General features: G+C 38.4%; 3 protein-coding genes across 3 annotated transcripts; 2 read left to right on the plus strand and 1 right to left on the minus strand.

Moving 5' to 3' along the window:
* The first annotated feature begins 18831 nt into the window (after positions 1 to 18831).
* Positions 18832 to 124736, plus strand: chrm3b (cholinergic receptor, muscarinic 3b). Its single transcript, XM_053511734.1, has 3 exons — positions 18832 to 18917; positions 52628 to 52740; positions 122963 to 124736. The coding sequence occupies exon 3, from the start codon at positions 122994 to 122996 to the stop codon at positions 124734 to 124736; it is 1743 nt and encodes a 580-aa protein (XP_053367709.1). The 5' UTR covers positions 18832 to 18917; positions 52628 to 52740; positions 122963 to 122993.
* A 10233-nt stretch (positions 124737 to 134969) lies between these two features.
* On the plus strand, positions 134970 to 219018 carry fmn2b (formin 2b). The gene is made up of 18 exons (XM_053510838.1): positions 134970 to 136995; positions 148162 to 148331; positions 153441 to 153591; positions 154979 to 155040; positions 158210 to 159399; positions 160136 to 160277; positions 167467 to 167554; positions 179699 to 179760; positions 185298 to 185389; positions 186468 to 186597; positions 187583 to 187729; positions 187881 to 187940; positions 189273 to 189393; positions 196081 to 196173; positions 202643 to 202694; positions 206340 to 206489; positions 216483 to 216564; positions 217779 to 219018. Exons 1-18 carry the CDS (start codon positions 134970 to 134972, stop codon positions 217803 to 217805), a joined length of 4845 nt encoding a protein of 1614 aa, XP_053366813.1. The 3' UTR covers positions 217806 to 219018.
* A 149-nt stretch (positions 219019 to 219167) lies between these two features.
* On the minus strand, positions 219168 to 230370 carry grem2b (gremlin 2, DAN family BMP antagonist b). Its single transcript, XM_053510824.1, has 2 exons — positions 229980 to 230370; positions 219168 to 220661 (listed from the first exon to the last, which is right to left on the minus strand). The coding sequence occupies exon 2, from the start codon at positions 220658 to 220660 to the stop codon at positions 220160 to 220162; it is 501 nt and encodes a 166-aa protein (XP_053366799.1). The 5' UTR covers position 220661; positions 229980 to 230370; the 3' UTR covers positions 219168 to 220159.
* Positions 230371 to 239150: the final 8780 nt, after the last annotated feature.

Here is a 239150-nt window from a genome sequence, read left to right on the forward strand (position 1 = left end):
TCGCTGTGGTGTGGGAAGGAAAAAAAAAACAAATCTGGTTATTTGACATCGCAAACAGTAGCCACTCCAGCTAGCTCAATCAGGATAATAGTGTTGTTAGCACAGCTGAGACGCACTAAAGGAAATGGCTTCTTGATAATGGTTTATAAAAACTCAATGATTAATATAGAGAAGTCGGCTGATGCTGTGGCTGAATTCTGGGAAAAGAAATTACAGACTGGTAAAAACAAGGGATATAAAAATGTGTTTTTCTCAACAAGCTGTTGCATAGGTATGTGCTGACGTGAAACTAATATAATTCAGTTTTGGCCAAAACACAGTATTGATTTGATATTTTTTTCATATAATACAGAAATGTGTGTGCCAAAGAAGCTACAGTACTTCTGAAGTTTATGCAATATGAGAGTGACCGATCTTGCTTTAATAAAAAAATTCAAGTTGCTAACTTCAGCCGTTTTGGAGAGATGATTTTATATGTGTGTCCCCAAAAATAGCCATTTTTCAGCATTATACTGTCTCGCTTCAAACATTCATAATATAAAATGCATATTATTCTCATTTTTGATACCAAACATGGTTTTAAAGCTTCTAGAAGTGTATGACTTGTAAAGATTTTTGCTTAAATTGAAACATTTGGTGCAAAATGAAAGACTTTCACCCCTGTAGTGTCCGTAACCATGTCAATTTGTGTTTTTAGCACCAATCCCATGTTTTAGCCGTTTGTAATCTGATATCTGCTTTCAAAATGCCTGTAATGCTCTTGCTATTTTCAATTAGTAACAATTACATGATGAAAGACCATAATTAATAACAAAAAACCTAGTGATTGAGACTAAGATCAGCTGTGTAAAGAGACAGTGATGAGGCCTTGGGTGAAAACACCATGTGTGACTTTTGCCTAAGGTCATGATGCTGAGTGATTTTTGGCAATTGGAAGTGCAAATTTCTTTAATCTATTTACTAAAATATCTATAAGGTCTGGGTTCGATTCCTAGCCAGTGCCCAAACCCCAGCCATTGGATGCAGTGCCGGTCCCAAAACCACAAAAAGTAGGGGGACTGTGTCAGGAAGGGCATCCAGTGTAAAATCCATGCCAAATTGTTGTGCGGATCAGATGGTTCGCTGTGGCGACTTCTTTGAGGGGAACAGCCGGAAGACAAATAACAACAACAGGCTAAAATAATCTCATATTTGGTTTGCTATTATCCAGGACAGTTTAGCACCTCTAGTGGCAATCATGCTGAACTACATCAGACATGGCTGTTAATAGGGTTATATATTAGACAGTTAGCAGATCAGTGAGGAAAGAGATACAGTTTGGAGGGTATATTTGCATTTTGGGCAAAAAAGCTGGTATTACTTATTTGTAGAGAAAACCCAGAGTTCATTACAGCAAGTCTGTTGCAAAAGGATTTTATGTCCAAGAGTTCACTTACTCACTTATCGACTGAACCACTTTATCCTGTACACAGGGTTGCGGGGGTCCTGGACTCTATTCCAGGAGACTTACTGTAGGACACAAGGTGGGGTGCACCCTAGATAAGCACACACATACTGTACACACACTCACATGCTCATTCACACACTATGTGAAATTTGAAAACACCATAAGGCATAATCTGCATGTATTTGTACTATGAGAGGAACCCGGAGTACTTGGAGGAAAACCACTAAGCATGGGGAGAAGATGCAAACTATATGCACACAGACCGAAGGCAGAAATCAAACGCGGACCATGAAGGTGCAAGGCGACAGTGCTAACCACTAAGCCACCCAAATATATCTCACATATAAGGTCTGTGATGGATTAGCACCCAGTCCAGGGTGTACAGGATAAAGCAGTATAGACGATGTGTGAGTGAGTAAAATATAAGATACTGCCATCTCCAATGGCTAATATTGCTTGCTAGGACTCCTGGCCACAGAAGTGTTGGCGTAGTGGGGAATCGAATCAGCGAACGTTGCTTTCTATTGAACCATACAGACATTTTTTACTTTGACTTTCTCTCTTTTCACTTTTGGGGAAATTTAACCTACTACAGTATATTTTTACTTTCAGGTTAATGGGAACCTGATATTGTTTGTATAACTATATGTAAACTATATATAGCCATATGAAGGGTTGTCCCAGGGCATCACACATTTACAGTGCACTAAAAAGATTGGCTTCTCCCCTGTGAACCCAGGATTGATGAACAGCCTGCACATACTGTCGCTTCAAAGTTTTTCAGTACTTTTGGGATTCATGATAAGACAACCTGAATGAGTCATCTCTGTATGGAAGATGATCTTCTGACACAACCATCTGCTTTGTCCTGCTGTGTGTATGTTTCACACCAATTTACATCGGCAGACCTTAATGTCGTGCCAGGCTCATGATGTCTCCGGTGTGAATCACACAGGGCTTTGATGGCAAGAAATTTCCCACTATTCAGTAGAAACTGTCAAATCCTCTCCAAAAAAAAGCACCATTGATTACTCTTATGAAACAGGTACACTATAGCAACTTTTCATGAGCTTTTGATTAGTAATGCTAATGAGTGAGTAGGAATCAGCTTGCTTGAATTCAGCAGGAATCCCATGTGGAGACAATGTGAGATTAAAAATGCCAAAAAAAAATAAATCAATGTTTACCTTTTTTTTCCAAATGCAGTTAATCAAATAAGACATGTTTGTCTTATTTTGCCTGATCACACTGATAGTGATGACCCTCAGCTGCCTGACTGTCACTTTTTTCATAGTTAGAAATTGTAAAAGTGATCATTAGATGCACCGATTAGATCAGCAGTCGATGATGAATAATCCTGTGCACTACTGCCACAGCTTTCTGACTTTCATGCAGTTTTTCTGTCTCTGTCCTGGTTGAAGCATGTGGAATATTTATGATGTCTTCAGATATTTGGTTTCCCAGACATTTGTGTTTTCCAGAACAACTGCAATGGTCAGAAGATCAAAAATCTCCCAGATCAAAATCCCTTAAATGTTTAGAAATAATAATTGCTTGTGGGATTTGAAGAAGGTCCCAGCTGAACCCAGAGCAATATAATGACTTCCAAAGGTCTCGTTCTGCAACAGAATGTATTCAGATGTTGTATTTAAATTCATACTGTACATTCTGTCTTGTTAACTATATGACCGGTTTGACGGCAAAATCCTGCATGTTTGGTTTTTTTAAGCAGAGTACATTACGCAATGTTTATGTCCTACAGTATTTTACTTAATAACCATATAATGAACAAAGCTATGTGGAATAGTTTAGTGTAAGAACTGTAGTTAAGTTAGTTTGTATGTTATCCTCCAAAAGCAAATTCTCTTTTTTCTCACTTCTGCTTCTGTTGTACAAAAACTCTGTTATAATTTTTTGGGACCATAGTCAGATGATGCACAGATAGACATTATATGGGATATCCATCCATAGGAACCTCTGTAGTCTAACTAGGGACCGCAGAGGCCAACGGTAACCAATGTATTTATCAACATTTGTACAACCATGGTAGGGTCTCAGGTCAACACTCACACACAAAAAAACCCTAACAAAGCATGAATATACATTTATGAGATTTTAAACAACTTAGTAGTGATGCTACATTGCACAGTTAAATAGTCACAAATACAAGTGGAGCCTGATTTATCCATTGTGACAAAAATGTAGTAGGTGGACTTATAGCATTTTGAAAAAAAAAAATCACACACACTGATATAACCCATACAATTTGACATATTCGATCATGTGTGCTTTCTATCATCATTCTTTGAGTTAAAAAAACATGCACAAAATATTTTCATATATATAATATCAGTTCGGAATACTTCTTGCTTTAAAGACCATTCATCATTTCTTTAGCAAACCTTAATCTATAAATAAGCTAAAATGACAAATTTTATACAAACAAAAACAAATAAATGATTACATGTAATGAAGCTGTAATATTGTTGGTGCTGACTGTATTTTAATTCGAAGTTAAAATTACTTTATTGATCCATGTTACACCAAATGTTGAATAGCTGAGCGGCAGCTGCCTAGCTTACTTACTTAGCACAGCTGTATCGGCTCATGCTACAGTATGAACAATTCCACAAGAGTTAGCCATAACATGCTAACACACTCTTCTAATAAGCTATAACTTACTTGGCTCGGGATGTTCTTGTCATTTTATTAAGATAAAATATAATGATATAAGTTATGTTGTTGAACTTGGCTCATTTACACTACAGCTAATACAGTATTAATTGCTTATTAATTAATACTATACAAGATGCATTGTAGCATTGCCTGTTCTCCAGCTCGTGCTAGCGGTGCTGGCACCTGAACATCTGGTATAAACAGCAAAGCTTGTGCTAGATGATTTCTCATGTGCTCATGCTGTACCCTACTTAAAAGAAAAAAAAATTATTAAAAAGTTTCATTAGGATCTTAGTGCTATGGTCTTATTAATGTAGTGTAACAGTTCTTAGCATTGGCATCCTGGTGAGAAACTGACATTAAAAGTTAATTGCTTTATCATTTTATGTTTAGTTTAGAGATCCGTTTTCATTTCAGTTTAGTGTTTTCTAGTCATTGGTCTGTACTTGGTCTATGAGGTTCATTTATATAATCACTTTTTATTATGGATATTTTTGATTACTATGCGAATCAAAGCTGTTAGCTTCTCTAATATTGTTCCCTTTGGCTTTGTGTGTATGGTAATTATTGCAGCAAAATCGTCCATAGGGAACAATGTTTTGGCTCTAACTGTAATGTTGGGCGAAATTAGATTTTAAACACTTTTAAAACACATACAGCAATTGCATGTTGATTAGAACGTTTGTTGCATGTTGCATGTTACAATTGCATGTTGATTAGAAGTTTAATCTATCATAATCATGTACTACGCGTATAAAAATGAGAGCACTCAATGCAAAAAACATATCTTATAGTAATACACTAAAAATACTCTTCAAATCGAGCCTTGTGTCTGTTGTGAAAAGCGCCGGTCTAATTGCTTTCTCATTATAAAATGATGATGGTTAAATTTGCCATGTCTTGTGTGACAACTCAGCTGAAGGTCACGCTCAGCCAGGCTGTCAAAAAAAAAAAAGATAACAATAATAAAACATTATGCATTTTGCACTGATTAGCATTCCACAGACATACTGTGATGAACAAAAATACACACCACACACCTCTATTAATTTGTGGTTGTGACCCCCTGGGCAGTTTGTGAAGTTAATTACGCAAACAAGGATGATTAAGATTCACAACATTATTCACCTGAGAGAAAGTAGAGGTGAAGCTCTTTCCATTTCTGCATCGCTTGAACTACATCACTCTTAAACACTACAGTACATACGCTATACGTGTTACAATCTCATTGGTTTTGTGTATATTAACGTGTCCTATGTCTAACACAACAAAACAGAATCTTGTTCTGTTACCTTGGGGGGAACCTCTTCAATACTGTACGACCATGCTTACTGTGATTTAAAGGAATATGCGATCAGTATTTGTAAATAGGACTCTTTAGTGTGTATCATGACTGGAGAAATTTAGCACATTCTTTCAACATAAAAAAGTGAACTTATAATGGAAAAGGTCAAAAATGATGCAAAATGGAAGTTAACTGGGGAAGGTTAACAAAACAAATGAAAATCGTCATGTGCGGGATGGTGGCGTAGTGGTTAGCACTGTTGCCTTGCACTGGGTTTGATTCCCGCCTTCAGGTCTGTGTGCATGGGTTTTGGCAGGTTTTCTCAGGGTTCTCCGGTTTTCTCCCACAGACCAATGATATGCAGATTAAGCTAATTGGCCTTTCCAAATTGCCCACGTTGTGTGTGTGTGTGCCCTGCAATGGATTGGCACACTGTCAGAGGTGTACCCTGCATGTGCCCCACACAACCATTAATACAGAATAAAGCGACATAGACGATAGGTGACTAAGTGAGAAAATCTTAATTCAGATACAGTATGTTTGTAAATTATATAATCATTTTGTAAAAATAATAATGCTGTGCAAAAAACAAACAAACAAAAAAACATGCGTAGATGATGACAGATGATCAGGCCGGTGATTAGTGCACTGGTGATGCTGAATGCTGCGTGGCTGAAACAGACGAGAGGGGAAATGAGGTCGCTGCTGAGGTTGTAACATAAACAAGATATTTTTAAATTGTATCTTTAGGCACTTTGCAGCTCAGTAAAATATTTAAGCTACATAATCTCATTAAATTTAATCTAATGACACATAGAAACCAGGAAACATCAACCTTGTGAAAAATGTAAGTAAAGGCAGGCAGACAATGTAGAGCTTCTCCCCAGCTAATTGTATAATCTGCCTGATTTTCAGCTTGATCAGTTGTCCTTTGACGAGCAGTGTGAGTGTGTCCTGGCGCCTGATTTATCACACAAACGACCATGATCTGGCTCCCAGGTGATCTGATGTGTTTCTGGGGTATCAGATATTTGGGTTGGCTTGTCTATTGTGTCAGTCCAAGGTCAGAGTTTCCACAATTCCACATGAAGTCACTTTAACCTGATTGCATACATGTCTTAAATTCTTTATTTCTCCATTTTTTTTTTACACAAATAATTGCTTTTGAGGCATTAGTTATCTCGTTTTATAAGGACTTTTTTGGAACGGTTAATACAGAAAAAAAAGTTTAGCGTTTCTGATTAAACATATATTGTGTAAGCACAGTAAGAGCAGTATGAGTTTAGTTATATTAGTATATCTAAACTCAACTCAAGAATGATTTTTGGATATAGATTTTGTGTAGATGTTAAATCATTTTCCCAACAGTGCTCCATTTCTTTATACTTGTTAGTATTTATATTTCTTTACTAAAACAGAGCAAACATGATTACATAAACCCTAGCAAAGTTTAATGGATATAAATTTCCCATATGTCTGCAGTCACAATGTGTGTGTATTTATATTATTTTATAAAACAGGCTACAATATGCTATATGTATATATTTTTATATATAATGTTTTTTTGCAGAATCACTTATAGACAGTGTGTTGAGCATAAATCACTTATGAAGTTAATATTATCATTTGTTATAAAACTCATACTGTACCAATGCTTTTTATAATAATCCTTGACCAAACACCTACCAGTGCATCCATATAATTTTGAGCAGAGACGTGTCCCTTCTTTCACACACCAAGTACTGCCCTTGATCAAGGGTTAGAGGGATTTGGGAACCAGCCTTCTGTGACTGGTTTTGACTGGTTTTGGCAGCCAGTTGCTCTCTCCTCAGTACTGCAAACAGTTTCACCCATGCTGCAACCAACAGTTAGTGTAATTAACAGTTGTTAAAACACCTGTGATGCAGAATAATACATACTGTATAGTTAAACATCCCAGTGCTGCTGCGATCTATATCATGGAATCAGATGACTCAGTCAAAACTAACTTTTGTATAATCAGCGTTATATTAATTATTACAAAATTAGGCAAAAATAAAACTGAAGCATACATTCATATACAGTAATTATTTGTCTTGACAGAGAAGTAGTGTAATAAAACAAGATGTTTAATATTTCTACTTATACGTAATTGACAGCTTCATATTCTACACACACAACTAAATATTATATAGGATAATATATATGTGTATGGTTTGGGTTTGGTGTAGGTGGAATAGAATTATATCAACATGTGGAGCACTTTGCTTATAAGTAGTGGGAAATTATACCTCAGCATCATCACAATGCTTTTAAGTATTATGTTTGATCAACTTTATTAACATTACTCTTTACATAAAATGAGTCACCAAGCCCGGCAGTAAAAATCTGAATTTTCAGTGTAAATTACATTGTATTATTCCATACTGTACGTATTCACATAAGACGTTAATGATGTGGGATTAAGAAAACCCAAAGCACATAACGACTAGTGGGCACTTGAACTGCCTCTATATATATATATATATATATATATATATATATAGGTACTGTAGTTGAGACGAAGCACCCACTGTTTTTATTTTTACTAATCTACTGTACAGTAGTTGGTTATGACAGATATAGCTAACAAAGTACTATGTTTCAGCATTTTTTAACCAAGTTATTTTTGCGATTTTTATGACAGTAGCTCCTGGCTGCCAGTGTCTTACACTCTTGCATATACAGTTAACCTTAGTTATCTAACTTTATCAGTCACAAACACCCACGAGGAAAAGGAAGCTGCCGTCTATGAATTAATGTCATGATAGCTGCAAAATAATATCAGTTATACAAGATGAAATTCTGACTGAGTAAACTGATTGGGCGAGAGATATTCCATGAGTGATGTTAATAATAGAGCACAACAGCACTGGGAGGTTTAACTATACAGTATGTATCGCTCATCACAGAACATCACAGGTGTTCTAACAATTGTTAACTACACTAACTGTCAGTTGCCAACTTCTGGTCACCAGCTCTCCCAGTCGTGGTTAGTTAGTCCAGACAGGAGTGGAAGGAAATGTGTTGGCCGAGCAAAATAGCTGGTTAAATGAACAAACAAATCATAATCTGTTCGTATGAATAGTTTTTGCTGCATAAAATCAACATCATAGTCAAGGTTGTTTTGTTGTACTGAATATCAGCACTCTTCTCATGTGCTGTTTGTACATCGAAATAAAATAACTTGGAATGGTAATATGAAGGTTGTACGTTCATGCAGAGACATTCGTGTCAAGTGAGTACAATTGATCAAGTGCCCACTAGGCGTTGTGTGCTTTGGAGTGCATTTCCTTAATCCCACATCACTAATGTCTTACGTGAATACGTCACCAGCAGTGATTAAGAAGGTGCATGTGAACTAAGTCTGAATGAGCTGGATTAGTTCATCAAACATTTATAATTCCAAATGTCTTTGGAGAATCTAGGAGTAAATAGACTAAGCAAACATTGCACCATCAAAGTACAAATTAGAGAAAGACATATAATATCTGAACTGTACATTTTGTGTGGTTTGAGGTGAAGAGCCGTGTAATGAAAAAAAATCACATTTTAATTATGTATTAATTCTGATCAAGTAGATAGTAGAAGCTTTAAAACTTCCCTTTTTTTGGTCTGTAAAAAGACAAGGCAGAGAATAGAATAGAGACAATACCAATTGTATTTGCTACTGGATGATAAGGTGAAGACATCTGGTCTGGGTCAGATAAGAAAGTCAGCTCCCTGAATGTAGGAACATCATGTATAGGGCGTAGATTATATTTAGCAGAAATGTCTGTGTATAAAATGGAACGGCTGAGAGAAAGAAATCACCTTTCTCCAAACTGCAGCTGTTTGCCGTATGCAGCTGTTTTCCCGGTCATTCTAAACCCCTTTGATGTTTTGCTTTTAGTGTATAAATTACTCGTCTTTATAGTTTTCAAGATCACCACACTGGCTAATAGCAAGTGCAGCATTTTTATGCCTATGATAAGACCCTTTATGACTCAACTATAATGGTTTCATAATAGTAACCAGATTTTTCAATCCCTTCCACCCAATAGAAGTATTTTATTCAATTGCATTATCATTGCAATGACGATGTTAACAACGTCCACGCACGAGTATGCTTTAGCCTTTAAACGAAGTTACATTTACAATTATCTCTTCTATAAATAGCCAGTAACAGTCTTGAAGACGAGCACCGGCATTAAACACACACACACACACACACATGCACACACACACACACACACAACAGACTGCTCAGTAAGGGTGCTGCTTCACATTAATCATGCTGTGTGACCTTGTTAATGCAACAGACAGACAATGAAAAAGGAAAAAAACTTTTGTTTTTACCAGAAAGTGTAAAAAAAATAAATAAAATCTGGCAGAAACTTATGTGTCTGTGTATGTGTGTAAAAATCAAGTCTGTGTATTGTCTTGTCCGTTTCCTCCAGACACGCTTGGTCCCATTCTTCTTTTCTTAAGAAGCCATAATTTATTATTATTATTTTTTTTTTAGGATCTATACAAGAAGTAATAAATATAACCCTTGTCATAAAGCCTTAAGCAGAAGCTTTTTTAATTATTAAATAAATATTGTCTAAATATAATATGAGTACGAGATGGTAACTAAAGATTTTGAAACTAGTTTTGTAACACCCCAACAAATGGGATGAGCTCTGAACTTCATAAGTCAGTGTGCCAAAAGACATTGTGCTGTGTACTGTACACTGGGACCTGTGCAACTGGTACTATTCTGACCAGGTGTTACCACGCCTGCAATTTCATCATACCCAGTAAGTTAAACCAAAGAGGGTTTCTGCGTGAAATCTGCCATAGAGACGCTTGAAGTGAATTGGCAAGTTTACGTCGATGCTGCAATGAGTCGTATAAGGTGTTTTCGTTGTTCACACGCGCTTCAAGAGCATAAGAACATCACTGGAAGATGACGAGAGATCTGGAAGACCTTCAACTACAGTAGCTCAACCCGGTGCATGTGATTTGAACATGCTGCGTGTTGCTGGCAAGTTTGTCCCCAGGCTGCTGACCCAGGAGCAAGGAAACATCGCGTCGAAGTCTGCCAAGAACTCCATCAGCGTGCCATGGATGACCTGTCCTTCATGTCGAGGATCATGGATTACCAGTTATGAAACTTGGGTGTATGGGTACGGCCCTGAGACGAAGCAACAGTTTTCACAGTGGAAGAGCCCGTCGTCTCCACAACCAAAAAAGGCAAGGCAGGTCTGCAGCTCGACCAAGTGCATGCTTATCGTCTTTTTTGACATTTGCGGCATTGTGCATTGTAAATTCGATGTACCCAGGGGCTGAACGCCAACAGCGAATTCTACCGCTAGGTTTTAGGCGTTTGAGCGTGCTACAGATCTGTACAGCAAAAGCAACCGCATCCGTAGCACGGAAATCATGAAAGTGTTTGATTCGCCCTCGTATTGTAACAAAACAGGGTTTTTTCAGTGATAATAAATGGAATGCTAAAATCAATATATCAGGTATGTGATAATGAAACAGTTAAGATAAAATCACATTTAAATAAAGTTTCTTCTTAAAATGAATGATGTAAGAGAAAAATAATTAACATGCTCACGTAAAAGTCTCTTTACCGAGCTCTGATAATTACGGAGGCCCGATGTGGTCACATCATATATACATTTATTTGCTACTCATTTATTGCTTCAGTTGTTAATGAATTAATTAGAAAACATAAAACGATATGACCACTCTCGAGCTCAAATAAGACAGACTAATCACACATTGTCAAAAGTGCAAATTGCACAAGAGGACGGATGACATAACCATAGCTTTATTTATTTATTTTTTCCTATACGAGCTGCAGCTTTTTTGTTTATTCGAAAGAAACAAACTAGAAATGGGCAAACAAACTATATAAAAAAAATCTATGATCAGAAGTTTGACAAAAAATGTGGGATTAACCATTTAGGAATTAGAGCCATTTTCATACACACACCCCATTGAGGGGGGAACAAGATCAAATGCTGGAACAAGATCAAATGCGGTGTTTCCTCTTCTGAGATGCTTTTCCAGGCCTTTACAGCAGCTGCCTTCAGCTGCGTCTTGTTTGTTGAACTTGCTCTGTTGGCATTGTGGTTAGCACCATGGGCTTCACGCCTCCAGGGTTAAGGGAGCCGTTCCTGTCTCAGCTGTGCATGGAGTTTGCATGCTCTTCCCGTGCTTGGTGGGTTTTCTTCGGGTACTCCGTTTTCCTCCCACAGTCCAAAGATATGTAGATTAATTGGTATTTTCAAATTGCCCATAAGGCGGCCTAGTGACTTAGTGGTTAGCCTCGATGCCTTGTACCCTCCAGGGTCTGGGTTTAATTCCCAGCCAGGTTTGATTGTGTGCATGGAGTTTGCATGTTCTCCCCGTGAGTGGTGAGTATTCTTAGGGTACTTTGGTTTCCTCCCACATTCCAAAACCATGCAGATTAGCCTAGGTGCCAAGGTGTGCCCTCCAGGCCTCTCTTAATCCTGTTCAGGATAAGTGGTATAAGTTTGTAAAATGTGAATGAGTAAATAAGGAAAAGATCAGATTCGTAACCAGTTGCACCCTAGCTACAGTATAAGGTCATTATACATGCTATTTGATATACACATATGGAGTTTGGGACATTCCTTCAAGGATCCAGCAGGTAACATTCAGCCAACTTTCTCTGCTGCAAATAACAGTCTTTATCTTTTATAACTGGCAGGTGAAATTTGCTTTTGTTGTTTTGTTGAATTCTTTCTAAAAATAAGTCCAACCATTCATTCACTATCTACACTACCTATCCCACTTGTCCTGTGTCGGGTCCTGCTGCCTATCCCAGGTGCCAGCTCATTGCAGGATACAAGCACACACATATCTATTGGATTGGAGGAGGAAACTGGAGTCCCTGGAGGAAGCTCATCATGCACAGGGAGACCATGCAAACTCCAGGAAAACAGACCAGAGAGATGTGGGACGGTGGGGCTAACCATGAAACCACTGCGCCGCTGAGCTTTTCTGAAATCCTTATACGTAAACAAGAGCAGTTCATTTCTCTCATGACAGCACTGGGAACGCAACTAATTTCAACTGCTACTTTAGCAAGTAATTTAGCTCCTTTTTTATTGTATTTGATAGTTAATGAGCATTCTCCTGATAATGTCCAGAACAGCATCAGGTTACAAAACACTCGTTACATAAAAGACAAGCAAAATGCTGCTTCTTTATCTTCCGTCATTCAGACCAGCTGTATTTTGTTATGCAAGTTGATTATTGAATATCAGTGAACATTGGGGATCTGTTCCATGAATATTAATGACCGGTGGGCGATCTCAGGGAAAATTATCTGTATATAAAAAAAAAAAAAATGCATTATTTTCTGAAATGTGTCCCACATTCCACTAAAGGAATAAAAATGACGAATTTGATTTCAATCCACACAACATTCAATAATGTATCCTAAACCACTTACGTGCATGGGAGGGGAATAGGGTGTGTGTTCTTCATTTATTAGTGCTGTTTAGAAAAGGTGGCTTTTTGTTGAAACAGGAATGTGTCTGGTGGGAGTGAGAGCCAAGATCACATGTGTACACGCTCAATTATCACCGAATGAACCCTGGGACTGCAAAACTAACAGTCACATAAGAAAAAGCACAGTGGGACCAGATGTTTACTCTCTAACACACAAGCACACACACACATACAACCCTCTTAACAGCTGTCATTCTTCTCAGTTAGTGGTTAGCAGTTACACCCATACAAACAGTAATGTAGGATTATTTGTGTATACAGACAGAGGGAGCGGGTGATACATAGGACACTGTATAATATATATATATACAGTATGGTAGTGTATATATATATATATACACTACCATTCAAAAGTTTGGGGTCACTTTCTAACTCCATGATGGTCCCTGATTTTTAGGAAATCTGAAGGTGTCCAAAACTTGCATTAATCTCCTTTGAGCAGTTAATGGTGAGATGTTTCTGCCACTTCTGCTCTGTAAAGACTTCATAACGCCTCTAATCTGAGGTGCTGTAAATTGGTCATTTTTCAGGCTGATAACTCTAAATGAACTTCTCGTCTGCGGCAGAGGTAGGTTTTGGTCTCGCCCTCCTGGGACGGCCTTCATGAGAGCCAGTTTCATTATGGTGCTTGATGGATTTTGCAAATGCACTCGACAATACTGTTCTTGCAAGAACTATTACAGAAAGGCCGACCTCTGTGTCTTAAAATAACAACTAACTGTTGTTTTTCTTGTTGTTACGTAATTACCTAATTCCATATGTGTTATAATAATAATAATAATAATAATAATAATATAAATAATAATTATTATTATTATAAAAAGTAGAAGAAAAAGCTACAGCGATAATTTATTTATATAAAAAGAACATTTAAAATCATCTTTATGCTCATTTAACATTTTTTTACAGACTGTGTGTGTGTGTGTATTCACTGCAGACTGGCTGGTGTTCCTAAAATGCCTGTTCTGTATGATTAAGTGTGTGTGTGTGTGTGTGTGTGTGTGTGCTTGTGCCCTGTGATGCATTGACACCCCACCCAGGAGAAACCCCGCCTTTTGCCCTAAGTTCCCTATAAATAAGTTCCAGGCCCCCATCAACTCTACACAGGGTCATTGGTAATTATCATAATGCAGATATTTATTCACGTACTATATGATGGATGTTACTGATCGGTGTCATGGCAGCTGCGCCCTCATGTTTGAGTCGCGTGTTGTTTGATGTTAGTTTAACTTGACTTATGAGTGTCTCATGATTGGCTTCTTACTGTTTGCTAGCTGTAACCATGGTATAGTGAGAAAGCTAAATATACACTATGTAGTGGAAACAACCTGCAGATTTTCACCCACTTAACTGGCAAGGCTGCTGTAATCAAGCAGTATTTTAAAATGAACATAATGATTGTATAGGATGCTGTTACTATCAGTTGTTACTATAAAATGTCATTTCCATTGCAGGTTCCTATTTAGGAATTTAATTGAACAGTTTAGTTACCAATTAACTGAGTGTTTACTAATAATCATGTTGTTGCACATCGGTTTAATAACATTGAAGTCTGATGTGAGTTGCCTTTACATTTTTTATTTCAACTTATTGCAGAATTCTCAGATTTAAAAAAATAGACTAGACTGTACAATATTATGTGAACGACTGCAGTTGTATTGATGAATTCTTGACAATTTTTTGTCATTATTATTCTTTTTTTCATACGAATGTAAAGTTAATGGTTCAGCCTCACTACTTCTTTCCTAATATATAATATTTATTGGTACAGTATTTGACACTGTGGCTTTGCATCTCCCGGTCAAGAGTTCACTTCCTGGAGTTTGCTAGGTGGGTTTCCTCGGGGTGCTCTGGTTTCCTCCTGCAGACACATTAGGCTAACTCGAGTTTCCAAATTCTCTGGAATTGTGAATATGTGGTTGCCAGCCCCCTTATGGTGTACCCTGCCTCGTGCCCGAGTCCCCTGGGATAGACTCCAGGCTCCCTATGACTCTTTACAAAATAAGCACTATGGAGAAAGAGTGAGAAAATGCTTATTGTAAGTATATTGCTTCATCTGTTATGCTGATGACAGACTTTTGAGCAAAACATGCTGACAGATATGATGTTAAAGAATGAAAAGCATTCCACACTGGATCCCAAGCAACTTCTACTGAGTTAAATCCTTAAAAAAGCAAACTATCAGACCAATAGTACAGTATAAGTGTTATAATAGCATAAGAGCCAACATAGACACCTAATTCTCACACCCATATGGGGTCTCTCATTCAACTAAGAGTCCTCAACCTGTTCCTGCATGACAATTCCACTGTAGACAACTAGAGGGTCATGAAGACATGATGTGCTAAGGTTGGTGGTGAAAAACTTAAATGATCGTCACAGAGCTTTGACCTCAACCCCACTCATCACCTTAAGGATGAGCCGAAACTCTGAGTACATGCCAGTTTATTTTTATCTTTTTTTTTTCTTACATCATACACCATTTCTTCAGTGCTCTTTAGATTAAAAGCACTAATCCCCACAATATGTAATTTCCAAAATCTAGTGGGATCTTATAGAGGGTTTATTTCCATATAGAGTTATGATAAACCCATATGCTGGGATGGTTTTAATATGGAATTATTATAATTCTTGATGAATGTACAGTACATGGCAAACTGGAAGGTGGCAATAATTCATTATCTGATCATTCTGACATCGTCATTAATTCACTCCTGCTACTGTAGCAGACGACCATGAACTCGTGAGACATTTTCGCTACGGTGTTACTCAAAACCTGATTCTTACTCGGTAATTGAGGGCAAATTTATTTTCAGTTTATCTCCCAAGCACGGGCATGAACCAAGACATTAAGTAAGGGGTTTTTGCAATTTTATGAAAACTTTAATTAGATTGCATTGCAAGGTCATGCTTCAGCATCAGGAGATGGCATTACATAATATGCAGCATGGCATGGAATGCATGTGCATCCTTCCTGTTTAAGGTAACGTCAGAAATACAGGAGGGATAGCATGATGAAGAGGCATGCTCATACTCATTTAAAAAAGAGGTGTAGGACTGTAATGTCCAAAGGAAGGCTGAATATTGTGGATCAATGTACCTATTTAATCTCACAGGCTTTCCTAAAGTTCTTTCTTTTTGCCACAAATGTTTAATTTGGTGCCCTTAGATAAGCAGCTGAGTGATGGTTCAGTATCAGCCTATGTTAAAGACCTACATCTGGCCCAAAAACTGCTGTGGACTGATACTGAGCAATCCTCTGCTCTCATCTGCATAAGCCAGATCTTATTTAGCTTTGATGAGACCCAATCATATCACAGGCCAGACCTTAAAGTGGGCCACTTTTAGACTAAAACTGAAACACTGCATATGATTTAAATATTTTGGTTAAATTTAAGCCACTTTTGTCCCAGATTCCCAAATTCAGTTAAAGGCAAACCTTAACTTTGGCTGCTTAAAGGTGAGCCACTTCTGGTTCAAAACAGAATTATCTGTAATATAGCAATAATTGTAATTTGTCTGCTTAAACGCAGCCATATTAGGACAGGGAGCTAATAAATTAATTACACAATTGCTAGCATTATAGCAAATTAAGTGAACAACTGCACAGTGTTCTTAAATACATTATGAATTGTAATAGGTACTGTGAATTTGTTTAAAGGTAGAAATAAAATATTTAAAATTGTTTATTATTGTTCAGAACCAATGCAGTCTCAATGCAGTAATACTCTACATAAGCTATTATAGACTAATCTGAAAATAAGTTTGTTAAATTGTATACACCACCATTTCAAGCATAAGTTTAATATCATGACTTATCTGTGATTTATGCATCATTGCCAAAATGAATCACATTCGCTGCTGTAAAGAATATATACATAATATAATATATGAAATTTATATATAAACATAAATAAAACAGTGTCTATACATTTCTTTATCCATTATACCAGGATTACATGGAGTAGCTACAGAAACTAGTCATGCACTGATGAACCAGACCGGTCCAGTGCATATTGAATCACACAATAGCCTCCAGCTATAAACATGAACATTCATCCGAGTGCTTGATGGAAGAACCTTATATTATTTAACAAGCTACATGGGCTTATTAGATGCACATGCAGTGTAGGTCCTTTTGGTGCACTGTTACTGACTTTAACTAAGTCTGTTAAGGTCTCTTCCCATTATTTGTACCTCGAGCTCTAAAGTTGTGCACCTTGTAAGTTTTTCTCAGTGTTTCAGTTTACAAGAACCTGATGAGTATTAAACTTGCTCAATTAGGGGTCTTCAAGCAGAAAGGAGTAATACCTTATTGGATTCATGCAAGAAGATGCACAAGGGAGAAGAGGAAAAAATGCATAGTACTGTACTTATGTACAATTATGAGGACAATGGAGTCTCATGAGGTTAAGTGCCAGGGACCAGCAAAGGAGCACCAATGTATAGATTATAATTGGCTAGCGATTTTGTTTTGGGGATTTCAGGGCTAATAAGTCAGGGGTAGATAGGTGGTTAAGGCATTGGGCTATGGTTCGGAAAGTCTCAGGTTCGAACCCCACCATCCCCAAGTAGCCCCTAAACCCACATCTGTTCAGATGTGAAAAGAGATAAAAGTGTAAGGCCCTCTGAATAAGAGTGTCTGCCAAGGGTTGTAATGTAAATGCAATGTGATACATATAATACGGACTTTATTCATTTCAGAATTACATTCACGCAGGGTGTAGTTTATCTGGATGGTGACTTTAAAAATGATTAGTGGTGCTAGCCAAGCCAAGCGTCACTTGTATTATCTTGAAGACTTATTTTACTTCCGTACAAACTATGGCATGTAACTACTGTAGTCCTGCACCTACAGGTTTGTCGTAGACCCATGAAAGAGGTGTCAAATTGTGAGGCTTATTCATAAATGGGGTGCTATAACTTTTTGGGAAAAAAAGCGTAGTCTTTACATTGAGACTAACTTTGACGGACTCTAGTGCTGAGCAAGAATTTTGTAGAAAATTGAAATTTACCACATGCAAGCTGTATCAGAACATACCACCTAAGAGGGTACAAGTTGGTGCCTAAATATGCCCCATTGCCAGTGGAGGTAATAGTGAAGGTTCTCCCCATTAAAACAGGAAGTGCTCACAGTTGCATTGTGGTAACTTCCATAGGAACTTTGAAACTGAGCCTAATTGTGGATCCCATCGTCATAGAGACATGGGGGTGGGCTCGTTTTACTCAGGCAACCAACCAGTCTCTCAGGACTTATTGTGAAGCTGTCAAGCCACGCCCTAGCAACCACCTTAGCAACTGGTTCTGCAGACTGTCATTATAAAAGGCCCAGAGGCCCGAGTTTTGCCACGGATCACATATTCTTCAGATGACAAACTTGTCTAGTTATTATTATCATTATTATTATTATTATTATTATTTAGTCTTTCATCAGAGGCAATCATCATGGACTAACAACAGGTGCAGAGAGTATATATATATATATATATAGTAATTTCCATTTAAATACCTCCAAAGGTCAAAGTTGAAGGCTGTGTTCCAAACCATACAGTTATATACAGTTGCCACAAGTGGAAGGAGCTGCTGCGTGTAATCGGAAGTCACCGAATCACCATAGTAACTCCTTCTTCTTCTTCTTTTTTTCTTTTGGAATTGCTGCGTCTCTCCACAAGCGCGCGCGTCCAGCCCTTCAAAGCGCGCGGCTCGACTGTGCCCGGCGCGCCCCCTGGCGACGCGCTTCTTCTGCGCGCGCTCTATAGCGCAGTGCCGGTGGAGCGCGCGGTCAGATTCCAGCGTTAGTTTCACGTGGAGGACGAGAGAGAGAGAGAGAGAGAGAGACACACACACACACACACACACGACTTTCCTCCTCCTTGTTGCTTCCGTTTATCCGCGTTGCTGTTCACGGCACCGGATTAGGACGATGTGAACCGACAGCACTGCGTACGGAAGTTGTTCCGCGTGGACACAGTGCAGGTATGAGCTTTGTTCTTTTAAATATCTCATCATTTATAATTATTTTTTGAATCACACTTCATGTGTTGCTCGTGCACAGACTTCTGCTTCTTACTGCATGTAAGATTTGGACAGACAAAAGTACTGGATACACTTTATGATTATTTAAAAAATTATATTTAGGAGGTTTGACTTTAATTGCATGCAGTGTTTTTTGTTTGGTAGTTATTTTAAACACACACACACACACACACACACACACACACACGACTCTTTAAACGTCTTTCTAAACTGTCATATTTCTGAGTAAATACAGGGGTTAGGTGTGTATGTGTACTTTACATAATAAAAAACAATTACATAACTGGGTTTTTATTTCCTTTAAATATGCATGATTTATATTTATTCCTCATTGATTATAATAATAATAATAATAATAATTATTATTATTATTGTACCTATCTACAGCACTCTTGACTGTGATCATTATTGTACAGTGTGTAAGGGAGGACTGCTCATGAGTGCAGAAGTTAAAAAGTACCAATGAGACAAGACACATACAGTATGTGACAGTGTTGTATCCTAACAATTACAAATCCAATGGTAGGTCAGACTGGGTAACGTAAAGGTTGTGAGAAAGGTAAAGGTTTAACCTTTAATCAGTCCCTGGTTTTCAAACCTGCTCTCTCTCTCTCTCTCTCTCTCTGTCTGTCTCTCTCTCTCTCTCTCGCTGTCTCTCTCTCTCTGTCTAAATGATTTCTCCGTAAGAGGTACTCTTAAAAACATCTAGCCTTAAAAATGTCACATTTAACCATTTTAAGGTTCTAATAGCCCTTAAAACATCTTAATTCATGTGCATTAACAGTGCAATATTCATGGGTTAACTAAACAGTGGGTATAAAATCTACAGTGTTTGTTTTGTATGAGTATGTTTATTCTGTTTCATTGTACAAATCCAGAGCCGTGCATGTTAACCATATTGGTAGGAATGTGAAATTATTAGAAATTTTTGTAATCTGATTTATTTATTTATTCTGAAGATAGGTGATTAGCTTGATCAGAAAGCTTGGTTGAAGGAATATATATATATATATATATATATATATATATATATATATATATATATATATATATGGATTGAGTAGTAAGACTTTAGGTTTAATTTGTGACACTCTTGAAAATGACAATTGCTCCAGACAGAATATACTCCATAGCTGCTAAATACTGTCGATGCTTTTACAACATAAACCATGCATTTGGTGTACCTAATACTATGGTCCCTGCCTCTTGATAAGCTGCAGTGTGGCTCTTTTCCTGTTTGTGCAAAACATTGACCATCTTGTGTAGCTGTGTTAGAAAAAAAGCCAACTAGTCATTTCCCATTCAATCTGCTATCAAAGAGTCTGGAAACTACTTTCCAGCGATACCAAGATCACCTTGGGGATCCTACCAGCCGAGATAGGTCGAATGCCTGCTATATCGAAAACAAGGCTGCGCACCATTATCGATCGAGCAGTATTTAGGGCTTCTGGCATAGCCAGCGTGCAGATCAGCATGGATTCATATGCTGAAGATGATATATTGATACTAGTCTGTTACTCAGGTGCTAAAGGGATCTATAAGGTAATAAAATTGGTAATATAAATAAGTGAAAAAATCTATAAGTAATACAAAGGCAATCAATGTAAAGTAAATACAACAGAAAATAAAGGCGTTATCTCATTGATCACACGAGCACAAGATCTACTGAAATTATTATATGTTCTTAGATATTCCCATACACTTGCTTGTATTTTCTGCAAAGGATCCTGTCTTTACTCCGGTTTCCTCCCAAAGACATGCATATTGGGTTAATTGGTGTTCCCAAATTGTCTGTAGTGTGCGTTAAGTCTCCTGGGATAGGCTCCAGGCTCCCGCAACCCTGTATTGCATGGTTCATAAGTCCATGAAGTTCTCTAAAAGAAACCCTGACACTGAGCTTACTTGAGTGGCTCTCATTTTCAGCAAGAATCTCAAAGCTCTTTTTCTCTCATTTCCAACATTAAATGGTTCTGCAGCTTTGTATAGGACAGGGTTTCCTATATCCGTTCACATTTTTTGGAGGAGGGTGCTTCTTTTCCTAATCCATGATGCGATGTTGGGAGCAAGGAATAAAAATGTGCAATGCACTGAAGCTTCACAACCAAGGTTGAGTAGCAGGAATGTGCAAAACTATGTATGTAATGAATTGGAATGCCTTTAGAGAACTTTGTAGGAAGGACAAACTGCTTTGTAGACGAACAAGTGTCAAGTCTAAAACCAAAAGAAAACCCCTAGGGATGTATAAATATTTGAGAGGATCTAGTTGATGTGATGTGATGTGATCGGAAAGTGACAGAAGCCTGTCGTCTAAAATCACAGCAAGATTCTCAACTGTGTCTGACAGATGTGCTGAGTGATGGATGATTTCACATGTTTATGGGTCGGTGGTGGCTCAGTGTGTTAAGGCTCTGATTTACTGTTATGAAGGTCGACGGTTCGAGCCCCTGTTCCACCAGGTTGCTGCTGTTTGGCCCTAAATGCAGTGAAACCCCAGGGCCATATCATTAATGTTGGTATTGCTGGTTAACTGCTGCTATTACCAGACGTTTCCAGTGGATAGTCAAGTCAAGTGGATTTCTGTTGCTGTGATTTCACTGGAGCTATGAGTCGTAATCTCAGGACGTAATCTCAGGACAGCTTGCAGGACGTAATCTCAGGACAGCTTGCAGGATTTGTCTCCAGAGTCAGTGAGCTATTGGAGCCCAGTGGCGTTGTGTTATTGGGCTGCAACTCATCTAGTATATTTATTTGGCAGCTCTCCAAGTGCTCGTGCCTTGTAAGCTCGCATGACTGCAGATGTACTGTCTGTTCCATTCTGCTGTCTCCTGCTTTCTCCTGCTCATTCTATTTGCCTCATGGTGACTTTGAGTGAGTGTCATTTCTATGGTGCTTGCTCAGCTGAATGCTTGCTGATCTGAGAGGCTTCACTTCTAATGTGATGCCGGTGGGGTGATTGATGCTTTTTTTCTATGATGCTGGGTTGTAACACACACACACTCGCACACAGAATCTGATGTTCTTTGTTGTGAACTATTACTATATATAAAGTGTTGTATTATTTAAACCATGCAATTACAATGCACGGCGGTATGCCTTAGGATTCCCTTGTGGCACCAGGGCAGCTCATCATAAGACCTCTGTGGGCGTGTGGTGGTGTCTGGCACCAGGGTGTAAGCAGTAGATTCTTTGGGTGAAGTCGGTTATAGTGGATATAGACTTTTATTTCGGAATTGTGCTGCATTAACGTTTAAGTGGAATTGGACCGGACAGGCAGGCTTTTGGTCCCTGCAGGCATGGGTGAGCCTCGGGTGCCCATGATCCTGTCACCAGACTGGTATATAATTGATAAATCATATAAATGTACATAATTTTATTGCTGATCAGTGTATCGTAGTATTGTGATTCCTGCATCAAATTCAATTTAATTGAGTACACACCTAAATCTAACACCAACTTTCATCTCAGAAACATAAAGAAAATCTCTTTTTCCTGGTTCACCATTTTTGTGAGGACCGGGTCAATGTGGGGACATTTTTGTAAGGAGACACACACACACACATGCACACGCACACGCATACACCTTACTTTTGATTCATTGCTTTATAGGACTTGAAGACATGGACTGGCTCTCATTCCTCTATTATTGCACTGGGAGCTGGTATTAAGCTCCCATTTATCACCCTTAAGCTAATGTTTGTTGTATGATTTGTTTGGGGTATGATTTTTTTTTCTTTTTAGCTCTGAGAAAATGATCTTTTTGCAAGAAAAGAAAATAGTAACAACTTTTTTTTTGCAGTCCGAGCAATTAATGTGTATTTTATTTATTATTATTTTATTTGCATTATGATTGTACCCTTAAAGTGTACACTTTACACTGACTATAGATTTTCTTGTTAGTGTAGTTAGGCCTTTAAGGCATCATTAAGGCTAGCCTTCAGTCTGTCAGTCACATCTCAGTGAAACAGACTGCTGTGACAGTGGTGTACATTCACTAATGCTCAAAGCCACGCCGAGCTGTCAGAGCTGTTGTGTTTCCTAAGTTGTAAGAAGGTAACATAAATGTGTTTTGATACCTGTTTTAATGAACGTTCGTTGTAGTGTAATAATGTAATAATGAAAAGCTGCTGTCATGGCAGGCTTTGTGTGATTAATGTGTTCTAGCTGTGGACAGAGTTTTACACACACAGATGTACCGTGTGCTTCTGCACATTATTAAATATATATATAATCAATTAAATATGTTAGTGTGTTGTTTTTTGCACAGGTGTAAAAAAATATTTCGTTTATGTTTGGATTCTGTATGCTTTGCTAAATCCTTTTTGTATTAATCAGTTTTATAAGAAATGGATGGATCATTAATTGAACACACACACGCTCATTTACACACTATGGGCAATTTGGGAATGCCAATTAGTCTAATCTGCATGTATTCAGACTGTGGGTGGAAACTGGAACATCTAGAGGAAACCCACTAAGCATAGGGAGAATTGATAATTGATTATTCAGCATAAACAGCACAAATTGTTGTTAATGTGCAAACTTCACATATCATTAGCATTCTTTTGGTATTCATTAGGAGTCTAACTGAGTAGGATGTAGAAATGTGCACTGCCTGGCAAAAAAAAAAAAAAAGTTGTAATTTGGTTTTAAATAAGCAAATACTTAAGCGCCTTTGAGTGAGTAAGTACTGCAGTGATTTATACGCTTAATAATTCTTTTAATCCTAAATGTAAGTGCAGTGAGTAGCTTCTAATTTCTTCAAACAATGATGTCAGAAGACGTATCCTGTGGTTGTGGAAAGGATTTTACCGCGATTGAGAAGATTTCTGAAATGGATAAAAATTGTGTTAAGACCGACACTGTCCAAGACATTATTATATAGTGAAAAACCATCAACTTTCACTTTGTGAAGTGAAATATTGACAGTAAAAAACACAGCTGTGTTCAATAGTCGTGGCCTTGCATAAGCATGAAACAGTGCCTTGGAGAATGCACTATATATATCTCGAAGCTAATGGTGATCCAATGAAATACAACAAAAAAGCATATGATTAAATAGTGACCAAAATCATATACTGATCATATTGTCTAATTGTATAATCTGTATTGAAGCCCTGTCCTGAAACACAGTGCTTAGGCGCTGTTAGAGTACGATTATTATAATAGGCTTTGTTTTTTTAGAATCAGGTGCAATAAATATAATCAGTTCTATGAAAATGCAGACGTTTGAAGCTCCTGTCTCCATATTTATGAGCTTATGAGCATTTAGTCAGCCACATGTGATTATGGTTCAGCACATCTTTCTCTCCGTCATATCTTTATGTTGAAATCTTTGGACTGCGACATTAACATATTACACAGCAGTAACATCTGCAAAGGCACATGTGTGCATGAAAAACATCGCATGTTCACATCTGTGCATAATTCACACATTGGTACTGTATACTCCTTATAGAAGGCAGCATTATTATCGTTATACTGTAGATAAACTCCCTTATTTTAGACATGAATGCTGCAGTTCCTGATAAACACCGTGAATTACAAACACTTAAAGAAAACATTACATCGGTTCAGCACTGCACCTCGCTGCTCGTCCGACGCACTCGAGCTCTGAGAGGCATTATCCGCTTTTGTTTTCACCTCACCTCGGTTCGTTATTATGTGTGAAGCAGCTGAGTGTTGAATCTGAGACGGCTTACTCCTAATGGGGTCACCAGAGGCAGCGTAAACACTGGCCCTTCGTTACTTCTCCTTATAACCGATGCTACATGTAGGAAGTGTTCCAGATGTTCTTGTAGCTCGGGTGGCCCTTTTTTTTTATGCCTGTGGTGTGTTTGGAGAGCTTGGCATACAAGTGCGATTGGCATAAAGCCTTTGTGCGATTGGTATTTTAACACATCGGGTCGTTATATAGTTATAGTTAATTTTTTTGGGGTTGTTTTCGGCATGAGCGCATTAAGACTGCTGGTCATCTCACCTTTTTACAACTGTTGTACAACACACGAAAGACAAAACTGAATACCCTTCGTGTTATTCTTAGTGTGTCCTACCTTACATAACATACCTTATGTAAGTGAACTCAGTTCAAGTTCAAGCATGTGCACTTTAACTAAAAATATCAAAGTTTCAGGTATATACTCCAGTTAAAATTGCATTACTGCATTAGCTGGGTCGGAAGTGCAGAACATCTCAGCAGGAACACTCAGCTGTTTAAATTCTCATTGACTCCAAGTTAAATAATGTATTTATGTTGCACGAGCATCAGGGGAGTTCTATGCTGTTTTTTTTATTTATTTAATTTTAAATTTTTATATACCTTATGATATGTTTGCCTGTACTGCATTGTACGTAAGAAGAAAAAGTATAGCCCATGCCTAAAGAGTGACATGCACTATTACAATACATATCATAATATTTAGTTATAGTGATGTCTGCAAAATAACAGATTCAATGCATCATAATTTGTAGGCACAAGTGTTGCATTAAGAATTGTTTGGCAGAACGAATACATCAGTTTAGTGTCTCTTTCGTTTTTTTATACAGAAGCGCCAAGGTTAATTTTATTTAAGTATATGAAAGTAGTGCCGGATTTTTTTTATGATAATTCAAACATTTTCATTTTATGTAATTTATTTTTTCCCTTTCTCTGGGCTGCCACTTCAAATCATTCCACAAGTTGTTGTTATAGTTTTTTTTTACTACAGTAGATGCCCTTAGTGCTGCAGGTACGGTTTCCTTTGCAGCTGTTACATTCGCTCTTGATGTCTAAGAGAGATAGAAAGCTGACATAAGAGAAAAAAAAAGGAGGTTAATATATTAAAGACCGTCACTGATTACTACTAGAAGAGTCTTCGGCAAACTTTAGTAATTAAAGCACCAAAAAAACACACACCCAATTGTTCTATGGTATAGTTTTTAATGTGATTAATGACTGAGGATTCAGTCGAAGCCCATGATAAGCACTATTTGTAGTAAGTTTAGATATTTAGGTTTGATAAATAGTTTTCTGCCCCTCCTGTCTAAAGGCTGCCACACGCAATTAGATCAAGGAGCACATCGGCATTTTAAGAACGAAATGATCATGCGCATAATTGCCTGAGGCATGGTGAATGAAGTGATGGGAATGCAGCTGAAAAAAGGATTGAGTTGAAACTCTCACTCACCGATGAAGTTCATTAGTGGGACTTCTGGTCACTGGCAGCTCTGCTGAGCTCTAAATACTAAAATTAAAGTTTTATCCTTGGAATACTTTTTAGGATGAGAAACACTGGCTGGTATTATTAAGCCACAAGCAAGGAAAGCGAAATAATCACATAAATAGTAATTAAAGTTAGTACCTGTTTTACAACTGGAATTATAATATATACTATACTATATTGCCAAAAGTATTCGCTTGCCTGCCTTCACATGCATATGTACTTGAGAAATATCGTATTCTTCATCCATAGGGTTTAATGTGATGTTGGCCCACCCTGTGCAGCTATAACAGCTTCAACTCTTCTAAGAACACTTTACTTAACATTTTTGGAGAATTTTTTTTTTTTTACCATTTTTTCAGGTCAGACAATGATGTTGGACGAGAAGGCCTGGCTCGCACAAATGCGCTTTGGAAAGAATGATCAACAATTTCTATAAATTGGTCAACAATTTCTATCTTAATAGCGGCAACTAAATTGTCTTAAATTGAAATAATAGTTCTTGGTCGCTCCATTCTGTGAGATCACACACCTTAAATAACATGAATTGGTTACACATTACCTCTTAATGGGCTGATATACTTTCAGCTATAATGTACTTATCTCGGACTACGAACCGTGCCAAACTTATGCCCAACCAAAACAAACCAGCTGTGAAATTACAGTGTATTTATGAAGTACTCACACTGGCTTATGTTTTGCTGTGAATTGTCAAGACCTGTCAGGAGCTACTATGATCTTTCCCCTGTTAAGAGCACCCGTGGTACCAGTGCTTTAGTGGTTGACCCAAAAATCACATAATGCAATTATTTTGATACATATTGTGATTTAAACTGCGATATATAAATATTAAATGTAACATTTTGTATTTAAATTTATTCATCAAGGTTAGCAACAGATAATTGGAATGTTTTTCAAATACTTTATTATCAACTCTAAATTATTTTAAAAAATGGACGAATAAAAGCTAAAACATAAACTTATTGACAATCTCTACATACATTTTTGACTGTATATTATACAATCTATTATGGCTGTAATGAATCGCAGCCTTTTGCAATTAAAGAATTGCAAGTTGTTTGCACTAAATGTACATACACAGTGTAGTATTTAGTAATGCATACAAAAAATAGACAAATAAAATGCGTACTATTTAGTAGTATAATAAACAAGTAATGCATACTATTTAGTAATATACTCAGCAAAAAAAGAAACGTCCCTTTTTCAGGACTGTGTATTTCAACAATAATGTTGTAAAAATCCAAATAACTCTACAGATCTTCATTGTAAAGGGTTTAAACAATGTTTTCCATGCATGTCCAATTAACCATAATCAATTAATTAACATGCACCTGTGGAATGGTCGTTAAGACCTTAACAGCTTACAGAAAGTAGGCATTTAAGGTCACAGTTCTAAAAACGCAGGACACTAAAGAGACTTGTCTACCGACTGTGAAAAACACCCAAAGAAAGATGCCCAGGGTCCCTGCTCATCTGCGTGAACGTGCATTGGGCATGCTGCAGGGAGGCATGAGGACTGCTGATGTGGCTAGGGCAATAAAAACTCAGCTCAAAACTGTCCATATCAACATTTAATAAAGAATTTGTCATGGTTTTAGACTCTACAATCCATCATAAAGAGGCCTGAACCACCTATAAAGTCTACAATGAACTTGAATAAATGGTGACGACTTTTTAAATTTTAAACCTAAAGTTGCAGCATGTTTGTTATTCACAATGTCTTGTAAGAAGAGCAGGATAGCTACAGCATCCATGCATTTTAATACACAAGTAATTTCTGGCAAATTCTCTACACAACCTGAGAAACTCACCTGACTCTACTGATAATGACATTTTAGCGTTTAGCTTATATTTACCTTAAATGTACAGGCGTTTAAAATCGTCGGCTTTTATTATAACATTAATGCATGGATGATTTTTGATTGCTGTCTTAGATTTTTTTTTTCTGAACCCCAAATTCTTCCATCTATCCAGGAACAGTTTCTGACTATGAATGAACTCTTTTTAAAGGGCCAGACCTTTCCCACAATTCTCTCCACATGTTGGGCATCTGGGTATACACATCCATCATGAACAATAATGGTGCTGGAGTTATAGGATTTATGAGGTGTGTGTGTGACGGTGAGAAAGAGACAGGAAATGAATTCGCTTGTCAAGGTGTGAATAACATTCTCAGCTGTGTGACTGACTGATTCCAGGGCAAAACGCTGGAGTAAATCTCACCGATGTACGTCATTATTATCTGCTCAGCCCTGAACGCCATTCCCCAAAATAGACTTACCCTTTGAGCGAAAAATGCAAGATTGATAGCATTATTCAGCAAGGCTGTACGCGATGTGGGGGGAGAAACCTAAGGCTCTGAAGGTATTCATTTCAGTAAATAATTTTTTTCTTTCTTAGCGACATAAAAACAAAGAACGGAAAAAAGGACAACCTCTAAGGCGAATCCAGTCTGCAGAAGTGACACCACCCGGATGGATGATGCATAATTTAAAACAAAAGTCAGAGCGTAATTTAAACAAGTCTCTTAGAAACATAACACTGAATGGAATTTAATATGGAAGAAAAATAGTGAACTTTTACAGAATGCTATGTGCGACACAAAAAGGCTAGATTCAGCATAATACTTCATTCATCCAGACATGAGCTGTTTGCATTAGCTGCTGTCTATTGCGCCTGAGTGCCTGCAACGCTTTATTGGGGTTAAACGGGTCTTTGCTGGTCATTTATTGTCGCTGGCAGCTTTGACAGGTCGTTAGTGTGACTCTGGCCTGATGTCACAAGGCTTTTTCGTAGCCAGAGCTCTGCTACGCGAAACACAAACACAGTATCCGCGGCCTTGGAGCTAGTACGTATCAAACATAAACTTCAGGTACTTAGGGCTCATGTAGTGACACCGGGCACTGAGCTCAGTGTGGATCTTAAAAGTGACATTTTAAAACCTTTAAATAAACAGCGTAGACATGATACCCTGGGTGATTCACAGGTCATGTACTGCTAGTAGTTTTTTTTACACTTACACGTTGCAAGTTTTAAATCCATTGTAATTTGTTTAACTAAACAAATTAATAATAATAAATTAAACCAATCAAGGCATCAATATTTGCCCCTTAGGAAACAAAATCCTTTAACAAGGATAGGATGAGGAACGAATAGTATTTTTTGTTCTCTCTGTACCAGATATCTGGACATTACCCTGGTATTGGACTGTGTCATGTTGTTTGTTGTCCGCTAGGGTCTCGTAGTTAGGTAGTTAGCTTTTGTTTATTTATATTGTAAATTTAAGTTAACTTTATGTTGTCTTTTTGTAAGGTACTTAGTTTTTTGTAAATGTATAGTATAATGTTAATCTGTTTTGTCTCAGCTAGTCCGCTAATTAGGTATCTTAGTTAGCCAGTAAGTTTTTGTTCATTTATGTTGTACATTTATATTGTTTGTATGTATGTAGCACCTTGGTCCTGAAGAAATGGTGTTTCGTTTCACCGTGTACTGACCTGTATATAGTTAAAATGACAATAAAAGCCTACTTGACTTGATTCTAGCTAACTTATGCTAATTACGGTTGATATGCTAACATTCATGCTAACTATTATGAATAAAAATCTGACCTGTGACATCGAATCAGGGATCAAGTCATATTTTGGTTGAGTTGATTTATGCTGATTTTTTAGATTGCTGGTTCAATAATCTTCATTCTGATATCCAGTTTATTATTGTATCATATCCAGTTCCTGAGATAGGGCCTTTATAAGGAAGACCTAGAAAAAATCCTCCAAAACTCTATTTTTAGAAGATCTAAATCTCGGGCAGCACACAATCGTAAGTTCTTAGTAAGAAAGGAACTTTCAACTTAATTTCCCGGCTACTCTTAAAAATTACTTTGTGATCATAACCGGACTAACCAGCTGGGATAGTGTACATTAAAGTGCTTCAAGATAAGATAAGATTTAAATATTTGTCACATGTACCTTACGGCAAAGTAAGTAAATTTTTTTTTATATATTCCAGTTAACAAGCTGGGGTCAGAGTGCAAGGTCATCTAGGATACGGCACCCCGTAGCAGATAGGGTTCAGAGCCTTTCTCAAAGACTCAACAGCATCAACTTGGCAGAACTAGGGGTTGAACCCCCAACCTTCTGATGAGTAGCCCAGGAATCTACAGCCTTAAATGTTTAATCCACCACTGCACTGAACGATTGTGTGCATCCCGAGAATCGAACCTGGGTCGCAAGAGTGGGAATCTTGCATGATACCACTATACACTATACCAGTAAAGGCTCGAGATTTTTCAGTTTACTTAAAGGATCAGAAAGATCATGTATGTTTCAACTGATTTTTGCTGAAATTTAAAATATTATATATTTCACCTAACCCGTACGACTTAATACCTGACCTGTTATTATGGGCCACAAATATTTTGATTATAATACTGTATGTTGCAATATGCATGTTCAACCATAAGTACACATACAGAATAAGAATATTATTGGGTAAATTTAAATTTAAACGCATATTTCTGAGAACCCACTCATCTTTAATTTTGAAAATTCAACTAATCACTAGCTGTTATTTGGTAGCATATAATAAAAGTTTCCATAACAGGCTAATATGTGATGGAGCATAATTGGGAAGATTAGACAAAATATTATGATACATACTCTAGATTTAAAATTAGATTCCAAGTGGTACTGTACTTTAAACTTTATTTAACAAGGCTTTAGTTGCATTTATCAACTAAGGAGTCCTCCGTTGGGTTTTAATTTAGACTTTGTTGACAGCTTTTTTTTTTCTGATCAAGTGTTAATAGATTGTGTGCTCTAAAAGTCTAAGTCTTTTTTAACAGTAATTAGTGCAAGTTGGAGTTCAGTGCAACATTACACCGGTCTATCAACATGCCACCACTTGGACAGGAAAATCGATACATGCATACTTATTCGTTGCCATAAGGGAAATTACTTTGTTAAAGCAGTGACACAAAGCGCACCATCTGCTTCTGCAACATAAAAAAAAAAAAATCAACAACAGGTCTACATGGAAATAACCAGCATCAACTGATCTCCTCACTTCATTTGGCTCCAGTACACTTGTGTGCAATTCTGCTAGAGCTGAACAGATCACACCGCTAATTACGGCATTGATTGCTAAAGAAATCAGAGCCGTCAGTTTTATGGATGAAATTAGTTTTTTGGTTTAATGCCTTTCATGAACATGACATGCTCCTACTGAAAAGACAGACGTATTACAGTATAATGCAAATTAATTCACAAAATTTTATCTGCATGCAAAAATACGTGGAAATTATACAGTATATGCTAACATTTATGCTGTAATGTTGGTTAAAAAATTTATTTGAATTTATTGTTTGTTATTACTTTATTTTAGTAGTTTTCAGTAATATATTAGTTAGTGCTTCCTTTTCTTGCGAAAAAAAAGAAATTGAGATAAATCACCGCACAAGGCGATACAGTTAGTTTAAGTGATCATATGCAAGTAATTCAATGCTTCATTAAACCTTAATAGTGACAATTCCTAAGGCTTACTGTATATCTCTCGCAAGAAAATGCTTTGCTATACTTTTAATATTTCATAATAAATTCTAAAATAACTTAAAGCTAAATTATTTAGATTTGTTCCTCTTACTTACCTTTTTGCCACCCCTCATTTAATCACATTTTGCTTCCAATGAGCCAGAACTTCTTGTATTTTTAATGCAGTCTTAATGAATAGTTCTGCAGACTTTCTGAAAGACTTGTCCAGGTTTGGCCCCTAATTTCAGTCCAGTTCCTGAGCACTTTCAGTGTTGTTTGTTAAGCCACTCAGTAATCAATGAATCAATCAATCAAGCATAAAACACTAAACACATCTAACTTACAGTATGGCATGAACCAGTGAGAAACATATAATAAAAGTGTAAAGATACTGTATTTGTGAGTATGAATGTGAACGCTTATGAATATGCACAGGAAATCTACTAAATATTCGTGATCTTGCACCTTCATTACGCCCACTTTGCGGCAACATGTAAAAAGTTTAGTCCATTACAAAATTCAACAAACAGCGTTGTACATTTTTTAAAACATGCTTATGAGTGTGCAATTAGATTTCATACGAACAAAGTCGCGGGCACAACTAGTATGATATGATAAGACATGATAAAGTAGTATACTTTTAATACTAAATGCTGAGTGTTTGGAGCAGACGTGAGGGGAAATGTGGTTACTGCTAAGGCTGGTACATTTCTAAATTGTATCTTTAGGCGCTTTGCATTCTGACTCAGTAAAACATTTGTTCCGTTTTTTTATTTATTTATTTAATCTACATCATTTAATTAAATTTAAAATAAGAAAATTGCTTCATTTCTGCTGTAAAGGACATGTACTGGGAGAAACTATTCCTTAATCCTTATCTTAACCTTTTCAATTTCAACTTCTTATGAATTTGCAAAGAAGATTTTGGTCTCCGTCCTGATTAGGACACTGTTGATTATGTTGATTATACCATGTTTTGGCCTGTTTGCGTTACAGCTTTGATTAAATTAAACTAAAAATGAATTGGTCAATTCAATGCACTCTGCCTGACCAATAAAAAATTGTTACCTTTTGGATTTAAATAAGCCTTTGATTGGATAAATACTGCAGTGATTAATATGGTTCATCTGGCAACTGTTCTTTTAACCATAACTGATGCAGTGAGACGCTTCTCATTTCTTATTCAGCCGCGTTGGAAGATGTATTCCGTGGTCAGGGAAAATACTATGTATGTTATTGTCTTAAAGAAATCAGTCTATTGGCCTGCATCAAGCAAGCAAAGGAAACAACTGAGGAGATTGCAGAAATGACTGGAATTGTGTTCGTACCTGCCCAGTGCATTAGTTAAATGTGGAAGGATGGTGCTAAAGAAATAGGTTGGGAAAACATCATGAAAGACTGTAATCAGAGACCACTTAAACGAAGTCGAAGTCGCATCATTGAAAACTTACAGTAGAAATTCCAACTATGTTCTAAAAAGTCTTTGTTTTAAAGTGTTCATCCTTTAACTAAGAAGATCTTCCGGGTGGTTAGAAAATAACTTCAGTTGGCTTCATGGCCTCAATGCAGTGTCTGTTTGTCGTTGTGATTGCACTGACCCTGGTTTGGCTGGTAAATTGGTCATTTAGACTTTGGGCATTATTAAAAAAAAACAAGAAAAAAGAAAACAGTTGAATCTTTTTGTAATACAGTTAATGCCTGCAAAAATACTGATCGGCTGTGATTATGTTAGATAGCTACTGTACCATCCATTCTAAAGTCAATTAAAATTTGACTTAATTTTTATATAGTAAATGGTTAATTATAATTAAAAGCCCTGTTAATAATAAAATAAAAGGCAAAATAAAAGCCATGGATGATTCTGACCTGAAACTCTTTTACTGGAAAACATGCAGTAAGCCATGTACAGTAGACGTGATCTGGATCATGAAAAATGTGATCTCTGATACTTAAATAAACCAGACTTATACAGCAGCTGTATGTTCACTGATAAGTGTGAGTCTGGTTTAGGTAAAAATGCTATAATTCAGCTTGACACTGATTCAAGAGTATTTGAAACATTTTATAAAGTGCACAATTGTTGATATTTTTAGAAACTGGAAACCTGTAGTCTGGTCTTACAAGGTCACCTCACCAGTGAGAGGACTGGAGTTCGATTAAGCTTCATTAAACGAGGCCATTGTACAGTTTGTCATTTTTGCCCTTGTTCTGATCTGAACTGATTTTCGGCGAGCCTGGGGGTGCTTTTGTGTTGGTAATTTAATGTGCTTGTGAGACCCATCCACAACACTTTTTTTCTTTTTATCTTGGAAATATAGTGTGATATATATACACACTATGGAACTATAACATTTTACCTTCTTTCTATTTATATACAGTTAGGCTCAAAAATATTTGTACAGTGACACAATCGTCATGATTTGGGCTCTGCATGCCACCACATTGGATTTGAAATGAAACAACAGAATAACAGAATTGGTTTAATTAAGGTTTAATTCAAGGGTTAAACAAAAATATACAATTAAACATGTAGGAATTGTAGCTATTTTTATACAAACACTCCTCATTTCAGGGGCTCAAAAGTAATTGGACAAATAAACATACCCCTAAGTAAAATGTTACTTTTCAATATTTGGTTGAGAATCCTTTGCAGGCAATGACTGTCTGAAGTCTGGAACCCATGGACATCACCAAACGCTGGGTTTCCTCCTTTGTGATGCTTTGCCAGGCCTTTACTGCAGCTGTCTTCAGTTGTTGCTTGTTTGTGGGTCTTTCTGCCTTAAGTCTTGTCTTGAGCAAGTGAAATGCATGCTCGATTGGATCGGGATCTGGTGATTGACTTGGCCATTGCAGATTATTCTACTTCTTTGCTTTTAAAAAACGTCTGGGTTGCTTTTGCAGCATGTTTTGGATCATTGTCCATCTGTACTGTGAAACGCCGTCCAATCAACTTTGCTGCATTTGGATGAATCTGAGCAGAAAGTATATCCCTATACACTTCATAATTCATCCGGCTGCTTCTGTCTTTTGTCACATCATCAATAAACACAAGTGACCCAGTGCCATTGGAAGCCATGCATGCCCATGCCATCACTCCACGCCTCCACCATGTTTTACAGAAGATGGTGCTTTGGATCATGAGCTGTTCCAAGTCTTCTCCAAACTTTCTTTTTTCCCATCATTCTGGTACAGGTTGATCTTAGTCTAATCTGTCCAAAGAATGCTGTTCCAGAACTGGGCTGGCTTCTTTAGGTGTTTCTTGGCAAAGTCAATTCTGGCTTTTCTATTTTTGAGGCTGATTAATGGTTTGCACCTTGTGGTGAATCCTTTGTATTTCCTCTTATGAAGTCTTCTCTTTATAGTGGACTTAGATACTGATGCACCTACTTCCTGAAGAGTGTTCTTCCCTTGAGTGGATGTTATGAAGGGGTCTTTCTTTACCATGGAAAGGATTCTGCGATCATCCACCACCACTGTTGTCTTCCGTGGACATCCAGGCCTTTTTGAGTTTCCAAGCTCACCTTGATTTGGCCACTCCTAACATTTCTGCTATCTCTCTGATGGATTTTTTTTCTTCTTTTTTTTCAGCCTTAGGATAGTCTGTTTCACCTCCTTTGAGAGCTCCTTTGACCGCATGTTGTGTGTTCACAGCAACAGATCCTAAATGCAACTGCTACACCTGGAATCAACTCCAGACCTTTTAACTGTTTAATTGATGACAGGATAACGAGGGAAGAGCCCATGCAGCCTTGTTTTTTTTTCAGCCTTCTGAGTCAATTGTCCAATTACTTTTGGTCCCTTAAAAAAGAGCCGGCTACGTCTTAAAGAGCTGTAATTCCTACACGCTTTGATTAAACCTCATTTTCTTAATTAATGTCCACTTCCTGATGTCAGTGCCTTTTTCAAATACATTTCTTTCCAGCTATCATGAGCACCTTTAACGGAAGACCGGACTTTTCCGTTAATAAATGCCAAAGAGAATTTGGCAATATAAAGTTCAACAAATCCACTTAAAACATTTATCTGCTTCGGAATAGTGCACTTTCAAAAGATCCCTGCATGAAAAGTGACTGTTAAACAGGTGATTCTGTAACTAGCACGATTTTATAAATATTGCAATTTTTATATTTATCTAAATTTATTCCAAAATAAATCTATTGAATCGTATTTTTTTTGTATTCTAATAAATAGCATTGACATAATGTAATGTAAATATAATGGGACATCGTTTCTGCCGGCCTGACTGCTCGCCTGTCTGTTCATTCTTCTGTCCACTTGTCCATTCATTCATCTATTGATTTGTATATTTTTTTGTTTGTTTGTTTGTTAATGGGTATGTAATTCACCTCTTTTATTATTGTGATAATTTTTAAGCTATTTGGAAATTCTTTAACTGTAAGTGTATGTGCATTACGGTCTACAGTTATAAGTAACGCAACCAAATCAACAAACAGGTCAACATAATAATTTGGTTCATAATAATGCATAAAGTGTCTATATGTAGCTTGAAAGGTATATTATGCAAATCGTTATAGACAGCAACAGAAGTCAGTGCTAAGTAAACAGAATTGTCTTTGATAAATGTTATATGATGCTATTACAGCCAAGATGGGTTTTTTGGTGCTTGTGTGCATTAGCCTTTTAACTCGAATCATTTTGCTTTTCCTATTTTCAACAGGTAGTATATAATAAAAGTCATTTTTATAACGTCCTTCTCATAATGACATAAACGCAGGAATATTATACTATAATTGTGCTATAATTCCAGTGTGGTGCCGGTATCGCTGGAGAACCCGTAATCATATTGCTTATCCATGCAGGTTTCTCAGAGGCTTCCTACTAGTCTGAGTATAATCCACAGCAAGCAGCATGATAATCTGCACAAAAAAAAACATGCACTCTTAAATTGTAGGTGATGCACGTCATCCAGCCCTGTGTTAAGTTATTGGTGCAAAATATTAATGTAAATTGTTTTTAAATTGCCTCCAGCAAGAAATTGATTTTCCTTCTTAGTAGTAAGTGTTGCTCTTATTCTTCTCAGCGATGGAACAGTCTGCGCTTGCAGTAATGCGTCTCTGTGTGCTATTTTGTAGACTTTGTTATAATAATAATAATAATAATTTTCTTTAGTGCCTTACATAAAGACACTTTAAGAAGATTTCCCACGGATGTAATAGTGGTAGTGCGAAACGCTTGTATCCCAGTAACGCTGCAGTGACAAGATGTAGGAGATGCTGATAAGGGAGGAGCCGAGACAGTCTCGTGTGTTGACAGGGATTGGATTATATTTATCAGTTTTTCTATTTTTTATCACCTTTTTTCATGCAGTTAGCTTTGTAAGATTTTGTATTTGTAGAATCTACTCTGACGACTAAAGAAATATGGTGTATTTATGTCAAATGACCTGCCACGCAGCACCACATTTCCATGTATTGTATAGGGTTGAAGAATTTTTTCAATTACTGTACAGAAATATATGATGTTTTATAATTTGATGTTTTATAAAAAAAAAAAAATTCCTGTTCTTAAATGGCATCCTTTTGTGAACCAGCCCTGTGACACATTTATAGATTTTCTTTTACGCTGTGTTTTTATCACTTCTAAAAGGTTTCTTTGACTTTTACACCACAAGGACACCGTCAGTCTGTCAGAACGAGTCTGGATGTTTTGATTTCTGTAATGAAGCGCAGTTTTACTGTGAAATTGAGCGCAAAGAGTCAAATTGCTGTCGTACTCGAGGAACGAAAGGCAAAATCCTTCTCTTCTTCCGTTCCGACACTGTAATTATTTTGTATTATTCTGCTTTTTTTAAAACTTAAAAAAAAAAACTTTTTTTTTATGGAATAAGGACGAAAGCACAGTTTGATAATGTGATGTGACCCAGAACATGTCATGGAGTCAATCTAACCACTTGTGACTTGATTATTATTCACTAAGATCTCTCAGTCAGTATCATTTTTTTTTTGCTTACTAAAATGGATGTAAATTTATATCCAAAAAAATATCCGAGCAACAAGTACTTCCTGTTGTCACTTATGTTATAATAGGAATAAACAGCTGTTCTTTACCATCATCTCTATTTATTTTTAGCTGTTAATAGCTGATATAATTAAAAATAATAGTATGTCATGATACAGAGAAAAACAGACATTCTCCATATAGCTACAGCTTTCCCTACATGCACCACAGTAGTGTGGCACTGTGGCCCCGCACCTCCATGGTTGAGGGTTCGATTTCCATTTTGTGGGAGTTTGCATGTTCTCCCACAGTCCAAAGTCATGCAAATCAGGCTAACTGCTGTTTCCAAATTGCCTGTAGAAAGTCTCCTGTGATAGACCCAAGGATAAGCGGGACCTCTTCTGTAAATGTTAAATAAATATTAAATAAGCATCTTTTTACAGAAAGCTCACCTTTTAAAATCTGTGTATGTGAAGTGTCTAGAATAAATTGCCCAGCCAAAAAAACAAACAAAAAACAAACAAAAAAAAAACATTTATAATATTTTATACGGTGACTTTTAGCTTTGATTAAAAAGGCATGCATTCAGCATTGTATTGTTTTAACAACCTTATGCAACCTCAAAACTTACTCACTCACTCACTCATCGTCTATACCACTTTATCCTGTATTCAGGGTATTTTATTTTTTATTTTAAATATATATAACATGAACGTTGAATATCAGATTGTAAATCAAGGTGTGGCCTCCGTTACTTTTTTTTAGTTTAGTGATTTTTGAATTTTTTGTTGATATTCCATAGGTAGGGACTGGATAAGGTTAGACTCAATTTGTCCAGGTTTTGATTTGAAGCTTGAAGGAGTCAGACATGCCTGCGTTCCTTTGGCCTGGCACAGATTACTCTCCTTCCTGTGTTCCCTAAATCACCTGCTCCAGAGCGAGTGAGACATTAGTGAAGACTGGATGGATAAGAACAATCGTGATTACAGAAAATCAGAAAAAAGCCCAGGACAATCTTGAAAGAGGATCTGTCTGAGCACTTTGCTCACGTCTGGTGGTGGTCTGGGTTATTTTCACTGTCAGCAATAGGACTGTACTGTACTCTCAGACCTGAGGGGAGATTTATGGAGCTGATAACCGACCTCGTTTTCCTCGAGGATGTCTGGTTTGCATGTAAAAGATTAAAATATATCCTTAATGCGAGATTTGATAGTAGTTAACAATGCTATGGGGAGTTGACTGTAATTGTTTCATTACTTAATTACTTCCAGATTTACTGTTATTTGAGCACATCAGGGAGGCTTAAATATCCTTGTAGTGTTTTTGCTTAAGTTCTAAAGAGGCTAGTGGAATAAATCACCCATGCACATCAAATAGTTTCTCTGCTCTATTATGTCGAGTATTGAATTACATTACTAATGTCAAATGATACGTCTCGAATTCATTGTTAGGTAAAATAAAAGCTATAACAAGCTCAGAACACATATTATCGTGGGTTTTCGTACTACATTAAATTAAATCATATAAATGAAACTTAAAGTAATGGTAATGGTCATGTTTTACTGTGACAGGCTGCAAAGTGCTTAAATATACAATTTAAATTTTGCTTGTTTTTAACCTCATTTCCCCTCTCGTCCGTTCCAACCACTCAGCATTCAGCATCATGACTTTACTAATCATCTGTCATCATCTGCACCTGTTTCTCACTGGTTCATGCCTTACATTAAATGCTTTTTACACTTAAACGATTTAGAGGTCACTGTGTGGCTTACCAAGAAAAAAACATTCCCCTGAAACTGCTCAGGTAAAGGGACAGGACTAAAACCGAGAGACAAAAACTTGTCCTGAAGGAAGCCTGGAGAGCAATTACTTACTGTAAGACTGCATTTAAAATACAAGACAATGTGGTATAATGGAAGCAAAATATAAAAATATGAAATCGATATTGATATGGGGGGGTCAGGGTTGTTGCACAGTACTGTAAACCCTATTGGAGAAGGAATTCAATGAGAACCATTGAGAGTTCCTGTTATGAATCCCATCAGAGCATGGTGAACAGGCCGTGTTCTCATTTTGTGTTTCTTGGTTCTGGTGCATTTTTTTTTTTGCCATCGGTTTTTACCATTTTGTTAATTTATTTTCGGTTCAGCTTTTGTCAGTTTAAATTCTCTTCTGTGATTATTTCAGTGTGAAGCCGCAGTGAATGTTTATTTCTGATTAAGTATTAAAATTTTTCTGAGCTCTTTTTGCGATATTTGCTCTTCTCTTTAATGTTGGATTGAACATCTTGGATGTTTAACATCTTATGCTATGATTTGTAATGATTATACAGGGGCGTTCAAGTGAAACCTGGACTTTCGGTTGCGCAGAATGACAGAACACACTTGTGAGAGTTAAAAACTCCCTTTATTTCTCTTTATAATCCCTACACTACACTAATGCACTTATCCCAGTGTTTCACTAGTGCTTGGGTACCATTAAGGTAGAATTTTTTCTCAGTAAGTCATGATTACACCACCTACTTTTACTTTCACGTTTAAAGCGCTGGCCTCCCAGGAACTCCTAAAGTACCAAACATGTGTAAATGTTTTAAAACGAGATCAGGACTGTACGGGGAATGTGGCAATAACTCACAGCCAGGTTCCTGTAATGATCTGTCAGTACTGAAATAGTGTATGGATTGCATGCTATCTGAGATGCGGTTTGTATGCTCGAAGGGTAGATTCTAACATGTGGCTGACATTAATGATGATGTGGTATGTGTTAAATGTAAAACCTGACTTTCTTTTTAGGATCAATAAAAAATATATAATTTTATGGTTATCTTTCTCATCTTTCCTTAACACGTGGTGCATTTCTGTGTTCTGCGCCCAGACAGGCCATCACAAGTGGAGGTCATTACAGTGCTATATTTATTCCTCCTCCTTTGTTTTAAAAGATACTTAGCTACCTGATTTAGATGAAGCTTGGTGGTTTGATAAGCAGATGTGCTGTTGGCAGATGACATCTGACTTTTTATTCTTGCAAGTCTGAGAAGAGACAGAACATATAATAAAATAAAATAAAATATAATAGAGATAAATATTGCGATTCTTTCCCCAGCCCCTCTAGTACTCATTCCCCTCTCAGAGCTAGAATATCTCCTCTTTTCATTATAAACATCAAAAAAAAAATTTACATTACCTTTCAAACATTAATTCACTAAACTCCCATTCATTTTCAGCACTCGCTTTATTCTGTTCAGGTTTGAGACAAATATAGCGCTTATCAAGGTAACACTACTGTAGGTAGGTACTGTAGTAATACACTCCAAATGGTATATAAACACGCATTTACACGCTTATTTGCACCTCTGAATGTTCAGAGTATTCTGCACTTCTTGGAGGAAGGTGCTACTTGTCACAGAAGAGAGCCATTAAACGAACAGGCATGGTTTTAAGATGTACGAGGAACCAGCGAACATGGAAAAGACTTACATGGACACTCCAGACTGACAGTAACCCAGGTTTAAGGACTGATTTAGGGACCCTAGAGGTGTGAGGCAGCAAAGCGTATACTGTATGTGCGAGCCACCTCACCACTAGAAGCGAACATGAACGAAAAGCATTTTAATGTCATGTAATTAATATTAAAGTATCAAAAAACAAACACCAACTAAGTGAATGGGGCGAGTGAGTCATGGGTGTACTTGCCGTCTCGGCACCGACGCATTACATACAGAGAACGTTTGTCAGGAAGTGACTTCCGGACAAAATGATTGCCATGACTAAATTTAACCACGCTTTAAAAGGGGAGCCATTATGCATAATGTTCTTTTTAGTCATGTTTAGACATTCTAATTGGTCCCTAGTGTGTATGTGTGTGTGTATGTTTGTGTGTGTGTGTGTGTGTGCAAACAAATCCTAAGGGAAAATCCTACGTTTTATCCTTTTTATTTTATTTTTTTGCCCATTTTTGTATTGGCAGAGGGTTTTAAACAAGCCGATTAAATTTCCCCCTAATGTGACCTCATATAAGAAGAGCCCCTCCCCCAGCTTGTTGCTCACGTTTGCTGTTCTGTAGTGGCAGTAGCTCATGTACAGTACATAGAAGATGCATTTAAAGTCAGCATTAACTAAGGTTTTTGGGTGTAAAAATGCATTATTTGAGGTCTATATGAGCTGAAAGCATTAACAGACACACCTGGAGCTTGGTGAAGCTCTGAGACCTGCGTTAACTTGTACCGGCTTCCTTTCATCTCTGTGAGGATAGACTGCATTCTTGGCACGTTAATATTACATACCCAATAATAAATAGTGTAACAGGTTTGACAAGCGGAGAGAAAAGGCGGGAATCAGATTCCACGATCACGAACTGTCTTTATAAACAAAATGGTCAGGAAGCTGTTTTAAACGTATGCATATGCACATTTAAACGTATAAAGTTGTATAGTGGTTTTGGTGGCGTCTAGGGGAGTGGCGTGGGTCCATGGCGCCAACGTGAGGATGGCAGCTTCCTTGTTGGCGTAGATGGATCAGAGTTCACGGTGTCTATGGGCACGGAAATTTGACACACTGTTGACTTTAACAAAACGTTTAATTTAAAACCTGCCACGTCGTGACGAGGTAATCGCATCGCCTTTTTTCTGTCGCAGGATCCGTGAAGTGAAGACACTTGAATATACTTTTTGTGCAACACAAATGCTGCTGTGTGTGGTTCTAATGTGTTTAAAGGTTTTTTGGAGAATGTTGAAGTCTAGAGAAGGAAGTTTACCCCCTGGTACTGCTGTTTGCGTCACTCCTGCAATAAATGACAGGTGTGTGACTCCTAATATCATGCAGGACGTTTATTATGTGATTTGGAAGTTGTTTGAACTCCTTGTTGTATACTTAACAGGCCATATGTGGGTTAAACAGGTCATATTGTTTATCCTCAATAAGGCTTTACATCTGTCGGCTCTGGTTCTCATAAGCTCCTGTTAGGCAGTAAAATTCTACAAAGAAACTCTGCATGACGAATCAAATGAATTATAGGTCATTAATTATAATTAATGGTTTTTGACAAATTTATGTTCACATGAACTTTTTTATGTAGTTATATTGGAAATTATATTGGCTCCCCGTGTGGTGCACTACCCAGGGCACGAGCTAAAAACTTGTTGAGTCTCGTCAAATCCACCCGTGTAATTGAACAGAACTGAAACATGTGCTGCGTTGCTGCAGGTCATTTTCTCCATCTGGTTTTGTTTTGTAAAATCAGCAAGGGTAACGTTGTGCCATCACATTTGGCAGAAAATTAAAAAGGAAAAAAAAATCTTTTGTCATTAACGCCCAAGGTGTTGTAGCAGGAATGTTAATTAGTCAGAAATGCATTGTGTGTTTTGCAAAATCGCGTGTACTTTGCCGGTCGCTCTGCTTAAACATTCCCCTGCCTGCCCGGACACTTTAAATGCACACGTGTGCTCAAAAATGCCACCTTTTTTTGTAAGTTCAAATCCCAGCACAGCCAGGAATCCACTCTGCTCTGTGTGAAGGAATGTACAGCCTTTGTCCATTCCAGAGACATGTCCTAAATGCAATGCACTCTTAATAAATGATATCCTGCTCTGTAGATAATCCTGTTAAGTGCTTTGGCTGAACAGCGAAAGTAGACACACAACGTCCAGTCCAGACTTTTCATTAAAGAGCCTCAAATAGACACGGTCTATGTGTCCAAAAGTAGTCCAAAAGTACTGAGACAAAAGAGAAATTCAATGTCCTGATGACCTTCTCAATTGAAAAAAATAATGACAACCAATAAACGAGTCATTTGTTATTTTATGCATAGATTGCCTGCCATACATCCATTTAGGAACCCCTAAAGTCCAACTAGGGACGATTTGGAGAAGGCCAAAGTGACCATTTTATTTATTCCCATTTTGTACGACAGTGGTAGGACATTAACACACGACGGGCAATTTGTGCATGTCCTTGGACTGTGGAAGGAAACTGGAGAACCCGGAGGAAACCCACCAAGCGTGGGAAGAACATGCAAACTCCATGCACACAGACTCAATGCAGGAATCGAACCCAGGACCTGGAGGTACTGTACAAGGCGACAGGACTAACCACTAAGCCAACATACCACTGAAATTGGTATACAGCAGTCAGTTAGTATGAAGTCCTTTATTCTTGATAAGTTCCTGAAAATCATGTACAGAAGACAGTTTCTTGACTACTACTGCTGTATTCAACAGTTTTGAACAGTTTCGATTAGGTTTACATGGCATATACTGTCTTAATATTTTTGGCGACCACTGTATGTGGTGTACTGTATGTCAAATTGAAACACAATAATTGGAGCCACTGAGAGACTTGGATAAGACCATTTGAGAAATAAATCATATACTCATATAGCAACAGGGAACCCATCCTCATTTGGGTGATAACAGATAACAGAAATTATATACTGACATCATGTGTGTTAGGCTGCTGGAAGTTCAATATAACAGAAGTTGTCAAAGTTATAATGAAGTCCGGTTCAGCACGGGGATGAGTTACCAGGTGCAGATGGGGTCTGGATCACTGGGAGCTCAGGAGCAGCATGTGTAAATCCAAACCATCATGAAGCAGAATCCAGCTGGAGCTGGTCCTTCTCTGGATGCCTCAGGATCCTCGCAGGGTCGGCCTTTGTCTACTGGAGCTGGCACAATCTCCAGATGCCTCGGGATGGGTAGAGAAAGGAAGAACAGGTGGAAAAGAATTAGCCTAGTTGCTAGTTTGTAATTAATTCTAAACTGAACAGGTAGCCAATGCAGGGATGATAGAATTAGGGCTATAGGATCCATATCCATATTTTCTTGGCCTAGTGAGAACTCTGGCAGCTGCATTTTGGACGAACTAATTATCAACACCTGTGGAATGCCACTCATCCAATCAGATTACTCATTCAGGACAATATCTTACCAAGTATGGAATGTCACATAATTTAAAAGACTTGCTTGTTTTGTTCAAGGATGCAACCACAGCGGTTTTACAGTGCAGGGATTTGACCTAACGACCTTCTGTTCTCTATCTTAAAGCCTTAATCACTGAGTCACCATAACTAGCTCTTTAGGCTTAAATGAATAAATAGTATTCTGTCATAAATAAATAAGATGAATCATTGGCAAATTGCAGTAGTATAAGAATAAACAAACATTTTTATCCTTATAATCATTGGTACATGTCTACACTCAATGGTGTATGGCAGCAGTTCCTAACGCTGGTCCTGGAAAACCACAGGTGTATGGTGCGTGTAGGTGTGTGTATATCTAATAAATTTTCATTGCCTATAAAAAAAAGAACGATTTTCGAGGCTTTGATCTCAGTGACTAGGCTATGGTTATATAGCTGAGACCAGTGGGGGCCGGTTAATAAGGGGCTCAGGGGCGCCACCTCCTTAAAGTAAGGCAGAGAAGAATGCTACTTTAACATGTAATTATTCAACATAATAATTATTTATTTTGATAATGAAATAAAGTTACTTAGTCACAATATTCCACTGTATTTCTTAATATAATTTATTTACAAAAAAAAAAAAAAAGTATTACGTTCATTTGTGTTCATTTCATCCGCGGGGAGCCGGGCCAAAAAGTGTCTAATGTAGGCGCGTAAATTTTTGAAAAGCATGTGATTTGCAGCTGAGCTCTAATTGGATTTTTTCGAATCATCCTTGGGGCACAGCACTGTGCACCCCGAACCCTTCCACTTTTGTTCTTAACGAATCAATATTGTTTTTAAATATTTGGGCTCATGTGATTGGACCATTCTCAACGAGTCTTATTAACGGTCAGCAGATTCTTAGTTAATGTATTGAATAGTGATTAATGTGAAAGCTGTGAATATGGGAGAAAATTCTGTAATTTCTTATCTAAAAGGCAAAGAAAGAAAAAAGTCAAAGAGCTTGGTTGAGACACTTTTCCGTATGCTCTAAGATGAAAGGTTGTGTTTTGGTCAGAGGCATATTGATTCGATTTGCTCTTGCTGGGGGACAAGTACTCTTCTCTGGCTGAAACAGTTCATATGGTCAAGATGGCCTGTGACAATAGCAATTTCACTACATTTCACAGCAGTGTTTATGTCCAAAACATTCGATAACATTCTTGTAAGTAATCAGAAGGCTATCAGCTAATAGCAGGACGAAATTAAAACTAAAAGTTGCCTTGACAAGCTATTGACGTATTGATCTGGGGAGGTTCTTTGGTATAAAATACAATTAGCTGATTTTGTGCTGTATGTTCATGGATAAAAACCTATCAATTAAATGCTTTTTCATTGTATTTTTAATGCCATTATTCATGCTTTAGATAATGATATCCCAGTTTGAGGGCAATTTGGGTTTAGATAACAGAGTCGGCCATGATGCCTTGATACAGCACAGGGTTAAGGGCCTTGCTTAAGGCTCCAACAGTTGCTGCTTGGCAGTGCATAGGCTCAAACTCCTGACCTTCTGATCAGTAACACAGAGGCTTAACCACTGGGCCACCAACATAAAGTATATACTCTATATCAATATTTGGTCGCTCAATATTTCCAATCTGCCATCACCAAGCTGACAGATCAAACAGCTTTCTCTGACATGTTTAAAACTTAAAAACTTTATCACTTGACCATCACTTCGTTAAAAATAAATGCCATACCAGGGTTATGATATTTAACAAAGAGTATACAATTTAAGCAAAACCAGGCTAAAAATAACAGCACAGTATTTAACCCTAAGCTTAAATTAAACGTAAGCTGGAGGTGTCAGTATATCTGTCTGTGTGTGTGTGTGTGTGTGTGTACTTTGGTGTCGTTTCCATATAGAGTATCATTATTTGTCAGATGCTTATTACTTTTTTCATTGAAAGTGACTTATAATTGAGCTGAGCAGACGAAAGGGACGCGTCTTGCTCAGCGGCAGATTGGCAGCGCAGGGATTTGAACTGTACACCTAAGCTGCATTGTGGGAAATTTGATTTTAAGAATAATGCAGCTGTCACACCTAGAGCAAAGCTGTCTGGGTAAAACGAAGCAGTTTATTCTTGTTTCAGCAGTTAAATGAACATTACAGTACGATTACGCTAAATCCCTTTTCTCCTACAGTGTTCCTTGCGCTGGTTGTATTTGTTATCCGTGTTGTACCACACTTAATTTTTGGTAGCTGCGTACAATAATGAAAATAACGTATTTGTGCAGGTTTTTTTAATTTTAAGTATAAAATGTAATGACACCAGTTAACCTGATTCTAACATATCGGTATTATCATAATTTAGTGTAGGATTTTGACTAATAAATCTATAATCTTTTAATACATAAAATAATAATAATATGACTTTCTTTCTTTAGAGAGGAACAGCATGATAGCAAAGTAAAAAAAAACACATATTGCTTTAAAACAATTAAAATGAACTGTTAAAATTAAATAAACAAAAACGTACACCGAGCAGCCATCACTTACACAAAGAAAATCTATTTCTCCATATACAGTATTAACTGTCAATATATAAAATAATTTAGGGTTCTGATCTACTGAGAAATTGAAAAGATTTTATAATGTTAATATTCCTAGTTGCTAAACTAACTGATACTAATTAATAATTAACAGTAAAAAAGATATTCATATTCAAGACTATATTCACAATATGCAGAATAATATGTTGTATTAATATATTACAGTATATTAAAAATACATAAGGAATTGCGGCTTTTCATATATTGAGAAATATATTCAAATGTACAGTATATCTTAATGTATGTAATTTTGTATTCAGCAATATACTCCATAATATATTACATTTAAATAAATATATATTTTTCTTTATATTCTTTTTACAATATGATTATATGTTAATGTAGATCGAACAAAATGGACTTTATAGGCACTAATCAGAGCGCACTGTAAAAAAAAAGTGTGTGTATAATTTTTAAACATGGATAAAGTTTCAATAATGTTTTAATAAGAAATTAATATAAATATTTAATGAGTATAAATATGATGTTTTTGTCTTCATTGAAATATATATCCATACGTGGTCCATTCATATATTGCAAGATATTAATAATGGATTGATAAGGAAATGTGTTAATATGGAAATGAACTATTCAATATATTGCATCATATTTTACAATATATATCCATATTTTTTTCCATAAGGGATAACATCCTGACCACTTACAGGTGAAGCCAAAAACATTGATTATCTGGAAGAGGTGGGATATATAACGCATCAAGTAAACCTTTTGTCTGTAAAGTTGATGTTGCAAGCAGAAAAATGGGCAAGCATAAGGAATTGAGCAACTGACAAGGGTCAAATGGTGACGGCTGGTTGACTGGGTCATCTCCTGAACTGCAGCTCATGTTTGATGTTCCCGATTCACAGAGGTCAGGACATAGCAAAAGAAATCCAAGAAAGAAAAAAAATTCTTGGTGAACCAGCGACAGTGTTATGGGCAACCAAGGCTCATTGATGCACATGGGGAAACGAAAGCTGGTCCGTGTACGGTAGTCCGATCCAATAGAAAAGCTACTGTAGCTCAAATAGCTGAAATGTTAATGCTGGTTCAGGTAGAAAGGAGTCAGAACACACAGAGCATTAGCGTTTGTTGTGTTGCTGTGTTGCATTCACCCATGCTGACCCGTGTCCAAGAAGCAAAACCGCCTACAGTGGGCATGTGAGTACCAGAACTGGACAACAGCAACGGAAGTAGATGATGAATCACGTTTTCTTGTGTATGGCCAGGTGCGTGTGCAGTGCTTACCTGAGGAAGAGATGGGACCAGGATGCACTGTGGGAAGTGGGCCAGTGTGACACATACTGTACCACTTACCTAAACAGAATGTGTACCAAGTTGCTGATTACCGACTAAGTTAGTACCCTCGAGTTCTGTGGGATGTGCTGGAGGAGCAAGTTGGATCCATGGATCCAGCATGAGAGGCAGTTAGCCTTCACCCTCCCTGTCTGGTGTAGCTGTTGAATGACAGAGAAGAGAACACTCCAGCCTTGATAAATGCATTAAGAGTAATTTTACAACAACTAGTTATCAGACTGTGAAATTGCATTCGTGACGTGCCGGATCATGACGCATTCAAGCCGGTAACAGATTTGTTTTGTGCAGCTCCCTGTGAATAGACGCAGTGTACAGAACACGGCCAAGTTTCACTGACAGTTATGTTCAAGCTTTACCATGGATGTTAAGCTAAATTACCTCCAATCTTTTTTTTAATAAAACATCTGACACTGCGTTTATATCTTCATGCCGTGGAGGGAGTTGTGATTCAGGGCCCTTGTTCGCTGGCAGGCGTTTTTATGACCGAATCTGTTGCTGCGTTCGGGGAGTTTGGCAGCATCTGAGTTTGCATTAGGAGGGATGGCAAGCTTCAGGATGAGTGCACTTCAGAGGAGAGCGAACTAGAAGGACCATGCTGATCGAATTTAACTCAGTCTTTACCATCCTAGAAGTGTTGGCAGTCAGTGCAGAGCAATGCTTTAGCTAAGCAGCTTACTGAGACCGAGTGTGTGTTGTGTGTGCTGTATCAGAATCCAAGTTGGTTCAGATTTGCTCGCTGGCCAAGTATAAAGTAGCACTAGAGCCGGATATGACAAAACTCTACATATCCTGGATATGATCAAGACATCATTAATGAGTTAATTTGTATGATTGGCATAAATCATTGGCTTTTTGTACATTGTTATCCACAAGTAGACTGGACATAAGATGTGTATTTTGAAACCATTTCTATTATTATTTTATTTTTTAGCCTGTAATAAGGATATTGCAGTGATGTGTCAGTGCTGGTTTGCTTTTTATTAAAAACATAAACCACAACATGTTCTTTAGCTACTGTATGATATTTTAATGGTCACAGAGAGAGTGAAATATACACTAATATACACCAAGTGAAGTATAAGTACTACTAATGATAACGGCAATATAAAAAGAAGTATAGCAAAAAAGTGTAATATTTTGTAACGCTGTACCAATTCAGGCGAAGTAAATGTAAAAAAAAAAATAGAAAAAATTAATTATAGTAAGTATATAACTTCTTCCATCAGTTATATGGTCTTAGGTACAGTTCACATCCCTGGATGCTTTATGAAATTCAGTTCAATTCAGATTATTATATAGCGCTTTTAGCAATAACCATTGTCGCTAAGTAGCTTTTCAGAATAAAAAAGAGTGTGCGTATATTATAATTATAAGATTGTCCCTAGTGAGCAAGCCGAGGGCGACGGTGGCAAAGAAAAAACTCCCTGAGATAACAACAGGAAGAAACCGTCATATTGTGTGTTAGGAGACTGAAAGTTCAGTCTAACAGGAGAAGTGTTTAACCTAATAAGATGAAGTCCACTTTTATCACTTGAGGCTCAGGTACAAAACTTTAGGAAATTTCATATTGACTAAACTATACTGTAGATCGACTGCAGTCACAAGCCATCAGAGAACAGTTGACTCCATCAGCCCTGTCCAAGGCCATCTTCATGGTCAAGTGGAACCAGTTCCTAGTCACCACACACATCCCAAGCAGACCATACGGGGCCATTCTTAGCAGTGAGGCCACCATGCATCAGGATCTTCAACCAGAAGCAGGGCACCAGGATGAGTGCAAGCAAACTATACACTGATCAGCAATCATTTTAAAACCATTAAGGTGAAAACCACCTAGCTGTCAATGGGATGACTCCATGGGGCCTATGGGGGTATGATGTCTGGCACCAGAACGTTAGCAGCGGGTCCTTCAGGTGCTCTGGGTTGCGGGTTGGAGTCTCCATGGATCAGGCCTGAGCTTTGCTCCCCAAAGGCGTAAGCAAGTAAATTACACTTAATGATTTTTTGGGGGAGCGTATTAGGGTTTTTTTAAATACAATTTTTCTTTCTACACTCTCTTATCCTTTATAGATTTCATATTACATTATAATTGGATATTTTCCTTTTCTATTTTGGGATAACTGACACCACCAACCAGCTATTATCTACAGTATGGAATATAGAATATAGCAAGGTCTCCAGATTCTTACAGAATAAATGGAAACTCATTATACCTGTAGAGCATGTGATCAAGTTGTTAGGGTGACCTCATCCGTGACGTTCAGTCACTGAATGGCGCAGCTGCTTTGGCATGAAGTTTACAGATAATAAATGATTGATGAGCCCCATCTACGTATCACTTTTACCTAGATAGTGTGTTTATGGCAGGGTGCTACTGAGTACAATAAATCATGTGCACCCTGCCATAAATGCAGGGCATTTTATTTAACCTCCATCATTTATTTCTCTATTGGAATTTAGACATTTTATTTGACATATTTGATTAATTGATTGATTGATTGATTGATTGACTGATCTTGATTTTCTCCATATTCACCTCATTTTGGTGCCAATATCCACCCACTAGCCAGCTCTCCTTTATAATATGCCATGTACTAACCAGGCACACATGATGCCAACCAATTGATATCTTTTCAAACTGCTGCTTTTTCTGTGTAACACACGTGGAGCAAAGTTCCATTTGCCTTTTTCTGCATACATGAGTTCAGAGGTGTGCCCACAGGTGTCTAGAGTTGCTGTGGTAGACAGAGAAGAGTGTATGCTTTTTTTTCTCTTCCCCAAAGCATGGCCATATTTTCTCTCTCGCCTTTTTCTCGGTTGGCAGTGACATCATCAGGATTCACATTTTTTTTAGGATCCTCCGCCTGTAGGCTCAGAACAGCCTGGCATAAAAGTTTTTACAGTTCTCCGCAGCAGCACAGAAGGGATAATAACTGTCTGTTCAAAAAGATGTAGAAAATAAAGCTGCTGTCAATTATTGATTATAATATGTTGTAATTAGCAGATTAAAAATGCAGTTTGATCAATCAGAATGTCGTGAATGCCTGTGGAGAGACTGCGCGTTTAGTTATCGGATGTAGATTTAAGCATTCTTGCTCCGTCATTTTGCAAAATGAATTGAATGAAAGTAGTGCTGCTATGAAGGCAGACTTTTTTTTTGTAATTGAAGGTCAGCTTTGAACAAAGTTTGTAGTCAGTTTGTATTCAGTCTATGCTTTGAAAAAGTTAGAATTTTTGTGAGCTTTTGTTCACTTTGTTGATCATTTTTCTTGGAGCCATTGAAGGAGACCCTGAAGTTCCTACAAAAGCTTTAAACTATCGAAGAACGCAGCGGATCAAAATGGAAAAACATGCATTTATCAGGTTCTCACTCCTTCCAAGTCTGTTGCGGTTTCAACGCGTCCATGTTGTCACAAATGTCCTGTCGCGCACATGGTCATGCTCTCCCCATGACCAATAAGATCGAGCCGAGTTATTCCCGTACACGATCATATGGCACCATCATATGGTACCAGGAGCTTATGACTCGCTTACTATGTTGTCATGGCATCAGTTGGCTAATAATAACAACGTAAAATGAACTTGATGCGGGCCTCTACAATGTGGCATTAAACCTGTCATGGTCATAGCACAATGCCTTTTAAATAAAACAAAAACAATATTATCCTAACCTTTTTTAAATTTGTACTTTAGATGTTAGATTTTTAGATGTTAGAAATGGCGGACGGTGGCTTAGTGGTCGTCGCCTCGCACCTCCAGGGTCTGGGTTCGGTTCCAGCCTCAGGGTCGGTGTGTGGAGTTTGCATGTTCTCCCAGTGCTTGGTGGGTTTCTTCAGGGTGCTCAGGTTTCCTCTATCAGTCCAAAGACATGCAGATTAGGCTAATTGGCCTACGCAAATTGTCCGTAGTGTGTGAATGTTGATTGTACAGTATGTTGTACCGGGAATGGAGGTCCTACTACAGTTATAAAAATGGGAATAGCTACAATGGTCATCAGCCCCTAGTTGGACTACAGAGGATCCTTGATAGATGGATGGATGTTAGAAATACAGCAAAAGAATATTAATCCCAGGTTTAAATAACATTTTCCTCGAATATAAGCATAAACCGAGCACTTCCTGTGCTTTTGTGTTGTCCAGGTGGTGCGTGTCTTGTGTGTCAATAAGGACAATGTCTAAGAAGGGTGGAGTGGACATTGGCTGGAGTGGACACTGCTGAGGCGGAACTCTGTAGATGTCATCCTCTATTTCAGGTAGGTCCATCTCATCTCTCCTCACATCGCTTTACCTTACCTTCAAGCAGAAGACTTTTCAGCAGCGCTTTTTATCTCTATTGTATTCTCAACACACCATTTTCAGCTATTGAGTCATATACAGTACTGTACTGTAAGAAAATGATTGCAGCAAAGATTTTACATTTACATAACGCTCGTGTGATTAGCATGAATGAGACCCAAAGCTCAAACTGTGCTTAAGAAGGATGAGAAGAACAAGATTTTTTTTTTTTTTTTTTTTTTCATCTTGAGAGTCCCGCTGTCATAAGTAGAGCAGTGTTTCTCTCTGGGATGCAGGTGTGTGTATCTGTTGTCGGTTATCTGCAAGTTTTTATTGAAGATTATATTCACAGAAACATATGGAAATGCAAATTGGTAGCGCAACAGCGTCTTAAACTCCAGGTTGAGATTATGTACACAAACTCAAAATCAGAAACTCATTCCGTATGCAGGAACCATGCAGAAATGATAGGGGTTCATGAATTCCGAAGGGCAATTCTTCTGCGTGTGTATGATTTGTCTTTAATCTGTGACACTGTAGCGTTCAGTTGCTAACATTTGTACTGAATTTTATTTATTTATATATTTATTAAAAAAAAACACTATATACACCGCTCAAGAAAAAAAAACTGTATATACTGTGATATGTGCACAAGTTAGTGCCCCCTATATAATTTAAGTAAAAACATAGTAAAATTCATTATTAGGCAATTACAATGTATAACATCCACATCCACTGTGCCATTATTTTTTTTTAAAAATGAAGCCAAAGAGAAAACAATCATGTGGACAATACTAAGTACTGTACCACCATGATTCAGTAGCAAACCTGAAACAATGCCCTATTGTACAGATGAGAATAAAGTGCAGTTATTTGGTCTTTCTGCCCAGCACCGAGGTTGCCAAAAGCCAAACAGCATTTCAGCAAAAACAGCCACTTAAGTATGGTGTTGGAGGGAGGATGACTTGGGCATGGACCTGGGCAGCATGCAAGTCGACCATGAACTCCGCAGTATAATAGAAGATTCTAGAGGCAAATGTGAGGCCATCTGTCCGACAGCTAAAGCTTTGTTGAAATTCGGTCTTGCGACAGGGCAACGATCCAAAGCACACCAGTTAATCTACATCAGAATGACTAAAAGTGCAAAGGATCAAGGTTTTGGAATGACCTAGTCAAAGTCCAGACCTCAAACCCAACTGAAATGCTTAAATGAGCTGTGCATGATCGAATGCCCAACAACCTCAAAGAGGGTAAAGAAGGATAGACCAAAAGTTATGTGAAAGTCTGATAAAGTCATACAGGAAACGATTACTTTTAGTAAAAAACCCAAAAACATAGAATTAAAAAAGAGGGGGCACTAACTTTTACACACAATTATACTGTAAATGCACTGTAAATAAAGTGTGGTTTAATGACTCTATTAAAAAAAAAAAAACATGTATTTATTATTGTTGTATCTAATACAGACAAAATGTCAGCAAAATCCTTCTTCTTCTTCTTTTTTGGTATGAGGTTGCTAGGCAATTTGTAACATTCAGGTAGTTTATGTAACAGCGTGTCACGATGAATGCATTTCCAGAGCTCACACTGTGAGAATTCAGCGTGGTGTCTCATTTCCTGCTGCCCTATAGAAAGAACATTTTTATATTGTAAATAGTAAAGACATGAAGATGATTTCAGATACGGCAAAATTCTCAAATATACAGTACGCTGCAAAAGTCTTCATGGGGGGTGGTTCAAAACTTTTGAACAGTACTGGACACTGATAACACAAAAATGGGGAACGAACTACTGCGTTAAACACTTTATTTAAAGATATTTTATATAAATGATAAAATTTAATAATAAATGTAGTAATAAAATTTAATTTTGTATATTTCTACAGTTGTATGTATGTATCAGTGATTGTGTGCCTAAAGAATTTCCCTGCAAAATGAGATAAATCCATTCTGACAGTTTTGTAAGAGATATTACAGACAAACAAATAGACAAATAGACAATATTTTGTATATTTTTCTCTGAGTAATGCTTGCTGTAATGTCGACAATCTTTAATTATATAAGTGTGACTTTTTTTTGTTGTAGTACTAAAAAATGCTATAAATGCATCTCGCACAATTTTGTCACTACAGTATTTATGGTTTGCGTACTGTAGTAACGTTTGTGCCAGTGTAGCTGTGCAATGTAGTAACCATGTTGGTTTTAATAAAAAAAAAAAATGTGTTTTTGTAGTTTATACTAATAGCCAATAGAGACAAAGAACAAAGTGTAGAAACCTTTACAAAAGAAATATTAAAACACAAAAATATCAGTTTACAATGCATCAGCTTACTTATCAATGACTTTTTTGATCGCCTTTTCGTAGTAGTCCATAAATGGCCTGGGGTTCGAGAGTGGCAGTTGAGAGCCCCTTTGAAATTATATTTTGAATGCGTTACATGTTGCCATGTAAATGTAGTTGTTTATGTTGTACTTTATTAATCCCAAAGGGACATTGTATCGTTACAGTAAGCAGTTCACATATTATACAACAATTAAGCATCAAGCAAGAATTAGAGTGAGGAAAAAGTAAAAGTAAAAATAAAAACACTGTGTACAATTTAAGGTGCATTAATGAGGTAGAAATGCTGTCAAAAAATATAAATATGAAAATAATGCTTTTATATAAGCGTGAATGATGATTGTATGTACAGGTGGGAACGAAAGTGTACACAAGGTGCACCAGCGAGTAGTAATGGACAGAAAGAACCAGCGAGTATATAACCAGCATATATATATATAAAAAACCTGTTTGTGGCTATAATGTATGTTTATAGCTTCCACAATTCTAAAACATGCTTACTGTATCCTGCGATTCGCTAATAATACTTTGGCTATAGACAACACTGTTTGCCTGAAAAAAACAATTATCAAGTTTGTGTGGGGAAAAAAATTGATTTGTCATTTACAGTGTTTTGCAGTGAATCCCTTCAATTTGATTTTTATACTTTTGTCCTCTTTATTAAAACGATATACCAGGGATCTTCAAGTTCACTCCTGGAAGTGAGTATCCAACACAGTTGGTGATTCTTCTGCTCAAACACAGTTGATTCAACCAATCTGATAATTACAGGATCAGTTGGCATGTTTAGGTGTTGGTGATTGGAAGATCCTTGATTTGAAGATCCCTGCACCAGAATCACGGCTGTACAATACTGCATGTTGTAATATTAGTATTTAAGCATCTTATTTACTGTATGGCCACAAATGTCTGTAATAGTTTGTAAAAAGCAGGAACATGTTGACATGGCAAAAAGCAAAGGTCTGGTACCCTATTATTATTATTGTTATTATTATTATTATTATTATTATTATTGTTATTTTTCTCCAGTTCACACACAGACCAGGACATCACGAGACATCACACAGCAGGCATATCTGTAACTACTGTGCTTTAGGGAACATCAGAGGCTAAATATTTCGTCAGCGCGATGTTTTCTCTCCAAATTACAGCCAGTTGTAAGCCATTTCCACATCATTAATGAGTACTACAAGTTTAGGAGAGAGAGAGAGGATATAAGCATAGAGGAATTTAAATAAATTGCTTTGGAAATTTTATTTGGATTTTTTTTTCTAAATATTTTATAGGTTTTTTTTTTTTTTCTTAAGCTGTCAGAATTATCTGTGTTGACATATTCCAGCGTGCAGTATAAAAATCCCGTTAGTTATGAATGATCCTACAAGACAGTTTTTTCTTTTTTCTTTTTTCTCTTACCATTTAAAGACACATTCTTTATTGTTCACACAGCAGACGAGTGTGCATGTGCTCTTTATTCCAGACCACAGATATAATTATCAGGATTTTATTTTAAACGAGCAAATGCATAATACGATTGTTAATCTGCTCTTTATTACTGTATCTAATTTAGCTCTTTGTAATCTCGCAGATATAGTTTTGTAGGTATTAGCCATGCAGTATACTGTATCTCCCACTCGTGCTGCTGCTGCTGACCAGCGATTCATGATTGTGATATTACTTCTGTTTGTTTTTAAAGAACAATAATCTTCTAAACCCTCAGGAATGTGTTGTTGCCTTTTGTTAAATTCTGCTGTTGCCATGGCGACAAAATGACACTGGCTCTAAGCTCTCATATCATCGGTTCCCTGGCTTCAATCCAGCAGCATTTTAGCACTGGAACAGAACAGTTTTTAGTGGATAATAATCGTCTTTTTTTGTGATAGGAAAAAAAGGTGTGAAATTGTTAAGCGTAAGGGCTGTGTTTGTGGAAGAAGGTAAAAGGGTCAAAATCTACAGTAATCAGACGTAACGCTAAAACCACCCAACAAGTGAACTGAATAACAATGATTATCAGTTATACACCAGGAAACATGTGATTGGATCCTGGGCACCCAAGACTTATTTATGCCATAAAAACAACACAAACTGCAAAAAAAAGTAAATGCTGGCCATGACAGAAAGGCTCCTTTAATGCACTACAAGGTTCAAGGTTGTCGACCCATCCTCTGAATTCCCCAGCTGTCACTGGGATTGAGCATCCATGTGATGCGTCCTGGTGCCAGACACCACATCACACCGCCAGGAGTTTCATGAAGCCACGCCCTGAAGAGCCAAATCCACTCATGTGGCACAAGGGGAACCCAAACCCTGGTTGGTTTTAATATTGATGGTTTTTACAATATGGCTGGTGACAACCTCCAGCTGACTAACACACAGTATTCACATTCAAATTTTATTTGTCATACACTACGATATGCAGTGAAATGCTTATACGACCGTCCGTGACCTTAAAAAAATGTAAAAAACTATTAAGAAATAGATAGTGGAATAAAATAAAAAAAAAGATAAAATAGAAGTAGATTTAGCTAAAGAAACGTAAGAAAATAGAACATATAAAAATATTTTAAAAATAATACAAATATATAGGAAATGTAATAACTTATCTGTACAAATGTAGACAGAAATAGCAATAAATTTAAATGTAAATAAAAATGGAAATAAAAGGAATGTCCAGTTTGACTATAAAACAATCCATGCTATCTGTTTTCACCAAATGAGGATGGGTTCCCTGTTCAGTCTGGTTCCTCTCAAGGTTTTATCCTACTCAGAGAGTTTGTCCTTGCCACTGTCGCCTTCGGCATGATTTATATACATTTCCTTACATTTTATACACTTTCCATAATTTTCTTTTGATTTTCGTGAAGCTGTTTTGAGAAAATGACCATTGTTAAAAGCGCTATACAAATAAAATTGAATAGAATTGAATTATTCAGGAAAGCTGTCCTCATGTTCGGAAAGCTTGGTTGCGTTTGGATACGACTCTTTGACGCTCTGTGAGAACCTAGAGGAAATAATTTCATTGGAGATCTAACTATAATCTAAAAAAGACTATAATGACTATACAGTATAATGCAAAATCTGACCAAACTGAAACAATTTAAGGTCTAACACAGACACGAGGGCAGATCTGCAATTCAATTCAATACAATTTCAGTTCGTCTTGTTGTTATTATGGAAATGTACTTAATTTTCCAAAATTTGGAACAAAACACTTATTTGTTATCTTCAGTTAATTCTTGGTCCACTTGTGTTGAGGTTTATATTAGGATCACTGTATGCAAGGTGAGAATACACCCTGGGCACAGCACATACACATACACACACACACACACACACACACACACACACACACACATATTCCTGGGGTTATTTAGCGTAACCAAACCAAGAAGGAAATCTTTGAAGGGTGACTATGTGAAACTCATAAGAGATGATACAACTATCTGCATCACTGAGCAACAAATGTAATTCTGAATACCTAAAGGTCCATTATGTAAGATTAGCCATGTTGTTTAAGGGTGAGTGGGTGGGTTGGACATTTAAATGATTCTTTATGTGTCCCTTTTCCATTGCCGCCCATGTTAACGACAAATTCCACCCCTAGCATCTATGGTGGCCAGTAGAGAGAGAGAGAGTCCATACGAGGTCCATCCGAAACACAAACAAACACCCCGTACTGGAAGTCAAGTTTGACAAATCGGTTTCCCCCTTAAACATGGTATACTATGATCCTAGGGTCATGGAACAATTTTCTAATAATTATTTCCTGTTTTACTAAATTTGCTGGTTATTTGTACAGGCTAAAATATATATACTAATGCACTTTAAGCCTTTTCACTGGTTCTATGGCATTCATGTTCTTTAAAAAAAAACACATTACAACACGATGCTCAGCTACAAAGTCACTATAATAACAATAATAATAATAATAATAATAATAATAATTATCCTTTTAAAAAGTTTTTTTCTCCTGTTAAAGAGATTTGCAGCTTTCATGTTTTACCGTATGTACTTTTTTTGATGCACAAACAGTTTAATCATTTTTTCACTGAATTCTAATCCACAGTAATTATTCCATTTTTTAAATCATATTTCTCATTAATGTTAAAATGAATCAGGGGTTTTAAAACTATATATGCAGATCAGATCTTTGCTGCAGCGTCTATTGCTTTGTGATAATTAGAAATTCTGGGGGTCTGGGCTAGGTTTATTCTCCACCCTGAGGAGTGCTGAGAAGTACATTACACCTCTAATAAAAAGGTTTGCAAACCTCTTCCCCAAATGAAGCATTATACCATCATTCCACTCAAATTCGTTACGACCTCTGGATAACTGGAAAGAAGTCTCTAACAGCTACTCATTTGTTTACACCATTAATTCAGTTTAATTTTATTTTATTTGTATAGCGCGTTTAACAATTGTCAATGTAGCAAAGCAGCTTTACACGGTCAATAGAAAATTATGGAAATGTTCGCAAGACGAGCAAAGATTTTTAATAAATTTTGACTCACAAAACGAGCAAGTCTTGGTTTACGAGTACCGAGTATCATGTATCACCCATGTGCTTCTTGTTTTGACGCCGAACGTCACGTGATCACAACTGAGCCAATGTTTTTTCTCTCTCTTGCGCTGCGGAATTGTGGGTAATCGTCTCCCCTCCTGGGTCTTAGTGCGCGACTCTCACTGGTATAATCAACATCCGTGCATGCATTTTTTCCCTCACCCCTCTCTCTCTCTCTCTTTCTCTCACCTTTAGTGTGTGTGTGTTTGTGAACCCGCACGATGTCAAATTACGCATGTGCAAACACATAATGTCAGGTCCAAAGACACACACACACACACACACACACACACACACACACACACACACACACACAGCAGCTTCGCACATTAACGAAAACACTTATCTGTCTGGATTTATTTATTTATTTTTTTTAAAGGTAAAGTGCAGGTTAATTTTTTTTTTTTTGTACTTTATATGTTGTATTAATTATTTTTATGTATTTATGTGGAACAATTGGAACAAATAATTTAAGTTTCCATTATTTCTTATGGGACAATTAAATTTGGTTTACGAGTGTTTTGGAATACGAGCCAGCTTCCGGAACGAATTATGCTCAGAACCAAAGGTTCCACTGTATAGGTTTGGCCTGTGATATTGAGATAAGAAGTGTAACTTTAATATTATCAGCAAAGGGGATAGGATGCAGCTTGTATTGTCAGTTGATCAAGGTAAGATTTACTTTATTTCTATTACTCATCAAAAAGTGAACAATGAAACTTTCTACCATGCTCTCATCTCACTCTACATTATCCCTCTGTCTTTTCATATGATCAACCCTTGATAGAGATCCAAAAGACAGGCTATGATGATAGGGCTGACTGAACTACTATTAGGCACTTATTTTAGCCAAACTCTCAATTGCACAAATATATTCTTGCACTGTAGTATTATTTTATAAATAAATAAATAAAAAGAAATAAAAATCAGGGTATCTATCAGCAATATATTACCCATGAGGCAGAATTGCTATATAAAAATACACTCAGTTCTGTGCAGACAAACATGCAGACCTATATACACGGCTTAGCATAACAAAGCTAATTACAGGAAAGTACAGCAAAGAGGTGAAGCGGAAAATATGTAACCCGGAGGAAGAGCTCTTGACTTGATGTTAAGGGATACCAGCCTCATGAACCAAGACACAGACAAAGTTACACGGAGAAAGATGTTGCTGATTGAGAACCAGCAGTAAGTTGTTGATGTGCTTAAAATAAAAAGATGAATCACCATAGTTCACTTTTAATTTGGTCTCACTGGGAAAACCACCAGCCTCAGGGCATTATATTTTGATGTTTTCTTCTTTTCTTTTTCTTTTTTTTCCCCAGTTTGGTCTTAGCCAGTTTTCTCCCTCTAGTTGAATCACAACAGGTACCAATCCTGGAGGGTGAAACCCAGCAGCAGGAATGCCCAAAAGCTTGGATTTAGTGATAGTTGCAGTTTTTTTTTTCAGTCACTATTGACGCAATTAACATACGGCTGTTGAGCCAATTCGCTCTTCCCTCAGGCTGTTGTGAAGTATTTTTGGAGCTCGGACATTCATGCTCCATCTCTCCAGAGTACCACCGCTTGTGTCTTAGCTTTAGATTTCGCCTTAGGGAAAAGTCACTGTAGATAAAAGCACCAGCTCCCTTCACAAATGCACATATTTTTGAACACTTGCTTATTCTCTAATTGACCAGGAATAAGTAATGCCATGACAGCAGTGTATGTAAAAGTAATGACAGCAGAGTTAGTTAGGCCTGGTTTATACTTCCTGAATGTATGATCTCATAGGTGTCTGCAGTCATAACTACATGTTATGTGAATGGGTATATTTGAGTGAAGAAATGAACATGAAATGAAAGTCTTGTACAGTATTGCAAACAAACGTTAATGGAGAAGCGGAAAGGTAAATGGATTCTGGTTCATATTTACAGATTACTGTGCTGTTGGGTATTAAAATGGGTGCAGGTCTCAATTTTGCAAAATGTTCTCTAACAAAAAAATATTAAAGAAAGAAATATCAAAGATATGCACAGTTTTGCAATGTTCATACAAACTTTGTCAGCACTTTAGCTGGCTAACTAGCATTAATGCAAATCACTTTTTTTTTACTAGTGAAGGTTTAAACACAAAGCGTATGGCTGATTTTCTTGGCTTTGAATAAGTGCTTCTACTTGAGACTGTTTTTAATAGCAAACCAGTATTAAAGGGCACAGGGACATTGTGTATCCCATCAAGTGATAAGAACCAGTGTTGGTGGGTTTGTCAGTAAAACCTGTATGGGGTCTAAAGCCCTTGACAGAAGATGTGGAGAAGAAGTGTCTCAAGGTCTTGCCACCAGCCAGACAAAACTCATTATCTCATTGTACGCTGCTTTGTGAAAAACTAACATACGGACAAGTCTTAACACACAAGTGTAATCCAGCATTTACATTTTGGGACAACTCTGAAACCTATGGTACAGATTCACTTTTACATGACTAGCAGTATAGCTAGAATCCAGTCAAAGGCTTAAGAGTCCTGTTGTGTCTGTTAGGTTGTGAGTTTAAATCAGAAAACTGTTTTTTTTTTTTTTTTTTTTGTAAGGCTCCACTTCCTACTGTTACACTGAAGCCAGGGTACAGATGCTCAGCTTGCTGTCTAGAATAAAAAAAAAAAAAAAGTAAAAAAAAAAACATCTCGCTAATAAGAAACGAAGGTCGCGTTTTCAATTTAACCTCACAGTGCCGGGATGTGTCAGAAGCCTGTGTATGTGTAGGTGCTTGTGTGCTTTTCATGCTGTTTTTTTTTTCATCTGAGCCATGTGTGAAAAGCCATTTCTCTCTTCTCTGTCACCTCAATAGACCCGTGCCCTTCTGTCTTTGTCTCTCTGTAAAGCTCAATTTGAAAGAAGGACAGAAACGCGTGCCATGACATCCAGTGATTGGTAAAGCCTCATACACTTTCTTGTTTGCGAGCGAATTCACTGTCTTTGGGAGCAGTCCGAACTCTTACATCTCTCTCTGTCTCTCTCTCTCTCTCTCTCTTTCTTCCTCTTGGTTTTGTACCACTGGCTTAAAGTGGCTTTTATGAGATTTTGATAACTTTTGCTTGGTCTCAGGTCTTTGTGTGCTGACTTTTAGGTCTATGATGTATTTTAATTTCCTTCATCTTTTTACTGTAACATGTTACACCATGAATCAGTAGTGACCACCACTTCATGCCATTTCCCGTGAATCATATCATGGAGTTCTTAGGAAAGAGGATGCATTTGATTTTACAATAGATCTATATAAACAAATGTTTTGTCATTTTTGAAAAAAAAAAACGTTAGCAAATGTGCAACATTTTGACTGCTATCATTTAGCATTGGTGGACAAAACTGAAGTAAACATTATTTGTTAACTAAAATTTTCAGCGGCAGGCAAAAAATGTATTTGAAAATGAACCACTCTTTCTTTTTAATAGTCAAGATTTTTTCAGGTGCTCAACATTGTAGGTTGTTGCACTGATCTTGTAATACGAGAAGCGTTCAAGTCAAACCAGGACTTTTGATTAGAATAACAGAAGACAGTTATAAGAATAAAAACTAGCTGTGTTTCTCTATATAATTCCCTGCTACACTACTGCACTTATCCCAGTGTTTCACGAGTGCTTGGACACCATCAAGGTAGACAGTTTTCTCAGTACGACTGAGCCATGATCAGACTGACTGCTGCACGTCTGAAACGCTGGCCTCCCAGGAACCCGTTTAATCTTGCAGCCAAGTTCCTGTAATGTGCAAGTGGTGAACGGGTATGTGTACAGATCACACAGACAGATGCGTCTCTTCCGCGAATTGGCAGAAAGGTATCCCTCGATTTTCAGGCATCAGGGCGTCCACTTACTGAAATTTCATGGAAACAATTGCTGAACTTTGTTTTTTTTTTATTGTTAACGGCCTTATGAAACATTTTATATGTCTTTTGACACACTTTCTCTCGGTGTCTCTCTCTCGTACTTTTGTTATTTGCTCTATATATTTTTTTACTTTTGTTTCGTCTCATTCTTTTTCTCCCTCTTTTTCTTGCTTTCTCATTGTTTCTTTCTTGTTCTTTTCTTCCTCCAGATCACTTGGTCTTACATCCTTCTCCTTCTTTTATCTTCCCGTATTCCTGAATCTCAAGGTCAGAAATCTGTGTTTTGGCACAGTTTCTTTTGCCCCCCCCTTCATTCTTGCTGTGTAGACATCCAATTACTTTCTTAGAACTTTGGTGTTTGGCCAGAATTTAGATTTAATCCCCACTGCCCTGTGTGTGTGCGTGTGTATGTGTACGTGTGTGTGTGTGTGTGTGTGGAATAGCTGAATAACTGAGTAGTTGTGGTGTGCAGTATTGGAATTTCTGTAGAACTATAAGTACAGTACACTGCTCAGTGTGGTTCCGCGGTGATGTGAACACACTGCATGGTAATAAAGATTACAGACAGGGAAAGTCAAAAGGCTGCTTGGTTGCTTGCCAGAGTAAACTTAGGAACTTGTTAGACATCAACGTTTCCTGTTAGCAGAAAGCGTTAGGTCATTCCCGTCAATGCAGATAAGGTTGTTGCTGTACTGTACGTCTCAGAGTGTGTTCGTTATTTTTTTTTGTGTGTGATTTAAAACAAAGTCTGTAAAGAATTTCGTCTAAATTGTAACTTTGTAACACTTTTTACTCCTCTTAAAATATGTATTTTTGGGGATTTAATAGCTGACCAAAAATATCATTTCAGGTGACATGAAATTTGTCAAAAACTTATTTCCTTGTTTTCAAGAATGCTCTTATGGAGTCCTTAAAATGGAAAAAAGTGCAACATTTACAAATTGAGTAACGCTTATAGACTATAATTAAATTTATATGCAGATGCGAAAAGTCACAGTTTGTGCTTAAACTACGTTTCATTGACCCCAAAATTCGAATGTCCAAAAATCCAACAGAATTCAAGACATTGACAAAGTTAAGAGGATTAACAAAACAGCACTAATGAGTTTTTTCTCACTAATGGAATCATGGTACATCATCTGTAATGTAATGTTGAAAATGTTAAAGGTGTGGTCATGTTATGTTCCAAATTGCAGGGTCCTTTCATGTTGTCTTCATGTTTAAACTTTACCCTGATCCCCCTCACCCATCCTGTATATCAGCTTTATTTCGACCTATTCTTCTGTACATGTTTAAGTTATACACTATTTGCGTGCATCTACAAATTTAGCATATATTCCAGTTAAGTTACTTGAAAAGACTTTTCCTGGGTATTAAACAAAAGAAAATAAGCTGAAATATAACTGAAAGTAAAAGGAAGTTCTAAGTTGTTAAAATTCTCAGGAACGCGCTGCAGGGTTTGAAGCTTGCCGTTAGACTCGTCTCAGGCATGGATTTTGAAACAATCTTGTAGTACATCATATTCAGTCTTGTCTTTGAATTAGGTACAAGTTCATGGCTTTTTTGCCACGTTGTACTGTAGCTGTGCTGTGTGCTGTACCTACTTCGATTTTCCACGATCTGCGTGAATGAAGGAGACACTTTGCTCGCGTAGTGCAGGAATGGTTCTTGGCGGATCATCAGGTCGTGTAAGATCGGGGGAAAGGAACGAGTATGAGAAGGAATGTCTTCTGACACCTTTTTCACGACCACATCTGTAAGAGCGGAAATAATACTCAAATTTTTTCCTCTGTCGAGAGTCCCATTTTTAACAACAACTGTACAACACAACTTTCTTTTCACTACTGGGAACACGTACAGCTGGAGATACTGTATGCCCCGCCGACAAATGCATATGCACGTCCGGGATGTGCGAGTTTCAGTACTGTATATTTTGCCACATACCGTATTTTGTATGTCAACATCACCATATGTGGTCATTTTAGCGCAAACTCTGACTTTCAGTTGACAGGGCACTATGGTTTCCCTTCTTGCCACAAACATACAAATTTTTCGGGGATTAGGACTGGCACTGGGAGTGCACTAACTTTTGCACCTCGGTGTCTGGATCCTTCATGGGACAGATAGACACTCCTGCTGCACTAATGAAAAACAAACTGTGATTGTTAGCATCTGTGTTTCACAAACTGTACAAGTGTACAAGTCTTTAATATTGCTTAAATTTGAAAATGTTGTTTTTATTACTTCATAAGAGAAGAACGAGCCTTGTGTGGTGTGTTCTGAGCATTTATGTAAAATATCATATATATAAATTCCGTTAAATTAAATTTAGTCTAGAATAGAATAGCTTATCGTCTCTAATCTGTTCTTCTGCACAACACGAGCACAATGTTGTGCTTTTTTATTTAATTGAAAATAGATTATTTATATAAAGAAAACATAAATTATTAGTAGGAATATACATGTAGGATCTACTTTATCCTGGGATTCGCCTCATATGAATTAAATATAATATGTAGTTTTAAAAGCTTTATGCTGCAAAAAGTCCCATCCATACTGTAATACAGTACATCACGCACTCACTCATTCTATGATGCATCCCGTCCCTGGTGCCTGTTCATTTTGCCTGTTCACTCACTCACACACTATGGACAATTTAAAAACTTATCCTATGCTACATGTCTTTGGACTATGGGAGGAACCCAGAGTACCCGGAGGAATCAGTTAAACTGGGAACATGCAAAATCCACACATGTGGGACCCGAACTATCGACCCTGACCGTGTGAGGCCACGGTGCTAACCATTATACCGCCATGCCTCCTTCATAATATATCAAGTCCATTCAATGTGTCATTCAAAAGATCTAACAAAACTGTATGTTACTTGTACACGCTTAATCTGAATGTCTCAGAATGTCTCCCAGAATGTCTTTGGCCTCAGCAAAATGACTGTGTGTCTAGTCAGGAACATGAGCTTCAATGTGCAACTTTTCAGAACAGTCTGCATGTACTGATTCGTGCAGAAAGCACACAGACGTGTGAGAGTGTACTCAGTGCATTAGAGAGGACACAGGCAGAGAGAGACAGAGATAACAGGGAAACCCAGAAAGAACAGGACACACTGATCCTGACACTGCAGGGACGAGAACGAGCACAAGCTTGGAATATATTCCTGCTTCGGGAAAGAGCTGAATGGATGTACTCAGAAAGGAAGCCATTATTCGTTTAGTCTTCAAGTCTGCTCCTACAACCAATAGGGGTCACCCCTACAGTCTCGAATTCGATCACGAAATGATCCGAGCTTGTGGTCGTAGAAAATCGTAGGAAGATCATTAGAGAGTGTGTGAGAGTCCAATATGGCATGAGATGGTTCAGGGGAAGTCCTAATTTTCTTCTTTTTAATGCATAATAGAATCTAAAATAAGCACGACTTTGTGTTTAGTGTTGACATGGACAGCTTTGAACTGTCACTACTGGAACTGTAGTGTAAAAAAATCTATTGAATCTCGAATGAAAGGCAAGTCACGTAATTATGCAATACAGTCAGAAAGTGGCGAAATTCCTGATTGAAATATGACATACCATTGTTTAGTTAATGTGCTGCTAGGCAGAAATGCATGTTTGCTTCCAAAACACTCGTAAACCAAATTTAATTTTCCTGTTAGAAATAATGGAAACTCAAATTATTTGTTTTACAGCCCAAAAAATAAATATATATAAAAAAAAAACACAAAATATAAATTAAAAATAAAAAAATTAACCTGCACTTTACCTTTTAAAAAAAGAAATCCAGACAGATAAGTGTTTTTGTTTAAGTGTTTCACGGTGTGTGTGTGTGTGTGTGTGTGTAAAGCCCCTCCCATCCCGAGGGTGTGTGAACCGGCATGGTGTCAAATTACGCACGCGCACACACATAAGAAAGGCTGAGGAAGAAAATGGATTTTTAACCTTTTAATGAGACTTTATTACACAGTAAACCTTTCTTATTTGAATTTCACATAAACACACATTAACGGAAAGACTGTTTTGTCTAAAAAATTTGCAAGGAACATCACTAATGACACTCGACAGACCAGTGTTTCTGTGTAGGGCAGAGAGTGTGTGTGTGTGTGTAGCACCCCCTCTCTGCTTCACACACAAACACAAACACACAGACTCTAAATGCACGCGCGAGAGAGTATATATATATATATATATATATATATATATATAAATAAACAAAAAAATTTTTTAAATCAATTTTGGAGTCAGTTTGGCGATACATGAGAACCCCCCCCCCCATCTCTACACACCAGTAAATACAATAAATATCAAATGATCAATATGCAATATACAAAACCATTGAGCCTGCACAGATCCAAGCAGCAAGATCAAGGTTCATGTCCATTCCAGGAACCAAAGGAATCCTAGGCAGGCAGAGCTTACGAAAGGATAAATAATGAACCAGTCAAGGGTCTAAATTAGGAAAATACCTAGAAATATAGAAGGCGAGTTGTCAAGGTGAATTACGTCAAGGTGAGGACTTAATGAAACAAAAGCATGCTATGACTTCACGAGGAAAAATTGATACAACAGGGTTTAAGCAAATATACTAATCAGGACTAAACACAGAAAAGGTGAACACTATGAGGCAACAAGCCATGGAGAGGACCAGACCTAGAGTTAGGATTGTAACGGATCCCGACGCACAAGCACATGGTGTTTGTCTCCATGGCAACTGTGACACAAATATACCTGGTAATTCTGTAAAGAAGGAAATGGTCCGCTTTGACAAACTCTAAGGCTCATGGTTACGCCATTGTGCGTAGTTTTGCAGGGAAAAATGCCTCTTATTAATTCCAAGTACAGCAAACAAGGTCGTCTGAAGACAAGTGGGATTTTATCTCTCCAGGCTGAGGATCATCCAGGATTGAATTTCAAATAAACATCTTTATATCATTCAACTCTGCACTACGCCTTCAAACCAAACAAAAGCTTCGTTTCGAACATTTTGTTTATTTAAAAGGTTTTTAAAATATTTTGTTGGCTTTGAAATAATTACTGATATTCTGAAGGACGACTTGATGACTCTGGCTTTAATTAGTATAGCCTGTATTAGTGATGTGATCAGTTCTTTACAGGCTATGCTAATCTATGCCAGAATCAGCAAAGCACTGGAGCCAGAAATGTCCATGAATTTTCTTTTTTCCCTTTTTATTTCTTTTTTTTTTTTAATAATTTTAGTTCATCTTTGGTTTTATTTGTCAGTATTTTGGTATAATTGTTTGTAAGCGTGTTTGCAGGCCAAAACAATTGAAATAAACATCAATTTTCTTTTTACTCACCTGCACACGAGGGTCAGTAGTAATCACATGTGCGTACTGTAAATAGTTGTGACCAACTGTGTTTGTTTTAATGATGCTTTTAAAACTCTTTAAAAGCCAAAGATCAAAGAGATCTAACAAGACGAGCATGATTACTAGATAAAAAAAAACAATGCACCCTTTAAATGTTGAGTGCTAAATCTCAAATATTAATTTTCAAATTCAAATTTTATTTCACTTACACAGTCATACACAGTACGATATGCAGGGAAATGTTTAGAAGTCTTTTAGTAATGCAGCAATACAAAAGTATTGGAAGGGTGCCATTACTTTTGCTAGTTAGTTAAAAGGCTCATTTTATGTTCCCTAATTTATTTATGTGAAACGATTAAATATTAATTTTATTAAAATGTATGTTTGCAATTTAAATAAATAAGCATTATTTGTACATTTACAGTTAATCACTGACTCATACGATTTACAGTTTGTTGATTGACGTTCACGTTAATGTCTATCATCATACTGTATATATAAACGTACATATTTAGGAGTCCTTGTAGGATAGGAATGTTTTTGTTTTTTGTTTTTTTTAGGTAACACAATGTTCCTGACTACCGCGTTCCTTGTGTAAATGCTCCCGTAAACAGCCGATGAATAAATCTGTTCAGATCCAGCTGAGTAAATGAGATCCATTGTCTTTATTTCGTGCTTTGCTTGTCCAGGTTTATTAACAGCTTTACACTGTATGTTTACTGCAACCTGATGAGACATGAGACATTTGTATTAACTTAAACTAATGAGTGCGGTATCGCCTAATGGTTGGCTAATTTGTTTGCCTGAGTGATGTTTGTTTTTATACATACTGTACAGTATAGAATAGAATATGCATGGTGTTCAAGTCAAACCGGGACTTTTGATTGTGCAGAATAACAGAACACAGATATGAGAGTAAAAACTCCCTTTATTTCTCTATATAATCCCCTGCTACATGGATACACTTATCCCAGCGTTTCACTAGTGCTTGGATACCATCAAGGTAGGAAATGTTCTCAGTACACTGGAGCTACTGTACCGGCCTCCCAGGAACTCCTTTTATGACCCAAACATGTTGAAATGGCTTGGAGTGAGATCAGGACTGTACAAGGGGGTGTGGCAATAACTCACAGCTGAGGTCCTCTACTGTAAGTGGTGTTGGTGAATGAGTGTGTGTATCGTTCCCACCCACAAATGAGCCTCTTCCACAATTTGGTGCCAATTCAACAAATCCATAGATTTTCCAAGGATCAGTCATTCCACTCGCTGAACATTGATGGAAACAACCTTGGATTTCATGGATGTGTGGTCTTCTTTTTCTTAAAACTTTGCACCATTAAAATTGTTTTACTTGAGCTAAGAGTCTCATCTCTGTACCGTGGTATGAAGGTTTTATGCCTCCGTTCACAAGAAGTTTCATCACAAGTCCCAGTTCGACTTGAACACCCTTTGTCTTTTATTGAAACCTTGAGAATTTCTGTACGTCTCCTGCTCACTTTTTATTCTGTAAGTGCTAATTAAAATGATTATGACATCACATATGATTATTATGACATCACATATGATTATTATGACATCACATATGATGGCTGATGAAGAAGGCTACTACAATTCTATTGTAGTAGCCTTCTCCTTCAAGTATGACTCCGCCCCTGTACAGTACACACTACATACTGTAAATGCGCATCATTACAATAAACCCTAACCCTATTCTGGTGGGTTTTTTTATGGCCCAGAACTTCACTAAGATGCTTTGTAACTCATCAGTACCTTAAATAATACATAAATTATACCTCAATTATCCATAATGCATCTGTGTAATTATTGTTTAATGCAAGTTTTGTTTGGTGGAACAGTAACCGTCTGTGTTTGTGAATCAAATTATAGATTTCCAGACTAAGAGACATTTTTAATCTGTGTTTGTATTAGAGGCTTAAAGCTTAGACTGCATGATAAGTCACATTTGGAGTTAAGCATGTCATGTTGTTCATCTTGTTCGTGTAATCACTTAAGTGCTTTTAATGCATGACCTGGTGTGCATGCTAAAATTCCTGTGTTGTTTTTATCCTGTATGTTTGTGTCTGAGGGAGTAAACCAATGGCATGTAAATGATGAATTGGGTATTTATAGGTTAGAAGTACAAGGACATTAAAGTGTTAAAAGCTACTACAGTATTTGACACCGATTTTACACAACTAGAGCCGGTTAGGGTTCATAAATGTGACCTCATCAAAGATGGAAGATTGTTCTCGATATAAAATGATAGACTTAGAAGTTTAAGCACTGTGCAAAGAAAGTGAAAGAGCCACAAACGAAAGGCTTGTCCCGGATGATTTGGCTTCACAGGGAACAAAGCCAGCGAACAGTGGTGTTAGGAAGAATTTCTTAATTCTGGTATTTCAGTCTCAAAGGGATAAACTGTGTTCTGATCTTTCCCTGTCACGAAACGTTCACCACATTGCTGATGTTTAAGGACTTTTAAGGACAAATCATATCTCTGCTCGCTGGATTTCAGGAGCTTGTAATGGAATTACCAAAGAAGGTGCGATCCTCTAACCTTCCCTAGCTCTCTCATTTTTGTTGATTTGTGCCACAGCCAGTGGTTCAACGCAGTTCATTAACTCCGCACATAGGATTTCAAATTTAGAAAAGTGTGTGTGTGTGTGTAGTGGTCATACCTTAATAGCGCTGAAAGAGAAATAGCGATATGAACCCGTGCAATTGTAAAAAGATGCGATTTATTACAGGTAAAGTACTGTTCTGTATGTACTGTATAGTCAGTAACTCATGTAGGGTTTTTACTGAAGTATGCTGAACATGACCTTTGGACTTATGACAGGCTCATGCTAAATTTGTCCAATCAAAAGCCTCATTCATCAGGGCATTGCTTGTTATAACCTTGTGCCATGTAGAGATGGGAAAAATTGATCATCGATTGTGCAATATATCGCCACACTGACTCGGAAATCTTTTTTCAAATTTAATTCACTCACTTATCGTCTGTACCGCTTTGCCCTGGACACAGGGTCCTGGGGGCCTGGAGCCTATCCCAGGAGATTTCCCCCCAAAAAAATTCGGACAGGGTGCCAATCCCTCGCAGGGCACACACACATACATACACACACACACAGACTACGGGCAATTTGGGAACGGCAGTCCGCATGTCTTGTGGGACTGTGGGAGGAAACCGGAGTACGGGGAGAACATGCAAACTCCATGCACACAGACCCAAGTTGGGAATCGAACCCAGACCCTGGAGGTGATAACGCTAACCACTAAGCCACCGCACCAATTTGTTATATATATATTTGCATTTGAGGTGCAATTCATACAGTATGAAGCATCTGCAGGCATCATGCCAAATAAGAAAACATTGCCAAGGTAATTAAATCACATATTGCTTATTACCGAAGATCATGGTGGCCATGTTGTGAAAGACGGAAGTCAGAAACTAATATAAGACATATCACATATGAATTACTGTATAAGACCAGATATGATACGAGACCAGAAAAAACAACGCCTTTGTGCAGCTACTTCTACTCCCATTATTTGCTTTTAATCCTTATAAATAAGTCTGAATACTAATTGGTGCATTTGATAGTTAATTATTGTAGTTTAAATCACAATCACATTCCGTCAAAATAATTGCCGTGTAATTCCTTTATCAAATCATATAGCACTGTTTCGCACTCAGTTGTGCATATCTGTAAGTACATTAGCTGTCAACTACACTGTAGTTTTTTAGTTATAGCATCGTACCTTTTCTGATCTATAAAAACGAGGTATAGTTGCGAATTAAATGATGAAATTAAACCCAGCCGTGAAGGGCCACCCTAACTGAAAACATGTTAATAATTGATCACTGGCTGGAGTCTATTTATTAGTGCCTCAGGAAGTTGGCAGTGTATCATGGGCATACGTTTGATAGAGTTAATTTGTGATTTCCCCGCTCTAATGCATCAGATTCTCTCAAGTTTTATAATTAGGAGATGAATTAAATGAAGTGTGATAAAAATACAGGCTGGACAAAGACCCAGTGGGACGCGGGAAGAGTTAGATGGGCAATAAATAAATAAATAAATAAAGGGTCTGTGCACGAATCTATCGGAACACTCATTGCTCATCATCGAATGCTTCCTGCAAGACACACTGCATCACTTGTGTGTGTGTGTGTGTGCGTACTGAAGGTGTATTAATCCCGGCGTGTACAGTATTGTCCTTGTGCTGTGGAGCTCATTAAATTTGTGCAAACTACATTTGCTGAGTTGTAATAAAACCAGTGAAGTCGAACCACGTCTACAGTCAGCATAAATTCCTTTACACCGATCTTGGCAGGCAAAACAATATTCTAATTAAAAAACCAACACATCTAAATGCTTCAAGGGAAAAAAAAACTACGAAGCAACTTTGTTTGGCAAAGCATTGGGAACTTAAAAAAATAGTCAGTGCTTGTCCTACTTATTTATAACCCTTTACAGCACGGCGCTGTTGAATGCTTGATTTCGAGTGTCCAGAAGGTGTTTATTATTATTTTTTGCTTTTACAGCGCAGCTAAACGCTCGAATCTGATTACTCAGATCGAAAGTTGTGCATTAGGTATAGAGTACTGTGCAAAAATCATGAGCCACACTTATTTCTTCATATTTTGCTTCCGGAGAGACAGACTTTACTGTTGTTTTTTTTTGGTTTGTTTTTTTTATACAAAGTCTTGAAGAATAGTTCTCCGGGCTTCCTGATGGACCTTTTTGGCTCCCATTTTTGGCAAGGTTTTGGTTCTCTTATTTTCAGTCCTGTTCCCTTTTATATTTTTTATTTTCAATTTTTTCTCTCACTGGTTCATGCCTTAAGTTAGATACTTTTTTGTATGCTTGAATGATTCATAGATCACTGTGTGGCTTAACAAATATATAAATATGTATATATAAAGTAACTGCTCAGGTACAGGGACTGGACTGATAGTGAGTCTACATAAGGCCTGGAGAACTATTCCTGAAAACTACATTATGAATACAAGAAAGTCTGGCTCTTTGGAAGGAAAATATAAAGAAATGAAGGGGGGTCAAAACTTTTGCACAGTACTGTAGGGGTCAGGTACTTATTTACCTTGTTACTCTCTGTCTATATCACACACTCACTGAGCATTCTTTTGGTTTAGATCTTACACAGGAGCCAGACCGGAGCCAGAGGGTGTTTTTAAAACAACAGACATCAGACACGTGACGAATAATATTTAATCAAACAGAAACAAAAGAATGGTGTAGAGAACGGGAAAAGCTGAGCTTCTTTAGCCTGATTGATTTGTTTTTTTTCATTTACACCATGAAGCTTTTAAATCCTGTTTGTCACCGACTCAATCACAGTTTGTCTCTTCGTAGGGAGATTAAATGAAACACAGTTATGCTTGACACTTGATATGTAATGCTTATTTGTTTAATACTGTAGACTTGAATTGCTTAGGAATGTCAGGATACTAACTGGTGTTCTAGTACCGGAATGTTTGGAGAAAAAAATAAAATAAAATAAATAAATAAGGCAACAATAAATAATGATAAAATAAATGTAATGTAATTAAGCAGAGTGCAAAATACCTCCAGAGCCTTAACTGAGTTCAAAAGCTATTTGTTTGTTTGTTTGTTTGTTTGTTTGTTTGTTTGTTTACATGTCACCTAAACTGCAACTTTAAATTTTTCATCTGCCACCCTCATCGATTATGGCTTAAACAGTTGTGGCTCTGGGTTACTGACTGGAAGGTCAGAGGTTCAATTCCCAGTTCTGCCGAAAACTGCCACTGTTGCCACTGCTCCAGGCGTGCTGTGTGACCCTGCGCTCTAGTGGTCCGCGTAGTGGTTAACACTGTAGGTTCGAGTCCCAATCGGGTCTGTGTGTGTGTAGTTTACCTGTTCTCCCCTTGGAGCTTCATGGGTTTCCTCCAGGTAATCTACTTTCCTCTCACAGTTCAAAGACATGCAGTTTACTCGGGGTGTACCCCACCTTGTGCCCAAAGTCTTCTGGGATAGGCTCCAGGCCCCCTTGTGACCCTGTACAGGATAAGCAGTGTAGAAGATTAACGAATGAATAAATGAATGAAGTCTAAAATATTAATACATAATTAATCAAGAGACACAATTTAAGTCACATTATAAAACCCGGGTCTTCAGGAGCACTTCAGACATGACCTTGAGAATCAGACCTCATCTTTATTTCCCTCATATGGTTTCTCAATTTAAGGTTTGGACTTCTGTATAAGGAATGGATTGATAAGCTATAGCCTAAAAGTCTGTTTTGGACTATGACTATCAGTATTGAAAATTCCTCACCGTGATCACTCCGATAAATGTGTAACTTCACAAATAAATCTCAAAATATGTACGGGGGTTTAAACCATAAACCCTGCAGACTTTGCCAGTTTTGTACAGGTGGAATGAAACAAAATAATGCGTACATGTCAGGAAATAAGAGCCAGATCTTTAGTGAAGCTGGAATTCACGTGTGTGTGAGGCCGGTAACTGTATAAGGAGAGATTTCTCCGGATCAGAAACCCGGCTGTTTAAATTGGCACAAAATCCGTGTACCAAGCATGCAGGAAAGACAAACGACAGGGCAAATAGTTACAGGGGAGTCGTTTTAGTCCAATATTCTCAAATTAGATTTTAATTGCATATCTCTTTTCATCTCTTTGATTCGGTAATTTTCATCACGCTCAAATTTCCAACAGGAATGATGGAGTCATTAGCGGAGGGAAATCTGATAGTGCGGGTCTGATTGAGCGCGTGGCACTAAGTACAGCTGAGCCGCGTTGGGATTCCTGATGTTTTTTGTGCTTCACAGATTCAGTTTTAAACTACGAGCTGTAAAATTATGGGTCACCAGAGAGTTAACTTGTACAGAATGACATCATTCCTGGGTTAAGCTATTTTTCTTTTTTCTTTTTTCTAGTGAAGTTAGTATTATACAGTCTAGAAGAAAAAAACTCCAGTTCCCACGACCCCACCATCCTCCTCCCTAAAAAAATTCCAAGAATCTTAAAAATATAATGAATTTGTTTTAAAAAAAAAAGCCTTAAATAGGCATTTTTTTTAAACTACTATTTTAAACTTTATCCTTTGTAACATTTCAACTGTTTCATCTGCATCCATTCAGTCCATGTTTATTTCTAATATAGGTTTATAATAGTGCAATTCCACACGAATATATTTCTTACCATGAAGGACTAAGTGTGTATGCTTAGAAAAATGTGACATTTAAACTGCTCACTTCATTTTACAACTCTCAAGTTAAAATTATCTCTTTTTTTGGAAAAATTGAAAATTCTGACAATTGCTTTGTTTAAAATTTGCACCATCAGTATAATTAATATAGTTAATTAGCCTGTTTCGTGATTTCCAAGTTCACTTTAAATTGACTTTATTTAAGCAATTTCAGATGAGAGGGAGTGCAGTTGCGCCGAATATGATGCGGTCGTACTGTATGTACGAGGGTGCAGCCTAAAGACAGAAGATATTACAGCTGTGCTGATATTCTGCACAACAGCACACCCTCAAGTGTGATATTGCTTTTATACAACAGTGCCACAAACAACTCTTCGATAGTCAACAGATTATAATTTGTTTGTAGGGTAATATATTTTTGTATATTGTAATTTATACGGTAATTGATATGATTCTATATTTGAAAGTCTAGGTGGATTTAGATGAATTTACGACCAAAACCCGATTTTGTTCTTAAATAAAATTATATTTTTTGCACCTTTTACCTTTCCACCTTAAATTTAATTAACCTTAAAGTTTTTTGGCATTTGGATATCTTTTACAATCACTCTTTGGGATTAATAAAGTACGCTATCTATCTATCTAATTTCATCTCTGGTCTGTGTGCATGCTCTTCTCATGCTTGATGGAGATGTGTAGAAGGTTAATTGTTTTTTTTTTATTTTTATTTTTTTTTATTGCCAGCAGTGTGTGTGTCTAAGTGTATGTGCTTATCCTCGTTTAGGGTGTATTGTGGCTCGTGCACTGAGTTCCATAGGATAGGAAGGATGGAAGGATGGACTCAAAAACGTGATTGTACCAAAAGTTAACATTACACATTACAAAGTGTTTAAAGCTACTTGTGGTTTAGATGTAAGCAAAAGATATACAGTACACCTGTAACATGCCTTGCACATTCTTACAGATTAATATTAGTATTAATTAGGTATAATATTATAAAGACTGCAAGAATAATTTACTTTTTGTTTTGCATATAATTTAGGATTATATACCCATAATACTGATTTCAATGCACGATTTGGGGTTTAAAAACCAAGCCGAAAAAAAACAACAAGCCGGGATTTAACCACACGTCCACATGGTCACAAGAGCAGAAATGTATCTACTAATCTACCAGCATGGCATTATATAATTTAAAGCAGTCCACCCACGTAAGTGCAACGTGTTCAGAAGAAATATGATTTTTATTGGAGCATTTGGCCAGTTTCTGCCAGGCTTCTGCTCTTTTACTGAAGGAAAGATGTGTGGGGTAAAAAATGGCTGGCCTCTTGAGAACTGTAAAAACTGAAGTGTCTCTGGTGAGAGACTGAAGTGCTTTTTACAAAAAAAAAAAAAAAAAAAAAAACAGCAAATGTCTGCACACTCTCACCCTAAAAGTAGCGGTGTGGTGGTTTCTTTCCGTCTGACAGGGCTGATGAGGGAGCAGCTCCGATGCCGTACAGCCTCAGGGCTTTTTCTGCTGTCATTTATTTAAATCCCTGAGTGAGAAAAACTTCAAGTGCAAGGCCACATTGCAGCATGCTGCTACAAGGGATGATGGGAATTTTATCAAGGTGAGCAGTCAGGGATGTCTTCCGCCCCGAGAGCAGGGCTAAGTTTCATAGAACACTAAATGCCAAAAATGTCCCCCTGAATATCATTCGAAACCGGTTTAGAATTTTCAAAAAACTTCATACAGAGCTGTTTGTTTGTTTGTTTTTTCACAAATCCTGGCAGTGCATTCTTGTATCTTGGTGGGCAATTAAATATCAAAGAGTATGGCATCTGTTAAGTTTTAAATAAACTGTTAAACACATTTTTTTCCTTGCTCTCGGGTTATCTTTTATGTAACGCACCAAAGCCAGGAACCTTGAAATGTTCATAGCTACAGTACCACAGTTTTATCTGGCAGTTTTTTTTCACCTGTTTATCATGACTGCTTTAGAGTCTGTGGCCAAAAAAAAAAAAAAAAAAACTTTTAGCCACCGACTTGAGGTCGGCCTTGTGAGGTGGAAGATAAGTCAGCCAGGTGGAGTAAAGCTCTTCCTGCATCATGACCGGATGTCTGGGGAGCTTAAAGCAGGTCAGATGATAACAGGTACATGTTCAATCTCGAGGTGGACGGCCGCAGTGATGGGTTAGAAGGTGGGAAGGTGAGCAAGAGCGCCCACGGTGCTTGTTTTTGTTGTATTGGATTCAAGAAAGGAAGTTTTCTATTAGGCCCCCGTCACACTGCAATGAAGGCCATGGACTGTAACGGGTTTAATGCACGGGTCACACTAGACACAAGACAAGGTATAATTTTATTTAGGATAATTGGGAAAGGAAAGTGTTAAAGGAGTGAGAATGGATAAAAGCGGGAAGGGAAATGGTGAAGGTGTGCACGTGTGGGTCTGGACACGAGGATGGCGATCGATGGCGGCGGGCAAAATTGAGGTGCACGCCCATCAATGACACATGCCGTGACAACATTTCACTGCATCCCAAAGGTATTAAATGACAGGGTAGGAATGCGTCCCCGTCAGCAGGTGTGCGAAGGGGTGCGGCTGTTGGAGACGGTCACGGCTGGCTAATAATTACCTTTAATGGTTCTCGGCCATTAAAGGCATCGTTCCCACAGTGAAGCATGGTGGTGGGAGCATCATGTTAAGTATTGGCCTTGGTGTCTTGGTGGCTTCACTTTTCCTTTTTACCCTGTCACTGACTTTAGCTAGACAGCCTTTTCTTGTGTATACCTTTTGAGGGGATATAGGAGAAATAAGCGACAATCACAAATGATGATTTTTATTTGTAAAAGCTACTGTATAATGTTTTTGTGTCGCACACATATGACAGGCAGCACTAAATGGCGGACCACGGTCCAGACCAGTGCAACATGGAGAGAAAGGCTTGCTCGACAAAAAAAGGAAAGTACACTATGAAAGCCAAACATTTAGAGATGATGAACGGATCAATATATGTTTATTCTTCCTGCAGGGATTTTAAAACCAGTTGTTGTCTATGAAACTTAATAAAAAGCAGTCACATGAAGCACCACTTTAAGATAAAACACGGGTGGTTAGAGCAAACTTATCCGCAGCGATCCGGCGAACTGAGAGCCCGTATGACGGAGTAACCAGAGTTCTTTCACATTAATTTACAGCCCAGCAGCTGTCAATGAAGTTTCACTAAAGATCGATTAAAGATTGTTGTTTATATTACATACAAATACAAGGAAATATATAAGGTTCAAACTGTCCACAAATTGACAATAAATATTATTGAGATCTGAATCCGAAACACAAACATGAAATTTGGACCGCGACTCAAATAACATTTTATTTGAATAGACCTTATAAATATGCCTGTCATATACAGATCACTATTCTTCATCACACTCTAACCACAACTTCTCCTAAACCATTAATGGTAGTTTAAGTAAACATTCACAGAACCTTTATTAGCAGACGTGGACTCGCTATTCATTCTCTAATAACATCACTTCTTCCTTGTATAGCAATAAAAAAGTAGCATGTTTAGTGGGCGGGTGATATATTTTCTTTCTCGGAAGACTCATGCTTTCAGTATGATGAGCTATTTCGTGTGAATTCCCGTCATACAGTACAGACTCGATCTGTTTAATCTTCAGGTTGTACGTAGCATGGAAAAGTCTAACGCCAGGGTGTAGCTTTAAAAGCCAATGTATTAAAACATTACATGGCATGGATTACATCATAGTGACCTTTGCTTTTGTGTCTTGTTCTCCACTTCTGAATGAATACAGTGTAATGCTTAACGATGCAGTTGATTTCTAGAAATACACATTAGGTTCGGTTTAAGGGCTGTTAATTGAATTGTGCCTTATGTGAGTTTTGTTGCAGCAATCTGTGCAGGAATTTAGGTGTATCCGGGTCATTTTTGGACGGCAGAATCTCCATGTCTCTCATTCATACATTCTCGCACACACACACACACACACACACACACATATACATATATATATAGTGCTCGCTAACAGGCTGAGCATAGTGACAGGTCAGGTGACAGTGAAACAGCTCTGATGTGCCTGATGAGATGTGCTCGTAGGTCATTTGTCTCTGAGGTGCTTTTTCCATTCTCCTCTCTCTCCCATTGCCTGTGTGTGTGTGTGTGTGTGTGTGTGTGTGTGTCTGTCTGCCTTCCAGTCTTACTCTTCCATACTCTTTTTCTCTCTATGATAAGTACTGAATGCGTCTCTGTGGTGCAGTTGAGTGTGATGCCGTGACACATTGTAAAAAATAAATAGATAAATAAATAAATAAATAAATTTATTCGCCTCCACCAACAGGCATCTGCTCTTGGCATCCTGTGATTCACAGGCCATTCCAGAATTCGTGGTGCAGTCCACGCATCAGCCATGATCCTGTTTATTTTAAACGCTTCCTGAGCAAGTGGCCGATATGGTGATTGTTATAAATAAATCACTTAAATGATCACTGCAGGAAGTGAAGTATGAAGGTCAGGGATGTTTCTGGTCAGGCTGAGAGTGTGTGATTAGGTCTTTTATAGCAGTTTGTAGCTCAGCTCGAACGGTGATGCTGTTGGGACTCATTAATGCGCTTCGAATTGCACAATTTCCAGAGCGACAAATCACTCTCTTCATCCTCTGTCTTGCTGAGAAGAGAATAAAGCCTTCACTGACATACTGTATATATGTGTATAGTATAGTGAAGTGGGGTTTTTTTTGGGGGTCAGATGTTTTAACTGGAGCAGAAATGTTGCTCGAGGGCCTAGCAGCGGCGGCTTAATGGGACCTGACCTCATGACCTTCTGATCAGTAGAAGAGACCCTTTTCTATTAGATTTTGGTGTTTATCCAGCCACAAGAAGGAGGCCTGGGTGGACTTGGTGTTTCAGGTCATCTCGTAGGCCATGCAAGCTCTTCCAGTCCAACCTTGGAAACCGTGTCTTCATGGAGGTCGCATTGTGCCCAGGCGCATTTTTAGGCTGGAACAGCTTTGGGTCTCTTAGTTCCATGGAAGGCGAATTGAAATGTCACAGCATAGGTACGCAATGGTGCTTCCAACGTTGTGGCAACAGTTTTGGGGAAGAACCGCATATACAGTAGGTCTGATGCTCAGTTGTGTACAAACGTTTGCTTTCGTTCTGTACTACACTCTAATACCCCTATCTCACCTATTCAGTTTGACTCACGGTGAGAAGTGGTGTTAGGCACCTAAGCTGCCGCGATCGCCCGCCGATGTTCCGCTGACGTTCCGCGAAGTTCTGCAAGGTCTGCAAGCTTCCGCGAGGACCGGCAAAAAAATAAGCGTTTGATTTTTCCGTGCATAAAGATGGAAACGTACTCACAGCGCCAAAAACTCGCGCTGAATCATGATGAACCGTACTTACGGGCACTGCGCGAAACCGCGTAGGTGAGATAAGGGTGTATAAGGCCATGATTTTTGTCCAGCACTTTATGCTGATCTATACTGTATATATAATGTCTATTTTGATCTAACTACAAGTTCTCCTGAAGCCAATTCATCATTTATGCCCTTCACTGTATAAATAGCGTGTATGATACTGTATAATCTACAACTGTGAGTAATTTCCTAACCTGAATGTCAATATACAGTATAACACGCTGTAAGAGGCGTAAGTGAAACCGTCACATCTGCTTCAATGATATCTGGCATGGCTTTATTTTCATATACAGTATCATAGGATGCAAACATCGCTCAGAGTGGCAAGTCCAGGAGACACTACTATTTTTACTTTAGAGATGATGTAAAATCTAGACTGGCCTTTTTTCATTCATAGCTGTGTTATGTAATGGATAATAACCACCTGTGTCAATCTGAGAACATTACATTTTGGACGTTTTATTAAACGTTTCAACAATAAGCAAAGATCAGCAAAGTTTATTTTGCGGCTCGGTGGAGTGGTGTTTAGCGCTATCGCATTGCACCTCCAGGTCCTGGGTTCGATTTCCGCTGCCAGTCTGTGTGCATGGAGTTTGCATGTCTCCCACGTGCTTGGTGGGCTTCCTCCTGGTTCTCCGGTTTCCTCCCACAGTCCAAAGACATACAGATTAGGCTGCTTGGCGTTCCTAAATTGCCCATAGTGTGTGTGTGTGAATGTTGACTGGCGGTTCTACAACAGTTCCTGTTGAACTACAAAGGTTCCTACAGTAGATGGATGGATGGAAAGTGTATTTCAATTAATAACCGGCAAAAAATGCTTTCTGCTAATTGTTCTCGGAGTTCTTGCGTTTTAAGCCAAAATGTTGAGAATGTTTGTTTTCTCTCTGGCTGTCATCTGTCTGTCTGTTTGATAAAGAGCCTTTGTGCTGTCACTCATGCCCATAACTCGCATATCTCAGACCTGCCTCTACTCCGAGACTCCTTGCCATATTAGAGTCGCACAGGATATTCAGTAATTGCATATGTGCTGCAATGTGGAGCCTCAGTAGGAGTCCTGGTCATGTAGAGAAGATAATTCCTGTTCAGCATATGGAGCACTGAGTAGGAGGTTGCATGTACACAGTAGTCTTATAAGGAGACAGAAATGTGCTTCACCTTTAGTTTTAATGCATCGTGAAAACAGTCATTCTTTGTTCATGTAAATGTGTGGCTAGGCAGCTACGGGTTTGGAATTTATTACGCAGCTTTAACTTTGGTGAACTTTTCCCAGCCGAAGCCTGGAGTTATACTGTATCTAAAATTACATCTACCGAGTGTATTTTTCTTTTAGCGCACAGTGGACTTTTTCTTTTGGCGCTTCTTAACGCCATCGTTTTTACTGTGCTGTTTTCACTTCCACTTCATGGAACATGCAGTTGATTTGCGGAGATGATTTCCAAAAGATTGAAATAGTTTACTGTATTAGAAATCATTATAAAATTAAAGTGACGCTTTACTGTAAGTAACTAAACTCACTATTTAAACATATGTATTCTAAACATTCATTGCATGTTCTAGCATGACCTTTGACCCCGACGTCCTATTTATGTCTCCTATATAAGCTTCTGTTTTTTTGTTTTTTTTTAGTATTTTAGGTTGTAAAGTCTTTCTCTAGCTTTCATCATTCCTTTAGGTCTGACATGAAATTAGAACATTTCTGATTTCAAGCATTAGTATGTCACTGTAAAATTAAAAGTTACAGTAGGCCAAAAAAAAACAGTACATTATATGAGCAATTCATTTTAGATGATAGGTAATTACGTAACAACAAGAAAAACAACAGTTAGTTGTTATTTTAAGACACAGAGGTCAGCCTTTCTGTAACAATTCTTGCAAGAACAGTATTGTCAAGTGCATTTGCAAAATCCGTCAAGCACCATAATGAAACTGGCTCTCATGAAGACCGTCCCAGGAGGGCGAGACCAAAACCTACCTCTGCCGCAGACGAGAAGTTCATTTAGAGTTATCAGCCTGAAAAATGACCAATCAACAGCACCTCAGATTAGAGGCGTATGAAGTCTTTACAGAGCATAAGTAGCAGAAACATCTCACCATTAACTGCTCAAAGGAGATTAATGCATGTTTTGGACGCCTTCAGCATTCCTTTACAATGTAGAAAGAAATAAAAATCAGGAACGATCATGAAGTTAGAAAGTGACCCCAAATTTTTGAATAGTAGTGTATATATACAGTATAAAATTACATATGTTGTCAGGCATACAGAATTCATTCTTTATATTTTTTCTTGTATCTAAACCTTTTCCCTGTTCATTTGTCTACACTTTACATTATTCTTTAGATAAGTTTAAAAAAATGATTGATGTATTATTTAAAGTGTCCGCCATATTCCGACTTTGACACTACAGTAGACACGCACACCGATAACCACAGCATGCGTGATACTACCTGATGATCTCTTTCTCTCTCTCTCTCTCTCTCTCTCTCTCTTTCTCTCTCTGTTCAATGCCAGCAAAAAACAGAGATTTTATATGTTTGGACAATCGCCATGTGTCATATATATTTTTACATTAAAGAACATAAACCATTTTAATATGTTCTGGAGAAATCCAGGAGAACACAGAGTGGACATTGGCTGTCCGGGGATGAACCAGGAAGTGTTAGCTCAAGGAAGAGAGAGAGCGAGAGAGAGCGAGCGTGGGAGAGTTAACACATTTATATCAAAACCACAAGGAAGCGATGTAAGAGACAGACGTGGGAAAGTTTGCACAATGTCATAAAACTATACCCCTTTGCTGCTGCTGTATTTCTGATTGTGTTCTAGGTTTCGTTTTCTGCATTGACACAGTCCGTGAAAACTCCTGTACGTTAGAATGAAATATTAAACACACCCAGGGAACCTTGGAGTTGCACAGGGTTACATTAATATGCACAGTGCATTTATTATTTGATTAATAATAACATTCAGTTGCTAATTGGAATTTCATTTACCTTTCATGCATTGGGACTGCATAATAAAGCACTTAAAGTGACATGACTTCTTTATCTCGTCCGTTCTCATCACTGCGCTGATTCTATGGGAAAAAGAAACTAGATTCAGAAGTCCATTCTGAGTGAAAAGCCTTTTTTTTTCTCTCTCCCCACAGCCTTTCATCTGTCAGTCTTTTCCACGTTGAATGAGGCCGCAGCACTCGCCGAAGCTGGCGGTACTTCAAATAACAAAATATGAAGGAAACTATAAAGAACCTCAGTGGAACATTTTGCTCAGAGAGAACTCGGTGTATATCTTTTTAGGACAGAGTATGGATGGGGAATGGCTTTGAGCTGAACTCGCAGGTGCGTTTCAGTGGTTAAACTGTGGCAGCAGGAGACTTTTTTATTACTTCCTTGTTGAAGGACTGTATTTTAAATGACATTTTAAAAATGTATATTACATTGCATTTTACAATAGCAGTCAAGCTGTTCGAGTTTAATAAAAGCAGCGTAAAGGGTTTTAGTTTTAAAGGCAGTTGTTAAGGGTTTGACGCCCTCGTTAAAAATCAAGACACCAACGTTGGTGGTAAAAGTGTCTTATTGTACTGAAGCATAAACAGCAAAAAGACAAAAAAAATGCTTTTGGGTGCAACTGAACAGACTGATCCTCACTTATATATTGTGGTGACCTGACCTTTCTAGGACATAGGACAAGGCTTCACATGCTTTTGCAGCCTTAAGCAGGAATCATTCAAAATACTTAATCAATTAAGTCCTTAATCAGTGACTTTTAATGTGCAGAATAACAGAACACAGTTACTGTATGAGAGTAAAGACTACTGTACACTAATGCACTTTTCCCATCATTACACTAGTGCTTGGATACCATCAAGGTTGAACGTTTCCTCAGTACGCCCGCAGGAGCCATGATCTGTATGCCAGCTACACGTCTGAAACACTGGCCTCCCGGGAACTCCTTTAAGTGGAACACCTGCCTTATACGTAAGTAGAGAGATAAGTTGCAAAAACATGTAGAACTGGCTTGGAGTGAGATCAGGACTATACAGGGGATGTGGCAATAACTGCCAGCCGAGCTGAAGGAGTGTGTGTGTGTGTGTGTACAGTTGTACAGATGCGTCTATTTTGCAACTTATCCCTCGACTTACGTATAAGGAAGGTGTTCCACTCGGCTAAATGTTCGCTGGAACGACTGCATTGGGCTCCGAGCCACCTCCGGGCTGAGATCGTAGGCCTTTAGACGTACAGCTTTCCTTACAACGTTTGCACAATTTACAAGTTTTACTGCGGCTAAGAGTCTCAACATCGTACCGTGCTTGAAGTCTTCTGTAAATGTCAAGGTGTTTCACGGTTTCATTCATAAGAAATTTCATCACAAGTCCCAGTTTGACGTGAACATCTCAAAGAGTTCAGTTCTCGCTTTAGAATCAGTTTTCCATAGCAGATGTGTTTTAATTATGAGAGATGCACAGACAAGGCTGGTACTATAGATTTAAGATTGTACACAAGGTACACAGGTATTACCTTTGCAAAATTTATAAAATTTATTTATAATTTATAATCTGATCATAAGGATTACCATAAGACAACCATAAGACTAGATTTAATGGTGAAATTCTCCTTTAAGCTGCTTTAATTGTATTCTTTGTGGCTATGTGACATTTGGAAATGACACTGACACAGTGGTTTGATTTATGATGTGGGTGTGTGAGTGGGTGTGCATTAAAGGGTGTGGCATACAGGTGTCTGTTAAACTGTGTGCTTGTGCATGAATGCATGTGTGTATGTGTACGTGTGTGTGTGTGTTTGTGTGTGCATGCATGTGTGTCTTTGTTACAAAGCCAAATGAACAGACTGCACACACGAGATAATGACTCACTCCGCAGCTTCTAAAGGAACACAGAAAAGAAAGAACGAAGGAAAGACACATGGGACTTGCTCGACTTTTTGTCTTTTTTTTCCGTCGCCGTCAGCAGCCTACGTCTCTACCGAGCTTCGCTGCTTCCCTTGGAACGGATTCTGATGAAAGCGAGCTTTTTCGCACTCTAACACGTTCCCAGGGATCAGTTCACTAGCATAGGATTATCAGCACGGTCTTTCTGCGTCTCTGTCTGTCTGTCTGTCTGTCTGTATTCTCTCCCTCGTGTCTATCAGAGATACAGCGTCTTCACCATGTCATTTATAGATTGTCCAGAGAATAACGTGCCGTAATCATCTGCGTTCAAAATATTACCCCAACAAGGCCGCGTGAAAGTGCTGTGTACTTAAATGAGGATTGCTCAAACAACTGTCATTAAAGGAACACCTTTTGTTAATATTTACATTGGGAATAAAAGCAATCCGGGAGAAACGCTAGCACTGTGTTTGGCGTTAAGGCTTTTAGAGCGAGGAATATCAGAGTGTTGGAAATGTCACAGAATGGCCAGTTAGCACAGACACACACACACACACACACACACACCACACACAAATCCCGCATAATACTCATACCTCATTGTGCATCATCAAAGATATAGACAAATATAGGCTAATGGGAAAAACAGTACTGGGGGATAATCGATTCAGTTATGAGTGATTTTGATTTTGCAACAGGAATCTTTTGTTAGAAAACTTTTAATGGCATCACTAGTTCTTTATGAAGTTTATTTTTTTTCTGGCATCATGCATTATCAAAAGTCGCCTTTTTCTCCAAACTCTTAGAACAAATTAGAGTCAAACCCACTCATTAGACACACTAGAAATAATAATTAAGAGTAATTATGGTAAATAATAATTATGATTATGTACTGCTCAGTAAAAATGTGGCTTTTTGTTTAATTTAATTGGAAGTAAAAAGTTAAACTCTTGTATTTTATTTGACGTTAGTTTGTATTGTTTAAATGCTGTGCTTGGTTTTTAAATGAGATAACTATGTTATGTAATGTTATTAGGAACGGGCTACATTTAATTACTCCTGTTCAATTCAGTTGTGAAGCTGTTGAACAAACCTAAGGTATAAAACTTTCATGTTTTTTTTTTTTTTTTTTAAGATCCAAAATCTTAAAAATTTAAAAAAAGATATACAGTGGAACCTTGGATTACGAGCATAATTCATTAAGAAAGCGGGCTCGCATTCCAAAACACTCGTAAACCAAATTTAATTTCCCCATAAGAAATAATAGAGATTTAAATGATTCATTCCACAGCCCCAAAATAAAAAATAATTAATATTGAATCAGATATTTATAAAACCGTGATCCATAAATTTACAATCTTATAGATTTACGATATTAATCGAATCAGGTACCTGAGTATCATGTTGCAGAACGCAGTGCCATCGAATGGACAGCTGCATCATCCTTTCTGTCATACTGGGAGGTAATAATAATATATCTGCCAAAATGTTGGAGCAGCAAATGAAGCGCCAGCAAGTTGGTCGACCGCACACTCCATCGGGGGTAATTGTAGCATGTAGGGTGTGTTAGGATCTGCACGTGCAGAGCTGTGTTTAACCTCTAGTTTAAAAAGTTTGTCATTTTATGAGTGAATGCTGCAAAAAACTCAAGTGACTCATATACTGTACTATCGGGTCTTTTTTTTTATCATTGTAAAGTAGAAAAAAAATCCTCATCCTTAATTACAATCTTATTTGGAAATACTGTAACTCGAAATCATACCAGCGGCATGCTGGTTAGCACTTTGGGCCTGCACCTCCAGGGAAGAAGGTTCAAATCCCACTTTAGCTCTGTGTTTGTGAAGTTTACATGTTCTCACCCTCCTTGGTGTGTTTCCTCCCACAATCCAAAGACATGCAGATAAGTATCATTTCCATTCCACTTCCCATTTCCAGTAGTGTGTGAGCGTGTGTGTACCGTCCAGGGTGTACACTGTCTTGTGCCGCGAGTCCCCTGGGATAGGATCCAGGTCTCGCATGACCGTGAGAGAGTATAAAAGTTACCTTTTATACTGAGACTTAGATTTATGTAATAATTGATAAATATTTTTTCAAAAAAGGTTAAAAATGATCATATTTTAGTTTAAAAATAGTGGCAGGTTTCTATGGTATAACAGGAATAAAAGCCTTTTCCACAACTCGACGCGTGGACGTGTGTGTTTATTTTATATAATGTGGCTCTTACAGTTATAATGTACAAATTCAACAAGCAAAAGTCTCTGCTAAAAAAGGTTTGTGTGTTAATCCTTATCTACTAAGGATTATAATTAATCAATCATTTAAATTTCCCTCTGCAATCCTAAACTTCATGTCTTCATGTTCGAGTCCCCCTCCTGCTCTAATCCTTTCAGATATAAATCTTTCTGTCTCTCCGTCTCTTTCTCTCTGCATCCCCGTCTTCCTCCTGTTTATTCTTGCTGATTGGTGCTCTCTAAAATGCTACCTCCTGATTTATCTCGGTGCTGTGTTTGTTTTGTAGCGTGCGTGATGATCGCACAACAGATTGCATCAGTAGGGGAAAAAAAAGACAGAAATAAAAGACTAATGCACGGTTCAGTGTTTTTCTTCGGATTTGCAAAATCAGATGAGAAAGTGTTGAGAAGCAGCATTGTAAGCTCTAATACAGCCACATGCTGATAATCAGCCTCACACACACACACACACACACACACACACACACATACACACACTCCGGCGGTTCACTCGGTCAGGGTGCACTCACGCAGTGTTCTACACTGTTCCAGCCAGGCTTAGTTTTCATGCCTGTGAGCTCATATCAATGATTTCATTTGTAAAGTTGTTTCCGAGTTAACTACAGAGTGCACAGTGTAGCAGTGTAAATATTGACGCGATGTAGTCCGATAAAATTGATTTTATTCACAGAAGAAAAAACCCAAGTGACTGAAGACTGAAACAATCTACACATTTACAATCAGTTTTTTTTTAAATAACTAAAGATCATATTAGCGGCGCAGTAGTTAGCACTGTGGACTCGCACCTCCAGGGTTGACGGTTCGAGTCCCACCTCATTGTGGGAGGAAACACACCAAGGAGGGTGAGAACATGTAATGACTCTAATGAATGTGGCATTTGCATAATCAATAACCCAATAATAGGATGTGAACAAAGTCAAGACTTTCTGTTTTAATTTAAGGGGTTTGTCAGAAGTATGGCATTAACCATTTTGGAATTTAAAAAAAAAGCCATTTTTATACACACATATACCCATCATAAATAATCATAAATAATGGAACAAATGGCTGACAAGCAGATGAATTGCCAGGTGTGACCTGTTCACGTCTTACTCCAGGCATAATCAAGCAGATAAAAGGCTTGAAGGTGGTTACATTTGCAGTTCACAACTTCCATTTAAGGAAAGGGCCATTGAAGGAGTTCCTGGGAGGCCAGGGTGTACCCCGCCTCGTCCCGTAAGTCTCCTGGGATTGGCTCTAGGCCGCTTGCAGGTTTACAGGATAAAGTGAGTGAGAGTAGAAGGGGATTATATAGAGAAATAAAGGGAGTCAAAAGTCAAAGTAAAGGCGATCAAAAGTCCTGGTTTGACTTGAACACCCCTCTTACAATCCAAACCCCTGTAACTACAACTAATCTTTTGGAGTGTGTGAGAACACAATTTAAATTTACCCCCCAAAAAAAAAACACACACACACACACACAATCCCCAGCTTCCCCTTCAGGACTTTTTGTAGTTTTGGGAATATTTGGTCGTTCCATCAGCCACAACACAGACGCCGACTAACACATTAAATAAAAGGAGAGGGGTTTTAATAAGAGGCATAAAATTAGAGCAGTGTTCGTGTTCCCGTTTCAATGCCGTGATCACGACTTTCACCGCAACAATTAAAGGACTAATTAAAGTATCTCTGAATCAAATGCAGAGTTAATGTTAAAAGCCTTCCACTCATCATGGCCTGAGCTGAAATGTGTTTAAGTTCATAAATATTCATCCCCTTTTTAAGATAAGCTCTGAAGTGCAGTTAACAAAGGAGGTTTTCACCTCTGAGGGCAATTAGCTCTGTTTAACAGAGCAGCAAAGTTTAAAAGTAACAAAGTACTCGCACTCAGCCTACGACTGCCACACGGCTCGGTCTTATGTGATGGCAATTCCCTATGGATCCGGGGAACTTTTAGTTGGATTATTATTTTCTTTTTCTTTTTTTTTTTGGTTTAACAAGAGCTCGCTTTATGATGCTGTGCCTCTGGTTGTGCCGTGTTTGTCTAAATTGCAGATTTCCGCAGAGGTCGCAGTCAGAACACTGATACGCGTTTCTAGATAATTGCATTCCACTAGCAACTGAGACAAAACATGAAAGCACCTGAGACGTACATGTTAATGGGTCTATTTGTTTGAGCTTGTTTGTTTAAGACTGATATTTGTAGCATATCAGCGCAGGAGTGTTTGGGGTGAGGTTAGATTTTTTTGCCTTCTGAAAAAAAAAATAATGAATGAATTAGAAGGTTGTAGTGGGATTTAGCTGACAGTTGCATGGATTTCTAGGTATGCAACATCCAGCATTATGTTGGATGACTGTTGTGATATAGACGTTCTATAATAATGACGTTCACTTGTCGGGGCAACATTGTTTTGAAAGTTAGAATGACTTTGATAAAATGATGTTGAGATAACGTTGAATGAACCACTCAAACACAATGTTGCAAATCCAACCTCAAAACAACAAAATCGCAACGTTTACTTCTGCCGATTAGCATTCGTTCGCAAATTCACAGTCTTTTAAGTTTCTAACAGGGTTTAGAATTTCGACCAGGGATTGGGACGGACACAACAGGTTCCAATTTCGCATTTTAAAATAATACACATTTTCAGGTTTATGTCTTTTCATGTGAAATCTAAATTGGCCGAGTTTCATCTGAATGACAGTTAATATCATTGAAAGATTTGAAATCAGAACAGTTACAGACACTACAGACATAAAAGAGCATGGAATTGTATTTAGTGAATGTGTGTTTTTATTCATCTGATAAAAATATTAAATGTGCATTAAAAAAACGATAAGGCGATAAGAAACATTAAGTATTATGAAAAATTGTGTTAGAGTATATGAACCTACGTGAAAACTCACTTTTTTACCTGGATGAGACACTTTTCAGCACCGATACCATGTTTTCAACTTTTAAAATCAGCCTAATACCGACGTTGTCCCAATTTTATTTAAATTTAAATTTAATATCATTTTGTTTCTATAATAGTAATACTTAATTGCTAACTAGTCACTACTGAATCAGCAATCTAAGTCCTTATGTAGAAAATCACCCACTGATATATTAAAACATTTGCTATTTTCTTCAAAGATTCACTATTTTTCCAAAAAATAACGTGCATAAGCCATCCTCTTCCAAACTCACCTGCTTATAATATGCCGTCATGCAATGCCTTTTTTAAATTTTAGAAGGTGGGCGATAGATACATTTAATTTAAATCAATATAAATTTCTTGTTGAGATATAATAGTTTCTTTTTGAGAGACATGGAGTATCTTTTTAGCACCTCAGAGCCTTACACCAAAAAACATTGATTTTAAGAAAAATAAAAACTGATAAATATTGCAGCAATTTTTACTCTAATACAACTTTTTTTATCTTAGTATCCGTGTACCGAGTCCTGACCTCAGTCCAAGCCATTTTCACATGTTTGGGCCATTAAAGGAGTTCCTGGGAGGCCAGGTTTTTAATCGTGAAGCAGGCAGTCCAATCATGATTGTGGCGTACTGAGCAAACTTTCTACCTTGATTCAATTCAATTCAATTCAATTCAATTTTATTTGTATAGCGCTTTTAGCAATTTTCATTGCCGCAAAGCAGCTTTACACAGACAAAAGAATTATTTAAGTTTGTATAAAATGTGAATTTGTATGAATCAAAATGGTCAGTTTGTCCCTGGTGAACAAGCCGAGGGCGACAGTGGCAAGGAAAAACTCCCTGAGATGATAATAGGAAGAAACCTTGAGAGGAACCAGACTCAACAGGGAACCCATCCTCATCTGGGTGAAACAGAAAGCAGTAAATGATCTGCATTTATACAGTGTGTAGAGTGGGAGGCAGTTCAGCTATAATAGCTGATGTTAATTGATGTTAATATGGAGTCCAGGTAGTTATTGAAGACCCAGGTAGACTTGTAAGAAGTTCCAGTCATGAACTATCGAACTGTCAAGTCCCCAGAGAAACAGTTGCCAACACCAGTCAAGGCCAGAACCATTTTCTAGGTAGAGAGAATCATTCCCAGACACCAGACGCATCCCAGAGAGACACACGGGGCATCCATGTGACGAGATCTTCAGCCAGAAGCGGGGCACCAGGATGGGTCAGACAGGTCCGGAGGGCAGAGGGAGTCTGGATTACTGGCAGCTCAGGAACGACATGTGTAGCTCGACAGAGAGAGAGAGAAAGAGTGAAAGGGGGGGACAGGAGGAGAGAGGAAAAAGAAAGAGGGGGGGAAAGAGAAGAAGAGGAGAGATGGCAGTTAGGTATGGTCACAGTCACACAATGTATAATGTGAATGTATATTAACTGTAGAGTGCAAGCAGAGACTCCGGCAGGACTAACTATGACAGCATAACTAAAAGGGAGAGCCAGAAGGAAACACAGACATGAGGGCTCCCTGAGATGTAAAGCAAACCATCACCTCACCGTCAGCAAACCTGAGTGATCAATGAGAGTGAGGAAGACAGCATCCAAACATACCAGTTCACCATAATACTCTACGTCCATGAGTCCCCCAGATCTGCTCCTTTACCTATGGCAAATCTATTTATAAAAATGCTTGGCTAAATAAATAGGTTTTTAGCCTGGACTTAAACACTGAGACTGTGTCTGAGTCCCGAACACTATTTGGAAGACTATTCCATAACTTTGGGGCTTTGTAAGAAAAAGCTCTGCCCCCAGCTGTATTTTTCATAATACGCGGTACTGACAAGCAGCCTGCATCCTTGATGGTCTCCAAGCACTAGTGTAACGCTGGGATAAGTGCATTAGTGTAGCAGGGGATTATATAGAGAAATAAAGGGAGTTTTTTTAACTCTCACAAGTGTCTTCTGTCATTCTGGACAATCAAAAGTCCCAGTTTGACTCAAATGATCCTCGTATTTTAGAAAAATCCTTGGTTAAAGTGATCCAGAGTAATATTACTAAAAAAAAATCAAGAACACCATGATTTATGCTGAATTGATATAAAGACCCCTAAAGCAAAAAAAATAAAAATAAAACAAATAAATGAATTTAACTGCCAGCATTTTTCATATGATCTTCTGTGAATTATGTCTCAACCTGCATCTGTCAGTAAAACAAACTCAAAGGAATTTCCCAAAGGAATTCCTCCCACAGTTATTTTGTCGTGCTTTAACCTTAAATAACATTATTGTGCTTTAGTGTATATAGTGACTTCTGTCATGGAATTGTGGAAAAGAGCACTGCGCTTTCACTCCTGCATGCACTTTATTAAAACATTTTGTGTCCACTGATGCAGGATGATGCAGACGGGTTTTCAGATGCTTGTGAAGCCTAAAAACAGCATCCTTGATCCACAGAAAACCTGCAGTTGAGTTAAAACATTATGGATGTTTATCTGCTGATAGTAATCTGCTTAAATAACTCAGACATTCTTCTGTTCAATGCAAAGTCTCTCTTCTGCTGATGAGTCTGAGCCTTTTTTTCTGACTCTGGTTCTGTAGTGTTTGCCCTAACATATTATGTTAGCTCAATACCTGGCCTCACGTACTTCAAATGTCTGTTTTTCATCTTTTTACTAAAGCTGCATTTGCTTTTAAACTCTGTGCGCTCTCCAGGCACCAACTTTCTGATGAGTTTAATTTTAATTCGGTGGAAAGAGTGCATATAGAAAGTAATCGGGGGAAAAAACTTTCCTAACTAAAATACCCAAAGCCATACTAGTATGCAGGACGGCAGATGCATAGAAGCATGACTCGACTAGAAATGTAAAACCTAATCAATGATAAAGTTGTCAGAACAAAATACTTAAGTGTGAGGGTAATATTGCTTTTATACAAAACAGTTCCACAAATAGCATGCATTATAAATAGATTATGACTTGCTATTTTTGACCAGTTATTTTGCTCCGCAATCACATAACCTTCTGCAACCAGCAGAACTAAGTAACCGCGACAATTAGTAGTTTGAAATTCTGCCTGGTACTATGCGCGTAATAAACAAAACAAAAACTAAATATAGGCGTAGGACGCCCGCTAACTACACTGACTGAATGAAATAAAGAAGCTGCCGCTGGCTGCATCACTTCCGGGCTCTTATACTAGGCTAGGACGGTCTCATTGGTTCCCACGGGAATTGCTGTCGCACTGGGAACCACAAATGACAGTGACGATGTCCAATCCCAGGACCTGAAAGACATAGGAATACAAGGATACAACAGAGACATCCCCAAAATACTATGGGACGTAACAGTAGCCAAAGGAGAGGAGAATAAACCATGGAAGTGATGGACAGTCCTTAGAAACTTACGAGGTTTACATTACGTTTTCACTTATTTTAATTTAGAATATCAGTGTTTCCACTGGTGGATCCCAAATAGCTTGTTAAAGCTATTTGTTAAAGCTATTGCGCTATGTAGCATGTACAATCCCTTGTTCCACATCCTATGTAATGGTCTAGGGAGGAGTTTGGGAGTTTGGGCTAGTTAGCTTTGTAGCGCGTGTTAACCGTGAACAAAACAACACAGGTGGTTCAGAGGCATTTTGGGAACAGCTTAGATGAAGTTACTAAAGAGACAAAGTGTTTTTTTTTTTTAGTTAATATAACATTATCAGATGTGTTTTCTTGCTGAAAGTGCTTCTGTGACTTTTAAATCTTAAAAATGTTAAAAATAAAAAAAAATTAAATTTTTATGTGTTTTAAATGTGGGTTTTGGCAGGCAGCTGCTCTCCACTCTTTCCATCATTGTGAACCGTATCGACCTACTTTCACAGTTAGCGTAATTAATGATTGTAAGAGCACCTGTGACTTGGAGTGATACCCATGCCCGTGCAGTTATGCTATATTATCACCAATGGTTCAATAGGTTTACCCACTAAACTTAAACTGTTGCATAAATGCTATTATTAACATCAGTGTTGGGTGTAACTTAGAGTGGAGTACTCGGATTACTTTTTTGATGTAACCTGTATTCTAACGCTTTAGGTCCGCCATTTAAGTACTCAGTTATTTTAGTTATATTTTTTAAAATGTAATCCGTTATTCAGACCATTTATGTAATCCGTGGGCCAGACAACAGTGATTCCAATTAGTGTGTGTATGTGTGTGTGTGAAATCGTCCTATAAGCCCCGCCCCCGATAACCTGCCCCCCTCTGTTATTCCTGCTGTTATACCCCTATCTCACTTATGCAGTTTGACTATGCGAGGACCGATGCGCAGAAAGCAGCAAAACTCGCGGTGAATTATGATAAACCGTACTTACGGCCTCTGCGTGAAACCGTGTAGGTGAGATAGGGGTATTAGTAGGTGAGATAGGGGTATTAGTAGTTGAGATAGGGGTATTAGTAGTTGACAGATTATGGGCCAAACTTCGCTGAGTGATGATGGTAGAATAATTATAAAGGTCTTGACTAAAACAACATGCGTGAGGAATCACAAAGGAATGGAATGGAAAAGTACTTTAACTAGTTACTTTCATCAGAAAGTAACGCTGTAATGTAACTGATTACTTTTTAATGACAGTAATTTTGTAATGTAATTAGTTAATTTGAAAAGTAACATCCCCCAACACTGATTACTATACAGTATACCCGAAGGTCAATACATTAATGCTGTAAGAGCCACTCGTGTACTTTTAATTACCTTACACAGGTTTATTATATTTTCTACAGTTTTGAGGTTGAATCTCAAACAGTATTGTTTTAGGCACATGTTAGCTGTATATCTAATGCATTAAGTATACAGACTGACTCAGTACCTGTTTGCGATTTGATTACTAGAAACTCATGTACTGTATGTCCTGATTGCAGGTATGTGAATCCACTACTTTAGCACAATCCCTTCACACACATTACATCACGGAATCTTACGTTCCTTCCATCTTCTTGATCTGTACTCTACAAAATCAAGGAGTAAACGGGTAATTAAGACATTTTAAATGCTATTTTATTATAAAGCGATATTTCTTAGCGCTCCCATGTTTCTGATGAAGTGTCCTCATTAAACGTACTCTCTCAGCCCAAGAGGTCGTTTTTCCAACACCTTACGAGTTCCCTAAGCAAGCGGAATACAAAAAGCAGTCTTCACAAATTTTATTTGCTCATCCATATCTGTGAAATATACACAGTTTCCTTTCCTCTAGCAGATCTCATATGGCCTAGTTCAGATTTTACAATAGAGTAGTAGTATGACTAGCGAGCCATGAAAAACCTATCAGTGTTTTGTAAACTTATGTATGAACGATGCAGCAATGAATTTTTCAGAGGCTTCATATTCCTCCGCGCTCCATTATGTCAGAACCCATTATAGATGTTAGCAAACAGAAGCATAAATCACATTGTCATACTTATAAAAATCCAATTTGTCCGATGCGCTTTAGAGGATGCATGCGTGCTTTATGGTAAAGGATTGTGTGTGAGCATGTCTGTGTGCGATAACGAAGATGAATAGACATGCTTTAGCTCCTCGTTCACTGCTCCGTCAGGTTTTGAATTAAAGCGGAGTGAGTGCATAATTGACAGCTCCTACATAGGAACCAGGGGACGGAGGACATTTTTGACTGATGTTGAATTATACTGGGCAAAAAGACCTGAAAAATTCAATCCGTCTGTTTATTGTGACATTTGTGAGTTTAAGTAACGTTTTAACAATTGGTTTATTAATTTAAGCAGCCAGTTGTTTGGGAACTACATGTAGTCATAAACGCACATCTGGGTTTATGATGTAAACCTTTAACAGTGTTTTCTGCACTGTCTCATAAACTCAAGTAGTACTAAAACTCCTAGGAACTCGTGTGTTCATGATTTTGATGTGTATGGCTGGATTTACAACGTCTACATGAATATTGCAGTGTTGTGTATTGTCTTTTCATTTACATCAGTATCTTAGAGGAGGGACATTTTATGAAGCAGAATGAGGCTGCATAGTGACATAATAGCAGGATAATGAGCATGCAGCAGGATATACTGTAAGGTAAAATATAAGAATGTAATGATAAGTACAAAGTAATACAAGGATTCTGATAATGAGCCTGGCAGATTGTGACTTTGAAGTTTATTAATGCTAGAAAAGTTTTGCTATTTGTCATTCTAACTTTTATTTTTAAAAAGTTTGTATACTGCAGACTATGGTAAAATATACGGCACAGAGAAAAAAATGTCACAGTTTTAGAAGGATCGAATTACCGGCCTGCACGGAACCAAAAAAATAATAAAATAAAAAAACATCTAAGGAAATTTGAAATGAGTAAAATCGGATTAAGAACCGTCCAACACATTATTAAAACCTGGAAGGATAGTGCTGAACTGTCAACTTCACAGAAGAAACGTGATCAGCAAAAAAATAAAATAAAATCATGAATGATCAGAGATCACTTAAACTCTTGGTGAAGTCGCACAATAAATAAACTGACCTTAAAAATCAAAGAAATGTTTTAGTAAGCGCATTTCCAGATGGAAGCAGAAAAAACTTTCAGTTTGCTAGGAAGCCTAAAGAATGGACTGGACTTTGGAGCAATGGAAAAAAAAGAGACATGTGGTCTGATGAGTGAGGATCGATGGGACCCTATTGCAGGTTGATCGGGTGAGTGCGTCAGGGTAAGGCGTGAAGCGAATGAAGCCGATGCGCCCATCATGTGTAGTGCCCACTGTATAAGGTGCATGGAGGTGCATTTACTGTACATGGCAAACATCTCAATCAGGACAGTGTAATGATCCTGATCCTGTCCAACTGGGATGAATTTTTAATGGGAATGAGTGGGGCAGTGTAAAACCTTTTAATAATCTATTCAATAGGTACTATATATATATATATAAAAGCATTGTTTCTCTTCATTGGAATAATTATTCTACATGGTTGTCCCACATCAGAGTAACATTAGGAGACGTGACGAGTTTTCGAGAGGAAATTTTTCAACTCTCTCTCTTTAGTTTCGATTAGTTAGCGATTTTATACATAGTAAAGCAACTATTTATACATGAAACTGCATTCTTGTAACTAATCAGGAATGTTATGTGGCAATATAAGGAAGCTAGTTAATGACCTGATTGACCAGATTATAATATCTATGTATTTATTTTTTTTCTGTGCATATTCCAGCACTCAAAGTGTAAAAGAGTGGTTCTGGGAGCATAAGGAATCTTTTTCACACCTGATGGCCATCAGAGTATGTGCTGTAATCAAAGATAAAGGAGACTGAACAAAATATAGAGTTTTCTTGGCCAGTGTGTGTATATGTATATATATATATAAAATCAAAAATTGGCTTCCAGGTTGGCGAGCGTCTTTGATGCTAAACCTGGTGGGATCTTGTCAGTCGAAACCTTCGTTTAAAATTCCATTTAGTGTGGAAATCCTGAGGGTGAGTCACCTCATGATCACTTACTTTCATTCTCATGTTTGCAGTGTCGTGATATTACACCTGAGTGTTAGCTCCCATGAAGCAAGTGAGTAATCCAATTTCCATCTAATCTCTATGAGTTCCCCTCAAGAGTCACTTGACACAGGCCAGGAAGATAGGAACAGTTTTCTTTCTTCCTTTTTTTTTTTAAATTGGTATATGTAGATGACATGATGTTTATGGAAAAATAACGGTATGGTGCCGTAGTGGTTAACACCTCAAGAGTCCGGGTTTGATTCCTACTTCGGGTCTGTGTGCAAGGAGTTCATATGCGTGTTCTCCCCGTGCTTGGTGTCTTTCCTCCGGTTTCTTCCTGTAGTCCAAAGACATGCGGAATTATGCATTAAGCAGGTTGCCTGTAGTGTGTGCTTACCCTGGCTGGATTGGATTGGCACCCTGTCCAGGTTAAACACAACCCCCTGCCCAAAGTCTTATCACAGGCCCCCTACAACCCTGTACAGGATAAATACAAGATGTAGATTTAACCTGCAAAAGCATAGTTTTAGTTTTGTTTTGCCTGTTAGTTGTTGGTTTTGGTAGATAAAGGCATATTTATTTATTTTTTGAAGAGGTCTATACTGTAGCTCTGAAACTAATCATAGCAGTGATGCGCACCAGTCCTTAGCAGATGTGGCACTGTATGTGTGTGTGTGTGTGTGTGTGTGTGTGTGTACTTCTGTACTGTTAGAAGGACCTTTTTGAATTTGTCATGACCTTCCAGCTCAGTTTAAAAACTTGTTTTTAAATTACCCACCTTTTGGAGACCATGAAGCTTTCCCGATTTTTCTCCCTAATTTAGTCGTGTCCAGTTCCTCCTCATCACTAGGGGGCTCCCACATTAAGGCTACTACTACCATTTAGTCGGGAGGGCCGAACACTATCGCCAGCAGACAGCATCTTTTCGAACTACTCGCTCAAGCATCGTAGGGGGCGGCGTAACACAATCGGAGGACAGCACTATCTGCTCCTCACAGACCCCACACAATGCTTAATAACTGATTGTAATTCATGATTTCACTGGTTTCTAAAAAAAAAGCCTGGCATTGTGGCTGTACATGTTTTGTAAATGACTTCCTGAATTGAGAATGTTAATATGCAGCTCGATGTGGATTAAAAAAAGGTCATCAGCTCCTTAATTATGACCTTTAAAGCATTTTGACAGACACATATTCCGCCTCCCTTCCTGCCCTCATAACACAAAAAGCCATTCTAGTCAGTTTATCTGTTTCTAAATAATCATTCTGGCCGCAATAAGCCACTCTGAAACAAACCAGACAACAGCTTGGTCCTCTCCCAGAACTATGGGATAGACGCCTGCCTCCTGGCTTCGTGGGTCTGAGAGAATGTTGCAGTAGTTTTGGGGATTATGGTAACGCTATCACACTTCTGTAAAATTGTTTGTAGCTGTTCAAGACTTGGAATGCTTTCAGACTTGGAGGCTAAGCATCAGACTGAAACAGTGATGCAATAAGGATTTTTATAACATTTTATTAATGAGGTCTACAAATTAGCAACACAGTGATACTACATTAACAGTTTCAGAGTAATATATGAATAGTATTAAATATTAGTATTAAATATTAACCTGTTCAATTTGCTACGTTAATAGCAACGAAGTACAGTATTAATAACGAACTTTTGGCAAATGATATTTCTTAATACTGTGCAAGTTGTCATACTAATTATTATACAACAGTTAATTTCGACCAAGGCATTCCATTAATGGTGATATAAAGGATAACAGCACTAAACATGCACATGTCACTTTTATAAGTCACTTTATACAATACATGTTTATATATATCTGCCATTTTGCACATGACACTTTGCCACTTAAAAACATTTTAAAATTTATATATATATTTCCCCCCTATATTTCTATATTTTGTAATATTTTTATTACAGTATGCCCTTATTTGTACAGTTTTTTTATTTTACTAGTTACATTTATTTTCTTTTGTTTTTTATTAATATTTATTCCTTATATATAGTTTTTATTTTCTTTTTAAGGTCACCGGCGGTCGTACAAGCATTTCACTGCATATCGTACTGTGTATGACTGTGTATGTGACAAATAAAAAATTAGAATTTGAAAATTTTAATTTAAATTGAGTTAAACTGAATATTCTTATAAGATTAGTTAGTATTTTTACCGCTGAAATAACATCGCAAAAGTCGTATAGTTTTTTATAAAACGAAACATTTTCATTTTCGATTCACTCTCTGATTACCGAACAGAAAGTGTATTTGATATCTGATGACGAAAGAAGTACAACTTGGCGTAAACAAGGCGTAAAATACTCAACCTTACGAAATTTTATTTATTTGTCAACTACGGGAACTTACGCTAGTTTAACTACATAAAGCACTCCGCGTCACAGGTCGGTACGGTTCACGGTACTGGAAAGAGGGGAGAACAGCTGCCTGACTAAAACCGTGTTTAAAACCTGTTACGGAAACACTTTCAACACGGAAACACATCTCATAGCATTTTAGTATCTTAAACAACATTTGATCTACTGTACCTAGTAATTGTTTTTTAAATGGCCTCTGAACCATCCATGTTTATTCGTTTAAGGTTAATGCAAGCTACAATGCTAACTAGCTCCTAATGTAAAGGCTGAATCCCAAATCAGTCTCTAACCCCTGATCAAGGGCACTACATAGTGTGTGGAACAAGAAATTCTAACTTACACCATATGTAGCTCACTGGCTTTTCATTTTTCATAATTTGCTGTGATCACAACCGTGCCGATATTACAGCACAACCGCATGACCTCGAGTGTGATATTGCTTAATTAGAATATGGAACGAGTTGTTAAGGAATAATCATTGATGATGGTTAATTTATGTTATGTTAATGTTTACACCTTTAACACTATTAATCTATTATTATAAAAATGTACGTCAGTCAAATATTAATTTGTGGATGTTATAGTAAACTATAACATTGTGGATGTCTATAGAATGTTACTGCAACATTATCAAAACAGCAAGTCTGGGAAATCAACCTCATTTATAATTTTGTCAGGAGCTTCACGTATTGAGTTTGATCTTGTTTTAGCATAAAAGGGTATTTTCATGGACGATATAATAGAGACCAATGTTATTTTTCTCGAGACTGAGAGGGAGTTGAACAGATGGCCTGAATACATCAAATTAGGCAACTTTATTATGAAGAAATGAATAAAACAGGATCCATTATGTAATTCAGTTTGCATATCTCCTGGATATTCTCCTGGGATGCGTAAATGCTGTCCGACCGGTGGTTGATTTTCAGCATTGTGGGATAATTCTGATATTTGGCGGTAGTGGAAGCACATTAGTGTGAGATAAAAGAGGATGTCTCACACATTTTGGAAAAGTTTAGATGATTATATAAACTTTCCTCCCCACTGAATTTCCCTCAAATCCTGTTTGTGATTCAGCAAAAAATGAAAAAAAAAAAAAAAAAAACGCATAAGACAATGTAACAGAGAAAAAAAGCATTATGTCTATGCGTTAATAGACAGATCAGGCTCATTAATGATCAGTAACGCAGTCGTTTTCATATGATCTCTCCATAATGTAGATATATAGAGCAGTACACGCTGCTGCCTGTATACTCATGTGTCCGCCTGGTTTTCTTGACAACCAGTGTGTTGGTAGTAACAACCTTCTATTTGTATGTGTGTGTGTGTTTACCGTTGATTAGATTATTATATAACACAATGGATTACATTTGTCTAAGCTCTCCGTGTGTAAAGAAGAGTTTTCTTGCGTGCACAAAGCAGGAAGAAATGTGAGGTCATATCCTACAGTCAGACGGGGCAAACCCAGTTGGTAATCAGAGAGCTAAACTCTCATATCTTGGTTCAGGTGACTATGAATTATCGAGTCATACAAATCTACAAACAGTAAATTTCTTTTAGTTTTTTTTTCTTCTTTTTTTAGTCTTGGGTTGTTTGCATTTCTGTATTACTGTTGCTTTCTTAGTGATTAATCATTTGGAGGAAAAAAAATAGTATTTGTATTATTAATACTCACTCATCTTCTATACCGCTGTATCCTGTATTCAGGGTCGCGGGGACATGAAGCCTATCACAGGAGGCTTAGGGCACGAGGAAGGGTACACCCTGGACAGGGTGCCAATCCATCGCAGGACACAATAAAATACACATGCACACTACAGGCAATTTGGGAACATTAATTAGTCTAACCTGCATATCTTTGGACTGTGGGAGGAAACCGGAGTACCCGGAGGAAACCCATTAAGCACAGGGAGAACATGCAAACTCCATGCACACAGAGACAGGAATCGAGCCTGGCGGGGAATCAAACCCCTGTAGGTGCAAGGCGACTGTGCTAACCACTACACCACCGTGCTGCCTGTATCATTATTAATAATAATAATAATAATAAAAAAATAATAATAATAACATAAATCTGGCGAAGATATAATAATATGTAAATGCAAAATGAGATAAATCCGTATTGGAAGTTTTGGGAAGAATAAAAATATTATGAACTAATAGAGAATATTTTGTGCATGGTTTCTTGAGTAACAAAGGAGTTAAAAAAACAGAAATGCCAAATTTTGTCAAAATAATTTTTTAAGTTTGCAAAATGCTATAATTCTCAGTTTTGTCACAATTGATAAATCAGCCTGCAGTTGTGCTTGTGTCAGTGTACCTATGCAGTTTAGTATTAGCAATATGTTTGTTAAATTATGTTCAAGAAAAAGCATATAAATATAGCAAGTTTATGCATTATTGGTGTTGCTGTAGTGAGTCACTGGAAGAAAATGAAAACAAGAAAAATCTTTTGAGATTTGTTGCACACAAAACCATTTAGTTACGACATTTAGTTAAAAATGGTGAGGATAATTATAATGATACCAAATTACAATGCATCATCATCATTGCCTTTATCATCAATGTGTTCTGCAGCATCTGATGACATCACCTGATCGGAGAAGTCCATGACTGCTCGGCCTTAACATTCTTTAAAAAAATCATAAAACACATTTATGTCATTCACAGAAAGAAGCATTTTATTTGTGTCTATTGCTGAGTCGTTGTTTACAGTGGTTTGTGGTCTTCTTCAGTCAAAAAAACATGGAATTTCTGTAAAAAGGCGAGTCTCGCGAGGACAGAGGCGCGGTCACCCAGACGCATGGTTGCTAGGCGATGGCGCAAGTAAGCACAATCATCACGAACGTGCTGCACCTGACAGTGTGTCTATTTAAGGGCCCTGATACCTGCGTACTTCGTGTGATCATTACTGTAGGTATCACGGTAAAGTTATCACGGCCAAAGAAGACAAAGACCCAGCGCGCAGCAAGCAAGGATAAAAGATCCAGTCTCAGTCCTCTCAACAAGCCGGCGTGACAGAGAGAGAAAGACCGGCACACAGTGCGTCTGGCGTGCACGCTCGCTCTAAGTTAAATCACAAACATAAATCCTCGGTACGGGCGAATGCCCCGGGAAGATCATAAGTTTATTTTTAGTTTCCAGAGCCCTGTATGCTCTCGAGGAGACGGCGGCGCTCTGTTAGTGCTTTGTTTTCAGTTTTTTTTTTTTCTTTTTAAGTTCACTAATTAATAATCCCACACTATCTCCAAACAGGAGGGTCTTCCCGTACATGTCTAATAAGCATTCTCACTAACTCCTACTATTTCGCTGACCCCCTCAGGAGCCCTGCATAAGGGCTCTGATTAATATTGTTACATCTTCTGGTGTGGCTTTCTTTGTAACAATTTCAAGGCAGCTAAAATAAGATCAAAGGCGTTTTTTTTTTTTTTTGATCGAAATGGTTTGTTATTGACAACCTTGTGTGGAAACAATTTGCCAGAATGAGAAGATGTTTAAAATTTGTGTTTGTTGGGTTTTGCAATGTAAAGTACAGGCAGAAATATACTTGCTGTTAAAGCATGCATTTGAGTCCTCAACTGGCAACGTCACCGGAGCACTCCAATAGGGGCACAAAGGAGAATTCAATCAGACTGTTTTGCATAATGTAAACAAACATGGCGACACTCAAGGAGCTTAGTTTCCATGTCGACATTTTTAGAGAGTACTTATCTCTCGCCAAATGTTTTGACGCGCATAATTGTGACTGTGCAGCAGTACAGGTGGGAGGTATTTGCTGACCTGGTCACACAACTTTTTCTTGGAACTTTCTGCCATTTTTGATGTGCCAGCTGCCTACACTGTCTTGTGGGCGCATATGGGCGGGTCGCATTTATTTCAGAGGACAGGCTACCCACCAAACGAATGCAGGATACACTAAGCAGCCATTATATGTGTGTGCATACACGAGGTTAAAAGCAAGTACATTTCCTTCCTAGATGTGTATATATGCAGTATATCAACAGCAGTCAATTGATAACAAAAAACAGAAGTTAAAAATTGGTGAACAGGAGATGGGACAAGGGACAAACTCCGGTTCTGAAGAATTAGTCCAACATGGAGGTACCAAAATGTGCACACTTTGTGTACCAAAAGTAAATCAATCCCTAAAAAGTCAGATGTCCAACTGTATAACAGAAATAAATAAATATGTTTGCATCCTGGTACAAAAAAAAAATGAAGAAAAAAAAACGTTTGGTCTCCATAGCTTTTTTTAAATTTTTTTTATTCATAACAAATGTACAGCGGGAGATTTTTTATGTAACTGATCAGTTAAAACTATAATAAGCCAGAAAAAATTATTCATAATTAGGGGTGTGGTCGAAAGTGAAAGATGCACTGCAGGTGTCAAACTGCTAGCTGTCTGCGGTGCGCCACTTTAGCTAACCAGCTAATTGGAATTGTTGTAGTTTAACTTTTAAAGTATTGCAGGAGTCGACCCGGGGACGATGTGTAGGGTACGCATGATAGAGTTTAATCAAATGGAAAGTAATGTTAGTGAATAAATAAATGCTAGCCACCTTAGCATTTTAGCTAATGTAAAGCTAAGCTTGTGATCACTGAGGTAAGTAGACATGCAACCGGGGATAAGTCTGAGTCAGCTCATGCTAAGATGGTAACGACTAGTTGAGCTTTAAAACCGCACTATGGGTGACTTCACGGTGGGTTTGCAAAGTTCTTATACAGTCAATGCATGTGACAAACTGGGGCTAATGGGAGGTTTAGTCCAGCGCTTCCATGGCACTACCATAGTGGTTTATCAGCATAGAAGTATTAATATTCACATGCATAAACCAGGCCAAACTAATTTTCTCAAGTATGCAATTTCATAGTTCAGCTTGGCACCTTTTGTTCCACAATTGCACAAACATAAAAAAAAAAAAAAAAAGCTCACATGCGCGGCGCTATTAAAGCATAATCGCTTAAATATGATCTTACATAATCCATCTTAGCAAAACGAGAGAAAACTTGGCTGCCTCAACGCCTACAGCAATTTGCTTCCCAGAATAAAGCATTTTACCAAATTACTCACAGAGCTGTATATAGTTTCAGCAGCTGCTGTAATAATCACCACTAATGTAGAAAGTCAATATAAATCTGAAACCAAGCAAATAAATACACTCAAAGTGCTACATGTAAGTATTATGAATGCACTGTTTACATTTCACAGCACTGTCACAACCACACTCTCTCACTCACTCTGTAAACAGTGTTGAGGGTGGTGGGGGGGGGGGGGGGGGGGGGGGGGGCGGGGGAGTGGGGTGGGTGGGATGCTGGAGCCTGTCTCTGGAGACTTGGTGCATAAGGAGGGTGCCAATCTATTACAGAGCACACACACATACACACACTCATGCAATTTAGGAACGCCAATTAGCCTAATCTGCTATCTGTCTTTGGACTGTGGGAGAAAACTGGAGTACCAGGAGGAAACCCTCCAGGCACAGGGAGAACATGCAAACTTCATGCACACAGAGACTGGAATCGAACCCGGACCCTGGAGGTGCAAGGTGACAGTGCTAACCACGAAGGCACCTGTCACAAACACAATAAGAGGAAAAAACATTTGAACTGGGTTAATCCAATAAATGGCTTTTACTGATGGCAAATGCTACTGTATGTACGTTTGAACTTTATAGCGGTTTCAACATTTGTAGCTGTGTCACTTTCTTTTTTATGCAGCCGAATAAGAATAGTGAAAAGTCATGGAATTCAGCTAAGCTTTGCCTTTTTTTCAACTCACAATGCTCTCTTTTCCTATGAAAATTAGAAAAAAAGGGTGAGATTTCCTCTTTGGGGTCTCATCGCATGTTTTTCATCGTTACACTTGCAATTTGTCACGTTTTGAAATTCATCATATAGAAACACACTGTCTATCTATCCATGCTGTCCATCTTAATGGAGTAGGCAATTGTCCTCGAGTATGGAGGATAAAAATAATGTGATATATAGGAAACACTTTTCTTTCAATTTTGACACAAAATCACAAGACTATTATTTTCTTATTCTTAAACATGTTAAACACCCGACAGTATGTCATTCCCTCCTGCCTGTGGATGAGATGACCATAAAATGGACTTGGGTTACACACGGTCTGGCACTGACATACACAGAAAGCAGTCTATTCACATTTTTACCTCGGTAGCAGCGATATTGTTAGTTAAATGAGATTCATTTTACTAATCCACTCACATGCAAATTCTCACAATAAGCAGCCTATTCACTGCTGACTTTATCCAGACAGCTTACACCGCTTATTTTTAGACGTTATTATATATTAGCTGCTGATTTATTTATTTATTTATTTTTGTTCTTGGAGGACATCAGCAGCACGACGCAGCTCTACCATGAGGGACTAAATGACCGTTACATAAAGATCCCTGATGGTGTGGTGGCCATCTGTCAGGCTGGCTAAATAGCTGATTTGTTCTGCATGTGAGACACAGGTGCACTGGACAGCCTGCATGAATTGCAGTGTTTGGATCGATCTCCTCTCCGTGGGCTCGAACACTTTCCCCATTACTGTACCGTGAGCAGGGATGGTGATTAGCTTATGCTTGTTGTAATGGACAAATGAAGGTCACATCAACGAATAGCACTGAAAAGGTTTGCCGCTATTTTTATGTTTTTAACAGAAACTGGCGCCGTGACATAATAATGTACGCTGTGCGTTAATTACACTTCTGGTGTTGAAGGTTCGAGCCCTGCCTTTGGGTCTGTGTGCATGGAGTTTGAATGTTTTCCCTATGTTTGGTGAGTTTCTTCCAGGTACTGTGATAGCCCAAAGACGTCTAGCTTAGGTGCCAGTCCCAAGCCCGGATAAAATGGGAGGGTTGCGTGAGGAAGGGCATCCGGCGTAAAACCTATGCCAAGTTGTAGTGCGGACCGGGTATTCCACTGTGGCGACCCCTTGCTGGGAGCAGCCGAAAGACAACAAACAACATTTATCGAACTGGAAAGGTTTTCCTCACTGCATAGGTGGATTTTGTGAGTGTGATCTGGCAACCCTGACCACCACCAAACATGCAGATGAGTCTAAGCAAGTGAAAATATAATTTGCGCAGACTGAATAGGCTCTTATATATAACGTCGTACAGCGGCAGTAAAATTTTATTTCTCACTATAATTACAAATAGATTTTTTATAATAGTTAAGCCTTTATTTGTTACACATACATTACTGCACAGTGAAATTCTTTCTTCGTATATCCCGGCGTAACAAGGGTCAGAGTGCCGAGACACAGCACCCCTGGACCTGATAGGGTTCATCTTCTTGCTCAAAGGACCAACAATGGCAACCTGGTGGGCCATGGGTCTGGAACTGCCCACCTTCCTGAGACAGTAGGTTAGGTTGATGGAGTAATTCAGTACCTTAGCCCTTTGAGACACCACATAATGGAATTAATCCATGTGTATAGAAATTAGATTAGATCTTTATAATTATACAGCATATTTTGTCAACAAGCAAGCGCTTTGGTTCAGGTTCTTTGTTGCAGATCCATGAAATGCACTTAAGTTCTCCTGGTTATAAACACAACAGTTGTCTCAACATTTAAAAATCTGTAGATACTGTAAACTGTAGATACATTTAGGTTGCTAAATAAAAGCAGTAAAACATTGACCTATAAATAAAGAATTTATCCAAGATGTATGTGTTACTGGTTTTATATAAATCTTGAGCTTGAACTACCAAAAACATCTAATCAGTGTGAGACGAGACACTAGGTTAGGTTGATAGAGGAAATGCTACTAAAGTTACAGAGTAAACAGGTTATTCTACAGCTTTATGTTGGGAAGCTGATAACAGCAATTGCTAGAAATCTATTTAATTCATGTCGTTAATTCAAAAAGCACTTTTATCTTTCTAGTTTGCCAGTATTTAATGTCTTAGGACCTTACTGAAGCCAGGCTTGATTGGTGTCACCACCTGATTGCTGCCGGAGGGTTTTCTCTTTCTGATCAAATTCCTGTCCCAGGTGTCAGTCACCGTTATGATTTCACTTATTTACACCAGGATGGCTTAATCCAGAAACGTGGCCTTAGGTTTCAGCTCATGGAGGAGAAGCGATGGCTCTGCAGCATCCCTGTGAGCCGGTCAGCATCACTGCAGGCAAATCTAAACTCCAAGATGTAATGAAAAATGCGTTATTGATTCATGAGAGACAACTTGAAAATAAAGGAGTGAATACAGTGAAGGTTTCATAAATGAAGAAGAATGGGTTCTTCAGATCATGTATTGGGCAAAGCAAGTTTAAGCTAGCTGTTTATTAGAAAGATACATCACATTAATGCAGAGAGATGACAAAGCTGCAGAGTATACACACAGTGGTGTGAAAAACTATTTGCCCCCTGCCTGATTTCTTATTCTTTTGCATGTTTGTTACACAAAATGTTTTTGATCATCAAACACATTTAACTATTAGTCTAAGATAACACAAGTAAACACAAAAGGCAGTTTTTAAATGATGGTTTTTATTATTTAGGGAGAAAGAAAATCCAAACCTACATGGCCCTGTGTGAAAAAGTAATTGCCCCCTGAACCTAATAACTGGTTGGGCCACCCTTAGCAGCAATAACTGCAATCAAGCGTTTGCGTTAACTTGCAACGAGTCTTTTACAGCCCTCTGGAGGAATTTTGGCCCACTCATCTTTGCAGAATTGTTGTAATTCAGCTTTATTTGAGGGTTTTCTAGCATGAACCGCCTTTTTAAGGTCATGCCACAACATCTCAATAGGACTCAGGTCAGGACTTTGACTAGGCCACTCCAAAGTCTTTATTTTGTTTTTCTTCAGCCATTCAGAGGTGGATTTGCTGGTGTGTTTTGGATCATTGTCCTGCTGCAGCACCCAAGATCGCTTCAGCTTGAGTTGATGAATGATGTCTAGCTTTTGAGGTGCTTTTGGTCTACTTCTCTGTGTCAGGTAGCTCCTATTTAAGTGATTTCTTGATTGAAACAGGTGTGGCAGTAATCAGGCCTGGGGGTGACTACAGAAATTGAACTCAGGTGTGATAAACCACAGTTAAGTTATTTTTTAACAAGGGGGGCAATCACTTTTTCACACAGGGCCATGTAGATTTGGAGTTTTTTTTCTCCCTTAATAATGTAAACCTTTATTTAAAAACTGCATTTTGTGTTCAATTATGTTATCTTTGACTAATAGTTAACGGTTTTTGATGAGCAGAAACATTTAAGTGTGATAAACATGCAAAAGAATAAGAAATCAGGAAGGGGGCAAATAGTTTTTCACACCACTGTATATATATATATACCATACCAAATACTCTAACAAATAAATCCAATTGCAAATAATGATGGTCTTTCTGGTAAAGTGTGCACTTTAATGATGTCAGTAAGGTACAGGCTTGTGTTGTAGTAGTTTTTGAAGGTGTTTTTGTTTTGAAGTGTTGGGTTGGGTGGGTTGCGTTCCAATGAATCATTAGGTAAATCCAACACTGCATTCACATGGCCTGTGTCAGAGCTTTACTGTATGATGAAAGTGGACTGCTGGCTTAATGTAGTGCGCTTCATTACGAGTGTGGTTCGTCACAACCGAGCCTGAGTGTGTTCATGGAAACTTTCCAAAGCGCAAAGGATATATTTTACACAAGCACACACACACCAATCAGCCATAAAATTAAAACCACCTTGCTTATGTCCACCTTGAGCTGCCAAAACCGCTCGGACTTGTCGAGGCATGGCCTTCACAAGACTTCTAAAGCAGTGTTATGGCACCCAGATCTTTGCAGCAAGTCCTATAAGTGAAGCCGCTATGGATCAGACTTGTTTGTCTCCCACATATGCTCGATCAGATTGAATTTGGAGGCCAAGGTCATAATGGGACTCTGGAACTTTTTGCCATGTTCCTCAAAACCATCCCTAAACAGTTTTCCTAGTTTGTCAGGGCAATGATGTTTGGCAAGACCTTCATCATTAAAGAGTGTATTTGGGATGCGACAGTGTTTGGGTATGTGGTACAATACGTGTCACAGTAACATCCACGTAAATACTGTAGCAGGACCCAGTAAAACATTGCCCAAAGTATTACACTGCATCTGCTGGTTTGTTTTCTTTCCATAGTGCATTCAAATTACATTTTTTATTTGTCATAAATGTGAAAAATATATATACATCAAAATGATCAGATTGTCCCTGGTGAGCAAGCCGAGGGTGATGGGGTCAGGGAAAAACTCCCTGAGATGGCAGTAGGAAGAAACCTTGAGAGGAACCAGACTCAACAGGGAACCCATCCTCATTTGGGTGATGATGGATAGCAGGATTTGATCTGCATGTGTTAGTAGACTGAAAGTTTAACAGTTGATGTCTTTGTCGGGGCAATGAATTCTTTCAGTAGGTGCTAATCACTGCATACCAGGAACACCCTACGCATGTTCTTGTTTTTTGATTAAAACCAGATTCAAGCCTGTAAATAGTTGTTGCCCTGTTGGAGAGATTTTGCTAAGGAGTAAGTAGTTTATGGCCGTTTTCAGCTCACAGGCACGCACAATTGGCCGGTGTCACTCTGTTGACAGGGGAGAGAGTAATGGGATCCCTCTTACCCAGATAGCACGACCAGTTTTGCACTCTTGACTTTCGCAATGTTGCAAACTGAGCTTCTAACATTCTGCAATTTCTGTTGCTCCACTCATGAGCCCTATTTCTCAAAACTATTAGGTATATACTGCTATCATTTCACAGAAAATGCATTCGAATGAGGTTAAGTGTACTGTATGTGCGTGTGTGTGTGTGTGTGTGTGTGTTTGACAAGTTGCAGATTATGATGCATCATAAATGACAGGTGCAGCAGATGAGTGACAGGAGACCAGATAGGCATTTGTATGCAAATATACTGACAGTGTGAAGTGTATTGAACTGTAGATCATCCACACTCTCAGAAGGGTTTGTGTGTTTGTGTGTGTGTGTGTGTGTGTGTGTGTGACTGTACATTAAACATGCCTGATGCTTGTCTTTGTTTTTTCATGCTGCTTCTTAGAAGAGTAAGAGCGAAGCCTGGAGTGTATGTCGTTTCTGTTCAGTGATCACTGCAGAGTAAAATGAATCTTTTCAGGAACAGCTTCTAATCCATCTGTTAACATTGCAATTTTACAATTTAATCAGATATATTAATGATCTTTTTTTTATATAATTAGTGTCAGGGTGTTTCACAGTGTGAGTCTAATTGGTCAGAAAGTGATGATTTATTATTGATGTATTTATTTAGATAACAGCAGCTCTGACTGTGTTTCTGGCTCCAAATCCCAAGTTCATATTATGCCGCTTCAAATACAAGCAGTGTGTTCAAGTCAAACTGGGACTTTTGATTGTGCAGATGCAGTAACAGACCACAGTTATAAGACTTTGAAAACTTCCCTGATTTCTCTATATAATCCCACAAATGTACTTATCCCAGTGTTTCACTAGTGCTTTGATGCCATCAAGGTAGAAGGTTTTCTCAGTCTGCTGGAGCCATGACTGGACTGCCTGCCTCACATCAGAAACGCTGGCCTCCCAGGAACACCTTTAATGGGCCAAACATGTGAAAATGGCTTATTTTGAAGATTTTTTGTTTGTTTGTTTTTCCTTTATGGATTTTCAACATCGTTGTGTACAAATGCTAAAACCAAACCAAATAATGTTGTTGAAGGCAGTACTTGTGATTTGTGTTAAAAAATTCTAACACTTGGTTTGAGTTATTTCTGGACAAAATGTCTCAAAATGATCTGGTACAGGAGTGTTTTGTTGGAGGAGAGGCTTCACCACAGGTCAGAATGAAACTCTCGCTATTCACCTCGACTCTGGGTTTCAATTGTGTTGTGCTGAACAACTAAGATGATGATTAAAAGTTTCACTGGATGCATTTCAATCAATGTGGCGCAGAGAGAGCAAAGAGCAAAACACTTGGAATCTGCAGGCAGCCACTCACCTCCTCAGTGGTGCACTTTACTGAAACCATGCTGGGTGCATAACTCTTAAACACCTTATTTGCTTTTTTGTAATCATAATATATATTACTCATCGCATTGTGATAGACCTGCATCACCGCGTTGTGCCTAGTGCTTCTGGGATAGGGTGTGGATCTAACTCAACCCTGACCAGGATAAAGTGGTTCAAGTCTTTGACAGATGGATTGGTGTATTGGTGGATGGATGGATGGATAGATAGATGGATAATCGCTCCTAATTTTTCGTACTTCCAAAAAAAGATATTGCACCCAAGTGCAATAGTGTGAATGAATGTTCTTGCCAGAACACCAGGACGTTTATTCACTTCATTTGCTCATACTAAACATCCTTTTAAAACACATAGTTCTGTTTGACTTTATAACATTCTGTTACAGACTTGTAATGATAATGATATAATCCCACTATCCGGTATCACGCACAAGAGGATGGGTCACTTTAGAGTCTGGATTCTGTCAAGATTTCCTCCTCACGTCATCTTAGATTTTTTTTTTTCTTTCCAGTGTTGTCTATGGTTTCCTCGTTCTAAGATCTAAATCTACATTTGGGTTGTTTTCTATTTAGGTCTTGTACTTAATTTAAACTAGGCTTGTACTTTATTTGTAAGCATGGTAGACCATCGCACCACACCAGTGAGAAAATCAGCTTTGAGTAATTTTTCAGAAACCACCAGATCCTGCCTCACTCTTTTTGCTGTTCATTCAGTCTGTTCTCTGATCTCAGCAGCTTTTGGGCCTCGAGGTGAACGGACATGCTTGACCTCACTATCTAACGTTCACATTCTGCATAATATATGATGGGAGCATTACAGTGGGAGGAAGAGTGGAACAGAATACAGAAGTGAAGTTTTTCAAGCGTTTTCAAGAGCTGTAACTGTAGACGGGAAGTGTATAGTGTCTAGGAAGTTATGAAGAGCTTCTGTATGACAGCAACATGAAAGATTAAACACTGTTCTTGTGAAATCTGGAGTGCTACCACAGCTAAATTATTCAGTCCGTTCACTGACACTATGTGTAAATGTCCTCTATATAGAGCAACAAACCACAAATTTTTAGGTGTTTTGAGGATTTTGTTGAACGCACAAAATACATAGGAAAAATACATTCTCTGCTGTTTTTCTCTCCTATTATGACTGCATATACCAAAAGACACCCTGCAACACCCCCCCCCCCCCCCCCCCCAAACACCCCCACCCCCACCCCACCTAAGCCCCCCGCCGCAGGTCAATGCTAGGCTTAGCCCAGTTCTGCTAAACTCCAGTGTGTTTTTTATTTGCTGGCAGTAAATAACACAAGGCTAGCATGTAATAGCCAAATGCTAACCCAATCTTCTTTAGCTTTTAAACAGGGCTAGGTTAATCATTAGCGGTTAGCAGTTAGCAGCTTAAAGGCTTTTGTTCAAGGCTAATCTTTAGCACTCAAGACATGCTAGGTTAGGTCTTAGCAGTTAACAGCCTACTTTTAGCTCTTTGTTCTGTTGTTATTTTGCTAAATATTTATGATGTCATTGTAAGGTAACATGCTTAGATAGATTTTCCCGTATTTGGTTTGTCAGAAATGCAGGTAGGAAAAGCCTAAAAATGGATGGGGAATGCTTGATAAGGTGCTGATTATGTATTCTGATTCAAAGGGGCATTTGAGGTCAGTTAATTTCAAGCTACAGACACTAAAACAGCGTGTTGGGAAAAGGAGTGAAGCAGAAAGAAAATGATGCCGCAGTGCCAGAACACATGGTCTCAGCTGTATTGTAGCTGGAAAATTAACAGACACGATTATAAACTTGTTTAACAAAAACCGAGTACAATATGTGTGACCTTCAAATTGGGTCAGGTGGCAGGAGACTCAGTTTTTGCTTGGGATTGGCTCCAATAAGGCACAGGCTTTGAAGTTTTGACCCCTTATTTGTTCCTGTATTTTGTCTGAATCCTTTGATGAAAGGAGATAAGATGAGAAAGAGAAGAGAAGGCCTTTCATCTGATATTAATCTGAAAAAAAAAAAAGTCTGTCTCTTGGGGACGTGTAGGTAGATAGAGATAAAGGAAATACTAATGTTCAAAGGTAAGAAGAGTTCTTGTAATGTCAACTCTTATAATATATTATTCTACAAGAATGAATTAATGTCTTTTTGTAAAGAACAGCCTCACAGTCTGTTATATAGGCTACATACCCAGACTGATATAGTGATTAACCATTAAAATCAGCCCATATGGCTCTAGAAGGGACAGTAGGAAAGCATTTGACTTGTCTTAGAGAGATTGCAAGTTCAAAATCTCAGTCTCAGTGGAGCCCAAGGGAGTATAATAGGACCTGCTGTCTGAGTGGGAATGATGCCATTACTCTGTCCCATAGATCATAACAACAGTAGCCAATCGTGGGCGTCTGTGAGCTCATGTATACGAAGGAGGGCAGCTGTCATGGAATAATGAAGAAATAACGAGGAGCAGGGAATTTGCAGTGGCCCGACTGAAGGAAAATTTGGTAAAATCTATATTTAAGAATCAGAGAAGTCAGTTCTGTTCTTTTAGATGACCGTCAACCACACACCAGAAATCCTGATCGTCTTCAAAAAGTTTATCTTTAGCCGAGGAAGCCACGCACGGTGCCAAAGCAAGTATTGTGATTAGTAAAATTTTCCTTATTACTTAATGTTTCTGTATTTATGATAGTTGGAAAAGTGTTATCAATGCTACTGTCAATGTTTAAAACCAGAACAGTGTGTTGTTTGCAGGTGTGTGAAGTTTGTGAAGTCAGGATAAATAAGTACCCTGGTTGGTTGTTTTAGAAATATCCATTTTTAACATTATACATCCTTCTGAGGTTGGGCAGAGAGTAAAGTTATTCATGCCAGTAAAACAATCACTAAATTAAATGGATCTACTGTACATTGAAGCCATATCAGCATCCTGGAAATGACCTGCTGTTTAGTTGTAAATAGATAGATAGATAGATAGATAGATAGATAGGAGGAGTACATTATGATGTATAATTATATTATAATATGGAAATTATACAATATAATTACACTAAAATATGTAAGAACATATATTGATATTTAGATAATGTAAAATATATAGTACATACGTAATGTCCCAGAACTTGTGAAGTGCATTATATAATACAGTGGAACCTTGGATTACGAGCATAATTCGTTCCGAACGTTAGATTAGATTAGATTCAACTTTATTGTCATTGCACATAGTTACAAGGCAACGAAATGCAGTTAGCATCTAACCAGAAATATAAGTTAGCAGTGGGGTATAAACATATATACAGATCTATATATACTATACATAAATAATAAAAATAAAGGCTATGTATGAATTGGCTTTACAGAAGAATATACAGAATGTATATATTTAAATGAATATACAGTGTAAAGTGAGCGGAGATGGATGAATTAATTGACTGAATAAGTGTAGATATACAGATATGTCTAAATATAAGTATATGGGATAAAGATATACAGAAACTATATATGGTTGAATTTACAGGAAGTGCAATAGTATGAAAATACATACGAATAAATATGAATAACTTAACAGCTGGAAGGGAATGCAGAGAGAGTATATCTATACACACATATATACATATATCAATATACATATATTAGTGTACTGTCTATGTGCAGATTATACAAGTGAATGTACAGGGAATATTTACAGAAATATTATACAGGGATGTTGGGTTATCAGTGATGATGCCGTGCATGTAAAAGGGTTAGGTGGATGGTGAAGTGTTCAATAAGGTAATCACTGTGGGGTAAAAACTGTTTCTCATCCTGCTGCTCTTGGCTTATAGGCATCTGAACCTTTTTCCAGAGGGAAGAAGAGAAAACAGTTTATGTGCAGGGTGAGAGGTGTCTTTCACAATGCTACGGGCCCTACGCAGACACCTTTTCTTGTACACCTCCTCAATGCTATGAAGAGGGGTACCAATGATGCGCTGGGCGGTTTTCACCACCCTTTGGATGGATTTACGGTCCGAAACAGAGCAGTTACCGTACCAGACTGTAATGCAGCTGGTTAGGATGCTCTCTACTGCATAACGATAGAAATTGTTTATTATGTCCTTAGAACGTTTATTATGTCCTTAGAACGTGGCCTCATATTTCAAAACTCTCGTAAATCAAAGCAAATTTCCCCATAAGGAATAATAGAAACTCAAATTATTCGTTCCACATCTCAAAACAAATAAATACATAAAGATAATTAATACAAAATATAAAGTAAAAAAAACTAATTTACCTGCACTTTACCTTTAAAAAAGTAAAAATAAATCCTGACAGATACTGTAAGTGTTCCTGTTTATGCGCGCAGGCGTGTTTGTGTGTATGTGTGTGAAGCCAAAGTAATAGGAGAGGAGGAATCAGCCCCTCCCTCTCCCTTTTCTCATCTTACAAAGTAAATTATCCTCCTCTCTTATTTGAGTTTCACACACACACAAACACACACACACACACACACACACACACATTAACTAAAAGACTGTTTTTTCGGAAAAATACAGATGTTGATTATACCAGTAAGAGACTCACTAAGACTCACTCACTAAGACCCAGCAGGGGAGACAACTACCCACAATTCCGCAGCGCAAGAGAAAAAAAAAAACTTTGGCTCAGTTGTGATCAGGTGACGCTTGGTGTCGAAACAAGAAGCGCATGCGTGATACATGATATTCGGTACTCGTAAAAACAAGACTTGTTCGTTTTTTCAAGTCAAAATTAATTGAAAATCTTTGCTCGTCTTGTGGAACACTTGTAAACCACGTTACTCGCAATCCGAGGTTCCTCCGTACTAGAGAAAAGAGTTTGTAGAAAAAGTTAGAAGGTTAAAGCTTAAAATAATATAATCAGCTATAAGGTAATCAGTAAAATTATTATTTCAGGTTGAAGCCCACATCTGCCTACCCATCAGAACTCTGCATGGTTTTGTGTTGAAAAGAAATAAAATTAGTTACAAAAGGTTAAGTATCATTCGACTGACTTACTTGACCCAGTAGGTTTTAATCCATAAACATTTTTATTTCACTTATGGTGCAGGTTAAACTTCAGGCAGATATTTAAATACTGCAAAAGGTTCATTAAATTCTGTCCAGCGGTGCAATCTGGCACATAATTGCTCATAATCTCAGCACAACTCAACATTTTCTTTTTTCATTTATGGAGCAGGTTTAACTTCATGCAAAGTACTGCCGAAGTTTTATTAAATTTTGGCAAACTCTGTCTGGACAGACAGACAGACAGACAGAATTTTTTTCTGAGACTGGATTAGGGTTCTCCAGTGTTCTGACCAAAGTAAAGACAAAGCCTTTCTTTTATTTATATACTGTAGATTTCTATAGATTTCAGAATCAATAAAGTTTCTATCTATCTATCTATCTATCTATCTATCTATCTATCTATCTATCTGTCTGTCTGTCTGTCTGTCTGTCTGTCTGTCTATTTATCCATCCATGGAGTATAACATGATGCCATTTCCAAACCTTTGAAATACATTTAGACATCATAATATCATTCTCTACGTGGTGTGTATAATATCATTCTCTACGTGGTGTGTACTATGCATTAGCATTAAGGTCGTCCACAACCTGTGATGTATGTGGTATAATAGCATTTTGATGCAGACCAGCTGTGAATCTGAATCAGCATCTGACACAGCGTCGGACACATCTCGTGCCTTTCTAATCTTTTTCCAACACACACTGCTTTATAAGTCACATTTATAAACTAAGCAGTTTTTAATGTGCAATCGAATAGAAGACTGGAAGAGTCCTGACCTCGATTTCTCCACTCGGGTATAAATATTATTTTCCATGTTTTGAACCAGAAGAGTATTTGAATGAATGCCAGAAGTTGTAAATGACACTCTGAACCATGTCATAAGTTATGGTGCGTTACATTGATTTTGACACAGAGCACAGAGAAGCACACGGAGCGTTCAGCCTCAGATCTCTGTTTTACTGTGAGAATAAATTTTCTTCATATTAAATTTAATCTTACTTTCCTCTCTCGCTCAGGCTGACTCTGCTTTCCCCAATATGCTTCTGTCAGTTAAAAGGCAATCAAACAATCTAATCACAGCCCGAGTTGATCCATAAAGTGGATCCATTAAGTAAATATTATGGAAAGCTGCCATTTGTTTGGTATAAAAACACGAATGTGATTAGTATTACTGTAGACTTTGTATTTTATTAGACATGAAATTGGAAAATGGAAAAACAGTATTAATTTAAATGTTTATCGACTATTATGTTGTCTGGCAAAAAAAATTACGTACTGTAGTCACATACTGTACCTTACTGACTGACTGACTGATAGATAGATAGATAGATAGATAGATAGATAGATAGATAGATAGATAGATAGATAGGTTATTATGTGAAAATTAGGCAAATGAGGATGAATATTCAGTGGATATACAAATTGAGATGTGCAGCAGTGCAATGGTGCTCAGAAGTTTTTTTCATTGAAAGTTGCATTCATATTTGACCATAATCTTGTATTGATGATCTTATCACTCCTCAGAGACTTTCAGTGAAGACTCTGCTCTGGCCCCCAGAACAACCCTATAACAGTTTTTTGGGAAACTTAGGAAAAAATAAAGATGTGATAACCTGGTTTAATGCATTAAGGTCGTCAGCTAAGTGAATTAACTCCAGATCATAACACTCCAGAGGCTTGTACTGTACAGTGGACACTATGCATGTTGAGTGCATCACTTCATGTGCTTCCCTTCTTACCCTGACGTGCCCATCACTCTGGAATAGGTTCAGTCTGTACCTCATGATCCCTTTCCATTGCTCAAAAATCCAATCTCTATGCTCCCTAGCATACTAAAGACTTTTTTTCTAATTATTCTTACTATCAAGTGGTTTTCTTATGGCCACGCAGGCCTCATATCTTTGTGTGTAAATATGGCTGTGATTTCTCCTTATTGATTTTTTTTAGAATGGAACTTATAAAGTGGTCTCTGATCACAGTCATTCCTTTTTTTCCCCCAACTATATTTCTTTAGTGAAGTTGACGGTTCAGGTCTATCCTTCCAGATTTTAATAATGCGTCAGACAGTTCTTTATCTAATTCCAGTCCATTTAACAGTTAACTTCGTTAATTTTGTCTTTTGACGGCATCGTTTAAAAAAAAGAAGCATCAGTTAGGATTAAAAGAATCATTCCCGGATTAAACATATTAACCCACTGCAGCAATTACCAAAACAGAGCCTTTTAAGCGTTTTCTTATGCAAATACAAATGCTGACTCTGTGGCCAGGTGGAGTGTAATAGTGTGTATTTCACACCTATTTCTTTTGCCTTGTCCAGTCTTTCACTGCAAAAAAATCTCTAACAATACAGTGAATCACTTTCTGTAAATGATAATTAAAGCTATGCCAAATCTATTTTTACTTCATTCAAGTTAGTTTTGTTGGCAGATTCTTTTTGGAGATTCCTTCCCTCACCCCATTTAATTATCATGCCTCTCTCTCTCTCTCTCTCTCTCGCTCTTTCTCTCTCTCGCTCTTTCTCTCTCTCGCTCTTTCTCCGTCTTTCTTCCTGCTTGTGCATTGCTGTCAAGAATGGCCACTGCTTTATTTGACATGGAACTTCATGTTCCTTCATTTCCAGCATCCTGACTCGACCTTTCTTCCCCCTGCAGGTGGCTGTTTATGTATGCCAGAAGTTATGAGCGATCGCTATTCCGGTGTGCAGCAGCTCCGCTTCCTTAGTACTCAGTGTTGGCTGAGTGTGTTTTGCCTGCAGTGACTTCAAGGCAGTTTGATATTCATTATAAAACAAAAATTTATATTCCTTAACCTTAGGCAAAAGTCTTACTAGATTGCATGTCCTGATAAATCCTGACATGAACAGTATGACATTCCTTACATACCTGAAACAAGGTGTGTTCTGTTAACTGGCCAACTCCATAAACCTATCCGTGTCCTGTCTCATTATAGTGCGGCTGTGTTTAGGGTGGTACGTGTTGTTGTTGTTGTGTTGTTTGCATTTTTCTGTATAATATATATATTTTTTCCAGGAAATGGAATTAACTCCATGTACATTGCTTTCACTGTTTAATATTCACACAAATATTTTGCGAGAGCAGATTGCCTGAACAACACATGTTAACCTCATGTTATTTACAGGTGGTACATTTTAAATGCAAGTTAAATACCGCTATAAGGTATTACTAAGTGTTTGTGCTTTCACTTAATATTGTAGTAAGTAGAAAGGAAAAAAAGTCTTTTGATAATAAATTGAGTTGTTTTACCGAAGAGCAGCAAGATGATGATATTAGTAGTGTGAGTGTAACCTTTCAGAAAATGAACAAGTGCACCGGTTAATGATGTGCAGGTGAACCTGAGCAACATTTTAATTTGCCATTCTGGCACTTTTAATTTAAATCAGAATAGATTAGATTAGATTAGATTAGATTAGATGTAATTTTTTCATTGTATTACAAAGTACCTGTACAAAGCCAGTGACATGCAGTTTTAATTGAATTATCATATAAGCTTTGGCTAAGAATATAATAATAATATTTTAAAAAAAAATTCTTTTAAATATTATTCGTTCATTCGTTCATATTGATGATTCTAAAGAATAGTACAATAAAAACATTTTAAACATGGTTTAGTTGTTAGTTTGCTTGTTTGTTTAGTTTTGCTAGTTAAGAATGGCAAAAAAATGCATTTAAAGTTTGTTCTTTTCATTGCTCTTTAATATTGGTAACATACAGTAAAAACACATTTCTAAAGAATGAATTTATATTTATATCTTTACTTACCTTCTTGCTGCTGGATCCATACACAAAATTTTAATAAAAAGATCAAATAAAAAATATAAGATGCACTAGAGATCTATTAAGATATGTATCTATTTAGTTATGTATTGTGATTCTTTTGTGATCCATACAGTATATCACTACACTGACTCCAATTTATTTCCTTTTTTTTAAGAATTTTTTTTCATTATATATGTTTGCTTTTATTATTTTACTATTTCTTTATGATCCTACAGGTGGCAGTCTCTAAACTGTTGACACAGCTTCATGTTTACTTGGAATACAAAGCGAATCGGCACCTGATAAAATCATATTCGGTGGTCACTGGTGATTCCCGCACTATTATCTGAAACGTAAAAGAACGTTTTACTGCTTATATTTTTGAGGGATTGTTTAAGTAAAAAAAATTTGCCACATTTTGATGAAATGCATTTTTTCTGATGTATACCTGATGTGTATGGCATTTCACTCAACATCTGTCAGAAGTCCAAAACTAAGAATTTCAAAACACATGAAGAACAAATGAAAGAGACAATAAGAGAACATACACTTCACACCTTGTATCCAGTCAAATTGAGCTTTTATTTCTTATTATGAGATCGCAGTAAACCGCATCTAAAAATGAAAGAGATTACATTAGTACTTTTGATTTTTATATTCTGTTTGTAGTCCTTGCAGCCGCGTCTCCTGTTGAGGTTAACGCCAATTAGGATTAAACTGGGGGTTCCTTGACAACAGTGTTATTTCATTATTTTTCCATCCTGATGGTGGAAGGAACTTGCTTTTCAATAATTGTCTTTCTAACTGTCTGAACATTTATTGTTTCTCTCTGTCAGCTTTGTCCTCAGAATATGCCCAGGCATCACCATGAATCTGACACTGAGCTCCAAGCCTGGATTCTTCCTCACCAACAGCTCTCCTGGAATGAGAGATTATCCTGGCATCGCCGTCATTCCTCAAGACTTGTTGCCAGAGGGTGACGCTCATCAAGCCAATGTCTCCCTTCTCACACGGGGGGCCAACTTGACCAGCTCCCTAAATGCCACCGTCACACCCACTGTGGTGTACGATCCCCTCGGTGGACACTCTGTCTGGCAAGTCATCATCATTGTTCTACTGACAGGGTCTTTATCCCTGGTCACAATTATTGGAAATGTCTTGGTAGTAGTGTCATTCAAAGTTAACAAACAGCTGAAGACAGTGAATAACTATTATCTGCTCAGCCTGGCTTTTGCCGACCTCATTATTGGCATATTGTCAATGAATCTCTACACTACTTACATCATCATGGGCAGGTGGTCACTTGGAAACTGGGCGTGTGACTTATGGCTGGCTATTGATTATGTGGCAAGCAATGCCTCGGTTATGAACCTGCTGGTAATCAGCTTTGACAGATACTTCTCGGTCACAAGACCACTTACTTACAGGGCGAAACGGACGACTAAAAGAGCAATGACTATGATTGGTCTTGCCTGGTTTATTTCCTTTGTGCTCTGGGCACCTGCGATCCTGTTCTGGCAGTACTTTGTAGGGAAACGGACAGTACCTCCAGGAGAGTGCTACATCCAGTTCCTTTCAGAACCGATTATCACATTCTGCACTGCAATCGCAGCCTTCTACCTGCCCGTGACCATCATGACTGTCCTATACTGGCGGATATATAAAGAGACAGAGAACCGATCCAAGGACCTGGCAGGGTTGAAGGGCTCAGGGAGCCAGGTCAAGCAGAGCAGCGAAGAGGAATCTACCGCAATGATGCCGTCAAGAGACAGCTCTTACAGTGGTGTCAACTACAGCCTAACCCAGCCTGTTCAAACGGACTCTGAGAAAAAGAAAGGGAATAGTTACCGCTTCTGGCTGCTGGGTCGTAGTGGGCAAAAAGTTTGTAGCCCTGGTGACCAAGAACACAGCAGTAGTGATAGCTGGAATAACAATGATGGTGGAGCGTCGATCGACCAATCGGATGAAGAACAGGATGAAGAAGGTGCCAACGCAAGGGCCATTTACTCCATAGCGGTGGACATGCCTGAAACGAGGACAGACGGCAACTCCGGGACGTCTAAACAAGGACAGCTAAAGCCTGAAAACCTTGCTGCGGAAAGACCTTCTAGGAAAAGCTCTTCCAAATCCCCCAACCTGTCCCTGCCCTCTGTGGACAACCCTAAGCCTTGCGGGAGCTCTTCTGCCTCAAAATCACCTTCAGTACCTCCGTCCTTCAAGGATGAAACTATGACGAAGGATTTGGTCTCGACGGCCAAGACGCAAGCCAACAAACGCAAGAAGGTATCACTCGTTAAAGAGAAAAAGGCAGCACAGACGTTAAGTGCCATCCTGCTTGCCTTCATCATCACATGGACTCCATATAACATCATGGTCCTTGTAAATACATTTTGTAATGACTGTATCCCAGTGGGTCTGTGGGCTCTGGGATACTGGCTGTGCTACGTAAATAGCACAGTCAACCCCATGTGCTATGCACTGTGTAACAAAAACTTCCGCATCACCTTCAAAACGATCCTGCTGTGCCAGTGGGATAGACAGAAACAGAATAAGCCTCACCTGCAACAGAATCCAGCGGTAGTGGCCTACAGGAAGAAGGAACTAATGTAGAGGAATGTAAATTAAACTGATATATCAGATCTCATAGCCTAGACTGTTATGAACTGACCCTTTATCGGTTCTGTTTAGATTTTGCAACAGTAAAGCTTACACACCGTTTGCAAGAGTACCCTGTTAGACAATGTTTCATTGATGTCTCTTTGGGATAGGTACAGTACAGTACAGTACAGGAGGGTTCTTTAGGGACAGGAGGCTTCATGAAGGACAAACCCCCGTCCCCTACCCCTGTTCCCGTGGTTCATGCTAGGACTGTTAAGGGTTCCCCCTAAGGGACTAGCCTGTGAACCCTTAAGGGTTCTAGAGTTTCGCTTTGTTTTAACTGTCTGTATTGCCTTCCGTGTTTGTTTAAAGGGCTGTTGAAGTACATCGCTAAAAAAGAGGTTTCCTCAAGGGTCCCTTAGTAGATATAGTACTAGGATTCCACAAGACCAAGTGATGAAAGGAGAAATTGCCAGTTAAGGATTAGCCCTAGAGGACCAAACCAGATAACCTTACTGGGATACCTTATCGAACCTTTTTTTTCTCGGAGTGAACGGTATTGATTAGTGCCTCTATTCAAACTATGTGTTGAAGGTCATGTAAGGAAAGGTTACGCAGCCTTTTTTTGTACTCGCATACCAACCGAGAGGTGAGTCGACTCTCTTAATTTTTTTTTCCTTTTTTTCTTTGTTTTTTTTTTATGTAAATTTGGTGTAAATGTTTAAAAGACAGTAATCCTTTCTGCACTGTACACTGTTTTGTTTCTGATATATTCGGCTGTAACGATCATCACTGACGAACGTTCTTTGCTTCTGAAAGGGGTTCGACGTGGAATCCCATCTGATAAAGAAACAACATTTTGGGAGGGGGTTCTTTAAAACCTCTCCTCAAAGGGGAACCAGGTTTAGTGTTTTGGTTTTTATTTTTTTTTTTTTGTTATAAGTGTGTAAGTGGTAGTTAGAGTGTATTGGTCCCTGTTGTGTTTTTCTCCGAGATGCAGTGTTTTCCACACAGGAAATGTTGTACGAAGCTGCTTATATATGACTTGTTTGAGGTGGTATTTATCAGATCTTAGACGAGTAAGTGCTTCTGTAGACGTCCTCATTTTGCTGTTCATTCTGTACAAATCATTTTATATTTTTCAAAATGTTTGGACTCTTTTAAAGTGTATTTTGGGGAGTTTTGCAATAAAGACAAAATTAAGTGGTTTTTGTTAGAAAAAAACAAAACAAAAACATAATTCAAAATTTTATATTCTTTTTTTTTTTTTCGACAGACATAGACACATTTTTTAGGGCTGTGTTCCCAAAGAATCCTATAACTAAAAGTAACGCCACATTGATTAATGAATAATTAATTTTGCTTTTTATTTTCTGTCATTAAGAGTTCAGAGGTCATATATAACAGAATTATCGACCATTCAAACATCGCTGAAGTGATTACCTGCACAATGTTCACATGTTTTGTGTGTCTTATAGGGATCAGGCTTTAAAAAGGTACCATGTGAATTCTGGGAGTATTTAATTGATAGTGGAGATGATAGGAACAGCCTCCTTATCTATTACATATTGCACTACTGGCGGAGATCAAAGTTTCCACAGTTCTCTGCTACTTGTTCAGAGGAAGTTAAACAATGAATGCCCTTTTCAGACTGCTATTAACACCTCACTGGTTGCTATTGATGTAATGCTATTGATGATGTAATTCGACCTGAATATCAACAGTGATGTTCAGCTGATGTAGATGTTTTCAGGGTAAACTAAAACAGAAACCAGCTGCACAATGTCATAATACAGTTTCAAAAATAATCATAATCTTTATAAAATGTTTTTAATTTTGTAACATCTGGAAATAAAAAATAATAATAATTAAATGCACAAATGAGGTGCAGATGTTTAGAAACTACAAGCCCACGAGTACACTACTACTGAATGGATGGATGGATGGATGGATGGATGGATGGTTAGAGTTCCTTATTAATTGTGCAGATTGATAATCTAATTAATTACACACATAAACCCTGTCATCAGTACCACAGGTTGCAGACAATTATAGGGGCATTTAGTGTATGTTGGCAAATATACAGCAACACTATTATTATTATTATTATGTATAAGCACATATTACACAGACTCCTATTGCATCAGCCAATCACTGTTGATATTCATCAATGAGCCATGCTGACATCTTTTCCTTTTTGCTTAGTACTTTCTTATATAAAGTTCCCTATATGTGACGGTCCGAAGCTTATTCCTGCGTCTCCCCACAAAGGAGCATTGGTTAGTGGTTAACAGTTTTATAAGTAGGTTGGAAATCCTTATTTGGGATTTTTCTGCCAATTAGAAGTACACTTTAGGGGTTAACTAAGATCATTTGTGAATATGAGGCCCTTAGACTAATGTGATGATCAATGCTGCCCTCTAGTGGTTGCATGCGGAAAAAAACTCTTTTTGTGTGTGTGTGTGTGTGTCAGACAATTTATGACACGTCTTTCTAAAAGCTGAGTGATAAAATAATAGCACAGTAGGTTCTTATCTGTATACAATTATTATTATTATTATTATTATTATATAGCATTTTATCTTACAATTTAGAACACTGGGCAAAAATTTCTAAATTAAATCCATCATCCCTTTAAGAGGAAATAATTAAACTAGCCTCCATCTTTTGTTTTGTCTATCTTATTTTGTGTCACTTAAATACGAAACGAACTTGATTTTACAATGTATCTATAATAACATGTCCTGTTGTATAATATTTTTAAATGATATTTATGTACAGTTATGTACATAACAAGACAAGTACTGAAGAAGAAGTTATTTTTATTGTATTTAAAATGTTTTAACGTGAATTAAAAAAACTTAATGTTTCTGTAAGCAGACTCATAGAGACTAGAATTTTCAAATTCAATATTATTATTTGTTATAATACATCTATTTTTATCAGTATCATGCTTTTCTCTTATAAGAGTTTATTTAATGACTGCTGTATGTTTGTGTGCAAATTAAGTTGCCTATTTAGATTTATTTTGGGGGCAGTGACTAAAGTTCTGAATACATGAATAAAACAATCCTTCTCTCAGACAGTTTTGATCAGGTTCGTAAATTTTTTAAAAATTTGATAGTTTATACAATCAAGTGCAAATGTTTGCATCCCCCTTAGAAGTCAATGAAAAATACATGGAGTTTTTATTTATTATAATAACAAATTTGGTTTGTTATGCTTAACGGACGTTTCTTTATTATCAAAAGTAACCAAAAAATGTTGTATGTTAATGTATTGGGAGTAAAATTTTGAGTGGCCAAGAAATATTTTCTAATAGCTTACATGTCATGATTAGGACTTTTTTCAGCTTAATAGATTAATTGTCTATTTAGTCCAATGTCTAAATTAATTAATTGTCACATTAGTGATTAATGATATATTTTTTTATGCTGAGTTTAAAGTCAAACTTAAAAAGACTTTAAAAATCAAACAATTAGTTGCTAATAAATAAAAATCTTCAAACTAGGACAAGAAAAAAAGTGCAAAAACGTGTTTTCAAGTTTGTATTTCTGCCCTGAATTGTAATTAAACAAAAATCTTTAAAATAAAAAATGGATAAAGATTGAAGCAACCTCTGCTTAAAATTGCTTTTAAAAACAATTTATAAATTGAAGCCTGAGAAATAATTTATATTTATTTATCTATTTAGTTATATTAAAAATTAAATGGTGAAAATTAATGCATAATATTTTGAAATATTTTTTCATCTTAAATAATTGTATTACAATATTAGTATATATAAATGTGATTAATTGAATTATGATAGTTTTTAGAAATTGAAAAAACCTTTTGGGGTAGGGTGGGGGTGAATACTTTTGCACTTGAATGTATGCATCTGTAAGCTGAGAGTTATTAAAGGATGTGAATAAAAATGGATCAGTAATGTGAATTTCGGTCCTTTTGAACCATGTCAGTTGACTGAATCGTGTTTTTATGCCACTGTATGTTTCATAAATTAAATATAAATCTTTTTCAGTCGTCACTCGACAAGAGGAACATGTAATCCCGCGTAATGCTCCAAGTTATTTATCATTAGGATTTTATCATTAGGATATTTTTTTTACCAACATACATTTATTCATTCAAGACCAATTGACTTTGTTGCTGACTTTCTTGTTTTTTCTCCATACAGCCTTTATTTCTGTCTGTTTTATGTTTAAAGATCATTTACGACATGCATGACAGCTTTTGTAACCAGACTTTGCTTAAATGGCTATTTTTCACTTATTTGTCTTACTTGAGAGCCTTTCCTTTCATATTTAAGAGCGGTGATATGTATGCACCTCTCACATCTCACAAACTGTGAAGTGTGTTTTAATGTTGTAACACAGCCTTTGTGCTTATCTACAAAGATTTAGAGACACAATGGCAGTTGATTTGTATGAATGTTTCTTATTGTATTGTTGTTATGGTTCATTTTCTCATTAAATATTAAGACAAAAACGAAAAACTGTGTTTGTGGCACTCATTTCCTCTTGTCTCATCTCACTGGGTGTCCATGATAGGGTCAGGCCACTAGGGGGCAGGACTGCACAGATTCAGCATGGATGGAGTCAGATGGATTTTAGCAGCTTTTTAAAATGAAGAAATAAAGAAGACATTTAAGGAGAATTTGGATTAGCTCCCTGTCCAGGGTAAACCCTATCTTGTGCCCCAAGTCCCTGGGATAGGCTCCAGACCCCTGTGACACTGTATCAGGACAAATGGTACAGAAGATTGAATGAATAAATGAATGGGGGTAAAGAAACATTTCAATTTCGGAAATATTGAAACTGCAGCATTTTTTATCTGTAATGATAATAATAATAATAAGGGTTAGCAAAGCATATCTAAAATTACCCTGCAACCTTGAAAAAGTTTTGACAAATCATGACAGAAATCATTGGTTAAAATTATATATTGCATATATACAGGTGCTTCTCAAAAAAGTTGAATATCATCGAAAAGTTTAATTATTTCAGTAATCCAATTCAAAGGGTAAAACTCGTATAATTATATAGGGATCATTACACTGATCTATTTCAGTGATTATGGCCTAAAATTTATGAAAAACCCCAAATTCAGTATTTCAGAAATTTTTTATATTACTTAAGACCAATAAAAAAAAATCTAACACAGAAATGTTGGACTACTGAAAAATATGAACATGTACAGCTGGAACCTTAATTTCCAAATTAAATGCAAAATTTACTTTTATCTGAAAAGAGGAGTTTGGCCCACTAAGCAAGAGTCCACTCCTTTTTGTTTCATGTCCAGTGTAAAGTTTGAACAGTCAGTGGTCGTTTGGGGAGACATGTCTTCTGCTTGTGTTGGTCCACTGTGTTTTTTTTTTTTTTTTAGCTCTTAGGGTTTATAAGGTCAGCACAGCCATCTACCAGGATGTTTTAAAGCATCTCATGCTTCCCTTTGCTGACCAGCTTTATGGAGATGCTGATTTCATATTACCTAACTGTAAGCCACAATAATCAATCTACAGTAATTTATAATCTAATTTATTGATGAAGCACCTGTATATATTCTATATGTTCTGACACCATCCTATCAAAACCAGCCTTAACCATTTTAGCAATTTGAGTTACAGAAGCTCTTCTTTTGGATCAGACCTATTACACCTATGACCCTGTCACCAGATCACCAGTTTTCCTTTCTTGAATCACTTTCGGTATCACTGCAGCCTGGGAACATCCCACAAGACCCAGTTCTCTAGCCATCACAATCTGACCTTTTTTACAGCAGCTACAGATATGAGGTGTAATATATTAGACAGCAAATGAGTGCTTTTCCCCCTTTAGTTAATGTGTTGGAAGCATAATAAATGGGCAAGATTAAGGATTTGAGTGACTTTGACAAGGTTGACAAGGATTTGTGTGGCTGACCACTGAAGGATGTTCCTGGTCTGCAGTGGTCATATATTACGCTGTGGGAAAAAAATAAAATCAAAGACCACTGCAACATGATATATTTTTTTAATAATCTTTTTTTTCCCCTACAGGTACATGTATTGGTGAGATGAATAGTTTTAATTTACGTTTTGTGAATTACTGACAATATTTCTCCTAAATTCAAAATATAACTATTGTTAGAGTGTATATTTAAAGAAAATGACATCATCACAACACATTGAAATAACCCCAGATCATGCAGTATTTGAGTGATTTAATAATTCAAAACAAAATGCTAATAATTTGTGATCCAATTGTATAAATGCTTTGGCTAAATAACATTAAGAAGTCAGTATTTGGTGGAATAATAACCCTGATTGGTAATTACACATTGCTGTTGGGTACATTTTTGCAAAAAAGCAAACAGCTCATCTTTTTTTTTTTTTTTATGTTTTTTTTTGACCCTCCACCTTCCTCTTGATGACATTTCAGACAGTCCAGATTTCTAGATGTGTATCTTTTATATTTAATAAAACATTATTGTTGTATACCGTACAAAATTTTACATATAAAAAGGTATTTTTATATGACTTTTATATTATTGCTAATGCGTTTAACCATGAGATACATGTTTAATTCAAACAAACCAACTAATTATTGACCAATAATTTAATTATTAATAATTTAAAATTACTTTGTTTAGATAAAAAAAAAAAAAAACGCTGATTCGTAAATCTTCATGTAAAACTAACCACAACCAAGAAAGACTGATCCTATGCAGGAAGTTCCTGTTTCCGGTAGTTAATTGATATCAACTGAGTCCCAAATAGCTTCCTGTGTACTACACTGGTGTACTTATACTGGGAGTGTAATAACGACGTTTTACGCCCTATGTAGTGCACTTCTCATTCGATAGAGACACGATCTGCCGTGTACGAGCACGAGCAGTCAGGTGCTCTTTTCAGCGGGATTTTTTTTTATTCCCCCAGGGAGGAGCGTTACCGGGGAGTGGAGGGCTGATTATGGCGTATTAATACGTTTTTTTTTTAACCGAAATTGTAAATTCTAATATTTTTTTGTAAAAAAAACCAAACAAAACAAAAAATGCGTTCATAGATATTTCTGACCCCGTTTTAGTTCTGTATAGTTTATTAATTGATTAATTGAATGCCCGAGTGACAGGTGTGATCTGGTTGAAGCTGGATACTGGTTTTTAAAAGCTTTTTTTGTTCTTTTTTTTTTTTTAGGTAATTAGATTTTAAACCAGTTAAACTGACGACCCGGACTCAGCAGGCCGCAAAACGTATTTCGGATTTCATCGCGTATCCCGTCTGTTTTCTTTAATTAATTAATTGATAATTTTTTTATTAATTATTATGACGTAACAGTGTAAAGCGTCACGTTATGGTTTGCTATATATAAAACACACCTGGTTGTAAATTACGGGTTGTGAATTCGCATAAAACGCCTCCAAAATGGGAAAGTGGTAAAGTTGTGAAAAGCGTTAGGACGCGAAACACCTTGTGCGCATGCGCATCTCGGGTAAGTTTTGTTTTTCATTGTTTTGGACAAACACGGCCCTTGGATTGGGTTTATTATTTTAGTTTTCAGTACATTTATACATAAATAAGACAGAGTAAGTGTTTTAAACTAAAAAAAATTGCTTGCTTGGTGAAGTTGTCTTTGAGAGTACATGATAAACACTGTGAACTGAAACTGTGCAACAGTCAAAGCGTCACAAATTAACGCACGTGCATCTTCTGATGGCTACAGAGAGAGAGAGAGAGAGAGAGAGTTCATTAAGAAGAGGGTTTAACTTTAAGAGCTTAAAAAAATAAAACTTAAGGTATTTCACTTATAAAACCTGAATGGATTTATAATCTACACAAGAAGGCAATTTAAATTCATTTGGGCTTATTGAACATTTATTTGAATTAATTGACCCAAAATGATTAATTCTCAAAAAACAAAAAAAATTTACCCCAAGTCTTAATAAATGAGAATTTTTAGAAATTAGAGGAAGAAATTGGCATTTTTTCAAAGTTATCAACCCTCGTTTAATAAATTAGTTTTCTTTTTAAACCAAAGCAAAATGTCACTTATAAAGGCCCTATAATAAAACATGCTGCTTATTGTATTGTACTGTATATACAGTACTGTCTATAATAAATACCTTGAGTTGCTATTTGATAAATAAATTAATATATAAATTTTATTCATAGATCCTTACACTAGGTTACAAAGTTTAATCAGTTACTAAAATGCAAACATTTAATCAAAACAACAAGCAAGTGTTTTTACTTGAGTTATTCTTTAACTGTATTCTGCTGTCAGTCTACAGAGATGAACGAATGCACCGGTAAACACAATGAGTCCGTCTGACCGGCCCGTTCTCCACTTATACACACCATTGCTGATATCAATAATATCAAGGTCTGGTTTGTAATTGGCATCCTCAATGAAATCCTCTTAGTTCCCTGAGCTTATGTTATCTTAGTAATATCATAAGGATGTTTATAATAGAGACACATTTGAAATAACTTCCACACAATTTGGTTTAAATGTACAGCACGATGCAAAAGTCTTAGGCACTTATTTGTTTTGTCCAAACTTTGTTATACATGTTTGTTTTATGACTTTATTACACACTTAACACTTAAACCCCAAGCAAAACAGTACAGATGACACAGCATCATACAGCGTCAATGATGATAAAAAAAAAAAAAAAATGTTAATGGGAGGCTTCAGTCATCAAACTGTGCATTGTTCACAAAAACAACACGGAAAAAATCCCAGAAGAATTGTTTGTATTCATGTGTATCTGTGCTCTATCTTTGCCTATGTAACCCTTTTTTATTTGATTTGATTTTTTTTGCTTAATCAGGATTGTATAATTGGTTAAAATAAACAGAATTTTATTTAATCATATTGCCTAGGCTGTGCTGAAAAAATGATTTCGCGTTATACTGCACAATCCTGAGCCCGCTATATGTTTATTTAAATGAAATCTGATTTCCAAACATTAGTATTTCAGAAATACAATAAATAAAATAAAAATGCAGGAAAGTATCTGTAGGCCTGGAAAGAAAGCAGCATACTGTATTATGTAAAGGACCACTTTTAAGAAAAAAAGGAAGCATCTGTTACTGTTTATTGCTTTTTATGTTTATTTTATTTTTATTTAGAACCTTTTGTTTTTTAACTTATTTCCATGTGCCTAAAACTTTTGCTCAGTACTGTACATTTATACTGTAAGTACCTGAAGAACTAACTTATTTTTTTCCGTAAAAGCTTGTGCCATGTATATATGCCAACCTTAAGCCATGTTGATTAATTCACAATGTCATGATGGTGCGGATGATTATTTATTTCAAACATTGTATGGGGTTTTGGAAAAAAATCGACGTAGTTTTTCTCTGAAGGACGGCGAGCAGTCAGCCAGCAGTTTTTATGTCTGTAAGTCCAGAAGGAGGAGGTTTGCTTTATAAGTTTAAGTAAAAATTACTCACACTGCTACAAAATCTGCACGGCTGCCGATGATGACTGATCTGCACATATGCAGAGGCAAAAAGTCAGATGAATTCCGATTTGTCTGTTCTCATCCAGCTGGTGTGACTGCATGTTGAATATGTATCCAGTCTATGCCCAAATAGGGGGGGGGGAAAATGGCCATTTAAGGTTTAAAAAAAAAAAAAAGTGTGTGTATATATATAAATATTATAGTGACTTTAACCCGATACATTATAAACCTGATTTTTTTTTAAAATGAAAATAAAAAAATATGTATCAGATTGAAGTCACTTCAGGCTGATGATTTAAATGCAGCCAATGTTTAAAGACAGCAAAATAATATTGGGCAATAATAGGCAAACATGGCTACAGAAGAACCTCCCGGCAGTGAAAGCTAAAAACATGAGCACAACACTGAAAGATACACAGGGTACATTATAAACACAATTTAAACAGTCTAACCAAGAAATTATATTAGGTAAGTAAATTGGATATGGGACACTTTTGCCTGCAGTGTGACCGTAGACTTGGTCAGGATATAGCTTCACCCCTAAATGCATTTACTTGATAAGTGCAGAGTTTTGTGCCACAGGGTCTGAGGGTACAGGAGTTGCAAGTGGTGGGATTTTTAAGTGGAATATTCATGCAAACGTATGACTAAAAAGAAACTTGAATGATCAGATTCATATTCCATGGTGCTAATTTCAGACTGTTATTATTAGGCTTTGCTTTTTTTCCACATTGATAATTTTGTTCATTCTATTGCAGTAGGTGTGCGTGTGTAAGCGCTTTGCTGGTTCTGTTGGCAATGCAGCCTCTGTGGAGTGAGGAAAGTCACCTCCGCCTTCCCATCAGAGAGAGACTGCTAGAGGCGCTGAGCCTGGGCAAATGCCGCCAATACTACATTTCCCATCATCCCCGTAACCACACTCAGGAGGAGGGGGTGGGGCAATGTATTGAAAATGTCTCCAGGGCGCGCTCCCCCTCCCTTCCTGGCTCTCTATGCAGAGCGAGAGATGAACAGAAGGAGGGGGGAGGGAGCGAGAGTGATAGCGACCTGCTGTTCTTCTCTTTTGCCTCAGCCTCCTCCTGCCCGCGTCTTTCCTCGTCATCAGAAGGCGAGAGCGCTCCGTGGACCGGTCAAGGCCGCTCGCGCAGACGAAAGCGCACACACACGCTCTGCAGCAGGCATGGCCTGAGCTCACACGGCGCCATGGGCAACCAGGATGCGAAGCCGAAGCGCTCGGCCCCCGCGGGAGATGGAGAGAGCGCGCTGGATGAGTGCAGCCATGCTGACGCCACAAAGAAAGGATTTCACACCAAGAAATCCCACGGCAAGCACGGCAAGGGTGGAGACGGAGGAGGAAAGAAGAAAGGCAAGTCCGAGTCCAAATCTGTCTTCAACATCCGCAAGCGGAAAAATCTAGCCAAGGTTAAGGGCCTGCTCAGCGGTTCACGTGAAGATGCTCTGGACTCGCAGCATGACGAGCTGGACACCAAAACACCCGAGCTATCGGCCGACGAGCTCGGCCAATCTGACGCCGAGGACCAGAGACCTGTCCTCTCTGATAATAACAGCAGGCAGGAGACCCCAGATGCTCCGGACAAGAAGATCAGCTCCGGATCGGATACGGATATTTACAGCTTTCACTCTGCAGCTGAGCACGAGGACCTGCTGGCCGACATACAGCACGCCATCAGACTCCAGCAGCAGAGTAAAGAGTGGAAACAAAATGGCATCACTGAGACTGAGAATAAACAACACTGCTACACCAAATCAGAGCTGTTTACCATGCTAGAGGTGCCACGCTGTCAGGAGAACGGACTGGAGACGCTCTCGGAACTCGTCGAGAGTGAGCCAGATGGACAAAGAAATGCAAAGAAGAAAGAGAATGGAGAGGGCAAGAAGAACAGCTGGGAGGAGGAGATTGCCAGCGGAAAGATCCGCGCTTCCGCCCCGTCTCTTTGTGGGGCCGTCACCGTAGCAACCGGGACAAAGGAGCCGGAGGCTGCGCGTGACCTAGCCCCCTCGGTTGCTGAAGAGAGAGTTGAGGAGACCGTTGGAAGAGTGAGTTCAATCTCCAAGACGACCAGTGAGGCCAGCATTCCAGACTTCACAGCTTCGTTCGAGAGTGCAGTGGAGGCCACCGAGGAGGTGGACGAAGATGACAACGTGGATAATCACCTCCAAGACGAAGACTCAAGTTCAGACACCAAACGTCCAGAGGCCGGTGCTTCGTCATCATCTCTGGAAATAGAATCCGTCGGCGCTGAAATTTTAACTGCTGATCTGACAGTAGAGAATAAGCAGGAAGTCAAAGAGGAAGTGCCAATAGCGCCGACAAGGAAGAACAGTATATCACTCCCACAATGGCTCCAGCAGGAGAGTCCCGTAGCCACGCGGCACGTGAAGCCCAGTCCCCAAACAGTCGGAAGTCCAGCAGTGAAGCCCTACCCACCAATCCACCCTTCATACATTAAAACCACCACACGCCAGCTTAGCTCACCTGTCCCTTCTCCTGTACCCTCGCCCTCCCACAGTCCACACTGCGCACGCCGTTCCCGTGATGCTCCTCCCACCGCCCACACCATCGCTGCAGCCCGGAGGCGCCCCAAAAAACGGCAGCGCTCCTACAGCATCACCGGACCCATTAGCCGCTCCGCTGACTGGACAGAAGAGCTCCGTCCACTCCCATCCAAAACCGGCTCCGAGGACTTCCTCGAGTACGGAGGCTCAGAAGGGACGCTCCGGACAGGAGAGACGACGCATGAGGCTGGTCGCAGGGCTTCAGCTGGACAAGCCTCTACCTGCGGTTTTCAGGATGTGTTCACAGGTGAGGGGAAAACATCATTGTCTAATAAGTACCGTTCACCTTATTGGTAATCTAGATAGGTAGTCTTTTATTAGATCTAGACAGAATTCGAAGATTCACACGTTGGTATGTTTCAAGGTAAAATTATAGCTGTTTTTAAAAGCTGCTTGTAAAGAAACCATGTGAAATACGAATGATCATTAGAATAAGGCATGATTTGTTTTAACAGGAGTTTTTAATTACTGGATATAGATCAGTAGGGTTTGATTGAGGCATGATGGGAAATGTCACTGAGCAGCTGATGCTAAAACTCATCACAGAGCAGCTCAATCAGTGCGTTTCCCTCAGAGTTGTGCCTTGTCCTAACTTTCAACCCATGCCAAAGCTGAGGAAAGAAAGATGGTAGAAAATAATTTAGGGGGGGAAAGTTGCTAATTCTGTTTCCTTATGGTTTCCCGAATCTAAATGTTTGGCTCCTTCGAAGAAAAACTTGCACCTCCCGCTCAGCCTTTCTTTTGTCTTTTTTGGTCACACACACAATCTTGCCCTCAATTATTCGTACATGCACGCGTATTAAACCGGACATGCTGTGTTTCTTTTAAAAACACACACAAACAAAGCCTCTTGCTTTTTTTCTTCTCCAAAATCAATACTTTCACTTTGTGCTGGCTCTCTACCCCAAAGGTCGTCTATTAATAATTTATTTCACTTATCGATCAGTCAGCGCTCGTTAATCGAAGCCTTGTGATTTGAAAAGGTACTAATCTCTTACTAGAACTTATTTATTGTATACTGTATGACTGTATCATGGAAAAGACCACAGTGACTGGCTTTTAGGTTTGTGATCACTTATTATTTGGAAATATAATTTCAATTCTTCCTGTTTCACTACAACTCTGTTTTATACTGTATGTTTAACCAATCGGTTGTGCAGGAGAATTTTATAACCCTAAATGTCTCTGTGTTAAAAAACAAAATCGAGACAATGTGCATGTCATCATCAGGATGTTAAGCACAGAAAATGACAGCATGCTTATATTTCTGTAGTGTAATTAAAGAAACAACAGAAATGATTTAATCAAGACATTCATCAGAGTACAGCCCAGTTTTAGAACCCATTAATCATAATTCTGATCACCAAACAAGGCTAAGATGAATGTGTTATTAATTGTTTAAATCCCCTGTCTGTTTCATTATTGTTGTTTACACATAATATAGGGTTATTTCAAGCTTCATTAGAAAATAAAGAAATTGTTTTTCACCTGCATCTTATTAACTTCATGGCTCATTAAGCTGATGTGGACAACACTTTTCAAACACTGAAGAGAATTGAGTTGTTTTGCTTTTTGTTTTTATTTTAGTGCACACACACACACACACACACACACATATATATATATATATATATATATATATATATATATATATATATATATGTATGTATGTATGTATAACTCTACAATATAAAGACTAGCACTTGAAGATCTTTGCCCACTCAAATGTTCATTTCGAGTGGAAGTTTGCTTTTTGGAGATGTGTATAGATAGATTTAGCAAAGAAATCAATTTTGATTATTTTGTGTGTCGCGATTTATGTACATTACGGCCACATTGACTCCATAATCGTCCCCATCACACTTTTATATCAGAGGACTAGTTGATCAGCCAGTGACTGGAATTGGCGGGTTTTTCGGCTTGATCATCCAAGAGTGATCAACCTCGGATACAACCAATACAACCTCGGATACAATCGAGACCTGGCTCAATTAACAGGTCTAGATGACATAAAGGCAGCGTTAGCTCTCAATGTTTTTAATTGTAATGATAAAGACTGAGGTTTTGGTATTTGGTCCTGGTGCCAGGGGTACTGTAGAGGTTCCACCTCTGGATTTAGGAGCTTTGGAGCAGTATGTTAAACCCCCTGCATCAAATTTAGGTGTTATTTTCAACCATGGCTTTTTACATTTAAAAAGTTTTTCAATTAAGGCAATTGGCAAAAAAATTAGCATTTTAAAATGGCCATCCACGCCTTTATCACCACTCGCTTCGATTACTGTAATGCTTTGTATTTTGAGGTTTCTCGGGCAGCATTACATCGACTACAGCTGATCCAAAATTTTATATTTCCGTCTACACGTAAAAGAGAACAAATGTCTCCAGTTCTGGCTCCCCTTTATTGGCTCCTGGTTCTTTTGGTCACGTTTAAGGGTTTACATGGCCCCGCCCTACTGTACCTCTCGGATCTGCTTCAGCTCTTGCGTGTATTTTCTGGTGTTCAAACCAACATGAGATGTTGATTTTTATACTGTATATTGTGTTTAATTGGATATGTGTGATGTGATTTTAATGATGTGATTTTTATGTCATTTTATATTATTTTATTATTTATGTGAAGCACTTTAGGGCATTCCTGTTGTGAAAGTTATAGATAAGTTGAGATATACAGTATGCTGCTCAGTTAAATGTAGCTTTTAAGTTAAATGGTAAACTCTTATATTCGAGTTAGTTTGTATTGTTTAAATGCTGCTCTTGATTTTTAAGTGAGGAACCTATTGTTATAAGGAACGGGCTACATTTAATTACTCATGTTTAGCTCAGTTGTGAAGCTGTTAAATAAAACTAAGGAAACTAAACTAAAGAATTTTTTTAAAATATCAGATAAAATATAGGAAAAAAATATATATAGGATTTTTATAAAACCGTGATATAGATTCACAATATAAACCAATTCTGCGCCTAGGTATCTTGTTAATTTTCTTTCAGGTGGTGACTGATTTGCATCGTACTGAAAATTGCTCAAAAAATTTGTCCATTTGTATTTAATTTTTTTTTTTGCTGATCTTCTGAAGCAGTCTGTCCCATCCCAGTGCCTCTGTAACCTGAGACCTGACTTGAGTCCTAAACATCAGTCAAAGCTCACTTATTTTTGTACTCTTTTTATTTGTTTTATAGATTGATGCTTTAAAATATTTTTGTTGAATACAGACATGAAATAAGTTAAAGACAGAAACAATGTAGTGTTAATCTTTCAGAACAGCTTCAGTGCAGCTCGGCATTGATATTCGTGTTTCTGGATCGGTACTAGAGGGCGTGACGTGTTAAGACTTTCGGGTGGAATGCTGAATTATGTTTTAGATAAACTTGTTCATTAAACCTCTATAAATTCCACATCTCTGAAGGGCTGTTTGAATCTTCTGCTGCAAGTCGTCAATGACGTGCCGCCTGCTTCTGTAATTAGATTTAACCGAATTAATGGAGAAAATCCCCCAGCACTAGTTTAAACCTAGACTGTATTCCCTCAGATCACAACGAACACCAAACCAAATGTCCTGTATCGAAGTGAATGGTACAAATTTGAATATGTGCATTGCTGCATCCTTACAAAGTACCTTGTCGACTCAAACCATGACAGCAGAAATAATTAATAATAATATTCTAATATATTATAAGAAATAATAAGACCTGCCGACATTGCTCAGTATTTTATAGCAGTTGGTTAAGTTTCTACTACAACTATCACTTATCATTACTGAAATGCTTCTGTGTGTGTGTGTGAGAGAGAGATGAGTCACACCTGGTAGAAACTCTGAATCATTCCTCTAGAATAAAAACTGTAATAAACCATCATTAATTCTCACTGATGTTTCAGATCCAAGTAGAACGATCGAAAACTTGACAGATAGAGACAGCGTTATTTTATGACCGTTCAATATTGTTGATCCAGCAGGAAATTTTCAACTGATAGGAGATTTAATTGTACTCAGTTCTGTCTCCTTCCCTTCTGTTCTCACTCCTGTTCTTCATCTGTCACTTTGTCTCTTTCTTCATGTCTCACACTCTCTCACCATCTCTCTGTTATAACCCTGTCTCTCCCTCCCTCCCTCTCTGCGTGATCCTGTCTCTCTCCTATCCTCCCCGTCTCTGCGTGAACCGCTTTTTCTCTCTCACTCTAAGTAATAGTCTCTCTCATCCTCTTCTTTCTTTCTCTAGGTAATCCCATCTAATTGTGTCTCTCCCTTTCCATCTCTCCATGCCATCCTGTGTCTCTTCATCCCTGTCTTTCTTTGTGTAATTTTATCTCTTTGTCTCCCCCCCTCCATGTCTCTCTGCACAATCCTGTCTCTTTCTCTCTCTGTCTTCCCATCTCTGTGTAAACCGTGGTGTGTGTGTCTCTCTCTCTCTCTCCCTTGCTGTCTCCCTCTATAATTATGTACCTCTCTTCCTCCATCGCTGTCTCTTTGTGTAATCCTGTCCCCCCCCCCTCCCTGGGTCTTCATAATCCTGTCTCTCTCTGTTTCCCTCCTTTTCTGTCTCTGCACAATCCTCTCTCTCTCTCTCCCATCCTCCCTGTCTGGGAAAACCTGTCTTTCTCTCACCCTCTGTCTCACACTAAATAATATAGTGTGTCCCCCCCTTCCTATCTCTCTTCCTCACTCTTTGTGGGTAATCTTGTCTCTCTCTCTCAGTCTCTTTCCCCTCTCCCTTCCTGTCTCTCTCTGTGTAATAAGTCTCTCTCTTCCCCTCCCAGAGTCTTTGTAATCCTGTTTCTTTTTCAGTCTCTCTTCCTTTCTTTCTTTGTATAATTCTGCCTCTCTTTTTCGGTCTCTCCTTCCTCATTTCATGTTGCCTGTAATTCTGTTTTTTTTCCCTGTTTCTTCAGTCTCTCTTTCTCCCTCTCCCTCAGTGTGTGTATAAATTCTACCTGAAAGATCATGTTCCTAAACAATTTTTACCTTTCCCCCCTTCGTCTCTTTGGCAGGCTCGAAGGCTCTGCTTGTTTGAACATCTTCATACATTACTTCTCCATTTTTTTAAATATGCAAGAACTAGTTTCTTATTATGGATGCCTCACGTCAGCCCATGTGTCGGGTTCAGTGTCTCATTTTTGGTGCTAATGTTAAATCTCTATTTGCAGAAGCCATGGCATCAGTTTAGCTTTATGGTGCTCCTGCTTGTCTGTGGAGGCAGCTAACTGTGTAATTATCGTGTAGTCCGAACTGTGTATATAAGAAATGCATCCAGTGTAGTGCAGTGTATAATGTACTTGATTTAAGAGGGTTGGGTGTGTAAGAGAGAGAGAATGTGTTAAGATGATATTTGCACCTCTTTTACTGTATTGCCTCAAATTAACAAAGCATTGGCCCAATGCTAATTCAATTAGGACCGGAAGAGATGCAAAGACGCCATCAAATAAATACAAGGCTGCGATGGAGCCCTGGCGGTGCTTATACATCTGACACTGAGCTGAGGAGTATTTATAGATGATTTTCCAGAAGGCCAAATGAATGCATGTACAGTATGATTTCTAATTCTGTCTAATTCTGTTATAAAATAATCTCTGAAGGTCTCTGAAGCTTCCAATATCATAAAATATCAAAAACAGTTTGTCTTCAATTGATACTCGTTAGCAAGGATTTGCATTCTGTTTTTATTTACCTTTTACACAATGTCCCAACTTCTTAGGAACTGGAGTTTGTAGAAAGAAATAAAAATAAGGAATGAACATAGATTTAGAAGGTGCGTCCAGACTTTTGACTGGTAGTGCACTTAACTGCATATGATGTACAGTACGTGTGGTCGGATGCCATGTTTTGCTAATTTGGCTATTTTTGAGAAAACGACACCCTTATGATCTACGTCATGTAAATGTCAGTATAGCGTTGGAGAAATTATCCCGTAACCAAACGTATGAAATTGTCGCTGCTACAGAAGAAGTGTTAGGACTGCCAACTGGGTGTTAGTTTCCCACAACGATGGTAGCTTAGCAACCTGACACTGCTTGGTTTAAATAAAAGTCTTGATAGCTTTTTTCAATCCGATTATAACCAGAGTTACCTTGGTCTGGAAAAGTTATCCGATTTGATCTAATTTCGTAAGATCGAAAAAAAAAATTGTTTACGAAAACCTCTTCTGATTCTGTAATTCAACATCACAGCAAAATTGTAGAAAATTTTGAAATGCTCCTAAAATCATTGTAGACTATTTACTTATAATATATGCAATATCTTTTAAGATTATAAAGATATGAGTAGCTTAATGAAATGAAGGTATGGAGTGCTGCTTATAATTAATTACTACAGTCTGACATATTTTAGAGTAACGTCTAGCACTCAGGGGTTTATATGTTCATTATACAGAAGTGCTGCATAAAAGTTTGCGCTGTGTGCAGTGCACTGTAGAGACACAAGAAAGTGACTTTAAACTATATATTTTTTTTTTTCCCTTTTAATTTTTGATTCTTTAGTTGATGGAAACTTAATTAAATAGTCCCCCGAGTACAGAAAAACATTTGTCATATCACCATATGACAAATTTGAACCTCGGGAGTACAAGACAGCAAAATTGGCCGTGCTCTCTATCAGTGAAATCTACACTAATCAATCATGGGCATCTGTAAGATCATGTGCGTGTTGAAGGGTGTGGACAATGTCTTCCTCCCTAATAAACAGTAGAGAGGGTCGAGTGGATCCTTTTGCTTTTATCATAAAGATGGACCGGTTGATCAGCCAGTGATGGGAATCGGCTGGTTTTCAGCCCTAACTGATTCTGTGCCGAGTACATGAGCTTCACACACTTTAAAAAGCCTCTGAATTCTCCAAAATGTGTTGGAAGCTATGTGCGCCCACTTGCCCACAGCTGATTAACACATGCTCCTTGTCGAGTGGAGTTCTATGACTTTGTAAGCATTTAAAGCGGTTAAACATCGCCATCTCGGTACAATTCTACAGGTGGTACAAGCCACAACAATTCACACGTTTTTATCCCGTGTGGTAGGAGTGAATTATTTGCCAAGTTTGTGTAAAAATTATAAGTATGGTGGATGATGGGATAGTAAAAATGTTTCTTTTTGTTTCATTTAATTTGTAGTTAAATGTTTAACTTTTGTATTTGAAGTTGGTTTGTATTGTTTAAATGCTGCCCTTGGTTTAAGTGAGAGCTAATATTTATTAGGAATGAGCTACATTTAATCACTTATGTTCGGTTTCGGTTCAGTTGTAAGGATGTTGAATAAAGATATAAAACTTTGGAGCTGTGACTTTCTATTTACGTATTTATTTTTTAAATAAAGGTTCAGGGTCGTACAAATCAGAAAAATATAATTTGAATCAAAACATTGGTATTGTGGAGTGACTGGTGATTCCTGCAGTTTAAGGAGTGTGATTGACTGGATTCATGGGATTAAGAGGAAGCATGCAGTGGCCTTTGATGGAAAAACCTGACTGGTGGCTGGGCAAAAATTCAAAGAATTAAAGGAGGAGGAGGAATGGTAAAGAAGCATCCATGAGTGAAACACATTTTGCCCAAAATTTACAGTGTGTGTGTATATACAAAAGAGAGAGACGGTAAATCACTGGATCTAAAAGCATTTGAACTGCAGAGTTTTTGTGCAATAATGGCTCGGTGGAATAATGGTGTTAGCACTGTTGCCTTGCACCTCCAGGGTGGAGGGTTTAATTCCCACCTCAGGCCTTTGTGCATGGAGTTCAAATGTTCCACCCAGTCATGGGTGGGTTTCCTCCAGGTGCTCCAGTTTCCTCCCACAGTCCAATAACATGCAGGTTAGTATAATTGGCATTTCCATATTCCCCACAGTGTGTCGAGTTGGTGTTTAAGTGTGTCCTACGATGGATTAGCACCCCATCCAGGGTGTACCCCGCCTTGTGCCCAGATTCCCCTTGGATAGGCTCCAGGCATTGAAAACAGTAATGCATTAAAATATAGTTTTTGATTTGTTCAGTGAATGATGGAGTTTTCACTGCTTATTTTTGAGAAAATGTGAATTTCTTGAGTGTGGGTGGAGAGCGATGCTTATTTTTAGAGCTGTGTGTGAGAGAGAAAGAAATGGGGCCTGAAGTGTTGAAAGTGAATTGCAGTGTTGAGTGGGGTTTGGTTAAAAATGCAGATATACAAGATGAAGAGAGGAAAGCGTCTCGGTGATAGAAGACTTACTGCGGCAATGTGAGTCATTCGGTGAGTGAAAAGCCCCTACCCTGCCTGCACAGTTTTTCCTAATTTTTTTGAGAAAGCACCCTTCTTCCCCAAACATCCCCCCCACCACCACCACTCTGTGATGCCTTTAGGATTTTTCCTGCCTTTGCCTGTGGTGTTGATGGTTTAGAGCTTTAGGGATGGGAGCTTGTAACTGGAGCGAATTAGTCGTCTGATCCTGTAACAAATGGAAAAGATGTGAATTAGATTTAAAAATACTTTTTTTCTTTTGTCATTGATGTATACATACATATATATATATATATATATATATATATATATATATATACGGGATTGTAGTTATCTGTTTAGATTTTACGCTTTATATCTTATGCAATTCCCTAGAAGTGTGTGTGTGTATTCAAGATAGCTAAATTAAGAAAAAATGCTTTATGCAAGTTTTTTTTTTTTTCCTACTTAAATAAAATAATAATAATAAGCTTATTAGTTTTTACATGTAATCAAAATCAGACATGTGGATTCCATCTGATGCTTTCATCAGATTTTATAAAGGAAGGAGGAGTATTGTGTAATTCCTAGTTGTTAAAGTTCTAGAGATCTGTACAATGCCTGGGTTTTAGTACAGTACAATACAGGATACTCATAATGCCTTGTTAGCGCTGTGCTTCTTTGTGATATTTATTTAGTTATTTTATTATATTTTTATATAATAAAGTTTGTATTTATATTTTAATAACTGTAAAGCTGTATAAATTTTTTTCATATACAGTATTGTACTAATGTTTGCAGTTAAAAGGTTAAAGGTAAAAATAGGCTGATCAGCTTTAATGTAATCGATGATATTATTTCAGGTTGAAGTTTACATACATGTCTGTCTGTCTTTCTGTAAAACTCGGCAGAACTCTCTGCATAACTTATTAATACAAAGAAAGTTTTGTAAGGTTGAGCATCTTGCGCATTGTTAATGCTAAGTTGTACTACTTTTGTTGTCAGCCAAATATACTACCTGGTCAAAAATCTGACAAGTGTGTTTACATTAAGCAAGTAGCTTATTTTAAAGTGGATTAAATCCGGCACACAACTGTTCATAACGTCACTTGTACTATTTTTTTGATTTTGGCGGAGAATTGTGTTCAGGTATTTTACGCGCCCTCACCTCGGACTGCTGCGGATGCGTTTGCTCTAACAATACGTGTTTTAACTGCTTTTTTTAATAGCGCCAGAGTTTCTGAACATACAATATGAGACACTCATTTTAAACTTTCTGCAGAAAAGTAAACATACATTTATCTGTCCATTCATAAAATGTTTAGTTTTTTTTAGTCATGCTGTCTCGCGTGTTTGTGTTTTTTGTGCGATAATAATCGGAATGAAACTGCGTCAATCTTGCCTATGAGGAGCCGTATAAACCTTAAATAATCCATTCAGTAGCTTAATATGAGGAATGTAGTTCAAGTTCAAGTAGGCTTTATTGTCATTACAACCATATACAGTTACTGTAGTACACAGTGAAACGAAACAACGTTCCTCCAGGACCAAGGTGCTACATGCAACATAAATTTACAACATAAATTACCATAGACACTAAACTAGCTAACCAAGAGGCCTAGTTAGCTGGCTAGCAGAGACAGGACAGAGAGACCTAACATAAATTACAACATAAATTAACAAAAACTAACTAGCTAAAGTAACATTTTTATAGACAAAAAGTGCACGTGCAAATGTGCAAACAAGAGCAACAACAAAGTAAACACTTGATCTGGTCTTTTCTCTTGTAGAATAATTCAGTTTTCTGCGCATATTTGCCCCGCGTGATTTGTATCATTGGGCGACTTGAGTTTCTGGGAAAGGAAATGTTGCGTCCATTTTTAATTCGTAAACTCCATGAGAAAAAACTCTTTCACCTGTGTTTACTGAGGACTTTCATCCACTGCCTTCCTTATGACCTTCTTATGTAGCCAAGCATCTAACCAGCCATAGAGTAGACTGGATTCTTGTAGCCAATCAGAAAAACCTGGGAACCCAGCCAAACCTCATGGGCGCAGGAAAAAGACAAGCAAAGATGTTTAATACATTTTGACTTGGAAAACGAACAAGTCTTGGTTTACGAGTACCGAGTAGCATGTTTCACGCATGCGCTTCTTGTTTTGACGTCGAGCGTCATGTGATCACAACTTAGCCAGCGGTTTTTCCTATCTTGCGCTGCGGAATTGTGGGTAATCGTCTCCCCTGCTGGGTCTTGGTGCTCGTCTCTCACTGGTATAATCAACATCCGTGTACTGTTTTTTACTATGACCACGTATGTGTGTGCGTAAAACATTTTATTTTGTCTGTATGCGTGTGTGTACAGCTCTGTGTCTGTGCGCGTCATTGGACACCGTGACACACACACACACAAACCCCTCCTACTTTCGCCTTCACAGACTCACACACACTTTCTCTCTGCTCTACACAGAAACACTGCTCTGTCACAATTCTTTTCAAAGGTAAAGTGCAGCTTAATTTGTTTTATTTTTACTTTACAGAAGTGATTTTGTTAGTGTGTCGCTCAATCGAGTGTCATTAGAGAATTTTTTGGTTATTTTTACGATAAAACGGTGTTTCTGTTTTGTGTGCGCGCGCGTGTGCAGAGTGGAGAAAGGGTAACTGTGAAAGATGAGAAGGGGAGAGGGTAACTTACTTTAGATTCATACACACATACATAGCGCACAAACGGAAACATCTGTCAGGATTTATTATGACTTTTTTTAAGGTAAAGTACATGTTAATTTGTTTTATTTTTACTTTATATTTTATGTTAATTATTTTTATGTTTTTATTTTTTCGGGCTGTGAAACGAGTAATTTGAGTTTCTATTATTCCTTATGGGAAAATCTGCTGTGATTTGTGTGTTTTGATATACGAGCCTGCTTCTAGAACCAATTATGCTCGTATTCCAAGGTTCCACTGTATTATTGACAGATTAAAGGCTTTTCCGTGAGCAGAACTGCTTTGCTTGTGTCAGAAGAGTTATATTTTGATTAAAAGCTTTATACATGCAAATCACATCTCGTCAGCTCAAATGTACAGGAGCTATTGATCATTTATTATAAATGAGTATTTTCTATCCTGGAATTAAGCGCAGTGCATGTACTTTACAAGTGGACTTAATTAATCATTGTTTATAAATATGCAGGAATATTCAGGCAGTTAAACTTGACAGTGGTGCCGTTCCATCACGTGTGTTTCTCTTTCTCAGGACGCACTCTGTTGGAGAGGTTTTTCCAGCAGCAGGAAAAGTCCGAGTGTGAGGAAGAGGCGGAGAAGCTGTGTTCTCGGATCCTGGCCATGGGGCTCCTCCTGCCCTTCGGGGACTGTTTTGGAGAGCAGTTTGGAGGCAGCACCACCCACGTCACCCCACAGTTCAGCGTGAGTCTGTGATTTATTTATTTATTTGCTAACTGTACTGTAGTGTACTGATCTGTCTGGACTTGGGTCTATAATGAAAAATATACAAAGCTCTTTGAAAGCCACATGGTGTTGATTTTCTCTAACGATGGGTTATTATGAGTATTATTATTATTATTTGCATATAAACTTCAGAGCGTCTTTAGAATAACTTTGCGTCATTACCTTTGACTCCTCTAGTAGGCATGGTTTAGAAGTGATAATAATCGTATATGATAACGTCAGTTTGTGTTGTGGACGCACATGCTTCAGTCATTTATTTATAAATAAATACATCAGCCTCATATTTCCTGCACTAAGATTAGATACGTGAAACATGGATCGTGTATATCGGGGGAAAATAGCATAAATGTAATTTTTATATATATTCAGAGGAATGTTCTGCCCATGTTCATGGTTTCTCTTCATTTTTTAGCTTTGAGGAGAAGCAAACCACCTCATGACGTATTAGAAAACTTTGTGTGTGGAAGAGAGAGAGAGAGGTTGCAGTGTCAGTGCTGCAGAGACTCTCTCGCTTGCTTTGTGTACGTGTTTAATAAGCCGAGAAAGTGCTGAATAATCACTTTTGGTCAGCACACAGACGAGGAACACGCACTCGGCTCTTAAGCCGGACCACAGGCTGTGATCGTCACTGCCTCGGGAAAGAAAGCTGTTCTAAAGGCTGATCTCAGGATGTGTTGTGACGCCCTGCCTCGTCTCTCGCTCCTCATATTCCATCATCCGGCCTTTTTTTTTTTTTTTTTTTGGCTTGTGTCCCCCAGTAATTTGATCCTACTGCAGGCTTCTCTCTCTCTCTCTCTCTCAGCTCTGGTGACTTCTGTTCCTCAAGCATGTAGCTTTAACGCCACTGTGCCAGACGAAGGCAAGATGGAGACAATTACTCATTGTCTCTCTCTCTCTCTATTTTTCTTTCTTTCTCTAGTCATTAGGTTAGGATTTCAAATTTCTCAATTAAACATGTTAGCTCTGCTCAGCTGTAAGGGAGCTCAGACGGTGCCTTGGGTGTGTGTGTGTGTGGGAGGATGCAGAAAGCAAGACGGGTTGTGACGTGACGAAATGATATTTGTGGAAAATGTGTTGATTTTGGTGGAACAACTGGCATCTGCTCTCCTGGTTTGGCACATCTCATTTGTGAGCCTGCAGTCTCCCGTGTGTGTTTTCGCATCTGTATTTTCCATGTCTGATATTGAAACCCTTCTTCTCTTGATGGAAAAAAAAAAAAAAGGACCGAGCAGACATCTCACCCATTAATTATTGTTGTTCGTGCCTGCCTGTCACTACTAGGACGCAGCTTTTCTGCCATCTCCTGTCTAATGGATGTAACTGCACTCGGACGCACGCCCACACCGCATTGCTGCTCCACACACGGCCCTTGGTGATGAGCGTCAGGGTTTCCTAGAGCACGGACGGTGCCGCAGGGAGCCGTGTGATGGACATCATTCAGGACACGCTTTGCGAGGTGTTGGATTTCATACGCGAGTCGCTAGTCCTCGCTCTCTCGGCGTGCGGTGAGGAGAAAGAGAAGTGTCTGGATGTGGCCTGGCTCAAGCTCAAACGCACCATCTGCAGGACGTGTGGTCTGTTCCAACATCTGCAGGTTGGCACCGGGAAGAGACGTGCAGCTGTTTCGCAGCATTGTTTTGATGCGGTAAATAGCAGTGGGACGTAGGACAAGACACAGAAGGCAGCTATACAGTATAAAGCGGCACAGTGTGTTTTCTTGGCCTCCGACTGTTTGTATGTGTGTGTGTGTCTGCTTTGTTCTGGAAGTGAATGAGGAAATGCGTCATAAGCATGACTGGGGATTCTAGAACTTCAGTTCGCATCAAACGGATAAAATCTTGGGTGAGGTTTGAGTCAGACTGTGTTTAACTTTGTCACTGCTTTGTGATCTTATGTAGTTTAGCTTAACAGTTTTACTGTTTAAATATTTACTTGTATTAAGGAAAAGAAAAACATTTATATGTTTAAGATTCAAATTTTTGAGTTCAGAATTAAGTGCACCTGATTATTTATTTTCTTCTGACAACACGTATTGTTCTCCAACTGGCAGAACTAACTTACCATGACCGACGGAGCCTGAGACTGACAGGGCTGTTACTTTAGTTACTACTGTATAATACTGTGGAGCCAAGAGGTGAGAAGAATAAACCATGGAGGTGATGGACAGTCCTGTAAATCCCATAAGATTCTCTTTATATTTCTCTTATATATTCTGCTCTATAATATCAGCTACGTTAACTTCCATTTTCCAGGGTTAAATCCCAAATGTTAAATGGAAAGCTAGTGCGCTACGTAGGGTGTACAATCACTTACTCTTCATACTCCGTAGTGCCCTTGATCAGGGATTAGAGAGGGATTTGGGATTCAGTCTTGTTAGGAGAGTCACTTTGGGGTCTTGTGAAAGCTAGTTCGCTTTGTAGCTCGTCTGAGGGGTAAATAAAACACAGTTCAGACAGAATTCTGAACGAATTATGATGCATAGAGTTAAATGTTCCAGTGCTGTTACTGTTTATTATTAATACTTGTGGAATGGCTCTTATTCAACCAGATTGCTTAGTCTGAGCTAACTTTTATAGAAAGTACATTGAATTTCAGTTTATTTTAGATTCTGCATAAATGTTTTACCGTATTTAGTATGATGAATCTTGATTCAGACTGAATTCATGGCATAAAAATATATTTTTTTTTCCATTATTGGTTTGCTTGATATAAATATTAGTGTGGTTCTGCACTATAATATAGTCCTGTTAATATCCCACTGCTTTCATATATTTAAATCGAGTAATAACGTAGATGTGGTTAAATGCTGGAGTTTTGAGTCTTCTGATTTTGTATCTCTTTAAACTGTAAATACAATTGGTATCAGATTAACAATGTGCACAAGCATTTTTTTTAATTCAGTTACTCTAATAATAAACAGGTAGGTATTATTTACTATAAAATGAATGAATTTGGAAAATCTTTCCCCAGCCTGAGGCTGCAGCTAAATCAGAGCACCTTGTCCTTTCCCTATTGTTCTCTTGTTTTTGTCATGCTTGTCATCTTTGTTCTTGCGTTCTCGTTGTTTCTTTGCCTCTTTCCTGCCCTCGAGCCGACATCGCTCCCCGATGCTGTGAAGCCACTGAAATGGTTCAGGTTGAGCTGCTGTCACGTTTGTTTTGCGTAATGATGCATGCCAAATTCTATCATAAATCACTCTTGCTTTTGTAATGAGTCTCTAACTGAACATATTACTTTCATTTAAAAAAAAAAAAGAAGGAAAAAAAATATTGATGCGTAAGAATGCTGAAGGCAGTACACCTGAGCATGAGCTGGTTTTTATAAAGGAACATTGCAGGCTGACAGAAATAGCCAACTGCTGAAGTTTTTTATACTTGGTTTCATGGGAATTCAAAAGCTAAGGTCAATGAATCGCATTGCAGATCGAGCAGCACAAACAAGGATCCCGCCCTTTTCACAATTAATGTGATCTTTAAGAAACCTTTCTCGGAGTTTAGCACAGTTCTGCAGCACGGCTCTCGATCAGGTTTAGGAACATGATTTTATGACAGGAACATGTTATGATGCAAAGTGGCATCGTGGCTCGAACAGTCACAATTTTGTAATTATACCTTGAAATATGATTGTCACAAGTTATTCATAGAATTATTTGAAATAATTACGCGAGTATTCAAGTCTATCCAAGTATCTTAATTGGACCCTAATAACCCACTCATACAGTATGACTGACTAATAACAGCCCAATCAGAATAGAACTGCATCATGAAAACACCTCGGTCTTCAATGGGAATGAGAGGAGTGATGTAAAAATGTGATCATCTGTTCCGAAGGTAAATAATAGCCATGTGATCACTTGATCCGGTCGTTTTACTTGTTAAGATAAATATATTCTTTCTACACGTTTGCCCCATGTGGGTGTACTGTAGGTAGACTAGTTTCCAAGAAGGTAATATTGCTTAGAATCCTGAGCCCATATTAAAAGTTACTCCTAGTGCCGAAATTCTCAGAATTTTTAAAATTAGGACATTTTTCTTAGAATTTCTAAATCTTAGTAAGGATAAAAAATGATCCACAAAACATCTCATCTCTAAAAGGTTAAAATTATGAGTGGAGAGGAGGACTGTTATAAGGCTCAAGAGTTTTTATAGCAGAGGGGAAAAAAGGCACAAAGAAATATTCCCCAAACACTAAACGTAAAGCTAAAAGTAAACACTGCTCTTCTGTCCACTTTTTTTTTTTTTTTTTTTTTTGTTCTTTTACTTCCTTCCATCTCTCTTGGATTGTTGGCTACATACCATCCAAACGTGCAACTTAAATAAACTGTCCTGTAATCCTGTAAATTGGTAAAAGGTGAGACATTTTGGTCCCATCAGTCTAAAATGGATTACAATCAATAAAATGTGTGGTAAATAAATGTAAGAACTTAAATATAGTAACTACTGTTTTAGAAATTGGTTGCTTCAAAAGTAGACATATTTTCTACATTTGGTTGTTCACCTTTAGTCTAGGACTTCCAGCAAGGACTTTAAGTTGAGAAAATTATAAGAAGCTTTGTGAATACGGGCCCAGACGTATGACCTTTTTTCAATTTGAAAAGGAAAAAAAAAAGTATATGTTATATTAAACATTTTATATGCTGGTCAGCGGATGTCTTTGCACGTGTCAAAAAAAAAAAGTTTAAATGCTTTAGAGCACGTGAACACAACTTATTGGATCAGCATTCTTGTAAACCGTTATGGTGAAGAAATACTGTCCATGTACACGTAGCTAATATGGACGTTTAGGCTGGAGGATGACTGTAGTGCAACGGTTTATTCATTAGCCGCTGGAGTTCAGTAGTGTAAGACTTCCCTAAACGTTTTCATCATTTCGTTTTTGAGGTTAACATCACGCAATTAGTAATCCGTCAAAGAAAACATTACATTTCAGAGATTAAATGTCTATCTGACACTGGGTTTAATGTGTACTACGGACTAAACCCCGATGTAAAAAAAAAAAAAAAAAAAAAAAAGCCAGAAATCACACATTGTAAAATATTTTATTGCATTCCTTTGTTTCTCTCTGTAGCAAGATCAGCTGTACACGTGGGCACCGGTGAGTCAGCCCCCGCTGTCGCTAGAGCACTTTGAGGGGCGTTTACCCGGTCACATCACGTCCCTGTGGCATCAACCTCGACCTGGAACTGAGGACAGACCAGGACTCAAGTACAGTGAAGCAGGTACAGTCGTAACACACACACACACGCATACACACCCAGTACACCCTAGCCCCTCTTTCATATTTTCTACATTTTAGGGTAAATCTTTTGTACACTAAAGTCTTGCGGTGCATTATGGGAGTTCAGGAGAAGACAGGATATACTAGGCATGATTAATAAAACATTCTCACACACACACTATATTCTCCTCAGTCTCAGACATGCTCATTCTTTCTTTCCTACACCTCCTACTTATTATTTTCCATGATGTGCTGTCACTTTTCTTTTCTACTTTTATTCATGCTTGTTCAAAATGTCTGTCCACCTCTACCTCTGTGTTCAAGTCTCTCTCTCTCGCTGTTTATATTTCTGTCTTTTTCCTCACTTTTTCAGCTTTCTGTCATACACTCCATCACACGTTCTCTCTCTCTCTCTCTCTCTCTCTCTCTCATGTTTGTTAGTGCTCAGATATTTATGCAGTGTGGAAGAAAGCAGGAAGGTGAGAGGGAAGGGAAATAGCGGTGTTAAAATATGCAGACTCACAGTCCTGTGTAAACGTGCTGAGAGCAGGTCGAGCCGGAGCAGAGTTCGGTCTGTAGGTGTTTCAGCTCTCTGGGTCGGAGTAATACAGTACAGGGGTTACTGTGGTTTTTGCTTCTTGTTTTAAGGGCAAGTCTAAACTCAATATTTCTCCCTTATTTTGCATTTATACCAATAGAGGATGATGAAGGTAAGTTATTAATCCTTTGTTTGTTTGTTTTTTTTTTTTTCGTTTTAAATCACTTTCATGTTCTTGCTTCAGTTCAGTTTTACTTTTGCTTCACTTGACACTTCATTTGTCAAATTCTTTATTATTATTATATTTTTTTTATTATGGGGATGGCTTCCATCAGCAACAGGAAGTAAATCAGAAAACATGCAATTAATCCAGCACCTCCCCTCCTTTTGTGTTTATTTTTATTAGTGGTTCAGAACAAACCAGTTTATTATTGACCTGTAAATAAAATTTTAACACTCTGCAAACTTATTTGTCATCTTTGGCTCTCTTAAATAACCCTACCAACACTCCACTCCATTTGTGACGCTCTTGGTCTCTGTGTGTCATCAGGCTGTAACATGCAACCAAGTAAAATAAAAACACAATAGAATTTCCTTTATTGCAAATTTTATTTTTGACCCAAATTATTCTGCTTAAGCTCTAGCTCCTGAGCATGTTCTCCACACACACACACACACACACACACACACACACAGTCGTCTGAGACACAGAGGATCCTCACTGTCTGCGTGTCTGCAGTTGTCTTCACACATCTTGTCTGCGACGTCATCTCATGGTGAAGTACATGTTACGTTTCATAAAATGCAACCCGCTCAACCTGCTATATGTTTGTGTGTGTGTGTGTTACAGAACACCAAGCTATTGTGTTAGGGCTGAAGAAACAGCAGCAAGAGGAAATCCAGGAGATTCAGGTACTTAAAAATGTGTTGGGTTTTGTTCTTTTTCTGGATCAGTCCACTCTGAGATGGTGTGATGTGGCCCGACATGAAGATGAGTTAAAGTTACCTGCATTGAAACTTTTCATTCAGCATCTTGTAGTGAAGCTTTTTATTTCTTACATAAATGCATGATACAAAAGAATACATAAAACATAAAAAGTGATGTCAGTAGTATAGTCGTCTGGATTTTACAACCATACTGACCTGTAAATGAGGCGGTTTTACTTCATATCGTGCAAAAGCTTTTCGAAAAGGTTCAAATGCTTTAGAATGTTTTTACGGTCTCTTTTTTTAAATATTTTGAGCAGAAACCGCCTGCAGAATGTTTGATTAATGAAAACCTTTCTAGTTAGACAACATAGTGTAACTGCTTTATCCATTTATGTTCGCTCTAATTCTTGGTTCGTTATTTTGTCAGCCTCCATTTTTTTCAATCTCTCTCTCTCTTGGGGAGAAAAGAAAACATAACACTTACCCCCCCACACACACACACACACACAAAATCTCACTCTTTCATCCTGTGTTGGAGACCTTTCTGCTTTTATGTTGGACTGTTGTAAAGCGCAGACATTGGAGACTTTCATAATCATCCTACACCAGCTTTCTTATAGCTATGTGTACTAATGTTTTTTTTTTTTTTCTTCTTCTCCCCCCGCCCCCCCCGACTTCAAATTCATTTATGGAAAGCATGAACCCCAAATCCGTGTAAGTTACTGTTAAAATGATGATAAATAAGGATGGTATGCACTTCTACAGTATATAAACAAGCTTTTCCATCCTTAGGATAAATACTGCATGTTCAGCAGGATCATGTTTTTTTTTTACTACTTTAATTTAAATCTCTTTTACTGACTCATTTGTCCACAGTAATATTTATTTTTATGTACTGAGCCAGTAGAGGGCAGCACTAACACAGTATTTGAGTTATTTGGTCTTTTTTTTTTTTTTTTTGGGTCAGACTGGAACTGGCAGTTTGGATTTAATTCAGAGCATGAAATCAGATTGACTTGACTTGCCGACTCCATCTGTTTCAATTTGCTACTTTTTTGAATGATCTGTAAAGTTTACTGGTTTCATTCCAAACACAACCACAATTTTTCTCCAATATCGTTCGCTTTATTTGGAAATAATTTATTAGGTTTTCTTTATTTTTCTTTCAATTCAACCTGCTGGAAAATAAAGCACAACCGAAACTGAGTTGATTATGGTTGTACAAAAGTGGTACCAGTAATGTTCCTTATTTTGCTTTGTGCTGAACTCACAAATTGTTTAGGCAATTTAGAAAATGATAGAATTATTCTGTCTTGGCATAAAAACTCTACGATTAGATGCTGTCACTCCACATCTAAAACAGATGTTATTGTGCAAATGTTTTTATGTTGAGCACAATTTTAAACCTATAAATATTGCAAAAATTTAGACCATTTGTTATTCTTTCATAATAAATCACTTTTGCAATAAACAGATTTTAGATATTAAATAAAGTAATAAGAGATCAGAGGTATTTATATAACCGTTTTGTAATGTAATCATGTCTGTAACTAAAAATTAACCATTTAATCTCGGCCATATATCTATTCTTTTCTCTTATTTCTTTACTATTTTTTTTTTTTTTTTTTTCCATTGAAGCAAATGGAATTTTTCCTTGAGAAACTCCTGTGAGTAAAAATGTGCCCAGAAGCCGAAAGGACTAAACAATCACACACTCTTAGAATTACCAATTGATGATTGATAAAGTCTATAGTTAAAACTTCATCCACATGTTAAGGTTACAGGAAAAAGTAGCTAAGAAAATGTCATAACGCGCAATAAACTGGAGACGTTTAGTGCATTAGAGAATGGAGGCGAACGGTAAAAAAAAATAATAGTAATTGATTGTGTTGCATTTGTCCATCTGTACCAGGAACATGAGGGAGGAAAGACTTAAAGACTATAGTTATTTAAACAGAATGACGTCTCATCCCCCCCCCTCCAGCCCAACCATTCTTCAGTGAGGAGACAAAGTATGCAAAGAATCATTTTGTTTAGGTGCGGTTAAGTGACCATGATGCACAGTAAGAGTGATATCTGGGTACGGTCTTGTGATTATTCGAACATAACTCAGTGTGGCAGACTGACCTAGTGTTAATGTTAGTTCTTGCATGTTACGTCTCTGAATGGCTTCAGTCAATCACGGTTAAGTATTTCACAGCATCATGTAACAATTAAATACAAGCTAGTCATGTTTTTTTGCTTATCAGATTGTTTTATAGCTTTGATGATCTCATGGTTTCACTGAGTCATCTATAGCACAAACTGCCAAATATACTGTAAGCTGCTATATATATATATATATATATATATATATATATATAAATATAAATGTAAGTTGAGACCTACTGTTAAAGTCCTAGAGGCCACCAATCATTACACAAACCGGCAACCACAGAGATATTTGTTTTACATTCTGATCGTTCCTAAAGTACTGATTGATTCATAATCATCTTGTCCGTGGAGCCATTATAGAAGACATGCATTTCTTACACAAATAAAAGGGTATGTAAATAGCACCCTCCCTAGATGTGCTGCATTATTGCACAGTCTTCTGTCTCCTGGCTGAGTTCAGGAGATGATTAGCAGACTGAGGCCCAGCTGGAAGTTTAGGGTATCCAGTGCTACAAGCCCTTTGGGCAGAATTAGGCCTATTGCTCTTCAAGGACACACAGGGCAACCACTTTAGTTTCTTTTCTCTCTCGTTCGCTCGCTCTCCCTATCTGAGAGAGTGGCCTCAAATGAGCCTCATCAAAACATTTAGCCACCACGTTGACAGTACTGTATAAGAGTTCTTTACTTGAGAATATTTTTTTAGCTTTGCGTTGACTGGACAGTGCTGGCATGGTACTGATTTTCAGTTTGATTTGTTTAACTGGAGTGGAAATTGAAGAATTACAGATTCCTTCCGTGAGTCTCTGTTTCTTATAAACTTTCTCTCTTACTGCAAGAGCCAGGATGCCAAATTACTAGTGGATCTTGCTCAACAAAGGGTTGTGCCAATTGTCGTATTTGCTGTACAGATGCCTTGAACTCAGCAGAAAGCCATAGTTATGGTGCTGCAGCTTCAGATTCTTCTCTCTTTTTTTTAATTATTATTATTATTTTTTAGGAAGAGTCTGTGCTGAACACCGTGCGTCTGAAGCAGGAGCACGTGACCGTGATTCAGCAGCTGGAGCAGACGATCGAGGACCTACGCAGCAAGATTGCTGAGCTGGAGAGGCAGCAGCACCCCTTACAGGACCATGATGTCACTACGCAGGAGCAGGAGTGCGGAGGGGACGAGAGTTTCTTGCCGGATATGTGCCATGTGGACTTGCAGACGGAGACCTGTGCTCTCCTTGTGTTGGAGGCCAAATCAGTGCAGACTTCCCCGACAAACGAGAGCTTTACAATCAAAGTGCCTTCATCAGAACAGAGCGGCTCCGAGCAGCGTCTGCCCACGCTAAGTGAGCAGCCCGTAGGAGCGGCAGAACCTCAGTCGGCAGTGACCGGTTCTCCTAAATCAGGACAATTTGTGTGTGTGTGTCAACAGCAACAATGGCCCACACCACCACCTCCACCCCCGTTGCCTGGTTTACCGGTCTTGCCGCTTGCCCCACCGTTACCTGGAGTGCCCCCGCCACCTCCTCCACCCCCTCCATTATTAGAATCTATGATTCCCCAACCGGATACGACTCTACCTCCAGCACCACCACCTCCCCCACCACCTCCACCTTTACCGGGTCAAACGTTATTACATCCACCACCGCCACCACCTCTACCAGGGTCAGCTCTTCCAACTCCCCCGCCTCCTCCACCTCTGCCTGGCCAAGCTGCAATGCACCCACCACCCCCTCCACCCTTGCCTGGCGCCGGCGTTCCGCCACCCCCTCCACCCTTGCCTGGCGCCGGCGTTCCGCCACCCCCTCCACCCTTGCCTGGCGCCGGGGGTCCGCCACCCCCTCCACCCTTACCTGGCGCCGGGGGTCCGCCACCACCTCCACCCTTACCTGGCGCCGGGGGTCCGCCACCACCTCCACCCTTACCTGGAGCCGGGGGTCCGCCACCACCTCCACCCTTACCTGGAGCCGGCGCTCCGCCACCTCCTCCACCACCACCACCCCCTCCGGGACTGACTGGCCCTCCAGCTCCCCCATTCGTCCATCTCCACAGCAATTTGGGATCTCTGCCTCCTCCACTTCCTCTAGGATTTTTTGCCTTGGCTACAGCCCAGGAGAAGTCTCCTCGAAAAGGACTCGTGGAGCCGCCACACCCCATGAAGCCTCTCTACTGGACCCGCATACAGCTCCATGCCAGAAAGTAACCTTCAAACTACCTAAATATACGAAAATATCTTTCTAAACTTGTTTTCTGATGTGTAGCAAATGCGTTTATTTCTAAAACAGCTGCTTAATCTCATGAGAGTTGGTCTAGTTTACAGACTGATTGCAAACAGCAGGATATTGTTGTGCCATTTTCTTAGCACTGCTATTAATAAAGTAAGATTTGATTAGGAATAAAAAAAAAATTACTTTAAAGGATGTGAAAAAGAGTAACTTTAGATTTTTATTAATAATTTTTGGCTTAAGAATAAAAACATTACAGGAGCCATAAACGTCAAGCAGCATATGCTGCATCGTAATCTAGAATATTTGGCTATTCTACTGATCAGTTTGTTTTATGATAGCCTTATTGTTATAGTGCTGCAATAAATCCATGTCTTTTTGCATGACTAGTAGCGTTTGCACTGCTTTTGATCTGAAACGCTGGATCAGATTTGACTTAATTTCTGGCCAATCGTACAAAGTACTCCTATTCTTGCCCTGAAAGTGAGGTTAACTCTCGAAGTCTGTTTGGTTGTTATGAGGTTGGTTGTCTTGGGTGTCATTATTATAATTTTATCGGAAAAGAGAAAAATTCTAATTCAAGATTCAAATAACTTTATTAATCCCAGAGGGAAATTGCTTAAATGAGATTCCTTATTACATAAACTTTTGTTTCCATCCTTAAAATCGTGGCAGCATGTAACATTTATTTGAAATTCCTGTTTTGTTAGAGAAGTGACCCCTCTGGTTTGGGAGAAGATCGAAGAGCCCTCTGTGGATTTCCAGGAGTTTGTGGAGCTTTTTTCCAAAACTGCAGTGAAGGAGAAAAAAAAGCCTCTTTCAGACACCATCACCAGGACCAAGACTAAACAGGTGAGTCTATAAACTAGCGTAAATGACGGAAGTATGTACACCCGGTTTAACCTTAGGGTTCGTCGCTGACATTCAATTAATTTTCAGTTCAGTTTCAGGAACATGGGTAGCTTTTACTGTAAGGACTATGATCGGGTCTGCTTTTAGAGATCTGTTGCAAGTGCAATACTACTGTATATTACCCATGTCTAGTAGTAGTGCACAATAATGCATAAAACGTAAATGTTTATGCTCAACATTAAGAATTTATTTAACCCAAGCCTTAATTTTGCATGATTTTTTTAAATATATATATATTTGGGATTATTATGACTTTATAAGTATAAAATATAAGCGTTGTTTTGAATGGGAAACAAGTTTGACACGCTCTTAAGTTTCTACTTATTAGTGTATTGTGCTTTTGCTACCATTAGATGTGGCTATAAAGTGTCAACTAATAAAAACAACAGGTCCAAGTTGTAGATACAGCGAACCTAAAAAGTAATGTCTCTATATGAGGACACAAGGTTTCAGGAGGTTAATGAGGTGTATTAAGAACAAAGAATACAAAGTATTTTTTTTTTTTTATTTTGTTGTAGAGGCATTCATATTCGCACCACATGTTTATTTTCTCTATATAAATTCAGTATCATCCTCAGACACTCTCACACCTTTCTTGGCCTTCCACTGTTCGTCTGGACTACATTTACTTTGATATTCATGCTCTGTGCTGGCTTTGAGCTTGTCCTCTTGCGTGTGCTGCTTTTACGAAAAGTCTCGGGCTTCTCAAGCCGCGTGCCGTCCTTGTAGAAATAAATCGACACCCAGATGGCGTCCAAGTTTACAGGCTCCTTGATCATTAAGTAAACAAAGGGAGCTTTGGTGTCCACATCATTCGGTCCATCTGGTTTGGAGATAATATTCAACAAATGCAAAAAAGGCATCGATTTGTGATAAAAGCATCTGTTTGTTGGCAGTATTCAGGTGTACAACCCGTCAACCGACCAAGTCAGCTCTTACTGATAACGCGTTCACATCACTCAGCCATCTGTTTGTAGACAGTATCTGTATGCATCACTGCTAACCATGAAGTGCTTTTCCTCCATGGCCTTTTGCCTTGAGCCAGAATGAATATGTATAGCTTTTCCAATCAGGTTGCTTTGCAGATGGTGTCTGGAGAGCTCCGTTCACCCGTTCGTGGGCACGGTGACCTATCCTAGTCCGCATTCCTGGAACTTACCACACCTCAGCCAGTGTCCCCTTGGGCTGTGGATGGAGCTTCGGAGTCATAACGCACCAGTCACGGGACTCTGAAAGCATGCATACATTTGGAAATGTTTTCGGCCTCTAAAGCCGATCTCGTGTATTTATTATTATTTATTTTTTTACATTTATTAATTTATTTTATCGTTGGTGCTCTAACAATTTTGAGGAAACCACCTTTTGCGAAATCCATTTTCCGCTTTTCACACCCTAGACGGGCTTCAGGCGATGCAGCAATTTCGGGAATCAAGAGTGAGACAGATGTGGATTTCCAGATGCAGAGCATTTCTAAACACAGGCCTTCGGTTGAAATTTGAGTGTGGTGCGTGCAACCAGTGAGCTCGGCTCTCTCCAGGTTAATCACAAAGCTGTATGGGGTCCAGATGATGCAGCCGACACTCAAGAATACTTGCAAATTAATAAGAATGCTTCCATGGCCAGTGGGGAGCTCACCGTGGATCAAAGTGCTGCCTGAGACTTGGCATAAAGGTGCGCACAACGGTTTTATCTAGATGCTGGGAGGATGAGCGTAAGGCCAGTTAGGCTTTGCCCTTGTGATGTCCTTCAAAACAACCCTTCCACTTTTGTCCATCTAATCTTTGGTTAAAAAGATCAAAACATTTTCAATATACAGTCAGCGTCATAAGGATTTGGACAGCCAGTGTTTTCATGTTTTCACTCCCACAAGGCATTTTAATTAACGGTATTGAAGTTTAGACTTTTATTTTTTTTTGTGTGCGTTTTAATTGGAATTAACAAAAATATTGTGCTAATTGGTTAGGAATTACAGTCAGTCATTTAATTTTCACAGACTCGAATGTAAATGGACAAACCGTCAATCAAATGTTTTGTTTTTGATGGAGGACGTGGATGCAAAAATTCTGCTTGCAAATCTGGAACCCATAGACATCACCAAATGCTGAGTTTCCTTCCTCGACATGCTTTAGTCCAGCTGCCTTCAGTTGCCGCTTGTTCATTGGTCTTTTTAATCTTCAATTTTATCGTCAGTAAATAAAAATCAGCTCAGTTTGATTGCGGTTAGATGACTGACTCATGGTACGTTTTGGGTCATTATGCATCTGTGCTGTGAAGTGATCTACCAGTTTTGCCACAATAAACAGACTCTAAGCAGAAAGTATAACACTATACATTTCAGAATTTATCTCCTACTTATATCAGCAGTTACATCATCAATACGTCCTTCTGTTTTCCATATTCTTTTCGTTCAAGTTGATGCATCAGATATTGGCAGCCTTAACAAGGTTGAGTGGTTTGCATCTTGAGCTAAAACGGTCTGACCTCTTTCACTGTATATTGAGCTTTTCCTACTGTATGAACAGCTGCCAACAACAAATTCAATGCCGGATCTTTTTTGTTTTCTTAATTTATGATAAGCCTGTTTCTTAGTTCCATCAGTCAGTTTATAGGTCAGTTGTCCAATTACTTTTGAGCCTGTCAAAATTGAGGGTGTTGTGGTTAATGAAATATTTAAAAGTCATTCGAATTAAAGCTGAGGGTCCACATTTCAATTTCAAAATCTTGAACTCGTTCCATATCCACTGTGGCGGTCGCTGTCCAAATACTTTCTGGACTCGACTGTGCAACCCCATCATTTTAGTCACAGTTTGCTTGAATCCACTGACAGACACTTGATTTGGAGCCGTAGTGTAGCAGTGTGGTGATGGAGCATCAGACCACAATGCATCAGTCTTGCAGCACAGTGTGTTGTCAAGATGCCAACCTGGCAGTCTCACAGCTTGGCTTTTGATTTCTGGGTCTAATGCACGTGGAATGTGTCTGAGGGTAGCAGTCTTGTTGCCAGGCCTCGGTGGTTAGAACATAACACACTTTTCTGAAAGTTTTGTGGGCATCCTGCGGGCACTATTAGCAAAACCTCACCAGCGCTAAATGTTATGATGCATATTATGTATGGTGGGAATGATTTCAGTAATTAAGATATAAAACTGTCATGCAGCGTTGAAGCTCTGTCATGTGAACTTAAGCAGCTGTTTTAACTGTTGCAGTGCTGGAGTCGTCTTCTGTTCGAATAATACGAATGCATTTAGGAAGGTCATCTCCATCTTTAGAGCTGTTTTTACAAGGATCAAACGATTCAGTTTAGATTTCACCTAGCACTGATTGATCTGTACAGTCTGCGGGTCAGACTTCTTGTTTTTCACCCGAGAGCTTCCGACCGTCGAACTCTGCGCAGATGTGGCCGCGGCGAGTCTGCGGTTTAATAAGGGAGAGGAGGGTGTTCCTCGGGAGCACAGTTATGAGCGGCGGCTTGTTTTTGTGTCGCGGCTTGAAGCGGTGTGGCGTCTGTGGCTGCTTTGTTCAGGAAGGTTCTCGTGTCCTACAGTGTAATGGAGAATCCGCTTCTGCTCCCAGAGTGGGAAAATCAAGAACACTACAAACTCCCAGTTGCTCCAAATCAAAATCTATTGGTATGGGGTTTATTTTATTTATTTTTCCCTCCTTTCTATCCACCAGAAATGCAATTTTCGCTCCACAGCCATGGCCAAAAGCAACAAATATTTTCAGAAAGTGTTGTTTCAGTGTTTTTAGATCTTTTTGTCACATGTTACTGTCGTATACTGAAGTGTAATTACTAGCATTCTGTAAGTGTCAAACTATTTTATTGACAATTACATTAGGTTTATGTAGAGTCAATATTTGCAGTGTTGACCCTTCTTCTTCTTCTTAAACCACTGCAGTTTACTCTGGTATGCTGTCAACCAACTTCTGGGCCACATCCTGACTGATTGCAGCCCATTCTTGCATAATCAGTGATTGGAGTTTGCCGGAATTTGTAGGCTTTTTTGTTGGTCCACCCGCCTCTTGAGGACTGACCACAAGTTCTCAATGGGATTAAGGTCTGAGGAGTTTGCTAGGCATGGACACAAGATTTCCGTTTTGTTCCTCGAGCAGCTTGGTTATCACTTTCGCCTAATGACAAGTTGCTCCGTCATACTGGAGAAGACATTGTTCATCACCTTAACTGTTCTTGGATGGTTGGAAGAAGTTGTTCTCAGTATGGTTTTGTACCGTTCTTTATTCATGGCTGCGTTTTTAGGCAAAACTGTGAGTAAGCACACTCCCTCGGCTGGGAAGCAACCTCACACAACTTGACTGTTGTCATGACACAGGACTGATGGCACTGTAGTGCTCACCTTTATACATTTCAACAAGGGAAGCAAAGAAGACCAGGGATTGGACGACAGGGAAGTCATCTGATAAATTCCCTTTCTGATTGTTTGGCGCACCCGGGAAAAAATCTTGAAAAAGTCCTGCGTCATGGCAACGGTAAAGGTTCCTGAGATGGGCTCACTCAAAAATGTTTTGACTTTTGACTGGTACTTTAAGTTGCTTTGGATAAGAGTGTCTGCCAGATTCCATAAATAATATTTATATTATTATATAAAAGGCATGTTTGTGGTATAACCCGCGCTGTCGCACCAATCATAGTGACACTAGTCAGTCATAAGCGTGTGTGGGGAATTTTGTAGATTGTTCCCCAGACTGTTCCCTAGCATTGTGTGAGCTATAGTTTGTCTTGTGTGTCCTTTTGACATTTTGTCTGAAATTCTACTAAAATCAGCTGCTGGACTATTTAATCCAATAATGATTGATGAGGCACATGTTTCTACTTTTAGTAAAATTTCTTGTTGCACTTAATCTCAGACAAACAACAACGAACAAGAATGCCGTCTCCGTCCCATGTTTAAGAAGTTCTCTCAAATGGCACACTGACTGAAATAAGTGGATTCTCTTCCTCCAGAACTTGGTGGAATGAAACGTTTTCTTTTGATAATGTTTTCTTTTGTGTAATTGCAGGGGGCGTAGCTGCAACATAGCCGGGATGCTTTCTCTCCCATGCATACATGCATTCAATTGCAGGATTGTATAACATGATTTTTTTTTCCCGCAGTCATCTCTAACAGATTGCTTCTAGCTGGAATGAAAGGCCTTGAGAGGACGCACAAATTCTGTTTCTCTCTCTCTCTCTCTCTCTCTCTCTCTCTCTCTCTCTCTTTCTCTCTCTCTCTTTCTTTCTCTCTCATTGTTTAGTTTGCGGTTGCATTTTGGCAGCAGAGAACACAAAGCAGCAGACACTCGTAATGAGCTCTAGAAAGAGGGGAAAAAACATTAGGAATCAATAAAGTGCATATATTTGCTGCGACGACGCCAGCTTTTTCCCACACTAATAAATGATTAACTGCCATGTCAGAAAATCTCTCCTTTAGTTACAGATTTTTTAACATGATGCAAGCTTACTTTATATATCTATTCTTTAAGTATAAAGTTGTTGTGTTCCAGCTCATAGACTGGAATTTATTCTCCTATCACAATTCTGAGAATGTTCACCAGGAATACAAATGTCAGAACACGCAGAGAATGTGTGTGTAAGAGACGGAGAGAGAGATTTATGAATGTAAAATGAGGATCTTCGCTCAGGTGACACTGTTCACTTGCTGCTTTTATCCACAATCAGTCTCTTAAGAAATGGTATCAACTTTCTTTTCAGTTTTCGTGTTCCTCGGGTTAAAAGCATGCCCTGTGCTGGAGCCTTTAACCTTATTATTCTCTCAAACATTGTTGAAAATCTGTACATCCTCTAAAGAATCGAGCTATTGAGACTTGTGCATATTGTTTGAGCAGTCAAATGGTGACCTTGACCCAGACCCAACTTCCTTTTTTTTTTTCCTTCTCTCCCTCCCCGCTTCCCCCACTTATACACATCTCTCTCTCTTGCAATTATTTAATCAAGGAAACTGTTTCTTTGCCTCCGGCTAATGGTAAATGGACACTATTAATTTCTGATCTTGCCCTTAGATTTTCCCTTTCTTTCTCTGTCACTCATAATTTTCCGTTTTTCTAATTGGTTGGAATTGGTTGCCGTGGGAGCAGAGGAGGTCAGAAAGGGAACAAATGAAAACGGTTCAACAAAGGGCGAATCCTGTTTATTGATTGATGGTCAAATCATGCAGCGTTTTTTTTTTTTTTTTTTCGTATAGGGTTTTGCGGTCTTTTGTTTTGTTTTAATCAGAGGTGTTTGTTTAAATGCACGGTACGTCTTCATAATGTAATGCCTTGCCTGTTTTCTATGGAAACAGTATCCCTATTAAGTGCATAAACAAGCCTCAGATGTTACGTGCAAAATGACATTGTCGTCGTGGAATTTAGACAAATTTAAAGCAGTGGTATTATAATGGCTGGAGCAAACCACAGAGAATAAAAAGAATAGTGCTCAAAGGAACAATAACCTGCCTAGCCATTAGACATTTTTCGTTCTATGGTGTTAGAGAAGCTATGGACGAGCAATAAAAATGACTTGATTAAAAAGTTAGAAGTTAGGAAATGTTGAAATTCAGGTACCGATCCAGTGCAGTTTCCATCATATCATGATGCAATCATATTTCTATATTTATAAGTCGCATTAGACAGTGTAATTAATGGGATGTACAGAAAATTGCTTGCTGATAAATCACTGTAGTCCGTGACATCATGTCACTCCTTCTTTTCAGTAAGAAAGTATGGTCACGTTTATACTGCTTCCTTGCGAACAGTCAATTTATTGTCCTACGTCAAGCAACGAAGACAACTAAGGAGACTTAAAGCGACTGGAATTTAGTTAAAAGCTTGATGGAAAGTGCTAGACTGTTAACTTCACAGAGGAAACGGTGGACAGAATCGGAACGGAGAGCACTTAAAGATTAGACTTTAGAGTGATGGAAACAGGTCATGTGACCTGATTATTTCAGATAGACCCTATTCCAGAGGTCAGAAGAGAAGCACATTAAGCGATGGACCCATCATGCACCTGAATGATCATGGAAATATTCCAGGTCTCAGATCACTGAACTTCACTATGTAAATGATTGCTGCACTAGTAAATTCTTATCTATTCACTTGTTTGCTCAGAATGTCTTTGTGTGTGTTGTAGGTGGTGAAGCTGTTAAACAACAAGCGCTCTCAGGCTGTGGGAATTCTCATGTCCAGCCTCCACCTCGACATGAAGGACATCCAGCACGGTGAGTCCTACACCATGTTAAACGCAGCAGAGAAAACACCAAGCATGAATACTTTTAACACCCCAAAGGCATCCACCAGCTGCAGAGAGTAATAAAGGTCCTCACGGACGTTCAGAGATGTCACACAGACAATAAATAACAGGTATACGTTGACACGTCGAGTAATAAACGCGCCTGCAGACACCGAGGCTCGGCAGGTACTAAAAGAGAATGTAAACAGGAGCAGGGTAAACAGTAAACGGATGATAAACATCCAGGACGAGTGGTTAACGTTAGCATCAGCGCGGGACACGTTTCTCGTACCCTTCGCTCAGCGCTCATCAGCCCTAAACGGTCACCTGTGGATGTTAAATACTGCTGTTTAAGGAAGAAGCATGGCTTTGATGATCAAAATGGCTTCAGCATTTTGTAAACCGGAAAATCCTTCATGAGCAGGGAATTGATGTTACTCGGTCAATTTACAGTCCGGTTTAACCTGCGAATGTTTTCAAATGCAGTCATGACGTGGGTCAAAGAAAAAAATCAAGTGCTCTTTGTTGTTGTTTTTTTTATTTTTTTTTATTTCATGTTATGTTTACTAAATATGGACACACCATGCGGTTGTCTGGGCTGTGATGTGCGTGGAAGCTGTGACCTTGTCTGGTCCATGCTGTGTGGTAGCCAGCGAGCTTCCTCTGCATTATCTTCTGATGCGCAGATAGCCGCGGGACCGTGGGCAGACCCCGACGGTACCCTGACGGTAAACAGGATTATGAGATCCATATTTCTGATGAGAAGTTTTTAGAGTTCTTACAAGCAGCTCGGCAGTCTGGCTTCACTCAGCCCTGCCGGTTTGTTGTGTTTAGAAATCTAGCCGTGTTCATATTTGGGATTGGAACACACGCACCAAGACAATTTGGTACATCTATAGAGCTACTTAACCTCTTCTGGTTTTGTTTAAGTAACACTTGTAGAGGAAAGGTCTTTATTGGAGATTAATTTTAAAAGCTTTGTAGTCCTGTGTAACATGCCGTTTTGCTATTGCTGACACATGATTGTCAGAGATGGGGAATCTAAAACGTCTTTACTGTTTAAATATCCACAAAGCAGTTTTATAGATATTATAGCATAAGGACCAAATGCAGCATCATATGCTTATACTGTATGTACAGAATAAATATTAAAAGCAGATTATTTAAAAAGAACGAAAAGCCCAAGTTGGTCATGTTTGGAAGTGTACTGTTGGACATAAAGTTAAAAAGGGTTAAATTACTGAGCTGCATCAAGCAAAGAAAACAAACAACAATGAAATTTGCAGTTAACGAAACTTGGTTAATAAACCTTTTTAATAACGCATTATCGAAACCTGCAAGATTGGAGATCACTTAAACGCTTGAGCTATGTTTAATAGTGAATGTAAGAGCATTTCCATACATACAGTGTGATAAACGCACATGATTTGGACTAAACAGCTGGGTGTCTATAGGAAAACCACTCGCTAGTGAGAACTAATGAGAAGAAAAGGCTTCAGTTTGCTAAAAAGAATAAAGTTTGGACATTGGAGCGAGAGGTCATGTGGTCTGAGTTCAGACTCGGCCTATTCCAGAGCGATGGGCGTGTCGGGGTAAGAAGGGGAGGCATGTGAAGCGATTCACCCATCATGTATAGTGTCCACCGTTCAAGCGTCTGGAGGCAGTGTTATGATCTGGGGTTGCTTCAGTTGTTCAGGTCTAGACTCAGCAACGTCATGTGGCTATAAAATGAAGTCAGCTGACGACCTGAATGTACTGAATAAGAAGGTTATCACATCAATGGAGGTTTTTCTTTCCTGATGGTACGAAGTTGCCCTGTTCTTAAAATAACTAAATAAACAAATAAATGTAATAAATTAATTGAATTGTTTAATTAAATGGAATAAAAACTAGCATAGGGAATTTGGTACAGATGCCTAAAAATGCAATTTAACCAAATATTAAAATTGTTTATGTAAAAAATCTCAGCAGCAAGCTCATTTCCCCTCTCGTCTGTTCAGCAGTATACTAATTACTGGCCTGATCATGTCATCACCTGCACCTTTTTTTTTTTTTTTTTTTTTTAAGGTTTGAAATAGATGCTGTACTGGATCATCCCATCATGCATTTGTTGTAAATTAAATGGCAAAAAAGGGATTAGGAAAGTGAAGAGTTTTCTGTGACTTTTTTTTTTTTATTGACTGTGACAAAAATGTGCACTTTTTCTTTCAATGTCAAATTTAATGTCCGGTTTATTCAGATATTGCGGTATCTGTGGTGCTGACATGTCATGTGTCGTCATGAATCAAACAGTCACGTCCGATTTTCTTTACATTATAGCCACAAACCAATACTTCAAGCATTGATTTGTCTCTTCTATTGCTATCTAGTCATTCGGTTGGTTAGTTGCATTTCCATATAAGGAGTTTTATTTAACCAGATCTTTACATATTTTGTCCAAAGGCCCTGGTCTACACACACTTTGATTTCTTATGTATCATTCGAAACACAGGGAATACTGAGAAAGTGATATTTTATAGCTTAACTACTACAGTGTGTTACAGGGCCTTAAAAGGATTAGAGCAGGCTACGCCCGCAGCATTTCAGATTCGAGTCTTGCTGGCTACCTCTATCCATGCACCTTCACTGTTATCACATGTTAAGGGTCTGATCCCGACACCATATGTGCGGGTGCGAGGTCTTGCCGAAGGTTTGCGGTCGGCTGCATTATTCAGGAGAGGCCGAGACGGATCTTAATAGACGCCTTTCAAGTCGTGGTAGCACACATCAACCGGCGTTCCCGGTCTTTAAAATTCCGTGAACAACCAGCGCTTTATCCTGCGTTCCTCGCTTTGCGCGGTGACACATTTCATCTGCGCGTCTTTGATGTCTGACTGCAAACATTTTGAAACGTTTTCGAAACACGCTGAGAAAACGCGTCCCTCAGCAGGGAGGCGTGTTTGGGAGTAGCATGAGTAGCTGTGGAGCAAGAAATCTGAAAACAATATGCTCCTCTGGCTCGCTCTGATATTTGGAACCGTTGAGGGGTTTGCCAAATAAACAAGAATAGAAACCAAATGAACGGGGCGCTCTCGAGCTCACATCTGCTGCTATGGCAACAAGGAGCAGCTTCTCACTCGAGCTATAGATGATGTATAAAGAAAACATTCCTGCATCATCTATTATAAAAAGTTTTTTGTTTTGTTTTTTCTCCCCTCCATCTAATTTCTGCTTCATCAAATGAAGCGAACCCTACATATGGAGGATGATCTCTATTTTTGGTCATCACCTTTGACCTCTGATCCCTTAATTACCAAATGATCGTCTTGTGAATCGGAGTGGTAATTTTGTTTACTCTTCGTTTCCTTTAAAGAAGGTTCTCACAGCTCAGGAATCATGAGAAGTGTCAGTAATGTTTAGGAACGTCCTGATTTGGTGCCCGGCCGCTTCCTGGACACGTCGAGATCCCGGACACAGGACGAAGACTTCCTTATCCTTCACCTTCTCTTGAAATGCACAGGACAGCTCCTAGTGAGAAACGTTGTATATCTTACACTGGTGCCAGTGGAATTTGTACTTAATTTTCATCCAATCAATGTGTTTATACATCTTCGAACTCATCCACATGGTCTGGTTTGTTTCATATGGGCTCAGCTCTGCGTAATCATATGATTCCTTTGTTAGACATCCAGTCTGACATTTCAGAGGAATTTCCCGCTTCTCTCTTCTGCGCTGCCTTTTGATGTCGTCCGATTATTGTGGTTGCCAGATTTTTCAGGCTGTAGATTTTACCCCACCGTGTGTGTGTGTGTGTGTGTGTGTGTGTGTGTTTGAGGTAAGGTTCTCTGCACACATTGTTTGGTTGAGATGGCTGTAGCCCGCTGGCCGCCCGTTTGTCTTCATCGTCGAGAATTTACTCGACTGGAAACAGAATATGACATCACCGAGTCCCTACAAGAAGCGAAGCCAGCGAAGTCAGCTTAGTTTACTTTGAGCCGCCATCGACCATTTATTATACCTAAACATGCACAAATATGTGGGATAAAGGTATCAGGCTAGAATGTCTCTAATCCTGAAGCTAAACATCATCCTTAACCAAACTGTAACCACAAATAAAGACGCTTCGGTTCCTTTTAAAGAGACCACATGTTTCTTTTAAGCAGCATTTGTCTCTCAAAACACATTTTAAGCACATGTTGTCTGTGTTATTAGGACATTTGGATGCAGACACATACACCCGAGTGCAGTTTATCTCCTCCAAGCTGCGAAATCTGGTCTCTCTAACTTTTGACTTTGACATTTTGTTGAATTTAGCTCACTTTTGGTAAGCCTTTTTAAAATAATCACAGTAACGTGTGACCTTTTGACAACCGTTCCTTCGACACTTGCACGATAAGAGAGCAAATACAATTTGAAGTCATGCTGTTGATCAGCGTAATATGTTGTAAATTAAGGCAGAAATGCAGGTTGGACGATTTGGGTATTTTGGGATCTGTTCAAGATGACACGGGTCCCAGCGTTTCTCGCAAAGTAGTGTTGTGCAAAGTGGAAATAAGATTTCACAGTTGCATACTTTTTTTTTTTTTTTTTTTTTAGGAAATCATCCAGTGATTCCTTTTAGTTTATTAAATAAATGATTCTTAGTATAAATATTTATTACTACTTGATATATGATATATATCTATAGATATTTGATCGAGCTTTTGTTGGTCAATTTTCGATTCCAGAATTGATTCACACACTTTTAATTATTTATATAAACTCATAAAACATTAAGAATCGACCATTTATACTTTGCATAAAATACAAACAGCTTCCATCTTCAACAAAAAGCCACCTTCTGGACTGGAGTGTTTAGCAGAAGTTTGGCAGAGAATAAAAGATTATTGCTTTTTTTAAAAACAAGACATTTAAACAATTAACAGCAAGTTATACAGCGTTGTATTGTTTTTTTAGATAACTCGATTTTTTTTTTTATTATTGAAAATTTTTTTAATGCATCAAGAACGAAATAAATAGAAAGAAAATATAGCTGTGTGTGACATCAGTGCTTTTGATTGACTTGCTCGCTCATTGTTTATACTGTTTTATCTCGTACACAGGGCCATGGGAGGCTCGAAGTCTATCCCAGGAGAATTGGGGCACATGGGAGGGAACATCCTGGACGGGGTGCCAATCCATTACTGTAGAATCTAATAATAAAGAAACAAAAATTGCAGTTCAGCTAAAAGGCAGTTTAGTATTGTTTCACGGCTCTAATGTAAGAGTAAGCGCGCTTAAGTGGAGTAAACCTTACTTACCATTCTGCCAGAGCAGAGCTAATTCAGCAAAAGTGTGTTTCATTTCTTCTGTCAAATTATAACTTGAGTAAAAGATAAAAGTAGAAAAGTTAAAGTACAAATGATGCTTGTTTGTGTGTGTGCGTGTGTCTGTTTTGACTTCGTGCCCGTACCCTGATGACCTTGTCTGTAGTACAAGAATTTCCCCAAACTCTTCAAGATGTTTTAATCACAAACTTGCATGGCTAGAAAAGGTTCGCTTTAACTGGGGTGTAAAAATAGGAAAGTACGTATTCCTTTGATCTTTTGCAGCATTAGGCGGACTCCCTTATCCAGAGTGGCAACTTGGAGGTGCTGGGGTTTGAACCTGGTACCTTCTGGTCAGTGGGCCAACACCGTAACCACTGAGCTACAGTACCACTCCCCTTTTACCAAAAGTTGTTTATCATCAGGTTTGCTAATCCTGTTCTCTTCTGCGGCTTCCTCTACAGAGTCTGCCATGTGCATTTCGAGATGCTGTCTCAGTCTGTCCATTAGACTCTGACCTCTTTCAACAACAAAGCTTTCCAACTTATAGAACTTGTGCTCACTGCACTGTTCTCTTTCTTTTTTCACACCATTGTGTGTAAGGTCTAGAGGCTGTGTGTGAGAAAATCCCAGAATATCAGCAGTTTGTCAAACCAAATGCACATCTATAAATTTATATATCGATAATTGAATTATATACCCATACCCGTTTTTTTTTTTAAATTAGCAAAACATTTAGGTTAAGTATAAAAACTTTGTTTGTTGAAAGTATTGGCACCCATGCAGTGTTCCTTTTTTTTTTTTTTTTTTTTTTTTTTTTTGCACCTCTACTCTCTCTCACTCTCTCTCACACACACACATACACACACACGGCACCTGAGATTTATTCCCTCTAATTGAGCCATCACATGTACATTTATCTGATGTGGCTTCACAAAGGAGAGCAGCATTTTGCTGTGCCATCCAACCTTTCAGACTCGTCTACGTCTGGCCTTTCAGCAGATGTTGATGTCCCATAAATGCTTTTTTTTTTTTTTTTTTTTCTTCCTGTCAGCTCCCTTTTCACATGTAACTGATTTAGTATGAAATTTGTAGCGACAGAGAGGCTACTCCTTCAGCCACTGAAAACCGACATTACCGTTCTCCTCCGTTAGCATCTGGAAACCAGAGAAAGCTCACTTCATCTATCTGTCTCCACAACACATGGGACTGAACGACTCGGCCCAACGTCTGGGTGCTTTAACCGTTCAGCTGTAAGACTGAAAATCTCAGCACGCTGCCTTTCATGAAAATGTATGAAGTGTGATTCGTTTTTTCAAGAGAAGCCCAAGCATGTGCTGCTGCCTGCTTATTTTTTTATTAGCCTATATTAAATATAATAAATATAAATATTCACATTCTGATATCCTCCAATTGTTTTAATCCTACTGTTCTTTTACTTTATCATTGTTTTGGGTCACTATGTGTAGCGTTGAGAATTAAACTTGAACACTTAAACAAAAAAACAACCCCTGCTCTGTAGACTCTGTAGTATAGAGTTAAAGAAGAGAAATAAGTGATAAACACGCTGTCTAATGAGGATGGGGTTCCCTTTGAGTCTGGTTCCTCTCAAGGTTCCCTGCCATCATCTGGCTGAATCATTGGAGATAAGGGCAGATCCATCAATAACAAACAAAGCCTCAAATTAGATATAATTGTTTATATAAATATTTAAACCCTGAAATTTTATAAGCATCAAGGATGTGACATTAAATAAAAGAAGACAGTTGCAGGAAGCATTATACTTGTACTGTACCATGAAAGAGACTTGGAATACAAAACATGTAGATTTAAAAAAACATTTGTCATTTTTGAGAAAATCATTAAGGATAAACCAGAGTCATGGATGTGAAGTGTTTGTTCAATCATATAATTTATTTAGTCTGTAGAGAGGTTTAGTGAATTATTATTATTATTAATATTATTAATCTTTCCTTTCATCTCTTTCTTCGCTCTGTTTCTTTGTAGGTTTTTATTTTTGTGCCCTTCTTTATGCTCAGCATTGGGCTGCCTTGTATTACAGTGTCAGTATGGTTTGGTAAGAACCTGGTGAATTACGCCAACTTTTTCCCCCATGATAAGGTGGACCTTTGCATGGAACTGTCCCATATTTAAAGAGCAACACTTCTTCTACAGTATCTGGATTTCCGTAAAGCAGATTTTACAGATGTAAAATGTGACTCTTAGAATAAAAGTTTTAAAGGAGAGGAAGTTTAACCAAGGCTATTCCAGTGACTAATTATTTATATTAGAACTTTTTGCTGTTGGTAAAATCTTGTAACAGGTATTTCTGGTTATGTGCTTCCAGAAAAGTGTTGGATTGTTCAACAAGCCCACCAGACGTCAACGTACTGTATAAGCACAAATTCATCCAGCTGTGTGAATTACGCATCCAGGTTTAAAACCACCTGTAAGACAGCCTTAAAACAAAAATATAAATAATCGCATAAACATGTATTGATGGAATTCAACGCCTGATGCTTGGTATGCTTGAATCTACCATGCTTGGACCTAACCATAAACGGCTAGGTCGCTATGATGGAAGTCTAATGCGGTGGTGTATTTCCTCCGAGAAAGATTCATCTAGTTTATTAGGTGACGTTAGAAAGCTGAAGTAGATGCGATATTCTAAGCGTCCGTTTTACGCTTCATGTGTGGTGCATGCCTACTCATGGCAGGAGTTTAAAAACCAGTAAGCATACTGGTTGATGTAGGGAAGCCACAGCCAGAAAACCTGCAGTAGTAATTTCAGCCCGATTTGTTTGGAGAGCGTCCGTTTCCCCCTGCGGCAAAACTCCGAGGCTTACATTAAAAGCCCCGTCCTAATTGATGCCCGAACCCATCTCCTCCCTCTGTTTAAGTCTGGCCCGACAAGATGGGAGAACGATGCCGGTGGGTTTTGTATGCGTGTCAGATTTTGCCCCATTAGTCCGTACGAAGGGATTCACTGAAGTCGTTTTCATCCCACAAACGCCTGTCGGCGACTCCACTTTTATCACGGGAAGTGAAAATAAACACATGCTCGGTCCAATAAGTTGCAGCCCCGCCCCCCCCTTTTTTTTTCTCTTTTTTTTGTTAAGACAGAATTTTCATGCTTTAACTCGATTACTATTGAACGTGCGCTGTACAAGTGTTTATTTACTTTGTTTTTATAGCCTCGGTTAGCAGTCATCTCACACACTTTTAAGTAAGCAGTGTCTCCAGTGTGAATGTTTGGAGTTAGTGCGCTTTCCTCAACTATTTTTGTGTGTGCACGTGCGCACAGGAGAGAGAGAGAGAGAGAGCTTGAATGTAACACTATATCTCAAATTAAACAATCCACAACTCCAGCCCTGTTTGTGTTCAAACATTTACTTTTAAAGGATTACAGTTTTGGGCGCCAGATCCTGAACGCAGAGACACAAAGGCGGCGGCGCACTTCAGCAATCGCTCCCTGTAACCTGACAGACACACACACACACACACACAAGTAGACAATCATTTCCTCACTTTTGCTCTCTCACTCTCTCTCTCTCTCTCTCTCTCTCTCTCTCTCTCTCTCTCTCTCTCTCTCTCTCTCTCTCTCTCACACACACACACACACACACACACACACACACACACACACACACACACTTTTTTTTCTTTTCTTCCCTCCGTTTCCCCCTGATCCTTCATTTGTCCCCTCTGACTCGATCTTTGTTTGAGAGACTATTAATGGATGTAAAATTCCATACATCATAATTATACGTATCTATAATTACATGGAGGTCTCTACTGTCTTAAGCTTCATTATTGTGTGCTTGCTTTTCCAAAAAGTATTTTGATTTAAGTCTTTGAGAGGTTGTAAATCCATTGCGGTGAACCACATTGTCTGGAGGGTCTCCAGTATGTGCACACACTCACGCGCACACACACACACACCCCCACTCCCCTATTAAGTCTTAAGTCGCTTAAGGTGCAATAAGCAAACGCTCCCGACACCCCAGACAGAGGCGGGGGCAGCATCGCAGGCAAATTTAGTTAATGACGGCCGACTCATCAGTGCTTATTAAGCTGCTTAACAGAGTGCAGCGGGGAGGTGAGGGGTCTGTGGCCCTGCTGCAGTGGGTGGCACTCAACCCCGTGGGAATAGGAAAGAAATATGCTCAAATCCGCCCTTAAGCACGTCTTTGAGCGCTCTGAGGTTTGACCCCCAAACTGAACAGCGTGTGTGTGTGCACATAGACATAGTAATGGGCTTTCCAAGGCTCTGCTTCTGCCTGTCTGAATTGAGATTATTCTCACTCAGTTCTTGAAAGAATACTTCAGTCTTAATCTATAGCAGTGTAGATATAGTTTTAACCTTAGGACCAATCCCAAATGGACGAGTCTAATTTTAAACTGTATACTCGTAGACAAGTCTGACCAGCTTCTGTCAAGAAATATTCACAATATGCACCTACAGTACAGTACCGTTGAAAAGTCTTAATGCTTCAATTCCTTTAATTCCAAAGAGCCAGACTTTCGTATGATTTATTTTTTTTTTTTTTTTTTATGTAGCCTTTCAAACACACTTCCAGTGCAGTCAGTACCTCAATAAAAAAAAAAAGCCCACAATGGAACACCATCAGTCATGATTCTGCCTCACCAAAGCCCAGATCTCAACATTATTGAAACACTGTTTAAGCATCCTGATGGATAACGGAACAAAAGGCATTCAACTTCTAAAGAAGAGCTTTGAAACGTCCTTTAAGAAGCCTGGAGAACTATTCCTGAAGATGATTATGATGATTTTAAAGAAAGAAATTCCAGGCAAGCTTGCATTCTGTGTTGCAGAATACTCGTGGTCTTACCTAGTATCCACTTTTTAAAGCTTGTTAGAATTATATAGTTATATACAGTATAATTTGTGTACTGCAGTAAATCACTGTTCCCGTGGTCTTATTTTCCGAGGTAACTACAGTATAACTCACAAAACATAATAGTTGAAAAATAAATAAATAGGGTAAGCCGCAGCTAAGCTTGTTTTATGGTGGGTTTGTTCAAAATTAATATCTGATCCGTACCAAAGACAGTTATGATTAAGATGGAACGTGTAGACTTTCTCCCTGACGTGATTTTAGTTAATAGATCGGACTAAAAAGGAAAAATGAAGCATGAAAAAGAATATATTTAAATTAGGGATGCACCGAAATTTCGGCCGCCGAAAATTTTTGGCCGAAATAGCATTATCGGTTTCGGCCGAAACGTAAGAAAGCGCCGAAAATAAAAGCTGAAATTGTCGCCACGCCTCTCCCATCCTCCCGTCTCGTTCGCGCTGTCATTACGCATCAAACACGGAGTATGTCGGCGGTTTGGAAGCACTTGGAAGCAAGTTTTGTTATTGTTAAACAGCCTTATTACTGTTATTTATTATCAATAAAAGTTTGATTGCTTAATTAATTTGTAGTTTATTTTAATACAAACAAAAAGAAAATATTTTAAACATGTTTTTTAATGAAGCCATTTTCGGTTTCGGTATCGGTTTTCGGCCAAGTGCATCCAAAAATTTCGGTTTCGTTTTCGGCCCAGAATTTTCATTTCGGTGCATCTTTAAATTAAATAATGCATATAAATGATGGAATAATATAATACAAATTGTACAAAAAGAAAATGGTAAACATTTTAACACTTTTTCAAATGTGCAAGTCATAAAATTGAATTGAAATGGAAATGTCCAGTCCTGAGCATAACATAAGTGTGTGCAAATGAGTTGTTAAATGTGCAGCTGAGCATTGAGGTGTAATGTGCTGAGTGGTGTATGAGTAGGAGCAAAGTGTTCAGTCCGGTGTTATGTTGTGATTGAGAGTCAGTATAGCCTGCGGGAACAAGCGTCTTCTCAGTCTCTGTGTAGGCCTTCATGAAGCGAAGACGTTTTCCCCACCACAACAGAGGGAGAGAGAGAGATTCCAATGTTGGAGTGGTTTAGGTCCTTCACCATCGTCCTGGCCTGCACGTATGATGTGTTTACCCGGTTGAATAGACATACTGTTTAAAGGATTTTAGTAATCATTTATTGCCTATAATTAGGTCTTCAGTGTCTAATTAGGCAGTGAGTTTTGGATTAAAAATGATTTTGTTGCGTTTAAACATGGATGGATGAATAAATCAATAAACGGAAATAATTCCGTTTTCTGGCCGGCTTAGTGCTTAGCACTGTTGCCTTGCACCACCAGGGTCCGGGTTTGATTCCTGTCTTGGTTCTGTGTGCATGGAGTTTATATGTACCCCCACACTCCCCGTGCGTGGTGGGTTTCCTCCCATAGTCCAAGGATATGCAGGATAGGTTAATTGCCGTTCCCAAATTGTCAATAGTGTGTGTGCGCCCTGCAGTGGTGTGGCACCCCATCCCGGGTGTACCCCGTCTCGTGCTCTAAGTCTCTAAGTCCCCACGACCCTGTATACAGTACAGGATAAAGCAGTGTAGACAATAAGTGACTGAATTCTGTACTCTTGAGTTAAAACATTTATGCTTCAACTAAGAGAAAAAGGAGACTGCAAATGAATTAATATGGCACTATGCACCCATTATAGACTTTTTAAACATGTGCATCTTGTGGAGTAAAAAACACAAAAGTGAGTGGAAAGAAAAGGGGGAGAAACTCTGATCGCTTGAATGTCTTTATCTGAACTTGTATTGCTTTATGTTCAATAACAGATGAGAATGTAGTAAGTCATGTGATTCCCCCCGCCCCCAAAATTGGCTGCCTGTCAGTTCTTTAGGGTTTCCTGTCAGTTTACCCCACACTAACTTTTTGCTTCTTTCTTCTCCCCCCCCCCCCCTTCTGTATCTCTTCTCTCCACTGCAGCGATTCTAAACCTGGACAACACCGTGGTGGACCTTGAGACCTTGCAAGCTCTATATGAGAACGTAAGCCCTCGCTGCTCTACACCTACACCCATTTCCCTCTCGGTCGACGTTTATTTATTCGTCCGTCTTTAGATTTGATGAGATTATTAGGAGGAACTAACCATTAACGATTACTTGCGGCACGGCTCGGATACACATCTGGCGGTTTCTGTGATGCTTGCAACATGACCCTGAGGCAACGGGACCGGTTCAGTCATTGCAGCATTTAATCCTGTAAGTGTAGGTTGTTTGTAAGGGCAAGTCTGATACTTCATTAGAGTTCCCTAGTGAAAAGCCTACTCAATAAAGGCTAAAAACGACAATCTTGATCTACTTTGTGTTGCTGCTGAATCCTCCAAAACCTCGCCATATAATATTCTGATATATACAGTACTGTGTAAAAGTCTTAAGCACTATATTATATGCTGTACCAATTTTGTTATACTGTATGTTTATCATGTCTGCATAATTATGGACAAAATTATTCAGTAGTTCCATATTTAACTTAAAAATTCCAAAATAAATAACATAATAGAAGAATATATGCATGGCTGTAAAGGCATATGTAGTCTGATAGTACTGTGCAAAACTCTTGGGCACAGACACAAATATGGCATAAGCAAAAGATGCTTTTAAAAACATTTATTCTGCATAAAAGAAACTTGCATAAAAAATAATAAAGAGTAATAAAATAGTCTATTTGTAGTGAAAACTCATTGTTTAAAAAAAAATAATATATATTATTATTTTATTTTTTTTTTTTTTAAATAAATATTGTTTTGGCCTGGATGACATTAATTTCCTATTAGCAGAATTTCATTACAGAAATAACTGGACGTATGGTGGTGATTTTAACAAATATTAATCACTAATTTTTAAAATACCTCTATCCCACATTTTATTCGAGTTAATTCTATTCATTTGAGTTGTATTTTTTCAGTAATTACCCCGCTCAGAGCCAGTGCCAAGACCTTCAGGCTCACTCGTGAGTTTTGTAAATGCCTCATTATTGTGTGTGTGGATGGGGTGGGGGGCTGGTTCAGGATGTTTGGAACATGCTTCTGGAAGTTCTAGACCCAGAGGAAAAGTCTGTGAAACTTCAAACGAGAATTGCATTAATATCAAAACATGCGAAAGCCACAACAGCACAGGAATGTGTGCTGTTTCTGGGAGTTTGCCTTGTAAAAGTCTGAGCTCGCCACCGCTGGCTCGACCCTGTCGATACTGCAGCTTTATCAATCTCCTTCAAGTAAGCTGTGAAATTAAACCATTCTGTAGGGGTGGGGTGAGTGTATGTGTGTGTACTGCCGCATTTAAATGAGTGTGAAAGATCAGACACTCGCTTTGTTCCACGCATTACCTACACATTGCTCGACCGAGTTTCCATGTGTTGAGGGGCCTCGGGTCATAGTCGTTGGCCTCTGAGTGTCTGAAGAGCGGTGGAAAGATGCCTTCGTGCCTTCAGTGGCAGGAAAATGGCATCTTTCAAAAAGCTAAAAGCTCGCTCTAGATGTGCACATTTATTCTCTGCTGCCCCCTCTGAGGATTCTTCAAGAATAATGTGAGCTGAATCATTAAGATGTTTGTGTCTGGACGCCGCATTCATCAGTAATTATAGAACCCAGGCCTGTTCAGGGGGATAAAAGGAAAAATGTTAAATACCAATAAGTCGTAATGCACCTAATGATCTTTATCTAATGTGTTTTTTTTTTTTTTTTTTTTTTTTTTTTTTTAATAAAAGTGCAGGATTACTTTTGTGGTTTTTTTTTTTTTTTTTCGGTTAGTGTGCATTGTAGCTATGAATAACGCGTAGCCGTTATTTAAATCTGCATATCGTCTTTTTGATATTGGACGGTTCCAAAAGCGCAAGACTTAAAAGTTGCGCGAGTGTGAGCGAGGCTGCTTCCCATTAGCAGTAGTTTGAGCATTGGAGGCATTGCAGGGAGGGCAGAACGTGCCTTCGCGGACAGATGGCGGAGTGAGCTGAATGCTAATCAGCGCGTTTGATGCGGCCGTTTGAAGTGCCGTGGAAGTATGTGCCCGGCTTGATTGATGCTGCGATAGAGCTTAATGCTGCCGAGTGTTTTTTTTCCAGAGTTTACATTAACACGTCTTCCTCCCTCAAACATGTACGTATGTGCTCACACACACACACACGGGCACTGCCAGCTCCACCAAGGTCTGCCGTTCGAAACATAAGCCGAGCTTGTAAACCAACACATTTGTACTGTATCTTGTCGCTCCCAGACTCCTCACCTTCCTCCACAGCGCTCGAAGAGAAACCCTCTGTCTCTGCGCACTTTGATCACCTTTCAGGACGGCGTCCATTTTGAGGCTCCAGTCGGTGTCTGTTGCTGTCGGGCCAGTGTTTGATGTTGGAGTGGGATGTTTACCGAGGTGTTTACTTTCTCTCAGGGAGTCTGGAGAAGCTCTTACATCCCACTGCGCTGGAGCGGCCACCACTTAACGTGATTGATTGGGCCGTTTGAAGGCCGTGGAAGGACGAGAACCGGGGCTTTCGTCTTTTTCGCCTTTGACGCATGACATCGGGATCCATCACTGACGGATGCTGTAACTTTTCCTGCTCAACCCCTTTATGTCGGAGTATGTAGCGCTCTCGGCTAAAGGAGCACTTTACTTAAATGCACAAGCATCGTCAAAATGGCAAATTAATGCTGGCAGCCAGATAATGTTCTCTCATTCCTGGGAAGGAGAAGAGAAAATTAACACAATCTTGTTCGCCGCTCTTGTTACTTCAAATATGCTCTACCAGAAAAGATGTCTGTTTTTTAAAACTATGTTTATTTGGGTTTTTGGAAGGTTAATGAAGGTTTGGTGCTGACTTCATTTGAGTCATCATTTATTTATTTGTTTTTTTTAATGCCGTAAGAGGTAATGTATGTGTATCGTGTACAATATTTTTTATATGGATTGTTTTATATTGCACATAGCGTGTTCTTCCCATGCTTGGTTGGTTTCCTCACACAGTTAAAAAGCATGTGATGTAATTTAATTTATGCTTCTAAATTACCTGTAATGTCGTCATATCTCAGACTTTGAGACGAACTTAAGCTTGATTCATGATTCTGCGTCAAGTCAGCTCGGGTCCTCGGATCCTACACCACCAGGGTTTTAGAGTAAACTGTGATACTACTGCGTTGGTGTGTTTGTGTCGCACTGCAATTACACAGCCAAACCACTAGGTGGCAGTGGGGTTTATGAGCCAATGTGCTGAGTCACTTCACCACTCTCTGGAGAATCTAAGCTTGGCTAAGCTATACCTGCTCAAACAAAACTGCAATAAAAAAAAAAAAAAAAGTTTCTGTATTTCCTTTTTTTTTTTTTTTTTTAAAGAAACATGGTGATGTTAGGTTTTTACATTATGTTTAGAAAATGTGAAAAAAAAAAAAACACTGTCAACACTCTGCTAAAAACTTATTCAACAAAACACATCAAAGCATCCTTTCCCATCTTACTGTTCTTGATCCATCTGACTCTCACCTGCTTGGTTCTTTAAAAACAGCCATACAAGGATGAAAATTCACTTCTAATGAAGACGTGAAGACAGCGGTGCATTCGTGGCTCGCAGTTCAGCATTAAACATTTTTTAATTAGAAAAGACGAAAGCTTTATTTTAAAAAGCAAGAAACCTGTTAAAAAAAAAAGTATTTTCTTTTTTTTTTTTTTTTAAAGTTTAAATGAATTCTACAGCCAGAGTGCGGATAATTTTTGACCCACCCCCCATATATCCACTTATTTCAGTTCAAGTTTGAAATAAACTTTAAAAAATCAAACGCAATCTAGTCAAGTGAGAGAGAAGCTAGCATTAAGATCATGACTTGCGCACCTTTTAATATTCTGTGCATTTAGTTTATTAAACTAAAAACATGAATTATGTAATCTAGGTTCTTACATTATTAGTGCACGGTTTATTATTATGTAGAAGAAGGTGCCGGAAAGGCGTTGTTACCATGTGGATCAATCACCGTTTTTTTTTTTGTTTTTTTTTTGTCCTCTGAAGAAGACCAACACGACTGCGTAGCCTGATCGTAGCGTCTGTGAACGCTCCGGACAGGATGGTCGTAATTACATAAGTCTGATTGGCTACAATAAAAGTAATACTGAGTGTCTGGATTACTGCACTTGGGTGATAGGATTCGATAGTTTCTAAAGTAACTGCCAGAAGAAAGCAGGATGGATGAACCGATGGATGAATAGCTGGAAACTTAGCTGTCTTAGTGTCTGTCCGCAGTTTGTTTTAGAAAACGGTCCTTTGTCATCATGTGGACCGCAGTAATGCCAGGATCCTTGTCATCTGCATCTCAGTTGACTGGCTCGCTGACATTCTTTTTAACCCGACATTTTCCATAATTTTGTGCCTCGACCACATTCCTCTATCATGTTATAGGACGTAAAGAAGAGGAAATGATTTGGACCATATGGTTTTCCTTGGGGTTTATAGGGTTTTGGGGTTTTCCTGCAGCCTTGTTTTTCCTAGAAAATCAACAGATTGCCGCATTTCCTACTTTTAAATGATGGTTCTGGGCTGAAAAGAACAATAGCGGTCGAAATACTTGAGCAGAATGGATGCTGTCTTCCCACTCATGTTTAGAGTGGCTGGTTGTTAATTGCTGGACATCTTGATAATTGATTGTGAGTCACTTTTTCATCAGAAGTGAAGCCCACCTGGACTATCGTTATGTGACTACAGATGTGAGTGGCCTTGAATAATTATCGACAAATGTGTTACAAGGTTTAAAAAGCTGATAAATGCTGCTTTTGATGTGATTGCATGGGATGGAAGATGCAATAATGCACTCTTGGGTGGCACATGTTCACTTCCACATCAATCAAGGCGCCACTAGTCGATCATAAGCGTTTGAGTCTCACGCAGGCAGACGGAAGGGGACGGATAGTGCTTTTCCTCTGAATGGGTGATGCAATTTAAACGGTGTGTGATCGGAAAAGAAAAAAAGCGGGCAGTGTTCTAATAAGACAGGTGGGAATTAAATGCAAGGGACTAAAAAAAAAAAAATGAATGAAATCATCATCACCTGTGGGTGAATTGATTTGGATTGTTTTTACAATCTAATCAGAGTCAAGGTCTTAGAGAGGTCATTTATTTTTTTTGTTTGTTTTTTTTTTAATCACCTTTAATAGCTTCCTTTTTGTTTAAAATATATTTTGGGAGTCTTTGAGGCATACACATTGATAACAAGGAGGACAAGACTCAGTGGAGAATTGACGTTCACAATGACATTAAGCCCTACTTGGTTTAGAACGGATTTTACTTTTTACATTTAATAGTAATTATTATTTGTAGATTTATTTTTCTACTGTGTCAGTTAGGGATAAACCACTTAAATGCCTTTTTAAGAAAAGTGGGGAAAAAGTTCCAAACATCTTTTTGCTATAAAGTTTCTTTATTTTTTTTCTTTGTTTTTAATCACCGTCATCAGTAATGATTATTAGGAAAAGCTGGTGTCTAGTTGAATCTGTGATGTAGATGAGTCAGTGTCAGTGCTGGAATTAAGGTGCTGATTGTGCGGCTGTTTCAGAGAGCGCAGGCAGACGAGGTGGAGAAGATCGACAAGCACATTAAATCAACCAAGGAGAAGGAGGGAGCTAAACCTCTGGACAAACCCGAACAGTAAGAACTCTCTCTCTTTCTGTTTTTCTCTTTCTGTTTTTCCTCTCTACGTTACCAGCGTCTCTCGTTGTCGGTTTGTCTCTTTGCATCTATCTATCCAGTTATCACATTCACGTCTAGAGATAGGAGAAGGAAATCGATTTTAATCTTAAGTTAAAATGTATATGTTTATATGTATATGCTGCGTTTAAAGTAGATAAATGTTGCAGTTCCTCTATGATCCTACAAGCACTCCAAACTATACACGGCACTGCGTCTTGTGTGGCAGGAGCAAATTATTTGGCATGTTTGTTTAGAATTGTAATAAAATCTGAAAGTCAGCATATTTTAAAAAATCATAATCACAATACAAATGTAATCAGTACCTGGGTATCGTGATGTGATTTATTGGGGTTATCTGTTGAGTCCCATCCCTACTCAGAACCATATGTCCGCCCGCCCATGTGTCTGGCTGCCTCACTCACTGTTACTTTGTCTCTCTGTCTCTCTTTCTGTCGCATAGTTCAGTTCAGCAGTGCTTTAATGGCATGAATGTTAAAAAAAAAATTACATTGTTGTCAAGGCCATTATAGAAGGTAGATTATTTATATAAATTATGTTTATAAACAAGTTAAATCTGAAAGGAAAACATAGTAGGTAAACAACAAAAAAAGCATGGATATTGTCTCTCTACCTTCCTATATACCTTACTTCCAACTGTCTATATATTGAGGTGTGTGTGTGTCTCTCTCTCACACTGTCTGCACATTTCTCTCTTTCCCTCACCTTCGCACTCTTTCTCTCTATGACTGTTTCTCTCTCACCGTCCTATCTGTTTCAGTTTCTCTTGTCTGTCTCCGTCTCTGACACTTTGTCTCTGTGTGTCTCTGCTTCTCTCTTGGACATCTCATTAGCCGTCTTACTGTCTCGAGTCGTCTTTCTCACACTGGTTCTCTCCTATCTATCTAATGATCTTGATGTTTAAAGTTTCGTTCATCGAAATAGGTCTTGACAAATCATTGCAGAAATGTAGTGCTGTGCAACCTCTCAACACACACACTCAATTAACACACTCCTGTCTTGTTTTCTCTGTTTTCAGGTTCCTGTTCCAGCTCTCGCAAATCCCAGAGTTCTCAGCGAGGGTCTTCTGCATTCTGTTTCAGTCCACGTTTTCCGAATGCATTTCCTCAATCCTGCGCAAACTGGAAATCTTACAGAGAGTGTGTAAGGTCAGCACACTGCCTCCTCTCGCTCATCTCACGCGCTGCGTTCCGCTTGGCTAGTAGGTCCCTATGAAGTGCACTGCACGGGGTATTCAGCCGTCTCGAGTAAGATTCTGAAATATAAGGATCAAAACAGATGAGTTTAAAAGGGAGCGTACAGTAAAAGGGTAGGGAAACACCTAAACAACTAAATTCCCCTTCAGTCACTACAAGAAAACAAGACCTGTCATTATTTTTAATACACACTATTCATTACTGTGTATGTTAATCCACATAGTATTAATTAAAAGTATTAATTACAGCGTCTGTCTTGTAAATTTATTAAATCTCATTAAATTACAAGTTTAATTCATTTCAATAGTATCTGTTTTTTAATGTTATCAGTTCCTGTTTACATACTGTATATAATCAACATTTTATTTCAAGTAGAGGTCGTGTAGTGGTTTGCACTGTTGCCTTGCACCACCAGTGGCCGGGTTCGATTCTCGGCCAGGCTCGATTCCCGTCTCTGTGTGCATGGAGTTTGCATGTTCTCCCTGTGTTTGGTGGGTTTCCTCCGGGTACTCCGGTTTCCTCCTACGGTCCAAAGATAGGATAATTGCCATTTCCAAAATGGACGTACCCTGCCTTGTGCCCTAAGCCTCTTAGGATAGACTCCAGGCCCCCACGACCCTGAATACAGGATAAGACAGTATAGAAGATGAGTGAGTGCGAGTTGCACTAAAGAGGTCCTTACAGTAACCAGGAAGTGAATTAGAGGTCCGAGTAGGTGACGTTCCGGGGTGTCCCGAACTTGAGACCTTTGTCCAGGGAGGTTCCCTTAACCCAGACTCCCTGCACAGGGAGCAAGGGAGCACCAAGTACACTTTGGAGTACATTGTAAAATGGGTGCAGCATCAGTCTCCTCCTCTAAACTACGATATTAGTGTCCATAAGCAGCGTACTGTAAAATGAAAAACAGAAGTATTTTAGATGATGTTTGTCACCACAGATGCTGCAGAGTGGTTCTGGTGTGATGCGGGTTCTGGGTCTGATCCTGGCTTTTGGAAACTTCATGAACGGAGGGAACCGAACCAGAGGACAAGCGGACGGCTTCGCACTGGACATCCTGCCCAAGCTCAAGGATGTCAAGAGCAGCGTGAGTAGTTTCTCTCTCTCTCTCTCTCTCTCTCTCTCTCTCACGCATGCACCTAAACATGCATTCAGTTTCTCATGACTTTTCTTAGTAGTTTTCTCTGATGCATCTTGGTGACAATAACTTTTTTTTTTTTTCTTTCCTTTTCCCCCAGGACAACTCAAGAAGTCTTCTGTCTTACATCGTCTCTTACCACCTGCGACACTTCGATGAGGTACAGTAAAGACATCATTTGTTCTTAATAGAAAGAAAATTTCTTGTCTTGCTTTAAAGCAAGCAGCAAAATGTAAACATTTAAAATGCATTTTAATCAAATAGTTTATTAAAGCATTTGTTAGAGCTGCACAATAAGGTTTAAACTGACAATCATAAGTCTTAGCAGCGCTTTCCGTTCAAGGCTCCTGTCTCTCCCCAGTCACTGCCGTGCACGTGTGAACGTGTTACATTGGTTCATGTGTAGCTGCGTGTGGGGGGGGGGGGGGGGGGGGGGAGTGGACGCCCCACTTGTAATTTGCACTGAAGAAGAGCAGCGTGCAGTGATTCTTTGTTTTGTGGTCTGAGGGTGAACCTTGTGCAGAAACTACTCATCAAAGAGCAAAAAACGGAAGCTTTGTATATAACAGAATTCGGAGCGATGCTCTAAGGGAGGTGAAAGTTTCCTAAAGAGAATCATAACCGGTGACGAGACACGGGGTTCATCACTACGATCCTGAGAGTAAACGGCGCAGAGTACGGAACGGAAACATCCTCAATCGCTGACCAAAGTCGACCATCAGCTGGAAAATTCATCAGCGCTTAGAGTTTTCTGAGATTCTCAAGGATCAGAAGTATTGGAACATTATCAAAAAAAAGGGTCGACAATCAACAGTGCTTGTTACAAGTGAGACGCTTATTAAAGAGCTGAGGCCTAAACTTCAGATTCAACTCTGAGGACTGATATCCGAGTGCGTCAAGCGCTTTGTTTTGGGGTGTTAAAGCATCCGCTCTTAGTAGTCCTGATCTTGCGCCGTCAGACTTTTATCCTACGAAGATTCACTTCTGACGAAAAAGGTGCAATCTTTAATGAGGGAATATAAAAACTTGTTGACAGATGGACAAAAGCGAGGAGGTTTTGTGGGAAAAATTAAGTATTTGTCTTTTCTAAAAGTTAATTTAAATAAATTCTACAGCCAGAGTGCGTAAAAATAGTGTGAGAATTTTCGACACACACTTGCATTTTGCTCAGTATGGAAATCATCAATGATGTGTATTATTAAGACAATTGAAATTATATTATTTTATTTATTTTTTTATTTTGAGCTGGTGGTCACTTGCCGCCTTGTTCCCAGCTACGCAACATCGGCCGCTCTCCCACACAACACTCATCTCATGTTTGTGTTTTAAACTTTATTCCATCTTCAGGACTGTGTATGTACTAAAAAGCAGCTCCAATACATGAACTTCTTTTCCAAGTTGTTTGGTAGCTTTGTTTCTGTATCACTCAAGTGCTGTGCAAGTCCTCCCAAGTATAACATGACTTTTTTTGTGTGTGTGTGTGTGTCGTCAGGACGCTGGCCGGGAGACGTGTGTGTATCCTCTGCCTGAGCCTCATGACCTGTTCCAGGCGTCGCAGATGAAGTTTGAGGATTTTACTAAAGATCTCCTGAAGCTCCGAAAGGACCTGCGAGGTAACACACACACATGTACACACACACACACACACACACACACCGCCTCGGGGGCCGTCTGATTAGCCATGACAGTTATTGGCACTCATCCTGTCACTTACACTCGCTCGCTTTACACCCTTCTCCTCTTACAAGGAGCTCGAGTTTAGAGAAGCCCTATAAGCGCACAGATACACATGTACATGATCAAATGTATTTTACTGAGGAGCAGCGTGTAAAAGTGTAAAGGAGATTTCTAGGGATAAAAAAATTTGTGTAGTCAAGTAATTTTGATGTATTTCTGTTCAAAGGAAGGATTTATTTGATTTCATTTTTATTTTAGTTTTAAACACACTTGCATGCACACATTTTGCATCTGTATATCTTGTATACTGTACACATAATTACAAACACACACACACACACCCAAACCCAAGTACTTACATAAATACATACACGCGCACTTCGGTCTGAGGTCCCTCCTGTCTCGAATTGATGGTTGAGACAAATCTAAAGTCGTGTCCGTGTCCTGTCTCATCTTGACGGCTTTTGCGTGTTGCCGATCTCGCCAGTCCTCTGCTGGTTGCATTTAGGCTCCTTGTAGCGTCTGATCCGAACCATCTGGCCCTGCAGCAGTGTTCCCCGAGAGAACTCCTAGTGCTGAACGATTCTGCTGTCTAAATCTCTTCCTCTAAATCAAGGCTGATCATCAAGGCTGAGAATGATCACAGCTTATCTGATTGTCCTGCCGGACTGAGGACCATGCTGAGTGTCCCTAATGTTAAGTTTTAAATCTTAACAATTTTTCTAATTAATAAAATGAGAACATTGTATAATAGGATCAATACCAGAAAAGTGTCCCGCTAATTATAAAATTTGTTTTCCATCTTTATGCATCTCAAATTCCAGTTTTTATATTCTGTAGTCGTGTGTCAAATTTAACAAGTAAAACCCATTATGAGAGAGATTTTGGGTCGCCACAAGAACCCCCTCTGTCCACCTTGACACGGGGTCTGTAAGTCTCTGGAACTGTAATGGTGTGATGAACACAGTTAGTCTTGATTCATACACGTTCACATTCCATACAAACTTTAATAATTCTTTTGATTGTGTAAAGCTGCTTTGCGACAATGACAATTGTTTAAAGCGCTATACGAATAAAATTGAATTGAATTAGTTGGTTATTAATCCTTCTCATTTTCCATTTTGTGCTGTAATAAAATAGTCTCCAGCTGTTCAGAGGCCTGTGTCTGGCTGTGAACATCTTTTAATCCAAGTCTGCTCTTAGTTTGTTCACACAGAAGTGCGAATAAATAAGCCTTTAGTAAATTGACCTCATGTCTCAAAGGCTTCCCCCTTTTTGTCTCACTTTCTCAATTTCACACAGATTTGCACTCTCTCTGGTCCACACACACACAGCACTTGTCAGATGTGGCTCCTTTACTATTAGCCGTAGTGTTTGTCGTCTCCTTGCGGGGAATCGCTGCGTGGGTCTCTGGAGGCCGTTTGATCTCGCACGGCACCAATCAGACCCAGCAGCGCTCCCATACCTCTGTTATGACTACCCTACAGAGGGAGAGACACACACTGGCAGACAGAAATAGAGGGGGGTGCACTTACAGCACATAAGGAGATGGAGAGAGTGAGATTGGGGCAGTATGAGTCAGAATGATGGAGGAATAAAGATCCAGGGGCAAAATGTTTCAAGTCGATTTACTCGGTCATTCATATTCTGTGAAGTTTAAGATCCAAATCAAGACAGTATGGAAATGGATCTAAACCATGCCATTTACAGTTATTAAATTATGGGAATGAGAATAACAACAGACCACAGAAGACAATATCATGATGCCCAGGTGCCAAAGTTTTATACATGATCTATATTCACCAGCTTTACAATGGAGTTGAACATGAGTAATTAAATGTAGTCCGTACCGTATAACATGGGTTTGTTCATTTAAAAAAAACATGAAGCTTTCAAACAATACAAATTAACTTTAAATACGAATTCTTTAGCTGCCGTCATTCTTTATAAACAAACTTGGGAAATAATTCACTTCACGGCATGCCAGTGTGGGAATAGTTTAGAGCGTACCACCTGTAGGATCATAAAGAAACAATGACTTTTCTGCCTCAAATGACATCAATGTCGCAAAACCCAGCTAGCGCACATGGCTTTAATGCATTCAATTCCCAGGACTCATTTGCGCTCGTGTTTAGAGACTGGTGTGTGTAATGAGTGGGTTTTGAGGGCTTCTCTATTATAAATGTAACAAATTATTTAATAATAGTTTAATCATTTCTAGTAACAGTCGTACCAAATAATTTGCGATACATAACTGAAACACCATAAAAAATTGTAAAAGTAATGTAAAGACCATCATATTGAGCAGTATTTCATTTTGTTGTAAATGAATTTAAGTGCTGGTAGTGTACACTTTTTTTTTTTTTTTTTTTTTTTTTTTTGGTCTGTCTGTATCCTTCTTAGGGGGCGGTCTTGACTTTATATACTGTATAAACTATTCGGTTATAATTTCATCAACAGTATCTTGTAGCTGGCAGGTTTGAGTTGCCACTTGCGGAACACGAAAAATGTGTTTGACAGACATCTGTACCGATCTCGGTGAAAAGTCGTGACAGGTGACCACCAAGAATGTCTTTGAGACTCTGGAAATAAAAACGAACGCTGAGAAAATGATCCGTATTCTTTAAAAACTCCAGCATGAATTATTTCTCCAATTAAGTGCTTAAGCCTCAAATCACCGGTCAAATTGCTCCGACTTCCATACGTAAACATGGGCATAAACGCCGACCCAGCATTCCCTGATCATGTAGGTCTTTGAACGTGGGTTTTAAGCATGAGGTTATTTCCCAAGGTCAGCCGTTTATGGAGCTGGAAGTTGTTAACACATTCGAAATGGTTAACAGGCCCTGTCCTCTTCCTTTTCTTCCTTGCCATTTTTTTTTTTTTGGTTGCTCTCGTTCCCCTTAAATTCCTTTTTTTTTCTTCCCTTTTTTCCCCTCCCCTTCATGCCCCTTCTATCAATCAGACAGGTCAGACTCAGACAGGCTACAAAGCAAAGGTCTCGCTGGTCAAACGGCTCCCGGTCATGGCCAATCAGAGGCCAGGCTATTTCAGGAGACTCTCTCGGTAATTGGACGTGCAAATTTGGACGCCGTTTGTGGCCTGACGAATCGGACGATCATTCACATGACCAAAGGGGTAGGAAGGAGCTAGGTAAATATCTAGAGGCCACCATTACTGGATTGAATTATGTCCATTTACTTTATAGTCGGATCGTTAATTTATTGCAGAAAAGCGCTACCAAACAATTAAGTTTCAGCACTTTAACCGCACCTTGTTTCTATACTCTTGATCTGATCTGAGCAAACATGCGACTCGTGTACCGCACGACTTTAATAAGAACCATTGAGCTCGCCTGAGATCAAGGAACCTGTGAAAGTTAGTTTTTAATAAAGGTCCTTTAAACGCACCACCTCTTTCTTGGCTTTTATATATGATCCCTGAGAAGTTTCTCAGTATGTTTTAGATGTTAATGGTTAGTAGTTTTAGGGACCACTAAGCGCTGCTGTCATTCCAGCCACACCGGCGTGATCAAACGTCTTTTAAGGGTTAAGAGGTAAAGCCCGGGTTAACTGGTCTGAACTTGATATCCTGCAAGAATGTCCATTGTGATGCTTTTTATAGAATGGTATTGTCTCTAGGTATTTTTATAGGAAAAATTATGAGAGAGGTGTGTTATTCCATGGAGAAAATTATTTTATATTAATACTCCTTTATAGGACACGTGAGTCTAGCCTCCTAATAAGTTTTCTATTTTTTTTATAAGAAAAAGAAAGGTATTTTTTATTTATATACGGTGTATATACAGTGTGTGTATGTATATGTGTATATATATGATAGATAGATAGATAGATATATTTTTTTTAACATAAACTTTACTATTCTGAAAGACTGAACTTTAAGTAAAATTTAGGATTTAAGTAAAATTATTATTCCCATAGTATAAATGAAGTGCATCTCTTGTCTGATTCAATACTGCTGACTTGACATTTGTCCAGAAGACGTTACTGTAAATAGAGCGGTAATGTGTAGACATGGTTCAAGTAATGGAAGACATTTAATATTTTACATGACACCAACATTGTTTAGCAGTAAGGGGGTAAAAAAAAAGCTTTATCTTTTACACAAAGATACACATAGTATAAATGAAGTGCATCTCTTGTCTAATTCAATACTGCTGACTTGACATTTGTCCAGAAGACAATCATCGACAAGCCACAAAGTGCTGTATTAAAGCTTATTAATATAAAAGGTTTACTAAGAAGGAAAAAATGTGGTAGAAAAAGGTGTGCGAGCAACAGGGATCACTGCAGCCTTAAGCTGATCTGTACAGCAAAGTCAATTCAAGAACTTGGCTTTCGAGAGCTTCACAAAGAGTAAATTGTGGCTCGAGTCTAGGGATGGGAATTGATAAGATTTTTACGATTCCAATTCCATTTTCGATTCTGCTCAACGATTCAATTCTTAATTGATTCCCTTATGGATTCTCATTTGGAAGAAAAGGGACAACAAATTGTTGATTAGCATCACCAATGAAAAAATTTATTAAATAATAAAATAAATATTCTTCTGTAAAATTAACAAAATACAAATTTTCAATTCTACAAGAATGTCCAACATTTTCTTATAGAAAAGAAGGCATTTATTTAACGTTAACCGTTACTAACAGCAAGTTTTACACAGCTAATATGATGGCAGTGTTTGTTATTTAATTAGTTACCTGCAGTTTTATTAGCCGAGGACATGCTAACGTTGTTGCTGCTGGGTTGAGAACTGTTAGTCCGGAGCGGATCGAAAACGCAACATTTTTTTATAGTTATTGCATGCTGTGTGTGCAAATGTTTTAGCATGTTAGTGGTATTTCCTCCCTTTGAGGAAATATCTACGCTGCAAGTATTGCAAGTTGCCCTATTTTCATGGTTTTTGGTGAAATACAACCAGACTTTTGAGCGTTTGTTCCGCTTAGGCGCCATGCTTACTATTGACTGAGCGTAAGCTACGCAACGTGCGTAAGTTATGCAATGCGCGTGATGACGTCATTCGTGCCCACTGGAATCGTTAAGGGAATCGTTTGCAAAATTCGCAAGATTCCGAGGAATTGAAACACTGGGAACCGGTTCTCATCCCTACTCGAGTCAGTGCGTCAAGAGCCACCACATACTGTAAATGTCTTTAACTCTTGGCTCTTAAACGCAGCTACAACTGCGTTTTTAGTATCAAGCCACTAATCAACCAGAGAAACATCACAAGCTTCTTACCAGGAGAACAAGAACTGGAACTTTGCTCAGTGGTCCAAAGCCCTCTTTTCAGGTTAAGGCAAATTGTGCATTTCCTTTGGAAATCAAGGTCCCAGAAATGAGTCGAGAGGCACAGAATCCAAGTTGCTTGAAGTCTAATGTGTGGTTTTCACCATTGGTTGGTGATTTACTTGTAATGAAGATCTGAGTTTCATTTTTTTAAAGTAAATTATTCTACCAAAATGTGAAATTTAAACAGCCTGTCAGTTAATGAAAAGTTAAGTTAACTTTTGCATTATTTCCGGTACAGCTCTTATAAACTAACTCTAGCCGTTGCTTTGAAAGCAGTTTTACTTGCACTAGGTTTTCCATGAATCCTTTTATAATAATAAAAATTATTAGTATTTTTACTTGGCTGCTCATTTTGTTGTGTACTCTCTCCTAATTTGACCCTGTCCTCATTTTAGACCCCCTGGCCTGATGCTAAGTTTTTGTTGGCCATCCTCTATTTATACAGACTTCCAACACAATGGGATGTTTGCCCATGAGAGACTCTGACTGAAGAAATTATGGAGGTTAACTTGTGCTTCTCTGATCATAATTGGTGTAATTGTGCCATGTTTTGCCTGATGATCAAAGACGCTCTGGTAGGGAAGCTGAGGCCCAATTTTCGTTCACCTCTGCGATCTTTCTATTTGAAGCTTCCGGAAGGATTTTTCTTTTTTTTTGTCTAATTGTTGTGGATCGGTTTATTTACTGACTTTGCAGTAAGTTTCATGGCAGACCAACAGATTTTAATTCTAATTATGTTTTTTTTTTTTTCATATTTGTATAGCTGGTGTGTGTTATTTTTCTCCTCAGAAGCATGTGCTTATTTTATGTCTAATGATTGAACGGTGAATATTGCCATAAGGACCATACAGGTTGCTCAACAATTGCTTAAAAGTGGCTTACTAAGTTTTCATAGTGAAAATAACCAGGGATGCTGAGAACCTGTCGTTGTGAAAAGACTTTTCAAACATTACTGTAAATAGAGCGGTAATGTGTAGACATGGTTCAAGTAATGGAAGACATTTAATATTTTACATGACACCAACATTGTTTAGCAGTAAGGGGGTAAAAAAAAAGCTTTATCTTTTACACAACAATTGGGAAGTCCTGAAAAATTTGTCAGTGCTTTAGTTGAGTTTTTGAAAAAAAATAAGTTTATGGAAACTGTCCTGAAATTCCTTTCTGATGCATTTCATTTAATGTATTTAATATTTTAATAGTGTCAAGATTTTTCTAAATTTAGAATTTAAAAAAATGAAATATCTGTAAAAGGTAAATCAGCTTTATTCATATGTAACCCATTTTTCCCCTGTCTTTTTATCATTTGTTACCCAGCATGCACTGCAGAGGTGGAGAAGGTGTGTAACGTCTCCTCTGAAGAGCACCTGCAACCCTTCAAGGACAAAATGGACGAGTTCCTGAGTCAAGGTGAGCCACTGTAGCGCGTTTCGGTGATTCGGTACTTTACGGTAATCATCACTTTAATAAGTTTGTTTTATAAATAATTGTGGCGGATGACCGATACGCACCGCTCAGTAACAAGGTAGCTTTTTATTTCATTTAATTTGTAATTTAAACAGTAATTCTATTCACAGTAATTTTGTGTCGTTTAAATTCTGCACTTGGTTTATACTTGAGGGAAACTAATATAAGAAACGGGCTAAGATTAATTACTCATGTTCAATTTATTTGTGAAGATGTTGAATAAAGCAAAGGTATAAAGGTTCTAAATGTTTTTTTTTATGGTTTAAGTCTATAAATTTGTAACAAAAACAGGGAAAAAAGGTTGTTAAATAGGGATATTTATAAAATCGTGATACTTTTAGAATCGCAGTGTTGTTTTAATTGCCACTTTATCATGATATTGCATGGGGTGGTGATGTGTGTCCCGTCCTTAGTGTTTCATGCAAATGGAACGCTTCTGGAAACAGTCCTGTGGCTAACTGGACTTAGCTGTCTGCCTATTTCTGGTTAGAGAATTAAGACTTGTGGTCATTTACTTTTTACGCAGCTCAGTTTTGATTTAAAGCAGATTTTGAAAAAAAACAAACTATCCCTTTAAAGCTTATTTCCAATCTCTCCAAATGCAAATAGTATGTTTCTTATTTTAATATGTACAGTATAAAAAAAAACATACAAAACACACCAAACCCAACTCTTCATTCTAGTCTGTAGTTTGTTCTTGGCTCTAATATTAGACACAAGTTTAAAACTGGTGAAATGAATAATTGAGGTACAGTTTAGGTGAAATTTAAGGATGCATCCCTTCTGACCGATATTTCACTCCATGAAGATGTGACGCACAGCTAGTCTCACCATTCCAAGAAAGATGATGAATGTAAATCAACTTATAGTTTATTAAATGTAAAAATCTCAAAATATTGTGTCCCTGGTATAGCATTTTAAATAATGTAGTTCATGCAGCTTTTATATTGTATTAATTGATTGTACCAGTAATTAACGACTATTGCACTTAACTTCCCCCAAGCTGTGATGAGAGGGTGCATGCTTCATGAAATTCTTTCAATCACATGCATTCTAAATCCCGTTGCTCTGTGTGTGTGTGTGAGTGAGTGTGTGTGTGTGATTCAGCGGTTCATGCTTGTTTATTTACCCCAGCGAGCATTTGCATTCTGTGGAAAAAGCAACAGTTTTGCCAGGGTGATGTTTAGAGGTCTCGTTGTGGAACCGTCCCAGAGACCATATTCCCAGGAATTGCCTTCCAATTGGCATTCCTCAAATTCTTAAACTCACCGGTTGGAAAAAATGAGCCTTTCTCTCTCTCTCTCTTTCTCTCTCTCTCTTTCTCCCTCCCAGTGAGCAAAGGGGCATTAGTGTATAAATCAAAGTGACTGAGGCATCCTGCTCACGGCGCTGGGTGAAATCGGGTGGTCTGGCTGTGATTAGGAAGCACAGGATGGTGTTCCACTTAGCCACGTCCCGCTAATATGTCATGACCCCAAAGCTCCGGCGAGCATGAGATTTTGCTAACCTCACGTCAGATTAATCCGTCCCTCTGCGACCCAGGGTGCGAGAGTCGAGCTGAGGGTCATCTGCGACGCCTCAAAGAGAAGACACACACGACCACCTCTTGTACTGTGGAGACTGGAATAGAGCCGTGTGAAATCTACAACAGTTATATGTTCAGTTTCTATACATCACATGGTGCGATTTAGTGCGATTCAGCCCTGTTTAATGCTTTGTTTGGATTGATTGGTCAGAGAGTTTCCATGAATTCTTTAGAACGCCAAGACTGACCGTGAAGTTAAATCACCGGTTTATATTAACACACATGGCCACACCATGTAAACAAATCTGCGAGGAGAATTTTTGGAAGGAGTCTCCAGTGTCAGCACTTTGTAATTGAACTCTGAGGTCAGAGGTAAAGCTTGGAGCTTTATAGCTTTGCATCAGGACACATCACATCAGCCTGTTGCTTATTTTTTTCCCAGAAAACCATGGATACTTGGCTAGCTTGAGCCAAGCCATGTGAGAGTACTCTGATCTCCTACAGTATATAAAACCACACACTAGGTGAGTTAGTCCACAGGAAACGTTCCCTTCTTTTTTAATTTAATATCTATACCTTAGTTTATTATTATTATTATTATTAATATTATTATTGGTTTGTGTGGAGTGATGCTGGGGAAAGTACAGTACAGATGTCTCAGAAGCCAAGAGATCAAGATTACCAGTAGTAACCTGTAGAGGGGGTTAGAGGTGCAATTAGGTGTGAATACGCTTGCACGTCCATGAGACGACGATCATTTTTATCTTTGAGAATATTGTACATTTGTTTTTTGTTTTTTTATGTACTTTGCATAGCCAAGACTTTAAAAATCAAAATTGAGCTCCAAAGTTTATCGTTTTGCGCACGTTTAAAAGAGCTTTTTTTTTTTATCTATTGTCTCGTTATAATAGCTGATATTTTACTTAAGCTAATTTAACATTAAGGTTAAATAATTAAAAAACTTTATTTAACGAATCAGATCATGACAAAAACGCCAGTTAAAAGTAGAATACCCCTAGTTACCAGAGTACTAAATTAAAAAGCCGAAATGGAATCTGAAATTTCCTTTAGGATCAATAAAGTATCCATCCATCCATCCATCCATCCATCTGGCAGTCTCTGTAGTCCAACACGGGTCTGTGTAAGTCAGCCGTGATTACTATTGTATTTTTTCTTATTTTACGACTATGGTAGGACCTCTGGTCAACATTCACACAATGTAGGCCGTTTGGGAACTACGCTAATGAGCCTAATCTGCAAGTCTTTGGACTGTGGAAGGAAACCAGAGTATTTGGAGGAAACCCACTAAGCACAGGGAGAACTTGCAAACTCCATGCACACAGACCCGAGGCAGGAATCAAGCCCAGATCCTGGAGGTGCAAGGCAACAACTACGCCAAATTACATGTGTAATGTATAAGTATACTATATAATAAAATATATATTTTTTTAAAAAGGGTAACATTTTTATTTTTAAAATTTTTATGCAATGAAAAAAAATTCCATTTAAATTTTGCTTATAAAGTGCAACGACCAGTGGTCATTGTTGCAAAGAAACTTTTATATTTTTTCATAAAATGTGAGACAATAAGTATAAAATCAAACAGTGGGCAGTGTAGTTGGTGCTAGTTCTTGGCTGCACCATGAAATGTAACCCATCAGTTTTCATGTTAAAGGTCTTCTGTACCACGTGCACGCCGTTTTGACAGATCTGTATGACCCAAGACGTTCAAACGAATTAAACCCGAACCTGACGGATAGTTCCTCTGCTTTATTCATCTCTCACACATTCACACTCATCCCCAGACAGTGAGTGGTGTGGGGGGGGGGGGGGGGGAGCACAGGGTTCACGGTCTGAACTCTTCTAACCACTACCGGCCTCAATTTGTCAAAGAGCACCCAGGTCACTGACCCTCACAGGCCCCCTGCACTTTATAGGAACCGTTTCACACACACACTCACACATAGAGAAGTTTGATCATCTTGGTCTGCGTGGCCTTTTCCCAGCCTGGAGCGCTAAGACACACTGGCGACGACAATTCACCCTTTTGTTTTTCCTGTATTGTCTTTCACATCCACTTCAAAGGCCCAGCACTCCATTTTTCACTTTGCGCAGACCATCTTTATCCTTTCTGAAGAGTTACAGACTTATTTAGCGAGGAACGTCGATAAACCTCTCATATGCATCCAAACATCTTGCCCCACTCTCTTTCCCTCTTTGGTTTTTAATCCATCTTTTTTTTTCCCCCTTCTTTTGACTGATGGAAGAAATCAGCGCCAAAGCAAATAAAGACATCACAAGTGAGCTTGACGCTTCGCAGAGACACACAATTAGGCACTCAATCATTTCTTTCATTCCGAATTTCAAAGCTCAGTGAACATGCATACGTACACACTTTTTTTTTTTTTTTTTTTTTTCTCAGCGCACATCATTTCAGAAGTGACGATTCACGGGATATGTGTGTGACGGCTCGAGGCGCCTCTGACAGTTCGTTTAAAAAAAAAAAAAAAAACCTCTGTTGTTTATAATCACCGGGTAAAATGCAGACTCGGCACCGTCATCGATTGTTATTGTTCGAGCTCGGGACGGGTCATGGTGCAGAAGTGAAAGCAGACGTAGAGCAGCGCCTCTGTTATGTCTGCGCTCGCCTTGTATTCCTTCTTCTCTTTATAAAAAAAAAAAAAAAAGGTAATTTTTGCATGCATTCTTGTGTGTGGAGAAATGTTTTGAACTTTAAAAAACTGTGTCCGCAGAAGAAAGTCTGGCTTTTATATCTGCTAACCAGTATATTAGATTTTCCGGCCCTTCATTTTTAGGTGTAATTGAGTTCCTAAGTAATTATTCAGTTCTTGCAATTAATAGATTTCTGAAATTAAAAATCACACACCTTAGAGCTTATACTGTGTAAGAGCTTAAGTCAGTAGATGGTAGACAATGATCGTGTGTCTCTTGACAAGCCTCCTAAAGGCGATTAGAAACAGATACCAGTCCCATAAAGTCGCTCATTTGGCCACGCGATGATAAACAATTAGCGCCGGCATGTTGTCTGCTTAGTCGCTATTTAAGTAACCATCTCCACCCCAATTGGTCCCACATGCGTGAAGATGAATCGAAGGCTTTGGTGTCTGAAGCTGTAGATCTTTGCATTTGATGCGTCTGAAGTCCATTTCACTCCACTCACACTCAATGATTTGATATTGTCCAAGAGAGCAAGCCGTACATCAGAGCGAAGTTCATTCCATCTTCTCTTTCTTCTCTTTCTCTTGTGTTGTGTGTTTTATGATCCGCTAGCCATTACGATGCACGCAGGAGAAACAGAGGCGTAATTCCTTTTCAGAGGGATTTATTTTTATTTTTTTTTTTTTTTTAGAAAATCCAGATGGATTCTGAAAAAGCATGTCATGACGTTTCTACGTGTTATAACAGACATGGCTGTGGTTACTGTTTCTAATGTGGAACTTAACGCCTTGTTAAAAATTCTGTACAGCCACAACGGTCTTTGTCTGGAAAGAATAAGAAATGAGGTTTCGCAGGTTTTTCAGGTGGGCAGATGTTCAGCAGCGTATCCTTTTGAGCTTTAGTGCAGACCAAAGGCCTAAAAGATACTGATGTAGAAAAAAGCTTGGACACTCCTTTGAATTTAATGTTCTTTCCTGATTATTTCTTTCTGCAATACTGAAGGCATCCTAAATGTACAATAATCCCCTTTGAACAGTTGATGGAGACGTATCTGCTACTTCTGCTCTGTAAATCCTTTATAATGGCTCTAATCTGATGTGCTGTTGGTTAATTGGTGATGTTTAAGGCTGGTAACTCTAAACGAACTCCTCTGCAGCAGAAGGTAAGTCTTGGTCCTGCTTTCCTGAGAAGGTCTTCATGAGAAACAGTTTCATCATGGTGCTTATTGGGTTTTACAAATGCACTTGACACAACGCTGTTCTTACAAGAAATGTTTCAGTAAGGCTGACCTTTGTTTCTTAAAATAACAAGTAACTGCTGCTGCTGGGTTGGAAATCTCCTATATTGTCCTAGAAAAATACAAAAATATGAGTTTGATTTAGAAAGCGTGTCCAAACTTTTGACTAGTACTGTACGCCGTGACACCATGTAAAGCACGGGAGATTGCAGATGATAAAACATGAAAAACATGTAGGACACCAGATGATGAATTTCCTGACAAAACTTGCTTTAAAAAAATTATTTTTAAAAAAGTAGGAAAAAGTACCATAACAGGTTCAAAATAATTTACACGTACAAAATAGGTGGTGTATTATAGCACTTGTTAAGGAAATATCCTATTGTACTGAAGTGGTGTATTTAAACAATGAAAGGTGTAATTACAAGCTGTAATAGTGTTTATTAAGTATAACTATTTTTTATTATTAATATAACTTGTTAGCATTTGATTAACAGTGTGTAAACATTTATACAAGCGTTTATAATGTAGAAATGGAAGAAAACCACCAGTGTATTATTAGTACAGTAAAGCACAGCAGTAAAACCCCAACACACACACACACCTCTCCCTTATGAATCAGTGTTCCAAGCCAGATGCCCTGGAGACGAGGAACACACGCTGGTGTAAAGCGTTTGATAAGTGAATGGCGTCTGCACACAGTAAAGCGTGAGGCCAGGCCGAGCTTCCCCAGCTTCAGTCAACCTGAATATCACAGTCACATTAGCACACGCACACACACACACACACACACGCACACAAACTCGGGCACACGGCCTCACGTATACGTGCACTCACTGTGACTGTCAGGATTTGTATTTATTTTTGTGCTGTAGCAGTATTTTCACTTTCTGCACATCTGTTCCATGTTTGTGACATAACTGCATCGCTAAACAATTTGGTGGCATTTGTTTTTGTTCTTTGTTTTTCAGCTAAACAAGAACTGGAGGCCCAGGAAAGCCAGCTAAAAGAAACTCACACAGTGTAAGTAGACTTTCAGGTTGTGTTCATGCAGACTGACTCTGACTTCACTGATGCCATCTGCCTGCTTCAGAGCGCCAACGAAGAGCTGTTTTTAAGGCTTTAATTCTGCTCAGGAATGAGGTGTGAAACATGGTGTTTTTTTGTTTTTTTTTCCTTTGTTTTTTTTTCCCGGAGCCTGTGATTTTAAAAATAAACTAAAGCTTCAGGAGTTTTATTGATTTGACATCAAAATAGCGGGCACTAAAACTACAGTAGAATGACTTTTTTATTTTGTTTATGAAACATTTTTATGTTAAAGGTTTGTACGAAGTGAAGTGTATTCACCAGTCAACTACTCAACCAGCCCACTATCTTAATTTGATATTTTCTCATTAATTTATTTATTAGATCCACTGATCATCCTTTTAATTTCTTTCCATTACCCTTGATTTTTTCCCCGGAATGTTGAATATTAAATTCCATAATTATAACAGTCTTTTTACTGATAATTCAGCAAATTATTATTCATTTATTTATTAATTAATTATATCAGGGGCGTGCATCTGTATGGTAAAGTAACCTCTTTAGGTCAATTGTTAAGATGGTCTGTCGCCGCCACCAGGTGAAATTGTGAAGTTGTGGCTGGGTACCTATTACAACTTCTAAAAGACTCTCCACAGGCTTTATTTGGTCCTGAAATCAAACTTTGGACATCCCTGACATACAATTGCCTGTTATTCATTGATTGATTGATTTTTTTTTTTTTTTAATAACCCATTATGACCTCAGTGTCCTCATTTATATGCGTAAAATGTGCATGCCAAACTTCTTCCTGTTTAAAGACATTAAGTTATTATTGTATCCTAATGAAGGGAATCAGTGAGGCGACATTGCAATGTACATAACAGTGGAGTCTCAGGAGGGTAAATACTTTAGATAAGGGCTCACTGTAGCAGGACTAATGTGAATGTTTAATGATAACAATGACATCCAACCAGACGAAAGCTTAGTCTCATACTGTATATCGAGGATAAACATGTGCGGAAACCTTTTATTTTCAAACTATTTATGTACGACATTCTTAAACTAAAACATCGCTGAAAACAAGCTTCACATAACATGCAATAAATATAAAGATTATAATTTCTTCATTAAACATTAAAACAGTGAAGGGTGATCCACACCAAACATAACACTTTGCATGGGTCGCTCTTCACATAAGTTTCTCAATACCTATAAAGCATAAATACGCCAATTAGCTGCATTGTCTGCTTAATGTAAATGTATAGTTATTAGATAACATGTTAAATTATGAGAGACCGTATAAGGTACAGAACAAATAAAATGTTTTTTCTGACTTTTTATAATATTTGATTTATGTGCATACTTAAAGTTAGTAATATTGTATTTTGTGTGTGTATATAATTATATATATATATATATATATATATATATATATATATATAATGTCAGGAATTCTGCATTTATCAAATATTAAGAATTATTAGGGATATGCTCTTAAGTTTTCCAAAAGTTGTTTTATTGATACGTGTATTTTATTTAGTTATTTGTTTACTTAATCATCCTTTCGTTAAATCTCATTGAAAGATTGCAAGTAAACAGGGCTGTTTCGATTCTGGTTACTTTCGAAGTTTATTCCTTCTGTCGTTTTGAGGATTTTCCCTGCTCTCGTTGTCTCTGGTTTGTTTATTAGGAATCCAATTTGACATCTTGGTTTTTGTGAAGTTGCTTCATGATGTCTGTTGTGAAAAGTGTTATCCAAATAAAATAAAATGAATTAATAGGTGTTGTAAAAAAAAAAAAAAATTAGGATAGGTTAATGCCACCTCTAAATGTGTGTGTCTGTGTACACATCATACTAAGAGCTAGTGTTGTGAGGGCTGTAGATTTGTTGTAGCAACTCCAGAGGTTTTCTTCATTATCCTCGCTTCTCATATATAAGCTCTTATTACATCCACTGATGGTCTAAATTCCAGTAAACTGAATTACCTCATTGTTTTTGAATGCGCCACACATTCATAGAGCCAGAATCGCTATATTTAAAAAAAAAAAAATAAATAAAAAAAAACATTAAAAAAAAAGAGAGAAAAAAAATGGTTGCCAAAATAATGTGGTTGTTCAGGTTGTAAATTTGGCTTTCTGGTATGAAGTTTAAGCTTGGATCCACAGACAGTATAAACATGTCTATAGACGGAGTCTAACCAGAAAAAACATTGAGTCAATGTAAAGCTACGCATACACGCGTATATTTTATGGGCCATTAGAATAAACTCAGTAAAACGTCAGGTAGGTCCGGCGCGCTGACCGACGTTACCTCATCTCGTCCGCGCGTCTGTTTATCCCGATTCGACCCGACCTATCTGCGGCCAAGAGTTTTGTGTCCCACATGGCAAAGCAGCACAGCCTTCGTCATCCACACACTGACAGTTAATCACATTTTCCTCGAGGCAAATTAGTTCAAACTTTGTCATTATGCTCTAATTATTTAAAGAAGAGCCGTAGCATGGGCAGCCCATGGAGATGTAGCGAGTCTGACTTGATGTGCTGGAAAGGCCAGCAAGGAGTAATTCCGTAATGTTTAGGGCAACACGCGATCTATGAAATTTGACATGTAGTCAAAACATTAGAGGGGCAGTAATTGAGTTACAGACAAAAACGCCGCTCACAGAGTGCCGAAGCGTGGCTCATGTTTCATTAGAGTTTATTTAGAATTTGATACTTTTAACAGTGAGCTGTATAGAAAGCAGCAGCCTCTATTTTCAGGGTGGCAGTAACAGGGGACGCCTCATAAATGTCTCATAATTAGATATATTTATAGGAAATAAGTGTGTCAGGCCAAACTGCTACCTACACGACTGTAGTTTGCACTGTAATGTCTAAAATGCATACCAGGATTTGTTGAGGATGGTGAGAGTTTTAGGACGGACAATTAAATTCAGATCATCTTTTCCAGCTGAACAACACGCGCATGGGTTTTAACACATTTGTTTGACTTTAAAAGACTGCCGCTTTTATTTTAAGGTTGATTAAGTGTATATTGTGGTGTCTTGTCTTGCATCGAGTCTAATTGTAATAATATTTAACATCCCCAGCTATCAAAAGTCAAAGTTAACTTCTTTGCGTCTCATGTTGTGAACTCGCACTAATAAAATACACGATAATGCAACATGTAGAATCCGTCAGGTTTTACCATTATTAAATAATGCATCATACAGTACGTCATACAGTACATACTGTAACAAATCTTATGATGTCTTGAATTTTAGGGTTGTTTTTCTTCCCTTTTTAGTTTTTCTCTTATTTAACACTTTCTTTGGCTTCTTGCATCAAGTTAAATTGAAGCATCTTTACAAATTATTTTTTTCTAAACGTCTTACAAAATTTGAAAATCAATTTGGCGAAAAAACTTTGCATTTGACTTTAACTTTCTGAAACCCATTTTTAAAGTGCAATTAATTTAATAACATTGTGTTGGTCAGTTAACTCTCTTCTTGATAATTTTTAATAAATTGTGAAATCCAGTTTCATCAAGTGAAAAATGACTGATGTATTCTCAGCTGTATATTCTTATTTGAGTTAGTCCCTACCCTGATTTTATCCTCTCTTCCACTTTTTCAACTCAAAGCCCTGTTCTGTTTCTCTCAGGTTCCTGGAATTGACGGTGTTCTTCTCTGTAAAAGCCAAGAGTGGCGAGAAAGAGGTTTCCCCCCACACCTTCTTCTCTGTTTGGCACGAGTTCTCCACTGATTTCAAAGACCTCTGGAAGAAAGAGAACAAGCTGATCTTGCAGGAAAGGTGAGTGAACTCTCATAGCGGAATAAAAGAGCAGAGTCTATATTTAGTCCTCTTTTGCCATGGAGCATGGTTTGTTTAGTCCAGGATCTGGAGCTGTCCTGAGCTCTAATCTCTCAGGAATGCTAAACACGGGGACACGCAACAGGACGCCATAAGACCGTGTTTTTGCGCGATGGTAAAGACGGCGTGTGTTGCATTTTAAAAGTGTTCCTGCTGGTTTAGCGGGCTTTAAACTGATTTATAAAATGTGTTACACAATAGTCACATTCAAAGCATTGCTTTGTGAACATTTCTGTTTCTGTGTAAGAAGTTATCAGGGAGGAGGACAGGGCTGGGGTGAGGGTGTGATGAGGGGGCATCTACAGTCCATGCGGCACGTTGGCAGAGCTGTGATGGAGTGTGCAGTTACTTCAGACTGTCCTCCACACTCGTCAACCTTTTGTTTGTAGTAGATTTCTCCCCTTTAAAGGCAAGAGATGTGGAGGGTCTCGTCTCTGTCCCATCGGGACCGCTGATGGGCTTTAGATCAGAAAGGACTGCAGGGTCAAATGTGTTACAGCTCACGCCCGTTCCGGCCTGTATGATGAACGCTGGCTTTGTAGTGACAGCTGAAAGTGGACTCTGCAGCATTCCACGCATTAGAGCATCCGACACGGAAATGAATCTTCCTCGCCACAAGCCCACACCTTGTTTCCTGTGTGATTTAAAACAATCAGAGTATTAAACTGTCCGAGAATTAAACTTAGTTTTCCTCTTTCGCCAAATGTAATCCATCAGCCAAGACGTACTGTATTTGCTTCTAGTAAGGGAAGCTTACGACCCCAGGTTTAGCCTCGTGCCAACAGCATGCCTCAATCATCACACATTCGCTTTAGGAGACTTGTATTTATAAATCATTCTTAGGAGATATACAGGGCATTTACTGAAACTTGTGAAAATCTGAAAGAAACTGTTGTATTTTATAAGACGACCTGAGTTTGTGTTTATTACGCAAACAAGTAAAAAAATTAATTTTCAGTTCGTGAAGCTGCTTTAAGACAATGACCATTGTTAAAAGCGCTATACACGTAACATTTGAATTGAATTAATAAATCAGAAACGCATAAATCTAATTACATTTAGACAAATAGTTTAATTGGGATATAAGTAATGGCACCTTGTAAAAGTTGAATGCTTATGCTTAAAATACTTTACTGCAAATGCAGGATGGGCAGCAAAGACACAACTGCATTGGTGAAAGTTTAAGCACATCCTCTTATTATTAATATTATTTAAATATCCATTAGTAGGTTTTTGAGACTTTCAAGCTTTGCATTTAGTCCTCAAGAGCATTTTTGGTAGTTTATATATAATATTTTTTATAATTATTTTTATTTTTATTTTTTTTGTGCGTGTTTTTAAATTGAAGTTCAGTTTGCTCTCTTTAAGAACTTTTGAGGCATAAAATGCATAAACATAACTTTAAACATGAAAACCACAAATTATGTGATTTGAATCCTTTCTAATGTGCAAGTGTGAGACCTCAAAAGTGTGAGATTCTGGCTTAAAGTGACCCAGAAAGAAACCTCATTAGAGCTGTGGCTAATGCTCAGTATCAGGACCCATATAAACATATAACTAACTAACTAGGATTAAAAAAAATAATAATAAATGTAAAAGTCTGATCACAGGTTGATGTCACATGATTTAGCTATTAAGAGAACTTTATGTGCATGTCCGCTACAGCCGTGTAGGTCCGGTGTGTGGGGAATAAAATACTAACATCACACTGCAAAAATGTCTTGGCTGATTAATGAAATTCGGGCGACAGAGGAAGTGTATACATTTTTATTTTTCACCAGCTCATTCCTGATCCATTTCTTCTCAACCCTCTGACATGGCTGCAAACCCGAAACCTCTCTGGTTTATTATTTCTTGTCTGATGGTTGTCGTGTGTTACTGTAGTCGGTATAAAGGGATCCACTCTGCACGGACCTGACCCGCCGCAGTCCATCTAGAAAGGCAGCACTGCGTTTCCCAAAACTTGTGCCATATGTTTAATATTACATTATATCTCCTGCCTTTTTAGAATTCGTCGAAAAAACGGGAGAGCTCGTGAAATGAACCGGGAATTATTTTTCTAACCTCCGATAATGAAAAGAAGACTTGATTTGATACAGTTAGCTTCAAGTGGTTTCGATGAGGTTTTCCGATAAGGAACGAGAGTTCAACAGGTACAAATTACAGAGGGGAGAGCACGGAGGCTTCTCCATTATTCATAAGGCACCACCGTGAACGAGAAGCCGTATCTGACTGTATCTGTTCTGAGATGTACAGTTCAGATCGGGTTTCTTTAACCCCGTTGTTCTCGGAAGCCCCCTCTTCTTCTGCTCTTAACTCGTTCAACATAGAAGCTTTTAGACCCCGGGCTCCGACATGCTCGGCGGAAGCGGCTTCTTAAAAAAAAATATTGCCAGGTCCGTGATTCTTCCCCCTTTTTCCACTTATCTGCCTTTGAATACGCCAGCACTGAATTAATGTTAAGATTTCAGATTCCTGATAATGTCTTAGCTCTTTATAACCGACTTTGCCTTCGGCTTTTTTGTAAAAGCCCAGCCCTGCCTACGGTACTAGCGCTGCTGCTTGTTCTCAGAGCCACAATGAGAGCAGGTACTGTATAAAGGATGCTTTATGTAACCACAATAAATAAGAGGTTTAGGGGATTTACAGGTTGTGACTGGGAGACAATTGATTATAACAGTTTATTATAATAAGATTTCGCATACATAATGAACACTTGAATAATAGAGTCCAGTGATGTGTTAGATCAGACATTTACATCTGGCAGATGGGTTTATCCAGAGCGACTTACATTAGTCCTTAGAAGTTTCTGTAGTAAGACTTTATACTGGTTTCTTTCTTTCGGGGAGAGAGGGCGGAGTTAACTCAACATTAACATCGCACCAACATCTTTCAATATTGTATTCGCGTAAAGATTTATACATTATAATTTCTGATTATTTTTATTTTAAATACTTTTCTTTAATTCTTTCAATTAGCTGTTCTTGTCCTCTGATACCTTTCCAAAATTCGAGTTCCCACTTTCGCATGCATGCATACAGTATATATACTCTTCGCTTTGAAGACCTTACTTTTTTTTCCCCGAAAGTAATAAGTCTCACTTTTTATCCCTTCATAGACGTCATTTTCAATTTAGTTTTATTTGTATAGCGCTTTTAACAATTGTCATTGTCGCAAAGCAGCTTTACACAATCAAAAGAATCTTATAAGTTTTCATTTGTCTGTGTTTATTGACCATCAGTCCTTCTGTACAGTAGGAAATTCTTGCTTAGCATCATAAAGGTAAGTGTTTAGCACAAAAGGGTTTGTGTTAACTCATAACTCATCCTTGCTGCTTCTTAAAGAACTGATAGATAAAGATAAACATCTAACCAATCTGGATTCCTACTTTTGTTCCGTTCATAAGGAACACTAATCCTAGTGTTCACACTGTTAATATTATTATTTTAAATCTATTGATTCTTGTCTCTAAATGAATTTAAGGTTCCCATCCCTAAAGTTTAAGTCCTGCGTGGTTGTATAAAGGACTAAATGGAGCCGTCTTGCCCTTGGCTGGATGGAGCAGCTTCTTCAGTTGCAGCTATTGTAGTTGTGACACTTTTGCTGAATAGCGTCGCTTAGTGCATCTGTACGTGTGATGCACATGTGAGTGATTTATGAGCGACCTCAGCCAGTGAGAGAGAGCTCTCATGCTCTTTCAGCGCTTTCATTTGTTCCGTCGTCTGCGCTGCACGCCACTCCTCTGCGATAAGGTGCCACTTCGCCGAACAGAGCGCCTCTTTATCTGACGGGGCAAAGTGACAGCTTTTGACTCTTTAAGTGCGCCTCTCTCAATAGACCACTGAGCACCGAGGCATCAGATAGATTAGTTCCCACCGGCAGACGCAGCAGTGTTGCCTTTCTCCTGACATTTGCTGCCCCTCTTAATCAGATCTGTCTCTAAAGTGTTTGTCTTCGCTCTCCAATGGCACCTAAAGCCCTGAAGAATTTTCACCCCCTCTGTGTCACTCAGCCCCAATTTGTCATGAATCGTTGTCGTTTGTTCGCTTGAATAAGAGGATGGGGGGGGGTTAGAGGCGCCTGGTTCGCACACCTTAAACCAGAGCTGACGGAGATAAAACTAAAGCTGCACTCGTTGTGTACATACGTTTCACTTCCTGTTCTGCCTCTTCAGGCTTACAGACAAAATGGGGAAAGTTGTATAGGACTAAAATAAAAAACTTCTCTTTTCGTCTTCATTTTTTTCCTTTCACTTTTCCTACCTTGAGTCACTCTAAAAGGACCAGATATTACAGACACTATATGTGTGTGTGTATATGAAGTTGATCCCAGTCTCAGGAGGGATGTCATATGTTTATTTGTTTTTCTAACCCTCCGTCTGCTTAAAGGCTTGACTTAGCTAAACACAAGCTTAAGTGGAACAGCCTCAAGCAGAAAGATACTCAACTTTCTCTTCACAACAGCACTCACCCAAAGTGGACATCACTCGGCAGCGTCGTTAAGGAATCAAGTTTCACCGTCGAGGTTCATTCTGGTGTCCTCGACTGTAGGAATGTCACATTTACACCGAATGAAGTAGAGTTTATTGTAGAAAGTGGGACTATATTTAGTCTTGCTAAGTGTGAAAATGCTAATATGCCATCAGGGTTAAGTGTTTCACTTTATTAAAGCTTTTTGTTTTAGGGTGACACATTTTACAGCTGAAGTTAACAGTTTTAGAGCTGGAGATTAAAGCATTTGGTTTTGACCCTTGCTGTCTCTCAGAATTAATTTCTGCTGAATTTACCGAAGTGCTGTTGCAGGGATGTGGAGCTCTGAGCCAGGCTATAAGATTAAACTGCAGCATTTGTAACGCTAAAGGACACGGTCCATTTAAAAAAAAAAAAAAGTGTTTTTAAAAAAATAAAAATTACCAAAAAGAGTTTTTAGTGCACAAAAATTATTCTCGAACAAGGCGGCATAGTGGCATAGTAGTGAGCACTGTCACCTTGTACCTCCAGTATCCGTGTTCGATTCCCTGCCAAGTTCGATTCCCTCCTGTGTGCATGGAGTTTGCATGTTCTTAGTGGGTTTCCTCCGGGTCTCCGGTTTCCTCCCATAGTCCAAAGACATGCAGATTAGTCTAATTGGCGTTCCCAAATTGCCCTTAGCGTGCAAAGGAATGTGTATGTGTGCCCTGCGATAGATTGGCACCCTGTCCAGGGTGTACCCCGCTTTATGCTCAAAGTCTCCTGGGATAGACTCCAGACCCCCTGGTACCCTGAATACAAGATAAAGCTGAAATCCATAATTGCTTTTAAATCATTCTGAGTCACTTCTGAACCATACCTATTTTATCTGAAACATACCTGTTCCTTTATTTATGGCTATAAAGCCAATTAGCTGAAATCCAAATCCCTCTCTAGTTCTTGATCAAGGGCCCTACTTGGTGTATAAGACGATGGATTGAACGCACTAGCTTTCTATTCAACTCTTTTTGTATTTCATCCCTGGAACCCTGAAATTAATAGAGCTGCTGTAATATTCTCGTGTGGAATAAGTGGGAATAGAATGTAATTCTTGGAAGTTTCTAAAGACTGTCCACCACTTCAGTGGTTTATTCTTCTCACCTTTTTGCTACTGTACATAGTACCAGTAAGAATTTAAAACTACTTTCGCCCGTGTTAATTACACCAAGTGTCGGGCACCAGGTCCACTAGTCACGGAGGGATACGTGTTGGTGGAACAAAATAACTAAACAAAACTAAAATTTACATTTATTATTTATAGATTGTGTAATATTGCATTTATACAACAGTTCCGCAAACATGAGGTTGTGCTTGAATATCAGCATGGCTGTGATGCCTTTTGTTAGTGTGTACAGCTGTGTTATATTCTGCAGTACAGCACTCCCTCTCGTGTGATGATGCCTAATTAGTTTTTTATGCGGTATAAATTAGATTTAGTGCCTGTTACTGTTATTTTGTTTCTCTTGTACGACAGCAGCTTTAATTAAACAAGGACACGGCATGCTTTTGATCCGTTTATAGATATGGGTGATGATGGGGAACATCTGTAAGACAAGTTCCCTCAGCACGCTCTCTCTTCTTTTCCTCTTGTGAAGTAAACAAGACAAAAAAAAAAAAAGAAAAAGAAATCGATGACAGCTTTTAATCAGACTTTTAAATCCATTGATTAGCTGGCACATTGATGCACTTCCTGGCCAAACATTTTTAGCTTTGTCACCTTTTACTTTGATTACAGCAAACAATATGGTTTCCAGTTTGTGTGAAAACGATTCCTCATGCTCCCAGACCCACTCTTTTGCAATCGGAGTGCTGGAATATGCTCGTGCCATCAAGGAAGTAAAACTCCACAGATGTGATAACCTGGTCATTCAGGTCATCAGCTGACTTTATTTTATTGCCACATGATGTTCCTAAGTCTAGATCAGAACAACTGAAGCCACCCCCGATCATAACACTGCCTCCAGACGCTTGTACAGTGGACACTATACTGTACTTGATGGGTGCATCACATGCGCTTCCCTTCGCATGAAGTGATTAGGATCAATCTGAACTCATTAGACCGCAAGCCCCCCCCCCCCCCCCCCCCCCCACCACCACCTCGAACGCAATAGAATCTCAGGATGCTACTAAAACAACGCTACATGTTTCTTGAGTCAGTTCCAGGTCATCCCAGCACCCCTTGCATCGTGATATCAGCCATATGGGGAAACACAAACTGGCATTACAAACCACTACAAAATCATGAGGAACCAATAGAACCCTGTAATGGTTTCCATTTTTATTATTATTATTATTATTTTTTTTTTTTGTTGTTGGTGCTCTGCATCTGGAGATCAGACTTGGAGTTCCACACTTGGATCAGAGTTTGTGGAGCATGTAAATCAAATCCACATTCATGGCCGATAAGTGGTGTCTGTCCTCTTCCTGCACTGTTTTGGTTTGTGATCCCGCTGTGAACTTTTTCAACCATGCGATTCCAGCTCCCTTCTTCCTCTGATCCACGTTTATTCACTTGTCCTCTCAGTCGCGCTCTCTCTCTCCCTCTCTCTCTCTCTCTCTCTGTCTCTCTGCCGTCCCCCATCCCTATCCTGGTAAGTGTCAGCATTAGCCCCTGCTGCTTCTTTAATCATCACTGAGGGAACATTCTGGAGTGGATGGCGACCCCGTGAATGAGCAGCACCATATTTGGAGCTTCAGACGTCAGGTCAAACTCGGGGCTCCGCACCCTGACGCCCTGGTCCTCAACTGCGCTCAACTCTCACCTCATCCCCCTGGTCGGACTTGACATGCATCCTCGCGCAGTAGGCGAATTGTCTCTCTTTTTATGTTCTGTACACTATAGAAGAGTACGATGTTTAAAGTAGCCCTCTGAGCCCTGGCTGCCTTTTGCAGGCTTCCCATAATTCTCATAGGCTATCATGGGCACGTATGCAGACGGCCCTCTCAGCCGCCAAATTCATCTCTTCCAAAATGATCTGTTTGCTCTTAGCTACTTTTTTCCGAACCCTCCGAGCCACGCTTCTGCCGAGCGAGCTATGTCTGGGTTATGGCCTTTTCTCATTCCACAAAATATGTCTTGTTTTATGAGACTCAACCCAGCAAAAGCTCCGCGACCTATTTTTGCTTTGTGATATATATATATTTATTTTTTTCTTCCCACTTTCCTGTCTGTCTGCCACCCAAGCAATGATGGATTCTGTTTGGTTTTTTTTTGTTTTGTTTTTTTCTGCCAGCTGCAAGTCAGAAGCTGTTAAGGAAAGTGAGCTGGTGCCAAACATTAATGATTTTAATGGGTTGGACTGTAAAGGAAATGGCTGGGGATTTTGTAGTCTGAGTACAAGAACAGAGGTTTTGTCATTTTTAATCCTAACACTTCAGGTCCTTGATGAGGCTAGAGTTTCCATATGACACTAATTCACATCAAACCGCTGATTCTTCTTGCTTTTTTTTTAAATGACAGACTTACAGGACTGCAGGAGCAGACAAACGCGCAACACCCCTCTACCTCACTGTGTACCTTACACACTTCCCTTATCAGGATATTATGCATGTAGACAGCAGAGCTTTTTTTTCCCCTTCTTTTTCTTCTTCTGGCATCAAAGCCTCCTCCCTGTAAAGCAGGCAATGTGTTAGTTACTTGCTCCCATTACTGCTGCGGTTGCCCAACACATCTCCAATTATGGTGCTGTTCGGGCTCTTTTGGCTCTTTTGAAGGTTTGGAGGTCAAGGAAATGAGAGTTGTAATGCCTGCCATCCCACCCCAAACTCTCCCCCCTCCCCCAGCCTTGTTCGAAAAAAAAAAAGACGGCGGAGACACGGAGGGCGTCGGGGGGTAAAAAGTGTCAGTAAATAAATCTGTTCTAACTCTTGTTTAGCCGTCCGCTTCAAGAAGGTGCAGATCCGCGGAGCGTTTTCTGAGCGGAAGCAGCAAGAGAAGTGAGCGTGTCTGATTTAATAACCCCAGACCACACAGATTGGGCGACGTGGAAATCTGTCCGGTCCAATTAACTCCAGCGTGGAAGAGCTGCCCCTTGTGTGTAATCACGGGCTGTGGACTGCACGAAGGTTCTACTACAGAAGAGGGGAGGAGGGGGAGAAAAAAAAACTAAATTTGGCCCGGGAGTAGGCAAGCACCAGGCACAGAGAGAGATGATATGCACACCCTGGAAACACGGTGTACCTGCCAAACCTCATTAACACTCAGTAAACTTGGTGTTTGGCAAAAAATCTAATTTACATAATTTTTCGCTTAGCCCAAATGTATTTGGTCAAACAGGACATGTTTAGTGTCCAGTGCCTGATTCTTGTGATGGAGCCATGAGTCTAACGCACGTCTGTCACCAACAGTTCATTACGAATGAAATCATGTTTGAACATCGTTTTATAAAATGTGCAACTCCTTATTATCTAGCCAGATATCAAATTGCAGGGCAGGCTTTGGCCTCGATAAGCATCTTTTAAAACCTGCTTTTAATGATGTAACCTCCCAAAGGTCAATTTGAACATCTCAAAGATGAATTTTTTTTTCTGGAGGACTTATCACCGATCACTGTTCTCTTAAGGTCAGGATCTGATAGTAACATTTAGTCAAGTGTTGCGTTTCGGTGTCCGAGCTCAAATCAGCACCAAGAAATCATAAACAGGCCGAGTGCAAAACCCGAATGCGCTTATGACCTATGATACTTTCAGTTCTGGCCGAGAATGTGTGTGTTGGCTGTTACTGAGGATTAACCTTGTATTAGCAGCGTATCGTAACATCCACGCCTTTGGTACCAGGGATTTGTTCCATACCCTGCATAGCCACCAGCCTTTTGTCTGATCCCTCTGGCGCCACTGTGCTACAGTTTGTGCGGGCGTTCGATGGAGGTGAAGTAACATGGTCGGACCAAACTTTAAATCTACTGTGTGTAATTTCATTTCTTTGTTTTAGCTTAAACTCATAGCATCATAGGGATCAGAGTTACTGGAGAGCTCCTAAAAGTTCACTTTATTTAATATGTTATATAATGATAAGGATACTACTGGACTTATCGAGTGATCAAAGCTACTGTTTGTGCTTGTACGTTATGTGCTCAGTCAGCCAAGACATGTTTGATCTACTGGAACGGATTACAATATTTTACTGGATCAGTACTACAGGTGCCATCTTGGGGATAATTAGGAAAAACATTTATTTTAGTGCTTTGACTCTGCCCACTAAGCCTAAAAAAATAATAACATTTAAAAAATCAACTAAGCTGAATTCTGAGTAGGAAAAGTAAAGTGCAAGACATAAAGTAATCCAGGACTAGGATTGGGAACCTGTGGAAACCTAAAGAAGCTAATTCACGACATGGATGTCCATGCAGATATGAGCATACTCTTGATGTAATCAGAACATTGCGTAATTGATGATTTCTAACAGTATGTTTGTGTGTGCATTCAGGTTAAAAGCAGCAGAGGAATGTTTTAGACAAGCCAAGGAAAAAGCCACATACAGTGTCAAACCCAAGCACGCCTCTGGAATCGTAAGTGCACTTTATATTGTGCTGCCGTCTGAACGTTAAGATCTGATGTAATGTTCCACGTCACTTTGACACAGTGCATGTGGACTGTCTGAGTCTAGTGTATATTTTATTCTTATTGTGGTGGTACAGCTTTTACATATACGTTAAAGATAAATCAGCTCGTAGATGAGTCAAGCAAAAATCTTTTTTTATTATTATTGATTTATTTATTTTTTATTGCAAATGGGTTATAGAAGTGAAGCAACCTTCCAGTATTTAATGTTTTCAGGTTTCTATAGAAACTAATATATTAAATTCTACCTTTAAAAGCTCTTATTTGAACCCGCCCTTGGAGTTTTCGGACAATACGTACTATCTGAAAAAATTTTTTCAATTGTTTGGAATTGTAATAAAATAAAAAAAAAAAAAAAAAAAAAAAGATAATTGGGTTATGTATAAAATGATGATACTTTTAGAATCCTAATGCAGAGCAAATAAGCACTTGGGTATCGTGATATTGATATCGTGATATCTGGTGGTCCCTGGTGCAAAAATGTGCAAAATGTGAAAACCATCCTAGCTTTTTTTTTTTTAAATATCACCTTTTGTTAACTCTTAAATAATTAAAAAATTGTTCTGATCCTATATAAATAAATAAATAAATAAATAAATATATATATATAAATTCCAGATTTCCAGATACTTTACAATTCTAAACAACCTCACCACAGGATGCTGTGCTGCATGAATAGTTTAGACTGCACCACCTGCATGAGATTATAAAGAAACAGCCCAGCCCACCACACCCACCCCAATCTTCATAAGATATAATAGTGTATACAGTTTATACATATTTTTAGTTCCAATAGTAACAAGAGCTGTACGGAAAGTAATGCAAAAGTGGACTTAATGTGAACATGTTGGCACATTTTCGCCATCGTTGAACCCAACACTTGAATCCTCTTTGTCACAACTGATGGTCTTCCACTGTATGGTTTGTTTACAGTGCTGGTTTCGCCTTCTTTAAACTGCTTGATCCATCTGTGCACATTGCTCTCGTCAGTGGTGTCATCTCTGTAAACATTCTGTAGCGCAGTGGCCTAGTGTTTATCTCTGTTTTAGCACTATTTTTCCTGCTCAGTGTTTAGTATTAATAATAGTATGCACATGTTGATGTCTCATTGATGCTGCTGCTGTTTTTTTTATTATTGTTTTTTTCTTCCCCCCTTTTACAGAAAGCGAAGCTGGGCATGAAGATTTAACAAGCTGGACATTTTAATTCTAAAACCCAAAATAAAAATCCTTTTCAGATCAGCCTTGAGGTGTAGAGTGCATGGACTGCATTACATTGCCTATCTTCTGTATTAAAAATGCATACCTTTTTATGTGTCACATACAAATACACACAGTTTGTAAGTAATGTAGCAGCCCTCAAAACCTTCATCTGCAAAATTGAATCCAGGAAGTGTGTGTCATGTGACGTCACGCCCTTACCGTCCGTGTGCTCATGGGTGAATTGCTGTGGATGTAAATTGGATGGTACTATGTTAGGAGGAAAAAGAATTACGTGCTACCTGTTATGAAGATATGACGAAGAAAAGAAAGTAGGGAATGTGTGTAGTTTTTTTTTTTTGTTGTTGTTTTTTCTCTCCTCGGCTTGTTTAAACTGCAGTAGTTTCTCTCATCCGGTCCTGCATTGCTGTGGTTCACCAGCGGTATAACAATGCAAAATGTTAAGTTTTTGAATTTAGGCCAGTTTCTCCGACTGCCTTTATTTCTGTCATCGGTGTAATGCTTAAGAAAAAAAAAACTGCTTTACTGTACCGAAGTCGTATTTAACCTTTTTTTTTATGTTTTGGAGTTCTCTCATCATGGAAAGCACAGATATTAACGGTAACGAGGTTACATGTCAGTATAAGTGGTGTCCACAGAGACCCTTTTAAAGGACTGCTCAGGATCCGAGATTATCAGGAAGCAGTAGGACACTTGAGGGACGAGCATCCACGTAAAGGAGCGCGAAGTCAGCCTTAGTGACGATCAGGTACACGCATTGTTCTTCCTTCTTCAGCGAACACGGAGGTATTACTGTACAGTTACTGGAGATGTATTGTGCGTCCTTAACTCTTACAGGATCTTGGCAGAAAAATGTTAAATAAGGGTTATTTTTTAAATGCCAATGTACAAGACTTGCTTAAAATGTATTTAAAAATGCCATTATTTTATCAAATGTAAACTAGTATTAGTGTCTTCATGTAAGATAATTCTTGTGTATATTTTTTTTAATAACTATATATATTTTTTCTGTCTCAGCATGTATGTGTTTAGTGTCAACCACTCTGGTTCACGAGCAAGGAGGGTCTGCCCACGTGCAATAACTGTTTGTATTTTTCTGTGTATAATTATTATTATTATAATTATAATTTTTTGGGGGGGAAATACTTTAATTTATGTAAAATAAAGAGAGAAATAAATTACCGGGTTGGGTTTTTCATTCATTTAAAGACAAACACATTAACATGTCTTCAGGAAGGTGAAGATGGTCTAAAGACACACTGGGAAATGTTTAATAATAATAATAATAATAATAGTAGCATAACATGGAAAAAAAAAAAAACATCCCAAAGTATCCTTGACTAAATATTTACTAGTATCTATTACTGTAATAAATCATATCAAAGTAAATATCTCTTGTATATATTAACACTAACCCTTCAGTCACTGCTTGAAAAGATGAAATCCTATTTTGCTAAACACTGAAAAACAACTGGGAAGTTCAACAACTTTATGAATATGACAAAAATAACCAACTGCAATTTCATATATGAATGAATTTTTATCATTAGGATAAATAATGTCTGGAGGTTTTTTTTGTTTGTTTTTTTTAAGATGAAGCAAAAGCAGGATTCTATTTGAAATAGATTTTAATAGAGTTCATTTCTTTCTCTAGATATATACATTTAGTGTACCATCATTATATATAATCTCTATTATACTCGGTCTAATAATACGTTATATTCATTGAATAAGGCTTAATTTGAAGTCACTGCAAGCAGCATGATTGGCCAATTCAAGTCTCTCCTCCACCTGTCCCATTACTGACAGTTCAGCAGCTACACCACTTCATTTTCTCCAAAACCTTTGGAAAGTCTTCTATTTCTGTATATCGTACATATAGTGTCTGATGCTGTCAAGTAATCACGTCAGCACAAGATCCAAATACAACTCGGACGCCGTGCTTTACTTTTCAGCAGCTTGTTTCAGACGGGTGGCGTTTCTGTCCAAGAATGTGTGGGGCAGGTGGGTATAGGCAGCATTGGAGAACGCAATCGTTCAGTTTTTCTCCTTCAACAAGTTTTTTTTTTTTTTTTCCGTCCTTTCAGGAAGCATCAATCTTGAGATGCAAACTTTATACAAACAAAAAGAAAAAAAAAAATGACGAACTACATCAATAAATCCTGTCTTGTTATATGGACAGCATCAGACATCTCAAGATTAGCAGCTTTTGCCTCTGCCTATATTAAGTACCAAATTCTACAAAAAAAACTGTCAAATATATATTTTATTTATATTTTTCTTCAGTCCAGCATCCTGAGCAGGTTGCCGTAGTTTTTCAGTTTTACTGTTTCCCAGAGTCAGCCACGTTTACAGAAATACACCGGCACTGTTTGACCCGCTGGATCTTTCGGTGCCGGAAGGGTGGCTGCAGCTCAGGGCAGTCCAGCTCCACCGTGAGTGTAGTGAAGCGGTGCGGCCGGCAGAAGGCACACGACTGGAACGATTCCTGCTCCTTCTTCACATGCCGCGGGATATAGAAGGAGTTGCACTGGCCGTAGCAGAAGCGGTTGATTACTGTGCGGCTCAAGCAACCCTCGTGGTTAACCGTCTGCCTCAGAGGCTGCGTCTTGCACCAGTCGCTCTTCAAGTACTTCCTCTCCGTCACCACGAGGGCTTCCTGACTGGAGGCCAGCACTTCCTGTTTTCGGCCACGGCGATCGGATGTGTTCGAGCTGGTTTTGTACGGTGATGGGATTGAGCCCTGCATGCGGTCCTTGCGACTCTCAGACACGGCACACAGCACACCGGCCAGGAGAACCCAAAAGAGCAGCTTACAGCACATCCTGCCAAAAAGATGGGAACACAAACATAAATAAAAACCATGAGCATTACCAAATGCCAATTCAGTCCTTAAGGACTACCAGGTAGTTAAGAGACACAGCAGGGCTGGTAGGAATGTTTGGAGCTTTGGGTTTCTCTATGATGTCGATTTTTATCTTTTATGTGGATAAAAACAATTCCAAGTCCGTGTAGGCCTTACTTAAACTCTGGAACACTGTAGAGCTCCCATTGCACCTCGGGTCTAAATATTCACATCCTTTTCACTGTCCACGATCTTCCAGTTTCAAACAGACAGCACTAATCACACAATCTAGTGTTCTTTAAAAGACATGGATTTGTTAGTTTTATATTCATTCACTAGCGTTATAGTTCCCAGTCTCACTCTTGGGAGGCTGCTGTCAAATTTGTTAAACTCATAAAGTGTTACAAATTGAACGAGCAGGCCAAACACAACATTCCATAAGACAGTTAGGTTTCACTTTGACAACCATGCTCCTAACATGTTTCTGGCAAAAGCACGATATATACTTTTTCTCAGGCCTTGATCTAGTCTCACCAGGATCATTTGGCCCACTGCAGTGTGTTCCTTGAATGATTAGAATAACTCTGGTGTCATTAGAAGATCAGATGTGCAGTAATTACAGTTCTCCATGAACTCATGTGTCTGGGGACCTTCTTCAAAATGCTGCTTTCCCTCAACCTCCTGCACGACTGAACCAATGAAGGCTTTTAGTGATTAACTGATTAGCTGAATCAGGTGTGTCCTACCAGGCGGGCTATTAAACCCCGCAGTCGTCGAGTTCACTGGAATTGGAGTGGGAGTTCAGTGGAGCTCCAGCTGCTGGTGCCAAGAGAAAAACCATCAGCTTTGTTAGAATTGGCGAGCATTACCGACCGCTACACAAACATCTACATCATGTACCTCCGATGCGTCAGGTCCGACTAATGACCGCTTTGCAGACTTTCAACAAGCTTTAATTCCCAACGCACCTGCGCCAAATCGTGAGCTAATTACGCCTTCTATGAGCTGACTCAGATGTTTTGGTAATTAGAAAATCTTTAGGATTTGCAGGATGGATTATTCTTATTTTATTCTTTAAAAACAGCTTTGGAATAGTCGAGGTCTACCGGTGTACTTTAATCGCCCGAGTTTGAACCAAAGCTAATACCAATTTGTAATAGCGGTTACGATTTGGCTAAGGTGTTGGGAATCTGAATATAAACTAAATAGTTGGATTCCAGCAATACAGCTGTAACTACTTATGATGAACAAATGTCTTAATCGTGTGTATTAGCTTGAGATAGGTTGGCACCCCGTCCAGGGTACCCAAAGTCTTAGGGATACACACACACACACACACACACAATCCTTGCTACAAATATTGCGCTAACGTAACATTTTAAAAAATGAAATAAGACCTAAATGGCTAATTGGTTAAAAAGAAAATGTATTAATTTTCTGTTATCTGTAACTTAAAAGTCTAAACCCTCCCATTCTTATCAACTATATAAAACATTACTAATGGATAAACTGTTGCAGGTGTAGCTTTATACTATGTACTCCAAAGATCATGCCTGGTAAATCGGAGTTATTTATTCTAAGGCGTATCGGCTACACTAATGTTCTCGCATGCTTACACGACCTGGAAGTTTGCTCTTCTGGTTAAATTGAACTATTCCTCTGATCAGTCATTTCTGAAGCATTCCTTCAGCAAAATGCTTCGGTTTCATCAAATGCTACGCTGTTTGCTTTCTTAGAACAAAAAAGGAAATGAATGTCATATGAGGACGAAATTAACTTAATTGGGCCATTACCGCGGCCAGCTAATTTGTCAGTTACAAAAAAAAAAAAAAACGTCGTTAAAATAAACATGTTCATTAATCAGCAAGGGAAGCTTAGGCGAGAACAGAGAGCAAATGAAGCTGATTGCAGCGAGCTTGACTCCTCCGGAGAAACAGTTACCCCTTTTGCTTAGGCTGCTGGTGACAAATGCGCTGAATATGTAAACGTTCTCGGAGCGCTATGAGTGGGCACGAACGAGTGCTGAGTTGGCTCATTTATCTCACTCGCACAATAAAGTGTTTGGGCCCCAAATTTCACAAAAGCTATTCTTCTAAAGTGTGACGTTCTCATCCCTCCCCGCTCTTCCATCATGTTTTTCGTGGCTAAGAATGTCTCCAGGGGTCAAGTTAAGCCTCCGTGGGTTTTTTTTTTTTTTTTTTTTTTTCTTCTTCCTCTTATTCCTCTGTGAGTTTCATATTGTTTCCTGAGCGGGCAGGAAGACACAGATTAAGCTTAATTTGTCACTTTGTCCATGTGCTGCAGGACCAAAGAGACGGCGGCCGAGGATGATTACATCCCAGGCACGAGAGAAAGCTATCTGTCAATCACGTGGACATCTTTGCAGCAGATGTGGCAGCTTCATGGCTGACTCAGTCTTGGAAAAGAAACATTTATAAAATGTGTGTTTTCCCTGAGTAAATTAAATGATCATATTCAGTCATTTTTCTCTACCTTATCTCTTAGCATCTGATATCTATTTCACGTCGTGCTGGAGCTTGGATATTGCAGACTGTAAAATGTTCCCGCTTTTTTGAATTTGTTTTCTTGCCCGAAAGGTGTTGTCGGGCAGCCTTACTCGAGCATGACCGTGTTTTTCCTTGTCTGTTCTAGAGGCTGACTCTCGAGTTAACCCCGCATAACTGGAACTCCTCTTCAGACGGCGGTTCGGAGGAGCTCTTAACCGTTGTCAAAATAAGTAGCTGGTTGTGAGTCTGCGGTCTGGCAGGCCGTGGATGTTTGCACAAAAGATGATGAATGCGCCCCTGAGTCACCGCGTCAGCCTGTCTTGGCCCCTCCAAAGTTTTGCCGTGACACCATGGCCTCAGCGGAGGCTCCTCGTATATCTGAACGGGGACAGGCCCCCACTCTGTCTTCCTCTCTTTCACTCCAGTCTCTCATCGCTGCAAGGCTCGGCTGTCTCTATTAAGTGTACTGGACGTATGTGCGGGAGAAGTGTCACTTTAATTTTGCGACCTTTCAGAAAATCCGTTCGGAGTCAGATCTCAGATGGTTTCAACCCAAGTTTAAAAATGGAAAACAGTGACGTGTAACTTGATTCCAGATTAGGTTTGAGGGCTAAAGAGTAACAGCAGGTCAGGTCTAATGAATGCGTAGTAGATTTTATCCCAAACTACCTGACCTGTGCTGTGTGTTTTCCCTGCTTTGTGAAAGCAGCCATGGGGAGGGTTAAAAGAAATGGGAAGCTGCTTGCAGTTCTGCCTCCAGGTTCAGTTTGTCTTCAATTCTTCTTCTTGCTTCATCGGGACACACATCTCATGGTTTCTCAAGAAAGAAGAGGAAAACTGTCTGAACTCCTCATTAACGTCTCAAGTGGTTCGGGGATAATCTGGGGAGTCCTGGCGTTGTGTAAGAAATGTTTAAAAGTAACAATAAGAGACTAATGAAGTTTTTTAGCAGTAGTATTGAGACGCCAACATGGTTCCTCTGTTGCGTGTTCTTTTACGGGTCAGTTATACAATCTGGTTTCTACATAAACTAAGTGGAGATGATGATCTTGTACTCAACTGTATATGAAATGTATGTTGTGTTACTCTAAAAGCCTTCGTTGGCTATCTTCTCCATGCCTACCAAAGGTCATACTTTCACCCTGAAATGGCTGACGCTGCCAGTTCCTGACCCCGGCCACGGTTTGCACGAGGATTACCTCCGTCCTTCTCGTGCCTGAAAGACATCACTTATCTTTATTCCGAGGTTTTACTCCGTTTGATCCACGCTTAGGCGGATACTAGCACTTTATGTAGGGCTATTTAACCTCGTAATACGCTGCTGATAAGCCGCGGTTCAGTAAGTCAGCCCGAAGTAATATGGCAGCTCTGATATATTTCTTGTCGAGCCAATAATGACCCTACGCATGAAAGTTCAGAAGCATTTAAGAATTCCTTACTGACTCCATTCCTAAAAGAATGAGCCTGTGTTTGGGAGGGGGGGGGGGTGTTTGGGGGGGGGGAGGAAGGCAGATTGAAATATTTCCCCGTTGTTCATTTGAGATAATAACGTGGTTTTAAAAGCCAACATGTCTTTCTTTCGCGTGTTCGAGAGACTGTAACAAAACTCCCAGAGTTATTTCCGTAAATAATACGCCGGCACAGACAGGTCTCAGATTAATAGTATATTATCAAACGCTCAATCATAGTTTGGGCATTTCTTTAAACCAGCGCGGATTCCAGCCCATTTGCTATGAAAACAAGCGCTAGGTGTGTTAATGTTCCACAGTAGATGGGGCTGCGCTCAGGATGCCTCAGGCTGTTGGGGCATTGGCATGCAACCACAACACACCCCTGTCACCCCAAAACAACTCCCATAACCCCCTACATGCACGCACACACAGACTACTTTCCATAATTGCCACCAGCTGAGTGTGCTGTTTCTACAAAGGCTGAGAAACACACATCAACCAACCTCCTCCTCCTCCTCCTCCTGCTCACACACATGCAAAGCAGTAATCTCTACTCTGACTTATGTACTTAGTGTAGCAGAAAGCATCTATAAGAGTGTGTTAGTGTGCTGAACATGTGTGCTGCATATTGAAGAATGTGTGTGTTTGGGATCTGTGCTCCTGAAGGTGACCTGTGCTTTATCAGGCTGAGTAAACCACCAACGTGGAAAGTTAAATACACAATAACGAGAACTCGGTCGAGAACTGAAGGTCGCTGACAGGAACATCGTCAAGCTTAATACTTACAGTAAGCTCGAGCTTGAATAAATAAAATTTTCAAAAATCTATTTTAAAAAAATGACGTGCGACAAAACTATGTACTCATCCGTTTCCAGACTATTCCTCTGAAGATTGATGAGGTGCTTTCGACGTTATAAAACGCGTCCGATCGGCTTAATTTACTATGCTGACGCATTCCAAACAACTTGGACGAACGGAAACCGTTTATACTGTAGTGATTCACTAGAATTCCCCTGTTAAAAAATACAGAGTCAATGAGTAATCCAGGGAAAAATATCCTAAACGACTGGTCATCTCGAATAAAAAAAAAAACTCTTGCCAAAATAGTTTTGGTGTGTTTGACTGTATAGAACGCTGTGTATGTATTCAAACTTCAAAAAGCTTGCAGTCCAATGTTGTCATTACACCAAAATGAAACCGGCAATTAATAAAACTAATTTAATTTACAGATCAGAATTGGTCTTTTTTTTTTCAGTCTGGTTGTCTAGCATTTTGGCTAATGTGTGTGCTCTAGTAACACTTGACAACCATTCAGCTCAATTGAACGTATGTTCCATCTTTTCCATTTCAAACTGTAAAATGTTCCCTATGAAAACTATTTGCTGTATCATCCCCCAATCAGTGTGTTAACCGCTATTAGCATTTAGGCATTTAGGATGGTTTTAATATCACCTACATAGAATAAAATCACTCACTATTTCATTATATTGGACATCAATACCAGTCAAAGGTTTGGACACGTCTTCTAATTCAATGATCTTTCCTGATTATAATTTCTCGCCCTGTAAACAGTTGATATTGAGTGTATCTGCTACTAATAATCTATAAATCCTTCATAACGGCTCTAATCGGAGGTGCTGTTTGTTATTTGGTGATTTCTGAGGCTGGTGACTCTAAATAAACTTCTCTGCAGCAGAAGGTAAGTTTTGTTCTTGGGAAGGTCTTCATGAGAGCCAGTTTCATCATGGGTTTTACAAATGCACCTGACAATACTGTTCTTGTAAGAACTGTGACAGAACATTTGACATCCGTTTCTTATAATGACACGGTTACTGTTGTTGTTGTACCCTTATCCAATGAGACTTACATTTTTATTTATTTATTTATTTATTTTTTTACATCTGAGCATTTAAGGGTTGAGGGCCTTGCTCAAGGGTCCAACAGGGGTTACATACATTAATGGTGGTGTGGTTTGAACCTGGGACTTTCTGGACCGTAGTCCAATGCCATATGGTAAATCTTCCATATTGTCCTAGAATGTAGAAAATAAATCACTGAACAAAAAAAAAAACATGGGATTAGAAGGTGTTTCCAAACTTTTGACCAGAACTGTAAATCTAGACCTCATACATTTGGGTCAGTTGTTTTGTTTTGGTTTTTGGTGGAAATGTTCATTGTGTGTGTTATTCTTATGATACACCAAACACAAAAATCTATGAAATCTAATTAAGATTGAGAGATGGTGTGTGTTGGGTTTGGATTTGGTGACATCAATAGCCAAGTTATTAAGCCACACTTACTTTAGAATCATTTACTGAACAAGTTGTCTGATTTTGATATCTAAAAGCATGTCTCCCAGAAAATACTTCAAACTTTGCGTTGAGGTTGATGGTGTTGGTTCGAGTCTGATTTGTGCTGGGTCTTGGGGTGGCGGACCTGGGACCCCAGAGCAGGAAGTACTGTAGGGGGTGGAGCAGGGAGACATACTGTATTGGTGGAAAAAGGGGTGGAGTTTAATAGAACTGTCCTATTTATTCAGCCTTTTTTTTTTTTTTTTACAGCTTATTAAAACTTCATTCTCCAAAACCAGAAAATTATTCTCTGCCCCTTTTTTTTCGGGTCCACCCTCGACACACAGCATCTCCAGACATTTTGATTTCAAAGTCCTTCGCAGGATTAAACCCAGAACACTGCCACCACCTCCTGTCTCACTTATACCACACAATCTTACACTAGAGGTACTTTTATGGTATATTTGTCTTTTATTTTTGCCGGCCCTCTGCAATTTTATCAAAAGGCTGAATGACTTTCAGCACCATCACCCAAGGTGCTAACCACTTCACCAGACAAGGACAAGGCTTAAATGGGTTTCAATGAGGCTTTGCGGTTTAAAACTAAGCCATGTGTTACCAAGAACCAGCAACTAGGGGACACTAGGAGGTACTGTAGTGTCCTATTTAGAAGACTCAAGAGCAAAAGTGCTAGGATTTAGTGTTCTACGGTATCTTGGAACAGCTCTTGATGTACCTTTCTTTCCCAAATCGGTTTAAATGGTTGTGGGCAGAGCATTTTCTTTTATTTCTTGGAAACACCCCTGTTCTCCTGATCGTGATGCCGATGGTATAATGCTTTTAGTGGAGAGGACACTCCACAATCCCTTGGCTAACCATGGGGATTGAGGGTGAGACAGAAAGTAAGTTAACGATATGTTTTTGCTCAAGTGTTAAGTTTTATGCAAGTACAAAACGGGGAGACGACAGACAGACAACACCTGTTGCACTTTGGAAAGTTTGTGCTCAACTGAAAATAATACTTCCGGTCAAACCCTTACTAGAGATAATGACAGCATTAATGACGTCATCATAACACTAAATAGTCATCATGACATTATGTGTATTGGATACAACTAGTGTCCTTTAATCCCAGTTTTTTACCTGATGCCAGCAAGAAGCCATGCCCAAGGATAGAACACACACACACACACACACACATAGACTGGGTTATATTTTCAACCTGGGACGCCTCGCTATAAAACTCATCATTAACTACAGCTGAGCACCTCCGATAGAGATTTAATCACAGCAGTAAAGGAGCTTTATTAACCAAACACACTCGCTTTCTTTAAACAAAAACGCCGCGCCAGGGTTAAAGAGCCGGCCTTCTTTCCTGCTCCGTCCCCGATGTTGACTTGCTACTAGAAGAGCGGAGTGTGAGGCTGTAATCTAATTGAGATTTAATCTACATCTGTGAACACACTGCTCTGTGATAAGCCCAGAGTTATGCTCCAGCTGCATTCGCAACTCTGCAAGCATGATTTTAATTATTGTTCCAGCATTACAGACCGTTCATTAATAAAAAAAAAACAAAATACCCATTTTTTGTACTGATGTAATAGTGAGAGAAATCAATCAAAATCTCTTATTAACTCTGATGGAGCAGCCTAGTGTTTCTACATGTTAAGCTTTGCATTTCTGCAAACTTGTATTTAAATGTGTAAAGGATTCTCTAAACAATTTTCAAAATGTAACAGAAAAAGATTGTGTTTTTAGACTACTTGTGTATCTACATCCTCGCTTGCTCTATTATCAGAGCGATCAGAATTTTTATCAGAATTGCACAGGAACATGAAATATAAACGTATTTATTGTATTTCCTGCTACATAAACCTGAAAACTGAAGACTAGCTGGACAATTTCCGTGCATCATGGTTAATGTTTCAAGAAGCAGATCATTTTGTAGAGCTTTTTTTGTAGAGTTCGATCATTACTTTAAACAAAAAAGACTGCTTTTTTTAACGAATATTGCAGAAATGTTATTTTTACTTTCTAAAATATCAAATATTTGTAAAAAAAAAAAAAAAAAAAGTTAGTTTTAAATGAGTCAAAAAGTCCTACAGTAATCACACTAATAACATTGCCTATTAGCTTTGGAACCAAATTACAAAATTCTTTCCATCATAAATAAATCAGTGTCAAAATTAATTCATCATTGCTGTTAAACTCCAAACTTGTACAAAATCTATTGTACAAAATATTTTTTACATGACAAAATAAAAAATGGGGCATGACATATCATATTTTCAAATTTATGCAGCTGCTTGTTTCCAAAATATCAATAACAAGTACCTTATAATAATGTCATAATAAGTAATGTACTGTTTCACTAATATCCTATTAATATTAATATTTCCAGGATTCCCTGCTTCATTACATGTAACAGATTTACAGTATAGCCTCTCCTCCAATCAGATAACTCGGTCTGAAATAACAGTTGCGTTTTAATCCGATTCCCCCTTAAATACATATTTAATAATCATCTTTGGGATGCAGCACTAGAGCAGAGAAACTCACTATTTCAAAACTTCACAAGACACACACACACACACACACACAGGACATGCAGTCGTTCTCTGTACAGTCTACTTTAACTCTTTAATCTCAGGCTTGTGATGGAAACCAAACTGAAAACACAGATTACTGACCAAATCCGCTTTGCCCAACAGTGCAAGGTGGAGCAGTCACGGACCCCGGCAAACACGGACCATTAATCGGATCATTAACCGTTCTAACGCTCGTCCCACCAGAACACACACACACACACACACATTAAAAAAAAAAAAAAAACAATAAGTAAATACTTGTAATGGATACTTTGGTTGATCACAAACTAAAAGTCATGACTGACGAAAATTCCCTCCTGTTCTACTTAATCCTGAATGCATCTTCACGCATCCAGGCTCTTACTCTGACATATCTGTGTGTGATGTTTTTTGTAAATGCAATTAAACAAAAATGACAAAAACATATTTTGTAATATCATATAATAAAAAAGATCACTTACCTCTCGTTTTCAGTGGTCCAGTTCTCAGTGTGTGTGAGTGTAAGTGTGTGTGTTTGTGTGTGTGTGTGTGTGTATTCCGGCAGTGGTTAGGGTGCTGTGTGTGTGGGTCGTGGACTGAAAGCCGCTCTGATGCCCATGGAAGAAGGAGGATTAGTCAGGACCAAGATGCGTCTGTGTCTCCAGAAGTTGGAGGAGAACTTCACAAGTGTTTCTCTGCACGCGTTCTGTCCTGCTCAGTGGGATGCAGCTTCTCTATCTGTCTCTCTGAGTCACTCTTCTCATCTCTCTCTCTTTCTCTCTCTGTGTGTTTGAACTCTTGTTCTGGCTCTTCTCCGTCACCCGCATGTGGATCTTATCAAACCGCAAGATTTCTATTGGCTCTGATCAGCAAACAAATCAGACCTCTCTCTCTCTCTCTCTCTCTCTTTTTATTCCCCCCTCTCTTCCTCTCTACTTCTGACACGCCCACTTCAAGCTCCTTCATTTTTTAAAACATTCTCTTACACACACACACACACACTCAGCCGCTCATCAATGTGTCACCCCGAGTGGGAGGAGGATCAAAGTTGCATTTCGTCTCCAAAGCCGTGAGCTTTATCACTTACAGAAAGCTCTTTAAACTCCAACGCACTTCCAGTCTTCACTTTCATTAGATATAAAAACTATAATAGCAGATTTAGGACGTTGCAGCGCTTTTCCATCCAGTTACTGGAGTGGAAATTTGAAAGACCCTGAGAGGAGACATAGTTTAGATTTTTCTCACCTTTGCACAAGGACTTTGGAGAATAAAACACTAAAGTTAATAATATTTAACTACATCAAGTTAATGTAATAAAGGTGTTTTAGGAATTATTTAAGGAAAGTGTTTTTTTTTTAATTAATTTATTATTATTCAATTAACAAAAACCTTTACTTTTGTAATACTTTTGTACAAGTTAAATATAAGAATCAAGAAAGTCCACTGAAACATCTAAAGGACAATCAGTCAAACCATACGAAGCTAAATATGTACACATTATTAATAGTAATATTACAGTTAATGTTTTTTTTTTTTTCTCCAAAATGTTTTTTTAAATTTTTATTAGACTTTTTATATTTTTATTTTTATTCTTTAATAAAATCCTTTGAACAGAATGCACTTGCTCCTTTAGCTGCAGTAAATGCTTTGCTCAAAACATCAAACGTGAAAGTTTAAAGATTTTAAAATAGAGCTGAAGTAGGAAGTGTAAATACACTCTCAATGTCATGTTAACAAAGCAGTTATATCAAGTCGCTTAAGACGTCGACTTTACTGTAAGTGTAACACAAGTATTTCTCACAAAAATAGTTTGCACATAAATGATTTTGCTTACTGTAAAATTAACTACTTCACAAATCCATTGGCTCAGAAGTTTACATATGCTGAGTTGCCTGTGCCTTTAACAGCATGGAAAATTCCAGAAAATATCATCATGGCTTTAGAGGCTTAAAACCCATGTGGCAACATCGCGTAGGTCAATGACAATTAAAAAATATGTGCTTATATGGAAGTCTTGCCGGTGTGTGTTAATGATGAGGCTTCAGGCTTCAAATTGTGCATTTGGGTTTTCAGATATGTCAGGTAGAACAAAAGTTTTATACTTTGTACTTTTATAACATGTTAATTTTGCCACTCTCGTAATGAACATAGTATAATTATTATTTTTTTTAGAAAACAAAAAACAACCAAAAACAACCAGAAAAACACATGATCATGTGTATCTGTGCTATTTCTTTGTCTACAGTATGTAACCCTTTATTTTTTTTTTGCTCAGTCAGGTTTGTATAGCAAATAAATACAAAATAATATAAAACTGAACACGAATATGGCCATGTAGTTGGTTAAAATGAATAAAATTCAGTTCATCAAATTTCCCATTTTGTGCTGAAAAAAAAAGTCACTCTACTGTATACTGCACAATCCTGAGCCCAATATATGTTTATTAAAAAACAAAACAATAGCAAAATAAATAATGTATAAATTGCTTCAAGGGCTTGTTAAGAGCTACGTCAATTTCAGGTGTCCATGTGACTGTATTTTAAGGCCTACCTGCAAAGGCTTAGTTTGACATCATAGGAAAATCAGAAGAAATCAGCCCAAACCTTAGCAAAAATGTGGACCTGGGGTATTATTTAATCCTTTGGAGCAACTAAAGGTACCACATTCATTTGTAGCAGCAACACTATGCAATTATATACTCCATGGGTGTTTATAAACCAGGTACAAAAGTATCTACAGCTTCTTGGTTTAATGAAGCAAAAACTTAACTGTTTGGCCATAAAAATCATCGTTATATCTGGAGGAAGCATGGGGGTGGCAGCATCATTTTGCTTTGTTTCAGGAGGCACTGGTGTATTTCACAAAGGAAGGAAGATTGTGTGGATATATTCAAGCAAATGGATCAAATGGGTCTTACAAATGGATAATGACCCCAGGCATGCTTCCAATGTTGTGGCAAATGGCCTAAAGGACAATAAAGCAGAAGGTATTCAAGTGACTATCTCAAAGCCCAGACCTAATTCCAGTGTTATTCAGGAAGCACAGGTTAAATTTCCAAGAACCTATTGTAAGAAGCTTGTGAAAGGCAAACCGAAAAGTTTGACCCAAGTTAAACAATTTAAAGGCAATGCTACCTATTATTAACTACGTGTATGTAAACTTCTGACCAACTGGGAATGTGATGAAAGAAATACAAGGTAAAATAATTTATTTTTTATACTATTATTGTGATATTTCACATTTTTTTAAATAAAGAAGTGATCGGAAGTTACCCACAGTAAGACACTGGGATTAAATATCACGCATTGTGAAAAACTGAGTTTAAATGTATAATGTATTGAGCTAAGGTGTATGTACAATAAACTTAGGACTTCAGTTGGAAAGTTAAATAGTGTGTCAGTAAATAATTATATTTAATAGTATTTTATTTATATAGCGCTTTTACCAATGGTCTATATCGGAGTGCAGCTTTACAAAACCAAAAGAAAGTTAGGGAGTATAGGGAATTGGGTAAAAGCCCAGAAATGGTGTTTATCACATTCTGCCATCAAACTGCTTATTATGGTGGCCAGAAGTATTGAGACATTTTATGCAATGAATTTGCTATACAAAAATGAATATGTAGTTTGAAGTCCTTCATTCTCCAAAACCTGCTGGATCTGGTTGGGCATAGAGTCAAAAGACGTCTGCAGCGTCTGCAGCAAGCATGCATTACAATGCATGCTTGCTTGATTGCTTCCTGAAGATCATGTACAGAAATTTGTTTGCAATTCACTTGAGAATTCCCAAATTTGTGCATTTTTGTTCAGAGGTGGACATCTTGGCTTCAGAAAGTAAAAGTCTTGCCACATATTTTCTAATCAGCACAACTCTTTAGCCAGACAGGAGAGAACCATTTAGTGACATCACCCGTTTTGTGCACAGGGAGGTCTTATTTCTGTCTCTGATGTTTGTGATCTGGCTAATTAGAATCCAAGAGGTGGACTGATGACTTAAATGACGTATATTAACCCTAGGGGTAAATGTGTGCATGAATGGTCCCCAGAGATCAATCCCCATATTACAACTCCTGCATCACACCTAGTGTTGAATGGACTCCAGATCCAGCCCAACCCTGACCAGGACAAAGCAGATGTGATGAGTATTTGAGGCATATTATTATTACTATTATTGCTACAATATGCTTGATAGTTAATAGCTTTTCTGGACAACACTGTTTTCTGATGTCCTGTTTGTATATATTGTCATTCTCTCATCTCACACTGTTTTGTATCTGTGCTTTTTGTAGACTAGTATGATGTGTGGTGCGAGAAATGGCATTTCATTCCAATATACACAATTAATATTATTACTACATTTAGGAACCTCGGTCATCCAACTCGGGACCGTGGAGGCTGATGGTGACCATTATATTAATTCACATTTTTATGACTGTGGTAGGACCTCCGGCGAACATTTACACACTATTGGCCCAATTAGAACACCAACTAGCCTAAAATGTCTTTGGACTGTGGAAGGAAACTGGAGAACCTGGAGGAAACCCACCAAGAACAGGGGAAACATGCAAACTCCATGCACACGGACCCGAGGCAGGAATCGAACCCGGACCTGGAGGTGCAATGCAACAGTGCTAACCACTAAGCCACAGTGTTGGCACTACTACTATTAATTGATGTAAATTAGATGCTAATGCCTATTTTAAAAATCAGCAACTAATTATACTGAGGAAAAACAATCACACTTCACATTTCTGTATTTTAAGACATTTCAGTAAAATTGCTGACTTCACAAACTTCTAAGTGGTGTTCACTATGATTGACTCATGCATTACCCTGTTAGTGTTAGTTCTTACGTACAGTATCACTGCCTGATGAAGCATGGCTTTTCAGACCAGACTCAGATCAAATTAAGGAACTAAAACCTGAAGCTTTTCTGCCCTCTGCTGTTCATATCTGGAATTACAATTAGATTCACAAACAGCACTTAAAATCATAAGCCCCCTGACACACGGCCACTTTTCTTCCCCTCAGATCTCTTTATTAGATTTTGGAATGTATTTACAGAGTCACAGAGTTGATACTGGAATTATATCGACAAAGGCGGACTATTGGACTTGGTGCGTAACAGAAACACACCCTTGATAGGTTTCCGCCCCAAAACAAAAAAACTAAACAAAACAAACAAACATAAACAGCTTCAGCCTCTTGACATTGAGGATTACATTTTAAGCAAATATGACTGAAATACAAAAGTGGAAATTGTCTGTCCAAAAAGTCACTCTGCATGAAAAACTTTAGTGCAATTTTCCTCTTGCGGTGACAAATGTACTCCTTGTTCACTTTATTAGAAACACTAATACACCTCTCCATTCATGCAGATATCCAAGTAGCCAAAATCATGATCAAGCGGTGCAGTGTAGAAAACCATGCAGATACAGGTTAAAAGCTCATTCACTCTCATCATCTATATCGTATAATTCTGTATACAGGGTCATGGGGTGCATGGAGCCTACAGTATGCCAGAAAACTTAGGGCATGAGGCGGGGTACACCCTGGACAGGGTGCCAAAGGGCACACACATACACAATTTGGGAACACCAATTAACCTAATCTGCATGTCTTTGGACTGTGAGAGGAAACCGGAGAACACAAGGGAAACCCACCAGGCACAGGGAGAACATACAAACTCCATGCAAACAGAGGCGGGACTCGAACCCAGACCCTGGAGGTGCAAGGTAACATATTGCTAACCACAAATTCATCGTGCTGCCCAGGTCATGAGCCTCAGGTAATATTTCCATAAAACCTCAGAACTTCACCCGTCCTGTTTGGGTAAGTCTGTGCCCAGTGTACAGTGTCCAATTGGTCCAACCTGTTCTTGCTTGGCAAAAGTGGTTTGGGTGCAGCCTTCTGCTGCTTCTGTTTTGCACGGCCATTGTATTTTGTGTGTAAACTCTGTAAACTGCTGTGAGGGAAAAATCCCAGGAGATGAGTTCAATCCCATCTGGCACCTACAACAAAAAAGTGTGCCAGATGGGATTGACCTCAATATCACTGAGGTCAATTTTCCTTGACTCTGTTTCTGCATGATGTTATGCACTGCACTGCTGCCATGTGATTAAACAGATGCGGCATGAATTACACAGATGCTCCTATTAAAGTTGTCAATGTACAGTATGGTAGGTATTATCCTACTCATTGTTAACACCAATATCTTAATTAATACTGTTTTGAAAGCATTTTATCTCATATTTAAGAAATGGTTTGGAGAAGGATTAAGTTTTACACAGTGTTTCCCTTACATTCCACATGTACATATTGGTATCGCTTCAGCTGGAATTTCATGTTAATGCAGAACCACCACAAAGAATTTCCAATCCAATTCATGTACTTGTACATCCTAAAACGAAAAAATCAAATGTGTCTTATTATACTTATTTCACTTTAACGGTGATAAACATTCTGTTAATTTTAATGCACCCATTGTTTTTGTGATTGTGCTTTAGAAATTCAATTCCCTTTATTACATTTAATTCTTTTTCAAAGCCAGACACACCAAGTACGGGTAACCAGAGAGCTCTCAATTTACTCTGTTTCAAGTGTGTGTGTGTGTGTGTGTGTGTGTGTGTGTATACCCGACTGAGGAAAATAGGGCCTGCTCCTGGGTTTTCTGTTATGGACTAAGATGAAAATCGCTACAACATATCAGACTTCACTCAAACACACTACCTGTTACATGTCACTCATACACGTCAACTTGTATTCTACACATCTCAGACTTTCTCAGACTTTTATGTACAAGATAATGAACTGAATAGTTTACATACACTCATCATGAACGTGAACACCATGACAATACTGAGCTTGCAATAGTATTTTTGGTCTGGTCTTTTTTCTGTGCAAAAGGCTTAAGCATCCTGTTTTTATTACAAACTTATTAGAGATTTTTATTATTTCATTTTATGACCTTATTTTTGAGTCAGTAAAAAAAAACATTTCTGCTTTTTAAACATCAGTGTTTCATTAAACAAACAAAAAAAAAATTTACTGAAAAATTTTACTCTGACTCTGAAGAGTCCTTAAAGCGTCATCACACTAAATACTGACTTCATTTAATTCATTAATTGCTGTTTTTCAGGCATCCTTGCTCTTCAGCAAGTCTAATAAACACCAGTGCTGTACATCTTGAATAGAAGAAACCCCAACAATTTGCACAAATTTAAATGTATTTGTGGTTTTCTGACAAACAGGACCAAAAAATATGACTGACTACAGCTGGTAGCTTCTCTGTACTTTCTCTGTACTTTCCCCTCCCCCATTCTCTGTCAGAGTCTCACTGTTTGTTCTGAGGAAAACCTAAGCTCCTCCCACTCTCCAGAACTTTCTGTAGAGTTCCAGAAACCTGTACAGCGTGTGACATCTTCCACACGCACAGGAAACTCACTTTCCCAATGACACAATGGATTTTGAATTTAACCAAACATTCTTGCCGAGAAAACGACCAGTTTAAAGAAATCAATGAAAACCATTATGTTCACGATCAATCTATGTAAACATCAGACTGCAACTGTACATACTGTTGTACAACACACAACTTACACACATTACACAACTATACATTAATCACTCTCATGCACTGTATACACACACACATATGGCCAGAGGCAGAGTAGAAACACACTGTTATCGACGAAGCCTTCACTGTTTTATATTATTGTTATGTTGTAATGCACTTTTAACTGTTTTTTTTCCCCCCAATATATTGGCTATAGTATTACCCAGAATGCTATGCCTCTCTTTCTACTGGCTGGTTTTAGGTCGTTTGTGTGCTTTTAAAATATTAGGCTGGAGATTTTGCTTAAGCCTGTCAACCCTGATTAGTAATATTATCTGTACTGTGCTCATCTCACTGATGATGAGAAACACACTAACATGGATCTGCCAATAAAAGGGCAGCAAGGATGCCTGCCTTTTATTTATTTATTACATTTTAAGTTATATGTGGGAATACTGAATGATTTTGTACATAATTATGCAGACACAATAAACATATATACCAAAATTTGTACAGCATGTAATATTGGGCCCAAGACTTTTGCATAGAACTGTATTTTAAGTAGTTTTAAATGAAAATAAGTAGTTTTTTTTTAATGAAAAAAAAGTAAAGTTTTAAATGTAAAGTACATACTGTAACATTAGTTACAGTATGTACTGTTAATGAGATGCAGTGTGTTGCTGCCCACCTCTGTAAAACACACCATGTCACACCTCACACACCCTCTAGAGACAAGTGTGTAGCATGAATATGATGGAACAGTTGAAATAAATAAATAAATAAATAAATAAATAACACACACACACACACACACACACACACACACACACACACACACACACACACACACACACACACACAATAAATTTACATCTTGAATTTCGTCATGCATGCTTTATTTTAAAAAATCTAATTATTGCCCTAATTATTGTCAAACTGCAGAAAATGTTTAATTATTCAATTTATTCATCTACTACCAAAGCTAGATTACTAGCCAACAATTTAAGACATATAAACATAAAAAGCTAGATATGGGTTAAATGATATTATATTTGATTGGTGAAAATCGTATAATTTGCATTATTATATACTGTGTAGTGGCTTGTATTTAAGATATTTTCACCTTCTACTGTTTTTTTTCTCTTTTTCTTCAGTGTACAAGTTCTCAAAATTGTTCAGGTTTTCACATTGATGCCATATTACAGAAACATCATCAGCTCTTTTATGACAAATTTTACACATCTATATAAGGCGTCACCCAAAAGTCTGGAGCCACAGGAATTCTTCCTTATAGGAAACATGATATTTATGAAAAATAGCTTTGAATCTAACAATAGAAGATTGGATAAAAGCAGACTTGACACTGGTCTGTTTCTTTTCCTTTGACCTTTTCTTTGACTTGTAATGATGTAATGATGTAATACATGAATGATGTAATCATCTGTGTGGAACATCGGTTCGGACATATTAAGAATCGATGTTTAAGAAGTCACAGGCCATCACTTTTTGCATTTACTCTTATTTATACTTTTCTTGTCCCTATGGCTCCAGACTTTTGGGCCACCTTATATAAATATTTCCTAATTTGCATAATTCTAGATTAAGGAAGCTTGTCTGCCGTATTTTAAGCATTTATCATTATCATTATCTAGCTTGCTAGCTTTAACATAATATTGATAAATTTCTAGTTTTATATATAAATGTGCAGTGGATACACAAGTCCTTTACTTGAGGTAAATGTATTACTCAAATAATAATAAAAGATTTCTTAAATAAATCTTCCCCATAAACATTTCTTGGCTTTTTTTTTTTTTTTTTTAAGATCCATGTGCATTTATTGGGCAATGCCCCACTCCTGGAGAGAAAAATCTGTTATTTCTCTGGCACTTTCTTGCAGGTCCGAGTCACCAGCTCGACACATGATTTATATTTCTACAGTAAAAATACAAAAGTACTGAGCTTGTATTACCTCACCATTTCCTTTGTCACAGTAAATCTTTCTCTCTCTCGCTCTCTGCTTTCCAATGTCCACTAAGCAAATTTACTTAGTTACGTTTCACGTCCTATGCAAATTCTTGTCCACACAGAACTTTTTTACT

The sequence above is a fragment of the Clarias gariepinus genome, chromosome 14, assembly GCF_024256425.1.
Source record: "Clarias gariepinus isolate MV-2021 ecotype Netherlands chromosome 14, CGAR_prim_01v2, whole genome shotgun sequence".
NCBI classification, from domain to species: Eukaryota; Metazoa; Chordata; class Actinopteri; order Siluriformes; family Clariidae; genus Clarias; species Clarias gariepinus.

Coding starts and splice junctions, on each gene's coding strand:
- chrm3b (XM_053511734.1), top strand. CDS start 122,994: ATGAATCTGACACTGAGCTCCAAGCCTGGATTCTTCCTCACCAACAGC.
- fmn2b (XM_053510838.1), top strand. CDS start 134,970: ATGCAGCCTCTGTGGAGTGAGGAAAGTCACCTCCGCCTTCCCATCAGA. Junction 202,695..206,339: donor CTAAAAGAAACTCACACAGT/GTAAGTAGACTT, acceptor TGTTTCTCTCAG/GTTCCTGGAATTGACGGTGT. Junction 216,565..217,778: donor CCAAGCACGCCTCTGGAATC/GTAAGTGCACTT, acceptor CCCCTTTTACAG/AAAGCGAAGCTGGGCATGAA.
- grem2b (XM_053510824.1), bottom strand. CDS start 220,660: ATGTGCTGTAAGCTGCTCTTTTGGGTTCTCCTGGCCGGTGTGCTGTGT.